The sequence below is a fragment of the Lutra lutra genome, chromosome 1, assembly GCF_902655055.1.
Source record: "Lutra lutra chromosome 1, mLutLut1.2, whole genome shotgun sequence".
Taxonomy (NCBI): domain Eukaryota; kingdom Metazoa; phylum Chordata; class Mammalia; order Carnivora; family Mustelidae; genus Lutra; species Lutra lutra.
The window spans coordinates 169,072,105-169,360,462 of NC_062278.1; the positions used below are offsets into that span (position 1 = coordinate 169,072,105).

At 40.3% G+C, this 288,358-nt stretch overlaps 3 protein-coding genes and 1 pseudogene across 3 annotated transcripts; 2 read left to right on the forward strand and 2 right to left on the reverse strand.

The window, feature by feature from the left end:
- Window positions 1–15,057: 15,057 nt before the first annotated feature.
- SYN2 (synapsin II) lies at window positions 15,058–201,816 on the reverse strand. Its single transcript, XM_047744488.1, has 13 exons — window positions 201,257–201,816; window positions 65,385–65,442; window positions 63,995–64,086; window positions 61,648–61,804; window positions 57,214–57,303; window positions 45,682–45,744; window positions 45,165–45,307; window positions 40,827–40,901; window positions 40,264–40,366; window positions 38,115–38,264; window positions 23,218–23,278; window positions 18,961–19,180; window positions 15,058–16,273 (listed from the first exon to the last, which is right to left on the reverse strand). The coding sequence occupies exons 1-13, from the start codon at window positions 201,646–201,648 to the stop codon at window positions 16,138–16,140; spliced, it is 1,740 nt and encodes a 579-aa protein (XP_047600444.1). The 5' UTR covers window positions 201,649–201,816; the 3' UTR covers window positions 15,058–16,137.
- On the forward strand, window positions 49,399–57,492 carry TIMP4 (TIMP metallopeptidase inhibitor 4). Its single transcript, XM_047744502.1, has 5 exons — window positions 49,399–49,587; window positions 50,806–50,903; window positions 51,295–51,409; window positions 54,052–54,176; window positions 54,805–57,492. Exons 1-5 carry the CDS (start codon window positions 49,449–49,451, stop codon window positions 55,000–55,002), a joined length of 675 nt encoding a protein of 224 aa, XP_047600458.1. The 5' UTR covers window positions 49,399–49,448; the 3' UTR covers window positions 55,003–57,492.
- A 7,720-nt stretch (window positions 201,817–209,536) lies between the features above and the next one.
- LOC125104111 (fatty acid-binding protein 5-like) lies at window positions 209,537–209,953 on the reverse strand (annotated as a pseudogene).
- A 4,819-nt stretch (window positions 209,954–214,772) lies between these two features.
- Window positions 214,773–216,947, forward strand: LOC125108543 (RNA-binding protein EWS-like). Its single transcript, XM_047744517.1, has one exon. It carries the CDS (start codon window positions 214,792–214,794, stop codon window positions 216,760–216,762), a length of 1,971 nt encoding a protein of 656 aa, XP_047600473.1. The 5' UTR covers window positions 214,773–214,791; the 3' UTR covers window positions 216,763–216,947.
- Window positions 216,948–288,358: the final 71,411 nt, after the last annotated feature.

Consider the following 288,358-nt stretch of genomic DNA (forward strand, 5'->3'; position numbering starts at 1 on the left):
GACTATTGTATTGTAAGAGACTTACTGTATTGTAAGACTTTAGAGGAGAGACAACAATCATAGGAAACTACTGTCTTGTAAGTAGTATTTCTAATAGTAAGTAAGTATGAGACTATTGTATTGTAAGAGACTTACTGTATTGTAAGACTTTAGAGGAGAGACAACAATCACAGCAGACTACTGGGTGGAGAAACAGAGCTTCATGGAGTAGGTGATATTTCAGCTGGGTATTGAAGGATGTACATGATTTGGATGGGTAATGAAGATAAGAAAAGTAATTTTTAAGAATTAGGATAGCTAAAAAAAAAAAAGATAAAGTGAATATATGTGTAGAGCAAGAATGCAAAAACAAGGACAGTGAAATTTACATCAGTTTAGCTGTAACTAAAAAGGGGAGATAGGGTGGAAAAGCAATAATAATGATAAACAAAATGTGCTAGAATCTTCCTTATATGTGCGAGGTACCTGTGCATCGCACTTTCCACACATTATCTCATTTAATCCTCACAACAGTCATATGAGATGTTACAACTACAATCATATGAGTGAGGAAACTGAGGTTTATAGAAGGGTAATCATTTGCCCACTATCACACAGCTAGTAAGTGGTAGAGCTAGTACTGAAACCAGGTTTGTCTAACCCCAAAGCCCAAATATTTAACCATTAGACATAATGCCTCCCAGATAAATTGAGGCCAAACTCAGTAGGGTTTAACAACCAAGATAAGAAGTTTGGACTCTACTTTCCAACTGGAGATCCACTGAAAGATTTTGATGATCACAGGTTTTAAAAGAAGTGTACCTTACAGAAAGAAGGAAGAGATTCAAGCCCGGAAGCACAGTTAGGAGATTGTCACAATAAAAGGTGTGAATAAAGGTTTTACCCCAGAATAATATCTATGAAGACAGAATAAAGGAATAGTCTTTAAGAAGAAATAATCTATTATATTGAGAAATTCACTGCTTTAGCATTAAATATTCAAATAAAAATGACTTTAGGGGGGTGCCTGGGTGGCTCAGTGGGTTAAGGCCTCTGTTTTCCGCTGGAGTCGTGATCCCTGGAGTCATGATCCCAGGGTCCTGGAATGGAGCCCCGCATCCGGCTCTCTGCTCAGCGGGGAGCCTGCTTCCCCCTCGCTCTGCCTGCCTCTCTGCCTACTTGTGGTCTCTGTCTGTCAAATAAATAAATAAAATCTTTAAAAAAAATGTCTTTAGCAGTTATATTGTGTTAGCTCAGTGAAACTCCAAAGACAAATGAGCATCCCAGATGTCATTCCAGTCCACGCACCAAGTTACTCAGGTCTCAGGTCTGGTTTGAGAATCTTTAGAGCATTTAAAAAATATATTTTATTTATTTATTTATTTATTTATTTATTTATTTATGAGAGAGATTGAGAGAGAGAGAGAGCATGACTGGGGGAAGGAGCAGAGGGAGAGGGAGAAGCAGATGTTCCACTGAGCAGGGATCCTGATGTGGGGCTCAGTACCAAGACCCTAAGATCATGATCTGAGACAAAGTCAGACCCTACAAAGTTTTTAGAGTCTTGATAGGTCAGGAGTGGTTGCGCCATCTACAGGACTCCTTTGGACCTAGTCTTTCAATTCTCTATCACTACCCATTTGCTCTAGATTCAAGAATCCAAACCTGTATCATCCTATCAGTAATCCAGCAGAGCTAATCCCCTTCCCCAAGAATTGGATCTAGAACAACCAGGGTTTGTTAGGCAGTCACTGAACTTAACCTGATCCACTGGGATGGCTGTGGCTTTCCGTTGCAAACTTCCTGAAGGAGTTAGCTGAAGGGTGGAAATTCTTATCAGAAGAAAAATAGATGGATATGGAGGTGGATGAAAATGAGATGGGAGGTGTTCCTTGGGGAACATTTAATTTACACATGGTGTGAGATCCCTGAAACAGCTCTCTGTTGTTCCTTCCTCCCCTTTCTCTCTCTCAGGTTATTTCCCTGACAAAGGTGAAAGGCTGGGGATTATGGACAGTGAAACAAGAGAAGAAAAGATTCCTGAAAATATAGACCAGTGGACCAGCACAAATGTGTATGTGTGTGCATATGTGCACATGTATGACTGTATCAATATCCATCGCATTAATTTATAGTCACATTTTGTTTTGAGGCTTACATATTTTCTAGCTTAATCATGAGAGTTGACTCCAAAAGAACTTTACGTGGTTTTTTTTTTCATCAAAATTCACTCCTTCAAACAATAATTCTTAACCACTTTTTTGTGTGTTGAGGACCTGCCAAAATGCATGATACACAGAACAGTTTGCATGGGAATCTGTGTGTTCCTAGGTAAAGAACTCCTGGTCTTCCACAAGTTAAAGATAGTCAAATTTGAGGGTTACAGATCTAAGGACAATCATTTTCTGAGCATGAGCAGCAGGTTGTTGGAATAAATGTTTAGGCTCCCAAGGGAATTATTTGAAGGAAACCACACCACTGTAGGAATGATCACATGGTATGAGTATCTAAAAATTAGCCCATTAGAGTCATACAGGATTTGTGTTGTCATTTCCATAGTTGCAGTGGCTTTTGCTGTGCGTGTGCATGTGTGTGTGTGTGTGTGTGTGTGTGTGTGTGTGTGTGTGTGTGCTCTTTGCTATGGGCAGCAGCATTTGCATCCCTAGGTGTCTACCCTCACCTCAATTTAATCAACTTAATCTAAAAGAGTCATAGCCCTAGGAAAAAGCAACTAATGGGCTGAAATTGCCCTAAAGACCCACCTGGTTACAGGAGAAGAAGAAAGGCATGACTGGCATTTGTTCAGCTGCCCCTGGAGGAGTCCTGGCCAAGGGGGGATTTGGGGCTTCCACTGATGTTCTTTTTATGAAACAGAGAGGATTTCTTGTGATCCTCTCACACGCCAACCACTGTTAGGAACAGATTTTAGATGAATAAATTCATTTAACTATTTTTTTATTAAAGTATACTTAACATACAATGTTAAGTTAGTTTCAGATGTACAATATAATAATCCAATGATTCTATACATTTTTCACTGCCCATCAAAATAAGTGTACTCTTAGGGTGCCTGGTGGCTTAGTCATTAAGCTTCTGCCTTTAGCTCAGGTCATGATCCCAGGGTCCTGGGATCAAGCCTCACATTGGGCTCCCTGCTGAGCAGAAAGCCTGCTTCTCCCTCTCCCACTCTGCCTACTTGTGTTCCCTCTCTTGCTGTCTCTTTCTGTCAAAGAAAGAAAGAAAGAAAGAAAGAATCTTAAAAAAAAAAAAAGGTAAGTGTACTCTTAATTTCCTTTATCTATTTCATCTATCTTCCCAGCCACCTCCCCTTTGACAACCACTGGTCAGTTCTCTGTATTTAAGAGTGTGTTTTTTTGTTTATTCCTTTTTTCTCTGTGTTTTTTCATTTGTTTTGTTTCTTAAATTCCACATATGTGAAATCATATGGTATTTATCTTTCTCTGACTTTTGTTTCACCTAGCACTGTACTCTGTAGGTCCATTCATGTTGTTGCAAATGGCAAGATTTCAATCTTTTTTTATGGCTGAATAATATTCTTTTTGGTAAAAATTTAAAAATTTTTTAAATTTAAATTCAATTTTATTAACATATACTGTATTATTAGTTTCAGAGGTATAATTCAGTGATTCATCAGTTGCATACAACACCCAGTGTTCATTACTTCAAGGGCCCTCCTTAATGCCCATCACCCAGTTATCCCATCCCCCCACCAACTCCCCCCCTCCCCCAGCAACCCTCAGTTTGTTCCCGGTAGTTAGAAGTCTCTTATGGTTTGTCTCCCTTTCTGTTTTCCTCTTATTTTCCTTCCTTTCCCCTATGTTCACATATGAGCAAAATCACATGGTATTTATCTTTCTCTGACAGACTTATTTTGCTTAGCATCATATCCTCTAGTTCCATCCATATCACTGCAATTAGCAAGATTTCTTTTTGTTGGCTGTGATATATACAATCCATTGTACATATATACCACATCTTCTTTATCCACTCATCTGTTGATGAACATCTGGGCTCTTTCCATAGTTTGGCAATTGTGGACATCACTGCGATAAACATTGAAGTGCATGTATCCCTTCTAATAACTACATTTGTATCCTTTGGATAAACACCAAGTAGTGCAATTCCTGGGTCATAGGGTAGGTAGCTCTATTTTTAATTTTTTGAGGAACCTCCATATTATTTACTAGAGTGGCCACAACCAGTTTGCCTTCCCACCAACAGTGCAAGAGGGGAGGGTTTATCTTTCTCTACATCCTCACCAACATCTGTTGTTTCTTGAGTTGTTAATTTTGGCCATTCTGACAGGTGCGAGGTGGTATCTCGTGAGATTTTGATTTATATTTCCCTGATGCCGAGTGATGTTGAGCATTTTTTTTGTATGTCTATTGGCCATTTAATATGTCTATTTTGGTGAAATGTCTGCTCATGTTTTCTGCCCATTTCTTGGCTGGGATGTTTGGTTTTTGGGTGTTGAGTTTATAAGTTCTTTATAGATTTTGGATGCTAACCCTTTATCTGATAAGACATTTGCAAATATCTTCTCCCATTATGTGGGTTGCCTTTTAGCTTTGTTGATTGTTTCTTCTGCTGTGCAGAAATTTTTTTTATCTTGATGAAGTTCCAATAGCTCACTTTCGCTTTTGTTTCCCTGGCCTTTTGGAGACGTGTTTAGCAAGAAGTTGCTGTGGCCAAGATCAAAGAGGTTGCTGACTGTGTTCTCCTGTAAGATTTTGATGGGTTCCTGTCTCACATTTAGGTCTTTCATCCATTTTGAGTTTACTTTTGTGTATGGTGAAAGAAAACAGACCAGTTTCACTCTTCTGCATGTGGCTGTCAAATTTTCCCAACACTATTTGTTGAAGACACTGTTTTTTTCCCATTGAATATTCTTTCCTGCTTTGTCAAAGATTGGTTGACCATAGAGTTGAGTGTCCATTTCTGGGTTCTCTGTTTTGTTCCCTTGATCTATGTGTCTTTTTTGTGCCAGTACCATACTGTCTTGATGATTACAGCTTTGCAGTACAGCTTGAAGTCCAGAATTGTGATGCCTCCAGCTTTGATTTTCTTTGTTGGCGTTCCTTTGGCTATTCAGGAATCTTTTGTGGTTCCATACCAGTTTTAGGATTGTTTGTTCCAGCTCCGTGAAAAATGTTGGTGGTATTTTGATAGGGATTGCATTGAATGTGTAGATTGCTTTGGGTAGCATAGACATTTTAACACTATTTGCTCTTCCAATCCATGAGCATGGAATGTTTTTCCATTTCTTTGTGTCTTCCTCAATTTCTTTCATAAGTTTTCTGTAGTTTTCAGAGTACAGATCCTTTACCTCTTTGGTTAGGTATCTTAGGTATCTTGGGTATCCTATGGTTTTTGGTGCAACTGTAAATAGGATCAACTCCTTAATTTCTCTTTCTTCTGTCTCATTGTTAGTGTATAGAAATGCACTGATTTCTGGGCATTGATTTGATATCCTGTCACTTTGCTGAACTCCTGTACGAGTTCTAGCAATTTTGGGGTGGAGTCTTTTGGGTTTTCCACATAGAGCATCATGTCATCTATGACGAGTGAGCATTTGACTTCTGTTTTGCCAATTTGGATGCATTTTCTTTCTTTTTGTGGTCTGATTGCTGAGGCTAGGACTTCCAGTACTATGTTGAACAACGTGATAGTGGACATCCTTGTCATGTTCCCGACCTTAGGGGAAAAGCGCTAAGTTTTTCCCCATTGAGAATGATATTCACTATGAGTCTTTCATTTATGGCTTTTATGATATTGAGGTATGTTCCCTCTATCCCTACACTGTGAAGAGTTTTAATCAAGAAAAGATGTACTTTGTCAAATGCTTTTTCTGCATCTATTGAGAGGATGAAATGGTTCTCATCCTTTCTTTTATTAATGTAGTTTATGGTACTGCTTGATTTGCAGATATTGAACCACTCTTGCAGTCCAGGAAAAAAATCCCACTTGGTCGTGGTTAATAATCCTTGCAATATAATGTTGGATCCTATTGGCTAGTGTCTTGGTGAGAATTTTTGCATCCATGTTCATCAAGGATATTGGTCTGTAACTCTCCTTTTGATGGGATCTTCATCTGCTTTTGGGATCAAGGTAATGTTGCCTTATAGAATGAGTTTGGAGGTTTTCCTTCCATTTCTATTTTTTGAAACAGCTTCAGAAGAATGGTATTAATTCTTCTTTAAATGTTTGGTAGAAACCAAGCTTCTGCTGGGAAGCCATCTGGCCCTGGACTCTTATTTATTAGGAGAGTTAAAAAAGATTTAATTTATTTATTGAAAGGGAGAGTGAGAGAAAGCGAGATAGAGAGAAAGAGAGAGAGAGTGTGTGTGCACACAGGTAGAGGGGAAGAAGCAGACTGCCCACTGAACAAGGAGCCCAACATGGGGCTTGATATCAGGACCCTGAGATCATGACCGGAGCTGAAGGCAGATGCTTATTTGACTGAACCACCCAAGTGGCCCTGTTGGGAGATTTTTGATTATTGATTCAATTTCCTTGCTGGTTATGGGTCTGTTCAGGTTTTCTATTTCTTCCTGTTTCAGTTTTGGTAATTTATATGTTTCTAGGAATGCATCCATTTCTTCCAGATTGTCTAATTTGTTGGCATGTGACTGCTCATAATATTCTTTTTTTTTTTTAAAGATTTTATTTATTTATTTGACAGAGAGAGATCACAAGTAGACGGAGAGGAAGGCAGAGAGAGAGAGAGGGAAGCAGGCTTCTTGCTGAGCAGAGAGCCCGATGTGGGACTCGATCCCAGGACCCTGAGATCATGACCTGAGCCAAAGGCAGCGGCTTAACCCACTGAGCCACCCAGGCGCCCCTGCTCATAATATTCTTATAATTGTTTCTATTTCTTCAATATTGGTTGTGATCTCTCCCCTTTTTATTTTTTATTTTATTTACTTGGATCCTTTTAAAATTTTTATTTATTTGGATCCTTTCTCTTTTTCCTTTTGGTAAGTCTGGCTAGGGGTTTATTGATCTTGTTCTTTCAAAGAACCAGCTCCTAGTTTCATTGATCTGTTGTTATTTTGATTTCTGTATCATTGATTTCTACTCTGATCTTTATTAGGCCTCTTCTCCTGCTGGATTTAGGCTTTATTTGCTGTTCTTTTTCTAGCTCCTTAAGGTGTAAGGTTAGGTTGTGTATTTGAGACTTCTTTATTGAGAAAGGCCTGTATTGCTGTACACTGCCCTCTTAGAACTGCCTTTGTTGCATCCCCCAAATTCTGTTTTGAGTTGTGTTTTCATTTTCATTTGCTTCTATTTATCTTTTAAATTCTTTAATTTCCCAGTTGACCCATTCATTCTTTAGTAGGATGCTCTTTAACCTCCATGTATTTGTGGTTCTTCTAATTTTTTTCTTGTGGATGACTTCAAGTTTTAAAGCATTGTGGTCTGAAAATATACCGGGAATAATCTCAATCTTTTTGTACCATTTGAGACCTGATTTGTGACCCAGTATATGATCTATTCTGGAGAATGTTCCATGTGCATTTGAGAGGAATGTGTATTCTGTTGCTTTAGGATGGAATGTTCTGAATATATCTGTGAAGTCCATCTGGCCCAGTTTGTCATTCAAAGCCCTTGTTTCCTTGTTGATCTGCTTAGATGATCTGTCCATTGCTGTGAGTGGGGTGTTAAAATCCCCTATTATTATTGTATTATTATCAATGTGTTTCTTTAATTTTGTTATTAATTGGCTTATATATTTGGCTGTTCCCAAGTTAAAGGTATAAATATTTACAATTGTTAGATCTTCCTGTTGGATAGACACTTTTTATTAATATGTAGAGTCCTTCTTCATCTTTTATAACATTCTTTGGTTTAAAATCGAGTTTGTCTGATATAAGGATGGCTACTCTAGCTTTCTTTTGATGTCCATTAGAATGATAAATTGTTCTCCACTCCCTCAGTTTCAACCTGGACATGTCTTTGGGTCTAAAATGAGTCTCTTATAAGCAACATATCAATGGGTCTTGTCTTTTATCCATTCTGATACCCTATGTATTTTTTTTTTAAGATTTTATTTATTTATTTGATAGAGAAAGACACAGAAAGAGAGGAAATACAAGCAGGGGGAGTGGGAGAGAGAGAAGCAAGCTTCCCACTGATCAGGGAGGCCGATGCAGGTCTCTGGACCTATGCAGGACCCTGGAATCATGACCTGAGCCAAAGGCAGATGCTTAATGACCCAGCCACCCAGGTGCCCCTACCCTATGTGTTTTCTTTGGAGCATTTAGTCCATTTACATTCAGGATAATTATTGAAAGATATGAAGTTAGTGCCATTGTATTACTTTTGTAAAGTTGCTGTTCCTGTAGATTATCTCTGTTCCTTTCTGGTCTTTGTTCCTTTTGAGCTCTCTCTTTGCTCAAAGCATCCCCTTTAATATTTCTGGCTGGGCTGGTTTACTATTATCAAATTCTTTTAGTTTTTATTTGTCCTGGAAACTCTTTATTTCTCCTTCTATTCTGAATGACAGTCTTGCTGGATAAACTATTCTTGGCTGCATATTTTTCCCATTCAACATGTTGAACATATCATGCCAGGTCTCTGTGGTCAGGTTTGCTGCCAACCTTATGTTGTAGATTAAGGACTTCTTGTCCTGATCTACTTTCAGGAATTTCTCTTTATGTTTGAAATTTGCAAGTTTCATTATGTGTAGAGGGGTTGACCTATTTTTATTAATTTTGAGGGAGTGTTTCTCTGTGCCTCCTGGTCTTGAATGCCCATTTCTTCTCCAGATTAGGGCAGTTCTCAACTATAATTTGTTCAAATAAACCTTCTGTCCCTCTCTCCCACTATTCATCTTCCATGACCCCTATTATCTGGATATTATTTCTCTTTATGGAATCAATGAGTTCTCAAAGTCTCCCTTCATGATCCATTAGTTGTCTTTATCTTTTCTTTTTAGCTTCCTTATTTTCTATCAGTTGGTCATCTAGATCACTGTCTCTCTCTTTTCCCTCATTCAACCTCACTGCTAAAGCCTCTATTTGTGACTGCATCTCAGTAATAGCATTTTAATTTCAGCCTGATTAAATTTTAGTTGTCTTATTTTTACAGTACGGGATTCTCTAGTGTCTTCTATGATTTTTTCAAACCCAGCTAGTATCTTCATAATTGTTTTTTATAAATTCTAATTCAGATATTTTACTTATATTCAGATTGATTAAACTGGCAGGGATTACTACCTCCTATTCTTTCTTTTGGGGTGAACTTTTCTGTCTAAACTAGTCATTTTGTCCAGAAAAGAAACAAGTAAAGGGGGGAAAAAAGAGAAAACCCCAGGAAAAACAGCAACAGCAACAACGACAAAAATTTTAAGTAGTGTTTCTGGTGTATGTTATGCACACTTTGCTGTTTTGTGTTTTGGCTGCTCTCTCCCACTGGACCTTCCTCTACAGACCTCCTTGTTTGTAGTGCAGAGTATTTGGAACTTTAAGTAGGTGTGCTTTCATTTGTCAAAATAAGCCTTGCATCTGCCGAATTCTCTCCCTCCAACTGTGCAGATCATTTTCTTAATCCTCAGATTGTCTTCCTTGTTGTTCAAAATAGTTGAATGTTGATCTAGCTTTTGGAGATCAGGATTACCCAAGAGAAGCACTTTTGACATGAAGGAGAATTCTGGAGAGCAAGAACTGAGGCGAGAAGAAATTTTCTTCCTCTATTCATGTGTTCTCACTAGGGCCTGAGGCAGAGGACAGAGACCTGCACAGGTGATGCTTGGTACAGATCACTAGGACTTAGTAACAAGCCAGGAACCTGCCAATCAGATCTCCCACATCCTTTCCATCTTCTTTATCCATTCATCTATCAATGGATGCTTGGGTTGTTTCTTATCTTGGCTATTGTAAACACTGCTGCAATAAACATAGGGGTGCATATATCTTTTTGAATTAGCGTTTTCATTCTTTGGGTAAATACCCAGTAGCAGAATTACTGGATCATATGGTAGTTCTATTTTTAATTTTTGAGGAACCTTGTTATTTCTTGTGTTTTTGATTTTAGCAATTCTGACAGGTGTGAAGTGATATTTCATTGTGCTTTAATCTGCAATCTTCTGATGACCAGTGATATTGAGCATCTCCTCATGTGTTTTGGCCATTTTCATGTCTTTTTTTATTAACATATAATGTATTGTTTCAGGGGTACAGGTCTATGATTCATCAGTCTTATACAACTCACAGCACTCACCATAGCACATACCCTCCCCAATGTCCATCACCCAGCCACCCCTTCCCTTCCACTCCCCTCCAGCAACTCCCAGTTTGTTTCCTGAGATTAAGAGTCTCTTATGGTTTGTCACCTTCTCTGATTTTGTCTTGTTTCATTTATCCCTTCCTTCCCCTGTGATCCACTGTCTTGTTTCTCAAATTCCTCATATCAGTGAGATCATATGATAACTGTGTTTCTCTGGTTGACTTTTTGTGCTTAGCATAATAGCCTCTAGTTCCATCCACGTCACTGCAAGTTGCAAGATTTTGGGGGTGGGTTTGATGGCTGCATTATATTCCTGTGTACACACACACACACACACACACACACACATACATATACATATATACATACAAATACACACACACCACATCGTCTTTATCCATTCATCTGGTGATGGGCATCTTTCCATAGTTCGGCTATTGTGGACATTGCTGCTATAAATATTTGGGTTCATGTGCCCGTTTGGATCACTACATTTGTATCTTTAGGGTAAATACCCAGCAATGCAATTGCTGGGTCATAGGGTAGCTCTATTTTCAACTTTTTGTGGAAACTCCATACTGTCATTTGCACATCTTCTTTGGAAAAATGCCTATTCAGATCCTCTGCTCATTTTTTAATTGGATTACTTGCTGGTGTGTGTGTGTGTTAAATTCTTTACATATTCTGGATATTAACCCCTTATGGGATATATCATTTGCAAATATCTTCTCCCATTCAACAGGTTGCCTTTTTGTTTTGTTGATGGTTTCCTTTGTTGTACAGAAGGCTTTTATTTCGGTGTAGTCCCATTTGTTTAATTTTGCTTTTGTTTCATTTCCCTTGCTACAGGAGACATATCTAGAAAAATGTTTCAATAGCCAATGTCAAAGAAATTACCGCCTGTTTTCTTCTAGGAATGTTATGGTTTCAGCTCTTATGTTTGAGCCTTTAATCCATTTTGAGTTTATCTTTATGTATAAGAAAGTGGTATAATGGGGCACCTGGGTGGCTCAGTGGGTTAAAGCCTCTGCCTTTGGCTCAGGTCATGATCCCAGGGTCCTGGGATCAAGCCCCACATTGGGCTCTCTGCTCAGCAGGGAGTCTGCTTCCCTCCCCACCCCCCACCACCTGCCTCTCTGCCTACTTGCAACCTCTGTCTGTCAAATAAACAAATAAAATCTTAAAAAAAAAAAAGCGGTGTAGTTTCATTCTTTTGCAGGTAGCTGTCCAGTTTTACCAACAGCATTTACTGAAGAAGCTTAGCTCATTTAATTCTTAAAATAATCTCCTCAGCAAGGTACTCATTTCATAGATGAGAAAACTGAGACACAGAAAAGCTATAATCAAAGTCAACTAACTAATAATTAGCAAAGTCAGGATTTAAACTCAGATTTGATTCCAGGCTCTTCCTGTGGCCCAACACTCTCTTCCCATTTCTTTTCTGGCTTCTGAAATGCTCTATAAGCCTCTCCCTCCCCGGAGGGCTCTTGGAAGTGACATCCATTCACTTATCTCATGAAGGACAGTGTCTTGAATGGCCCATCAGATACCCAGTACTGAGACTCATTTACTGTTATTACTAACTTCCTTCATGACCTTGGCCAGCTCCTTAAGTTGCTGGGACCTCAAATTTCTCAACTGTAAAATGAGAGGATAGAACTAGATGAAACCTCAGCTGTAAAATTCGGTGACTGCATTCTATGTGTTCACCCCATTTCTCCAGTGGGCATGTCTCCTCATCCTGTGGGTTGCTCACAACTCACTAGTAGGGTTCCCCCTTCTCTGACCACCCAAGCTAGAAGTATGCTACATTCCCACAACACCTACTGCTTTTACTCTGTTTTTGGCTCATCTTTTTCATTCTCTTTCCATATCTTACCTGAATTTAACTAACTTCTTCAAATATTTTTTCTTTTTTTTTTTAAAGATTTTTATATATTTGAGAGAGGGAGAGAGAGAAGGAGAGAAGGAGCACATGAACAGGGGGAGGGGCAGAAGGAGAAGCAAACTCCCCACTGAGCAGGTAGCCAGATGTGGGGCTTGATACCAGGACCCTGGGGTCATGACCTGAGCCAAAGGCATACACTTAACAGACTGAGCCACCCAGGTGCCCTGATTTTTGTTTTTTTCTTTAACTTCTATACAGTATTCCAATTCCAATACAGAATTCCAATTCCAATACAGTAAATGGTATTGGTAAAACTGGAATTGGAATAGAGTAAACCACAATTTATGTTATAATTCCCCCATGAGAGACAGTTGGTTGTTTCCATTTTTCCAAATGGTCCTGTGACTAATATTATTTTACTTGCCTTCTTGAGTACATGTGAAAGAGATTCTCTAGAGTGAATGTCTAGAAATGGAATTACTGAGTCATAGGGTTTGTGCATTAGATATTGCCAAGTTGTTCCCTAAAGTGTAATACCAACATGTTTCCACTCGCAAAATATAAGTGTTCTGTTTCCCATATCCTCACCAATACTTATCAAGCTTAATTTTTTTTCCAAACTAACATTTTTTTCTTTTTTTTTTTTTTAAGATTTTATTTATTTTGTCAGAGAGAGAGGGAGAGAGAGCGAGCACAGGCAGACAGAATGGCAGGCAGAGGCAGAGGGAGAAGCAGGCTCCCCACCAAGCAAGGAGCCCGATGTGGGACTCGATCCCAGGACGCTGGGATCATGACCTGAGCCGAAGGCAGCTGCTTAACCAACTGAGCCACCCAGGCGTCCCCCAAACTAACATTTTGATTGCATATGTCTCACAGCACTGACCACTTCCTTCCTTATATTTGTATATATGTATATATACATATATATATATATAGCATATAGCATCCCTACTGGATGGTAAACTTTATGAGGGCAGAATCCTTGCTTAACTCATTTTTATATTCTTCCCACAAAATTTATCGAGCTTAATAATATTGTAAGTATACAATAAAGAGTTGTGAACAACAAAAAAGTAGAATTAATTAATCTTGACCCAAGGAAATGGAGAGTTCTGTGAGGGCAGGGATGAGGTGTTCTATCTCTAATAATCTAGGGTAAAGATATGGGTAGAGAATCCCCATCAGCTGTCTAGAGGACTGCAGAGGGGTCACAACTGGCCTACAGATACAGACTGAAGGTTTCAAGATCTGTAGTGGACTATCACCAACCCAGGGAGTTTCCAGGTTTAGATCATTTTTTTTATCATGATATTCATCAAATATTGATTGATTGTTGAGTGGCAAATTTCCCAGTGTCTGGGGCCAGCTTTATTACGTACCAAGAGGGTTGTCTGTAAATGGGACTCCCCCACTTCTGGCCCCACTCCACTACTAAGGGTTGAATAGAATCCATGTGTTCTTTGGACCATGGTAAATGCTTCCCCTTTTTGTCACCCTAGCAATTCCTGGCTGACTCATTTTCTAAATAAGCCACTTATGGTTTTTGGTCTGACATCACATGTAGAAGAATGAGTAATTTTTTAAGAACCAGAACTATATTCAATCAGAATAAGATACACTGTGTATGTTACTCATGGTTCTAGGACAAGGGGTCAACACTGATACATATTCTCTGACCTTCTCCCACTGCCCCTTTCCTGGGACCAATAGGTATAAAGGAGGTAAAGGAAAGAGGAAGATATGGGTGTGAAGAATTTTTATGTTTATTTCTTATTTTGCTTTCACATTATGTATAATTTAATAAAATTATATCTTGTTTCCTTTGCTAGATTAAATAAAAAATAATATAGCAAAATTGTCAAGGCCATGACTTATGCTGCTATATTGCTTGGGTTCAACCCCCAGCTCCATTGGATTCCAGCTGAGTGAATTTGAGCAAGTTATTGAATCTTGATGTGCCTCCATTTCTTCATTTATAAAACAGTACTAGTACCTATAATACAGGATTCTGGAGGGAATAAATGAATTGGTCTTTGTTAAATGCTTAGAATGGTGCCTGAAACTTGGTAGGCACTACGAAAGTGTTAGTAAACATATTTTTACTCCATCACAATGTTTATGCTCATAGTAAGCGCTCAATGTTTTTCAATGAAATTAATGCATTCTACTAAACATTTCTAGAATTGGGGTAGGGGAAGAAGTGACCACAAGTGGCAGAAGAAGGTAGAGTTCTAGATCCTTGAACCTTGAAATCATGGGCTGACTTAGAAAGGAGACTCTGATGTCAGAGAACTTCACTCTCTGGCCTCTCAGCATCTATTGCTTGTGACGAGGGTTAGCAAGATAGTGGCATTTGGCTGAGTGTTATTTTGTTGGGTTATGATAGTATGTGTTGGAAATTATATAGATATAATGTTAATACACTGGTTTCCTGGGTGGCTCAGTCTTTGGACATCTGCCTTTGGCTCAGGTCATGATCCCAGGGTCCTGGGATTGAGCCCTGCATTGGGCTCCCTGATTGGCAGGAGGCCCGCTTCTCCCTCTCCCACTCCCCCTGCTTGTGTTCCCTCTCTTGCTGTCTCTCTCTGTCAAATGAATAAATAAAATCTTTTTAAAAAATACACTGGTTTCCATTTATTAGCACAGATGTGGTGCTTATCTTCACAGGACTTGTGGTCTTTGGGAACCTACTCTTGTGTGAGCTGTGCAGAAGCCACAGCAAAGTCCCTTGGAGCCCACCCTCAATCACAGACCTTTTTAGGATGCCTAAGGCCAGGCTTGTGAGATGCCACTCATCAGAGCAGGTGGGTCCAGCTTCATTGGCACCCTCATGTGGCTTTAGCTGAGGAGACTGATGGACCAGACAAGTAGGTCTAACTTGGCTGCCACAGGATCAAGGGTGTTATGCTTATTAGAAAGTCTACAAATTCAGTAAAATTGGTAGAAATGCTGAGTCACCAAAGGAAATTCAGTTGTCCTGCAGGAAGCATTCACCGGGAGATGTCAAGAGGCCCAACATAAGTGACATCTAAAGGATAGCCGTACTCTCAACCACTTGCAAATAGCCACTCACACATAAACACATTCCCAAGCATACTGGCACAAACAGCGTCACTCTCCTAGACATTTCCCTTCCCTACACTTGCAAGCACACACATATGCTTCACATATACTCTCTCAGCCAAAAGGGTGGCCTAGGGGAGACCTCATGGCTGAATCAAATGCTGGTTAATGCTGCTGCTTTTATTACACCAAAGGTCTTAACATTTATTTGGAGATGAACACAAAACTTGGCATACTGCTGTTACAGTGGCATGCATTCTCTACAGTGCAGCTTCAGAGCTCGAGATCACTGCAGCACGCACATAAGAACTCTCCAGAGAAGAGAAAACGTGGAGCAGGGGGACTGCAGATCCTTGTTCTCTCCAGTATCGACAGACTAAAGGTGCTTTACCATGATAGTAGTAGAGGAATCTCTTGTGCTGCACAGGTGTCTTTTAAACAGCTAAACAGGTATGACAAGAGATCCAAGTGTGGATAGGTTCCTAACACTTAGAGCCAAGAGCATTTTGGGGTAAGTATATGCTCCCCAAACAGGCAGCACTGACTAAAGCGGGGGCATGCTTAGCACTGCCTCTGAGCTAGGGTAAGCTACCAAGAGTCCTCAGTGAAGGAATCCTGGTTTTATGAAGAAGAATAAGACATGAGGGCACTATCACAATAAGGCCACTACACTCACAGCTAACAATGACCTCAGAGGAAACTCTCAGAACTACAGGAAAGCAGCTCTATTCTCTCTGATATCAGGTGTTCCTTGCTGGTTAGGCACCTGCCCTGAGACTTTCACATGGTCTTTTCTGAGCTGCACAATATCACTTAGCAAAACAGAGCAAAGGAAGGGAACACACACGTCAAGGTCTTGGGATATCACCAAGAGTGGCTGACTATTGGTAAATGTCTCAGATAAGTTTCCCGGTTGGGCTAGGTGCCCTCCCCCCACCCCGCCCCGAGTATCTGGAGAGCTAATCTGAAAAGAGGCTGGCAAAGGACTTCCTCAAGCTCCGGATGGTCTCCGCTTTGGCTTCATCCTCATTGGCTGAAGACCGGAAGAAGGAGGACTCAGAGAAGCTGAAGGCATTTGTCAGGGACTGCGACTTGCTTGAAGATAAAAACCAGAAAGAACATGAGAGGGGGTGTTCCCAGTGAGGCAGGGAAAGAGGGTGACATGAGGATATACAACCGAACCCCCACTCCCACCCCAGGGAGACCAGGGTGATGGAGGAGAAAGTCAGTAATGGAGTACTGCCAGGACCCAGGGAGGCCCCTGTGCTATTATCCTCACCTTCAGTGCTGTTAAGATAGGAAAGGATGGGGGCAGTGTGGGAGAGAAGGAGAAGGGGAAAAAGAGAAGAGAAAGAGGGAGAAGGGAAAAAAGAGAAAAGGGAAAGGAGGAGGAGTGACTCAAAGGCTGTTTCTTATACTTAAGCTAAACTAAATGGCCCACAGGCTACATTTCAGAGGTCCCAACTTAGTAAGTAAGAATCTAGGACTCTCACACCCTTTCCTTCTGATGAAATATAGCAACCAGGGGACCATAGGCTCTTTGTACTCTCTTTTCCATTGATTGTCAAGTGGTAAAGCCAGCATCAGAAAACCTGGGTAAAGTCTTGGATCTGCCCTTCACTCATTCTTGTGCTTCTCTGGGTCTTGGTTTCTCATTTGTGATGTGCAGATGTTTGGTAAAATACTCTCCCCAGGCCTTTTCAGGCCTTTATACTCTGCTTTTTTTCTCTGATTCCAAATAAACTTGGAATAAACCAAGGCCTCAAGTTACTTCCTCTTAAAATGGACATGACCATTCTTTGTAGCCTTCCTCAAAGGAGCTCTAATATGAGGTCTGTGCAGTTCAGGGTATTCAGGGGCAAACGAGATAGGTATCTGGTACACACAAGGACATCAAGCAGTTTTCTAATTAAAAACCCAAATCACACATATTTTAGGAACCAGATTTCCCCCTGAAAGACTAGGGATTCAGAGAGAAAAACTGAAGTCAAGAAGGTTGAGGGGAGGCCAAGCCAAGTACTTGAGAAGAGAATAAGGTCTGGCATCTCCAGTAGTCTGCTATGTCTTCTTGACTTTCACTGTGTCACTTTCCTGATAGTTTCTGGCTGTAGAAATCTTCTCCTGATGTCTTAGGGCTCCCAACCCTTCCCTACATTCGGGATGCAGCCCCCAAAACTCCCCTCTACAGGAGTGTGAGCAGTTTCTCTCCTGTAGTGACTGTGAACAGAAACCCTGCCTTTCATTAGGGTTGGCGATGGGCCCCAACATGCTGGCCTTTGGTAGGGAGGGCCCCCTCTGCAAGCACAGCCAAGGGCACTGGATATAAGCCTCCTGATTGTTGCCAGATGACGGCTCTATTCAACAACTTCAGCCCAAAGGCAATGGTAACCTGAAGATCTGCTCTCAGACTGGGGCCAGTGGCAGCTAATGAGAAGGCAGGAGAGATTTTAAGTCAGCGGCAGAAAACAATTGGATTGAGGGGAAGTTATAGGTCAGGTGAGATGTGAAATGTGCCACTGGCCAGAGCTGGGGAGCAGGAGTGGGTGATGCCCCTCCAGCCACATGGGCTGGAAGACCCAGAGAAAGTGGTCATCTGGACTGCCCGAGCCTGAATCCTGGCTCTGCCACTAACTAGCAGAGTGGTTTTGGGAAAGAAAATTAGTCAAATCTCTTTGAGCAGTTTACTCATCTAAACAATGACTAGACCATGTCTAAGTGGCCTCCTTTTCTCCCTCCCTGAAGATGCCCATCACCTCACTCTGAGAAGCACTGATGGGTCACTCCCACCCCTGAAAGGCTATAGCTGTCTCTGCTTACAGTGATGACAGAGGTCTGTTTGGGGACGGTGGAGAGAGGCATCTCTAGTTCTAGGGGAGAGGGTAGAACGGACCACCATCCACATCCAGGTGCTGTCCATCCCAAGTACAGCTTTACTGTTTTCCAGTGGCCCTCAGTTCTTCCTCTGAAGCAGGACAGTGTGGTGGGGGCTTCTAGGGAGTGAGGAAGCCCAAGAAGATGGAGTTCCTCTGGGTATCTATCTGGGGCCCTCCTCTGATGACCATACCAGAAACTGACCTCCTTCTGACAAAGCAGAAGGTAACAAGTTGAAATGGATTTAACGCCTTCTCCTTCTTTCCCTTCTGGGCAGCCTTGCTGATTGCACACCCTAAACTGTGAGTCAGAGGCAGGAAAGAAGATTTTTTTTTTTTTTTTTTTTAATTTTGAGAGGGAGAAACACACACACACACACACACACACACACACAGAAAAGGAATGGAAAAAAGAGTGGGAGATAGGATTAAAAGAAAGAAAGAAGAAAGGAAGGAAGGAAGGAAGGAAGGAAGGAAGGAAGGAAGGAAGGAAGAAAGAAAGAAAGAAAGAAAGAAAGAAAGAAAGAAAGAAAGAAAGAACCCTTAGCTAATATAAGAATAGGAAAGGGGCAGTGACTCTGCCTTATTGGCATTCCCCAGGAAGAAAGGGTTTGAGCTTCTAGCTAGACCTTGGACTTTCACTTCCTTATTTTCTACCCTCCTTAATCAACCCCCAACAATGCTCCCAACCAAAACAAAACAAAACAAAGCAAAACAAAAAACAACAACAAAAAAAGACCAAAAAACCCAAAACAAAACCAAAAAACCCAAAACCAAAATCCAAAAAAGCTCCACAAAAATATCTGTAGAAGAAAGCCTGATTGAAGGTGCTTTCTAGCAGCTCTGGAGCCTAAGGCCTGTGAGGAGGGGCAGGAAGAAGGGAGGGGAAGGAGCTGCTGAGTTGTCTCTTACTTGAGCTGTGGGTGAGGCTGGGGCTTCTGTGGTGGAGCAGCCGGGGGTGGCTGGGCCTCTGCCAGGGAGCTGCTGCTGGAGGGTGCATCTCCGTGGGTGTTGGAGGAAGAAGAGGAGGAGGAGGAAGAGGAGGAAGGTGGTAGTGATGGTCCAGGGGGAGGCCGGCGTGGAGGCATCACCTTGCCTGGGGGCTGCATTCCTTGGGGTTGCCCAGGGCCCCCTAGGTTCAGTACAAGAAAAACTTCATAATTTAACCATATCAAAGGGTTTCCTTATTAGAATCTATGTCTTAAAGGGTGAGGTTAGTTAATCACCAAAAGGATAAGCTCCGTTACAAGAAGCCACCCGAGGCTCTGTCAGGCTCCAGAGCCAGCCCCTGGTTTCCCTCATACATCTGCCACTACTTGCTCCTCCTCAGAGACACAGCACCTCAGGCACATCGGAAGTCAGGAGGACAAGGAAGAAACCATGGGATGAGTGCCCCTGATCAGAAGCAAGCTCTTTTACAGAAGGCCCCCTAGACCAGAGGGACCCCACCCCACTTCCCCAGAGGTTTCTCAGGTAGAGGGTAACCTGCCTCATGGTTTACTAGGAGGTCTCAAGTTCCACACTATAGATGCAGTACAAGGCAGTGGAAGCACAGGTCTGGGAGTCACAAAGTCAAGATAGTCATTCAGTGACTCCAAGCAAGTCAGCAAACTTCTCTGGGCCTTGGTGATTATAACCATAAAACTATGAAAAAGTAATCCCGAGTCTTAGTTGTTTTTCAAGAAGTAGTGTTTCAAAGATGTTAATGGACAAGAAAGTTCTTTAAAAAGTATTGTGTGCTTTATGATCATTAATGATCATAGATTTGCATTGTTTTTACAGAACTTGGGCCATGTCCGGCTCCTGACCAGCACATGCCTGATTGCCATGCCCCACCCCACCAGGGCTTCATTTTAACATTAACTCAAGCACATGACTAGGGGGATCTTCTGTTTCCATGTGCTCTATTGTCTCGTAGTACCATCCTCGGGGGGCTCTACTCCCTCTCTGGTGTGTGTGGTGAACTCCAGAAATCCAAGTTCTATTCTCCCCTGGAGATGTTGTGGGTACAAAAGACAGCAGAAAGAAAGAAGCAGTCCCTCACCTCCACCCCACCCCCCAAAGGACCAGGACACCATTCTCTCAGCAGGAGACAGAAAACCATCCAGTGCGCTTCCTTCCTCTGGGAGTTGTCAGGCAGTAAGTATGATACCTGATTGCTCAGATTTTGCTTAGATGGGGTGTGGTTCCTTAGTCATCTTTTGACTTAGTAAAATTCAAAAGATGTCCTCATCAGTGCATACTGACTAGTGGAAATGATGCATAATTGGCCTGAGAGATCCAATTTCTCATGTCTCACTCTCAGTGTCCACATTCATGAGCCAGCTGGAAGGAGTAGGCTTATAGAAATCCAAGAGCAGCTAGGAGTTGTGTTGTAACTTAATATCCTAGAAACACCAGAGTACCTATACCCTCTGCAGAGGCAGAATTATCCATCTACACCACTATGCACCCAAGATTATCAGCCCATCTCCCTGCTACATGGCATGGGCTCCACTGTATCAATGAACAATGAATACTGGAGTTAGTTTTACATAAATACATAAATGGAATTTTGGATTGAAAACTTGAAGTTCCAAGTTCAAATCAGATAACCAGTAAAGATGAAGACGACAGATCAGTATCTTTCACGTTAGCCAGTTTTTGCCTCTTCCAAAGTCTGGCTTCATCTGTATCAGCCTTTTCTTGTAAAGTACAGCAGGTTGATGGCTCTGCATCTTAGACCAGGAACCTGAGTTCTTTCCCACTTGTACAGAGATGCTTGAATAGCCAGAAACTTTACAACTTAACACTGAAGACAGATATAACTTTTCCTTTATTGCACATTAAGCTGTACAAGAGAGTCACAAAAGAGAGGTACTTAAATCACACTTCCAGCATTGGCTGAGGTTTTCCCAGCTGGATTGGTACAAAAAAAGGGGACAACATCAGAAAAGAAATGGATACAAAACACCTGAACAGCAATCCTATACTGTGACATGGATGTCCCCCAGGCCACAGAGTTGGCCCTTAGCATGCTGCCTGAGGGCACATGATAGTCAGGTCACACTGCCTGCTTGTATTTGGCAGTAGGAGCCCTAATCAGTTTCTCCCCCACCTGAGAAACTGGCTAACACCACCCTGGAGCCTGACTGAATTCAAATGGCAACTTTGTATTTGTGGCTCACAAATGTCACATGAAAAGCACCTGGATGTTCACACTGATAACATGCAGAGAAGCAACACCACCTTCAGCTCACCACTTGGACAAAAAAATAAAAATAAAAAATGAAAATGTATTCCTCCATTCTGGGAAATGTTGCTCTATTCCTTTCTACCATTTCATCAGATTGGGAGGTATTTAAGGACCTGATTCTTATGCAACCCACCTGGAAGTGCATAAATGCATATATGTATATATTTACAACAGACCGACCACCATCACCATCTAAGGGAGGGATCACAGATGAGAACACTCACACTCAGTGCATTTCCCTGTAGCCTCAGAATTTGCCAGCAGCCGACAGAGAAACTAGGGCACATGCCCTTGACACATACACCATACTATCAACACTATTTATTCCTCAGACCTGGAATCCAGAACGGTAACATATCAGAATGGAAGTGAGAGGAATGTAATAGTAGAGCTAGAAGCACTTCTTTAAAATCCAAACTGCTGGCATGAACTCCCATGGGCCACAGTGCTAGAGACCACTCAGTGCCCATCCCAGTATGGCTAGGAGATGGCAAGATGAGGCACTGAAGCCGAGGCTTTAATTAACTGTCTCATCATTGCCCAGTAACTGCATGTCAGAGGAAAGAAGACAAACTGGTGAGCTTTCTTCAATAGCCACATGGCTGTGGAGACTCTGTCCCAAACACACACAAGCTAAAATCAGAGACAGTTCTTCCGAGGAAAGATAAAGCCCCTCATTCTCTGGCCTTCAGAGGGCTCTTGTAACAGCTGAAAATGAAAGCAGGAGTCCACCTCAGAGTTCTGTAAGCAGTATATCCCTCTGTGAAATGGGACATTTCTGATTTGGTCTCATGATTGCCTAGGGAGAAGCCAAGAGCAGAATGGTCAACTCCTTCTCAGACTTTCAGTAGTTTCCTGCATCCTATGTCCAAAATTGCTAAAGAATCATCTCTGTACATAGGTCAGGCTTTGGGGAATACAAAGCAGCCTCAGTTCCAGAGAAGTGCATAATATGGCCAATTCAGAAACAGCAACAAAGAAGAAACAACTTGGGGGACTGAGATCAACACACAGATAATACTCACATGTTCACTTTGATATTGCACATCAGCGGCCCCATTTTTTTTTTTTTTGTCTAATCTCATAGCTAATTAGTTAATAATAAAAAATAAGGTACACTGGGATGTCAAATACAGAACACATTCCTGGAAATAGCTTGTTCTTTATATTTCATGTCATCACTAAAAACACAAGAGCTCTACAGGCACAGCCAGCCTATTCACATAAACTCAAACTGCACCAAATTTTAGCAAAGGGAAAAAAGGTGGATGCCTTCAGATTCAATGGATGAAGTATGGAAATTAGACCTTGAAAAATCTCTTAAACTTCTATCTATTTACCCTAGTCATGCAGAAAGGAAGCAAAAAGCACAATTCACTGAAGATCCCAAGCACACTCATGGAGGTAAGCAGGGGTGGGGGGGGTGACTTAATCGGAGCCTGGGGGTAGGGGGAGGAGAGGAGTTGGGTTTTATTTTTGTGGTCTTTGTTTCTCCCTGTCCATCCCCCCAGTCCTATTTCACCCCACATTATGTAATACTTTAAAAAATACTATCAAACCACCCAGAAGATAGAGTCACGCTAGATTTGGGAGAGGCACAATTCTTTTGTACACTGTTGACAAACAGCCCTGGAATCACAAGTTATACAGAGAAACGTAAGTGAGCATTACAAGCACGAACAGGAACAGGTAAACAACCAGACAGAGGAGCTGACACTGCATAGGAAAACACAGTCCAGTCAGCATTGAAAGAACGCAGAAACGGCACCAATGGGAGGGTCTGTTGCTCCCCTCCCCGCTTTCCTTTCTTCCCTTGTTTGTTTTTGGCTTAAAATTTCTGCTTTGAAAAATGAACTACCAATCACTTTAAGAAGCTTGGACTTGTTTTGGCCCTACTGCAATGCCATTACAGTCGAGAATATACTGTAAACAACCTTGGGGGGCTGGCCGCTGAGGTGGGGTCTTGCTCAAGTCCGGATCCTTAAGTGTTCCACTCTGGAAAACAAAATGCAAAAGAGATAAAAACAAAACTCCGAACAGATTTCAAAGAGAAACCCCGTGGCTTCATGGCACGTGTGCAATGGGAACTGATGGGGACCATGGGATCTGGCCTAGAGGCTTCTGCTGTTCCAGAAACACCTCAGAGGTGTTCTCAACCTCTGAGATGTTGCTGGAGCACAGGTCTCGGCTATCTGGGGCTTAGTCCACACTGATAGGCAGTGTCTGAGACCCCATAATCCCCCTTTTCATTTCTTCCCTCTAACACTTAGTCTGTCTAGAAGCTTTGAGTCTTCTAAGAGCAACTGGTTTCTTCTCTGGTGGCTACCTGCTGTCTAGTTCCCCATCATACTCATAGTCCTGGATTTCTGAAGGAAAGGGAAGATCAATACCCAACTCCAGAGGGTGGTTGGGCTTTAGGTGACTCCAGGGGCCCCAAGAGCAGGGGCTAGACCAGGTGATAAGTCCAGACTTGCCTCACTTCTCTTATGGAGTTAACTCTGGGGTAGGATTAGCTCTGGGGCTGGCTCTGGAGTCAGATCCACTCTTTGGGCTATCATGGAACTCCCACAGGGAAGGACTTGAGGGAAGGGGGCACTTGTTTCCCCCAAAGCCCCCTTCCCCAGAGGGAAAGAGTAAGATGTTAATGCTTGTAAAAGTGTTCAAGGCCAAGCTGTTTTTCCTTCTCAAATAGCATAATTACATTTTATCTAACAACATGGTTCCACTCCCATGCTTCCTCTCCTCCCAGCTATCATCTGATTATGCCCTGACAGGATCAAAGATTCATGTGACTTCAGTTTGTCTAACATTTGAATTAAAGGCAGTGAACATTTGGAGCTTAAATTCAGTACAAGGGAAATGTTCTATAAAGCCCAAGGGTTGCCAAGTGTGTCAATGGTGATGTCACAGAGGGAGTTGCAGGGGCAAGGCTGTGAAATGGGTTAAGCATGTCTTCAGCATTCTCACACTTCCTTTTTCAGTGCTTCTCTCCCTCGTGACGTACCCCTCAGCCGTACTCCCACATGAAAACTCTTTCTCCAGTTCCCCATTTCCTATGGGCCTTCCATTCTGACCATCAATCTCCTCTCCTGCCTACAAAAGCCTGTTTTCAGCTCACTCAAGGAGAGCTGAAGTGTTACCCTCTCCAGTGTCCTAGTCTTTAACAACATTGCCTAAAACTTTCCTACTAAAAGGAATTAGGGCAGTAGGAGGCAGGGGACCTTTGAAATGTCCTAAGTGCCACCACATCAGAGGGCACTGTTCTACCTACAATCCCCACTCTTTCATGGATCACAGCAAGCACACCAACACTTCCCCTCTCCCTCTTCCAAGCAATGTCACGGTGCTTGGTCTGAGCTCTGACTCTGAAATACCCACACCCAACACACCAGCTAGAGACCACACCATCCAGTTAGCAGAAAGACCTGTCAATTTTTCCCTCTCAACATCTAAGATTCATCACCTTCTCCTGACAATTGCTGGTCAAGCCTGTACTATATACTACTTAGACTACTACTTAGATTACTATAGTATTATTATAGCATTATTACTATTCTGCTTAGATTACTACTACTACTATTATAGTATACTACAGTACTATACTATACTACTAATAGAATAGTCTCCTCATGCTTTAGTCTCCTCTCTCTCCAATCTATCCTCTCTGTGCCTACTTAGTAGTGTCCTCCTACATTCCTTCCCTAATTGTGTCACTTTAGTGCTCTAATAACTTATAGCTAACACTACATATGTGCCAGGTAACATGATTGACACTTTGATGAAGTATTGCAAACCTCATAAGACCTCTATGAGGTAGATGCTATTATTATCAACATCCCTAATCTTTAGACAAAGAAACTGAGGCCCAACTAAGTCAGGTAATTTGCCCAGGGTTACACAGTAGAGGCTGATGCAGCTGAGCTGTGAGGTTAGGCAACCTGATGCTCCCATTTTCTTCCCATTGCCAACAGGATGACAACCATATCCCTCAAGCTGACATCTAAAACTTGATTCAGCATGGTTGAAATTGACCTTCCTAGCCTTCTCTCTCACTCATGTCCTAAACACACCTGCTCCCTCCAGGCCCAACCCCTCACTCTTTATTATCTAGGTGAGGCAACACCATGTTACTCTCCAGAAATACATTTTCACCTGTTTTACCAATCCTTTCCAACACATCCCAGACGTCTAAGTCACTTTCTACTTCATCCATGAAATCTTCCCTTTTGACTGCCCCTTTTGACTGTGATCTCTTCTCTGAAAGCCTGAAACAGCACTTAGAAGTCTCATACTACTGAAGAGTCTTCACAGTGCTGTGTTCTTATCTTAAAGACTGGGATGAAGCTTCCAAGAAGACTGACAGATCCTTCAGGGAACAGATGATATGTCTTCATCTTCTCATGAATTCCTAACAAACTTGTTCTCAAAAAAAAAAAAAAAAATAGAGATATATGACCTGGAATAGGAACTATTTATTTAAAAAGTTAAAACAGTTGGAATTAGGAATATTTTGGAAAATTCAGGATGTATCATCATTTTACCAACACTATCAAGCACGGGGCTAAGTATATAAGAAGTCCTAAATAAACGCTTATTAAATAAATGAACATGTAGTACAATAATGGTGAAAATCCAAAAAGGACTAGAGTTTAAGTCTTTAGGAGAGAGAAATGTCATTAAATCATAGAAGTTAAACCATATTGTATTTGGTATCAACTCCAGGGAGCAGCTCTGAAAATGCTCAGGTTAGGGAATTAAACTTGAGGCCTGCTATATGAGCTTGTATATTAGATGCAGAAGGTAAAGTTAAAACAAGCTCAAAGAAGCAGAAATTGCTTCCATCAAGACTGCCTACCCCAGGGACACTTTAGGCCTAAGAGTTCTTTCCCACTGTGCTCTCTTCTTTCTCTTGACCTGGCTGCCAACTGGTGAAGTCTGGGGCCAAGATGTAGTGTTTGATAATGGGTACACAGATAACAGGGTGGCCTTTCTACCTGGGCTTCTGACATGCTAAGACTGGGCATCAAATTCATCCTCAACCACATAAACATACACAGCTTCCTAGGTCTCCAGCAGCAAGTCTTTAAGATTGGGCAACAGAGTGACTGAGGAATTTGGGCCTTTGGGCTGGGAAGACCTTGGATTCAATCCAGATCTGCCATTTACTAGCTTTATGACCTTGGGCAAGTTATTTTGCCCCTCTGTACCCACCTCTTTTCACAAGGTTTCTGTGATGTGAAGTGAGATTGCCTATCTATTCATCTATCTAGATATCTATAAGCATCTGGCCCCAGTAGGTGCTAAGTAAAATGCAACAGATGACAGTGATACTGATGAGGAATTTCCTCTGAAACTCTGTTGTTACCCAAGTCTTACTCCCCTGATGGAATACCCCCTAAAGTGTTCTATTCCTAGGCTTCAGAGAACTTTATTTAGTTGTGATAGTAAAGCCTCCTCTGGTCTCCCTGTCAAGCTATCAGTGTTATGGTTTCTCATTGCCTGAGAAGGATACTCAGATGAAAGACAACAAAATTCATACAGTTTGTGGAGTCATTAGACTGGCTCTTGACAGTCTCCTTTCCTGGGGCCTCTCCCCATACCACTGATGGCTGCCAATTACCCTAGACATTGGTCAGGAACAACTTAAGATGTACTCCTCCAAAAGAATTGTTATTTTTTAGATAGGGTTATAGAAGACCACATAACAAGAGAGTAGAACCAGGGCCAATGGGCAAAAGCTCCAGAAAGGCAGAATTTTAGTTACGGGAAGAACTTTCTATAGTAAAATTAGTGGTAGAGGCTATCTTGGGAGATGAGTGTGTCCATGCAGGGGCTAGAGAATTAGGACAAAGATATTGTAGAGAATATGTAGAGAAATATGAGAAAGATTAGGTGAACACTATGGTTCCTTCTATCCTGACAATTTATGATTCCGAGGGTGGGGGGAACCCTTTACAATCTCATAGATTAAGCTCTAACAGTAGAACTCCAGATACTCATTGGATGAGCTGACAGGGGTAATCAAACCAAGGAAGGCTGGCTCTGGCTCTCCTCAGCCTCAGAAATATATAAATAAGACATGGATGAACTGAGCCCAAAAGTTCCCTTCCTAAAGCTTCAGAGGAAGAGCTCCCAGAGGCAGTCCTTTGAGCGGGATCCTGGGAATATGCCTTGGCCACCCTTGTCTGATGCCTAGGGAGCTTCACCCTTTCCTGGCTCCACAGAGGTTGCGCACTGAAGACTTCCCAGGGACTATGAGGGGTAGGGGAAGAGTCCCTTAGGACTGTCTGTTGCTAGACTAAGACTCTCTAGCTCCACCCACAAGCCATCCATCTGTTGGGGCTGAGGGCTATTCCCCTGGGGTTTGGCTACCATGGGATCTGTCTCTGGTCACCAAGAACTGCCTGAGATGCTGAATTCCACGGAAGTCTGGCCACTCTGGCGTCACTGCCAAAGTCTGGCCTATAGCCAGCCCACAGCAGGAGCCCACGGCCAGACTGAGCTGCAGTTTTCCTCAGGAAGTTGAGCTGACTCAAACAGGTAGTAATATGTTGTCCAATGCTTGTTCTCAGCTGCACCCAAAAAAGAAGGGGGGAATAAACGGACTTTACAGCAGCACAGGGGAAAAAAACCAAACAATTGTGGCTTTATAGAATGACAATGCTGCTGCCAAAAATTTGATGCAGCTAGAGGGCCTTCAGTGTCTCAAGGAGGGGATTGCTCAGGTCCTATGCTCTTTCAGCTGATAAGCCTCACAAGACAGCACTGCAACCAGTTCTGGGTGTTTCTTTAAGGGGGACACTGGTGGAATTAAAATGGGTACATGGGGAAAAAGTGGGTACCTGGAACAGACAGGATGGTGAGAAGTATGGAAATGACACCTTTCCTCATGTAACTTTGGGAATGTTACTTAATTTATGAGTCTCAGGTCCTCAAGCACACCAGTTGGAATGATTAAGCGAGGTAATCATGGAAGCTGGGACTGAGTTGAAGATCAAAGTTAGTCAAATGTAGATCTGATCAAGGTCAAGAACTGACTTGGGTAGTAGTGAGGTTCTTAGTCTCCTGGCCTTAGAGGTATTTAAGGAGGGCCATGACAAACTCCGGTCAGAGATGCTATGGAGGAGGTCACGAATTTACAGGCAGAGGACTTCTACAGGCCCTCTGGTTCTGGGTTTCCATTAATTCTTCCATGCACTTTTCAGTTCTTTAGATGTCTGAGATAGGAGATAAGCCCTTCTTAGCTGCAGAGTCTTGAGCCCAGCAAGACCCAGGGCTATTGGGCCTGAGCAGAGGTGTCTGTAGGCAAAGGCTTGGCAAGTAGAATGTGCTACTGCTTTCCATCAAAGCTGGTTGGGTTGGTATCCCACTTTGCTGAACCCACTGGGTTTTAGCAATCTGAGTAGTCAGGGAGGCAGAAAAGGTAGGTGTAACTCAGAAACTCCTCTAGGTTGGCAGGTTTAGCAGTTGGGTTTACCTTACACAAGGTCACAAAGGCCCAGCTTTCTCCATTTTTACCTTCCCCAGTGCTCTGGTGGGGACATGAAAAGGCATAGTGCATAGTATTGTAGATCACAGAAGATTCCACTCTCCTGCTTATACATTGTATGACTTTGGACAAGTCATCTGTATTCTCTTTGCTAAAGTATGAAATGGAGATAGATATACCAGCCCAAACCATATTATGTAAGGATGGTGAGGTTCAAAGTAATGTCTGTGCTTTGTAAACTGTACAGTGCTAGGCAAAGCAATGATATAAGTGAACATCATTATTATTATTTTGATAATAATAAATATCAATCCAAAGGAATGCAGCTCTAATGAAGCTCTAGAATTTAATGCATTAATGTAGAAAGTACTGTTGGGTGGCTTCCTGTCATCTGGTACATAGTAGGTCAGTATGTAGGGGATTCTGGGCTGGGTTATACAATGCTCTCTGTATATCACTGACTTGTTCCAGTGAGGTCCTTGAAGATGCAGAAGAGTCATTTTGGAACAATAAATATTAGCTCTTGAGGTGAATGGACAGGAAATCACTTGTCTAGGAGAGACACCAAGCCCGTGGATGAGGGTTTGTGGGGTTTTGTCAAAGGCACTTTTAATTTACTATCCTGTGGTTTTCAGCAGACAAACTGGGAGACAGGAGCTCCTATCTGAGGTCCCAGCAGGATGGAAAGCTGAGGAAGGAAAGACACTAAGTGACTCAACTTTTGAGAGTTGTTGGCCCGAGCCCAGCTGCCCCCACCAAGGAGGAAGGCCTGTGCTTGCTCAGCATATCTGAGACAGGAAATTGGGAAAGGGTCTCAGGGTCTGGCCCCAGGAAAGAGGCCAGGCCAAGCTCCTTGCTGGACACGCCACAGAGCTATTCTGATCAGCTCCCCCAGGCTTCACTCCCCCGGTCTAGGACCCCAGGGGGAATGAGGCAGCAGGAAGGAATGTGGTCGGGAGGTTGTAGGTTCAGTCAGAGCAAAGGGGACAGCATGTTTTCTGGCACCTTGGGATTTTTCTGAGATCATTCCAGCAGTTACCAGTGCCCACCTTTCTTCCTCTGAAAGGTTAAAAACATTCCCAGGGATGAGTTCCTCCTCTTCCTCCTCCTATCATGAGGGCAATTGCTACTCTGAGGGCAGAGCTCATCTTCTGGATTGAGGCCCTCCCATAATCAGTGATTTCCTAAGGACATAAGAAGTGTCCCATGGGGGCAGTCCATGAGACCTATGGGGGCACTAAGGGCCAGGTCACCCGAGGTCAGAATGTCAGTTTCAAGTGATTAAAGATGTCCCTTAAAAGTTAAGACATCCCCAAAATAGTCAGTTTCCCTTAATAGTCTGTTAAGGGATCTGGTCACTAGTGACTTTATCTGAACCTGCCTCAAATCTCCTCACATTTTCAGCTTACACTCACTGGGGAACAAATTCCCTAAAGCCAATCCTGCTGTGGGAAGCAGGAAGGCCTTTCATTTGTCCTAAATTTACTTCTTCTAAGCTATGTGAGTCCTTCTTAGTCCCACGTTTGGGATCTGAGTTGTGTCCCTTCCTTAACTACATGGCACTTTAGACCCCAGTGAAATCCCTTCTCAATCTTGGTGTCCTGTACTCAAGAGACTTCATCTTTTCAAGCCTCTGCATCTGCAAAGATCTATCTGGAAATGTTTTGAGTATCTCTTCAGTCCAGAGAACCAGTAAAAAGGACTGGTAGAATGTCCCACCAGAGGTCAGAGGTTACCAGTTTATGGACCTCAATCCTTCAATTCTGGTAATATCACTGCCCTTTCCAGGCCTGTGGCTAGCACACAGCATCTTAGATCTGGAAGGATATTTTAAGTTACCTGCTCCAATAGCCCTAGCCCCCAGCCCACCTTTTAGGGGCTTATCTTGCACCTGAATGAACATCAGCGATGATATGGCAGCCACACACTACTTCTCAGAGTAGCCATTTCCTCTCCTAGTTTTAGAGTTTACTCCTGTCTTCTAGCAGGTTTGCCTTTTGGCATCAGTCTTCTCTCAGGACAGCCACGAGAGAGCTAAAGGTAATAACTCGGGCTTCTTGAAGCTATTGCTATTCAACTGGAGCTCCTTTAACTTTTACTCAAAGATTTGCCAAATGCCTCAGCCTCCTGGTTCTTTCCTCTGAGCACATTGCAGTTAGAGTTAGAGGTTGTCCTTGTCCTGTGACCCTCAGACTGGAAACAATATTGTAGGTGTGATCTGACCTGTCAAGGTAGGGGAAGAGGCTTGTCTTCCTCCTGGACATCACATGTGTAATACTTAGAATTACTTAGAATCACTTCTCATGGGTATAACCCACAAGCCAAATAGAAAGTTTGTTAGTGTCTGAAATCCCTGCATTAGCAATTTAGCCCTTTGACTCTGGAAGACTTTATAGGAAAATAACAAAAACGGAAACAGTGTAATGGGAAATGAAAAAAGATTAGCCACACAAAGGAGAGCACCAGGATGCCACCTCTATGGGTATGACTTAAAAGCTTTGTCTACCTGAAGTTCTCTCCCTGATTCCCGAGAGTCTCAGGAGCAGCATACACCACCCTAGAGCCCTAGTAGTTATAAGGCCCAGCTCAGATCCCAGAAGACAGACCCCAAGGTGTGTGGGGGATGGGAGAGCAGGGCCTGTAGGGAGGTTTCAAAGGTATATAGCCTGGAGGCTTTGGCCATCACTGGCCACCAGGTGTCACTGCCACCTTGAGAACAGTCTCCCTGAAGCACTTCAGAGCTGATGGAGTAACTTGCCCTGACCAACTCTTAGGGCAGCTCCAAAGCTGGCAGTCCACCTAGGCTGAGACTAAGTTGTCATTAGCCAGATAAGGCTTTGCGACTCACCTTCCTACTTTCAGCTACATATCCAGTGCCTCTTACAGCCCCCATCCCTACCCCTTTGAACTGGGCAAGCAGTTAGCCTGGGCCCACCTCAATGACTTTGCTCTTTGTTTTGTATAATTAATCCATCTCAGGCTAGGGGACTGGCTGACAATAAGGCAAGGTGTACCCTCTACTAATCTCCCCCTCACCTAACACTAAGGGCCTCTTCTAGAGTGAGAGAAATGAAAGCTGTAAGGGTGGAGCTGCAGGCAAGAAGAGAGAGGGAGAAAGAGAAAGGTAGATAAATGACTAGTCATGGTCTATCCTGGTCTTGACCGAGAATACTGGGCAAGGAATAGCTCTTAGGACTTGTGACTCGGGCCAGAAGCTCTTTCAGTCTGAGCTGCCAAAGCCACAGAAGAAAGGAGCCAGCAAGAGGGGCTTGATTGTGAGGAATGGAATGTGACTTAGTGACAGCAGCTAAGGTCTCAGTGCACCATGCAGAGTTCTGGCTGAGAACCAGGTAATACCCTTTGGTTTGTATCCCTTCCATTTGTACACTACCAAAATTGCTCATAGGATTCCCAACACCAACTCCAATATGCTGCAAGGGCTTTTAAAGACAATTATTCCATCTGGTAACTCATTCAACAATATGTACTGCAATGCCATATCTAGGGGAGGAGAAGGGCAGTAGTTTGTCTGTGTAGAAGGACTATTTTAATCACTGTCATTTGCATAGAATTCCTATCACAAGATCATAATAAAAAGCAGGAAGACATAGTTTTGTTATTGCTGTTTAACTCTCCTCCTGATGACTGACTGCACCCTTCTTAGTATATCCATGATGTATTCAATGGCTACTAGGTGCTAGCTACTCTGCAGACCCTAGAGATATAGCAGTGAAGAGACCCCATACTCTTCAGATGCTTACATTCTACTGGAAGAGCCAAAGAAAGAAACAGATGGGAATGACTTAAGCTGTTAGTAAGTGCTATGCAGAAAATTAAAGAAGCAGGGGTGGTAGTCAGTAATTAGATGGAAACTTTGGATTAGATGGTTGAGGAAATTTCAGTTATACTGTCAGGAAGGAGCCAGCCATGCAAAAACAAGGGGAAGAGCATCTCAGACAGAGGATACGGCACATATAAAGGCCCTTACCAGTGAGAAAGAGCTAGGATGGTAGGAAGGCAAAGAGGCAGGTAGGGGCCTACATGAATTGCTTGGGGAAAACTGAAAGGAAGTCAAAAATTTACAGGGGAAAAAAAAGAGTTCTGCTTTGGCCATGTTATATTAGGATGCCTTTAGACATGTAAATAAAGATGTCAAGCAAGAATTAGAAGTGTGAATCTGGAGTTCAAGGAGTGGTCAGGGCAGGAGATAGGTATGGGTTAGTTCAGACCACCAAGGAAAGTACATAGACCAAGTTCTAAGGCACTGACATGTGGAGATTTAGCAGAAGTGGAGGAGCCAGCAAAGGACGTGAGAAGAAACCAATGAGGCGGAATTAAAACCAGGCAAGAACAGAATCACTGAGGCATAGAAAGGAAAATGTTTCAAGAAGGAGAGAGTGTAGGGGAACTACATCAAGGCTACTGAGAAATCATGCAAGATAAGAACATGGGAAAATGAAGATGAGAACTAGATGACATGGAGTCACTTTGACAAGAGCAATTTCAGTGGGATTGGCTTTTACTTTATTATTCTAAATGGGAGATGTTTGTGGATGGATGTGATAATCTTCTCGAAAAGAAGAAATCAGTGATGGAGAAGAGAGGGATAATGTGAGAGCAAAAAGAAGGTGGGACCCAGATCACCTGTGGAGGGTGGCTTAGAAGAGATTCATGTGGCTTAAGATCCAGATAAACTGGCAGATGTAATAGTGGAAATATGGAAGTAATCTAGTCTGACAGCTCTACGGCCCTGGAGCCAGGATGACTGAAATGTCTCCTCAATCATAACTAGTGGAAATGGGCTATCATCAGGGAGAAATGGGAGGGAGAAATATGATCAGTAGAGTCATGACCTCAAGCCCAAGTTGCAGCATTCTGCCAAATGTGACAGACTGTGGTATACTTCCTGTCTTTAGGATGGTCTGGGGTCAAAGCGCAAGGTTCAGGAAGAAACTAACAGAGAATACAAGAAGGTATCGTCTGATGAATGGTGATGACTCTGTGAATTCAGGCATGATTTAAATTTAGAATATAAACAATTTTTGGACAGAGATTGTATCTCATTCATCACTGTAGCCCTAAGTCTACTAAACTAATTTTAAGCACATACATTAAGCTAACCTGTGCTAGTCTGCAGAAACACAGTCGAAATAGGGCCTTGCGTACAAAGGGCTAAAAGTATTTAAGAGACATTTGCTAAATTGATTTAATCATGTATATAGTAAAGAATCTGGCCTTGCCCAAAGAGAAATCTGGCCTTTTCTCCCCAACTCCTGGGAGGTAAGTCTAAATTCTTAGAATTTCCTGAGTAATAGGAGTGTCTTTTCTTTGTGGGTGAGAGGCCCTCAGACCACACGAGATAATATAAGCTGATGAGGTGACTCACAGTGGTCCCTGGGGCCACATGGTATTAACCTGACTTTCATGGATGGGGGTGCTGGAGACCAATTTCAAGGAGGTGATCAATCAAGCATGCCTATGACATGAAAGCCAATAAAAACTGTGAACATTGAATCTCAGATGAGCTTCCCTGATTGGCACCATGTGTACTGTTACATATGGATGCTGGGAGGTTAGGACAATGGAATCTTCATGTTTGGAACACTCCCAGACTCTGCCCTGTGCTTCTTCCTTTATTTTTGATCTGTATCCTTTCCTAAAATGTACCTGTGAGTATAATGGCTTAAGGTATTTTATGTGAGTAAAATTATGTGAGTAATTTTATGTGAGGTAAATTATGTGAGTCTTTCCAGAAAATTCTTAAGAACTCTCTGAACTTCCTGTTCATGTCAGGAGTGAGGACAGTCTTGTAGAGGACTGTACTCTCAGACTTCACAATTGGGCAGACCAGGTTTCGTGTGACCTTAGAAATAAAAGGGATCTAGATATCATCTGATTCAACTTAATTCTGTAAGTGAGGAACCAGAGGTCTAGAGATAGGGAATGACTTACCCGAGGTCACATAATGTTATGACTGAGTAAGAATAACCATGAGTATTCTGACTCCCAGTACAGTGTGCTTTCCACAATATCGTGTTGTAGTTTTGAATGTGATCCTGAGCAGAGAAAAGCTTATCCTTGAGTCAGTCTGACTTTACTACAAGGGATTGTTGCAGGAGCTCCTATATTTAGGAGAGCTCATTCCTTACTATGTTTCTTGGCCTGATTCGGATACATTCTAGATTTTTCTTGAGAATATTTAAGTTGCACTATGTAATGCTTGCAAAGTAAGGGGACTGTCCCAAAGAAAAGCTAACGCTTTCGGTGGGGGGTTGTTTTTTTGGTGATTTCTTTGTTACTGAACTTTTATGTTTCAGATATCATTTCTGTATAATCTAAATTTCATTGCTAGAAGACATTTTAGTAGTTTTTTTTGTTCAGTCCTTCATTTTACATATGAAAATACTGAGACACAGAAACAGGAAGATATCTACCCAAGGTCACTTGATCAGTGGTAAGGACAAGGCTGAATTCAGGTCTCCTCTGCATTCTAGTTCAAAATGACTTCCCTGTAGAAGGCCAAGAAAGTTTTGTGCACACTTCTATTTATAAAAGTACTTAAGGGATCCTCACAGAATCCCAGAACAACCTATTTTTGTTTATTTCGCCTGGGTAGCATTGGGCTGTCTTACTCTGTCATAAATTCATTAAGGGGCAACCAGATGTTCTCTGTATTTCTCAGGGTTAAAGGAAAGAAAAGGGCTATCACTCTTCCTCTAGGGCAGGGACAAGCAACAATCTGCTAATCCCTAAGCTTTACAAAATCATGAAATCTAACCATAGGTCTGATATTTTTTTAACCAGGAAAATCTTTTTTTAGCACCTCTTGTTAAGTACAACATTTAAATAATGGGCTTATATCTCTAACAAGCAATTACTTTTTGTTCTCTTAATTACCCTACTATAATTCTCTGGTGACTAACATTCCTGATGTACAGAAACAGATTCTTGTACTTGCCCGGAGCTTTGACACATGTGAGCCAGCTACAGAAGGTACAAAACACCCATACGAGCTAATGTATGATAGCATCCCATAGCAGGGGGCTACTCTCAACTTGGATGCCCAAAGTAAGTCTACTAGCCCAGGAGCTCCCATTTATCTAGCATGAGTAGGGATGGAAGTATTCTACTCAAAGAAATTTTCAGAGCTCAAAAGGTATTTAGATCTATTTTATATCATAGGTGAAGAAACTGAGATCCAGAGAAAGAAATGACTTACCAATTGTCACACAGTCTTATTTTAGTCATTTCTTAAAAAAAAAAAAAAAGAAAAGAAAAGAAAAAAAGATTTATTTATTGATTTCGGGGTGGGGGAGGGAAGAAAGACAGATGGAGGAAGAGAATCCTAAAGCAGATTCCCCAAGACCCCAGGATCATGACCTGAGCCGAAATCAAGAGTCAGGGGGTGCCTGGGTGGCTCGGTGGGTTAAAGCCTCTGCCTTCGGCTCAGGTCATGATCCCAGGGTTCTGGGATTCAGCCCCACATTGGGTTCTCTGCTTGGCGGGGAGCCTGCTTCCCCCCCACCATACCCCTGCCTGCCTCTCTGTCTACTTGTGATCTCTGTCAAATAAAATCTTAAATAAGATCTCAAATAAAATCTTAAAAAAACAAAAGAAATCAAGAGTCAGACACTAAACTAACTAATCCATCCAGGCACCCCTATTTTAGTCATTTCTACAGAAATAGTTCTTATACATTATATTACTAGTTTTCTTAAACAACATGTGGAATACTGACTTAAATAAAGCTGTTTCTTGGGGTGCCTGGGTGGCTCGGTGGGTTAAAGCCTCTGCCTTCGGCTCATGTCATGGTCTCAGGGTCCTGGGATTGAGCCCCATGTCGGGCTCTCTGCTCAGCGGGGAGCCTGCTTACCCCCTCTCTCTCTGCCTACTTGTGATCTCTCTCTTTCTCTCTGTGTCAAATAAATAAATAAAATCCTTTTTTTTTTTTTTAAAGCTGTTCTTTATGGTTCAGGTCCATTATTATGAATATCAACTATGCTCCTATGCTATGATTCTGTGACATTCAAATGATAAGAACAATTTGCTTCTATACCATAATCCAGGCTGGTTTGTACTCTTTTTCCCTCCCCACGCCTTTTCTTCTATCTTACTAAAGGATTTCCAGACTCCAATTACTTGGCTTCTGAGGTTGTAGTATAATCGCAGCAAGGCAGTGATCTTTAGAAAAGGGAGTGAAGATCTTGAAGCCAGAGGTTGTAGGGAACCTAAGCCCTGAGGCTGCTTAGTTACTTAATAACAACAGGCAACCTTTTTGAGCATTTATGATACACTATATATACATACTATATTTTGGGTTCTTCATTTAATTCTCACAATAACCCTAGGAGAGGGGTGCCATTGTCATCTCTGCTGAGCCACATATAAGTACTTTATCCAAGGTCACAAAGCCAATAAAATGGAGCGTCCAGGATTCAAACTTTGGTAGTTTTCTTTTCAAAGTCCACACTCTGCAATCACCATTCTATTCTATCTCCTTAACTGTTTGAAGTGCGATTTTGAAAAAAAGATTTCTGAGAGATTTTTATGTTCAAGGAATTAATTAAACTTGAGGCCTAGAAAAGGTAGTAATTTCCCCCCAAAGTCACACAGCTGTTTAGGGGAGAACAGCTAGACTAGGACTCAGTTCTTGGATTCTTTGTCCCAAGCTCTTACCACTTCATTATGCAAAAATTCAGTGAGAAGAAAGTTGGGGGACATTTTTGCCAAGTGAGATATCTCCTAGATGGGACTTAAGACGTTCGACCCCTGCCTTTCTTTGGCCTATTCTAGAGCCACAGGGCCTGAGACACAAAAACTTCAATGTGGATTTCCTACCAGACTTGGCATCTGGGATACTGCCACTGTGAATGTGACTGGACATGAGTCACACACCATAGTCAACTGAAGAAAACTTCCTCTCTCTTAGGAACGAAAGCAGACTTCTAATTTGAGTTTTACCTCATCATTCTCTTCCAGAATGAGGGACCTGACCCTTTCTTCTCTCTAAGCCAGCAGATTTCTGATAAACACCCTTCTTTCTCCACAAATGTAGCAGACCCCTCACAGACAGTGAACAGCTGGTAAGAGGTCTGACCCAGCCCTTCCTCAGAGACTTCCCATTTAAAAGTGGGAGTATCCCAAGAGAAATGGGCTCTGGTTCCCCAGAGACTTCAAGTTCAGAGAGAAGAGATCCAGTAAGTACTGGATCTATAGAACTGGACAGTTCCATAGCTGATACTGCAGACTGCTGAGAAGGCTCCTCTATCCTGGAGCCACCACAGTCTATAGCAGTGGGCTTGGGAATGGTTCTTGGGTCTCCTATCTCTTCCCGCTGCTTACCTGTGGCTGCTGGGTGGTTAAGGGTCTCTGAGGGGACAGGACAGGGGTCCTGGACAGCAGCTGGTTCATCTTGCTAATGACTAGTTCAGTGATAAGTTGTCTGTCCTCCACCTGGTGTTCACCAATCAGTGGCATACTGCAGTCCATGACCTGGTAGAAGATGTAGCCCAGGTTAGGAAAGGGGCTGGAAAAATCAAAGGCCTGGTATAGACTTTCAGAATGAATAGAACTTAAGGCATCAGAGACAGATTGGGGATGAAACCGGTGTTCTTGTCTTCAGTTAGAAGCATGTTCCTGTGCAGAATTAGGACCTTAGTCTCCCCCTTCAGCAAACTTTTGCTTTGGCTCTTCCCCCCAGACTTCACCTAGGCCAGGGCTCAGTAGAGTGTACAAGATTCGTGGCTGAAGGTGGTAGGGAAAGGGAGACAGCAAGGGCTTAGAGATTTGTAGGCAGGGAAAGCAGGAATACAGAGGTCATTCCCTTAACTCTCTAGTTAGGAGTAGCCAGTTTTCATCTCTGAGACTTTTCACCCATGCAGTTTTTATCTCCACACAGTCTGCCCTTTAAACAACTAGGTTTCTGCTTTTGCTCATGACCTGGGATGCCTTCCCTTTTCACCACCATCCTGATTCTTCCTGTACCTCAAAGTCCAGGTAACTGTTTTCCTCCGTTAGGAAGTGGTTAGCTGGCTAACTAGGATCACAGACTCTGTAATCCAACTTTCATTTATGGATGAGAAAACGGAGTCCCACTGAGAGAAGGGGTAAGATTATTTAGAATGCTATGTGCCAAGTAGATCATGGAGTAGATTCTGAAGCCCACTTTGGGTTCCTGACACTAATCTTTTGCCAATACCACCAACTCCTGGCAAGGAGCCTTTCCTGCTCCCAGTAAGACTGGGCAGGAATATGAGTGAAGGAATCATATTGCTACCGACTTTCCCTTTAATATGGGGAAAGGGAGTCAGCAAATTGTGTTAGAGGACCAGGCTGAGTAAAGTATCTCCAAGGCTCAGAGAGATGCTAAGAAGAATCCCCTGTGCCTGGTGGTGGGTATTATGGAGGACACGTATTGCATGGAGCACTGGGTGTGGTGCATAAACGATGAATTCTGGAACACTGAAAAGAAATAAAACAAAACAAAAGTGTAGTGATCAACATAGTACGGTACTGTCATAAAAATAGATACATAGATCAGTAGAACAGTATAGAAAACCCTGAAATAGATTCACATTTATATTAAAGACAAAGTGGTGTGTGGGCATATATATAGATTATATAGTATATATATATGTATATTAATATTACTCAGCCATAAAAATGGAATATCTTACCATTTGCAAGGTTATGAATGAAGCTACGAAGTATGACAGAAGTGAAATAAGTCAGTCAGAGAAAAATACTATATGATGTCACTCCTGTGTAAATTTAAGAAATGTAGGAACAAAGGGGAAAAAAAGAGAGAAGCAAATCAATAAACAGACCCTTAACTCTAAAGAATAATCTGATGGTCACCAGAGGGCAGGGTGTGGGGATGGTTTAAAAAGGGCATGGGGATTAAGGAGTGCACTTGTAGTGAACCCCAAGTGTTGCATGCAAGTGTTGAATCACTACATTGTATACCTGAGACTACTATTAATGCTGTACATTAACTAACTGGAATTAAAATAAAATCTTAAAAAAAAAATCTCCTGTAACTAGGAAACTTGAGCTCTATCTAGCCCAAGCTGAGACACTGATTCACTCCATGGCCTTGAACACATGCTTATGGCATTAGGCCTTAGTTTTCTCATCTGCAAAATGAGCAGATTAAACTGAATGATTCCCAAATCCAATTTTCTGAGACCAAAAATGGTAAATCACTACAGTCTTCCCAGGGGAAGAGCATTAGGCTAGGACCCCAGGAACCCAAATGTGGCAACTCTTACCCAGCATGGGTCAGCCTAGCTGGTTGGAAACAATAGCTCCCTGGTGGTGGAGGTATTTCGCTATGCACATCCATTGGTCGTGTTGTCTGGGAACCATCCCCTGGCCTGAGAGACTCTGATCTAAAGGTAGTTTGGGTCACCCACATAGTTCTCAAGCTAAGAGCCTGGCTTCTAGCCTCGGGTGTTGTCTCTTACTGAGATACTCCTTGGGCCAGACTTACCTCAAAAATGTAGTCTTTCCCATCTTTGCCATGTACAGCTTTGACAGCACAGATGTCCAGGCCACCAAACATCTCAGAGCAGGTGTCTACCCACAGCTTGTACCTGGAAGGGATGGGAACGTGTTCTGAGGCTGGGGTGTTAGCTCATATCAAGCCTAACTGCTACTCATGATCTTCTTGGTGCCTCCACCTCTACTATCCCACCTCTTCCCACCTCCCCTTCCTCTCCCCATCAAGCATATTGCCTTCTCTACAGTGCTCTCTCACTTGAACTCCAGATTCAACCTATGTGTCCAGGCTCAAAGCAGGTTTCACATACTCTAGGTGGCCTTCGTTGGCTTTTCCAGTGCAGAGTAACTGCTCCTTTCTTGGAGCTTCTACATCATGTCCAGTCTTTATCTTCATAATTTAGCATATAACCCAGTCCTGCCTGATCTTGTTACCTAGTTGCTTGGCTCTTTGTGTTCTGTCCTGATTAGAGGATTCCTCTGGGCAGGGCTCATTTTTTATACCTCTTCAGCTATGGAAGCTGGGCTGGGGAGTGGACTCCTTCTCCCACTCACCTGTCTGACATGGCGATCTGCTCCAGCATTGCAGAGCCAGTGTTTGTCTTCCAGTTCCCTGAGATCGATGTCCTCCTGCAACAAGGTCCCACAAAGATAGGATAGGCAGTGAGCCACACGAGCAAGAGGGGGGCATGAAACTTCCCAGAATTTTAGCTAACTGCTGCTTTCCCCACCTGCTTCTTTTTTTGTTTGTTTGTTTGTTTGTTTGTTTTTTAAGATTTTACTTATTTATTTGACAGAGAGAGAGAGAGATCACAAGCAGGCAGAGAGGCAGACAGAGAGAGAGGGGGAAGCAGGCTCCCTGCCAAGCAGAGAGCCCGATGTGGGGCTCGATCCCAGGACCCTAAGACCATGACCTGAGCCGAAGGCAGAGGCTTAACCCTCTGTGCCACCCAGGCACCCCTTCCCACCTGCTTCTTGCAGAAGTAGCCCAGGCACCTGTCTGCTGAACTGAGAACCTGGCTGCCCTGCCAACCCCTACCCTCAATGTCCTTCTTTTCTTTGTAGTCCAGCCCAGACTGCTGTGGCTCCATGGAGCCTTCCCTAATCTTTTCAACCAGATGAACACTTGCTCTCCTGAACCTCACTTACAGTCCTATATCTATTTTTTATATTAGTTATTTGAGCTAAGTCTTAGGTCCACAAGTCATAAACTACTAGCAGCCTACCCACTTAGTATCTGGGCTGACTGGGTATATACAAACTGAATTCTGTTGATGCTGGGGACACTCTCAGGATTCTTGTGAATATCTCCCCATGGCTTCCTTACTAGCTCATTTATTGTTCATTCAACAGTTAATTTCTAAGAGCCTACAGTATTAACAATGTGACTCTGGACAAGTCAGTTAACTTCTTCAGGTTTAAGTTGCCTTGTCCATCAAATGCTGTTGATGGAATCAAGTCATCAACCTCCTCTCTGCTATGCCCTCTGCACCCTCTCCAACTGTGAGCAGGTGTTAGGGTCAACTAGTCTTAGACTAAATAGGAGGTGGCTGACCTTGCTTCTAGTTCTGGATTTGCTCTTGACTGGGTGGGTGACTATGGGTGATTCACTTTACCTCTCTGAGCCTCTTATCCCTGTGTAAACACAGGGTTGTTATGAAGATCAATTGATACAGATTTAAATAAATTGTAAAACATCAAATTATTAAATTTGGTTAATTTATTAAATAAATTAATTGGTTAAATTATTGATTAAATTATTAAATAAATTGTAAAACACCAAAAACAGGACTTCCTAATTATGAGTCTTCACTCAGACACAGTCAAGAGGGGGAGGATAGCCTAGGGGACAGAAAAGCACTGTGCACACTACTGACAGAGCTGTTCACATGCTATCCTTGTCACTTGCTACCATTTGGAGACTGGATGCATGTAGTAGTCTCTACTCAGCAGTTCCCAGGAGTACCTACCCCAGAGGTCTAATCTCAGACACTGATAAACCTAGACATACAGCTAGTTTTCAGAGCCCTGAGGTGGCCCAGTGAGTCAATGATGTGGTAATAACAACCCCTCACTCTTGTACAGTACTGACTGCTTGTCAGTATTCTTCCCCCGCAAACCCCTCACCAGAGCCTCAGTGCAAACCCCTGTTCTGAGCAGGCTGACATCCTCACCCCAACTTTATAGACAAGGAGATTAAGACTCAGAAAGGTTAAATGACTTGCCCAAAGTTGTATATCCAGTCAAATTAGACATTAGATTAAAAAAAAGTCCAAGACTCTTTGTTCCCTAATTGTGCTGTGCTTCCCCTATACCACATTGCCTAGTTCAGAAAACAAACAACTAACAGATGAGTGACTTGCAAAATCTGAGTAGAGACACAAAGATAGATCATAATAAAAATAACACTGTCCTTCTAACACTGATGGTTTATGAATGTGTCCCTGTGACCAGGTTGGGCTCTTCAAGAGCGGGGACAGAGTCATTCACTTCTAGGTCCCCAGCACAGGGCATTGGTATATAATAGGGTTTTGGAAACTTTGAGTGAATAATAATAATGTCCTTCACACTTCACACCTTTCTCTAACAATGAGATGCAGGGCACAGATCCATATAGGCCACTGGAACAGGGGGAGAATCAGGGGGCACCTAGAAGCCACTCACTAACAGCTCAACTACCTTTCAGGACTTGGAGGTCATCTGACCTCCACAGAGGGATGCACATTATTACCTACTGAGAGTAGAGCAGGAACAATACCCTCTGTCTACCAAATATGGCTGGTCTGAAACTCGAGAGTGAGAGCTAAAGGAGTAGGGAAGACTCTAAAAACCATATCTTGGCTATCACCAGGTCAATTCTTTCTGAAAGCAAGGGGATAGCTCAAAGTTTGGGGAAGAGGAGCCAAGGGGACCTGAATAACTGTCCCTTGCAAATTAAAGAAAGTAAATGTTTTCTAAAGTTTCTTTGGTGGCCCACCCTTCATCAGTATTAGAGGATTCTCTTTTCTTATGCTTCTTCAAAATTACTTTTAGAAATCCTAACCTTTAAAAATGAGATGTCTCCTTTTAAGGATCAAGACACTCTTGCTCTACTGTCATAAACATTTTGGGTTTATTTAGGGGATTTTGTCTTTTATTTTGTTATTATTATCATTATTATTTTAACTTAGGGGATTTTAAAAGTAAAGGATGGGAAATCTGCTTTCCTAGGTGCTTACACATACTGATTTTTCTGCTTATTTTAGCTGCTTTTTATAATGGTCTTTTAAATTATCTTGTCTTACGTTGTGTACAATTTTAAAACAATCCTAAATTCCTTTTTGAAGCAGCAAGACTTTAAGTCAAAAACTATAAACTTTTTTTAAAAAGTAGTAATCTAGTAAAAAAGTAAAAAAGATTCTATGCTTTGGTTCTACTCAAGGGCTCTTCCCTGAATATTTAATGGGTGCTTACTCTGTGCCTGCTGCTGCACAAGCTGTTAGGGGTGATTTCACTGTTCCTGCCCAGGGAGCTCAGAGGAGGGTGACAGAAATTCCCATTTGTGCAGAGACTAAACCAGAGGTTTGTGCAGGGAGGCAGAGCTCCTAACTAATTCCAGAGGTGGGGGAGTACAAACACTGAAGGGAGAGACAGAAGAACAATGGAAATGAATGGGCAAGGGAAAGGGAATCTGCTCAGTCTTAAAGTCTACTCAAATGCCGAGTGGCCAAGACCAAATTCATATATTAGAATGTTCTTGTTTATATAGGAAATACTACCCTGCAGATTTTAAAAAGTGAGAGGCTCATATTTTCAAAATTGGAATTGTAAGCTATTTGCATGTATATTATAGAAGATTTATATAGATTTCTGGTCATCCAGAAATCTTTTTGTTCTTTCAAGTCAGATGGAGGAAACTTTTAACTTTGTATTCTGGCAGATGGACACAGTCATGTGGAGAAGTCACCTATTCTTTTCTTTTCTTTTAAAGATTTATTTATTTATTTGACAGAGAGAAAGTTCACAAGTAGGCAGAGAGGCAGGCAGAGAGAGAGGGGTAAGCAGGCTCCCCGCTGAGCAGAGAGCCTGATGCAGGGCTCAATCCCAGGACCCTAAGACCAGAACCCTAGCCGAAGGTAGAGGCTTAATCCACTGAGCCACCCAGGCTCCCCGAATTTACCTATTCTTATAACCACTAGGTTTTTAATGCTCTGGCATGTTTTTAGGGTGATACATTTTCATTAGGAGTTTTTTAATCTTTTCAGAATTCTGATAACTGGCGAATTCTATGGATTCCTTTCAATGTACAAAAATACATAAGAGTTGTAAAGGTATAAAATAAAGTACCTAAGATAACAAAGAAACCCAATTTTTAAAATAATTATCAAAATAGTTATCAAAATCTTAAACAAATCTGTGATGAGTAAAAAAATACATCTTTTTGTAAATAACAAAACTATTTGCAGTGACAGGTCTAACAACTACCGTGTAGTTGAGTAGCAACAACTACCATGATTCTTGAGTAGTGATAAAAATAATTGGTATTTAGAGATATCAGTCATAACTGCAATATGAATAAAAAATGTCTGTGATTACCTTTAGCCTAAGTCACATGTGCTGTTGCTACTACTGTAGCCTGTTGCCGTGGTTTATAACTGAGGAGATGTCAAATTTCACTTAGAGGCTAGTGAAAATAAATATTAATTTGATTTCTCATCTTAGTTCATTGGTCCTCATCTGACTTGAAAGGAACTCAGGCTGGGAGCCCCTGACTTGAAAGGTACCCTCTCTCTGGTCTCTGCCTTTTGGGCCAGATGAGGTTAAATGAGAATTGGCTGCTACCTGGAGGCTCAGATTTTCCACTGGGCTGAGGAGAAAGTGAAGAGTATCTGCTGGCACTCCAGCCCCACTCACATATAAGCCTTGTAGTTGTTGCCTATCTTCTGGACCCGGATGTCATACTTGGCGTCAATAAAAGGCTCTGCTGTGGCATATGTCTGGGTGAGGGCCACCACACTAGCAATGTCCTGGAAGTCGTAGTGGTTTTCCACTTTGACCTAACATTGGAGCAAGGCAGAGAAGGAGAAAAGGAGACATACAAATACATATACTGAGAGTCACAAGAGCTCTGAGCCTCTAAACCCATCAAGATGTTATTCATCCAGATGTAAACCTGGATGCCACATCTCCCTAGGATACCCTTTCTTTCTAGCTTCCCCTCAAGGAGGGGAAAGGGCCCAAGGGCCCAAGCAAGTGGCCTGTACTCAGCTTGTTGGAAGAGGTCTGTTTGGGTAACACTCATAATTCAGAGGGGCCGAATCATCTCCTTGGAAAGAATTCATGGAGAAATGAGGCAAAACAGTCCATAACCAGGCTCTCTAAAAAGTGCCCTTCTTGGCCTCAACCCCAAAGCACAACAACATGGCCTTACCTTGCCCATGCCTGAGTGAGCATGACCAATCTTCACCACCACAGGGAATGTGGGCAGTGTCAGCTGAAAGCAGAGGAGAAAGGAATGAACTGGTCAGAGTGTGCCTCACTCTCTATGGCATTGTACAAATATTTTCTTGGTAATACCCTTGGAAGGGTCCTTTAAAGAACTAGCCCAACCTACTTACTTTACAGATTAAAAAACAGTATGGAGTTTCCTCAAAAAGTTGAAAATAGAGCTACCCTATGACCCAGCAACTGCACTACTGGGTATTTACTCCAAAGGTACAAATGTAGGGATCAGAAGGGGCATGGGCACCCAAATGTTTACAGCAACAATGTCCACAATACTCAAACTATGGAAAGAACTTAGATGTCTATCAACAGATGAATGGATAAAGAAGACGTGTTATACACACACACACACACACACACACACACACAATGGAATACTATGCAGCTATCAGGAGAAACAAAATCTTACCATTTGCAACAATGTGGATGGAACTAGAGGATATTATGCTGAGTGAAATAAGTCAACCAGAGAAAGGCAATTATATGATCTCTCTGATGTGAGGAATTTGAGAGGCAGGACTGGGGACCATGGGGGGTAGGGAGGGAAAAGATGAAACAAGATGGGATCAGGAGGGAGACAAATCATAAGAGACTCTTTTTTTTTTTTAAAGATTTTTATTTATTTGACAGACAGATCACAAGTAGGCAGAGAGGCAGGCAGAGAGAGAGAGGAGGAGGAGGCAGGCTCCCTGCCGAGCAGAGAGCCCCACGTGAGGCTCGATCCCAGGACCCTAGGTCATGAGACCTGAGCCGAAGGCAGAGGCCCCAACCACTGAGCCACCCAGGTGCCCCCATAAGAGACTCTTAATCTCATAAAACAAACTGAGGGTTGTTGGGGGATAGGGGAGTAGGGATAGGGTGGCTGGGTTATGGACATTGGGGAGGGTATGTGCTATGGTGAGTGTTGTGAAATGTGTAAACCTGATGATTCACAGGCCTGTACCCCTGGGGGAAATAATACATTATATGTTAATATAATATAAATAAATAAATATTCTGTGGGAAGATGCAGAAAACAAACAAACAAACAAAAAACCCTGCGCCCATGGAGCGAGAGTGACTTGCCTGAGGTCACAGCATACAATTAGCAGAACTGTAAGAACCCTGCTTGCCACTCAGTACTTTCTATACCGGCTCAGTACTTTCTATAAGAACCCTGCTCAGTACTTTCTATACCTTTAACATTCATTGCTTCAATATTCTCTGCATTATACAAATCCTGGGCAGGACCAGTCCTTAGCCAAAGAAAAGGCAAGGCAAGGCAAGGCAAGGCAAGGCAAGAAGAGGAGAGGAGAGGAGAGGAGAGGAGAGGAGAGGGGAGGGGAGGGGAGGGGAGAAAAGAGGAGAAAAGAGGAGGGGAGAAAGGGAAGGGTAAGGGAAAAGGAAAGGGAAAGGAAAAGGAAAGAAAGAAAAAGCATCTTTGAAAGGGTGAATTTTCTTGTATGAAAATTGTATCTTAGTAAACCTGAATTTAAAAAGAAATGTATCTTCGGAATCTTAATGTCCCCTTTGTCATGTACCTTTTAGTACCCTCTCCTTCCCCTTCAAACATCCAGCTTCCTACACTGAACCTGGATTTTCTCCCTCACTTTCACAATGTTGTCACTGCTCACCAACACCTCAAACTCAACACCAAACACAGCTTAGGATGCTAAGGCCTCTTTCTGCCCAGTTTGGGGTTTGGAAGAGAGCTAACAAGAATTCAACATGCAAAGACACCATTAAGAGTGTAAACTGTAGGGATTGGGAGGGAGACAAACCATAAGTGACTCTTAATCTCACAAAACAAACTGAGGGTTGCTGGGGGGAGGGGGGGGTTGGGAGAAGGGGGGTGGGGTTATGGACATTGGGGAGGGTATGTGCTATGGTGAGTGCTGTGAAGTGTGTAAACCTGGTGATTCACAGACCTGTACCCCTGGGGATAAAAATATATTATATGTTTATAAAAAATTTAAAAATTTTTTTAAAAATTACAAAAAAAAAAAAAAAAGAGTGTAAACTCTATCCTGAGGTAGCCATATTTTAACAGAGGGACAATAGAAACTTAAAAGAACTACCTTCCAAAGGCAGGGTTTCAAGTGGTTACCAAGTGGTGATGGAGGAAGTACTATGGTGGAGTGGAAGAAGCACTACACTGTTATATCAGGAGACTTGCATTCTAGTCTTCTCTGCCATTAGCTTTTTGTAAGTCACTTTATCTCACTGAGCCTTTGTGTTCACATTTGCCAAATGAAGAGACTGGACTGGATGCTTTTTGGGGTCTGTCCAATAATAAATACATCAGGCTCTATCATAGTTTGGGTGTTACATGAAGAATCAACTTGGTCACCAAATATCTTTCTAAATCAGACTCAGCTCTCTTTCAATTTCCTTCTTTTCAAACATCACTACCACATCAAAATGAGAAGATGTCTTTTGAAAAAATTGAAGTTAGATTCCCATGGGAATCCGAGGTGTGACCAGATGCTGGGAATACCTGACCTGAGGACTTCAATATTCCTGGCTGAGGCCAGTTGAAGCTGGGACAAAGAGCACCAAAGGGCCTTTGAAACATGTAGTTCAAGCCTATTTAACGGAGAAGAAAGTGAGGCCCAGAGAGGCAAAAATTGCAAAGCTACCTGTGACAGAATCAGGACCCAGCCTTCTACCTTCTAGTCCAGCACTGTGTGGAAATATCCTACAATAATCTCATGGGTTTCTTTGTATTTGGAGACTTGGAGCACTATGCTCTGTCAAACAGAGCAGACAAAGCTCTGGTTGCAGTGACCCCATGTGCCTTGCTTCTTTACTTTCTGAGCTGTCCTACCTTCTATGACAAGGTATAGTCAGTCCAGTGAATAATGATATGAGATAGGAACCAGTGTGGCCTAGGATCTGGAGAGGACTTTGAAGGTTTGCCCTCAGTGATGGGATATCCTGTGCTTTGAGCCCCCACCAAGAGCACTGTCCTCAGCCATCTGCAGAGTCTGAGGCTCTGGATATGGGAAAGAGTTTCTAAAGCACAGGCTGCTTTCTCTGACATCTCTCCCCACCCCCCAGCTGACAGCGCCAAGACACACACACACACCCCAACTTTCTCTGTCCTATTCCATTACTGTTTGCTGTTGCTTTGGAGCCTCATAAATAGGGCATTGAAAACACTTCCTGCAGCTGAAAGAAGCCCTGAGTAGCTTGTCTCATTCCCAGTGTGGAGCTCAGCAAGGGGTCCGTCCTCTCTGTCACTGTCTCTTTTGCCTGTTGTAATTCTGTCTGCCTCTCTCTGACTCTGCCTGTCTCACTTTCTGTTTGTGCCTCTCCTCACTCTTGTTCTTTCAGTGTGAATCACAGCCTATCGATCTTTCTGCCCTCATGCCTTTATCTTTGTTGCACTTGTCTTTCTGCCTTGACACCATCCTCTTTCCCAGTGCTTTCCCTCTGCTTCTATAAGGCTTGATTGCTTAGGCAGGGAAACAGACTAGGGGCCTCTCTCCTGGCTTCCCTCTTCCTTTTACTGAGCCTGCCAGTCAGGAGGGCTGTGGGTCCTGCAGCCGTGGGTGGCCTACAGCCAAAGGAGGGAGGAGCCCATCTGGGCGGGATTGGCCCTAGGTCCACCTCAAAAAGCCTGGGGTGAGGGGCACGACACGTTCTAGATGAGCCCCGGAGGGCCGGTTTGGTCAGACAGTCCCCACAGGCACAGTCAGGGCTTTGCGTGTCATGCCCTGGAGCCCCCGGACCGCGCCAAGCTGGGCGCTGTTGCTGCGGCTGCTGGCACTGCTGCGGCCACCGGGTATGGTTGAGGCATGCAGCTGTGCCCCTGCACACCCCCAGCAGCACGTCTGCCACTCGGCGCTTGGTGAGTCCAAAGGCCGGAGAGGACCAGAGCAGGGGGTGGTTGTGTGGGTTTGCTATGGGGCTGAGGTGAGCTGTAGACCTGGAGCCTGGAGGGAAAGGGAGAACAAATGCTGCACCAGTTACCTCCCACTGGGGCTGATGGGTCGGGCAGGGCTGGTGCCATAGCAACCTTGCAAGTGCAAAGCCTGGCTGACTTGCAAGGAAATGAAAGGGACCCCCATAGCGACCCCCTCACCTCTGCCTACTGCAATTGTGGACTTAAACAACAAGTCACGGGGAGCTATCCAGGGGCTGGATATTCTGAACTACTTGATGCAGGGGCAGGTGGGGAGACAGGAGCCAGAGGACTGGGCTTTCATTATAAACATCCCACTGTGTCCAAGCCTATAACTGATGTTTTACTCCATGTACCGCTCCCCACCCAAACACCTTTTGTTCTCGATCTTTCCTCAGCCTGAAATGCACCTTCCCATTCCCCTTAAATTCCTGGCAGACTCCTATTCATCCTTCAAGGTCTTATTCAGGTATCTTTTCTTCTATGAAGACTTCTTGACTTCTTGGTGCTTCCATGGTATCTCTAACAAAAATTTATGTACTCCCCGTATACTGTGCTGTTATTCTTTATAAGTGTATTCTCTCTACTAGACCAAGAGTTCTGCAGGATGGGGGACCTTATCTTAATCATATTTATGGACCTAGTACCTACTGTTGGGCCAAGCACATAAAAGAATTTTATAACCAGTTTTTGATTAACATCCAAATGGCAAGAGACAAACTACCTCTGTATAGGGTCAGAATATATGTATTAATTCAATAAACATTTACCAATATCAGCTTTGGGTAGGCTCTCTTGAGGCTTCAGGCTATATAGGTAGATGATTGCAAACTGACTGTCCTCAAGGGGTTCCTCCCTCCTTCCTCTACCCTGATGCCCACCTCCAACCCACTGCAATCTAGGTATGGAGAATTAGACTCTCAAAACAAGCAGGTAAAGTATAGAGATTATAGGATCCAGTACACCTGAGGAGTTTGAAACTTCAAGCAATTGTGGAGGATGAGTTTCCAGGTCCCCACTTTTACACACGTTTTTCCTCACAATCCAGCAAAACCTAAACACAGAATTTCCCTATAAAATTCTCCAGGGGTCCAGGTCATCCAGATCCCAGATGAACTCCTCCCACAGGTTGCTGAAGGTCCCCTCTTTTCTCTTCTTATGCAGCCATTCGGGCCAAAATCTCCAGTGAGAAGGTAGTTCCTGCTAGCACAGACCCTGCTGACACTCAAAAAATGATCCGGTATGAAATCAAACAGATAAAGGTACATGGGGAACAGGACAGGGCATCGAATTCCTTGGGCTGTTGGGAGGAGTGGGGTCTGTGTACTGGGAGGGGGGCTGGTAGGCAGGTAACCTAGTTCATTGATCCTGGGGTATTGATGCTGAAGTGGAAGTGGCTGACATTTGCGAGCAGGGCCCACAGGCCTTAGTGTCCATCCATGGGGCTATTAGAGGTATTCTCACCCAAATAAACTAAGGTTTAGATTTTTCTAAAGATAGAAATGACCCAGTTGGGCCATCTGTGTGTACCAAATCCTGAACTAGACTTTTGCTTAATATCTTTTAGATTGAGAAATGAGTTTTTCCTGTTAAGATATAAAGTATACTCACTGACCCAACACTGCTTTTTTTTTTTTTATAATTGCCTTTCAGATGTTTAAAGGGTTTGAGAAACTCAAGGATGTTCAGTATATCTATACACCTTTTGATTCCTCCCTCTGTGGTGTGAAACTAGAAGCTAACAGTCAGAAGCAATATCTTTTGACTGGTAAGTTGAAGACCAACAAGCAACCCTAATAGTCTCTGTCCTAAGGAAAGCAGTCAAGAAGGAGCCAGGGCTGTCCTTGGGCAGCAAGCTGAGCTAGGTGGCATTTTCTTGGGCAGAAAACAGAGCTGTGTTCCTAAGAGCCAGCCTCTGAGTTGGGAGGAGCTGTGGTAACCTTCCTTTCAATGCTAGAGTCTTCGTTACAGTGATCTTGGCCACTGCTTCACTACTTTAAGGACAGGCTGCTCTTCCAGGCTCAGGCAGCTGGTCCCATTTTTAAACAGTTTTAACTGATGTAAGTTTGATATCTTGAACCAAAAATCCACTCCTCTGAAACTGCCCCTTGTGGGTTCAGTTCGTCCTCTGCCCATGATGATCCTTCAGAGGCCCAAGGAACATAAACATAGGCACTCTAGCTCTAGGTCTGCTGCTCATGGTTCCCAGACCCCTTCCTAGCCTGGCCACCTTATCAAATGGGATAGAGCCTGTCTCTCCCCTAGCACAGGCCCCTAAACTGGACACTGCATTACAGGTGATGTCTTGATTCACAGAGTAAATGAGGATTGTGCATGTTAACCTTGCCCCCAACACACATATTATAGTCACAGTGGCATTAACTTTAGATAGCTACATTGGGTCATGATATTGGCTCATAATGAGACTCTGCTAAATCACATCACAGGTCATATACTGGGGGTATAGTAAAGCACAGGCCCTAACAGGAGACTTCAGTCTAACAAGTCTAACAAGTCTCTATGAACTTGGGCCCAGGCAGGCCTCCATACTCCACCGGTTGGGACAGGACAGTTAGGAAACCACACAAGATTATGACTACATAAGTGAATGAATGCAATACTAAATTATTTTGAAGTTCAGGGACAAGAGGTAAGTGTGTGACTGTAAACAATTAGGGAAGCTTCACTCTGTAAGTGGGACCTAAATTGCCCCTAAAGGAAGAAAAATATTTGGAAAGAAGGCAAGGAAAAAAAAAAACAAAAAACAAACAAACAAACAAAAACCACACAGCAGGTGGGGATACAGAAGGAATTTCCACTATTTGTCCATCCATTCAGCAATAACGACCACCTACTCACTGCAGGCCTTGTGCAGGAGGGTGGAGACTCAGTGACAAGCCACAGTCCTCAAAAAGCTCACAGTCCAAGCTTGGCTCTTGAGAAATCATAGCTATTAGAAGTCACACTGGTAGGGGCTTGCCAGACCTAAGGATGTAGAATTGTGTTGATCTGGGAGCCTATGGTTGGGAGAGACAGAGGCAGGGCATGTCACTGAGCCCTTCATGTCCCAGGATTAGCAGACAAGGCTACCTCATTCCCTCTGTGTACCTAGCCCTCTGCCAGCACTGTGGTGCATAAGGGGAGGAGGAGATATGTTCTTTGCCCTCAAAAACATCAAGTCTAACTGAGGGTGGGGATAAATGAAAAAATACAAGTCTACTGAGAAGTCATCAGTGGTGCCCATGCTCTTTAGGAGAAGGCATAAGCTCTTTTGTCTAATGTTGAAAGCCCCTGTGACCAGAACACTGCTGACCTTGCCAGCTTTATCTTCAGCCAAGTGTGGATAACAGCTCCCAACCCTTCATATCCCCCAGAGCTGAACTAAACTACTTGCAGTTGCAGAAGGTGTTCTGCTGGGCTGTGCCCCTCCACCTCCACAGGGTAGTCCCTATGTCCAGAAGTCCTTTCCCTCATTTGTCTCATAGGGGAACTCCGATCCACCCTTTCAAAGACCAATACAAGCATCAGCTCCTTTGAGACACCTTCCTTGCCCCACACCCCTTCCACAGATGGAGATAATTGTGCCTTGTTCATTCTTATACTGCATCTTATACATAATCACACAACAGTATAATTTTTGCCTACTTACCTATCTGCCCTACTGGTTATTAAGCTCCTTGGGGAAGAGATTCTGTCATATTTATTTCTGGATTTCTGGGTACCAAGTCGTAGTAGTTGCTCAGTGAATAATTGAGTGACTAAGGTTCTAAGAGAGGTGTGGGCTAGGGGGTCAGAGATGGCTCTGAGGACACTGTGGTACTGAAAAGGGCCTTTGGAAGCTAGGAAAGACTTTGATAAGTAAAGAGGGGACACTTTCCTATGGGGAAGAGGAGAGACTCACCAAGATAGGTATCAACAGGGCAGGACACCAGGCTATGCAGATACTGGGAAGGGTTGGAAAAAGTAAGGGACCTATTATTTATGGAACCTTCTGTGGGCCCAAGCTGTGCTGGGAACTTTACAGACATTCTCTCATTTAATCCTGACAACAACTTACTACTTTCATACTTTGAGCTGAGAAGTTATGTGACTTTCTTAAGGTCACATGGCTGTAAATGAGAGAAAAGAAGGCAGTTGCGTCAACAGTCTGACTTTAAAGTCCATGTTTTTCTCTCTACACCACTAAAGGAAAAGACCTTCATCCCACAACTCTCTCAAACAAACATAATCTGTTAATATCTTTGATATAAAAATTATAAAGGTTTTTCTGGTTCTTTCACTGAGCCCTATGTCACCACTGCAACCAAGAAGCCATTGAAGAAATTGTAGTTCTGGTCTCTTTGCGGACCTGGGCTCCTGGAGCTCCATGAGCAAATTCCTCATGCTAGGTTTTCCTCCATTACCCCGAAGGTCAGGTCCTCAGTGATGGAAAAGTCTTCATCCATCTGTGCAACTACATCGAACCTTGGGAGAACCTGTCCTTTTTGCAGAGAGAGAGTCTGAATCACCACTACCATCTGAACTGTGGCTGCCAAGTAAGGGAATATCCATTTGCAAGGTCTTTGGGGGCTGAGGGAAGGGTCTTGAGACTTGCAGCCGTATTCCTTCCTTTGTGCATGCATTTATTCACTTATTGTACTATATTTGAAATCTGCCATGGATCAGGCACTGTATTAAGTTGGGGATGGAAAAGCAACATGGCCCATAGTTCATGATCTCAAAGTACTTACATTTTTGGCTGGGAAGGTGGCTATCATATAAAGAATGAGATAACATAGCTACCGTTTAGAGAGAGTCTACTTTCTGCCAGGCCCTGTAATGATGTATTTCCTTAAAATATTTAATTTAGTCTTTATAACAAATTTATGAAGAGTTAAGATTTCCATTTTAAGGTGAAGAAATCAATGCTGTAAGAAGTGATCTGCTCAGGGTCAGTGATGGACCAATGACCTCAGGCCTGTCTGACTCCAGAGATATCATTTGAGAGACAATACTGTATGTTAGGAGATGGGGAAAGGAACTCAGAAGGAAGTTTAGGGACTAGGAAAGGCTTCAGGAGTCAGGGGCATTTGAACTGGGTTGTAATGATATGTAGGAGTCTGAAAGGCAATAATGGAAAAAGGACACCATACTCACGTTGATGTTGTGTGGCTATGACTCTAGATTACCACCTGCTATACAGTGCCCTGTACCATCTCAGCTCCCAACGAGTGCCTCTGGACAGACTGGCTGTTGGAACGGAAGCTCTATGGGTACCAGGCCCAGCATTATGTCTGCATGAAGCATGCTGATGGCACCTGCAGCTGGTACCAGGGCCGCCTGCCCCTCAGGAAGGAGTTTGTTGACATCATACAGCCCTAATAGGGGCCAGTGACCATCACACTCCTTCAAGCATCCTGAAGCCCAAGCCATTTCTCCTTCCCTGTGGAGCTCTGGCTATCACCATCCACCTCATCACTGCCAGCCAATGGAAAGTACCAAGTGGATGGTCTGGCTAGTGTTAGGATAGGGATGGGGCATGTTACAGCTTGGATCCAAATGCCAGCCCGGCACCTGTCAAGGGCCACAGAAAATAACATCACTTTTCTAGCCAGCCTTCAGCCCATCTCCCCTGTGTCCCAAACCCTTTTAGGCTAGCTAGTAACAGAAACCTGTTACTGAAAGTTTTGATTTTGGCTTAGTTTGTTTTTGAAAGCCAGAACTGTTCCCTTTTCTCCCCAGGAGAAAGCCAGAACTATTCCCTTAACTGATCTGATAGGGGAGAAATGGTGATTATTATACATAGGAGATAATGTAGCACTGTGATGTACAATAACAGAAGGTGGGCTGACAGAATCAGACACAAGCTGATTCGGAGGAATGAAATGAACAACCCACTATGGCTGTATGTCCTTTACTCATGTCCCTATGCATCCTAATCCTCTCATATACTTTTTTCTGTTTGGGGAGACACTTGGGGGAATACAGTCACTCACTGTGAGACCTGCAATGGCTTAACCTCATTCTACATGCTATAATCTCCTCTATACCATTCCTAGCAGAGAATCTGGTCCAGTTAACATACCTCTTTGGATAAGAATAGACTTAGGTATTATCTCTCCAGGTCAACTATCTTTAATGTCCTCAACTGATGTCCATAAAGCTTCTCCTCGATTTCTTTAAGAAAGTCCTTCTCTACTAGATTACTAAGGTCTTTATTCCTAATTCAGATTTTTTTTTTTAAGCCAAAAAAGCCTTTCTCTTGTAGAGATGAAATTCCCCTTTAGCTTTTGACACCTCAGAGAGATCTTAGGAGGAACTTTCTCAAGGGTCAATTTCAGGACAGAGGACATGAGAGAAATAACACAAAGACACTTGGGGGAAAAAGATGGTAGGTGGGGAACATATTTTGCAACTGTTACAACTGTTCTCACTGGTCAGCCCTGCTAGACTTTATGGCATGAAAAAAGCCAGCTTTGCCCCCTGTCTGCCCTAAAGTTCACTGCCCTCCACCACTGTGTATTAGAGTCCCTAAGAACTCTAAGCACAGACCCCTTAGGGTTCCTTAGATTCTGCAAGGCTTCCTGGCTTGCCCTGAAAGAGAAAGATCTTATGTTCATCTCAAGGGTTTATGAAGGATGAGGGCTTAAAGTTTCAGAGCCTCTCCCTGGCAAAGATGAATAAGGTAGTTCTTTTCAAGGCTCAAGTTTACTATTCATCTTTTGTGTGTGGTTTGCTAATAAGCAGGGTCATGACCAATATGCCAAATGAAGGTTCTTGATTCACAGAAATGGTTCCAATGGAGATCCTTTTTGGAGTAGGGCTCTCTGTCCCACATTACAACACTGGAATGCTATGGAAGAAAGTCTCCATTGGTGGGTTAAACAGGATCACCAACTGACCATGCAGGCCCGGGGCAGAGAATGTAGGGACAGACAGGAAGAAGGGAGTTGAGCTAGAGGTGGTCATAAAGAAAAAACATTAGTTGTAGCCTCCTCACCACCAACCATGCCATCTCTCTGTTCCTTCTGACATCCTAACATGGCCTCAGAGAAGGCATAGTGTTAACCCAGTCTTATCGCAATCTTGAGGAAGCCAGAGGAATGGAAGGGGCTGGTGAATAATTATAGGAACAACATCTTACATCTGAGTTGTGCTTCACACTTTTCCAGAAGGCTATCACCTAATCTCACTTACGTTTTATAAGTACCATATTAGATATCCTGGCCAGGAATAATTATGCCATTGAACTTTCCTATTGAGAAACTCACACACAAGGAATATAATTAGTCCAGTGATATGTGGCAGGGCCAGGGCTAGAACCCAAAACAGTAGGATCTTCTGATTGTTGATACACAGATTTATTAGTTTCTCAACTTGATAAAATGCCCATATTTCTACTCTTAGCTATTTGGTCTCCAGACTTTGGAAACAAGGGGTTATCGACTAAAATTCAGCTGCTCTAGCCCCACAGTTCAATCCCAAAAGAATGTCTGGGGTTGAAATGCTGAGGCCCTCTTTAGGGCCCCACAATCCCCATGTGGCTCAGAATGTAAACAGCAGAGGAACTAAAGTCCCCACTCCATCACCTACCATCTCTTTATGGTTGGGGTAGTATGTCTGCTCAATGAGTGGGAACTTTTCTCCTCCCAATGTCTTGTAGATGGCCACCAGCTGGGCAAACTGCAAAAGAGAAGCAAATGATTCAGTTTATCTAGACACTGCTTTAGACAAACATCAATCTATCAAACAAATATTTACTGAGCATTTGCTCTGTTGGGGACTTTGAACAAAACACTGAGAATATAAAAGGTGTACAATTCTTGTTTTTAAAGAACATATGCACTGGGTGTGGTACATAAACAATGAATTTTGAAAACACTGAAAATAAAATTAAAAAAATAAATTAATTTTTAATCATTATTTTAAAAATTTAATAAAATTAAAAAAACAAAGCAGCCAAAAAAAAAAAAACAAAAAAACATATGCATTAGTTGGGGAAGGGAGGGAGAATGCACTAACATTCATTCAGTATCTATAAAATTTTACAGTATTTCATTCATTTCCTATATCAAATTGATGAACTAGGTGTTTTATCATCTTTATTTTACATATGAGGCTCAGAGATGGTAGAATAGTTGCCTGAAGTGACAGAACTACAAAGAGGTGAAGCTCGGATTGAAATTTAGATCTCTAACTTTAAATATATGCATCTCTAGAGATGACAATTGATAAAGCTAGATAGGTAACATGGGGACAAGTCTTGAAAGTTCCAAGTCTAAGAAAGGAATGGTAGCTGTTTTCTGCAGACAGTATGGAGTCATAAGAATTGGAGCAGGGGTCATGAATAAAGCTGTTCTTTAGGAAGATAATTGATGCTCATGGTATGCAGGATAGACAGACCTAGACTCTCTAGGACTTACTACTCATCTAAGAACAGAATTCTGGATCCTTTACCTAGGAGAATCCAGAAGAACTCTATGAAGAGGTGAGATACACATACTTACAGTCTGAGGGTTGAAAAGCCTCAGGCAAACATCTAGCACCCCCTGGAGTTCCCTGCCCCCACATTTTATAAGTGAAGAAACTGAAGCCCAGAGAGATCACTTGCCCAACATCACATAATAGTTGAAGTGGGATCATAGCCAGGCCCCTTTATTTCCAAACTATAACTCCTCCTGCTGCCTTTCAGACTCTGCAGAGACCATGATCTTCCTGTAGGAAACACATAGGACTTTTCTGCTCAATCCATTCAAACACACACCCACCCACACACCTCCAGTGCACTGGCAGCAATGGTAATCCAGCATCTTCCCTGTAGTGCTACTTGGGTTAGTTTACACTTGAAACCACTGATATCTGGAACTGCTAGAAGGAAAAGTTGCCAGATCAAACTTGCCTTCTATTTATCAAAAAAAGGAAAGCTAGAACATTTTTCAAAACCCTAGGTCCTATTCTCAACAAGGGATGTTGGTACAAGAGCTAGGGGGACAGGGGAGGAGTAGAAACTTAGAACTAGGTTAGAGTCTTCGGGTTCTTGTTCTGCCTTGAGCTCGCTAGGTGTCCTTGAGCAAATGATTTCTCCTCTCCAGGCCTCATTTTCTTCATATATAAAATGAAAGGAGTGAATTTGATCAGTTCTTCAAAATTTTTACCATAAAGGAAGATCATTTTATTATATTTCCTCCCAAACTCCATTATCAAACTGCAGTTTAAGTGATCATATATTGTGATTCTTTTGTTGTCAGGGACTGAATTTCATTATTTTTGAAATGCTGGAAAATGTTGGAATTTCTGAGTCACTCCCATCTGTGACATGGCTGGTGTCTATAGATCTTGAGAGCCTCCTCTAAAACTGAAAAGTACGATTCAGGGACTCTTGAACCCTGGAGATTTTATTATTGAGAGACTTCAGAGAGTCTCTAGACCAGACATCTCATTTTACATATGAGGATACAGAGGCTAGAGAAGCAAAGGAAAGCATAGGTTACCAGATCATGCCTGGAATTGGGACTGCACTAGGACAGCAACCAGGTAGGTCACTTCCTGCCCCATTGCATGTTTCACTGTACCTTGCTGTCCTTGCCGTTTTTTAGTTTTTCAGCTTGCTTTGACTGTCAAGACAAACCCCTCAGACCTTTCTTGCCTTCTCTGATTCTCTCCATCACCCCATCTGACCTTTAAGTCCTGCCTGCCCATCTTGGCCAGCTTGGGTTCCTGTACTGCCTCTGGATACCTGCCTGAGCTCCCAAGGCTCTCCAGCATCACCAGCAAGCTGATGCCAGCTCTGCCTAACAACCTCTGTCCTGCTGCAACCCACGCCCTGGCATGGCACCAAGGCATGTGGGGCCTTATCTTTCTAGCATGTGGGAGAGTTACACAGACACCACAGCGATGCCAGGAAGGCCCTCGGCAAAATCCCAGAGTCCTGGGACAGCAAGACTAAAATGGCAGCCAGTTCCCAGGCACTAGTTAGGTCCCTGGGAGCTCACCCTACCCTACTCCACTTTATCTCCAGCAGTCCCTGTCTGCTCAAGGTACTGGGCTTGGCATCTAACCCCTGCCTCCTTGGAAACTTAGATTAAGTCACAAGCACACAGTTACCAATTAAACAAATGTAATATCTGATAAGGGTTATTTCCTCTATGATAGACAAAAGAATGGATTTAGGAGCTGGGGGTGGTGTTGGCAATGAATAGGAAGATAATGTTCATTATCACCACTTCTTCATTGAATCAGGAAAGACTTCTTGGAAGAAATGAGATTTCAGAATCAGTCTTGAGTTTAATATGTTATCCGTGGCCCTCCTGGAAATAAATGCTTTAATTCAACTCCTGTGCCTCTGTCTCTAAAACACCCAGATGGAGTGATAAGATTTTTAGATAAATTTGCAGCAATATGGGATGGTGGCATTCTTACTTTCTCTGGAATGCTACCTTCATTGATAGGGCCACTTCTGCTTCCAAAATCCCAGGGCACAGCCTGCCCTGACCAATATATAATAGCAGATGTGCTCAGAGACACAAGGTAGAACCTTAACCACCCAACTGAGGGCTCTCCTCACACCAAGAACAGTCACAATAAAGAAAGAGAATATGAACAAAATTCATCATCTCAGAGGAACCCTCCCTTCATGGTCACCAAATTTGTTCACTTCCATTAACAAGTAGAGAACAATATATAAAATGCCATTAGTGTGGTAGCTGCTTAATGAAAATGAAGGGAGAACTTGGTGTCTGGCCAGGGAGCCTTGCTGTTCTCATGTGATGCCAAAGGCAATGTGCTGGGATTGTGAATGGGTGTGAATGTGAACCCTCACCAGATCCCAGATGCCAGGAGGGGCGAAGCCCTAGGCATAGGCTCTCTGATCCTCCCACCCTGGCTTCTGGCATAGTTTTGGAACATAAAGGAGGGGACTATTTTCTTTAAGAGATCCTAAATACGAGGGGACTATAACAACCAGGCTGGCAAACTGGTGATAGGTACTACTATTATCCATCCCTAGTTGACAGACAAAGAAACCAGGCACAGAAAAGTTTACTTAGAAGAAATAAACTAGCAATAGCAGAATCATCCTGTGTGGCTATGAGATAGACAAATTCTAGCAGGTATTGAAAGGGCGGGGAAGGAAAGGGAAGAAAAGGGCTAGAGCTTATGTGCAGTAGGGAAAGTTGTGTAACTAGGGGGAAAAGGGAAGTCCCTAGAAAAGAAACTCAGTGAAGGCCTCAAATAATGCCTTCACATTTAAATCATACAACTCTTTTAGCTTGTTTCTGCAAAACTCTAGGATTCTTACGTGCCTCAGGCCAGAGGTATCTGCATGAGTGGTGATCAGGAACCCAACTCTCCCTCCTCAACCACAGCAGTTCTCCCTGACTCCTCATTCACTGGTCTTTCTCTTACACTCTCAGATCTCCCTGGTTTCCAAGGGAACGGAAAAACTGTGAGTTCAGGTGTGAGGAAGAGACCAACAGCAAAGGTGATGGGTCCATCTGGTTAAAAAGCATCCCCACCAACTCCCTGGGTGGTGTAGAGGCTTGGGTTTGAGAACTTCACAGTGGCCCCTGGCAAGCCAGTGTGATAGCTGAAGTGATTTTTGAAAAACAAGAGGAAGAGGATGTGATTGGGAGCAGGTATTTCCTTCTAAGAGGGCAGCCTGGAGAGCTGTTATAGGGTCCCCACTGGCCTCAGGCCTTTCCAATAGACCACTGAGAGGCAAGAATTAGGTATTTTTATTCTTAAATCTATGGCTTGAGGGCACAGATTGCAGATCTATAAGGACTTCTTTAGAGAATCTTTGTGTGACTTTGTTGTGAGGCCAAAGGTCCACTCTACATCAAAGGCAGCCCAGCCCTTGAAGATAATGTTTTATGGCGAGAGCCCACCCTACCCCATGTCTGAAGCTCCTCTCATATCCTCTCAGTTGTGCCTAGTGCAATTTGATTACCAGTGGTCCCTCCTGTGGGAATGGGAGATACAGGACCTGGATCCCACCCTTTTACCTGGGGGGAAGGGGACCTCACTCACCACCCATGGCTTGTCACAGAAGTTGTAAATGGATTCCAGTGAGTTGATGCTGGGGAGGCCTGCGTACTGCATGCCAATGACAAGGTGGCGGAAGTCCTCATTCTCTGCCATGCCGAATGCATGCTGCCGGATAAGCACAAAGTCTGGCCGGAAGGACCTGGTAAAAATATAGAGGCAAGTTTCCCATAAACCAGCCCCTCAGGTCATATATCATCTTGTCTCCTATTTCCAAAGCCCTAGACAGAGAAGGGATATTAAGGGTCACCTGATGTAAGCCCCTCATTTTAATATTCTATGGAATAGGAAGTGAGGTATTATGGCACCTCTTAAAGGAGATTTAAGGAGATGTCTGAAGTTCCCTTATTCCTCTGGATTGAGCATTGTCTTTTTCTAAGGTACAAATTCCCTCAGGAGGGGAGAAAGAAACACTTTCATACCCTTACAACTTAAATGAACAAGAATTTACCTGGTCCCTATGGGGCAATAAAGAGAAGCTCCTTGTGGCTTCAGAGTTTATGCTCCAAGAGTGCCCCAGTAGACTTTGAAGACATATTTGCCTGACTTCACCACCCTGCCACAGAGATCCCTGAACTCAGTGTCCTATTCTGACTCCTTAAAGCTGCTCCTTAAAATAGGCAATGCCCTCTTCAGGCCCCCAGAAGAGCAAGGGTCCTGGCTGGCTGAGAACACATGCCAAACTTCCCAATGTTATTCTTCCAAAGTGTACACTAGGGAGGGGTGCAAATATTTTTTGAAGATCTGAGGTTGAGCAATGGCTACAGGAAGCACTGGGAGTACAGAATGTTCCCATGCATGGGAAGGCTCCCTGTGTTTCCCCTCAAGCAAGCAAAGCTCCTCAGCTGCTCTATCTTCATGCCTTGACTCCAAGGGAACCCCACCTTCCTAAAGAGTCAGTTCTGTAGCAGCATTCTCCCTCAAGGCTCTGGAGCTTGCCAGTTTCACACCATATGCAATGACCCACCTGGTTCTCTGCCCAGGCATACATTCAACCCTCATCTACAGCTCCAGTAGCACCTGGGCTCAGAGATCAGCCTTTTGAAGTGGGGTGGAAGAAGCCCTTCTCAGTAACTCAAGGAATGTAGCATCAAGTCAGTATGGCATGTGCTGGAGCTGCTCTGATCTCCCTGTGCCCCAGTTCTGGGAAACTGACTCCAGCTGTATTCTTGAGATCAAACCTTAAATGCCAGTTATAGGAACTGAACCCTAGATTTCCTACACTGGCCAGCTCTTAAGTTCCTACACACATACGTGGAAGGACCTGCCTTAGTTTTGCCAGATCCCTCCTGGCACCCTGAGATGGACCTTTCTGTCACCACATCCTTGTGTGCATGCATCACTATGACTCACTCTACCTGCAGTTGGAGGGGCCCATTATTCTCTCTTGAGCTCGCTCCCCACTGGACGGATTTCTGGTTTTCTGTCCTCCTCATCTCTAGAATGAATGAGTTTACATTTCCTATTGTTAGGTTCCAAACACCTGAGCTTTGCCTTCCTTGTCACTGAGCCAGTTCTTACTGGATGTCAGAGACCTCAGTGTCAGGATGCTGTAGGCTGACATAGGGAAGAGGATGAAGTAAAGATTCTTCCTGGCACAAGATTCTGTATCTGAAAACCTGACACCATGCTGAGCCCGTGGGAAAATTGACACTGTGGAAGCCATTTTCCCTCATTTGGAATTCTTGTTACCTCCCTCACAGAACTGTTTTATTAAATTTGGCCACATCTGTAAGTTACCCAGCATACCACCTGGCATGTATGTGCCCTGTAACTGCAAATTTTCTTCTATCTTATGTCCCTTCCAACCTAGACTTTCCCATCAGACTTATGAATTCCCAGGACTGAGGAACATAGAAGAGTACAGGGTTGGGAGTTAAGGGAATTCACATAGAAACACAAGGCTCTGTGACCAACTCACTGAGTGAATCTAAGCAAATGAATGTAAAGTAGGAAGTTGAACTAGATCAGAGGTTTTCAAACTTTCTTTTTAAGCAACAGAATCCTCTTTTCCTGGGAAAATATACGCAGAGATAAAAGCACAAAAATAACACTGGTGGAAGTGGGGCTGGAATCCTAGAACCCCTCTGATAGGAATCCAGTTACCTCTAAATGAGTCCTGAGTCCTTTGTCTACCATTGGACTAAGAGATCCCTGAGAGCAGGAGCTGGTTTTCTCTGCCTTCCTCTACCACTGCTACATAGCATACATCATTAATCTCTATACTATATACATGGCACTGCCATCCCACTTGACTTTGAAACCATCTATGCAAACCAGACAATAACTCTGAAGACAGTGACAGTGACCCTGAGGATAGAAAGGACCTTACCGGACAACTTTTGTGCCATTCCGGAGGACCTGCATATCCACAGCATAGGTCCCATCTGCATGAGCCACCAGGTTAAGCTCTGAAAATTCCGCCTGGAAAATAATAGTAGGGGATTAAGAGGGTAGAGTTCATGTTATGTGTTTTTACTACATTTGTTAAAAAAAAAAATTAAAAATAAATAAAAATAACTTTAGGGAAATAAGCCCATAGTCCTGGCTTTGCCAATTCTCCACAGAACAGTAGCAGCCCTCCCACCAAACATTTATTCAGTTTCCCAAAGCATTTTCACAATCTGATTTCATCTCACTTTCATAGCAACTCTGTGAGGCAGGAAGGACAGAGATAATTCTCCCCATTTACAAAAGAAGCAGTTAAGTGACTTTCTGGACAAAAAAAATTTATTCTTGGCAGAGACAGGAGCAAAGCTCAGGTCTTCTGACAACTCTGTGCTCCCTTTCTATAGAGTGGGAATGCAAACTGGGGGACGCAAACTGGAGCAACATGCCCTCTGTCAGTTTCAACATAAAAACACTAGATTTTAGTTTAGGCAACTGGGTGTTACTTCTGCTCTGCCTCCAGTTAGCTCCATGGACTTCAGGCAAATCACTTGTCCTCCTGAGGTTGGGGTGGGGGGTGTGGGGACAGTTTCTTTCATCTAAATAGGAATAATAATAATTTTTAATCAACCTTGACTATCCAACAAGTTGTTCTAAGAACTGAATACAATAATGGGTAGGAAAGTACTCTGTAAATCACAGCACACTCTGTAAAGAATGATGAGTAACTTCTATAATCACATAGAAAGCATATGCATTGTTTAAACTGGACATCCCCCTCTCTACCCAAATGGACTTAATCTCTATCATGAAGCAAAGGGTAGAGGAAGATTTTAAAAAAGGGAAGGGGGGCTTTCAGGACTTCATTACATTAAAAATAGGGGCGTGTGTATGTGTGTTTTAATTCTCTCTGAAGTGTAGCTTCACGCCCAAAGTATGCAGCATGGGAGGCTGCACAGCTGAAGGGCAGACATGTGCCAACCCAGAAATATCATGCCATCAACAATATGGATGTGTGGCCAGTGTCCCGGGAAGATATTCCCCTAAGGTTTTCCTCACCCTGAGAACACACTACCAGAGAGCCCTAAGAACCACATTATTCACTACTTTATAGACACCAGCACCATGAAAAGAAGTCAGAGAAGTTGAAAGGCAGCCTTCAAGGTCATATCTCAAAGAGAAAAGCCCCAGGGAACAGGTCGGGCGAGGGGAGAGAGGGCCTGGAATCCACTGACAAACACTGTACTCCACTCTGAAGATTAGATGATTCACTTTGGGATGTCAAGAGAGAATAATGATGACGCAGATGTAACTCTGGGCTTCAGGGTAATTACCTGTTCCACTTTGATGTCATAATCTCCAAGGACTTTTTTACCCCGGAAGCACTTGGCCCTGGAAAACGAAAACAAAAACAAAAACAAAACAGAAACCAAACCAAAACAAAACAAAAAACACACAAATTAGTATTGTAGATGTGTCTGAGATCAGAAATTTACTATCATAAAGAAGAGGACTACAGCAGACAGAACCCCAGAATGAGAGTCAAGAGACCTGGGATAGGGCTGGACTCTAACTCAACTAATAGATTATTGGGAGAAAGCCTCAAGCAAACCATGTCTCTCCTTTACTCAGTTTACCCATCCATAAAATAATCCAATGCACTTTTTCACTCCCAGGTTTTGGGATTTTATAATATCCTCCTTTGTCAATGGGCTACAAAAGAAGTCTAGAAGTAGGAATTTTCCCAATATGATTCCTGGTAAAGACCAAGTACACATCTTTATACTTTCCTTATCTTCCCCATCACTCTGATTTTCTAGGTGGGTTCCACCCTTGGAATTTTAGTTTTTAAAGAAACTGTTATAATTTTACCTCTTCATATCTATACCTCCAAAAAGTATTTGAGGCAATTAATAGTTTAAAAGGCAGATATAACCAACAAAGTAAGGATTGAAGGGCAGTGAATGACAGAGCATTAATTATACCAGAAAAGAAATTTTAAAAGGTAGGAGGCTGAGGAAAGCTACTATAATTGAACACAAAACCTATTCTGTATTTCTGAATTTCAGTCAAGAAAACTAGTCAGGCCAAGTTATATAGTACTTATTATCTTCCTATCTTCTCATGGATCTAAAGGAGCCTCACAAGGCGTCAGGGACTTCAGAGTCCCTTGTAAGTGGACTGTGCTTATATTTATATTGATATTCGTTCCTACTTTCCCTTAATCTCCCCCTCCCCACCCTACCCCTAAAGATTTTCTTACCTATCCACTCAGGCTAGTTCTCCATGTGAATAAAGGGCCTTTCTATGCTATACCTGTTAGCAAGGTTGTTCTTTCCCAGAGCTTGAAATTTCAAATTAGTATGCTACACTGGAGGTTTCCAAAAGACCTTCTCAAAATAAAGGGATAAACTAACATTTATTGGGCATAATGTTCTAGGAATTGTAGTGCAAGTTGCTTTCAAGAACATCTCATTTAATCCTAATAACAATTTATGATATAGGGAGAAAGGTCTTCATTTTTGAGATGATGAGACTCGGAGGAGAAAAATAGTGTATTCACAGTCACATGATAACTTAGTGACAGAGACAGTATTTACACCCACGTTTGAATCCAGTGTTCCTGGGGCTGTACAGTCATCCCTCTCTGCTGATTCATGCTCTCCATCTTCACTCTCACCATTACGAAAACTGACCTGTCATGTGTGCTGCATTTCATGTTTTTCCCCCCATTTTCCTTCTTCCGCTCAAAAGGGACTTGATGTTGTGAGCACTAGTTCTACTACAAATACTTCCTATCCTGGTTCCTGTGAATTACCCAGGATGAGGCCAGGCTATTTCCTTTCCTCTCTGCTGGAACAGTCCGTTCTAGGAAGCTGTCATTTGTCCTACCCAAGTCCCTGGCCATCCTCAAATTGTTCCTCAGAGGCATTCAGCCATCCTGGAGCTGGATCACTGAAGCCTAGTCCCCAACCTTTGCTCCAAAAACTCACTAAGCTTCATCAGCTTGCTTCCAGAACTGTGTTCAACATTTATAGCTCAGCAAACCCCTCCACCTGTATGATATCCCATCCCTTTGGCTACTGTTCTAACTTACTTATGGACTTAAATGATACTCTACACGTGCCACTATCACTACTCTGCAGATCTTAAACTCTGAAGGCCTTTATCCAGTACAATAAAAGGAGAAATGGAGTAAATGACCCTGGAGGTTCTTTTCTTGAATTGATGAGGTGTGTCTACCTTACTACCAGCAATGCTTTTCTGATGCCTCCTCCTATCTTCCTGTCAGAATAGCTTTTGTCCTATGAGGTAAGTCTCAGAGACATTAACAATAACCTCTCATTCTATATGATACCTTGCACTTTCAAAGCACATTCCTTGCCTTATTGAAGCAGCCAGGGCAGAGAGCAATGTTCCTTTGACCGATGGGGGAATTGAAAGCCAGAGCAGGGAAATAATATGCCCAAGCCACAGAAAAGTTCATAGGAGCTAAGCTTAGAACTAAGAGTTTACAACTAGATGCTTATGTGTTGCCAAGTATTTTAATTCACTCACTTATTTTGTGAGTTTACAACACTGATATTAAAGTATATTTATAGATTCTGGCTGGATTTATCTGCCACTTCCTGCACCTGCCCATTGACCAAGTTGGCTAATGATACTGTTAGCATGCTTTCTCCCTGCCCCCACCTCTCCAATGATCTTAATGCCTTTTCCTTAAGGTAATTTGTCCTGTTGAAAATCTTAGTCTGTGTTTCCTGACTCCAGGTCACTGACCTCTGTTGGCTGAGCACAATCTTATGGAAAACGAGCAAAAGATGGCAGGCAGATGGGGCACAGAGACTTCTTCTGGAGAATGAGCACATTTTCTTAGATCTAGCCCTTAGAAATTTAGGTTCCAGGTATATTCATGAAAAATTGTGTGATTTATAAGCAAGTGACCAAAGTACCTCCTGATACTAAGAGAGCACTATTTGGAGGCAGCGTGTTAGAATCCAGGGGAGTTGTGAATCACAGGGCTCTGAAATCATAGTCTGGGTAGGAATCCTAGATGTACCCTTCCCTGGCTCTGTGATCTTAGGCAAGTGGCTTAAATTAAAAAAAAAAAAAAAAAAAAGTATGTCATATGGTGAAATCAATCAATCTACCTTCAAAAGTACACAAAAGAATAAGATAAAAAATAAGTTTCTCTTTTCCCATTTCTTTTTCATCACATATAATCCCCATTATCAGTTGCAAGTCTATCCTTCCAGTGTGGGGAAAATGTCTGCACACATACATGCTTTAAACATACATGTAGCATCATGCTGCATAAACTCTTCTTTTTGAACCTTGATTTTTATTGAACTCAAAAATACATCTTAGTGATATGCTTTCAGCATATACTGATGGACTTCTTTCTTTTTAATAGTTGCATGAAATTCCATTTGAAAGTCATACAGTAATTTCATCATATATATTGGTAAGTACTTAGATTTCCAGTTTTGGGGTTGTTTTTACCATTATAAGCAGTGCAATAATGGCTAACATTTAAGAACATATCCATAGGAGGGAATCCTGAGTGATGCAGTCAATTAAGTATTTGATTCTTGGTTTTGGCTCAGGTCACGATCTTGGGGTCCTGAGATCGAGACCCACTGGGCTCCATGTTGAGTATGGAGTCCACTTTCTCTCTCCCTCTGCCCCTTCTTCTCTTCTCTAAAACAAACAAATAAATCTTAAAAAAATACATATCCAGGGTGCCTAGGTGGCTCAGTTGGTTAAACATCTGCCTTTGGGTTATATAATGAGGTCCTGGGATGGAGCCCCATATTGGTCTCCCTGCTCAGCAGGGATCTTGCTTCTCCCTCCCCCTCTGCTGCTCCCCCTGCTTGTGCTCTCTCTCTCTCTCAAATAAATAAATAAAATCTTTAAAAATAAATAAATAAATATATGTATATATATCTCCGTAGGAAAAAAAGGAATACATCCATGGGATAAATAACTTACCTTTTCCAACTATACTGAGATATAATTGACAAAACTGTATATATTTAAAGTGTGCATCATGATGACTTAATATACCTATACTTTGTGAAATGGGATTACCACACTCAGGTTAATCAACACATCTATCAACTTGCATAGTTACATTTTATGTGTGTGTGGTGAGAACACAGAAGATCTATTTTCTTAGAAAATTTCAAATATACAATATAGTATTATTAACTATAGTCACCATGTTGTATATTATAAAGATAAACAATTTCTTGAAGAATTGCTGGTTCAAGGAACAGACACAGTTACAGTTTTTACTGATATTGCCACACTGCCCACCCCCTCCGCCCAATAAGGAAAATACAGCACTCTTTCTCAGTGTTTGAAAGTTTGGGAAAGCGACTTCCTCTCCCTTAGTTCCCTTCTCCTTCCCCCCAATCCCCACAGTTTCTTGCATAAACTGGACACAGAGAAGGACTTTCTGACTGGCGGTCTTGTCAAATCAGCCCAAATTCACCTTCTTTGCCAATCCTAAACAGAACCCAAGATGTACATCCTTAAAGCACAGACTAAAAATATCTATGGTGCCTGTGTTGTCAATTTCCCCCTATTGTAACATTTTCTTAACAAGCCTAGCAGCTGAGGATCTATGTGAGTTTAATGGCTTACAGCTTCCTTGATGGGCCAGGCAATGAACCATCTCACCTTATTGCTAAAATGAGTAGAGTCTTCTAGATTTAACTCTTCTTACTCAAGGCAACGAATATACTCACCAATTCCTATCCAACTAGGGCTTGTGAGGCTGAGGACCACGATTTCAGACACTTCTCTTCTAAGGCTCCCGCAAAACTTAGGCAAGCCCAACTTGAAATCTTCCTGTTTTATGCATGGAATAATGGAGAAAGGTCTAGAAATAGGAGCCAGTGGAGTTGGGTTCAGGCATAGTTCTACCACTTTTCAACTGTGTGACTTTGGGCAAGTAATCACCTCTCTCAGCCTTAGTTTTCTCTGTATAAAATAAGGTTAATAATAATTGTAATACTAATAGCAAGCATTCACTATGCACTAGCCACTATTCTAAGTATTTTATGTATTTTACCTCATTTATTAATACCTTACTCAGGTATAAGGTTGTTGCAAATACTTAATAAAGCCAGATGAAAATAACTGACATGAAAGTGTTCTGGAAACTCTGAGATGCTATGCAAATATGAAATACTATTAGGAAAATGCAACAAACATTTATGTACCAGGTATTATTACTGTTTTATTATTATCACAGCCAACATAGCCTCTTCCTCTTCTGAACTTTCATTCCATTTATTGTCCACTCATGATATTGTCCACTCATGATGCTCATAGCATCATCATCTGATATCAACTTTCAAACTCAGTTGTCCAATAATCTGGGACACCCCTCTCCCACTCTCAGCCTCACACAACTGGATTATGTAATAATTCTTGGAGTAAAGACCATCCATATGTGAGCCCTGGATTTTCCAGAACATTTTAGATTTTAAATAACAATTTTGTCCTGTTGTCAGGTTATATGATCTGAGCTAATGCCTATACAAACATCATATCTATAAATTTCCAACTCCTTCACTGAGCTATGTACTTACCTAGATTCACAATCAGGGCTTGCTTATTGACTGGAGATGTTAGGAGTGATGGTTTTGGCTAAGCAAATGTAGAAAATCAGAAGAGCCACCTTCAGGACTGAGCAGACTGAGCCTGTCTCTGCAGGCCTAACCTCCTCTCTTCTCACATGTGGACATCCGAGGATGTCATGTGATAATTGGTTCTCAGTCTCCATCCACACTGGAACTAAAGGACCTAAAAACAGCTTATAGTGTAAATCCTCTCTAGGTCCTTGAGGTTTGTATAAGAATCAAAAACTCAAGGTAGAATATGAAGGCACTAACAAGCATTCTTAGAGCTCTGGAACCAGTCTAGCACCTAGTAAATGCGTGGCACTGGTGTGGATACTTACCTTTAACACGGTGCTGTTTCTGGCACTCACTGTCTTACTGGCCTCGTTCCTTCAGTCAAGCATCTTTAGGCATCAAGAAGTTAGAAAGTAAGCTAGGAATACTAGAGGATTCCTATTTCCCACCCAATGGTAAAATTAGGCCTGCTGATCTTGGGGAGAGTTTGTGAGGGCCTGCCGCCACCCACTGGCAAGATGTGTACTATGTACATGCTCTGGTCCCAGCTCACCACTTAGCCCTCTGAAGGGGCTTATTTGCCGCTTTGACAAACAATGCCTGAAAATCCATTGTTTCTCCTAGAAAGTGTGTGTTCATACACCCCAAGCTAGATACTTAGCTTTTTGCAATATCTAGAAAGAAACGTTGTGACTTGTCAGTAAATTCAGCAACAATTTACTGAGTATCCAATGGTAAGTGCTAGAATTGTAAAAATGCATTAGCAGTTGCCAAGTAGAGAAAGCACATTCTAGAAAAGGAGAATGCTATTCACTACCAATATGGGTTATTACTAAGGTCCCTTGCAACTCTTAAGATTTATAACTAATATTCACAGTCCCACCTTTCAATTTTTCTTGAGAAAATATTTAAAGCACACAACTAAAACAACAGAAGATTGTAGATCATGTAGATCAGAAACATGTACAGTGAAAAGTAAGTTCCCTCTACCTTCAAGAAGCTCACAGGTTCTGTGGAGAACAGAAGCATGAATAAAAGGTATATGTGTAAATACAGGGAATAAGCTGTAGCAGGATTATAAAAAAGGAATTTTAGGAGCTCAAAGGAGGAAGTTCTCTTGCTTATAGAAGTCTGGGAAAGCTCCAGAGAAGGAGCTGGGTCTTAAAGAATGAATAGGAATTTGCCACATGAGAATAAGAAGCAGAATTGAATGGCTGAGTGTAAAGCAACAGAGGCTACTTGAGCACAGAACACGGCAGGGAAGGACACAACAGGCTGGGCAGTGGGAGCTGCAGGTCCCAAGAAAGGGAAGCATTGAACTGGCAAAGGGTTCAGATGTCAGGCTGAATAGTTGGGACTTAATATCTAGCTTCCAAAAGATTTTTTTTTTAACACTTTTTATTGTGAAAAAACTACCTGCGATAGTTATCAACATTTTGCCAATCTTTTTCATCTATCGCCATCACTGTTGTTGAGACTATTGTCTGAGCGTTTTAAAACAAACCCCAAATATTATGTTATTTCTTCTATAAAATTTTAAGTACTATCTCTAACCAGTGTTGGTTTATTTTTTTAATGTAACAGAATATATATAACAAAATCTACCATTTGTAAGTCTAAAATTCAACGGCATTAGATACATTCACATTATTGTGCAATCATCACCACTACTTCCAAAACTTTTTCATCCTCCAAAACAGAAACTCTGTAGCCATTATGCAATAACACCCATACTTACCCACGGTCCCAGTCCCTGGTAACCTCTAATCTACTTTCCATCTATGAATCTGCCTATCTTAATGACTTTTTAATACTTAATTTATTATTTAATAATTAATAGTAATTTTAAACATCTTTACTGAGTCTATATTAAAATTTTCCCAACTGTCTCCAGAATACCATCAAAAATATTAAGTAGGGGGTGACATGATCAGTTGTGCCTAAAATCTGAGAGACCATCTTACCTGGAATGTGGGAAAGACTGGAAGGATTAAACCAGGTCTTGAGATCATTTGGGAAGCCCGTGCAGTAACCAGATTTCAGGACTTGGTTTTACTGGTACATAACAAACTGATAGCTACTACACAGCACTCATCTGACAACTCAATTGATCCTTTGATTGATTAGGCCTCAGAACTTTGTAGCTGGCTGGAAAAGGACAGTTATTTTAAAAGATATTAGCAAAAAGGATTTAGTGAAGTCATAGAAAGTGGTATAAGACTTTTACTAAAGATGTTCTGGAACAGAGACGTAAATGAAATAGTCAGGTAGGGCCTCAACATTGGTAACGGGGTTCTTAACTTAAATCTAGACTTGCTTTCTAATTCGTGAACCATAAAACTTTCTTTCAATATGTGGAGAAATGTCTGTTATGAATAACTGGCTTAGGAATAAGAAGCAACCAACAGGAATAAGTGAACACTTTTCTGGATAAAGAGTTCTGTGGCTACTCCTTAATATCATTAATTCAGTGATTAAGCTGTTCAATCAAATGCCCTGCAAGTAAGGCACTTCTTGGGTAGAAAGCAAGCTGCCTGGTGTCTTAGTTAACATTCATACAAATGATATGGAAGAGAGTACAGGGGAAACTGCCAAGTTTGCAGATGGCATTCAGCTCTTTCAGGGATTAAAATGCCAAGCTGATTAGGGATAAACTGAAAGAAGATGTGGACGTGGGCAGAAAAGTGGCAGAGGAGTTTTAATGTGACTAAGTGTAAGAAAACACATTCAAGGGAAATGATTTTATCACAGGATCACCCAGTAAAGAAAAATGAAAGACAGGGGGAAAAAAAAGACACCAGTTCTGTATGTTGTCACAGACTAAACCTAAAAATTGAGAGCGAAAGGTTAAAAAATGTTGGGTATCATCAGAAAGTTCATTGGAAACCCAACCTAAAGGCTTTCTTATACTCTGACCTAGTCTTGCACAAGCTGTAGGACTTTCATATTTCTGACTGAGCGTATTATGTCCACTTACCTAAAAACAAATGATATAGTGAAAGTAAAAATGGCCCCGGGAAAAATGGAACGAAATGTGAATGCTTGGATTTTAGGAAAGGCTGAAGAAGACATTATTTCTTAGTTGAAATAGTGTCTTCTTCAGTCTTTAAAGATCCAAAAGGGACAGACATGAATAAGAGAGGGAAAGAAAACACTGAATGACCACATACGTCATTCATCCCAAATAACCTATTAATCTTACGAAATTTCATGCCTTACAGGGAAGTCATCTCAATGATACTAGTTTATAGTAAAATAAGGCTTAGCTAAACTAAGTGACTTGCTTAAAGGTAGCAGTTAATAGGTGGCAGAGCTAGTAAAATTAAATTTCAGGGCTTCTGATGATCAAATTTAGAGACTGTTTACTTTCTCAGATGGGGACTGTGCTCTATTCATTTTTGTATTCCCAATACCTGTCATATTATTTGACACATAGTGGATGCCCAGGAAGTGTTTATGGAGTTAATGAATTGAATATACCTAGACATTTGGAAGTTAATATCGGAGAGTTCAGCCACGCTCATTGTGAAAGAGTCCTGGGCTTGTAGGTTTCTGAGGATACCTACATAGTCCCTTTCTCAGGAGTTTATGTTACTTCCTCAGGTTATTTGTGGGAAGACTTTAATAGCCTTAGGAGGCAGATGAGACCCCTTAAGAAAAACAGCAATCTCAAAGTTCTGAAAATGACTAATTTCTGAGTAAACACCCCAGTTGTGACTTGATTTGGAAACACCAAATCACTTTTTCTGAGATTTTTCTGAAGATCTCTATTTTGGGGAATAATTAAATGATGCAGTATAGCCAGATAACAAGATTATCAAGTACAGAAGAAAAAAAAAAAAAAAGGAATCCTGTAACTCAGAACACATGATGGGAAGATTAGATGCATTTGTCTGTAATTATAGCAGAGCTACAGAACAGAATGCTTTGGAGTCATGGGACAGATTCTCTTTCCATGACTGGCTTATAAAATTAAATCAGGCTGATTTGATTTTGGAGCAAAATGGGTCAGTTATGAAGTTTGCTTTAGAGAAACATTAAGCAAATATAATTTTTAAAATATATGGATTTATTTTATGCTAGATAAACACGATTTCTAGCATTGACAAATCTCTAAATTTAACTCCAGTGCAGGGTCACAAATCATACCCACAATCACGACTACCATCAAAGATGCACATTCCCATCCATTTTTTGCAGACGAGATACAGAAGAATGTTCTTTATATTCTGGTCCCATCCTTCTATTTCTAATTTATCTCCTATTATTTCCCTCCTCCAAGATAGCTGCAAAGTTTTTGTATGACTTAGAAAAAGGCACTCCTTCCTCCACAGGATACACTCCTGTACTGCGGTACTTAACTTGACAAAAAGAACATGGGGCTGAGTTTCATTCCCCACTAGTTTCCTCATTCAAATGCCCTTGTATGGTGAAAAATCTGCACAAGCATATGTAGGAGCACTGTCCAACCACATTCAGACACTGAACGGTACTACCACATCAATCTGCCATTAAGACATTGTTTCCCAACTACCTCTCATCAAACTACTGCCTCTGTGCTTTGGTCCACTTAGAAATCACCCCTTTTGGGGTGCCTGGGGTGGCTCAGTTGGCTGAATGTCCAACTCTTGGTTTCTGCTCAGGGCTGTGGTCTCAGGGTTGTGAGATCAAGCTGTGTTGGGCTCTGCACGCAGCTTGGATTCTGCTTGGGATTCTTTCTCCCCCACTGCTCCTCCCCTCACTTCTGTGCTCTCTCTGAAATAAAGAAATAGAACCTTCAAAAAAAAGAAATCACCCCTTTCTCACAATAGCCAAGATATGGAAACAACCTAAATGTCCACTGATGGGCAAATGGATAAAGGAAATGTAATGTATACATATAATGGAATATTTATTCGGCCTTTAAAAAGGTAATCCTGCCATTTGCAACATGGATGAACCTAGAGGACATTATGCTAAGTAAAATAAGCCAGACACAGGTAAAAACTGCATGATCTCACTTACATGTGGAATATAAAATTGTCAAACTCAGAAGCAAAGAGTAGAATGGTGGCTGCCAGGGGCTTGAGAGGGAAAAATGAGATGTTGGTCAAAAACTCCAAAGTTTCAGTTAGGTAAGATAAATGAGTTTTGGAGATCTAAAACTCGTTATGGTAACAATGCTGTATTATATACTTGAAGCCTGTGGAGAATTCACTTTTTTAAGATTTTATTTATTTATTTGAGAGAGTAAGCAAGTGAGTGAGAGAGCACAAGTGTGGGGGAGAGAGGCAGAGGGAGAGGGAGAAGCAGACTCCCCAGTGAGCAGGGGGAGCCACTCTCGGGGCTCAATCCCAGGACCCTGGAATCATGTGAACCGAAGAAGATGCTTAACCAACTGAGCCACCCAGGCACCCAAAATCTGCTGAGAGTTCCTTTTTTTTTTTTTTTTTTAATTTATTTGACAGATCACAAGTAGGCAGAGAGGCAGGCAGAGACAGGAGGAGGAGGCAGGCTCCCTGCTGAGCAGAGAGCCCGATGCGGGACTTGATCCCAGGACCCTGAGATCATGACCTGAGCCAAAGGCAGAGGCTTTAACCACTGAGCCACCCATGTGCCCCTCTGCTGAGAGTTCTTAACACACACACACACCCACAAACAGAGTAATCTCAAAGGATATTTATGCATCTATTGGGATCATAATGTTTTTCTTATTACACTTGCTGCTGTGGTGAGTTACACTGACAGATATTCAAATGTTACATGAACTTTGAGTTCCTGGGATGAACCCCATTGGGTCATCATGCATGATCCTTTTTATATATCATTGGATCCAATTCCTAAAATGCTGTTAAGTATTGTTGAATCTATGTTTACTGGGGACTTTGGTTTGTGACTTTGGTTTGGTGTCAGAGTAATAATGATGGCTTCACAGAATGAGATGGGGAGTAAGAGTGTTTGTGGAACTTGTATTATCTCTACCAAAAATGTTTAGGAGAATTCACCTGTGAAGTCTATTTCTACTTTTTTCCAGCCTTTAGATCCAAGAATAAGTCTTACTTTGTTATATAATGTCCTTTTTCATACCTAATTTGATTCTATTAATATGTTACAAAGAATGCATCTAAATTTGTAAGTGGAATGAGACAAATCATTTTCTCTTTGCTCTTAGCCAAATTATTGTTAAGTTTATTTTAGCCTCAACCAAACTGGATGGACAGTATCCTGTTTTCTTTTTTGGTACAAATTTTATGAATTATCTTTGCAGGTATCCTAAAACTTATTAAGGACCACTTGAAAAATAATGCTTAAAAAAGAGAAAGAAATCACCTCTCCTCATTCTTCAAAGTCCAAAACAAGTTCTGCCTCCCTTATGAATCTTCCCTGTCTTCCTCTCCAATGGTGGTTTTTCTTCCCTCTGAAAGCTCTGTCTGAAACCCATTCACTTGTCACATTAGAAAGACACAGCTTTGTATAATCCACATCAATGTCAAAAGCAAATAGCCATTTAGAACTTTCAGCTGAAATATATGCTTCCTGAATCACAAAGAAGAAAGAGTACCTTTTCCACTGTGTTACAAAGAAACAAGTTATTCATGCCAACTCAGAAATTTTGCATTTCAGTCAGTTGCCAAGTGGTATGGCTCAGTGGAAAGAGCATGGATTTTAGAGCCAGGCTAACCTGGGTTTAAGTCAGATCTTCAATTTACTACCTGAATTTGGGCTCTTTATTTCTCTGTATCTTTATCTATTGGATAAAGATAATACCTATTTCTAAAGTTTGTTAGATTTAAATGACCCTGCCTTTAATGTGTTCCTCAAACATGCTAAATTTATCATCTCTTTTGGGCTTTTGCCCTTGTTGCAGGATATTTCCTTCCCCTAGATCTTTGCACATTCTGTTGCTTCTTACTATCTGAATCTCAGTTTATGCATCACCTCCTCAGTTATGTTTTTCTAGACTACCTGACCTAAGGTAGTCTCCTTCCCTCCCAGTCATTCTGTCTTCATTATCTTCAAAGATATTATTTTTATTTAAAAATTTCCTTGAGGGGTGCCTGGGTGGCTCAGTCAGTTGAGTGTCCAATGTTTGGTTTCGGGTCAGATCATGATCTCATGGGTTGTGGGATGGAGCCCTGAGTTAGGCTCTGTGCTCAGAGGGAAGCCTGCTTAAGGATTCTCTCTCTTTGCCCCTCCCCCAACTCTCTCCAATAAATAAATAAATCTTTTTTAAAAATAATTTCCTTGGCTATTTATTTATTATATACCTCTCCAATCAAAATGTAACAACAGTGACCTTGCTGTCATGGTAACCACTGTGTCAATCCCATGTCCAGCTCTATTATAATATCTGGTACATGCTAGGTGCCAGATAATATTTGTCAAATGACTATAAGTATGTAAAGTATCTAATGACTATAAGTATGTAAAGCACCCATTCACACATTGTAGGTACTTTTCTTCCCCCTTTCTATATAAAAATCACTGGGTTAAACAATGTACTTTTTTTTTTTTTTAAGATTTTTATTTATTTGACCGAGATCACAAGTAGACAGAGAGGCAGGCAGAGAGAGAGAGAGGAAAGCAGGCTCCCTGCTGAGCAGAGAGCCCGATGTGGGACTCGATCCCAAAGACCCTGAGATCATGACCTGAGCCGAAGGCAGCGGCCCAACCCACTGAGCCACCCAGGCACCCCTAAACAATGTACTTGTGTGAGTCCTTTGAAATGGAGAGCATTTCAACAAAATGGATCCTTTGTTTGAATGTTGATCAGGCATTTATAATTATTGACAGAAATATGGTCATTACTCTGTTTGATGAGACCATCCTCTGTCTTAATGATCTAATTTAGGTACAAATCAACACACTAGTTATTTATAAAACTTTTTAATATTATATTAATATTAATATTATATTATATTACTAAGACAATATACTAGTGTTTATAAGACTTTACTCTCATATGAGACCTTAATAACTTAATAAATCAACCTTCCAAAAGGGAAAATTTTGTTTGGAGGCCTTTTCTTTAGGAGGAAACAGAGGCCCAGAGAGGGGAACACTTGACTAATTCAAGGTCATACACTGAGTTTGAGGTAGACTGCATTCCCTTTCCATTCCACATGCTGTTCCCTTACAGCAAGAAAGGCAACTCTTCCCAAAATCAAGGAACACTGGAATTGAAGAGATATCCCAAAGTGACATTATAAGATGTGGAAACTAAGGACTTGAGTCCATTCAGAGTGTTTGTGAAATTATGATATAGAATATCAACAGCTATGCATTACAGAAGCGTAAGTTTTACTTATTTTTCTCACTTTACTGATACATTGATTCTGTTTGTGATACTACATAACAGTTCACACAGCAAATTGCTGGAAGGAAGTAAGAAAAGAGCTCTCTTCATTCTGTTATCATTAGCAAAGGAGGTTTGACCCTCATTTCCTGGTCCAAGTAAAAACTGCCATGGCTGGTATTTTCAGCCTACTCACCACAATGGCTCAGTAGAAACATCCCTGTACCTCAAGGCAACAATACTTTAGATTTCCAAATCCAAACCCAGGTGGTACATTCCATTCTACAATTATCCAACTGGCACCAATTCAGGGGGAGATATTACTCACTAGAATAGTTATTAACAACTGAATTTTGGCAGGATGTGAGAATAACTGGCACTGTCCTAAAAGAGATATGCCATAGGTTTCCAGATGCACCCAAGTTTAGCAACATGGAACCACACATATTCTGAATGGAGAAATGGACATTAAATTTTAAATGGTATCCTCTCATTTATATAGGGAAAGAAACTGAGGCTTAAAGAGGAACAGTGGCCAAGGTCATGTGGTAGGAAACCCATGGAAGGTAATTATGCTCACTACTATATCACCAGTGTACAAAAGAACCCTGTGGGAATGATCATCATTTCTCAATTCAATGCTCTTCTTGTTATACCAAGTTTTGTCCGGAATGGATCTGGATATATGCTCATGCCTTGGTATAGCAGTGGAAAGATATAGGGTATTGTTCTGGCTCTCTTCTCCTCAATGAATTTGTCCACACTTTCAGCCACCTCTCATGATTCATTGAAATGCTCCTCACATTTAAAAGTCCAAAGGAGTAGTTTTTAAAATCAACTCAAACTGATTAAAAACCCAGTTCATTTTTACTTAGCACTAGATACATTCCTTTGAAAAGGAGTTTATTATTCAGTGCCATTATAATGAAATATATTCTATAAACCCTTAAAAATATTCTCATCATTCATTCAACAAAGATTTATTAGATTAGGTATCTACTATTCGTCCAACAATATGCAAAGCACTGGGTAGGATGTAGGGAGAGGAAAGACTATAGACCTCACCCAGCTCTGGCACAAAGAATAAAAATTACTGTTAACAGCAGTAGAGTAGATTATTTACCACAGAACCCAAGCACCAGAATTATATTAACAAGAGTAAAATTAATAATAGCTAATATTTATTAAGTACTTAGTAAGCAGTAGTTACTGTGCTGACTTTATATACTCTATGAATAAATCCTCATATCAATCATTTAAGGTAGATAACATTATCTCCCAATCTTAACAGATAACTAAGGCAGAGAGAGATTAATTTGTTCAAGTCATACAACTACCGAGTTGTGGATTCAGGGTTTATGACTATGATTCCAGAGCAGATCTTATTAACTACTTCACAGGACTTCTAAAACATGAAATTATTCAAAAAGAATTTTAAAGAGTAGTCACTTCTGAAAATTTCACAATTTACTAATAATTTTCTAAGATATTCACTTTAAAAAAAAAAGATTTTATTTATGAGAGAGAGCACGCACAAGCTGGGGGGAGGGGCAGAGGGAGAAGCAGACCCCCTGCTGAGCAGGAAATTGACAAGGGGCACAACATGGGTTTCAACATGAGGCTCCATGTGGGGCTCAATCTCAAGCTGAAGGGAGACGTTTAATTGAATGAGCCACGCAGGTGCCCCTAAGATACTTTTATGCATCCTTTTAAAACTTGTACTTTTGACTAAATAAAATTTTGCAATAAAAACAATTGAACATAAGAATTTCTATTATTATTTTAAAATGTTTTCCTAAGAAGTATGACTTTTGTAATAAAAATACAGCTTTAAAAATAGATACTTAGAACAGTAAAGACAACCAACACCTTTAGATACAATTTGGTAACTTTCTCACTAATAATCAACCATTATAAATATTAATTCTCTTCTTTCTTTCCATAAGCAGATTTCAAGGGAAAAACTTTTCTTCATCAGGCTTTTACATAATTCTCCAATTCTTGAAATGAAATATTTCAATTTCTTTTTATTTTTCTCATTTCTTTTTTTTTTTAGTTTCTTTTTAGTTATGACATATATACTTTAAAAAAATCCTTTATTTCTTTCATCACACCTTACATGATAAAATATCTCTTTAAAATTCCTTGTGCTCATTGGGGATTTGTTTTTTGATGGATATAGATATTCAGTTTTACAAGATAAAATTGTTCTGAAGATTGGCTGTACAACAATGTGAATATACTTAACACTCCTGAACTGCACACTTAAAAATGGTTTAGATAGTAAATTTTATGTTATGTGTATTTTATGACAATTAAAAATAAAAATTCCTTGTGCTCTTTTGGAGCTAAGATACTTAACCTTTAAAGATATTGTTAATTTAGAACAGATAAAGTCCTAAACATTCTATATGATTTTCTGTTTGTCCTATAATACAGAGAAAAGAGTGATAAATTCTGACTATATCGTGAATGGGAGAAATTTTGTGTAGTTTATAAATTCATCTAAATTACACTTTCTTTATATGTAAATATGGCAATTCAATCAGATGGATTCTAAAGGAATTTTCAGGTTCTGACAGCACAGGAAGTTAAACAATTAGGATTTCAATGTGTGAGGCAGAAAGGGCATTTCAAGTAGAGAATTGGCTTGAACAAAAGTATTATAGCATGAAAGTGTAATTCACAAAACCTGCTAAGTAGTGGTGTGGTTATGATATAATATAGGATATGCATATGTCAGAGAGGAAGTGACAGGGCATAGGGATAGGCTGAAAGGTAGGATGGAGCCAGTTCCTTGCTTCCTGGTTTGCCAATGGTTAGGAGAGCGGCCTCTGAAGACTGTGAATCCAATAATTTGGAATTTGGGGAATGATGAAATAGACACCTTGACAGTACTGTCTTGAAGGGAGGTTTCTCCCTGAATATTGTTTATATCCCAGATTCCAGCTTCTGTATTTTGGGGATTTTCCCAAGATAAAGCTGAAATCCTGAGGCCAAGAATAGTTTTCCCCTTTGCATCAACAATTCTGGTATCTATGTTTGCTTGAATGGCTTAAAGACTTAATAGTCTATCTATCATTCATGTGTAGGAAGCTTAAAACTAGATCAACAAATTCCACTTCCCACCCCAAAGTAAGAATGGATTCTACAATGTTCATAACAAGGGAACTCAGAAAAATTACCATTTTTCAGGGGTTTTGTTTTTGCTTTCATTTTCAGTCAGTTGATTTTTTTTTTTAAGATTTTATTTATTTATTTGACAGACAGAGATCACAAGTAGGCGGAGAAGCAGGCAGAGAGGAGGAAGCAGGCTCCCTGCTGAGCAGAGAGCCCGATGCGGGACTTGATCCCAGGACCCTGGGTTCATGACCTGAGCCGAAGGCAGAGGCTTTAACCCACTGAGCCACCCAGGCGCCCCGTCAGTTAATTTTTAAACTGAACCAAATATTGGGGGTTGCTGTTTGGTTTGGGCTCTGCCCACATAAAACCAGTCTGTTCCTTTTTTGTACATGTCTGCCTTCTTGGGGACAATAAAAAGGCCTTGAGTCTTCATCTCTTCAAGCTACACTGCCACTATTCTCTCTCAAACAGCATCACCCTGAAGCCTCCTCTTTGAAAATGCTCCAGTTTATATTATAAGGGCATGATGACTAGAACATAATGAAATCTTCTGGATTGGTCAGATCAAACCTGAGCTAAACAATAAATATTGGAAGTTAGACAAATCTGAGATTTTGTTCAATGCTGTTTTCTCTTGGCAAACTACCACTTAAAGAAAAAATGATTTTGGAAAAATGCCAAGTCTGTGTATTTCTTTAAAGTTACACATTTTAATCAGTCACAGTAGTATCTGTCTAAATTTCTGCCATCATTTTATATCATGTCTTACAGTGAGAAAAATAAAACTTAACTAGAATTAGTTATACACACAATTATACACTTTTCTAAAGTTATACACATTTCTCCAAATTTAAGTTCACTATTTGCCTAAATGAAGAAAAATTTCAGCACACAGAAATATTTTAAAACTGCTATAACAAATATCTGTTTATCTCACTACCAAGCTTTGTCAATCTTAATATTTTTCTGTTTTTCTCAGATTGAAAAAAAAAGAAATACAAGATTTGCTGTTGAAATTTCTTGTACCTTCCTCCTCAGTTTCATTCCCCTACCTCTCCTCCCCAGGGATAACTATTCTGAATTCATTTGTATTACTTCCATATACATATTTATATAGTTTTACTACATGTATATACTATACGTAGTACTCTTTTGCCTGTTTGGGGGCTTTATATAAGTGGTATTATTTTCTATATACCTGCCTTCAAGCAGTATTTTTCCACTCAGTGTTGCAATTTTTATGTATATTCATGATAATACATAAAAAACGCTGGTTCATTTACTTTCATTGTTTGAATATATCAAAATTATTTTAACTTTTCTCCCAATGATGGACACTTAGGTTATTCTGAATGTTTGCTATTACAAAGTATGCAGAATTCATCTTTCTTGTATGGGGTCCCTGGTGCAAGTCTTTTCCCTTGAATAGTCTGGCAATTGCACATTTTATTTCTATTGTGTGGTTACCCTCAACTCTTCTTTTAACATGCATACTTTACTTTTAAAATATGAATTTAATCAGTAGCTCTCCTATCCTCCCAAATTTTAGTGTGCTTTAACACTGATCACTCCTCTTTTCTCTTTACTCCCCTTCCATGTCACTTATCACCATTGCCCAATATTTCAATTTCACTTTATTTTCATACTCCCTAAACTAGTCATTATTTTTGTTATTTCATACTGTCAAGTTTTTCTATTGTTTTTTGATTTACTCATTTGTTTGTCAATTTCTCTGCTCACTGTTGCTTTTTTTTTTTTTTTTAAAGATTTTATTTATTTATTTGACAGAGATCACAAGCAGGCAGAGAGGCAGGCAGAAAGAGGAGGAAGCGGGCTCACTGCTGAGCAGAGAGCCCGATGCAGGGCTCGATCCCAGGACCCTGAGATCATGACCCGAGCTGAAGGCAGAGGCTGTAACCCACTGAGCCACCCAGGCGCCCCTCACTGCTGCTTTTCTCATGTTACTACTTCCTTCCTATTTTCTCCTTCCTGAAGAATATTCATTTTGAGTACTCCTTTCAGAAATGGTCTCTGAGTTGTAAACTTGATGTCTTTATCTGTCTAAATTTATCTCCATTTTACCCTTACTCTTGAATTAAGGTTTAAGTAGGTGGAAAATTCTAGATTGGGTGGGTTTTTTACTCCCTCTAAGCTTTTGAGGACATCACTCCTTTGTTTATTTTGTTACTATTCTCCGTTTGCAATTTCTAGTAGATTATCTCTTCTATCTTTGGGTGCCCTGAAGATCTACTTTTTGTCTTTGCAGTTAGGCAGTTTCACTAAAGAATGTTTAGAAGTGGCTTTATTTTAATTTATCCTTTGGAATTCAAAGACCTAATTGAGATCTTTCATCAATTTTGGAAAAATATCAACCATTACTTCTGAACATTGCCTCTTTCCATTTTCTTCTTCTAAAACTATTGTTAAGCATATATTGGATCTTCACATTCTATCTTGTCTCTTAACTTTGTTTTCATATTTTTCTTCTCTTTGTCTCTGTGAAGGTTATTATGAATAATTTCTGCCTTAACTTCCAATTCACCATTTTTTTCCTTCAGCAATATCTAATCTCCTGTTTAAACAGTATATTATTTATTTTTTAATTTATTTATTTGACAGAGAGATGAGCACAAGTAGGCAGAGCAGCAGTAGAGGGAGAAGGAGAAGCAGGCTCTCTGCTGAGCAAGGAGCCCAATGCAGGGCTCGATCCCAGGACCCTGGGATCATGACCTGAGCCAAAGGCAGGCGCTTAACCGACTGAGCCACCGAGGTGTCCCTTATGTTTTTAATTTTAATTTCAATGACTATGTTTATGTCTTTTTTATTTTTAGAAACTCTATTTGTCACATATGCCTCATAACATGCTTTAAATTATGTTTTGTCCTTAATAATTTTATTTTTTAAAGATTTTACTTATTTATTTGACACAGAGAGAGAGAGAAAGCACAAGCAGGAGAAGCAGCAGGCAGAGGGAGAGGGAGAAGGAGAAGCAGGCTCCCCCGAGCAGGGAGCCCGACTTGGGCCCAGGATCATGACTCAAGTCACAGGCACATGCTCAACCAACTGTGTCACCCAGGCATCCCCTTAATAATTTTAAATATATTAATTTTATAGATCTTTTTATCATCTTATAGATCTCATGTCACCTTAAGAAAGTTCATGTTTTCTTCTGCTAAACATTCCAGGGTATTGTTGGTTGGGCATACTCTTTCGTTATCAACTTAGAGAACCTCAGACTACCCAGGCAGTATAAATCCAAACTCCAAACCCAATTAAAGATAGACCTATGGTTTTGAATTCTCACAGAGAGCCTCTTTTTTGTTGTTGTTGTATCTAGAGTATAGGCTGAGATAGACAACTTTCTTGTGTCCATGTGTTAATGAGATTTTTTTCTAACCATCATTTTACTTAAGTCCAAGGCTCATTTGTAGATCTCAGTTTTAATGCCTGTCTCATGAAGATCCACATCTCCTGTTCTTGTGTGGATATTAAAATCCAAGTCCCAAGGTTACCAAAACAGATACCCCAAGACGCCTGATAGGACATCATGTATAGACTTACTACTCAGTCTATCTCCTTTTTTAGCCTCTGAAGAGTCCCTTACTTTCTTGCAAATTTAGTCGTGTATTTTAAAGAATGTTACTGTTTTTTTTTATTTAATTCAGAGCTGTTAGGGGTTTAGTGGGTGGAAAATTTTCAGATTACTGAGCTCAAATTATTGCTGGAAACAGAAATAAGATTATTCTCTTTTTCTGAGCTTCAGATAGGAAGCTCAAAAGCATACTTCACTTCAGCAAACATTTATTGATCACTTACTGTGATGATTAAATTTTACATGTCAGCTTGGTTAGGTTGTAGTGCCCCATTATTTGGTCAAATGCTTGCCTAGATGTTGCTGTGAAGGTAATTTGTAGATGCGATTAATATCCACAACCAGTTGACTTTAGGTAAAGGAGGTTATCCTTGATAATTGTGTGTGGGCCTCATCCTATCAGTACAAAAGCTTAAAAGCAAAAACTGAGGTTTCTCAGAGAAGGAATTCTGCCTCAAGACAAACACAGAAATCCTGCCTGAGTTTCCAGCCTGAGGGCCTGCCTTACAGATTTCACTCAAGTCTACAATACCAATTCTCGCCTGAGTTCCTTAAAATTCATTAAATTACATTTGATCTAATTCCTTAAAATAAATCTATGTATCTATATAATTCCTATTGGTTCTGTTTCTCTGGAAAACACTAGCTAATATATCTATTATGAATTAAGCCCCGTGAAGGACAAAAATGTAAGACTCAAATCCTATCCCTGCTTTCACACAACTTGTAGTCTAGTGGTAGACAGTTTTTTTAATGTAATAGTATAAAAGTATTAAAATAATACAAAAATTATTTATTCATCTATCCTACAAATATTTATTAAGCATCTACTTTTAATAAGACATTGTTAAATGCTGGAAATAGAAAATGTAAGTCATAGCTCTCTTGGAACACTCTCTGGTGTGGGAGTCAGATACAGATAGATAAAATACAGTGCATAAGTACAATGATAGAGATAGTTATATTCTATTACGGGAGTAGCCTAACTCAGCTTGGAAGGGTCAAGAGAGCCATCCTGAAAAAAGTGTTGCCTGTGCCCGTCCTAAATTTAAAAGGGAGCTAGCCAGGCAAAACTAAAGTAAAAATTTGGGTAGGGAATTGTGGGTAAATTGACAGTATAACCAAAGCTACGAAAGTGAGAAACAAATGGTATGTACAAAGTTGCTGTACATAAAATATGAGGCAGGGAATGATGGGAGATGTGGCTAACTTTATAAAACTACAACAGAGGGAGGCGGCATAAGGTTGGAAATTGAGAAAGACTTGTTTCTTTTTTTTTAAGATTTTATTTATTTATTTGAGAGACAGAGAGTGAGCAAGAGAGAGGGAGTATGAACAGAGGAGTAGAGGTAGAGGGAGAAGCAGATTTCCCATTGAGCAGGGACTCTGGGATCACGACTTGAGCCAAAGGCAGATGCATTAACAGACTGAGCCACCCAGGCACCCCTTGAGAAAAATCTTCTTAAAGAAGGTGGCCTTTAAGTTTCATCTGGAAGGGCAAATAATATTTTAACAGGTGAAGATGAGGAGGAAGGGAAGAAAACAGAATACTCTGGGAGAAAACGTAGGATGCATGAAGGGGACACTGGAAAATAATACCACAGAGGTAAACTATGGCCAGACAAAGAGAGCTTTGAATGACTGATGACTCCTGAAGTAGAGGTTTGGATGTGTTCCCTCCATCTTTGAAAAAAAAAAAAAAAAAAAAAGCGGGGGGGGGGGAGGGACCACCTGGATGGCTCAGTCAGTTAAGCATCTGCCTTCAGCTCAGGTCACCATCTCTGGGGTCCTAGGATCAAGCCCTAAGCTTCTCCCTCTGCTTCTACTCCTTCCCCCACAACCCATGCGCTTTCTCTCTCTCTCTCTCTCTCTCTCTCTCTCTCTCTCTCTCTGTGTGTGTATATAGTTTTATAAAGTTAGCCACATCTCCCATATATATATATATATATATATAGTTGTAGAGACACCTGGGTGGCTCAGTTGGTTAAGCATCTGCATTCAGCTCAGGTCATGATCTGATCCCAGGGTCCTAGGGTTGAGCCCTAGAGGGCTTCTCCCTCTGCCTGCAGCTCCCCTTCCTTGTGCTCTCTCCCTCTTTTTCACACAAATAAATAAATAAAATCTTAAAATAGATAGATAGATATATTCCCTCAGGTAGGGGCTAGAGGCCTGTGAGAAACAGAAGCTAGTGAGGAAATTGCGGTTATAAACACCTACCACCTCCAAGGGCTTGGAAGGCCCTAAAAGACACACCTGGCTGTGGCATTCGGCTGCCTCTGAAAGACACAGCCAGAGTAGCCAAGGGACAGGAAACATCTGTGCCACCATGACCTGCCTGAATCCGCTCTCTCCCTATTCTTCTTGGCACTACAAAAACTGGGAACAGAACAAAGGCTAAGGCAAGCCCCAGCCTGGGTTCTAGAGAAAAACAATAACAGGAGGGGGCCAACATGACTTACTAGAGGAGAAGAAGAGGTGGACCCTGTCAGATCTCATCAAGGAGAGTAAAATAAAAGACTCATTGTTACTGTTTTCTCCCCTTGGGAAATGAGGTTCCAAACAGTAAACTGTGGTTCAAAGCACACTGACCTGGAAGAAAATCTGGGTTCCAGTCCAGATCCTGTCACTAGCTTGTTGTATGGATTAGACAAGTTGTTTCACTTCTCTAGGTCTCTGTTTACCCATTTATACTGTGAAGGAGTTGAACCCTATTAGTGGTTCACAAACCATTTTTGTGGAACCCAAAATAACTCTAGGAACCTCTAGCCCTATTTCACTGAAGCAGCTCCATTTTCACCAGTTTTATATACAGAGTTGTGACTAAAGCTTTGTTTAAAAAAAAAAATTCAGCTACTTTAGAAAGTATGAAGACCCCTGGATGTGAATCTCTAAGATCATTTCTTATTTTATTTTATTTTCATAAGATCATTTCTAACTTCAGGATTCTATGACTTTGTGGTTTTACATTAAGTTGCTGTTAGGAAGTTCCCTCCTTAAGGTCAACTGGGGCTGAGAGTGAATAAGAAACTCCTAGTGAAGGAAAAGTCTGGACAGAGTGTAAGGACAGGTATGAAGGCAAAAAGAACTGGGAAATTAACCTGGGAGAAACTTTAGGAATCGAGTAGGCAGTTAAAGAACCAAGTCTAATACACTCTGAAGGCTTTCCCAACATAGGTAAAATCAGACAACCTAAAAAGTGACTAAAGAAAGGGCTTCGGGGCTCCTGGGTGGCTCAGTGGGTTAAGCCTCTGCCTTCGGCTTAGGTGATGGTCTCAGGGTCCTGGGATCGAGTCCCACATTGGGCTCTCTGCTCAGTGGGGAGCCTGCTTCTCCCTCTCTCTCTGCCTGCCTCTCTGCCTACTTGTGATCTCTCTGTCAAATAAATAAATAAATAAACTTAAAAAAAAAAAAAAGAAAGAACTTCTGGAAAGAACTGTAGAATATGGTTTAAAATTCTGGCTATTTGTTTTCCTGTAAATAATTAAAACCACAAGTAACAAGGGTGGTCTTTATGTGCAAAAAGTATAGCTCTGTAACAAAAACTACCGTTACCATTAAAACTATCACTGTCGAGGAGGAAGAAGGAGATGGAGAGGTATCCAGGAAAGGTTGATTTATTTGTTCAATTACTAAAAAGTTATCAAATTTCTGCTAGGGGCCAGTAACTGTGTTAAGTGGCTGGGATCAGAGAAATGAATAAAATGCTATGTTTGTCCATAAGGAGTACAAAATTTATTAGAAGAGACAGACACATAAGTAACATGAGATGGAAATCTCAGTTCAAAAGAGCTGAATATTCACAGAGAAAGAAAGGCATGGTATAAGGAACAGTAGCTGATTTCAAATAGTAGCTAGTAGAGAAGATAATTGCCTACCTGACCAAAAAAGAATACCTGGCACTTAGAAAGAAAAGAAGTCTGGTTCTCTAGGGACAAAAGAAGGGGAAAATAAAAAGATCCATTAAAGAAAGTAGCAAAGATCAGATTGAAGGTTAGAAAGCCAGAACTGAAAGGTGGGAAAAGAGGAGACTGTACAGGGCTATACAGTCCAACAGAGAAGCCACCAGTCATAGGTGACTACCTAGCACCTGAAATGTGGCTAATACAAGCTGAGATGTGCTGGGAGGCAAAATACACATTCCAGCTTCAAAGACTATTATGGAAAAAAAAAAAGAATGTAAACATCTCTTTAATGATTTGTTTTATATTGCTCACATGTTGAAATGAGAAAATTTCATATACACTGTACTAAACAAAACATATTATTTTCACCTGTTTCTTTTTTTTTTTTTTTTTTTTTTTTACTGTGGCTACCAAAAAATTTATTTCACACAAGGCTTACACCTGCAATTTGCATTATATTTTTGTTGGTAAGTGCTGTGTTAAAACTTTGTCAAGCCAAATGAGTAAGGTGACAGTATATCCCTATAACAGATATCCTTAGGATAAAATACATACCCTTAAACATATTTTATATGGGGGCAACAGTGTACTGGCTACCTAACAGTCTTACAAGCAGACAAGGCCTATAAGGGAGGGAAAAAATGGAAAAAGTCATTCTGTTTTGTGTCTAAACCACACATGGCCGTTTCATCACAAGCACACGGGACTTTCAATAAGTTTTTCATCTTTCTATGCATGTTTCCTCATCTGTAAAATGGGATAAAATCACTCTCCACTTGTCCATCTATGTTTGTATTTTAAATTGTGTTTTCCAAAGTTTCATATACTCTAATATCTCACATCCTTGAGAGTTAGGCAGGGTGAAGATCATTATCCCCATTTTACAGATGAGTAAGTTAAGGCAAAAAAGGTTTATTTGCTTATGAACATAAGACTGAACCTTTCAGTCTAGGTCTTCCAACTGTTAAGGTCACTGCTCTTACATTTTCCTGTGCTACGTCTTGCTGTACAAACGTCACTCATCTGAGAGTTGCTGCTCTTGCTTTCATTTACCTCCTCCTGTATATATCCTATCTCCCTAATCAGATTACATTTTTTGAATGCAATATCTATGCCACATTCATCTCCATAACCAACATATCTTCTAACACTCTTCATGTAGTAGCAGCTCAGAATTAAGACTAAACAGAATGTGGCACAGAGGACCAGGATAGAGTACCCAGGAAGACCCAGGAATCCCCATTTTCCAATTCCCTCCAGGAAGGCTGACTCTTTCCTCTAGGGAAGATGTCACTAACTTCTGGTTAGGAAGTTCTATCTTTTCCCAGAAGGGCAAAGGTAGAAAACATAGGGGAAAGGATTTAAAACTTGACAACTCTTAACTGCAACCTCAATGCAGAATTTTTAGCAGGTTATGTAACATTCTCTGGCACTACCCACTCAGATCATCCAGAGTGCTGTTAGTTTCAGTTCCCAATGTTATTTGGGAGGGTGGGCCAGGATATAGTTAGTTCTCTGTCCCTAGGGCCTTTATAAACAATGAATGATGAGATATTATATGAAACAGCATTGATTGGTATAAAATTCAGAGCAGCATGTCTAAATAATTTTCCAGCATTTCTTTGTAGATTTTGAAACCAGATTCAAACAAAATATGATATTCCTTTTTCTAAAGATTATACCTTGGTAAGGCACAATTTGGGGACTAAATTCCTCTGTCTCAACAACATTAAAACTAAAGCACCTAGCAAAGTTGTAGCTCAAAAAATATATGCTAAATAACTAGAAGAAATTGCTTTGCAGTTTTCTCTAGGAATACAGGTTAGATTCATTGATCTTATATTTGGAAGCTTTTGTAAGCAAGGAGAAATTACGATGATAGTACATCTTAAGTGAGTCTTTTTACATATCTATGAAGGTAGGGAAACTACCTTTTTTTTAAGTATTTTTTTAAAAGATTTTATTTATTTATTTGACAGACAGAGATCACAAGTAGCAGAGAGGCAGGCAGAGAGAGAGGAGGAAGCAGGCTCCCTGCTGAGCAGAGAGCCCGATTCGATTCGGGGGCTCGATCCTAGGATCCTGGGATCATGACCTGAGCTGAAGGCAGAGGCTTTAACCCACTGAGCCACCCAGGAGCCCCAGGAAACTACCTTTTATGTAACTTTCATCAAATATATTTATCCTATAGAAAATTCCTGGGTGAAATTGCAATGACCTTTTCTTCCCCTGAGGTTAAACTCTAATCAGAATGCCCTAGATTCTAAAGCTTACAGCAACATCTGTATAGAAGGAACCTCTCTAGGATGTCTGAGACTTGACTGTGGAGGAGAGCTGCTATTTAAAGCCTCTTCCCCTCTTGGTCCATAAAACATGTAAAGCTCACTCTGAATCACAAGGTCCCATAAGACTAGAAAAGGGTTTTGAGGATGGTGACTACTAAAGTCAAACCCAATGCAGGAGATATTCCGGCTACTGTGGGGAAACAGTTGTCCAGCAAAAATTCATTTACAACCAACCCATCACTGACCAATCACAAAACCAGGGTGAGGTCATAGCCACTATTCTCTCAGGTCATCTTATTTTTCTCTCTGTATTACTAGCTACCTTTCCCTCTCCCAGCTGTGTCCCCACTCTCTTCCCCTCTTCTCCCAAACTTTGTCTCTGCTCCCTCTTTCCATACTGGCAATCAGACACAGAGCATCCTCACAAAAAAATCCCTAGTTCCAAGCCCAGAAATCTGATTAAGGAGGAGTTTGTCATTTCCTTTTCCCAGGAACTCAAGAAGATCCCCAGTTTTTCTAACTGGATGCTAAGGGTTTATTATTGTTAGTGTTCAATTAATCTAGGCCAATCCAAAAAGCCAGCTCTCTAAAAAGAGCTGACATACAGCTCCATGAATCAGCTTATAAACTCAGTCCTCTTCCTCTAGGCTATGGATAACCTCTGATCCTGACTGATGATTCATTCAGGAGCCTGACAAACTTGGTTGAGAAATGTCTAGTTAAAATAATAGGCACTCCCCTCAAAGAGAAGTAAAATCTCAATTCAATTAAGTTTTAAAAAAATTCTTGAATATCCATTTTGTGCTAGGAAGAACTATACTAGGAGATGTACAAATCCAAACCTTGCTCCGAGGAAACCAATAGTTACCCCAGTTCATCACAAGTTCACAGAATGCCTACTATGTACTGTTAACTGTAGTAAGTATTAAGGAAAATGAATGGTATTCTGGGGAGCAAAATAATATCCCCCAAACATAATCTCTTGCCATATGTAAAATTAGGGAGGTAAACAGCAAAGACCCTTAATCAGAAGCTCTTGGGATTTAAGTTTCTATGTAAATTAGAACTCTGAGTCTCTTGTACAACTTTTCCCAGGAACTGGTTGTTTAAGAAAGACCTTGAACAGGTTATTACAAATACAGAATGAAAAAGGATTAAAGAGACCTTAAACACTAGGAATTCCTGAGCCCTGAAGTGTTTCATCTGACATATGGCACAAAAACTTGTGTTTTCCACAGCCAATTTTCTAGGAAAGCTTTTTGTAAGTAAAGTAGGAAAATAATTTAAGGATATGAAGATTGAAACTGTTTTTATGCTGCTACTAAGAGCTGGCTATAAGCTTTCTTCCCCAAAAGTTGATTTACTTCCAGGGCTAGGTTCTAAAGTAGTAGCTGTCTATACAGCAGAATTTAAAGAGTAAAAAATGTCTGCCTTCTGAAACTCCACCACACATTCCTTTAGGTCCTAAAGAGGAACAGAATGACATATTGGAATTAGGGACTCCTGGATCCAAAATCTGGCTCTACTCTATATCAGTGTTTGACCTTGCACAAGTCATTTATCTGAGTCTACTGTAGATACAAATCTCATGCCTCCCAATTGACTATTCTTTCCACACAAAAGAATGCCTTTGTTCAGATGAAAATTAGCTGATTCTTTGGAATGACAACAGTAAAATCTTTTCAAGGTAGTAAGATATTTCTCCAACAGAAACAGGTTTTATTATTAGGGATAAAATTAAAGACTGATAGGCAAGTTTCTTGGGAACATATGTGCTAGTGGACAGAAGGACAGAATCTGGGTAACAACATAGAAAGAGTCCCAGGCTAAGAAAGGAGTTAGCAATAATAGAAAGTTGTCATGCCAGCTTGGAGCCTGCCTGGTGAGTGAACTCTTGCTACTCTCATCTTGCCCAGCATTTATGTAATATTAGGCCCATCTTATGAAGCTGAGGAGAAGGTGGGTAGGAGAGGGTGCTTGAACAGGAACTATGTTTACAAATTCGGTTTCCTTTCCTCCCTCAATATTTTATTATGGAGAATTTCAAATAAAGAGCAAAGTTCAGAGTTGAAAGAATTTTATAGAGAATCCACTACCTAGATTTTACCATTAGCATTATTATACAGTAGGTCCCCACTTATTTGAGGGGGATACATTCTAAAACCCCCCAGTGGATGCCTTAAACTGTGGTTAGTACTAAAGGCCTATATACTATTTTTTCCTATACATACATACCTATGATAAAGATTAATTTTTAAGTTAGGCACAATAAGGGATTAACAACAACTAATAATAAAATAGAACAATTATAATGATATACTGTTATAAAAGTTATGTGAATGTGATCTCGCTCTCAAAATATCTTATTGTGCTGTATTCACCCTTCTTCTCATGATGATGTGAGATGATAAAATGCCTATGTGATGAGATGAGGTGAGGTGAATGATGTAGTAGGCATAGTGATGTAGTGTTAGGCTACTACTGACCTTTTAAACATTATTAATGTCAGGAGGATCAATCTGTTTGCAGACCGTGGCTGACCACAGGTAACCAAAAGTGTAATTAAGAGAGGACTACTGTACCATATTTGCTTTATGACATATCTATCCAATTGTCTATACTTCCATCCATCCATTAATCCATCTTTTTTTTTTCATCTTATTTTTTTGATCAATGCCAAAGCAAACTGCAAACATCAATACACTTCCCCCTAAATACTTAAGCATGCATATCATAACTAAGTTTAATACTTCTTTTCTTCTTCTGAGATAACATATACAATGAAATGCCCAAATATTACGTGCATTTACTATGTTTTGACAAGAGCACGCCCTATGTAACCCAAACCCCTATAAGTGTATAGAACATTACTATCAACCCAGAAAACTTCCTCATACCCCTTTTCCTATCAATCTCCAACACTTCTAGAAGCCATTGCTGATACAACTTTTTCCACCATAGATTAGTTTTGTCTCTTCTAGAAGTTCATATAAATGAAACCATACAGTAAGCCTTTTTTTTCTTTTTTTAAAAGAGATTTTATTTATTCATTTATTTGAGAGAGACAGAGATAGTGGACAGAGAGCATGAATGGGAAGGAGAGGGAGAAGCAGGCTCCCTGAATGCAGTACTTGATCCCAAGATGGTCCTGAGCCAAGGGTAGACGCTTAACCAACTGAGCCACCCAGGCACCCAGTAAGGCTTTTTTCACTCAGCATAATCTTTTAAAGATTATTCATGTGCTCTATGCTCAATAACTTGTCCCCTTTATTGCTGAGTAGTATTCCAGTATATGAATATGAGAATTAGTTTGTTTGGTCTCCATGATGGACTCCTGGGATGTTTCTAGTTTGGAGCTATTATGAATAAAGAGCTATGAACATTCTTCTGTGAGTCTTTCTGAGAACAAATGTTGCTTTCATTTTTCATTTTACTGCGTACTGATCCTAGCTACAGAACTAGCTTCTCAAGTTCATAAAAAAACTACTGTGGCCCAAGTTCTACTCATTACAGCAAATATACAAAGGAATTAGAGTTCAATCAAAAGCATGCTTGAGCTATAGTGAGAAGACCTCAGCTCTTTCTGAAGCCATGTGAGCCTACAATCAATCACTAAACTCTGAGAGCCTCTGTGTCCTTATCAGTAAAAGGAAATATTATTGGTCATCTTGTTATTAAAAGAATAAAATTAGATGTAAAAGAAAACTGTAAAATGAAAACAAAAGAAGTATGCCAGAATATTTTCCCACACTGGGGTAATGTGTACTCACAGCGAAGTGAAGTTGTATGCAATGGGTAATATATCTTTTAAAATGGGGAAGAAAGTTAATTCACACATTACACATGAAACTAAAGAATACACACACACACACAAAAACTAGAGCTAATAAATGAATTCAGCAAAATTGAAGAATATATGATCAACATACAACAATCAGCTATATTCTACACACTAGCAGTTAACAATTTGACAAGAAAATTAAGAAAACAATTCTATTTTTAATAGCAACAAAGATAATAAAATACTTAGGAATAAATTTAAATAAGGGAGTGGACGATCTGAACAATAAAAACTATAAAACATTGCTAAAAGAAATTAAAGGTGACTTAAACAAAAGGAAAGACATAATATTGTTAAGATGGCCATATTCCCCAAAGGCTCTATAGTTTTAGTGTAATTTGTACCAAAAACTTAACAGCCTTTTTGCAGAAGTGAAAACATTAATCCAAATATTTACATGGAATTTCAAGGGACTGAGATTAGCTAAAACAATATCGAAAAAGAACAGAGTTGGAGGACTCAATCACACTCCAACCTACTACAAAGTCACAGAAATCAAGACAATGTGGTACTGGCATAAGGATAGACATATAGATCAATGGGCTAGAATGGAGAGTCCAGAAATAAAACCATATATCTATGGCTAACTGATTTTTTAAAGGATTTTATTTATTTGAGAGAGATATAGTAAGAGAGACAGCATGAGCCAGGAGAGAGGAGAAGCAGGCTCCCTGCCTAGCAGGGAGCCCGAGGCAAGGCTAGATCCCAGGACCCCAGGATTATGACCCCAGCTGAAGGTAGATGCCCAATGACTGAGCTACCCAGGCACCCCTGGCTAACTGATTTTTGACAATGTTGCCAAGACTATGGGTAAAGACAGTCTTTTCAATAAATGGTGCTGGGACAACTGGATATATACATGCAAAAGAGTAAATTTGGACCCTTACTTCACATTATATACAAATATTAACATCAAAATGGATGATAGCCCTAAGTGTACAATATGAAATGATAAAAGTGTTAAAAGAAAATATAGGGGGGCGCCTGGGTGGCTCAGTGGGTTAAAGCCTCTGCCTTCAGCTCGGGTCATGGTCCCAGGGTCCTGGGATGGAGCCCCACATCGGGCTCTCTGCTCAGCAGGGAGCCTGCTTCCCTTCCTCTCTCTCTGTCTGCCTCTCTGCCTACTTGTGATCTCTGTCAAATAAATAAATAAAATCTTAAAAAAAAAAGAAAGAAAACATAGGACTAAATCTTCATGACTTCGAATTAGGCAATGTTTTTTTAGATATACATCAAAAAATTAGACTTCATAAAGAACTTTTCTGCATCATAGGATACCATCAGGAAATGAAAAGACAACCCCCAGAATGGAAGAAAATATTTGTAAATCATATTTCTGATAAGGGTCTAGTACCCAGAATATATAATGAACCCTTACAATTTAACAACAAAAAGACAAACGGCCCAGTTTCTTAAACGGGCAAGAACCTGAATGCACTTTTCTAAGAATACATAAAAATAGCCAACAAGCACATGAAAAGATGCTCAACATCATTAGTCATTAGGGGGATGCAAATCAAAACCACAATAAGATATTACCTCACACCCACTAGGATGACTGTAATAAAACAAATGGACAATAAGCGTTGGTGAGCTTGTGGAGAAATAGAAATTCCCATACATTGCTTGGGGTAATATAAATTAGTGCAGCTCTGTAGAAAACAATATGGTAGTTCCTCAAAAAGTTAAACATAGAGTTAACATGACTCAGCAATTCCACCCCTTGGGAGATAACCCCAAATTGAAAACAAATATTCAAACAAAATTTTACAAGAATGTTCCCAGCAGAACTATTTCTAATAGGGGAAAAAACAGAAACAACCTAAATGCCTATCAACTGAGGAATTAAAAAAATTCAACCATAAAAAGAAATGAAGTACTGATACATACAACATGAAAGAACCTTAAAAACATGCTAAGTGAAAGAAGTCAGGCACAAAAGACCACATCATATGATTTCATTTACACTAAATACCCAGAATAATCAAATCCATAGGAACAGAATACAGAATAGTAGTCCAGGATGTGGGATGGGAGTGAATGCTTAGTAAGTACAGGGTTTCCTTTTAGGGTGATGAAAATGTTCTGGAATTAGATAGTGGTGATGGTTGCAAAATATTGTGAATGTACTAAACGCCACTTAACATACCAAGAACAGAACTGTATACCTCAGAATAGGTAATTTACATTATGTTCTTTACATTTTGTTCATTATACCACAATTTTTTAAAAAAGAGGGAAGGTAGAGGCACCTGGGTGGCTCAGTCGGTTAAGTGTCTGCCTTTGGCTCAGGCCATGATCCCAGGGTCCTGAGATTGAGTCCTGAGTCAGGCTCCCTGCTCAGTGGGAGTCTCCTTCTCCCTCTTCCTCTGCCCCTCCCCCCCTGGTTGTACTCTCTCTCTCTCTCTCTCAAATAATAAATAAAAATTTTGAAAAAAAATAAAAATAAAAATGAGGGAAGATAAATATGGCGTTTCTTCTTGAAACGTCATTTGTACTTAATAATTTTTTCCTTTTTTCCTTCAAAGGTTTTTACCTCAAACAATTACAAATATTATGGAGTAGAATGTAAATTTTACATATACTTAAAAATCAAAACATAAGACTTAAAACACTTCAAGTTAATGCCAGCAGCTATTTGGGTTACAATATGTACTCTCTTTTCCACAGGAATACTTTGGGGAAAGAAGACTACATGAAGATATCAATACACAGAACTAGGATGCTGATCTGGGCCACAATTATTTCTAGGGAGTGGAATAGAGAGAAGGGTGAAATGCTTTTTAAGGATGACAAACAAAGATTACCACCACTGAGTTTAGAACTTGCACAAAGACCTCTGTACAGGAAAACCCTGTCACTCAGAAGAACAGACACCAAAAATCCCCCTCACAGTTCCTCCATTCATTAAAGGCCCAACTCAAATCTTATCTATTCTACAAAGTCTTCCCTGATCATTACAATCCATGATCATTCCAGACTACTAGAGAACCTACTGTTTATAACATAAGTACATACCATACACTAACTTGATATGACTTAATTCTTAAAGCACTATATTTGTTTTTTAAGTACTTACAAGATATCCATGGAGGTACCTAAGGCATAATTGAATGAGCTTTCACTTGGAGGCAGAAAAAAAATGGGTTCATGTTTTAGACTGCCCTTTAACAGAGGTGTGCTATGACCTGGTGGACACATTTCTCCGTTTCAAGCTTTAGAGTCTTCATCTACAAAATCCACATAGTAATTAAAAAAGACTATACAGCTCTCCATGATAACTGAAAGAGAATTATATACATTTTGCAAACTGCTAAATATTATGCAAATATGAGGGATTCTTAGTACTCATATTTCAATGAGTTAACAGCCCTACAACTTCACTGTAAAAAATTTGAAGGTACAGTCTATATGTCTAGGTCCTCCATAGCTGCAAGCTGTGTCTGAGCACAAGATAGAGACCCCCAAATAGTGAAATGAATTAAAAACAAACCTAAGAAGCCTATGTCACAATTCAATTGACAGAGGTAGTTAAACAAATCTAAATATAGAAATAAAATGAATTAATTGAACCTGACTGTGAAGCTGCCAGGAATGCCCTCAAAGACAGTGGAGTTGATCCAAGAAATTGAACAATGGGTAGGAGGATGGCAGATGGTCAACTTGCAGCATGGTATTTTACTTGCACACAGGTACTGTGCTTTTGGATTCCAAGAAGAATGCTGGATTTCTCATCTAGACTCAAAGCACCTCTGTCAAGCTATCTCTAAGTTATACCATTCTCGTGCTTTTCAGCATTCAGAGATTGCTTTTTTTTTTTTGATGGTATGTTAGTCACCATACAGTACATCATTAGTTTTGATGTAGTGTTCCATGATTCATTGTTTGTGTATAACACCCAGTGCTCCATGCAATACATGCCCTCCTTAATACCAATCATCAGGCTAACCCCTCCTCCCATCCCTCTTGCCTCTGAAACCCTCAGTTTGTTTCCCCGATTCCAGTCTCTCATGGTTCATCTCCTCCTCTGATTCCCCCCCCTTCATTTTTCCCTTCCTTCTCCTAATGTCCTCCGTGCTATTTCTTATGTTCCACATGTAAGCGAAACCATATGATAATTGTCTTTCTCTGCTTGACTTATTTCACTTAGCATAATCTCCTCCAGTGCCATCCATGTCAATGCAAATGGTGGGTATTCATCCTTTCTGATGACTAAGTAATATTTCATTGTATATATGGACCACATCTACTTTATCCATTTGTCTGTTGAAGGGCATCTTGGCTCCTTCCAGTTTGGCTATTGTGGACATTGCTGCTACGAACATTGGGGTGCATGTGACCCTTCTTTTCACTACATTTGTATCTTTGGGGTAAATATCCAGTAGTGTAATTTCTGGGTAATAGGGTAGCTCTATTTTTAACTTTTTTGAGGAACCTCTACACTGTTCTAGAGATTCTAAGGAGATAAACTATACCAACCATCACCCAGGGGTCTTATCTAGGAGTTTCTCCCAATGTCTTAAGTAGTTTCTAAAGATTTGCCTTCCTAGAAGGCTGGCTGACACAACAATAATGCCATGTCCCAGATTCCATTTCATTTTTTCAGGCACTGAGTCCTTTTCCCAGCCACTTAATTGCCTAGGGATCCCACTATGATTCATCATACTATACTGACCAAGGATTCTTTGATTTTTCAACATGGATAAGTAGTCAATATACCCCAGACACAAACAGCCTAATGCAGTGAACTGATGGCTAAAAATTCCATATTTCTCTTCCTTAAATAACATCCCACTAACTAGGACTATTTGGAAGGCTGGTAGAGTGGGCAATATATTCACACCAAAAGCCAATTCAAAGCTTTTGAGTCAGAAGTCCTTTTTAAGATAAAGAAGAGAAAGATTTACAAAAGAAGACCTGCTAAAAAATGAAGAACATTTTCTCTGAGCCACCTTATCAAACTGCTTAGGAATTGCCAATTCTTTAAAAGTTCACTTAGTTTGTCTAAGGACCTAAAGAGGATCTCGGATGGATGAGATGTTGGTAATACTGATAATAATAATAATAATAATAATAATGGCAAATAACATTCATTGAGTGTTACAACGTGCCAGATACTATGCTAAATATATACAAACCAAAACTCTACTAAGTGAATATTATAATTATTGACATTTTAAAAGGGAAACAAACAGAGGTGCCTGGGTGGTGCAGTCAGTTGAGCACTGGACTCTTGGTTTCAGCTCAGGTCATGATCTCAGGGTTGTGAGATGCAGTACCAAGTTGGGCTCCATGATCAGCACAGTGTCTTCTTGGCATTCTCTCTTTCCCTCTGACCCTACTCATGCTCTCTCTCTCTCAAATAAATAAATAAAATCTTTAAAAATAAATAAAAGGGAAAAACAGAAGTTTCATCAAAATAACTTGTCTTGGTGAGGGGCATCCAGGTGGCTCAGTCTGTTAAGGCTCAGTTTGTGATTTCAGGGTCATGAAATTGAGCCCTGAGTTGGGCTCTGTGCTAAGCATTAGCTTAGATTAAGATTTTTCTCTCTCAGAATGCCTGGGTGGCAGTCAGTTGAACGACTGACTCTTGCTTTCAACTCAGGTAGTGATCTTAGGTTTGTGAGATAGAGCTCCCCATCAGGCTCATGCTCAGCATAGAGTCTGCTTAGATTCTCTCTTTCCCTCCCCCCTCTTTCAAATAAATAATCATTTTTTAAAAAGATGATTTCTCCCTCTGCCCCTCCCTTTTCTCCCTCTCTAAAAATTTTTAAAAATTAAAAATTAAAAAAGATAATAACTTGTCTTGGTTATTCAGCCAATTTGTATTTATGAATACAAATTCATGAATTTCTCCTGAGCTTGAGTCCTGAATCTTTATGTTTTATTGCCTCTGTCAGAGAGCCTAGACAGGCAGAGTTTCCTCCTCTCATCCTGTATCTACCCCAAACCCAGGAGAGGATTTGTCTGTATAATTGGGTCTTATTCTCTTCCTTACAGAGGAAACAGGTGATATTAAGTGATAAATCAAGGAACTTTGGTGGTGGGAGTGTGTTGGAGAAAGAAGGAAAGGAGGGAGGAAAAAAGAACCAATTGAGAACTTAATAAACATCAGGCACTTCACTAGTTCATTTTATATTAAAGCAAAAATATCTTTACTGGTTTTCTGATACTACATAATTATCATAAATATTTCCAAAAAAGGAGAAATTAAAAACATTTTTTAATCTCACTTCTCATAAGCAAACTCTAATTGTTCAATGAATATGATAATAAACACTCATACTTTGATTTATGTAGTGTTCATAATCCTGAAGATAAGGGGTATTATACTCATTTTAAATGAGAACAGATAATGAGCCCAGAGAGATTAAATACCTTATCCAAAATGACATAGCTCAAAATCCAAAGTCTAGTGACTTCAGAGTCCAAGTACTTTCCACTACGGTGCCTTTGGTAGCTGTGTCTCCTGTGCCTTTCTTTCTGTTTTTGCCTGATACTTCTTCATGTCCCCAGGCCCCCAACTGTGTTCCTACCTTGAGTCCAACTTCTTTTAATTTCCTAGAAAATATTCCCTTAAAATGCTTTCTGACAATGGCATTTTCTGCCAAGAGAAAGCAAGAACAAAAAATCTTCAACATGGAGGACCCTGACTGGCTCAGTCAGGAGAGCACATGACTCTTGACCTTAGGGTCGTGTGTTTGAGCATGATGTTAGCACTAAAAAGAAATAAACTTTAAAAAAATCTTCAACATGTAAAGAAATAGGTATTAGAGATGGAATAACAAACTGTAAGTAGGGGTAACCTGCAAACCTCGTTGAGTCTTTATGGCCACATTTTCTTTTTAATCAGACAGCTCAGTATTAAGAATAGGTATTTGAGTTTTCTCCATACAATTTCCCTCCCCCAAACTTTTCATCCATTTTACCCCCTCTCCCTTAAGTAGAGGGCCAAGAAAAGCTCTGGGAAAACTTGTTGCCAGACTTATTAACAAAAAACAACCAAACAAACAAAAGCAAATAAAAGACAAACCAAAAAAACTCATTAAATAACTTATGAAGGATGCAGGTCCTCACTTGGAACATACATTCTAATAGTACAGATGTTAGAAATGAAGATGGCTGATTAGTTTACACTGGAGTCTGATAACTTAATAATAGCTGTTACCCCAGAAGGGAGAAAGTGAGATAAGAAGTCTTTACTTAAAGGACTTTATATATAAAACAAAACAAACAAAAATCTGAACTAGAGCTGAAAACATTCTTTAAACAAAAGCCAGTTTATACTTTAAGTCAAAGCCCTCTTTTGGCTCCTATCCCCAAACTGAAGACCAGTCAGTGTTCAAGGTATGGTCATTTTCAGCAAAAAAGGGCTTATGGACCATAGTACCTAGGTGATTTTATCTTTTTATTAAGAACTGTAATATAGTGAGAAAAGCACAGAAGTGAGAGACAAGATACTTGGATTACTTTGATCCAAATACTGTCATCAACTATCTTCAAGAGTTTAACCAGATAATGTCTAAAGCTACCTCTAATAAAAGTATGCTATAATGTTCCTATGAGTTGGTCTTGTTTCTTAGATTAGAAAAAAAAAATCAGCCTTTTCTAAACTGTGTTTTTTTTTTTTAAGATTTTATTTATTTATTTGACAGATAGAGATCACAACTAGGCAGAGAAGCAGGCAGAGGGTGAGGGGGAAGCAAGCTCCTTGCTGAGCAGAGAGCCCAATGTGGGGCTCGATCCAGGACCCTGAGACCATGACCTGAGCCGAAGGCAAAGGCTTAACCCACTGAGCCACCCAATGTGCCCCCCCAAACTGTGTTCTATGAGATTTATGAGTGTTCTGTGACAGGGCTTCTGTGGCCAAATAATTTTAGGGAATATTGGGTTAAAAACCATCCTGCACTGAAAGGTGGAGATGATGAATAAGTCATATTGCTCCTCTTTATGTAGTACCCCTGAAAATACAGTATCATATGCCAAAAGCCTCCACTTGAGTCATCTCAAATGTGAAAGACCTTTCTGGATGACCATTAGCAACTGAACTAAGTGGAGAATTAAATTACCCAGCCTGATTACAGTGACATCATTACACAGACAAGCCCTCTGATGAGATTAGTATCTGCTAATCTATTATTTGAGCAGATAGTCAGTAAGGGCTGAGCAAATGTCATTAAATTGCAACAATATCCATCATTCAAAACTGCAGGTTAAAAAGCTACTCAAGCAGGAAGGAAAACATTAACATTAGATAGTCTCAGGGTAATAAACTTTCAATTCCAAAGATAAGTTTGTCTTGGAAGCTATTGTTGGCATCCATTAATCTCTCTGGTACCTTGCTTCAAGTATTTTTTCCTTTAGTTGGAATACTTTTGCTGGGTACCTGGAATGTATAAGTCACATTGTTATGTGAAATAGTATGTCTGAACAATTGAGTGGTATATGAAATAGTAGCAACGGACATTGGAATTAAAAGATTATCTAATCCAAATAGTCTTCACCCTGAAACACACACACACACACACACACACACTTCTAGTTAGTTAGTGGCTGGGTCAAGATCTGAATCTATCTTTATTTCCTATTCCAGTGCTCATTTCTTTACATTAGGAAAAAATATAAAAGATATTTATGGGAATAATTTGCAGAATTTTGCTTTTATTTATTTTTTTTTAAAGATTTTATTTATTTATTTGACAGAGAGAGATCACAAGTAGACGGAGAGGCAGGCAGAGAGAGAGAGAGAGGGAAGCAGGCTCCCTGCTGAGCAGAGAGCCCGATGCGGGCCTCGATCCCAGGACCCTGAGATCATGACCTGAGCCGAAGGCAGCGGCTTAACCCACTGAGCCACCCAGGTGCCCAGAATTTTGCTTTTAAAGTTCAATTAAAAAAAAACTAGAAGACTATAATTTATTAAAGCTACAAAGAAATGGCAAACTAAATTATACATTATTTTACAAAAATATACCTTGCTATATAACTATCTGAATAGTGATCATTGTTGTGAATTACATAATTATTCATTCTTTCATTTGTTCATAAAAGTATTTGTTAAAACTATACTATAAATCATACTCTGTACTAGATATTAGGGATCAAACATGAATAATATTGAAATCTCATACTTCTAACACATTATTAGTCAGTGATAATGTAAATATCAGAATTTGCTATCTGCCCTAAAGACTCTTCCCATCTACTAAATTAGATAAAACATTTACATAAATGCAATAGGCAGAACTCTAAGGTGGCCCCAGATTTCCCCAGTCTAATCCCAGGATTGTTAAATAGTATGAATTTTACTCCCGTGGATAGGTTATTATATGGCACAATGGACTTTAATATAGGGAGATTATTTAGATGACCCTAAAGCAGATTAAATCGCAGAAGCCTTTTAGAAGCTGAGACTTCTCCAGCTGATGGCTGAAGGGGAAGTCAGAGATGTGAAGCACAAGAAACATTTGAGGTGCCATTGCTAGGTTAAAGATCAAAAGGCCACACAGTAAGGAATTCAAGTAGTGACCCCTGGCTGACAGCTAGTAAGAAAATAGGATCTCAGATCTATAATCACAAGGAACTTAATTCTGCCAACATAACAAATGAAGTTGGAATTAATGAGTCATTGAACATCAAAAACTAATGATGTATTATATGTTGGCTAATTGAACATAATAAAAAAAAAAAAGAATGAGATTGGAAGCAATTATTCCCTTGTACTTCCAGCAACACAACTAACACTTATACTCTCAGCAGAGAACACAGCCACACTATGTGAGACTACTGACCTACAAAACTGTGAGCTAGGGGCACCTGGGTGGCTCAATGGGTTAAAGCCTCTGCCTTCGGCTCAGGTCATGATCTCAGGGTCCTGGGATAGAGCCCCACATCAGGCTCTCTGCTCAGCAGGGAGCCTGCTTCCCTCTCTCTCTCTGCCTGCCTCTCTGCCTACTTGTGATCTCTGTGTGTCAAATAAATAAAATTTAAAAAACAAAAAACAAAAAAAAAACAAAAACTGTGAGCTAGTAAATAGGTGTTGTTAAGCAGCAATTAAAAACCAACCCAACAAAACATTACCATCGGAATTGTATATATATTCTCTAATTGTTGATAGGAAGATCTGTAAAAATGCCTATTAGATCATGCATATTAATTATATTGTTCAAATGTTCTATATCTTTACTGCTTTTTTGAAGCTTGACCTTAAAAAAATTATGAAAGATGTATTGAAAACTAGCGATATACTGCATTTGTAAATTTCTCCCTGTGGTTCTATCAGTTTTGCTCTATATATTTCAAGATTATTTTAGAATTAATAAATCTTCTGAGTTGAAGCCCTTCCCCTAAAATGTACTTTGTCTGATATTAATCTGGTTACCCAAACTTTTCTTTCTTTCTATATAGTTTTGTAGAGGTGTTATTGCTACCTGAACAGTCTCATGTTTAGTGTTTACCTAGTATACTTTTTGATATTTTCACTTTCATGACCTTATGTTTTGGTGTGTTTCTCTTTAAAAATGTATAGCTAGGTTATTTTAAAATGTCATTTGATAATCTATTATTTTATTTTTCTCTCTTTTAACTGGTACATTTTGGCCACTTACATTGAATGGAATGACTGTTACACTTAACTCAACAGTGCTTTTCATTTGCCCTGTACATATTTTTTCTCTTTTCCTGACCCTTTCTTTCTTAATTTGTTAATTTTTTCTGAGTCCTGTGCTATTCGGAAATTATATACACATTATTTCTTTTCTTTCATTAGTTATTCTTGAAATTATATTGTTTCTTTTCATTACATTTGAAGTTAACTGATATCATAATCCCCCTTCCTAAACAATTCAAGGACCTTGGGAGAGTACTTCTCAATCTTTACTATCCATATGAATCACTTGGGGAGTGTTAAAAAAGCAATTCCAGGGGCGCCTGGGTGGCTCAGTGGGTTAGGCCTCTGCCTTCGGCTCAGGTCATGATTCCAGAGTCGTGGGATCGAGCTCCAGTTCAGGCTCTCTGCTCGGCAGGTTGCCTGCTTCCCCCGCCCTCTCTCTGCCTGCCTCTCTGCCTGCTTGTGATCTCTCTCTCTCTGTCAAATAAATAAATTAAATCTTTAAAAAAAAAAAAAAAGCAATTCCAATTCAGTATTGTGAGGTGAGGCTCACATTTCTAATGATTCACTGCTACTGAGAAGCAATGCCTTAGAATACTTTATTTTTTAATTTATTATTATTTTTAATAAACATATAATGTATTTTTTATCCCCAGGGGTACAGGTCTGTGAATCGCCAGGTTTACACACTTCACAGCACTCACCATAGCACATACCCTCCCCAATGTCCATAACCCCACCACCCCTTTCCCAACCCCCCTCCCCCCATCAACCCTCAGTTTGTTTTGTGAGATTAAGAGTCACTTATGGTTTGTCTCCCTCCCAATCCCATCTTATTTCATTTATTCTTCTCCTACCCCCAAAACCCCCCATGTTGCATCTCCACTTCCTCATATCAGGGAGATCATGTGATAGTTGTCTTTCTCCAATTGACTTATTTCGCTAAGCATGATACCCTCTAGTTCCATCCACGTTGTCGCAAATGGCAAGATTTCATTTCTTTTGATGGCTGCATAGTATTCCATTGTGTATATATACCACATCTTCTTTATCCATTCGTCTGTTGATGGATATCTAGGTTCTTTCCATAGTTTGGCTATTGTAGACATTGCTGCTATAAACATTAGGTGCACGTGCCCCTTCGGATTACTACGTTTGTATCTTTAGGGTAAATACCCAGTAGTGCAATTGCTGGGTCATAGGGTAGTTCTATTTTCAACTTTTTGAGGAAGCTCCATGCTGTTTTCCAGAATGGTTGCACCAGCTTGCATTCCCACAACAGTGTAGGAGGGTTCCCCTTTCTCCGCATCCTCGCCAGCATCTGTCATTTCCTGACTTGTTAATTTTAGCCATTCTGACTGGTGTGAGGTGATATTTCATTGTGGTTTTGATTTGTATTTCCCTGATGCCGAGTGATGTGGAGCACTTTTTCATGTGTCTGTTGGCCATCTGGATGTCTTCTTTGCAGAAATGTCTCTTCATGTCTTCTGCCCATTTCTTGATTGGATTATTTGTTCTTTGGGTGTTGAGTTTGCTAAATTCTTTTTTTTTCTTTGATTATTTTTATTTTTTATTTTTTTAAAATCATTTTTTAAAATTTATTTTCAGCATAACAGTATTCATTGTTTTTGTACCACACCCAGTGCTCCATGCAGTCCGTGCCCTAATACCCTCCACTTGGTTCCCCCAACCTTCCACCCCCCCACCTCTTCAAACCCTTCAGATTGTTTTTCAGAGTCCACAGTCTCTCATGGTTCACCTCCCCTTCCAATTTCCCCCAACTGCCTTTTCCTAACTCCCCATGTCCTCCATGCTATTGTTATGCTCCACAAATAAGTGAAACCATATGATAATTGACTCTCTCTGCTTGACTTCACTTCACCTTAGACTAATCTCTTCCAGTTTGCTAAATTCTTTATAAATTTTGGACACTAGCCCTTTATCTGATATGTCGTTTTGCAAATATCTTCTCCCATTCTGTCAGTTGTCTTTTGGTTTTGTTAACTGTTTCCTTTGCTGTGCAAAAGCTTTTTGATCTTCATGAAATCCCAATAGTTCATTTTTGCCCTTGCTTCCCTTGCCTTTGGTGATGTTCCTAGGAAGATGTTGCTGCGGCTGAGGTCGAAGAGGTTGCTGCCTGTGTTCTCCTCAGGATTTGGATGGATTCCTTTCTCACACTGAGGTCCTTCATCCATTTTTGAGTCTATTTTCATGTGTGGTGTAAGGAAATGGTCCAATTTCATTTTTTCTGCATGTGGCCATCCAATTTTCCCAACACTATTTATTGAAGAGGCTGTCTTTTTTCCATTGGACATTCTTTCCTGCTTTGTCGAAGATGAGTTGACCATAGAGTTGAGGGTCTATTTCTGGGCTCTCTATTCTGTTCCATTGATCTATGTGTCTGTTTTTGTGCCAGTACCATGCTGTCTTGATGAAAGCTTTGTAATAGAGCTTGAAGTCCGGCATTGTGATGCCACCAACTTTGGCTTTCTTTTTCAATATTCCTTTGGCTATTCGAGGTCTTTTCTGGTTCCATATAAATTTTAGGATTATTTGTTCCATTTCTTTGAAAAAAATGGGTGGGATTTTGATAGGGATTGCATTAAATGTGTAGATTGCTTTAAGTAGCATAGACATTTTCACAATATTTGTTCTTCCAATCCAGGTGCATGGAACATTTTTTCCATTTCTTTGTGTCTTCCTCAATTTCTTTCATGAGTACTTTATAGTTTTCTGAGTATAGATTCTTAGCCTCTTTGGTTAGGTTTATTCCTAGGTATCTTATAGTTTTGGGTGCAATTATAAATGGGATGGACTCCTTAATTTCTCTTTCTTCTGTCTTGTTGTTGGTGTAGAGAAATGCAACTGATTTCTGTGCATTGATTTTATATCCTGACCCTTTACAAGTTCTAGCAGTTTTGGAGTGGAGTCTTTTGGGTTTTCCACATATAGTATCATATCATCTGTGAAGAGTGATAGTTTTGACTTCTTCTTTGCCGATTTGGATGCCTTTAATTTCTTTTTGTTGTCTGATTGCTGAGGCTAGGATTTTTAGTACTATGTTAAATAGCAGTGGTGATAATGGACATCCCTGCCGTGTTCCTGACCTTAGCGGAAAAGCTTTCAGTTTTTCTCCATTGAGAATGATATTTGCGGTGGGTTTTTCATAGATGGCTTTGATAATATTGAGGTATGTGCCGTCTATCCCTACACTTTGAAGAGTTTTGATCAGGAAGGGATGCTGTACTTTGTCAAATGCTTTTTCAGCATCTATGGAGAGTATCATATGGTTCTGTTCTTTCTTTTATTAATGTGTTGTATCACATTGATTGATTTGCGGATGTTGAACCAACCTTGCAGCCCTGGAATAAATCCCCCTTGGTCATGGTGAATAATCCTTTTAATGTACTGTTGAATCCTATTGGCTAGTATTTTGGTGAGAATTTTCGCATCTGTGTTCATCAAGGATATTGGTCTGTAATTTTCTTTTTTGATGGGATCCTTGTCTGGTTTTGGGATCAAGGTGATGCTGGCCTCATAAAATGAGTTTGGAAGTTTTCCTTCCATTTCTATTTTTTTGGAACAGTTTCAGGAGAATAGGAATTAGTTCTTCTTTAAATGTTTGGTAGAATTCCCCTGGGAAGCCATCTGGCCCTGGGCTTTTGTTTGTTTGGAGATTTTTGATGACTGTTTCAATCTCCTTACTGGTTATGGGTCTGTTTGGGTTTTCTATTTCTCCCTGGTTCTAGTTGTGGTAGTTTATATGTCTCTAGGAATGCATCCATTTCTTCCAGATTGTCAAATTTGTTGGCGTAGAGTTGCTCATAGAATGTTCTTATAAGTGTTTGTATTTCTTTGGTGTTAGTTGTGAGCTCTCCTCTTTCATTCATGATTTTATTTATTTGGGCCCTTTCTCTTTTCTTTTTGATAAGTCTGGCCAGAGGTTTATCAATCTTATTAATTCTTTCAAAGAACTAGCTCCTAGTTTCGTTGATTTGCTCTATTGTTTTTTTGGTTGCTATTTCATTGATTTCTGCTCTGATCTTTATGATTTCTCTTCTCCTGCTGGGTTTAGGCTTTCTTTCTTGTTCTTTCTCCAGCTCCTTTAAGTGTAGGGTTAGGTTGTGTATTTGAGACCTTTCTTGTTTCTTGAGAAAGGCTTGTACCACTATATATTTTCCTCTCAGGACTGCTTTTGCTGTGTCCCACAGATTGTGAACCGTTGTGTTTTCATTATCATTTGTTTCCATGATTTTTTTCAATTCTTCTTTAATTTCCTGGTTGACCCATTCATTCTTTAGAAGGATGCTGTTTAGTCTCCATGTATTTGTGTTCTTTCCAAATTTCCTCTTGTGATTGAGTTCTAACTTCAGAGCATGTGGTCTGAAAATATGCAGGGAATGATCCCAATCTTTTGATACCAGTTGAGACCTGATTTATGACCCAGGATGGGATCTATTCTGGAGAATGTTCCATGTGCACTAGAGAAGAATGTGTATTCTGTTGCTTTGGGATAAAATGTTCTGAATATATCTGTGATGTCCATCTGGTCCAGTGTGTCATTTAAGGCCTTTATTTCCTTGTTGATCTTTTGCTTGAATGATCTGTCCATTTAGTCAGGGGAGTGTTAAGGTCCCCTACTACTATTGTATTATTGTTGATATGTTTCTTTGATTTTGTTATTAATTGGTTTATATAGTTGGCTGCTCCCATGTTAGGGGCATAGATATTTAAAATCGTTAGATCTTCTTGTTGGACAGACCCTTTGAGTATTATAGAGTGTCCTTCCTCATCTCTTATTACAGTCTTTGGCTTAAAATCTAATTGATCTAAGGATTGCCACCCCAGCTTCTTCTGATGTCCATTAGCATGGTAAATTGTTTTCCACCCCCTCACCTTAAATCTGGAGGTGTCTTCGGGTTTAAAATGAGTTCCTTGTAGACAGCATATAGATGGGTTTTGTTTTTTTATCCATTTTGATACCCTGTGTCTTTTGATTGGGGCATTTAGCCCATTAACATTCAGGGTAACTATTGAGAGATATGAATTTAGTGCCATTGTATTGCCTGTAAGGTGACTGTTATTGTATATTGTCTCTGTTCCTTTCTGACCTACTACTTTAGGGTCTCTCTTTGCTTAGAGGACCCCTTTCAATATTTCCTGTAGAGCTGGTTTGGTGTTTGCCAATTCTTTCAGTTTTTGTTTGTCCTGGAAGCTTTTAATCTCTCCATTTTCAATGATAGCCTAGCTGGATATAGTATTCTTGGCTGCATGTTTTTCTCGTTTAGTGCTCTGAATATATCATGCCAGTTCTTTCTGGCCTGCCAGGTCTCTGTGGATAAGTCTGCTGCCAATCTAATATTTTTACCATTGTATGTTACAGACTTCTTTTCCCGGGCTGCTTTCAGGATTTTCTCTTTGTCACTAAGACTTGTAAATTTTACTATTAGGTGATGGGGTGTGGACCTATTCTTATTGATTTTGAGGGGGGTTCTCTGAACCTCCTGGATTTTGATGCTTGTTCCCTTTGCCATATTGGGGAAATTCTCTCCAATAATTCTCTCCAATATACCTTCTGCTCCCCTCTCTCTTCTTCTTCTGGAATCCCAATTATTCTAATGTTGTTTTGTCTTATGGTGTCACTTATCTCTCGAATTCTCCCCTCGTGGTCCAGTAGCTGTTTGTCCCTCTTTCGCTCAGCTTCTTTATTCTCTGTCATTTGGTCTTCTATATCGCTAATTCTTTCTTCTGCCTCATTTATCCTAGCAGTAAGAGCCTCCATTTTTGATTGCACCTCATTAATAGCTTTTTTGATTTCAACTTGGTTAGATTTTAGTTCTTTTATTTCTCCAGAAAGGGCTTTTATCTCTCCCGAGAGGGTTTCTCTAATATCTTCCATGCCTTTTTTGAGCCTGGCTAGAACCTTGAGAATCGTCATTCTGAACTCTAGATCTGACATATTACCAATGTCTGTATTGATTAGGTCCCTAGCCTTTGGTAGTGCCTCTTGTTCTTTTTTTTGTGGTGAATTTTTCCGACTTGTCATTTTGTGCAGATAAGAGTATATGAAGGAGCAAGTAAAATACTAAAAGGGTGGCAACAACCCCAGGAAAATATGCTTTAGCCAAATCAGAAGAGATCCCAAATCGTGAGGAGGGAGAAAGGGGATAAAAAGAAGTTCAGAAAGAAAAAAAAAATTAAAAAAAGAAAACCAATAAAGAAAAAATATAAAAAGGAAAAAATATATATAAACTAGTTAAAAAACATTAAAAAAAGAAAAGGGTAAAAGTTAAAAAAAATTTAGAAGAGAAAAAAATTTGAGAAAGAAAAAAAATAAAATTAACTGCAAGGCTAAAGAATCATGGGGAGAAAGCCATGAGTTCCGTGCTTTGCTTTCTCCTCCTCTGGAATTCTGCTGCTCTCCTTGGTATTGAAACTGCACTCCTTGGTAGGTGAACTTGTTCGTGGCTGGGTTTCTTGTTGATCTTCTGGGGGAGGGGCCTGTTGTAGAGATTCTCAAGTGTCTTTGCCCCAGGCAGAGTTTCTTTTTTTTTTTTTTTAAAGATTTTATTTATTCATTTGACAGAGAGAGATCACAAGCAGGCAGAGAGGCAGGTAGAGAGAGAGGAGGAAGCAGGCTCCCCGCTGAGCAGAGAGCCCGATGCAGGGCTCGATCCCAGGACCCTGAGATCATGACCTGAGCCAAAGGCAGCGGCTTAACCCACTGAGCCACCCAGGCGCCCCAGCCCCAGGCAGAGTTTCACTGCCCTTACCCGGCTGGGCTGAGTAATCCCCTAGGGTTTGCTTTCGGGAGCTTTTGTTCCCTGAGGCTTTCCGTAGAGTTCCGGAGGACAGGAACGAAGATGGTGGCCTCCCAGTCTCCGGCCCAGAGGAGCCAAGAGCCCGGGGCCCCATTCCTCAGTGCGTCCTCAGAGAACAGCGCCCAATTACTCCCGTCACCCTGGGCTCCAGCCGTGCTCCGAGCTGACCGAGCCTGCGACCGGTTCAAAGTAACCCCGAGCTTAGAGCTCACTCCTCGGCTCTGTCTCTGTAGCCGGCTTCCCTGTTCTAATACCTGTAAGCTCTGGGATACTCAGACACCCCCGATCCTCTGTGACCTTGAGGGACCTGAGGCCACACTGACCCCATGTGGGCTTCACCCCAGTTAAGCCTCTGGAGCAATGTCCCTCAGCGGAACAGACTTTTAAAAGTCCTGATTTTGTGCTCCATTGCTTGCCGGCCCCTCCCCCCGCGGTCTATCTTCCCGTTGCTTTGGATTCACTTCTCCGCCAGTCCTACCTTTCAGAAAGTGTTTGATTTTCTGTTTCTAGAATTGCTGTTCTTCTTCTCTTCGATCTCCCATTCGATTTGTAGGTGTTTGCAATCTTTAGATAAGCTATCTAGCTGATCTCCCGCTACCTGAAGTAGTCTCAGCCTGCTACCCAGTACAGACATTTTAACAATATTTGTTCTTCCCAATCCCATGAGCATGGAATATTTTTCTTTTTCTTTGTGTCTTCTTCAATTTCTTTCATAATTGTTTATAGTTTTCAGAGTACAGATCATTTATCTCTTTGGTTAGATATATTTCTAGGTATCTTATGGTTTTAGATGTAATTATAAATGTGATTGATTGATTCCTTGATTTCTCTTTCTGCTTCTTCATTAATGGTGTATAGAGATGCAACAGATTTCTGTAGGTTGATTTTGTATCCTATAACCTCACTGAATTCTTGTATCAGTTCTAGTTTTTTGGTGTTTGTTTGTTGGTTTTTTTTTTTTTTTTTTTTTTTTTTTTTTTTTTTTTGGTGGAGTCTTTCAGGCTTTCTATATGGAGTATTGTGTTATCTGTAAATAGTGAAAGTTTGACTTATTCCTTGCCAATTTGGTTGCCTTTTATTTCTTTTTGTTTTCTGATTGCTGAGGCTGGGACTTCCAGTACTATGTTAAATAACAGTGGTGTGAGTGGACTTCCCTCACATTCCCTTATTTTAAATAAGAATAATTATCTATTGAGCTGAGAGGATCAAAACGGACCTTGAATATGAAAGCTTTTTGAAAGAATAAAGTGCTTCCTCAACAAGAAGAAAGAAGTAAGTTGCTAAGTATTTAGTATGTACCAAGTGTTATGTTGGGCACTTATGCATATATTATCTTACTTAATTTTCATAACAACCCTCAAAGGATGCAGGGATCACTTCTGAATAAAGTCATGAAAGTTTAGAGAATTTAGATGTCTTGCCAAGGTCTTATAACTCATAGACAGGACTCAAGTTCTTTGGCATTACTGTTTTTTTGTACATAGAGGATATAGAAACATAAATAATAGATAATTTTTTTTTACTCCAAAGCCCAGTCCTTTCCCTATTACATCATGCTACCTCACAAAAAGACTGTTAACAATCACACCTCTCCTCTCCACGGTTGGGATGATCAAATTTGCCCATACAGGTCGAAGCAAACAGTTTGGGAAACACTAATATTAAAAACTATAACTTAGGCTATACAATGTCAAAATGTTTCTGAGAAAAGATTAGAGCAAGGCTGTCATCTTCTCCTATTGCCCCATGCTCCTTAAATTGGAAAAATGTGTCAAAAAATACGTATCTCCACAGAATACGCAGAAAGACTCTTCCTGTAATACCAATTTCATGCAATGATATTTTGGAGAAAAGGTAGGTGTTTTTAAAAATTCTACTTTTTCTGGGGCACCTGGGTGGCTCAGTGGGTTAAAGCCTCTGCCTTCTGCTCAGGTCATGATCTCAGGGTCCTGGGATCGAGCCCCGCATCGGGCTCCCTGCTCAAGTGGGGAGCCTGCTTCCCCCATTCTCTCTGCCTGCCTTTCTGCCTACTTGCGATCTCTGTCAAATAAATAAATAAATCTTTAAAAAAAAATTCAACTTTTTCTGAATATATACTTGCAATAAGTTCAATATAAAAATATAAACTGAAAGTCCTCTTCTATCTCTCCTCTGAAAATAAACTACTATAAACAGGTTAGTGTTTATCATTATTCTAGACTTAGGCCTTCTGTCCACTGAGATTATGAGGGGAAGAGACAAAGGAAATAGTTTTGAATATTCTTTTCCCTAAAAATAATTTAAAACTCAATGTTGATAGTAAAACAAAAATGTTACAGAATCGGGCGCCTGGGTGGCTCAGTGGGTTAAGCCGCTGCCTTCGGCTCAGGTCATGATCTCAGAGTCCTGGGATCGAGCCCCACATCGGGCTCTCTGCTCAGCGGGGAGCCTGCTTCCTCCTCTCTCTCTGCCTGCCTCTCTGCCTGCTTGTGATCTCTCTGCAAATAAATAAATAAAATCTTAAAAAAAAATGTTACAGAATAGAATTTTTAAATTTACATGAGATTGTCTTAATATAACATTTTAAATGTATCTATTGCTCAACTTGAAGTAGACTGTTTAATGCTGTACTGTTCCCTCCCAAAAATACCTTGAGTTTTTCTTCCTGTCATAAGGGATATCTGTGGGAGGAAAGTTAGAAAAGCACTAACCAGTCTTTCAGTGGCACAATCAGGATAAAACACCACAACTTCAATTACGCCAAAGTACAACAAGAAGTAATGCTTTGTTATCAGGCTCCTGGTCAGGAACATCTTCCTATCCCTGCTGTCATCCCAGATGACTTTCTGTCCAGGGGCTTCTAGCTCCATTCCCTTACTTCTGAGTTGCCAAGTCTCAGTTACTTGAAAGTTTAGTCCAACTCTCTTACCTTACAGCATTCTAAGACATGGAGAAGTTAACTCACTAGCTCAAGGTTTACTGGCAAGGAAGTGACAGAGCCAGTCCTTCAACTTGAGTCTTCAGACTATTTAGTATTCTTTCAACTCTACTGTGTCATCTCTCTTTTTGGACATTTTAGTTTCAGGTGTACAATACAGTGATTCAACATTTAATACAAAGTTATGACTATATTCTTTATGCTGTACATTATATCTCCATGACTTATTTATTTTATAAGTGGAAGTATGTACTTCTTAATCCCTTTCACCCATTTCACCCTTTCCCTTCTGGCAATCACAGTCTAGTTCTCTGTATCTATAAGTCTGGGCTTTGTTTTGTTTGCTTGCTTTGTTTTTAGATTTCACATATAAGTGAAATCATGTAGTATTTTTCTCTCTCTGGCTGACTTACTCACTTAACATAACACCCTCAAGTTCCAACCATGTTCCTGCAAATGACAAGATTTCATACACACACACACACACAAACACACACACAAACACACCACATCTTCTTCATCCATTCATCCACTGACGGATACTTTGGTTGTTTCCATATCTTGGCTATTGTAAATAATGCTTCAGTGAATATATGGATGCATATATCTTTTCAAATTAATGTTTTCGTTTTCTTCAGATAGGTACCCAGTAGTGAAATTGTTAGATCATAATAGCTCTAACTTTAATTTTTAAAAAACCCTCCATATTTCATTCCATAGTAGCTACACCAACTTACATTCCCACCAATAGTTCATGAGGGTTCTCTTTTCTCCATATCCTTGCCAACATTTCCCATTTCTTATCTTGTTGATAATAGTCATTCTGACAGGGGTAAGATGAACATAGGGGAAAGGAAGGAAAAATAAGACAAAAACAGAGAGGGAAACAAACCACAAGAGACTCTTAACTATAGGAAACAAACTGAGGGTTGCTGGAGGGGAGGGGGGTGAAGAAATGGGGCAAGTGGATGGTGGGTATTAAAGAGGGCACTTAATAGAATAAGCACTATGTGTTATATGAAACAGACGAATCACGATTCTACCTCTGAAATTAATAATACACTATATGGTAATCAAATTGAATTTAAATAAAAATTTTAAAAAAGAAATTTATTCTTCCAGGTTTTATTATTTATGTTGCAATTATAAATGGGATTATTTTCATGATTGCTCTAATAGTTCATTATTAGTATACAGAAATGCAACAGATTTTTATATATTAATTTTATATCCGGTAATTTTACTGAATTCATTTATTAATTTTAGCAGGTTTTAGGTGGAGTCTTTAGGGTTTTCTCTATATAGTGTCATGTCATCTGAAAATAGTGAGTTTTACTTCTTCCTTTCCAATTTGTATGTCTTTTATTTCTTTTTCTTGCCTAATTGCTGGGGCTAGGACTTCCAATACTATGTTGAATAAAAGTAAGGATAGTGGGTATCCTTGTCTTATTTATAATCTTAGAGAAAAAGCTTTCAGCATTTCAATATTGAGTATCGTATTAGCTGCAGTATGATATTAGCTGCAATACTGAGTATGATTACTATGTTGAAGTATGTTCCCACTTTGTTGAAACTCTTTATCATAAATGGATGTTAAATTTAGTCAATTATTTTTCTGCATCTATTATGATAATCCTATTTTGTCTTTCATTTTGTTAATATGATGTATCACATGATTGATTTGATAATATTGAACCATCCTTACATCCAGGGAATAAATTTCACTTAATCATGGTTTATAGTCATTTTAACATATTGTTGAATTTGGTTTGCTAATATTTTCTTAAGGATTTTTATATCTATGGGGCACCTGGGTGGCTCAGTGGGTTAAGGCCTCTGCCTTCGGCTCAGGTCATGATCCCAAGGTCCTGGGATCAAGCCCCACATCGGGGTCTCTGCTCGGCAGGGAGCCTGCTTCCTCCTCTCTCTGCCTGCCTCTGCCTGCTTGTGATTTCTGTCTGTCAAATAAATAAATAAAATCTTTAAAAAAAAAAGGATTTTTATATCTATGTTCACCAAAGATACTGGCCTATAAATTTCTTTTTTTGTGGTGTTCTTGTTTGATTTTGCTATCAGGGTATTGCTGGCCTCCTGAAATGAGTTTGGAAGCATTCTCCTTCTTCAGGTTTTTTTGGGAAGAGTTTGAGAAGAATAGTATTAAATCTTTAGATGTCTGGTAGAATTTACCAGTGAAGACATCTGGTCCTGGACCCTTGTTTGTTGGTAGGTTTTTAAGTACTGATTCAATTTCTTTGCTAATAATCAGTCTATTCAGATGTTCTATTTCTTCATGGTTCAGTCTTCAAAGATTGTTAAGTTTTTAGGAATTTACCTAATTTTTTAGGTTGTCCAATTTGTTGGTGTATAATTTGTTCATGGCAGTTTCTTAGGATCTTTTGTATTTTTGTGGTATCAATTGTAACTTCTCATTCATTTCTCTTTTTTTAAGAGTTTATTTATTTACTTGACACAGAGAGAGGGAACAGAAGCAGCGAGGGGGTGGGAGAGGGAGAAGCAGGCTTTCCTGTGGAGCAGGGAGCCCAGTGCAGTGCTCAATCACAGGACCCTGGGATCATGACTTGAGCCAAAGGCAGACGCTTAATGACTGAGCCACCCAGACACCCCTCATTAATTTATGACTTCATTTATTTGAGCCTTCTCTTTTTTCGTGTGTTGAGTCTAGCTAAATGTCAACTTAAAAAAATTTTTTTTAAATATCAGCTCTTACTTTCATTGGTTTTTTTTTCTATTGTCTTTTTAGTTCCTATTTCATGTATTTCCACTCTGATCCTTATTTCTCACCTTCTACTAAAGCTGGGCTTTTTTTCTCCTTTTCTTTCATTTGTTCTTTTTCTAGTTACTTAGGTGTAAAATTAAGTAGTTTATTTGAGATTTCTTTTATTTCTTGAGGTAGGCCAATTTTACTATAAACTCTTCTCTTATAACTGCTTTACTGCCTCCCATAAATTTTGGTACATTTTATTTCATGTCTCTAATATTTTATTTCTTCCTTTATTTCTTCTATGACCCAGTAATTGTTCAGTAACATGTTTAATTTCTATGAATTTGGGTTTTTTTCTAGTTTTCTTCTTATAACTTATTTCTAGTTTCATATCATTGTGGTAAGAAAAGATGCTTGGCATGACTTCAATCTTCTTGAATCTACTGAAACTTATTTTATGGCTGAACACGTGATCTATCCAGAGAATGTTACATGTGTACTTGAAAAGAATGTGTATTCTACTGCTTTTTGGATGGAATGTTCTGTATATATCTATTATGTCCATCTGGTCTAATGTGTTATTTAAAATTGATACTTCCTTATTGATTTTCTATATGGATGATCTATCCATTCATGGAAGTTGGGTTTAGAAATCCCTATTATTTTTTTTTTAAGATTTTATTCATTTATTTGATAGAGAGAGAGATCACAAGTAGGCAGAGAGACAGGCAGAGAGAGAGAGGGGAGGCGAAGCAGGCTCCCTGCTGAGCAGAGAGCCCGATGTGGGGCTCGATCCCAGGACCCTGGAATCATGACCTGAGGGGAAGGCAGAGGCTTAACCCACTGAGCCACCCAGGTGCCCTTAGAAATACCCTATTATTATCATATTGCTGTTAATTTCTCTTTAGATCTGTTAATATTTGTTCCATATTTCAGTGCTCCTATGTTATGTACACATATATTTATAAACATTATATCATTTTACTGTATTGACCCCTTTACATTATGCAGTGCTCCTTTTTTTTTATTACAGTCTTTGTTTTAAAGTCTGTTTTGTCTAATATGACTATAGCTATACCAGCTTCCTTTTTCTTACCACTTGTGTGGAATATCTCTTTCTATTCTTTCACTTTCAGTCTCTGTGTGTCCTTACCCCCCCCTTTTTTTTAAGATTTTATTTATTTATTTGACACAGAGAGCAAGAAAGCACAAGCAGGAGGAACAGCAGAGGGAGATGAAGAAGCAGGCTCCCCATTGAGTAAGGAGCCTGATGTGGGGCTCAATCCCAGGACCCTGGGATCATGATTTGAGCTGAAGACACTTAAATGACTGAACCACCCAGTAATTACTGATAGGTATGTACTTACTAAAGTAATTATTGATAGGTATGTACTTATTGCCATTTTTTTAAAAAATATATTTATTTTTTTTTAGAGAGAGTGAGTGAGTGAGGGGAGGGTCAGTAGGGGAGAGAGAATCACAAGCAGACTGCCTGCTGAGCCGAGTGTAGAGCCTGATGCAGGGCTCAATCTCATGACCCATAAGATCATGACCTGAGCCAAAAATCACAAGTCAGACACCTATCCAACTAAGCCACCCAGGCACCACTACTTACTGCCATTTTGTTAACTGTTTTTTTGGCTGTTTTCATAGTTCTCTCTGTTTCTATCTTCTCTTTTTCTCTTCCTTTGTCATTTGATGATTCCTTAATGTTATTTGGACTCCTTTCTCATTTTCTTTTGCATAGTTACCGTAAGTTTTTGTTTTGTGGTTACTATGAGGTTCACATGTATCATCATATATATATAACAATCTATTTTAAGTTGATACCAACTTAAATTTGAACATATCTCAAAACTCCAAATTTTTACTCCTCCCCCCGCATTTTGTTTTTTGTCACTTTTTGCATCTTTCTATTTTATGTATCATTTTGCTAATTATCATAGTTTTAGTTCATTTTACTATTTTTGTTTTTTAAACTTCTTAGTAGCTTTAGGATTAATTAATCCACTACATTTACTATATATTTACATTTTCCAGTGAGACTTTTACTTTTGGATTTTTAAGATTTTATTTATTTATTTGACAGGGAGAGAGATCACAAGTAGGCAGAGAGGCAGGTGGGGCAGGGGGTGGGGGGAAGCAGGCTCCCCGCTGAGCAGAGAGCCCGATATGGGGCTCGATCCCAGAACCCTGAGATCATGACCTAAGCCGAAGGCAGAGGCCTTAACCCACTGAGCCACCTAGGTGTCCCATGATATTTCTTGTTATTAATTAGTGCCATCTCTTTCCAGCTTAAATAAGTCCCTTTATTATTTCTAAGGCCAGTTTAGTAGTGATGATCTCTTTCAGCTTTTGCTGGTCTGGAAAACTCTTTATCTCTTCTTTAAATCTGAATGATAATCTCGCCAGACAGAATATTCTTAGTTGGAAGTTTGTTGGTTTTTTTTTTTTTTTAAGATTTTATTTATTTGAGAGAGAATGAGTGAGAGAGAGCATGAGAGAGGAGAAGGTCAGAGGGAGAAGGAGACTCCCCAAGGAGCTGGGAGCCTGAGGCGGGACTCGATCCTGGAAGTCTGTGATCATGACCTGAGCCGAAGGCAGTTGCTCAACCAACTGAGCCACCCAGGTGCCCTGTTGGGTTGTTTTTTTGTTTGTTTTTTCCCCCTTTCTTTCAGGACTTTGAATATGTCAGGCCACTCCCTTCTGGTTTGCAAAGTTTCTACTAAGAAACCTTCTGAGAGCCTTATGAAGTTTCCCTTCTATGTGTTTTTCTCTTGCTATTTTTGTGATTCTCTTTTCAACTTTTCAACTTTTGACATTTTAATTATAATGTGTCTTGGTGTAGCTCTCTTTGGGCTCATCTTATCCAAAGCTCTCTGGGCTTCCTAGACCTGACTATTTTCTCCCTTAGGTTAGGAAAGTTTGCACCCATTATTTCCTCAAATAATTCCCATTTTCTCTCTCTTCTCCTTCTAGGACCTTTGTAAAGCAAATGTTAACCAACTTAACATTGTCCCAGAGATTCCTTAGGTTATCTTCATTGTTTTTAAATTTTTTATTTTCTTTGTGCTGCTCTGGTTGAGTTCAACTCTGGTTGAGTTCCATTGCTTTATCTTCCAGTTTGTGGATCCATTCTACTTCATCCAATATGTGTGTAGCCCTTCTAATGTATTTTTCAGTTCAGTTACTGTATTCTTCAGCTCTGTGACTTCTGTTTGGTACTTTCTTGTTTTCTATATCTTTGTTGAAGTTCTCAATGTGTTCAACCATTCTTCTCCTGATTTTGGCAAACATCTTTATGACCATTATTTTGAATTCTTTATCAGGTAAATTACTTATCTCCACATAATTAAGGTCTTTTGTGAGGTTTTACCTTGTTCTTTTGTTTGGAACATATTTCTCTGTTTCCTCATTTTGCTTGACCCTATGTTTGTTTCTCTGTGTCAGATGGAATAGCTAACTCTTCAGTCTTGAAGGAGTGACCTTGCATAGATGATGATCCTTCTTGTTCAACCTTGCCCTATCTCTTGGCAGTTTCTCAAACCTTTTGATTGTCTAAACTGCCTGAATTATCCTTGATATGTACCCATTGTTGAAGGTGTACCAAAACCTGTTAGTATTCCAAGCAGAGGAATCTCATTTAGCACCTAGTTTCAGGCTAATTGGAAGCTAGGAGATCTAAAGGTGTCCCCTGAGCCACAGCTGCAAAAATTGCAGCTCCAGACAATATATTAGCTCTTCCTGGGAAGTATCATAGAGCTAAAAATGAGGCCAAGTGTGTGTAAAAGGATGGTATCTCCCTGGGAGTGCCTCCTTAGCCTCTCAAAGTATGGGAAACCTGAAGCCTATCCCTCATTCTAAAGCTCCAGGCCAAGTAAAGAGGCCTTTTTCATAGGAAGATTAGGGTTATGTCTGCTGTCTGTGCAGTGCCCTGAGTGGTGTAGTGCCAAGAACTGTCTTCCTGATTTTTCAAGTCCCATGGAATTTTGGAACACCAGCCCTCTGGGGCACCAGGGCGAGGAAATCAAGGGGTATCTCCTTTGTACAGTGTATGGGCCAGGTGGCTTTAGTAAGGCTGCTATGGATTGCAGTAGGTGGGGCACAACTGCCAGCTTCAGAAAAGCAGCAGGGCAGGGCAGGAGGGGCATTGTATGGGGAAGGAATGTATTGATTGCATGTACCTGTGGGCTTCAGCAATTCACTGAGGATGCCCTGTCTGATCACAGACACAGGCTTCAGGCTGGGAGTGGGGAATGCTTGCACTTGCCAGCTCTAGCCAGGGGTAAGGAGAGTGTCACAACTATCTATGTTCACAGACTTTAGCTAGGGAGCAAGAGAACTCTACAACCATTTGTGCTCACCCACCCCAGCTAGGGAGGGTTGTCCATGCTCTCCAGCTTCAGTAAGCACTGTGACTGATTATTCCCATAGGTCGCAACAGGGTGGTGGGAGGGTGCCACATCAAGCTCACCTGCCTGTGCTGGCAAGCTATCTGGAGAGTACAACAATGGTATCTGCCAATGTCTCCATCTCTGGGGAGTGTTTCAGCTGTTCCCTGCCTCTCCAGCTGATGCCTCCAGATCAGAAGTGAATCTCCCTCATACATCGTCTAGGGACTTTTCAAATTGCTATTTTTCACTGGGTCTCCAGGTGAGTGAGACCACATGTGAGCCCTCCAAGAGGAGATTCTCACTTTTCTGTAGGACTTTAGTACTCCCAGACATTGGCCTTCTTGGTTTTCCAAGCCAGAGGTTCTGGAGGTTCATCTTTTCAGTTCAGATCCCAGGGGCTGAGGTGCCCAAAGTGGGGCACTGATCTATCCTTCCTCCAGGAGAAGAGCTTATCTGGTGAGATCCTCCTTATTGTGGTCCCCAGGCCAGGGGTGGGATTGTGTGTGAGACCTTACCTCTGCCTCTCCTACTCATCTCAATATGATCCTTTTATCCTTTGTTGTAGAAAGCAGTTCATCTAGTTTTCATATGTTTTTCAGAGGGAAATAATCCATGAGTTCAGTATCTTCCTACCCCACCATGTTGGACCCCCTTCCTCATGTTCATTTAAAAATAACAACACATTTTATGGAAGTGTTGAATTACTATATTGTACACCTGAAACTAATATTATACTGTATGTTAACTAACTGGAATTTAAGTAAATACTTAAAAAATAAACTATTGGTAAGAAAAAATAATAAAAGAATATTAAAAGCAGAGAAAAAATAAAAATAAAATAGGTAACATATTTGCAGGCAAATGGCTTAAGCATTTCTAAAGGCCATAGCCAGAGACTGACTCGCTTCATCAGCTCTGAATGTAGATCTCTTCCGAAGCTACTGATTTTCTAATTCACAGGGACCAAGGAAACCATTAAAAGAAAAAAAATGTTTAGAATTAAATTTGCTCATCTTGAAGATACATGTGTCCCCTGGAGGCCAAGTTAGATATCTAGGGCAGAAATCTTCTTAAAATGCATTTGGTCTGTTTCCTGGTAATCATAGCCTATAGTGCTTTAAGGGCTACCCAGGGCCTATTAATTTTCTAATCTAACTACCTCAAATTACAGATACAAAAACCAGGCACCAGGAGTGACTGCTCAGAATTATAGAGCTCATCAAGAATAAAGGCAAGACTAAAACCCAGGACCCTTGAACCCAGCCCAGGAATTCCCCCTATATTCTATTAATTCTTAGGTAACATGTATCTGCTGGGATACCTTGTCTACCTTTCTGCACCATCTGTCAACTCTCCATCTTCCCCTGACTCCCCAGAGACACCTAATGCCCTTAGGTTCACTAAAGTCTGCTATAACACTATTCAGCCAGGATTGCTCTAAAATTAATTATTCCTTCTAGATACTTATCTAATCCACCATCCTGGCGGAAAGAATCTGATTAACTAATTTTCATATGAATTTAATGAATTACATTTTCCAGAGGCATCTGCAGGGTACAATATTTTGAAGGGTTTCCTCAGAGGAAAACAGGACAATCTGAATGACACTAAGAGATATACTTAGGAAAATTAAAAGTAGTTAGATGTTATAGGGAAGCAGCTTTCACCTTGACATTATAAAGAATATTCAAACTGACTAAATGAATTATCTCAAGTCACAGAAATAAACTCTTGATCAATGAATGGTTTTAATTCAAACGTGAATGATTACCTAACAGAGATACTGAAATAGATTTCTGAATTACATGAATGGGAAGAAACATGTCTGGACAAAAGACTTGTCTTAGCATTCTCCTCTTCCCACTTCAACCCAGGAAAAACATTCTTTGGCCTCTAAAGATTTCTTACTCCCTAACTTCCATCATTTTCTGCTCGGTAGAGTATTGACAGCTTATGGGGGTTAAATTTAGATGTCATTTTAATTCTGCTAGGTAGATGGGGAGGTTAGGTCTTTTTTAACTCCAATGGGCTCCTGTCTCCAGACAGATTAAAACTAGCAGATGGTTGGGCTCTGCACCATCCTCAGGAGAGACCACTGGCAGAACCGATGATAAAGGGCCAGCAGCAGTCCACACCTAGGTTCTTTATGCTCAGGGAGAATCACTACAGTCCACAAAAAAATAAATTATTGGGGACCCTGGAGTTTTAGGAACATTCAAGCACTTTCAGTATTTTCTGAGTGTTTTCCTAAACACGAAGCATTTCTAAGTCTAAGGGGAACTATAGGAGGAAGGAACAAACATTTCCCTTGTCTTTAGCTATCCATGGAGTTTCCCCCATTCCTTATTGCCCCAGTTCCACTAACCTAGAGTAAGAAGCTAAACTCAAACTTCAGTCTGGAAAATTCATTAGCACCAACACCAAGAGTGGTGAAACTCATACACAAGCACTGTAGGTGAGAAATGGAATAGATCTGTCCAGGACATAATTAAGAACAATACGGATGGTTAGACATTAAAGTAAGTATATTTTTAACCTCAGTATCATCAAGAGCTTTTTAATGACCAAAGTAATCGAGTGGACTCTCTCAAGGGGCAGAGATATCAGAGGTAGGCAGAGCACCTGAAATCAAAAAGTTTAAGTCCCTTATAAACAGATAAGAAAAAAATGAAGGAGACAAGTGAAGAATGACAGCACTAAGTAAGAGACTCAAGTCTCTTGACTTCTAATATAGTGCTGTGTATTAAAGGACTAACAAAAGAAAAAAAAAAAGAAACTGCAAAATAATATATTTCATGGGATTAAAAAAAAGTCCTAGAATAGCAGCAATGGATAGATCACCTCTGAAACTTTATCTTTCTCTAAAACTTTTCATATAAGTTGTTTTGAAATATTTTATCTATTTATTTGAGAGAGAGAGAAAGAGAGTACATAAGCAGGGGCAGGGGCTGAGGGAGAGAGAGAAAATCTCAAGCAGACTCCACGCTGAGCATGGTGACTAACATGGGGCTCAATCCCATGACCCTGGGATCATGACCAGAGTCAAAATCAAGAGTCAGATGCATAACTGAATGAGCCACCGAGGCACCCCTTTCATACAAGCTTTTATCCAACTTATTTGTAAATGCCTTTTACTAACAAGGTAATGTTTACTTCCTACATTAGCCTATTTCACCTTCTGTCTGCACTTTAGAAAGGTCTTCCTAATACCATAAAAAGTTAACATACCAGGCTTGAGAATGCTCTCCTTAGAAAGTCCTGCTTTCAAGGTGGGCCCTTGGTTAGTATCTAGGAACTTAGATTTCAGGAAGGTGCCACCGTTGTCAGAACTCGTAAGAATGGCTCACTGTGTCTAAACTATTTATACAAACAATGTGGTTTATGATGAATACCTGCTTTCTTTCTAGGGGGTCTGGATGGTATGTGGTAAGAAGAGGGTTCCTACACAACCAGTCCCCAGAAAAACTTTAGGTACTAAGTGTCTAATAAAGCTTTCTTGGTAGACATTTCACCCTTGTCACAATACTTATTGCTGCAGAAATTAAACACATCTTGTCCAACTCCACCAAAGAGGACTCTTAAAAGCTTGCACCTATTTCCTCCAGACTTCACCATATGCATCTTTTCCCTTAGCTGATTTTGCTTTCATGGTAATAAGTCATACCTGTGAGTATGTCTACATGCTGAGTTCTGAGAATACTCTTAGCTAAGTGAATCATCCAATCTAAGGATGATCTTAGGAACCTGTCCACACACTGTTTTGACACACGTACAGAGCCTTATTCTGTCCTTCTTAGTTTCTGCCCATTGGTCCTTCAGTTCTACATCTTAGAACAAATGCTAAAGTTAATGACAAACCGATAATCATACAAAGAAAGAACAATGTGAGTTTTAGAAAAGCTCATTAGAGGAAATAATACTTGACTTGGGCCTTGAAGAAAGGGTGGCATACAGATAGGTAGGAAAAGAAATCACAAATCAATCCATTTAGTCAGGCAAGCTGTTTTCTTCCACCACAATGAGAGAGCAAATAGCCCAAAAGATTTTATGTAAAATTTAACTGAAATCTGTGGCCAGGCTTATTCTTACAGGAGTTTTCCTTAGAGTGAGTTCATCTCAACTGAGTCACTGACGTCAAGCTCAGGGCTTAATCTAACCTACTAATCTAACTAGTTGCGGATAACAGATTATGGAGGAGACACTAGTAAGACTGTCCCATTTGCAATCCTGCAGCGAGTAGTAAAATCAACCAGGAATAAAGTCAGAGAGGAAACCATACTTCTACTTTGCAATACCTCTCCCTTTGTCAAATTCTAATCCATTGGTTAGTGGCTATTTCCCTCAACACATTTTCTTCCTCTGTCTTAATATCTGTTTAAAACCACCAAATTTCCCATGTCAAAGTTCACTTTGATCAACTTTGTTCCTCCAAACCATCTGACACTACAGAGGCATTTGACATGTAATCTTAACATCAGTGAGCTAGAGGGTAACCCCAGTTTATTTCCAGAGCACTGCAATGGGAACTTCAAGGGCTTCTAATGATTAAGATGTTTGTTCAAAACAGTTCTACTGGGGCATGTAGGTGGCTCAGTCGGTTAAGCATCCAACTCCTGATTTTTTGGCTAAGGTCATAATCTCAGTGTTGTGAGATCAAGCCCTGCATCAGGCTCCATGCTGTGTGTGAAACCTCTTAAGATTCTCTTTCTCCCAGGAACCCTCCTACAGTGTTGGCAGGAATGCAAGCTGGTCCAGCCACTCTGGAAAACAGCATGGAGGCTCCTCAACAATTTGAAAGTAGAGCTACCCTATGACCCAGCAATCACACTATTGGGTCTTTACCCTAAAGATACAAATGTAGTGATCCGAAGGGGCACGTGCACCCAAATGTTTATAGCAGCAATGTCCACAATAGCCAAACTATGGAAAGAACCTAGATGTCCATCAACAGACGAATGGATAAAGAAGATGTAGTATATATATACAATGGAATACTATGCAGCCATCAAAAGAAATGAAATCTTGCCATTTGCAACAACGTGGATGGAACTAGAGAGTATTATCTGAGCTAAATAAGTCAATCAGAGAAAGGCAATTACCATATGACCTCCCTGATATGAGGAATTTAAGAGGCAGAGTGGGGGGTTTGGAGGGTAGGGAAGGAAAAAATGAAACAAGGTGGGATCTGGAGGGAGACAAACCATAAGAGATTCTTAATCTTACAAAACAGACTGAGGGTTTATTGGGGGAGTGGGGGTGTGGAGAGGGTGGCTGGGTTATGTACATTGGGATGGGATGTGATATGGTGAATGCTGTGAAGTGTATAAGCCTAATGATTCACAGACCCATACCCCTGGGGCAAATAACACATTATATGTTTAAAAAAAAAAATCTACTACGAAGGAGCCATATGAAATTAGACAACTACTTAACCTATCCTAGCCATGGCATTAACTAATTAAGGTTAATTAATACAGGTAAATCACTTGGCATAGTATCTGGAAACTGATTTAAAAAGTAACTATAGGGGTGCCTCAGTGGTTCAGACAGTTAATTGTTCAGGTCATGATTCCAGGGTCCTGAGATCAAGTCTCGCATCTGGCTCCCTCCTCCCTCACACTGTTCTCTCTCTCAAATAAATAAATAAATCTTTAAAGAGTAACTATTATTAGCATTACTCCTTTGAATTTTTTTCTTCATTCTCATTTCCCACAGTGATCAGGTTACCATAATAAAAAATTGGTTCACACAGTCTAATAAAAAAATTATTACTGCAAGCAACCTGGGAAATATATTTTACATGCCATAACACTGGATTTTGCCTAACATTTTCATGGCTCGTGAGGACAAGGAGATTATCTGAAATCAGTACTAAGAAAATCACCAATCACTATGGTAATACAAATGTACTTAGTCCAGGCATTTATCAACTCACACCAGCATTACTCCATTAGCCTCCTCACTAGCCTGCTTTTTCCTGCCTCTAAAGGCAGCATACCATAATGAGAAAAGCACGAACTTTGGAGTGAGTCAGATATGCATTCTAATCCTGGCTCTACAAATAACTAGCTCTGTGACTTGAGCTTGTTCCTCAGTATCCTCATTTATGAAATGGAAATATTAATAATACCTACTTCACAAGATTGTTTTGAGGATTATATTTATTAATAAATGTTCTAAGGTGTTTAGAACACTGCCTGACAAATAGTAAATACTTAAGGAGCATTGACTATTATTACCAACCATGTGCTAATTACAGAAAATTGTTTCAAAATTGTTTCAAAATTGTGAAATGGGCACAAGACATGAATAGACATTTTTTTCAAAGAAGACATACAGATGACTAACAGACATGTGAAAAGATGCTCAACATCATTCATCATCAGGGAAATAGAAATCAAAACTATGATGATACCACCCACACCTATCAGAATGGCTGAAATTAACAACACAGGAAACAATAGATGTTGATGAGGATTTGGAGAAAGGGGAATCCTCTTACACTGTTGGTGGGAATGCAAACTGGTACATCTGGAGAACAGTATGGAGGTTCCTCAAAAGTTAAAAATGGAATTACCCTCTGCCCCAAAAAAGTGATCCAGCAGTGGCACTAGTAGGTATTTACCCAAAATTGTTTCAAAATTCTCACACATGACATAGTGTTACAAACAACAGGCATTATACATGCTTTTCTTTATAAATGATTTTGAAAAGCATTTATGGCAAGATGTCATTATTTTTTATGGCTGAGAAATATTCCATCATGTGTATGTATATATATGTGTGTGTGTTTATATGTGTGCGTGTGTGTGTGTGTGTATGAGTGTACATATATATACCTACACATATACCACATTATCCATTCATCAGTCAGTTGATGAACATTTGGGCTCTTTCCATAATTTGGTTATTGTAGATAATGCTGCTATAAACAGCAGGGTGCATGTATTCCTTCCAACTAGTATTTTTGTATTCTTTGGGTAAATACCTACCAGTGCCACTGCTGGATCACTTTTTGGGGGGCAGAGGGTAATTCCATTTTTAACTTTTGAGGAACCTCCATCCTCTTCTCCAGAGTGGCTGCACCAGTTTGCATTCCCACCAACAGTGTAAGAGGATTCCCCTTTCTCCACATTCTCACCAACATCTAATGTTTCCTGTGTTGTTAATTTTAGCCATTCTGACAGGTGTGAAGTGGTATCATCATAGTTTTGATTTCTATTTCCCTGATGATGAATGATGTTGAGCATCTTTTCATGTGTCTGTTAGCCATCTGTATGTTTTCTTTGAAAAAAATGTCTATTCAAGTCTTGTGCCCATTTCTTAATTGGATTATTTGCTTTCTGGGTGTGGACTTTGGTAAGTTCTTTATAGATTTTGCATACTAGCCCTTTATAAGATATGTCATTTGCAAATATCTTCTCCCATTCCATAGGTTGCCTTTTAGGTTTGTTGATTGTTTCCTTCACTGTGCAGAATCTTTTTTTTTTTTTTTAAAGATTTTTTCATTTATTTGACACAGAGAGACGCAGCAAGAGAAGGAACACAAGCAGGGGGAAGTGGGAGAGGGAGAAGCAGGGTTCTCACTGGGCAGGGAGCCCAACGTGGGGCTCGATCCCAAGACTCTGGGATCATGACCTGAGCCGAAGGCGGATGCTTAACGACTGAACCACCCAGGCGCCCCCACTGTGCTGAATCTTGATGAAGTCTCGATAGTTCATTTTTGCTTTTGTTCCCCTTGCCTCAGGAGACATACATTCATGATAAAAAACCCTCAACAAAGTCAGGTTAGAGGGAACATACCTCAATACAATAAAGACCATTTATAAAATACCCACAGCTAATATCATCCTCAATGAGAATTATTCCTCTACAGTCAGGAAAAAGAGATGTCCACTCTCACCACTATTATTTAATATAGTCCTGGAAGACTTAGCCACAGCAATGAGAGAACAAAAAGAAATAAAAGGAATCCAAACTGTGAAGGAAGAAGTGGAACTTTCACTCTTTGCATATGATATGATACTCTATATAGAAAACCCAAAAGACTCCACATAAAAAGTCGCTAGAACTGATACAAGAATTCAGTAAAGTTGCAGGATACAAAATAAAAATACAGAAATCTGTTGCATTTCTATACTCCATTAATGAAGTAGCAGAAAGAAAAATCAAGGAACCAATCCCATTTATAATTGCACCAAAAACCATAAGATACCTAGGAATAAACCTAACCAAGGAGGTAAAAGAAAAATACTTTACATACTGACATATTGATCAGATCTAGCTGGATCACTCTACAGAGGCCCATAGTAGATAAGTTCTACCCAAATCCATAGAGTTTCAATCAGCCTGTAGTGTTCTTCTTTAGACTTAAGCTGACAATCAAGAATAATACACATTATTGTAGACACTACAAAATGAAACACAGAGTTAAAGCCCAGAACAGATAAAGAGCAACCTATAGAATCAGAGAAGTGAAAGCTTTAAAGGCTATCATTAGTATCCTCAGAGAGATAATGGAGTCATGGTAGAAAAATAGGATGAAAACGGAATAATCAGAAAAAGACAATGAGTTCTTTAAAGTTCAAAGTATATATGTAAAGGAAGCCAGAAATAAACCCTCACATTTATGATCCACTGATTTTTGACAAGGGTACAAAGAAGAGTCAATAAGGAAAAGTTTTTTCAACAAATGGTAGTAGGACAATTGTATATCCAGGTATAAAACAATGAATTTGGACTATTTCATAGCATATGCAGAAATTAGCCTAAAATGGATAAAAGGCCTAAATGTAAGAGCAAAATGTACAGAACTCTCAAGAAGGAGACAACCATAAATCTTTGTGACCTTGGATTAGACACAAGTTTCTTAGGTATGACATCAAAAACACAACCAATAAAAGAAAAAATAAATTAAACCTCATTAAAATGAAAAACATGCTTCAAAAGACAATAAAGGAAATAAAGGAAAAGTACAATCTACAGTAAAGGAGAAAATTTTTGCAAATTATATATTTGATAAGGTCTAGTATCTGTAATAAAGAACTCTTACAACTCAATCATAAAAAGACAAATAACCCAGTTAGAAAATGATCAAAAACGGAATAGACATTTCTCCAAAGCACATATACAAATAGCCAATATCACATGAAAAACTGTTCAAGATCATTATCCATTAGGAAAACACAAATCAAAACCACAATGAGATACAATTCTTACCCACTAAACTGACTATAATAAAAAAGAAAAGAACAAGTGCTGGTAAGGATGTGGAGAAATCAGAATCTTCATACACAGCTAATGTAAGATGGTGTAGTTGCTGTAGAAAACAGTTTGGCAATTCCTCAAACGGTTAAACATAGAGTAACAATCTGACCCAGCAATTCCACTACTAGGTATATGCCTTAGATAAATGAATTACACAAAAATTTATACATTAATGTTCACAGCAGCATTGTTTATAATAGCCAAAACCCAAAGTGTCCATCAACAGATGAAATGTCCATCAACTTGGGAAAATAATGTGACATTTCCTTGGAGTATGACTGCTAATCGGTACTGTTTCTTTTTGGAGTGAAGAAAATGTTCTAAAATCTACCGTAGTGATGATTACACAACTCTTGAATATAAGAGAAACCATCAAAGTATACACTTTAAATGGGAATATTTCTTTTTTTTTTTTTAGATTGGTGTACACTTTATTTTAATTTTTAAAATTTGAGTATGGTTGGTATAATGTTACATTAGTTTCAGGTGAACAACATAGATTTCAGTATCTCTGTAAATTATGCTCTGTTCCCCACATGTGTAGCTACCATCTGTCACCATAGAATGCTATTAGAATATCATTGACTCTCTTCCCTCTGCTGTGCCTTTTATTCCCTGAATTGCATGCTCCGAGTGAGTTAATTGCATGTTATGTGAATTGTATCTCAATAAAGCTGTTAAGAAGTGAAATGCTAATACATGGATTAACTCTTGAAAATATTGGGCTGAGTAAAGGAAGTTAGCCCTATAGATGGGCTCAATGGGAATATTTCTTAAGAGAAAAAAATATTACTGAAAGTAAACTCAATAGTAATGTTGGCAGAAAACTTGAGGAAATATTCCTAAACATATAAGAAAAACCTAGAGATGTAAACAGGAAACAAAAAAATTAAAATTACCTGATTGGTTCAGAAATTTCAATATCCAAATAATAGTAGTTCTAGAAAAACATGAGTAGAAAATCAACAATGAAAAAATTTAAGTAAGTGTCTCAGAATTGAACTTATTTTCCAGAATGAAAGAACTGCTCCATAGAGCTTTGGCAGCAATAGATTCTCACCAAGGTTTACCATTAAAAATTTCAGAAGAGTAAGTCAAAGAGAAAAATTCTAAAAGCTTTTAGGAAAAAGGGTTGGTAATAGAGCACATACAAAAGGAAATCAAAGTGACCTTGAACTTCCTGAGAACGATACTGGAGTCAGAAGATAACTAAGCAATGCCTTCAACATTCTTATGGGAAAATGACTTCCAACCTAAAATTCCAAAGCCAATAAACTATCAATTAAGTGCAAGAGTAGTATAAAGATATTTTCAGATATGAAAGGTGGAACTTTAAATGTTCCCATAAAAAGAGATAGCAAGTTCATACCAAATACTTTATTACAATTGAGTTCACCCACTTTTTAAAAATTTAAAGAAAGCTTGAGAAGTGAAGATATGGAGACGGATTAAGTTGGAGAAGTTTTCCCAGAGAAGGAACAAGGAAATTGGGAGTATCGGAGTCAAGGATGCCTTTTGCTGTTTTGTTTTTTGTTTTGTTTTGTTTTGGTTAAAGCTAAGTGACCCAAAGCTTGTGATATATTGATGGGACTGATTCAGGACAGAGGGAGAAACTGATGCTACTTGGAATTCTCCCTCCATCAGCTTGATGAGGCTTCATTTATAGCAGCGTACATCTTCCTAAAGTGCTGGGTAGATACCCACTAAATCTTTGACGGTTTTCTGAACACCAGCAGCACCAATGCAATCAAATTCTTTGGCTGGATTTGTGTGACTTCACTTAAACCTTGCTGTCATAATAAAGGTGCAAAGGACCCTGAAGTGAAACCATCTTGGAGGTAACTCTGCTGATAGTGCTTAAAGGGTTAAGAGGCAATCATTGCAGAGTTATTATCTAGGAGAAAATATTGATTCTCTCAGTGCTCTGGGTTCAAGCTTTGAATCTGGTTGTGATTCTCGATACTTTTATCACATATTAGGAGCTCCAAGCAAAGCCCGTCATCTTCAACTTAATAGTTAAGCCCTATAAAGTCTCAAATGTTAGTTCTGGAAAGGACTTCGCAGTGATTTTACTCAACTCCTCAGTATGAAGATGAAGAATCAAAAAATATAACAGATATGATATTTTCCAAAGGCTAAAAGATCAGAAATTATGTGTAAAATGATTTGGGATCAATAATGTTGGGATCAGATTTTTAAAAAGCCAACAACTTTATTGTTTCAAAAGTAAAAATACAAGAGTACATTTATCATGATGAGCACTGAGTAATGTATATAATTGTTGAATCATTATATTATATACCTGAAACTAATATAACACTGCATGTTAACTATACTAGAATTAAAATGTTAAAGTAAAAATAAAAATCAGAGGCAGAGCCAAAAAGCAAAACTTGGAACTCCAAGTTCAATTCTCTTAAATTTCTTCATACCCTGCTTTCATCAATGATAACACATCAGTGATATATATTTGTTATCTCCTCCCTGAATGCCTGACAATCCTATGTTACTATCTCAGTGTATACTACACAGGTTTGTAGTAACTGAGTTGATAAGTGGGGCCAAAGAGAGCACCAATACTTTGGAATAAGTGTAGCCACTTTGCCAAGGCCCTACAGAAAGCCCTAGAATATGTGCAAATAACTAACAGTGCCTGCAGCATAAAAAAGTCTGCATTCCTGAGAGTAATGTGAAATAAATGTACCTTCCCATATTTTAGTATAAATGACAGTCTGATTTCAACTTGAAAATACCAATAACAATGACTCTACATACAGGAAAAAGTGCCTAGAAAAACGTTCAATTAAAAAAAAAATTTATTAAGATCCTAAGAGGTATTCAGTCCCATGTAAGAAAGAGAATGCTCTGTAAGAAAGAGAAGAAATCATTTCTGCTGTCACAGAACATTCACAAAGTTAGTGGGATGAGACTGACACATATACCTACATTATATCAGGAAATGGCCTTAGAAATTACGTAATTCTTTCATTTTGCAAGTGGGGAAATTAAGGCTAGGAAAAGCAAATGACTAATTAGTGACCCAGCCCACATGAGAACCCAAGTCAGCTGACTTCCTACTTACTGTTCTTACCATAATAGCTATAACCACACATCCATGAGTAATTTTAATGTTTAAATCCTTTCACAAAGGATTTAAGAGTACTTCCTAACACACATATGATGGATTAGAATAAAAATAAATTATCTATGGTGTTAAGGCGAGGAATATACCAGCAGCAGAAAATGGTGAAGCCAGAACTAAGAACAGTTCAGGCATATGCCATAAGGTCCAATATACAGTTGCTAGTGATGGACTATAAATCTGGCATTAAAATGTGTCTGTATAACAAAGCAACACGGGGAAATCAATAAAAACTGTAGCACATCATTAAATGAAAGCCAACCAGTTATCTGGGAGAGGCCTAACCAATGCTTCATAATAAGAACTAAAAGGAATTTCTCCCATAGATTCTCACAAAAGGGCAAACATATCAAATGTATGATATGTAGATATCTGAAATAATCAAAAAATATAAATTCTAACAGACTCTTATTTAAAAAACAAAATTGTCTCCACCTTCAGTGAGGATCCTGCTTGATGATTTTCTCTCTCCCTCTTATATAAATAAATAAATCTTTAAACAAAATAAAAACAAAACAAAAGTAGTGATGCCAATTATAGTTAGAGCAATTCAACAAAGTAATATAATATGGACTAGAGAGAAACAGGTTTCATAGAGGAAATAGCCTTGGAGGACAGAAAGACTACAACAAAAGAAGATCAGACAGAGTTGAAACTGTAAGAGGAGTAAGTTTCCCTTTGTATCACTCAACAACTTAGGTTAAAACTCTGACATGGTCATGTTCTGTTCCTTTTCCCTTAATAAAATCTCCATCTGTGGGGTGCATGGCTGGCTCAGTCAGTAGAGCATGCAACTCTTGATCTTGGGGTCCTGAGTTCCAGCCCCATGTTGTGCATAGGGCTTACTTTAAAAAAAAATAAATTAAAAAAAAAAATCTGCTTCTGTCCTTTCTCTGTTAGGGAGATATGAAACAGAATTTAATAAAGACTGTGAAGAAGTTCTTGAACAGAATGTAATGCTCTACATTCTGAATGTAACTACCATACCACCCTCTGTGATGTTAGGACTCCAGCATACTTATTTCCGTTATGGAAATAAGTTACACTCTACAACATTCTTTTATCAACATGCAAATATTGTTGGGAAGGAAAAAGGGAATCATTTGGACTGAAAAACTCAGTAGTTATGCAAATATGATATCCAGTTTGCATAAGAGTCAGATTTTCTACCAATGCCTCCAAGAATTTTGGTGAACATACTCAATTCATGCTTTGCAATTTGATTAGAGATTTTCTCTCTTTGAATCTTTTTTTTCTTATAAAACAAATGGCTCTAACTATTCCTCTGTTTTCATAAGTGAGATTTTGTTTCTTTTCCCCTCTTATGTTAAAACAGCTGTTTTGATTTTTATTTTTTTTTTTAAGATTTTATTTATTTATTTGACAGAGAGATCACAAGCAGGCAGAGAGGCAGGCAGAGAGAGAGGAGGAAGCAGGCTCCCTGATGAGCAGAGAGCCCGACGCGGGGCTTGATCCCAGGACTCCGAGATCATGACCTGAGCCGAAGGCAGCGGCTTAACCCACTGAGCCACCCAGGCGCCCCTACTGTTTTCATTTTTAAAACTAACTTTATTTTTTAGAACAGCTTTAGATTTACAGAAAAATTGAAACAATAATGTAGAGAGTTCCCACAACTCTCAAACCAAGCGTCCTCTATTAACATCTTACATTAGTATGGTACATTTGTTATAACTAATGAATCACTATTTATTCATTATTATTAACTAAAATACATACTTTATTCAGATTTCCTCAGTTTTTATTTTATTGAGATATAATTCACATACCGCAAAATTTACCCTTTAGAGTGCACAATTCAGGAGCTTTTCGTATCTCAGAAGTTTGTGCAACCATCAACTATCTCATTGTAGAACATTTTTAACATCCCAAACAGAAACCACATGCCCATTAACAATCACCCACAGTGCTCCATTCTCATCCTCAGATAACCAGTAATCTACTTTCTGTCTCGAAAGATTTGTCTATTCTGGGGCGCCTGGGTGGCTCAGTGGGTTGGGCCGCTGCCTTCGGCTCAGGTCATGATCCCAGGTCCTGGGTTCAAGCCCCACATCGGGCTTTCTGCTCAGCAGGGAGCCTGCTTCCTCCTCTCTCTCTGCCTGCCTCTCTGCCTACTTGTGATTTCTCTCTGTCAAATAAATAAATAAAATCTTTAAAAAAAAAAAAAGAAAGATTTGTCTATTCTGGACATTTCATATAAACAGAATCACACAATATGTGGTCTTTTGACTTCTTTAACTCAGCATGTTTTCAAGGTTCATCCATGTTATACTTCATTCTATTTTATATTTGAATAACATTCCACTGTATGGATGGACCACATTTTGTTTACTCATTCATCATTTGACAGACATTTGGATTATTTCCACTTTTTGGCTATTATGAATAATGCATCTATGAATATTCACATACAAGTTGTTTTATGAACATGTTTTAAATTCTGTTAGGTATGCCTAGAAATGGAACTGCTAGTTCATATTGTAGCCCTATGCTTAACATTTTGAGGAACTGCCAAAATATTTCCCCAAGCACACCATCTTAAATTCACACCAGCAGTTTATAAGTGTTCCAATTTCTCCACATCTTCCCTACCACTGGCTATTATCTTTTTTATCATAGGCATCTTAGTGGGTGTGAAGTTTTATCTCGTTGTGGCTTTGGCTTAAATTTCCCTAATGACTAATGATGTTGAGCACCTTTTCATGTGCTACTGACCATTTGTATATGTTCTTTGGAGAAATGTCTACTCAAATCTTTTGCCCTTTTAAAAACTGGATTATTGGGGGCACCTGGGTACTTCAGTCCGGTAGGCATCTGACTCTTGATCTCAGCTCAGGTCTTGATCTCAGATTGTGAGTTTAAGCCCCACACTGGGCTCCATGCTGGATGTAGAGGCTGCTTAAAAAAATAAACCAAAAAAACCCTGGATTGTCATTTTATTGTTAGTTATAAGAGTTCCTTATATATTCTGGATACTAGAACCTTCTCAGCTATATACTTTACTTTTTTTTCCATACTGCAGACTCTTTTCATTTTCTTGATAGTTTCTACTGAAACATAAGTTTTTAATTTTGATGTTCAACTGATTTATGTTTTTTGGTTGTTTTGAAATGTAGATTTTCTTTTTTTTTTTTTTAACATCTTAATCTTTTTTTTTTTCAGTGTTCCAAGATTGTTTATGCACCACACCCAGTGCTCCATGCCATATGTGCCCTCCTTAATACTCACCACCAGGTTCATCCATTCCCCCACCCCTTCATAACCCTCAGTTTCTCTTTCAGTCTCTCATGCTTCATCTCCCCCTCCGATTTACCCCAATTCACTTTTCCTTTCCTTCTCCTAATGTCCTCCATGTTACTCCTTCTGCTCCACAAGTAAGTGAAACCATATGATAATTGACTTTCTCTGGTTGGAGGAGATTATGCTGAAGGAATTATAGATTTTCTTGGTTTTTAACCTACTGACCTATTTCTGTTCTAGGCTCCCATACAGTATGCCACATTACATTTAGTCGTCGTGTCTCCTTAAGCTCCTCTTGGCTGTGATAGTTTCTCAGGCTTTGTTTTTCATAATCTTGTCAATTTTAGTACGTACTTTCCAGGCATTTTGGAATATGTTTCAACTGGGATATATCTAATGTTTTTCTCATGATTATGCTAGGATTATGGGTTTGGGAGAGGAAGAGCAGAGAAAGAATGTGCTATTCTAGTCACAGCATGGCAGGGGTACATACTATCAGCATGACTTACTACTGTTGATGATGAACTTGATCAACTGAGATAGTGTTTGTCAAATTTCTCCAAATTAAAGTTACTTTTTCCCACTTTCAATTCTGTGCTCTTTGGCTGGAGGTCACTACGCACAGCTCACACTTACAAAGTGGGGAGTTATGCTCCACCTCCTTGATGACAGACAATCTACATAAACTATTTGTAATTATGCTATAAGGAAATTTTTTTCTTCTCCCCATTTATTTATTTATTCAACCATTTATTTATATCAATATGGACCCATGCATATTTATTACATATTTTAGGTTATAACCCAATAGAACTTTATTTATATTTTTGCTCCAATTGTTCTACCTTTAGCCACTGGAAACTCTCTCAACTGACTTCTGTGCTCCTCTAACACATCTTCACCTATAAACATTTCCATATATTACTACCTTTACCTAATATTAAGCTAAACATGAGTTCACATTAATGTCTCCAATTCTAATCTATTACTATATGGATTACTCTAGCCTCCTTCCCATGCTTTTCCATAAGCTCACACTCCAATAGTAAGAAACCTAGTTTCAACTGCCATCCATTTACTTAATTGTTCGGTTTCGGTAGATGTCCATAGCATTATCAGATTGTTAACCCATACCCCCAGGGGATAAAATATTATCAACTAGAGTATAGTGTTTATGTACAGTTTCCTTTGCCTTTAGTCTTAAAAACTCTACTCAATGTCACAATTAGGTCAGTACATTTTCTCACTTCTCCACATTCACAGTGAGATTGTTTCATATATTTGTAACTCTGTTACATTCTGTATTCATCTTGGGGTCACTCAACCTCCTTTTTTTTTTTTTCATTTCCAAACATTGTGATTCACTCTGAGATTTTAAGTTCCAAAGATTCTGACAAATGCATTGTGTCATGTATCCACAGTCACAGTAACATATGGCATAGTTTCACTGCCCAGCAAAAAAATCCAAATCTCCGATGCTTCACCTAATTCAAATTCCCTCCTCCTCACTTCCCTGGGCAACCACTGACTTTTTACTGTCATTATAGTTTTGCCTTTTCCGAAATGTCGTATAATTGGAATCATATAGCATGTAGCGTTTTCAAATTGGTTTCTTTCACTTAGCAATACGCTTGGGTGTCTGGGTGGCTCAGTGGGTTAAGCCTCTGCCTTCAGATCAGGTCAGGTCCTGGGATTGGGGCCCACATCGGGCTCTCTGCTCAGCAGGGAGCCTGCTTCCCCCGCCCCCCACCTCTATCTGCCTCTCTGCTTGCTTGTGACCTCTTTGTCTGTCAAATAAATAAATTTTTTTTTAAAAGATTCATCCATGTGACTTGATAGCTCATTTCTTCTTATCATTAAATAACTTTCATTGTATGGATTCCTTCACCTATCGGAGAACACGGTAATTCCTTCTAGTTTCTGGCCACTATAAATAAAATTGCTATAAATATGTGCTTGTCAGTTTTTGTGCAGGCATATGTTTTCAAATCACTTGGGTAAATACCTAGGAGTATGAATGCCAGATTTTATAACAAGATTATGTTTAGCTTTGTAAGAAACTGCCAAATGGACTTCTAAAGTCTACACTTCTTACTGTTGAGACTTGGAGTTCTTTGTATATTTGGATATAAGTCCTTTATCAGATATGTGCTCTGCAAATATTTTCTTCTAACCTGTGGCTTGCTTTTATGAATCTCTTAACAGTGTCTTTCATAGAGCAAGTTTTTAATTTTAATATAGTCCAACATTTCAATTTTAAGCATTTATGGATTGTGCTTTTTGTGTTGTGTCTAAATACTCTGCTAAGGGGCGCCTGGGTGGCTCAGTGGGTTAAAGCCTCTGCCTTCAGCTCAGGTCATGATCCCAGGGTCCTGGGATCGAGTCCCGCATCGGGCTCTCTGCTCAGCAGGGAGCCTGCTTCCCTCTCTCTCTCTGCCTGCCTCTCTGCCTACTTGTGATCTCTGTCTGTGAAATAAATAAAATCTTTTAAAAATAAATAAATAAATAAATAAAATAAATACTCTGCTAAACCCAAGATCACTAGATTTACTCCTGTGTTTTCTTTTAGAAGGGTTATAATTCTGCATTTTAGATTGTGATTAAAATGGTTCACTTTGGGGGTGCTGGGGTGGTTCAGTGCGTTAAGCCTCTGCCTTCAGCTCAGGTCATGATCCCAAGGTCCTGGGATGGGGCCCTGCAAGGATCCCTGCTGAGCAGAGAGCCTGCTTCCTCCTCTCTCTCTGCCTACTTCTCTGCCTACTTGTGATCTCTGTCAAATAAATAAGTGAAATCTTAAATAAATAAATAAATAAATAAATAAATAAATAAATAAAATGGTTCACTTTGAATTAATTTTGTAAATGATATAAGGTCTGTATCTAGTTTTTGTGGGGGGTTTTTTTCCATATGGATGTCCACTTTTTCTAGCACTATTTTTGAAAAGACTACCCTTTTTCTATTAACTGTCTTGACTCCTTTGTTAGCTATCACTTGACTATATTTGTATGGGTCTATTTCTGGACTATTCTGTTCCACTAACTATTCTGTTCCATTGATCCATTTGCCTTTGCTTGAACCAGTAGTATACTATCTTGATTACTGCAGACTGATAGTAAGTCTTCCAATCAGGTAATGTGAAACTTCCAACCTTGATCTTCCTCATGTTGGTGTTAACTATGCATATCTTCTGTCTCTCCACATAAACTTTAGAATCAGTTGGTATCTACAAAATAATTTGCTGGGATTTTTATTGGGATTCCATTGAACTAAAAATCAAGTTGGGGAAGGACTGACATCCTAACAATATTAAGTCTTCCAATCCATGACCATAAGGTATCTCTCCATTTATTGAATCTTTATTTCTTTCATCAGAGTTTTGGGGGTTTTTTTCTATATAAATATTCTGCACGTGTTTTGTTAAATTATACTAAAGGTTTTTTTTCTGTAATGCTCTTAAAAATGGTAGAGTTTTATCAACTTTGAATTCCAATTGTTCATTGCTGATATGCAGGAAAACAACTGACTTTTATATATTAATTTTGCATCCTGAAATCTTGCCCTACATGCTTATTAATTCTAGAAGTTTTTTGGTCAATTCTTAGTAATTTTCCTACACAGACAATTCATGTCATGTAAACAAAGAGTTTATCTCTTCTTTCTCATCTATATATCTTTCATCTCCTTTTCTTGTATTATTATAGTAGCTCGGTAATCCAGTACAATGTTGAATAAGAACGGTGAGAAAGGACATGTCCTCTTATTCCCAATCTTAGGGAGAAAGCATACAGTTTTTCATCATTAACTATGATATTAGCTATTGGTTTTGGTAAGATTTCTTGATCTGGCTGAGAAAATTCACTTCTATTCCTAGTTTGCTGGGAATATTTATCATGAATGGTGTTGCATTTTGTCAAATGCTTTTCAACACCAATTTCTGGTTATCATTATTCAAATATTTATTCTGCTCTCTCTTTTCCTTCTGATATTCTAATCATACATATGTTAAATCTATTGAAATTGCTCCACAATTCTTGGATGTTCTGTTCTGGTTTCTTTTTTAACTCTTCTCTTTGCATTTATGTCTGAGAAATTTCTATTGCTATATCTTCAAGCATGCTGATACCTTCCTTGGCTGTGTCCAGTCTAGTGCTTACCCCACAAAAGCATTCTTCATTTCTGTTATGGTGTTATTTCTAGCATTTTTAATTGAATAAATTTAACATGTAACATTGTATAAGTTTAAGGTATACTACATGTTATTTTGATACATTTATATAATTTAGTTGTGATGTAGTGGTTTTATGTTACAAAATCAATAGCACAAGATTATTGTCTATATTCATTATATTGTGCATTAATTCTCTAAATCTTATTCTAAGGCTTATTTCCTATTTGTTTATAACTCTGTACCCTTAAGAACCATTACTCTTACCCCAAGCCCCATTCCAAGATAACAATCATTTTACTGTGTTTTACATATTTAACTTTTTTAAAATTTCAATATAAGTGGTATCATAGTTTCTTGTCTTTCTCTTTCTATCTTGCTTAGCATAATATGTTCAAGGGCCATCCACGTTGTTGCAAATAGAGGAATATCCTCCTTTCTCATGGCTGAATAATATTCCATTACATGTATGTACCACCTCTTTATTTATCCATTCATCCAGTGATGGGTATTTAGGTTATTTCCATATCCTGGCTATTATAGGGAATGTTGTGATAAGCATGGGAGTGCATATATCTCACTGAAATCCTGTTTTCATTTCCTTTGAATATATGCCCAGAAGTGCAATTGCAGGATCATATGGTAGATCTATTTCTAATTTTTTTTGAGGAATCCCCACATTGTTTCTCTTAATGTTTGGACCAATCTACATTCCCACTAGCAGTATACATGGGTTCCTTTTTCTCCATTTTCTCACCAACACTTGTTATGTCTTATTTTCTGATACTAGCCATTCTGACTGGTGTAATATTTTATTGTGGTTTTGGTTTGCATTTCACTGATGAGTAGTGATGTTAAGCATCTTTTCATGTTTCTGCTGGGTATCTGTATATCTTCTTTGGAAATGGCTATTCAGGTCTCTGCCCAGTTTTTAAATGAATTGTCTTTTTGTGGGTTTTTTGGGTGTTGAGTTATATAAGTTCTTTAAATATTTGGATATTAACCCCTTATTGGATTTCACTTGCAAATATCTTCTCCCATTCACTAGGTTGCCTTTTTGGTTGGGAATTTTTATCTTTCAATATTTAAATATGTCATTCCACTCTCTACTGTCTTGTAGAGTTTCTGCATAGAAATCTGCTGATAGCCTAATGGGTGTTCATTTGCAGGTACTGTCCTTTTTTCCTGGCTGCCTTTAAATTCCTTACCATAAACTTTTAAACTGTTTTAATATATGTGTATTAGAGACACTTATTTTGCATTGAGATAATAAGGTGTTCTATTAGCTTTGTGGACTTGAATATTCAGTTACTTCCCCAAGTCTGGGAAGTTCTCAGCCATTATTTGTTTAAATAAACTCTCTGTTTGGATGTCTGAGTGGCTCAGTTGGTTAAGCAGCTGCCTTTGGCTCAGGTCATGATCCCAGGTACTGGGATTGAGTCCCACATGGGGCTCCTTGCTCCTCTTGCTTATGCACCAAAACCACACCTCTCTCTGCCCCCTTCACTCTCTCTTCTTCTGGAACACTCATTAGTCTTATGTTGGCTTTTCTATGGAGACTGATAGCTCTCATTGGCTTTCTTCACTTTAAAAAATATTACTTCTCTTCTTCCACCTGAATCACTTCTGGATTCCTGTCTTTTAGCATGCTAATTCTCTCTTTCATCTGATCTGTTCTATTTCCAATGCATGCTAATGCATTCTTCAGGTTATCTTTTAGTTCTTCAGCTCCAGAATTTTAGTTCTTTTTTAGAATTTCATTCTCTTCAGTAAAATACTCCTTCCATCCATTAATTTTTATTCCTGAAATCACTGCATTGCCTTTCTAATTTATCTTGTAACTTGCTGAATTTCTTCATAACAGCTCTTTTGAATTATTTATCAGATCACTATATTCTACATCTTTGGGATAAGCGCCGGAAAACTTGTCATTTTCTTTTGTGATACTATACTACCATGACTTTTCAAGGTGTTGATGAGAACTGCCTCTGCCACTGCATTTGAAGCAGCAAACATCTTATTCAGGAAGGGCTTTGTTTGTTTTGATTCTAACAGTTCAACACATTGGTAATTAGGCACCTTTCTTTTGTTTTCCAGAAGGTGGTGCCATAGCACAAGTTTTTAGTTTCTCTTTCCAGCGTTGATTGGCCACGAAATTGAGAGCACACCATGTTTTAAAAGCACCTTCACTTTCCACCTCCTGTGCCATGAAGATCCTGCTGTCCTGCTGCTGGACCTGCCACTGCTTTCTCTGCTACCACAAGCTCTGCTGCCACCAGTTCCACTGCCACTTGCCTTGCTCCACAGCTTCCTCCAAGGTTCAATCCACCCACTTTCAGATACACAGTTCGGTGGATATCTTGGATGTCCTGGAATGCTGTCTAGGGGTGATTTTTTAGGCTATAAACATCCAATTAGTTGTAAATAAAAGAGAAAAAAGGAACTATTCTGATGTCACTACTAACATTTTTCAATCTTGTGATTTTCATCTCTCTTATATTATCTGTTCCTTCATTTTGTCTACTTTTCTGTATAGTCCTTAATATATTAATCAGTTACTTTAAATTTCCTGTATGATTCCAAAACTTGTGCCATATGAGTGCTTCTGATGTTTGCTTTCTCTCTTCAGACAGTGCTTTCTTACCCCTCTTAGTGTGACTTGTAATTTTTTGTTGAAAGCCAGACATGATTTATCAGGAATCAGAACTAGGGTAAAATAGGCCCTTAGTGTGAAGTTTTGTGCTACTCTGGCTAAGAGCATGGCTGTATAATATTTGCTGTAGCAGTAGGTGCCAGAGTCTTCAAATTCCCCTAGTATCCCTGTTTATGTCTCCCCTGTTGTGGTTTCCCTGAGAACTCCACCTCAGAAAGAGTCTACGTATTGCAACTCTTTTGGCTATAATCCAGTTACTTTATCAGAGCCCTAATGGTGCAGCAGTAAAATGGGGAAAGCATTCTATAATCTTATGATTAAATCTCAGTCTTTTAGTGGCCTGTGTGTCTATGCTGTGACCTTCACAAGTGTTTTTCAGCTTCTTTCCTCTCTCCTCACGTAAGTGAAATATTAAGAGTGGACAGGGGTGGAGTTAACGAAATGTCCCTTCCCCAGGTAGGATAAGGCTCTAGTAGTTTTTTCCTCTTGGAGAGGAGACCCTTATTATGAAGGCTATATATCTATATCTAGTTCTATATCTAGTTCTAGTTCTATATCTGTATCTTATAATGGTTCCTTGTCTCTTTCTGCCAGAATCAAGATGAGATCTTTCTTGGCTCTTCACAGTGAGAACCTGGTGGGGTTCCTGGATATAAAACCCATGAAAGTGTGGGGTTTTTTCCTCTAAGAAGAATCTTAGTCTTCACAAAGATTGGGACCCCAGAAGTTTTTCATTCTCAAACTAGTCTACCCTCAGCCTCTAGCAATTCATCAAAATTATCAGTTAAGTGCTCCTACCAAGTTTATGACTCCAGCAGCTTCTGTTCCAGGTAAGCAGATCTCAACTGTGACTTTCTGGGTCCACCTGTCTCTTCATATTTTAGGGTAGTAATCTCAGTCCTCTGATATGAAAACTTATTTATTACCTATTTTTTACTGTCCAAGAAAAATAACTGATTTTCATTTTGTTCAGTTGTTTCTTATGTAAGGATGAAAGTGATAATTTTTAAGCTGTTTACAAGTCAGAGCTGAACCTGCTGCTTGCATTTTCATCCTGTGGTTTAATCAACTGCTTTTTAAAAAAATATTTTATTTATTTATTTGACAAAGAGAGAGAGACAACAGAGAGGGAACATAAGCAGGGGGAGTGGTAGAGGGAGAAGCAGACTCCCCACTGGGCAGGGAGGCTGATGCAGGGCTCAATCCCAGGACCCTGGGAACATGACCTGAGATGAAGGCCACCCAGGTGCCCTAATCAGTTGCCTTCTTGAGAAATCACCTGAGCAACATATTATGTGGGATGCATGCAACCTGGCAGGTAGATTTAGATATGCCTCTGTGTTGGAATTCAGCTCTTGGCCAAATACTAAGGCTCTCTCATTCCAACTAGTGGTGATGTGGGGCCCAAGTGCTATCATTAGGAGATGGCTTTTTTCGTTTGTTTCAGTTTTTTTTTTTAATTTCTTTTTAGCATAACAGTATTCATTGTTTTTGCACCACACCCAGTGCTCCATGCAATACGTGCCCTCCCCAATACCCACCAACTGGTTCCCCCAACCTCCCACCCCCCCGCCCCTTCAAAACCCTCAGGTTGTTTTTCAGGGTCCAAACTCTCTCATGGTTCACCTCCCCTTCCAATTTCCCTCAGCTCCCTAGGAGATGGCTTTTAAGATGAGAAAGTAGTTGAAACTAGTGTAGAACTGGAATGAGAAGGTACGCTTGGGACATGGCATGTAACGGGGGAGAGGGAATGATAAAGGTGTTCTTTTTAGAAACAATTCTCACTATTATGACACTCCAATGGAATCTTTGGACTAGGTTGGGGAAAGCAAAATTGTCAAATAGATATTTGGTACCCAGTCTCCTTTCTCGGTTTCTCTCTACCCATGCCTCTCACCTTGTTTCAGCACTGCCTTTGTATTCCCTTTCCCAATGCTTTTATCTTGACTTACTCACTGGGCCCACTTCTAAATGCTAAAGCTTAATTGTTATCAGGAGGGATGATACTAGAATAAGAGAAAATAATAGAGGCAAACTATTCATCATTGCAAGGAACAGTTTGCTCCAAGAGAGAATTTCCTGCCACTGGCATATTAAACAAGGAAGAAACAATTGCTTGTCAGGAAAAGAAGTAAATTACTGTTATCTTACACCACACAAACATACAAAGGTTAATGACTGGAATAACTGACGCTCATTCTGAAAAAAAAAAAAACCTAAGTCTTGATTCCTTTTTTAGTCTTATATATACCTACAGCATAAAAGCATATCTGAATTTAATGTCTTTAATAATGCAGATGAAAATCATTCAAAAATCATTTACTATCGGGGCGCCTGGGTGGCTCAATGGGTTAAGCCTCTGCCTTCAGCTCAGGTCATGATCTCAGGGTCCTGGGATCGAGCCCCACATTGGGCTCTCTGCTCCACAGGGAGCCTGCCTCCACCTCTCTCTCTGCCTGCCTCTCTGCCTACTTGTGATCTCTGTCAAATAAATAAATAAATAATTTTAAAAAATCATTTACTATCATTAAAGGGATCCTTAATCTGTTGGAAAGAAAATGTATTTATGCTGTCAAGATCTCCCACTTACATCAAACCTATTATCTCAAAAACATGCAAGATCTAGCAAATCAACTCCAGATAGCCTACTGATATCTACATGTCCTTATAGACATTATTGATAAGAAATTTAAGTCAAATGCAAACTGATGCAGCTGCTGTGACAAACAGTATGGAATTTCTTTAAAAAAATTAAAAACAGGGGCTCCTGGGTGGCTCAGTCAGTTAAATGTCTACCTTCGGCTCAGGTCATGATCTCAGGGTCCTGTGATGGAGCCCCAAGTTGGGCTCTCTGCTCAGCAGGGAACCTTCTTCTCCCTCTCCCTCTCTTCTCTCTCAAATAAATAAATAAAAATTATTTAAAAAAATAAAAACTACCATATGATCCAGTAATTCTACTGGGTATTTACCCGAAGAATATGAAAATACCAATTCAAAAAGATATATGCACCCCCTATGTTTGCTGCAGTATTATTTACAAGAGCCAAATTATGGAAGCAACCCAAGTGTCCATCAAAAGACGGATGGATAAAGAAGATGTGGTGTATGTATATATAATGGAATATTACACAGCCATAAAAGGAATGAAATCTCACCATTTGCAACAACATGGATCTAGAGGGTATAATGCTAAGTGAAATAAGTCAGAGAAAGACAAAACACTAAACAAAGACAAACATGAAAGACATATTTCACTTCCATGTAGATTTTAAGAAACAAAACAAATGAACAAAGAAAAAAAAAAGACAAACCAAAAAACGGACTCCTAACTACAGAGAACAAACTAATGGTTACTAAAAGGGAGGTGGGTGGAGGGATGGGTGAAATAGGTAAAAGGGATTAAGAGTGCATCTGTCATGATAAGGACTAAGTCTTGTACAAAGTTGCTGAATCACTATATTGTACACCTAAAACTAATGTAACACTATAAGTTAACTATACTGGAAGTAAAGGAACAAAAAAAAAAGAAAAAAGAAAATCATATCTAAGAAAGAAAAAATAAATTTAAGCAAATGAAGAAATAAATAGGGAAACTGAAAAAAGATAAAGACCAAATTATAGGAACAGTCACTTGTTAAAAAATGTAGAGGTTCTGATTCATAGGGTGAGACCTAAGGAGTATGCTTTAAAGTAAGCATCATTGGTGATTTTGATGTAGGTAGTAGAAGTACCACACTTTGAGAAACTATGTTCTAAAATGGTCACAACAAAGAATATGTTTCAAGTATATTTATATAATTATTTTTAAAATACTTTTAAAATTATAGAACCAACTCAATTTACATACTTAAGTATTTGCATTATACTTTTTCATAAAAATCTTCCCTGATTGTCTCATAGTAACAAGAAAAGAAAGCCAAGGGAGTGGAAAAGCAAAACAGCAGAGAGTGTAGGAAAGGTTGGTTCCCTGTAAATTAAGAGAACAAATTACATTATTGAGAGAGAAGATGCTGAGAGAACTGAATCCAAGTCAAAATTAAAAATATAAATATAAAACCAACTTTCTGAAATCAAACTGTAACCAAAGAAATAACAAATTAACTCTTACTCAACCTACAGGCATGTTTAATCCAAGTTTATATTGTTTAAGACTAAAGTCAATACCACATAAAATACTGAAATAAAATCCCTCCCTGCACCCTCTATTTCTGTATTTTTAAAATTGTTCGGGTACTGCTTGGCTACTGGATATTTGAAATTTACTTGAAATATCTTTGTTCATGTCTCACTAGAAAAAAATTTCCCAAGAAACAGGAGATTTAAAGGTATCACTGTATTTTCCTATCCGATATTATCTTCTTAAAAACTATTATTTTCTTCTGTTAGAATTTAATATACATGTTTCCATAGAATTTTTAACATACACATAGCACACAACTTTTCAGAAGGGTGACTAACTGGAGGACAGATACTACTGCCATTTAATTTAGAAAGAAATTACTATGCCACCCACACTTCTACTTGCCAACATCAGTCTAATGAGGAGTAAAAGGACTCTACTTTGGAATTAGAACAGGTTTGGGCTTGAATTTCTGCTCTACTATTCATTACCATGAGCAATTTATTTAACCTCTAAAAAACTTGGTAAAACAAGGATAGTTTGGGTTTTGTTTGGTTTTTGTTTTTTTTGTTTTGTTTTGTTGTTTTTGTAAACCTGTGTGTCAAAGGCTGACTTTCAATGAAACAGGGACAGTTTTGAATATTAAGATTAATATCTGTGAAAGGCCCTAGCAGAAAGCCAAGCACAGGTCCCTTCTTTCCTCCTCTCTATCCACTAATTCTCTTGTTCATTATTTCAAACCACAGAAGGTGTTTTTTTAACCTTTATGTTGCAAAATAAAACAAACATACAGAAAGCCACACCAAAAAATATATTGCTTAATGAGTTTGATGGGTTGTTATGAGGTAAATACCCATGTATACACCATCCAGGTTAAGAAACAGAATTTTGCCTACCCCAGCAGCTTCCCCAGTCCCCTATTATAACCTTTACCTACTCCCATCTCCACAAAGTAAACTTTATCTTCACTTTATAATAATCACATTAAGTTTATACCCAAGTGTACACTTTTAGAAATTATAGTTTAGAGATGCCCATTAAAAAAAAAAAAACTGTACATGTCTTCTAAATCCCTTTCAAGTCACAGGATTCCTCTTAATCTGTTTCTTTCTCTATGGTACATCTGAAGGCATTGAAGAACCTGGAGGCATTGACCTGTATGTAGTATCTTCCACAAGGAAAATCAACATGTTCCTCAGCCCTTTGTATTTCCTACAAATTGGCAGCTGGACTCAGAGGCTTGATCAGACTCATGTTGGATCACTTTATGTTCTTTTATCAGGAGTGCATGATTTCTCCTTGTCTCTTTTTTTGTGATGTTAACAGCTGCTGATAGTCAATGCCTAGATACATTAGTTCACTAGGTGCTGCAAATGCTAATGCTCTAATTTTTGTCACTAATAAAAGAAATAAAATGTTAAGAGTAATGTTATTTATAACAGCATCAAAACCAAAACAAAACAAAGCAAACCCCACAAGCACCCAGGATAAACACAACAAAATATGTGAAAGACTTCCATACTGAAAAACCACAAAATGAAATTGAGAGAAGTTACAGAAGCATTAAATAAACGGTGGAATACATCATGTCTGTGAACTAGAAGATGCTTAAATATAAAGATATAATTTCTCCCAAAACTAATCCAGAGTCAATGTAATCACAAAATCCCATCAAATATTTTTGTATATAGGGAAATCCATTCTTTTTATGTATTTGTTTTCCTTTCAGTTCATTCTCTTCATTTTCTAACTTCATAAAATGGATACTTAGCTCATTCATTTTAAGGTTTTCATATCTAATATATGTATTTATTTTTTTAATGTTGTTTATTTAGTTGACAGAGAGAGATCACAAGTAGGCAGAGAGGCAGACAGAGAGAGAGGAAGGGAAGCAGGCTCCCTGCTGAGCCGAGAGCCCGATGTGGGGCTCGATCCCAGGACCCTGAGATCATGACCTGAGCTGAAGGCAGAGGCTTAACCCAGTGAGCCACCCAGGCGCCCCTAATATATGTTTTTAAAAGATAGATATTCTTCTGTATTCCACTCCTGTTTTATGCCTCAATGCTGTTATGTAATATTTTCATTATCATTCAGGCTTTTTTAACTATATTAACTACTTAGTCTGAGTGTGTTTCTTAAAGATTTTATTTGTTTATTTGGGGGGTGGTAGGAGCAGAGGGGGATGGAAAAGGAAGAGGAAAAAATCTCAAGCAGACTCCACCCCAGCATGGAGTCCGACTGGGGGCTGGATCCCACCATCCTGAGATCTTGACCTGAGCCCAAATCAAGAGTCTAACACTTAACCAACTGAGCCACCCAGATGCCCCCTTAAGTCTGTGTTAATTTTTCAAAATATATGGAAAATTTTAACTTACCTTTTTGTATTAACTTCTAATTTCATTGTGTTTGTAATCAAGATCATTTTTATAATATCTATTTTAAAATTTGTTGATGGACTCCATGACTTGTTCATATTTATTATAAATGTTCCATGTATATTTGAGGAAAAGGTATGTTCTTAAACTGTTAGATATAAAATTTATATTTTTAAAAAGATTTTATTTATTTGAGAGAGAGAGAGAGCATGAGTGGGGGTGGGGGGAGGCAGAGGGAGAAGCAGACTCCCCACCAAGCAGGGAGCCTGATGCGGGGCTTGATCCCAGGGTCCTGGGATCAAGACCTGAGCCAAAGACAGACATTTAACAGACTGAGCCACCCAGGCTCCCCAAAGTTTTTAAATTTTTAATTCTGCCTTCTTGACCTATCAGTGTTAAACTTCCCAGTAGTAATATATTAGGAAAAAGAAGCAATAAGTTTCTTAATTTTGGAAAAAAATTATTTTCAACCTACAATTCTATATGCTACTAAATTGTAAAACAAACATATGAGTAGAATAACATTTTTGAACACACAATTTCTCAGAAGATTCATCTCTTAGGCACCCTTTCTTGAAAACTGGAAATTGAGCTTCTAAAGAATAAGACAGTAAGGTAAAGCAAAAAGGAAAAAGTGGGATCCATGAAACAGTAGCTACTCCCAAGGACAGCAGTTAAAAAAAAAAAAAATGTCCCAGAATACAATAGGACTAAGTAGCAAATAGTACAGATTGCAAGAGAACAGAGATTTCTGGACGTGAGATCTCCAGACAGGGAGAGGATGGGAAAAGGGAAAACTGGTAGATTTTTCAGATATTGTTAGTAGTTGACTGTATTAGACACATTTCTTCCTCCTCATCAGATTCTCTTGTTTTACTCACTTTATCTTCAACTGCCACCACAGTGATTCTCTGTGGGCTCCAAGAGTTCTACTCAGGGTGTCTCTGGCTCCTCCCTCAACTTCCAAATTCAGATGAAGTATGACACTAGGGAAGGTGAATCTTGCTTTCCCCAAAATGCCAAACACACATTTGATGATGCAAACAAGAAGGGTGGGGAGGGGGTTTATTCTTCATAGGGCAAATTTTAACTAGGGGAGACACAAAATATGGGGAAATTAACAGATAAAATCCCTTTCCCTCTTTCTGGTGGACTATTCTAACATATTTCAGTACAACACATATGGAAATGTGCTGAGTGGGTGAGTAGATGAACCTGCCAAATGACCAGCTGTTAGTTTTTCATGGCTTGCTGTAAAACAGTAGCCAGTGAGTTAATGCATCACCTTGCATTTGCTTCCCATTTTTCCTGCCTTGTTTCCCCCTACCTTCATTCTTGCTGCCTTAAGATTGCACCTCCCAATAAACAATTAGCATTTAATGCTTGCCTCAAGCTCTGTTGTCTAAGGAACATGGAGAAAGTCACAAATGTATAATGGATTCTGAGGAAACTAGTAAATTTTTAACTCTTCTGTAAAAATTATTCAAGGAAAAGCATCAGAATATTATTAACTCCCAAGGGATAGGAGGGGTGTAAGGTAAGCCCTGTAATCATAGTACAATATATGATCTAGCTCTGCAGAAAATATTTACAGTTTTAATAATGTAAACAGTAATCACTGATACAAGTACAAATTGTGGAATAATTAAATTTGGTGAATGGAAAGCAGAAGAATGTGAGAGCTAAAATTATCTCTACCAGGTAATGAGAAAGAAGGATCACACAATCAGAATCCTATTCTCAGCTCTAAAGTGATTCAATCATGTGTTCTTGCACAAGTTGTCTAAAATACTTTTGTCTCAGTCTTTTCACTTGCCAAATGTAAACAATACCTGCCATGCCTTTTGCAGCAGGGTTGCTGTAAAGGTAAAATGAAATGTGTGGGGAAGCACACTGAAAAACACAAACAGGGACGAGAACCGTGTGGGGAAGCACACTGAAAAACACAAACAGGGACAAGAACCACAGTAAGGTCAAAATAGCATTTTGGGATCAAAGGTAGAGAAGTGGGATAGGTGTACCAATCCCCTACCTACCACTTCTTTGGAAGCTGAACTGAATGGGGCAAAGCTAAAAATTTCAATGTTATGATTCTTTGGCATTTTAAAAAAGTTCTCTTCTCCCTAGGAAGGAGGAAGATGTGACCATGCTTGGCTCCTATGGGTAATTTTGATTAAAACGACCTCCCAACTTGTTTTCCTGCCTCTAATCTCTATTCCTACCAATATCCCTATCTACCTTACCATTCCTAACTTAACTCTTTATCTTGTTATCCACAGATCAGGGACGTATAAAGGCTTCAGATCCCTCAATTAAGGTTTTGTCTTCTCACCATAAACTTGTATTAATTTCTCTGGTCCACTCAGATTTGTTTTTTCTTGCTCTCTTCTAAGAGTCAACTTAATTTTTTTTCTTGGAAGTTTTACCAACAGTTAACTTTTTTTTTTTTTTTAAGATTTATTTATCTGTGAGAGAGAGAGAGAGAGAGAGCATGGGCAAGCAGGGGGAGGGGCACAGGGAGAGAGAGAAACTCCCCAAGCAGACTCCTCACTGAGTGGGGAGCCTGTCTTGGGGTTCAATCCCAGGACCCCAAGATTATGACCTGTGCCAAAATCAAGAGTCAGACACTCAACTGACTGAGCCACCCAGGTGCACCCCAACAGTTAATTTTTTTTTATAAACATATATTTTTATCCCCAGGGGTACAGGTCTGTGAATCGCCAGGTTTACACACTTCACAGCCCTCACCATAGCACATACCCTCCCCAATGTCCATAACCCACCCTCTTCTCCCCAAACCCCCTCCCCCCCATCAACCCTCAGTTTGTTTTGTGAGATTAAGAGTCACTTATGGTTTTTCTCCCTCCCAATCCGATCTTGTTTCCTTTACTCTTCTCCTACCCCCTTAACCCCCCATGTTGCATCTCCTCTCCCTCATATAAGGGAGATCATATGATAGTTGTCTTTCTCCAATTGACTTATTTCACTAAGCATGATACCCTCTAGTTCCACCACGTCGTTGCAAATGGCAAGATTTCATTTCTTTTGATGGCTGCATAGTATTCCATTGTGTATATACCACATCTTCTTTATCCATTCATCTGTTGATGGACATCTAGGTTCTTTCCATAGTTTGGCTATTGTAGACATTGCTGCTATAAACATTCGGGTGCACATGCCCCTTCGGAACACTACGTTGTATCTTTGGGGTAAATACCCAGTAGTGCAATTGCTGGGTCATAGGGTAGTTCTATTTTCAACATTTTGAGGAAGCTCCATGTTGTTCTCCAGAGTGGTTGCACCAGCTTGCATTCCCACCAACAGTGTAGGAGGGTTCCCCTTTCTCCGCATCCTCGCCAGCATCTGTCATTTCCTGACTTGTTAATTTTAGCCATTCTGACTGGTGTGAGGTGATATCTCATTGTGGTTTTGATTTGTATTTCCCTGATGCCAAGTGATGTGGAGCACTTTTTCATGTGTCCCAACAGTTAATTTTTAATATTAGATTACATTCTACCTTATCTTTACAAATCTTGACTCCCTCAGACACTGCATGAATTTGAGAATATTAAACATGTCTTTTACTTCTCCCTAAGTTCTAAGCAATTCTAGCCAGGTGGCAGGTATTAGAAGAAGGAGGAGGAGGAGGAGAAGAAAGGAGGAGGAGGAAGGGGAAGAAATAATTAATGGAATAGAAGTTACTTAATTAACCACTTTATTCTTCTAGTTTCTCTTACATAAAATGTGGACAATACCTTACCAAAATACCATGGGACTTTTAAAAATCATACATATGAGAGAGTCTAGCAAAATGTCTAGCATGTAGCTAGCATTCCATAAATGTTTGCTGAATCTAGACACTAAAATGTGAATAATATTCATCTTATATGATTGGTGTGAAGATTAAGTAAGGATGTGTCAACGTGCTTTAAAACCAAAACACTCATCAAAGGCAAAGAATTATCATCACTAGAAAGCACAACATAAAGAAACAGAATGGAAGAGGAACCCAGGAGGGAACGAACTCAAAAGCAGTAGCCCCATGGGAAATATATGATGTATTTAATAAGATTTTTGGCCTCTGAAAAGCTTCTCTCTTGGAGAAATGAATACCTGAGTTTTTCCGTGAAGAGGTGAGATCCTAAAACCTCAGGTGCAGGCAAGCCTTGAAGCAGATGCTGTTATACAGTATGGTTCTAAAGACATTTTTTTTTTACAACTGACGCATTTAAGAAATATTCCCTCTGGTCCAGAGAAGATCTTTGGCAAGCCATCTTCAAGTAGGGTGACGTAAGTCTGAGTTTTCCATTTCAGAGCCCTAGGATCCACTTACTGTTGAACAGTAGCTCTAAACTAAAAGTATTCCACAATATAAAGGAGGTAGACCATAGGAGTCTATGACATTTCAGTTCTTAAAATTTGGAGATTTGTCTACACTAAGAAAACTTATTGGGGCAGGAGAATTTGAGGAATAGACCACCACTACCCAAAACTAGAAGATCAGCAGTAATTCTGGAGAAGAAATTATCAGTCTCTGTGCCTCTATCAGAGATACAGAACAATGTAGCAATTCATCTCTCAGCACAGTGTCCTCTGCTTATATTCCAATAAAAAATATTCTCCACTGAAAGCCCCCAAGGGAGGTCATCTTAAATTCCTGTTCATCCAGAAAGTTAAAAATTTTTTGGTAGTCATATTCTGTAGTCTAATAATTTGAAGTGCTTTTACTGAGAGGACACTTAAATAGTCAGACAGGTAGGTCCACTGTCATATACTAAGCATTGGCCTGCAAGTCAGCGACTTAAACGTTCTTGTCCAGACCTTTCTAAAGACTTGCCATAATCCATTTGACAAGGCACTTATCCCTTTGCTATTCTCCTTCTGGGTCTCTATTTTCTCTATCATTAAAATGAGAAAGTTAGATGAGAGGATCCCAAATATCTTTTCAAGTCTACAAAACTATGGAATCATTCCAGACTGTAGCCATCACTGTCAAGGAATCTACACTAAATGAAGGGAGTAACATAAGGATCTGCAAGCATGCAAAGATTCCTGCAGAGAATTATAATCATTTACAGCCTAAGAACCACTAGCACTGGTTTGTGTTGTGTAGGTCCAGCATCAGTCGGAGCTATCCACGGTACTGATTTCATCTCTGTCTGGTATTTGTTCTACTCTGGACTTAAGCAGGTTGTTTGCAAATCTATTAACCACCCAGGCAGAGGTTTAACACAAATATATGCATTACCCAATGGATATATGAGTGAACAAAAGAGAAGAGTCTGGAAGTTTTCCTTCTACTTCAATTTTTGAAACAGCTTCAGGAGAATAGGTGTTATTTCTTCTTTGAAAGTTTGTAGAATTCCCCAGGGAATCCGTCAGGTCCTGGGCTCTTGTTTTTTGGGAGGTTTTTGATCACTGCTTCAATCTCGTTACTAGATATCGGTCTATTTAGGTTGTCAATTTCTTCTTGGTTCAATTTTGGGAGTTTATAGTTTTCCAGGAATGCATCCATTTCATCTAGGTTGCTTAGCACCTAGCATTTACTATAGCACCAAGAACCATAAGATACCTGGGGAATAAACCTAACCAAAGAGGTAAAGTATCTGTACTCGAGGAACTACAGAACACTCATGAAAGAAATTGAAGAAGACACAAAAGATGAAAGACCATTCCATGCTCTTGGATCGGAAGAATAACATTATTAAAATGTCTATACTGCCTAGAGCAATCTATACTTTTAATCCCATTCCGATCAAAATTCCACCGGTATTTTTCAAGAGCTGGAGCAAAATAATTCTAAAATTTGTATGGAATCAGAAGAGACCCCGAATTGCTAAGGAAATGTTGAAAAGAAAATAAAACTGGAGGCATAACATTACCTGATTTCAAGCTTTACTACAAAGCGTAATCACTAAAACAGCATGGTACTGGCATAAAAAACAGACACATACACCAGTGGAACAGAGTAGAGAGCCCAGATATGGACCCTCAACTCTATGGTCAAATAATCTTCGACAAAACAGGAAAAAATATACAGTGGAAAAAAGTCTCTTCAATAATGGTGCTGGGAAAACTGGAGAGCTATATGTAGAAGAATGAAACTCGACCATTCTCTTACCGTACACAAAGATAAACTCGAAATGGATAAAAGACCTCAACGTGAGACAGGAATCCATCAGAATCCTAAAGGAGAACATAGGGAGTAACCTCTTCGATATCAGCCACAGCAACTTCTTTTAAGATATGTCTCCAAAGGCAAAAGCGAAAATGAACTTTTGGGACTTCATCAAGATCAAAAGCTTCTGCACAGCAAAGGAAACAGTCAACAAAACAAAAAGGCAACCCACGGAATGGGAAAAGATATTTGCAAATGACAGTACAGACAAAAGGTTGATATCCAGGATCTATAAAGAACTCCTCAAACTCAACACACACAAAACAGATAATCATATCAAAAAATGGGCAGAAGACATGAACAGACACTTCTCCAATGAAGACATACAAATGGCTATCAGACACATGAAAAAATGTTCATCATCACTAGCCATCAGGGAGATTCAAATTAAAACCACATTGAGATACCACCTTACACCACTTAGAATGGCCAAAATTAGCAAGACAGGAAACAACATGTGTTGGAGGGGATGTAGAGAAAGGGGAACCCTCTTACATTGTTGGTGGGAATGCAAGTTGGTGCAGCCACTTTGGAGAACAGTGTGAAGATTCCTCAAGAAATTAAAAATAGAGCTTCCCTATGACCCTGCAATTGCACTACTGAGTATTTACCCCAAAGATACAGATGGAGTGAAAAGAAGGGCCATCTGTACCCCAATGTTTACAGCAGCAATGGCCACGGTTACTAAACTGTGGAAAGAACCAAGATGCCCTTCAACAGACGAATGGATAAGGAAGATGTGGTCCATATACACTATGGAGTATTATCAGAAAGGATGAATACCCAAATTTGTAGCAACATGGACGGGACTGGAAGAGATTATACTGAGTGAAATATGTCAAGCAGAGAGAGCCAATTATCATATGGTTTCACTTATTTGTGGAGCATAACAAATAACATGGAGGACATGGGGAGATGGAGAGGAGAAGGGAGTTGAGGGAAATTGGAAAGGGAGGTGAACCATGAAAGACTATGGGCTCTGAAAAAACACCTGAGGGTTTTGAAGGGGTACGGGGGTGGGAGGTTGGGGGAACCAGGTGGTGGGTATTGGGGAGGGCACATATTGCATGGAGCACTGGGTGTGGTGCAAAAACAATGAATACTGTTAGGCTGAAAAGAAATTTTAAAAAAATCATTTTAAAAAAAGGCAGAGACAGGCTAAAGTTTTCACTTGGGGTCAAATAAAATGCTCAGTGCAATAAAGACAAGTAATGGGCATTTTATCTTAAGTCACAAGCAAAAGGCTGGAATACACAAAGTATGTAACTTGTAGAGGGTATCACAATCAGGTACCAAAAACAAAAACAAAAAACTAAAGTACTTTCATACTAGTTATTTGCTAATTCATTAAACCACCTTAAATCTGAACAGCTGAGAGCAAAAAGTATGTTAATAGCTCTCTTCAGGGAACTGGTTAAGCAGCTATCTTCTGCTCTGGTCATGATCTCAGGGTCCTGAGATAACCCCCACATCAGGCTCCCTGCTAAGTGGGTAGTCTGCTTGTCCCTCTCCCTCTGACCCTCACCCTTACTCATGCTCGCTCTCTCTCCGATAAATAAATAAAATCTCTAAAAAAATAATAGCTCTGTTCAAATTAGAAAGTTCACATGCTGCCTCCTTAATATCTATACCAACCAAGTGAGAAAGGCATCAGAACTTTACCTCCTGTTTTACAAATGAAAGCAATCTTCATCTTAAGAAATTCTCCAGACGATTCTGATGCACACTAAAGTTGAGAACCACTGTCCCAATCCCCACTCCCCATCTTCTTTTGCCTCTCTGTTCAACTTTGATTCCATGATCTAGTATTTCAAGAACCTAAATTTCCTTTCCCTTTCATCATCTCCACTTGATAAAACCTCAAAAACCCCTGATAAGCTCAATTATCCACCTTCTCCAAGTATATCCCCAAGTTGCTGAGAAATGAAAAAAAAAAAAATAGGGCATACTATCCCCTCAACAAGGCCTTCAACTGTCAATAAATCATGTGTTTGGTCAAAAGGCAATGGTAATTTTAAATCCTATTCATTCCCTTCAAATAACACCCCTTCCTTCCTTCTTCCTCCTTCCTCATTTTCAGTCGATGACCTAGCCTCCTACTTAACAGAGAAAATAGAATCCACCAGATGGATACATCCTCAACTTCCCACCATCCAATCTACACAACTTGCTGTATCTTCATCCATATTCTCCTCCATCCCTTCTGTTAAAATAATAAATCAAGTGGCCCTCCTCTTATCTAAGACCAAAACCACCTGTGAGCTAGACCGCATTCCCTCTTGCTCTTAAAAAAAACCACATTATCAATTCTTCTCTCTCCATATTATTTACTTTTTCCTTTAGTTACTTATGACACATGATCAGTACCTTAGTATATACAGTGAAATCCAATACAGTCATGAAAAAAAGAATAAGGTAGTTATTTCTGTCCTCATATGGAACATGATATGCCTTCCCGAAATTCAAACCCAAATTCAAAACCCAACTGCCCATAATCATCCTTTGGTTGGATGTCTCATAGGCACTTCAACATGTCTAAAATAACTCTCCTCTGGAGCATAAACAATGAATCTTAGAACACTGAAAAACTAAATTTAAATTTAAAAATAAAAATAAATAAAATAAAATAAAATAACTCTCCTCATCTCTCCCTAAAATAAATAAAATAACTCTCCTCATCTCTCTGTTCCTTTAGGCTAATACTCCTTATCTCAGGAAACATCACCTGCATCCATCCAAGTGCCCACCCAGAAATCTAGTTGACATACTTTGCTACAACCCTCTCATTCATCTCCTATCTAATCAATCTTCATGTTCTCATAATCTTATCTATTTTTTTAATTTTTTTTTGTTTATTTATTTGACAGATAGAAATCACAGTAGCAGAGAGGCAGGCAGAGAGAGGAGGAAGCAGACTCCCCGTGGAGCAGAGAGCCCGACGCGGGGCTTGATCCCAGGACCCTGAGATCATGACCTGAGCTGAAGGCAGAGGCTTTAACCCGCTGAGCCACCCAGGCGCCCCTCATAATCTTATCTATTAAATATTTCTTATGTTATTCCAGCTCTCTCCATCTCCACTGCTGTTATCTTTGTCCAAGTCAACATCATCTCTCACCTGGGCTTCTGCAACAGACTTTTAATGGTTTCCCAGCATCCACATTTCCCCTCCTCCAATTCTGAGTCCACTAGATTGCAGCCAGAGCAGTCATTTCAAAAGGAACATCTAATCATGGCTCTTACTTATCAAAACTATTATAGTTTCCCATTTCTATGAGAATAAGTGCAAAATATTTAGTAAGCCTATAAGCCTCTGCATGATCTAAACTCTGTTTACTCCTCATCTCATTTTACACCACTCTCCCCTATCTACATTGCAGTCATATGGAAATATGTATCTCTAAACTATGTTCTTTCCCATACAGAAGCTTCATGAATGTTCTTTCTCCTGGAATGTGATTCTGTTCATCTGCCTAGCAAACTTCTATCTTTTGAGTCTCAGCTGAAATATAATATCCTCAGTGAAATCTTTTCCAAACCTTCAAATTTGGTCAAGCCAATTTTAACCCTCCCCCTTAACTTACCAGTTATTTATTCATTCAACAAATATTTATTGAGCACCCAAACAATACCAGTTATTATGCTAGGTGCAGAGGATATAACTGAACAATACTAACAGTCTCTTTCCTGATTGAATAAATATGCTAGTGGAAAATATAATCATTACACAAATAATTATTTCATTTTTATTATGATAAATACTACTATTAAGGAGAAGTACAGGGTGCTCTGAGAATGAATGACTATCTGGTAAATGGGGAAAGGAAGGAATTCAAATCCAGGTCCTCTGACTCCAAAGTCTAAACTTCTTTTCCCACTACACTATGCTATAAATTCAAGCTTCATTTTATTACTACCCATAACTGATTTTAACTTTTTTCTTCCTAACTCCAGCAGATTCAAATTCTCTCTTGTGCTTCTGGGAGGCAGTCCTGAGCTCCCTACCATTCAATTCTCCAGCTCCACAAGACCATCAAATCAGCTGACTATGAATACTGTACTGGGAATAAGGTAGGTAGGGACTGGGGCAGGGGGCTATGGCATATAAAAAATAGTTTAAATACAGTGCGGGGCTATGTGCAGAGGACTATGGGAACACAAAAGATGGAAAAATTAATTTTGTCTGGGGCAATAACGTAAGTGAAAGTACTCTGTAAAATGTAAAAGTTTACTCAAATGATTGTTATTAGTGGTGGCAATTGTGGTAGTGGTCTCTCTAAGCAATAGAATCCTCCAAGGACAAAAACAAAACAAAATAAAAACCATCTATCCAAATAAAAAAACAGTATGGCCATTTGCTTATTTAACCCAGAAAAGAAAATGTGAAATATATTTCTCTTCATTCACTCTTAGTATCCCATTTTAACTCATTTTACATTTTACAAACAAAATTCTTATTTGCAGTCAATGACAAATTTATGTACTTGAGGGGCGCCTGGGTGGCTCATTTGGTTAAGAGTCTGCTTTTGGCTCAGGTCATGATCCTGGGGTCCTGGGATCAAACCACATGTTGGGCTCCCCTCTAGCAGGGAGCCTGCTACTCCCTCTCCCTCTGCCCTTCCCCCAAATCATGTTTGCTCTCATGTGCATACTATTGCTCACATAAATAAAATCTTTTTTTAAAAAATTATGTATTTTACTTTTTATCTACTTACTTTTATTGCATAAAAAAAATCTTAAGTTCTGATTCTTCTAATATTTTATAATCACATCTCAATCATTAAGGAGTCACCATAGTTAAAACACACACACAAACATACACACACACACACACACACACACTAAAATATTAAATGCAGGGGCCACTGGGTGGGTCCATTAGGTAAGCTTTGGACTCTTGGTTTCCACTCAGATCAGGATCTCAGGGTTGTAGGATGGAGTCCCCAGCAAGCTCTGTACTTCAACCTTGAGTATGCTGGAGATTCTTTCTCTTCCTCTCTCTTTCTCCCTCCCCTGCCCTCTCTCTCTCTCTAAAATAAATAAATAATCTTTTTAAAAAATACTAAATGTAGTAAACTCCTTTTAAATTCATTTTTAGCACAGATTTGGTCACACCACAAATACAGCCCCCTGGTAGTGGTATAGTGGAATGAATGGATTGAAATTTAGGGGACTAAGACTCAAGATCACTGACCACTTGGAAAGCCTAGGCTGGGAACCTCTGGACCATATAATCTTTAAGGCATACAGATTTTTAATTTTTAATAATTCCACTTCTGCCACTTAGATGAATGACCTGGAGTACATTTCTTAATTTCTATAATCTTCAATCTCTTCATTCATAAAATAGAAATAACACCATCTCACAGAATAATTTTAAGAATTAAATATGTAAAGATATTAGCATAGTACATAGCACACAGCTAGTACTCAATAAATAGTTACTATATTATTACCCTTTCAGCTCTGAAGTCCTAAGAATTCTACAAACCAAATGCCATAGAGCACAATATAATATAGAAAACCCATCTTATAGATATTGTTCTTATTCCCCACTAGCAGGAATGTGTTATAGCTCACAACCAAAAGATCATGAGCAGGTAGACTTACAGTTAAAAGGGATACCAATGGCTTGTCTAGAGATCTCAGTGCCTCCATACCCTTCCATAGAACTAGATGATCATGACCTAAGATAAAAAGCCTCCTCCTATTTGCGGGGTTCTATTGTTTAAATAAATGTCTTCATAAGATTCCAAATATCTCATACCCATTCCCTTATTTCTTTCCTATGAAAGGAGAGAAAATGGTTGCTTAGAATTATTTTGAGCACAGAGTCAAAAATTTTAGAGAATTACTATCATGTTTCTGGAACCCTTTATTTTTCCACAAGGATCTAATTTAAAATCTTTTAATATCCTAATTATTTATGTAATGGGAAAGACAAAATGAAATATAATATTCTACGGAGTACAAACAAGTATGAATTACAGAATTCCCATTGTTTTTTGCCTTTGCTCATACCGTTCATGTTCATGCCTTACCACTCCTCATCTGAATCCTACCCAACCCTTAAGACCCAAATTATACTTTTCTTCTGAACCTTTGATTTCATTCTACCTTTTGACTTTATGAGTTGAACAAAAGAGCTATCAGCATCAGTGTCCTAAAAGAAGAAACTAAAATTCAGAGGCTGAGATTTGGCCAAGTATAAAAAGCTGATCAAGGACATTACTATGATTTTATAAATCCACTGAAACATCAGTGGTTAGATTTAACTATAGGGAAACAAAGTAATAATTTAGTAGCACCAAAAACATCTACACCACCAATTATTCTGGTAAAAAATTATTTTATTATATCAAATAAATTTGATACAAATTTTTTGAAATTTTCAAAATTTCAAATTTCTCAAAATTTATTATATCAAAATAATTCAAAAATTATTTTTTTGAATTATTCTGGTGAAAAAAAATCCAGTTTATTTCAAACAGGTATCAAGACAGAAGTAAATCTACTTCTTAATGAGCCCAGTGCACTCGTTTTAAAAATAATAAAATAAAGACTCAGAAAATCTTATTTAAATTGATTTTCAGTTAGGACTCTTACAAGGATAAACTAGGCAAAAATATAATTTTACTAATTCACATATTTGAAAAGTCTGGGTTTTGAGTTCAACAGATTTTAGGACTTCAAAGAACCTGGTTGCTCTTCATCTGTTTTGGCTTTACTCTCAAGCAAAACTTCTGAGGACCCCAGTCTTATATCCTTCCAGGTTCATGTCCAGTATAAAAAAAATACTTATCTTCTCTAAAAAACTGATATAAAATCACAGTCATAGATCCAAACTGGGGTTGGTACCATTCCTAAGTCAATCTCCTTGATCAGAATATAATACTTTCGTTAGCAAAATATGAATAACGTATCTTTCCTTTGAGCAAGGAGTACAGTGGGCTCTGTCCAAAGCCCAAAGTCTGAGTTCTGGAGAGGAGATGGTTCCCCAAGTAAAATCTGGGTACTGATGCTAAAAGAAGGGGAAATGGACACTGGAAGACAAAAAAACCAGAAGTCCAACACAATCATATAACTAATTAGAGTCATATCTGGGGCCAGAACTTGCACTATGACTCCCAATTCAGTGTTCTTCCTATTATACTTTGCTATCATACTATGCTATACTGTTCTTCCAGTAAGAAGATATTATAAAAGAGGATCTCAATCAGCTCTAAGCTTTGAATTATCTAAACCTTAAAATCTTCTGCTTTGCTTCTTAAAAGCTATTTTCATGAAAAGACAGCATCACAAAACTCTCCAAGTAGTAATTCTACTCCATTTGGAGAGTTTCAGAATCACTTTTCAAGATGATCTTGGCCTTATGATCTACATTCCACCTATACCTGGCAGGATCAGCCATATAAAATAGTGGGTAACCTATACAGTCTAATAGTTAGGGAATCAAAAAGCTCCCAATCCATACCTTTACCTCACTACTTATTAGTATTTTTTTTAAATCTACAACAAATTCAATAGGATTTGGAAGATCTATTGAGCTACCAGTTTTCCTAGAAAAATACAGACATCCTAGGAAGAAAAACACCTTTAATTTGTCCACTCAACCAACATTAAAGAATGTGAAGCAAAAAGCTAAGAGGCATTTTGGATATAAAAATGAGCAAGGAAAACCCTTCCTTTTGAGGAGTTTGCAGTTTGGGAAAAAGACATCTAATATAATTATAACACACTGTGAATGAGCTATGATAAATCTCTTATAAAGTGATTTGGGCCATAGCACAGCAATCATTTCAGAAAAGAATTAAATGAGAGTCAGCAGACAAGAAGGTCCAGAGATGGTGTTAGGTACATCACAAAGGGTAATGATGTCACTGAGAAGGAAAATAGGAAGAGACTAAAGATAAATTATGCCTTCTATCCAAAGGTTGGCACTATAACTGGAAAGTGGAGAAGAGGGAAAAAAGGAAAACAGAAATTCAACCAAAAATAATTAACAGATGTTACATGTAAGGATTCCTGGTAGGTAATATGGAAGATATAAAAACGACAAAGAAGATCCTCATCTTCAAGAAGCCTACAATATACGTGGGGAAATAAGAAACAGGCAGAAATCACCTAATAAAAAAATAGACTGTTTCAAGTGCAATAAAGTTGAAACAGATAAATTGCTATAGTTTGATGAGAAAGAGATGAAGAGATAGAAGAATATTAGAGCAGAATCTAGGAAAGTATCATGAAGGAAGTGTGAATATACAAGGGTGAAGAATAGGTAAAAATGCTAGGGTAGACAGATGCTGAAAATTAATCCCAGAAGAAAGGTTGTATGAGATTTCTGGCCCTCTTTTGCCTAATCCACCTTTCACATTTTTACCAATCTAGTAGGGATGGACCACCATAATTCAGTGCCCAGTCACTCTAGTGGCCACAAAATAAGCTCCTCAGGCAATCATCAGGATTAAAAAACAAAACAAACAAAACAAAAACCACATAGCCGACAACACATCATAGAGCAGTCTTGAATAGTATTAAGGGGCACCTGGGTGGATAAGTCAGTTGAGCATCTGACTCTTGATTTAGGCTCAGGTTATGATCTCAGGGTCTTGACAATGAACCCACAAATCAGGCTCTGTGTTCAGCAGGGAGTCTGCTTGGGATTCTCTCTCTCTCCCTCTCCTTCTGCCCCTCCCCACCCCCCATTTTTAAAAAAAAAGTCTGAAAACACAATCTTTTTATTTTATCTTTCTGAGCCTTATTTTTCTGACTTATGAAATATGGATAAATAACCTCTACCACTCAAAGTTGATGGAAGACAAAGTAAAATAACACATTAAAATGCCTAGAACATGTCTGGTATATAACAGACCTTTCAGTAAATATTAATTTTTCTTCCCTTCTGTTTTAGTTTCCTAAGGCTGCCATAACAAATCACCATAAATGTAGTCACTAAATCTAAATTTATTCTCTCACAGTTTGGAGGCTAAAAGTCTGAAATCAAGGCATTGGGAGGGCTATGTTCCCTTTGAAGGTTATAGGGAACCATGGGTTCCTTGCTTTTTCCAGCTTCTACTGGTTATCAGCAATCCTTGCTCCCTAGCTTGTAGCTACATGGCTTCAATCTCTGTCTCCACCTTCACACGGCCTTCTCTTCTGTTTCTCTCTGTGTCCTCTTCTCCTTGTAAGTATGACCAGTCTTCAGATTTAGAGCCCACCCTAAATCTGTGATTTCATCTCAATATCCTTAACTAATTACTAACCTGCAAAGACTCTATTTCCAGAAAAGGTCACATTCTAAGGTGCTGCTAGGTAGACATGAATTTGGGGGAGAGGGAGACACTCTTCAACCTACCCAACCTCTCTTCCTCAGATTCATTTGAGTTTGAAACATCCACTACATCTTTTGTGACTATCCAGGTCACAGGAAGACATTACTTTTTCACTGCTCCTGTAATATTTCCATGGAATTGAATATATTATTCAACCGAATGCTTTAAGGAAAACTGGGATTTTAAGAAGCCCAAAGCAAGCCAGCATTTGCAATGGACCCAAAAACCTAGGCTCCAGTTCTCTATCAGCAGCAACTGTGAGACCTTGGGCAAATTACATCAATTCTTCAAGATTCAATTTCTTCATCTTTAAATGGAAATACAAAAAAAATGGGGAGGGGGATTAAGATAATAAAGGTGAAGGCATTTTGGGACTTCTAAAATAATATACAAACATTATTCTTTAAAAAATTTCAGTGTTTAATTATTTAACAAAATATACTGATAATTGCTAGGCATCATCTTAAATACCATGGTCCACAGCTTCAAAGAGCTCATAGTCCAATACTAATACACATAAAGACTACAAAATAATTTACCACTGAATTATTTGGAAATGACCATATTTGTTTGACAGAGCCAAGAATAGAATGACCAATGGTAATCTTGAAGGAGGAAGAAATTGAGCTAAGTCTTACAGGATAGGTAGGTTTTAGCTAAAGAAGAAAAGAATGAATGCTAGGGAAGAAGATAAGACATTAAGTAAGGCCAGATATAACAAATTTCAAAACTAGACAGTATGGCTAGACTTAAAGCAGAGCAGCAGCTTCCACAGGTACCTGAATGAAGAGAGCCATGATGAAAGCAGGGTTTTAGGGAAAAAGCCTGGCAGCATTTACCATCTAGATTGGCAGGAGAGAGACTAAAGCAAGGATAGCAACTAAAAGGCTGTGGCCCTAATCCAGAATATGTTCATGTTCACTGATTGCTAAAATCGTGACTGGCAGCAAGATCTATAATTTCTGGAAAGCCACTTACTTCTCAGGTGGTAATTCCAAGTCTTTCCCAGAGATTTTTCCTCTGCTGACCTCACTAAACCAATTACTGGACTGTATAAAAGCTTCCAATTCAAATCTCATCATCTTAGGGCAGAAAAGAAGCATGAAGGACACACAGGCAATCCAATCCAATGTAAAATCCTCTCTAAAGCAACATGGATAGAAGTAACATCCACTGGAGTTAGAGCCTCTGCTTATACACTTCAGCCTAAGAAATGACCATGTCATCAAAGCCATGCTCTCTGCAAATGACCAAGGTTGAATACATCATCAGCTCCTTGAAGGAATACTTAGTCCTCCGGAGTCCTGGGCTGCTAGGAAAGTTAGAGTTCGCCACTGCTAGAATAGAAAGAGGAATAACATGATCCTGCAGCTTTTGACTAAGATTCAAACCATACCCAGTAGTGGCTGGCTGCAGGGAGGCAGGTCTGAGTCAGTCTGTCAGGCGATGAAATCCTCACTCCATCTGCTCTGAGGGAGTCGTCTGCCAAGTTTGATGCCTGAACACATGAGCTCCCACTCCTACACCCACCATTTTCTCCTCTGAGAAGCAGAAACAAAATCTGCTTCAAACCTTCATCTTTTCTGTTCTTCCCAAAGCCCAGCTCTAAGAAATTACCTTTTAAGTTATAGGTTATGGAAGAGAATAGAGAAGCACATAATCGCCTAATGTCTCCAAATGGGCAAGACGGCAATAATAAAACACACATTAAGCAAAGGCTACCTGGCATTTCCACTGTCAACACATTAGTTCCTTGCTGGGACCTAATTATCTTCCTTTATTCCTCTTTTTTTCTTTCTTCTCTTTTTTTTGAGTAAAATACTAGATACATTTAAAATTGTAATATATATAGAAGTTATAAACCTATTAATAAAAAGAACTCTCATGGACTTACCATTCACTTTAAGTAAAAGAACTTGCTAATTCCATTTAAAGTTCTCTACCACAACCTCCTGCCTCACCCTGGCTTCCATCAGAAGTAACCAATCACCATTCTTCTATCCTATTCATCAAAACTAGATTAAATTTGTTCATCTGAATACCTTCTACCTCCTATGTATTTGTCACTCCAAAATCTACTTTCAAGGCCATTTCTGTCTACAACTACATATTTGCCAGCCCATCTCTCATCAAATTCCAATCACCTTTGGGAAGCTGAGTGGGTACACAATCCTAATTCATGATAATCAACCTGTTGAACACTCAGGGAGTCTCTCTTCCTCAAACATAAGCACAAATCTCCCAAATCACCAACTTGTGTCCCAAACCAGTATACTCTATACCAAATCACTCCATACTATTATCATTATTCTTATTAATAACTAAGTATACAGTGAATATTCCAGGCTCCCCCAACACCAGTGCCCACCTGGTTAATGTGGGCCATTGCTAGAGGCCTAGAATCTCACTGTACAGCTTGTATGTCATCCACAAGTAGACCATTAACTACTTAAGGGCATGAAACGTGTCTTCTTTAAGCCTGAAGTTTAAAGATGGCTTTGATTTAGGGGCTAAGTTTTGATCCGAACTGATCTCAAAAAAGACTGGCCATATAATTAAGAAAAACTAATTTCTTTCTCTCTACCCTCAACCGTTCACCTTATATAAGATCTCTACTCTATGACTGTACCCAGGTCCACTTCTGTTACTATATACATAAAACTAGTTTAACAACTCAGGACCCACCTTTAAAAAATCCATTGCTTTATTTGGTTCTGTCTCAATTCTTTTCCTTGCAGCTTCAATCCCTATTTAAGGGAGGATAAGTGCTGAACAACCAAAACAAAAACAAAAACAAATCTTTGCCCTTTTGTCTTCTCATATGCAAGATAGAAACACCATTACCTAGCATACAATGGGAGATTAAATGACCTCCACCTAGCACAAAGGTAGAAGTTTAAATAAGGCAACTGTTACGTAAGGCCTTTAGCAAGGTGGTGGCACATAGCACTTGGTGGAATAATATGAGGCAATTTACATTTCTCTTTGTATAATGTCAGAAGATCTACTAAATATATTGCAGATATAAACAAACTGTTAGCAAACCAAATCTAAGAATATATAAAAGGGATTATATACCATGACTGAGTGAGATTTATCCCAGGAATGCAAGGTTGGTTCAACATATGAATATCAGTCAATGCAGTACACCATATTAATAAATGACAAAAACCACATGATCGCTTTCAATAGACACAGAAAAACATCTGACAAAATCCAACACCCTTTCATCATAAAAACACTTGGCAATCAAAAAATCAAAGGTTCCGGGCGCCTGGGTGGCTCAGTGGGTTAAGCCGCTGCCTTCGGCTCAGGTCATGATCTCAGGGTCCTGGGATCGAGTCCCGCATCGGGCTCTCTGCTCAGCAGGGAGCCTGCTTCCCTTCCCCTCTCTCTGCCTGCCTCTCTGTCTACTTGTGATCTCTCTCTCTGTCAAATAAATAAATAAAATCTTAAAAAAAAAAAAATCAAAGGTTCCTCAACCTTATAAAGGGTATCTATGAAAAAAAAAACACACAACTAACATTATGCTAATGGTAAATGACTGAAGGCTTTTCCTGAAGATCAGGAGTAAGACAAGGATGTCTGTTCTACTTTTACCTAGCATTGTATTAGAGATTCTAGCCAGGACAATCAGGCAAGAAAAAGAAATAAAAAGCATCCAAATTGGAAAGGAAGAAATAAAACTATCTCTACTTACAGAAGACATGATCTTATACATACAAAATTCTAAGGAATATATACACACAATTAGATAATTAAATTAATAATAAAAGAATTCAGCAAGGTTGCAGGAGACACAATCAATATGCAAAACGGTTGTATTTCTATATAGTAATGAGTAACACAAAGACTAATAAATAAAAATCAATTAAGAAAAGAAACTCCAGAATAAAATTATCAGGAATAAATGTTGAAAAGGAAGTACAAGATTCATACAATGAAAACTACAAAACATTATTAAAAGAAATTAAACAAAATTAAGACAAGTGGAAAGACAACTATGTCCATGGATTGTAAGACTTACTAGATGTCAATAATCTTCAAATTAATCTATAGATTAAGGTATCAAAATTCCAGCTTTGTCGCAAAAATTAACAAGCTGATCCTAACATCCATAAGGAAATTGAAGGGACCCAGAATAGACCAAAATTTTGGAAAAAACAAAGTTGGGAGGACTTACACTTTCCACTTACACTTTCCAACATTACTAGGCAAACATACTATAAAAGAAAATGATGAAGACAGTGTGGTACTGGTATGAGGATAGATAATGAATCACTGAAATTCACTGGATCAATAGAACTGAGAATCCAAAAATGAACCCATAATTCTATCATGAATTGATTTTCAACAAGTATGTTGAGACAATTCAATGGGGAAAGCATTTCCAACAAATGGCGTTGGGGAAAGCAGATATCCACATGTATAAGAACACAGCATATAAAATTAATGTGAAATGGTTCAAAACCCCCAATTTTTTAATAGGTAATAATGATTTTTATTATCTATTAAGATCATTGCTAACAAAAACATATGTGATTCAAATGTTAAAAAAAGACACAGCTTCAGAAACAAAAGGAATATATACTTCACAAACTAAACAAGCCAAATGAATAATTGAGAATGAGCTCTACATAAAATTAATGAAAAAAGCTCCCAAAACTCGATAAATTCATAAGTAAAAAGTTTGAAATTCCTAAGTAAAAAAATTGAAATTATGTTCTAGATATATAACTTGAGAGAAGAAACACATTATCAACAAAAGACACAATTCTTGGGGCACCTGGGTGGCTCAGTGGGTTAAGCCTCTGCCTTTGGCTCAGGTCATGATCTCGGGTCCTGGGATTGAGCCCCACATCAGGCTCTCTGCTCGGCAGGGAGCCTGCTTTCCTCTCTCTCTCTCTCTCTCTGCCTGCCTCTCTGCCTACTTGTGATCTCTGTCTGTCAAATGAATAAATAAAATCTTAAAAAAAAAAAAAGACACAATTCTTCAATTATAATTTGTATCATTAAACTATTATTATGTTATACACTGCTGGGGTTCTTTTCCTCTTTTGCAAATTGCTTTTCAGGAATCCAAAATCTAAATGTATTTTTTGCATTTCCCAGGATTTTCAAAACCCCAAATTTAAGAGATAAAACTATAAAACTCTTAGAAGAAAACACAGGTCATATAAATACTTGTGACTTTGAACAAGAAATAAAAGAAAAAATAAAGTGGACTTCATCAAAATTAAAAACTTTTGTCCTTTAAAAAAAAAAAATCAAAAAACCCAAACATGAATGGGGAAAAAATTTTAATAGACATTTCTCCAAAGAAGGCATACAAATAGTCAATAAATACATGAAAAGATGATCAGCATCATTTATCAGTAGGGAAATGCAAATCAAAAGCACACATACTAGCAATGCCTGGATGGCTCAGTTGGTTAAGCGACCAACTCTTGATTTCAGCTCAAGTCACGGTCTCAGGGTTGTGAGATGGAGCCCCGCATTAAGCTCCATGCTCAGTGAGGAGTCGGCTTAAGATTCTCTTTTTCCGGGGCGCCTGGGTGGCTCAGCGGATTAAAGACTCTGCCTTCGGCTCAGGTCATGATCTCAGGGTCCTGGGATCGAGCCCCACATCAGGCTCTCTGCTCAGCAGGGAGCCTGCTTCCCTTCCTCTCTCTGCCTGCCTCTCTGCCTGCCTGTGATCTCTGTCTGTCAAATAAATAAATAAAATCTTTAAAAAAAAAAAAAAGATTCTCTTTTTCCCTCTGCTCTTCCCTCCCCCACTTTCTCTTTCTCTCAAATAAATAAATACATCTCAAACACACACACACACACTAAAATAGCCATTTTGAAAAAACAAAAAAAGGGATGCCTGGGTGGGTCAGTCAATTAAGTGGCTGCCTTTGGCTCAGGTTGTGATCTCCAGGTTCTGGGAGATTCAGGTTCTGAGAAAGCCCCAGATTGGCCTCCCTGCTCAGCAGGGAGTCTGCTTCTCCCACTCCCTCTGTCTCTCCCCAAGCTCGTGCTCTCTGTCTCTCTCTCTTTCTCAAATTAATAAAATCTTTAAAAAATAATAAAATAATTTTAAAAATTAAAAAAAAGCGTTGTTGATGATGTAGAGAAAGTGAAATCATCATACAGTCCTGGTGGGAATGTAAATGGTACAGCCACTTTGGAAAACTATTTGGCAGTTCCTCAAAAAATTAAACACAGACTTACTACATGACCCAGCAGTTCCACTCATGGGTATATACCTAAAAGAACTCAAAACATATATTAATGTAAATTGGAAGGGGAGATGAACCATGAGAGACTATGGACTCTGAAAAACAATCTGAGGGTTTTGAAGGGGTGGGGGTTGGGAGGTTGGGGAGCCAGGTGGTGGGGTATTATGGAGGGCACGTATTGCATGGAGCACTGGGTGTAGTGCATAAACAATGAATTCTGTTACGCCGAAAAAAAAAATATATATATACACATATATATATGTAAATCTTGCACATAAATACTCATAGCAACGTTACTCATAATGACACAGAAGTGTTAAAAACTCAAAATGTCCATCAACTGAGAAATGGATAAATATGTAAATCCATACAATATTGTATAAAAAAGAAAAAAATCAATAAAATCCATAAAAAAAGAACTAAGTACTAACATTCTACAATGTAGATAAACCTTGAAAATATTATATTAAGTGAAAGAAGCTGTATAAGAAAGGGTTACTATATAATTCCACATATATAAAATGTCTAAAATAGGCAAATCCACAGAGACAAAAAGTAGATTAGCCTGGAGCTAGGGAAAGGGAATTTGGGTATAATGATGAAGATGTTCTGGAATTAGTGCTGATGGTTACACAACCTTGGAACTATACTAAAACCAGTGAATTGTATACTTTAAAAAGGTGAATTTTAAGGTATGCAAATTACATCTTAATTTTTTTTTTAAGAAAGCCCCAGCTACATATCATATCAATCTCTTGCTCCCTACTCTGACTCATCATACCTGGAAATTATCTAAACTCACTACTGGTCCCAGCATAACCTGTTTAATTCCCAGGTGGCATAAATAGTAGAACTGCTTATAACTCATTATTTTGTATGACCTCTTTCCTGACCTTTATGCCAAAGTTCTTCCCCTAAGCTTCTTCCCATTCAGAGATGAAATTTCTATGACTCTAACAGCACAATTATTCTGCTTTCAGAGTCAAGAAGTAGAAAAAAAAACCCACAGATTTTCAGTTCAGACAAACATTCAAATCCTCACTTACCACTTTCTAGCTGTATGCAACTCTGGGGAAGTTACTTTACCATCTGCTTATATGTAAAATGGCAATAACACTTCTTTGTAAGTGTAAGAATTCAATGAGAAAATGAATGTAAAGTGCCTGGTCATTTTAACTTTTCAATGTCAGTTCACGCCTCAGTTTTGTAAAATGGAAGCTGACATTGGCCCCAACTGGGCAGATACTATGCCCCAATGTAAAAGCTGTCCTCAACCAGTATAGAACTCATGGAATCTAGGGACATTTCAAGGGTATAGATGATAAAAAGGGGGCAAATGGGTGGGACATCTTTATATGTGTTTAATTGGGAAACTGATTCCCAATCTAATGCAATTCACAGGCTCATTACATTATGCTCTGGGCCTCTCTAGGCAGGGAAATGGGTGTTAGAAGAATGAAAAGGCACACTGCTCCAATTACCATGAATGCAATGCATTACAAGTAAACATATGTTTCCAGTGACAGAATTGAAGAGATCTGTTATGGAGAAGAGCTAGGAAGAAGCATGAGCCACAAGGCTGACTCTAATTTTTCACAAAGGAGGTAAAATTACAACCTTGCCACTTCTACCTGTAATGACAGTTTTAATGCTAAGGACACCACTGAGTTTATTACAGTGTGGAGACTTGCTGCCCAACAACAGCCTCTTCCACTCCCCTACCCTTTTGTTTCACACAAGCATTACGCATATATCCAATACTCTAAGCCAAGAAAGAAGAAAAAAATAGTGTCACCAAGGCTCTCTCTAATCAAAATTACTTCTAAGTGTATGGGATTCACAATTGCCATAGCTACCATCCAAACACTGCTGTGTGGATCAAGGATGCAAGTCTAGAGGAACCCAAAATTCATTAAGCAGTACTAACTCAAGTGATATTTATAATTCTTCATTAGTCCTCATCACTATAAATATGATGTTCAAGTCCCTTTACAAAGGAGCCCACTGACCTCTCAACTCATATCATCTAGCATTCCTCTTTCTTCCCGTTTTCATCATACAGAATATCTAAACTAAGAACACAGTATTACCAAAATAATAGTGTCTTTTCATGCTTTCCTGCCTCATTCCTCTACCTGAAATGCCTTATCCCCTCCAATCTCCTTATCTACCCAGTGAATTTCTATTCTTCCTATAACTCTAGGTCAGATGCCTCCTCTTTGATTAATCTTTCCCATTCTCCTACTCTAGACAAAATTATTTATACTTCCTCCATTCCCTCACGGTGGTCAGAGGATAGCATGAAGGCCTTGCATACATCAAGAAAATATTAAAGGTGAGGGGTGCCTGTGTGACTCAATCGGTTAAGCGTTGGACTCTTGAGCTCGGCTCAGGTCAAGATCTCAGGATCATGGGATCAAGTCCTGCATCAGGCTCCATGCTCAGTGAGGAGTCTGCTTGAGATTCTTTCTCTCCCTCTGCCCCTCCCCCTGCTGTCTCTCCCAAATAAATAAATAATCTTTAAAAAAAGAAAAAGGAAATGTTAAAGGTGAAATTTTGCTCATCCTAGTTATGCCATTCATAATCTTTCACAAAGTAATACTTTCACTTATAAGAGATCTTCTAAGTCTAATGGATTTCAAGCACATATTTGTTACATAAAATGGATTTCAAGCATATATTTGTTACATAAACCTTTGCTTTAACTAAAATCTCAGGCAGAAGCTCAATACATACACAACAAATAGAACCAGAGCTGCTCTGGTTGTAATAATATACAGAGGATCCAAAGTATTTCCTACTTGGGTCTTCCCACAGTAGGCCCTGAGGATGATCCATGGAACCACTAACTCCAATCCAACCCCCTCTTTTTATAAATTATAAAACTTTGATCAAGAGAAGATTAAGAATATATAACAATTTAGTATTAGGGCCACGACCCAGGTCTCCTGCCTACTACCCCTATTACATGTCATTCTTGATCTCCTACTCTTGGGGGTAAAAAGCTACATGAAGAAAAGTGGTATGAGAGAGAAATAAGAGGCTTAACTAGCCTTAAAAATTCTATGGGAGCTTCTTCCATCAGCCTGCCAGCTGGAGCAGAGGATATGCCAGTATAATATCTACCTTGAGACAGTCTTAATGACTGGCTGCTAAGAGATTCACTGGGGAGGCAGAAAGGGCCTAAGGGACTGGGAGTGGAGAGTGGGGAGAAGGGGTTGCCTGGTTAGGAGGCTACTGTTTGCAGGGCCAGCTAAGTACTAATTCTCAGAAGGGGGTCACCTATACTACAGGCTTTCAGGATCTTCAAGAAGACCCCCTTCCACCCACAAAAAAGAAAAGAAAAAAATAAATAAAAGCAAAAGGCACCTCACTGACAAAATGTAATTTCTATGTGATGTGACTGGTTTGGATTCAAGATCTAGGTTGGATTCGTGTCAGCAATTATGAGTTGCCTGACTAACCAGTGATTATCAGTTTTCTGGCTTGTAAAATCAACGCAATAACACTGATTTCACGTGAATATTATCTTGATTAAACAAGATAATATAAGTAAAAGCATTTAGGCAGTATCCAGTATATAGCAGGCATTCAATAACCAGTATTTCTTTTCTCAACCTATGTTAGATAGAGCCCTTTCTGTTCAAGTTTCTTAAAACATAAAAGCCTTTGATATTTAAAATACTGCAATACTGAGTAATTACACAACTCATTATGAACTGAAAGTTATGTCCACCCTCACCCCCCAAAATCTGTATGCTGGAACCCTAGTCCCCAGTGTGATGGTATTTAGAGGTAGGGCCTTTGAGAAGTAATTGGAATTAAATGGGGTTATAAGGGTAAAGCCCCCCATAATGGGATTTGTGCCCTTTTAAGAGTTTGAAGAGTCCAGAACTCTCTCCCCACCATATGAGGATATAGCAAGAAAGCAACATTTACAAACCAAGAAGAGGACATTCATGAGAATGTGATTATGCCCTTACCCAGTAAATTCCACTCCTGGGTAGGGAAAAAGAACCTATATTCACCAAAAGACATATAAAAAAATTGTTCACAGCAGCATTTTTCATAACATCCCCAAACTGGGAACAACTTAAGTATCTACAAAGAGCAGAATAAATAAATAAATTATGATATATTCAAACCATAGAATATAAGTGAGCAATGAAAAAGAATGAAGTAATGCTACATATAAGAATACAGATGACTCTTGGGTTGCCTGAGTGGCTCAGTGGGTTGGGCTGCCTTCGGCTCAGGTCATGATCCTATGGTCCTGGGATCGAGTCCTGCATTGGGCTCCTTGCTCAGTGTGGAGCCTGCTTCTCTCTTTGCCTCTGCCTGCCACTCTGCCTGCTTGTGCACACTCCTGCTCTCTGACAAATAAATAAATAAAATAAAATAAAAGAATACAGATGACTCTCATGAACATAATGTCAAACAAAAGAAGTTAGACCCAATACTGTTTATATTGCATGGTTCCATTTATATAAGCTCAAGTCAGGCAAAATTAATATATGGTGAAGGTAGTAAAAATAGTGGTAACCTGTTGGGGGAGGAGAAGTAATGACTGAGAGGGTACCAAAGAAGCTTAGCAGGTATTGGTCATATTATATATCTTGACTTGGGTTGTAATTTGTACTTTGCAAAAACTCTTTGGGCTATATATACACCTTTATATTTCAATGTTTAAAAATTTTTCAGGGAAAACAAACCTCTGGAAGAGATAACAGATTGAAGGTCATAAGGTCTCAGAGGTCCTTTAGCCTAGGACTACACCCTCTGACTTCCTTATATCCATTCCTTCTTCACTGCTGTGGTCCCACTATTACAAGCCTCCAGTATCTCAGAGATGAACAACCAAAACATGCTCTTAAAGTCTCCAGGCTGACAAGTTCTTCCTCCTCCCAATTTTCAATACTGTCTCCAGATAAACCTCCCTTAGGAAGGCACTTACCATGATCGAATACTCCCTTGGACCAAAACCTTCACTATTCCCACTAACTATAAGATAACCCACCATTTGCAAAAGTGATAAAAAGCTAACAAAGTCTATTCACTTCCCAAAGTTACCCCCATTCCATCCTCCATCCTTCCTCACTATTTCCTTGGAGGAAAACAGTACTTTAGAAAGTTTTATTTCAGGGTACCTGGGTGGCTCAGTTGTAAAGCATCTCCCTTCAGCTCAGGTCATGGTCCCAGTATCCCAGGATTGAGCCCCACTTTGGGCTCCCTGCTTGGTGGGGAGCCTGCTTCTCCCTCTCCAGCTCCTCTGTGCTTGTGTTTCCTCTCTCACTATCTGTCATAAATAAATAAAGTCTTTAAAAAAAAAAAAAAGAAAGAAAGTTCTATTTCATCTTCAAATGGTAAAGATTGGCAGCAAAATATAAAGAATAAATCTAGCTTCTGGGAAAAAAATAAAAGTAACTGTATCTCTCTATTATTGGTTTCTTACATGAAATAGTGATGATAACAATTATTTCTTTTCACATAGCACTTTCATAATATACTTTATTTCAATGAAGTCTCACAACAACCCTAGAAAGCAGGCATTCTCACTGACATTTTGCATAATGACACCAAGGCTCAGGTGAACACCAAGATTACTTTCCAGTTCTCATACTCTTGGGATTCTCTGCAATAGATAAGGTTTATTTCTGACAACTTCCTACTATTCTTCTGAGCATCTCTCTCACCCCATCTCTACTCCTCCACCACCAGGTGTCTATTCTATATTCTTTCTCTACAGAGTATTGCTTTCATAGTGTGGTTATAATCCTCAATATGCTGCCTGAGAGCACCACAGTCATCCTCTTATAGATATTAATAAATTCCCAGAGGCCTCCAAGATTAGAAAATCGTTAAGATCCAAAGAACAAATCTAAGATATGAAAAGTTTAAGCAATTTAAGAAGAGGTAAGAATAATATTTAGAGGAGTTTATCCATTACCCCCAAGAAATTTTTATTTCTGCAACAATTTTTTTTAAAAGATTTTATTTATTTGAGAGAGAGAGAGAGAGAGAGAGCATGAAAGGGGCGAGGGGCAGAGGGAGAAGTCAGCTCCCTGATGAGCAGAGGGCCTGATGTGGGACTTGATCCTGGGACTCCAGGTTCATGACCTGAGCCGAAGGCAGTTGCTTAACCAACTGAGCCACCCAGGTGCCCTCTGCAACAATTTTTTGAGGCCTACTATTGGCCAGTGTGCTAAAAGCTGAGGCAAAGAATCAAACAAGGCCCTTGCTCTGAAAAAACTCTCAACCTAGTATAGACCCCACATGTGTCAGCCCTACATGTAATGCTGACTTTATTTTTTTTTAAAGATTTTATTTATTTGAGAGAGAGCAAAAGAGCACAAGCAGGGGGAGCTGCAGGTAGAGGGAGAAGCAGGCTCCCCGCTGAGCAACAAGCCCAATATGGGGCTTGATCCCAGGACTCTGGGATCATGACCTGAGCTGAAGGCAGACGCTTAACCAACTAAGCCACCCAGGCACCCCTGGAGTACTGACTTTAGCTCAAAGAATCTAACTCTTGGCTCCACAATCACAGAAGTTTTTGCTAAGTTAGATCAAATCCCCAAAAAGACCTTCTAGCCACTGTCATCCATTCCTCTTCATCAACAATGAATGTCCCATTTAAAATCAAACCACCAAGTAAGCAAAATCAACAAGTAAACCGCTAAAGTCCAGAGCAATCGTTTCACATATTTATAAACAAACATTAGGGAAAACATTCAACCTTACCTGTACTCATAGAAATACATATTAAAACACTCAAATACAGCTTTTATACCTATTAACACTTAAAAAAATAATAAATGTGCTGAAAAGTGATAAAAAGGTTGATGGACTACAAACTGTAAAAACTTTTTGTAGGAAGCAGTATAGCTTCTATCAATGTTAAATATATTATAATTTTTTAAAAGATTTTATTTATTTATTTGACAGACAGAAATCACAAGTTGGCAGAGAGGCAGGCAGAGAGAGAGGCGGGTGGAAGGAGGCTCTCCACTGAGCGGAGAGCCTGATGTGGGGCTTGATCCCAGGACCTTGAGACCATGACCCGAGCCGAAGGCAGAGGCTTTAACCCACTGAGCCATCCAGGCGCCCAAATATATTATAATTTTTGATCAAATAGTTCCTTTCCCAAAAATTGAGAATGCCTATAGCATTATTACGTATTAATCATGAAAAACATAAGTCAACACACTTCTCTAATAGAAATATAATTGGATAGGGGCACCTGGGTGGTTCAGTTGGTTAAGCAACTGCCTTCGGCTCATGTCATGATCCCGGAGTCCCGGGATCGAGTCCCGCATAGGGCTCCCAGCTCCACGAGGAGTCTGCTTCTCCCTCTGACCTTCTCCCCTTTCATGCTCTCTCACTGTCTCTCTCTCAAATAAATAAATAAAATCTTTTTTTAAAAAAAGGAAATAAAAAAAAGGAAATATGATTGGATAAATCATGGTACAATAGCTATGAAAAAATATATAAGTAACAACATTTAAAAATTATTTATAAGCAGAAAAAACATTAAATTATAGCTAGACCACAATCACAATTATATAAAAAATATGTTTGCATATGGACAAATATTGGAAGAGAATATGGAAAAATGTGAAAGCAGCTACTCTATTACTATGGTGATATTATGAGAGAAATATGTTTTATTTAAAACTTTCTTTAATCATGTTGATAGAACAATAAATCCCACTTTACTACACTGCTTGTTTAATTGACTATCTTCCCCAAAAAACTATAAGCTTTGCAAAGATGGGTCAACACCTCTTGTGCTCAGTATTCTAGCACAAGTTCCTACAGACTAATTCATGAAAGAATGAATGAAATATATGGGAAACCTCACAATAAATGTCCTCAAGAATGGAGGGGAAGTGGACCGCTAGAAGTAAACAAAAGGTTGATCTCTATGTGCCTCCTTTTTTTTTTTTTAAGCTCTTAATATGGGAAAAACCAAACCAACCATTAAAAAATCTCTGGGAAGTCTTTATTTCAAGACCACTGCGGAGATGCTCCTAAAGGGCGTGGAGAAAGACACAGGATGCTGGGAAGTAGACAGAATAGCAAGGTATTCCCAGGATTTGGTGGGGGGTGGGGCACACGGAATCAAAAGGGACAGGAGCTTTGTATCCTTTTCCTACCCCCAAATTCACTGTCCTTTAATTCTCAGAAACTTGCACATAATTAAAGCCGGAATTAAGGGGTGGAATGTAGCAAAGGGGACAGGTTATGTAGGAAAAAAGCAGGCAGGAAAAAAAAAATCAGCAGGGAATAGTCTTTTTGGTAGGAACTTAAGTCTGGTACCACTCTGAATTTTGGCTAAGAAATAAATTCCCAGGTACAAAGGAAAATAAGAAGCTTTAAAGGAATTGAGCTCTGGAGATAAAAATCCCCTTTCCTGACAACTTAAAATCAGTCTGAAATATACCAAGGACACCAGAAGGATTCGAAATCATAAAAATATTATAAGCATTAACAAAAACACATATGGAAAGGAGCTAATCTTTAAGTTGTTTTTCAACCAACCTACACGGCACCTGTCACAGACCATACAGGCTCTTTCCAGTTTAAGCAATTTTTTTATCCATCCTTAGTGCTTTCAGGCAAAAGCATCATGATTGACTAATGCAGAGCTCAGAAAAGGGGCACTGAGTAAGGAGAAAAGAGCACAAAGAAGAATCTAGATTTTTAGATGTAGCTCTACCTATTTCACGTTGTAACTATAAGTGAATCACCATCTACCTGAGCCTTGGTTTCCTAAACAAAACTGGAAGCTATACCAACTTATAAGGTTAAGATGACAAGTGAGGGGACACATGCAAGTCAAAGCATATAATAAATTACCAAGTTTTACTTAAATGTATGACCTTATTACAAAATCCTAAATGCTACAATTTCTTTCCAGGGTCAAAGTTAACTTGAGTGCATTTTTTTCAACCAAATGTGAATGCATACGTTATCTGAAAGCTACAGGAAAATCAGTCTTATCCCACTTTACCAAGTTAACTCACAGTTTATTCTTTCAAAGAGTAGACTTTTCATGTGGGCAAGTATAATAAAGAATGCTTCTCTTCCCCCTCGCCCCCGACCTTGGTGCTGAAATTCCACTATTCATTAGGTAGGATTAGAGATGTTTTTCTATTTTGCAGCTCCTTTTACGAAAAGGCAAAAACCTATGAAAAGTTATTGCCAATAACCATTAACAACTCCTAGCTAAGCAAAGATTAACTCAGTCCGCTGAAAATTTATTAAAGGCCAGGAAATAGGGATGCCAACAATAATTTGGCCCCCGATTGCCAAGAACCCCCTGACTTCAAGGAGGTTCCAACCACCAATGTCTCCAACCACCAAAATTTCCCAATTCCCACATTTCAGCACCTAAAAATCATCCAGACTAGTTCCTGCACTAAAAAATAAGACCTCATGTCCCAGTTTTGTTTCAGAAAATATGTTCACCTTTGGAATGGGACCTAGGTCATTCATAGGACATGTGTCCATGGAAAGGCATCAACAAGGAGAGAAGGCACAGAAAAGTGGGGGAAAAAAATTCACCACCTCCACAGTTGATTACAATCAACACCCTTGATTCTAGAAAAAATATATATGCTCCCCTAAATTCCTACTTCTCATAACTAGATAAACTGTCCATGACAATACTTAAGAGGAAATTAAGTGGGAAATTCTTCTTCATATCAACTCTCAATCCCACCTGTTACAATAGTTTCAATCCATATATATTTAAATCTGTGTGCTACAGTTTGCAATTTGACCTCATAACAATCCTATGAAGAAAAAAGGGCAGGTATTATTACTACAGTTTTAAGGATAAGGACACTGAGATTCAGAAACTTGCCATGCCTGAATTCACCTGGGCCATCTGATTCCAAATCTATGCTTTTCAGAACACCATGATGCTTCTTGAGGGCTTTTGGCTCCATTCTTTCCAAAGAATACCAGTCTCAAACTTCCTGTCATCACTTTCCAGGGCAATGTTCACTGGCTTTTTGTGTAAGAACCCAGCAGTTTCTGCAAGAGAAACTTGAGGCAGCATTAAAGGGAAATCATTAAGCTAAATATAAATATCCTTGAAAACAAAGAAGTTTGTTAAATGGCTGGAAGAACTGATATTCTTATCCATTTTCCAACTAGATTAGCCATCCACCTAGTTCTATGGCTCCTGCATCTCAGTATAGAAAGTCCGTAGAAAAATATACAAGACCCAAAGTCAAAGACCTGAGTTCTAGTCTCGATTCTATCACTTCCTGGCTATGCGAACTCAAGTAACCTCTCCATCTTAATTCCTTTAAGACATAAAATGAGAATAACATTAATTATGCCCCACAAATATTACTGTGTGGAGGACTGAGACAACGAATGTGACAGCACTCAAAGAATAAAGTTTCTACTAATAAGCCATCTCAAAAACATCTTTCCCAGAGACTGTTTCAAAACACTAATAATCAGTGTTTTCTAAACTATATGCAACAAACCACTATAACTAAAATGAAGGAATATTCATTTAGGTTTGTCCTATTTTTCAAAATTATTTTTGGTGTCATGGAAATCTGTCTACAAATTATTTTACTTGCCTTGAAGTCTTCTATAAATACTCATATGGTAAGCTGTTGTCTTAAAGCTGCTGTGAAAATCTGCTCATCATGGTGGAACATTTACTGAATCTCTCCATGTCCCAGACACTGCATTAGACATTTTCAGTTTGATGGATTCTCATAAGAACCCTTTGAGATATATATTTATTTCCTCCTTATAGCTGAAGAAACTGAAGTTCAGAGAGAACAAGAAATTGTCCAAAGTCAAATGTATGTTTATGTCATTGAGGATAAGAAACAGCAAGGTGTTTAGTGGCAAGAAATTTGAAACACTGTTATTCAGTGATCACAGAGCATGTTGGTTAAGAGCATGGACTCAGGGGCGCCTGGGTGCCTCAGTGGGTTAAGCCGCTGCCTTCGGCTCAGGTCATGATCTCAGGGTCCTGGGATCGAGTCCCGCATCAGGCTCTCTGCTCAGCGGAGAACCTGCTTCCTCCTCTCTCTCTCTCTCTCTCTCTCTGCCTGCCTCTCTGCCTACTTGTGATCTCTCTCTGTGAAATAAATAAATAAAATCTTTAAAAAAAAAAAAAGAGCATGGACTCAAAGTTGGACAACCTGGGTTCAAACCTGGATTCACTATGAGCTTTAGTTTCCTCATTTGTAAAAATTAAGTTCATAATAATAATAACCTATTTCATAACCTAATAAATGAGTTAATAACATCTACTTAGAATACCACCTGTCACATGGTATATCCGATACATTAGGTATTATCATTTCTTCCACACTGCATACCCAAACTTCTCTCTTTTCACTGCCCTGAAACCTGTATGCTACCTAGCCTAAATCTCCTCTACATACACATTATTCATTACTGTTATTATGCTTTTGCTCTTTCTTTTCCTTTTAAGTGAAATGCCTCTTTCCTCACTAATCTAAATCTCACTCAGCCTTCAAAGGCTAGCTCAGATCTACCCCTTATATGAAACATTTTCTGATTTCATTAGCCCACAGTAATTTCTTCCTTCTCTGAAAAACTCTTCATAATGTCAATCTAACCTGTAGAAATCACTTGGTTTCTTTCTTTCTTTTTTTTTTTTTTAAATCACTTGATTTCAGTGGGTGGGAATGCAAGTTAGCGCAGCCACTTTGGAAAACAGTGCGGAGGTTCCTCAATAAATTAAAAATAGAGCTACCCTTTAACCCAGCTATTGCACTACGGGGCATTTATCCCAAAGAAACATATGTAGAGAAAAGAAGGGCCATATGCACCCCAATGTTCATAGCGGCAATGTCCAAAAGAGCGAAACTGTGGAAAGAGCCGAGATGCTTTTCAACAAATGAATGGATAAAGAAGATGTGGTCCATATATACAATGGAATATTACTTAGCCATCAGAAAGGATGAATACCCGACATTTGCATCAACATGGATGGAACTGGAGGAGATTATGCTAAGTGAAATATGTCAAGCAGAGAAAGTCAATTATCATATGGTTTTACTTATTTGTGAAACATAAGGAATAGCATGGAGGACATTAGGAGAAGGAAGGGAAAAACGAAGGTGGGGTGGTGGGGAATTGGAGCGGGAGACAAACCATGAGAGACTATGGACTCCAGAAAACAAACTGAGGGTTTTAGAAGGGAGGCGGTGGGGGGGATTAGGAGAGCCTGGTGATGGGTATTAAGGAGGGCATGGATAGCATGGAGCACTGGGTGTTATACGCAAACAATGAATCGTGGAACACTACATCAAAAACTAATAATGTACTGTATGGTGACTACCATAACATGTAAAAAAAAAAATTAAAAAAAAAAAAAGAAATCACTTGATTTCTAAGGGCTTCTGTAGGTGATTTAACCCAAATCCCTAAATTTTGAAATAGAAATTGAAGCTTAAAGAGTTAAATTGCCTACGGTGACACAAAAAGTTAACTGGCAGAGTAGACACCTAAATCTGGATATTTTAAATGTTTGCAAAGCTCCTTCTACTGTACTCTCCTAACTTCTGTCTTCCTTGAGATTTTGCACAACTTTTTTTTTTTTTCTGCACAACTTCTTAAAGCTGAAAGCATATATTCTATAATTATCTGATTCAAAGTATTAACTGGTCTTGTGGCCTTCATGGCAACTAACACACTGAAGTTAGTGGATGTTTGCCAATTGATTAGCAGATCAATCTTTCCTGATGCCCTTTGGTCCAACAGTTGAAGTGTTAATACGTTAACACTCTGCAACATAGGATACAACGGAACTTAAATTTTCACCATCAGGGAGTGATAGGGGCCAAAGAGGGAAACATATCCATATGTATCCCTACATTTGCATCACAGGGTCCATCACATTCCACTGCACACCCTCAAATTTGGAGCCCTGCACCATGAGACTTGGGGCACAGCACACTCCAGCATGTCCCCCTGCCTCCCCTCAACACACACAGCTCCCTCTCTGGATTATTACTGGAATCCGGAAGTATAAAAGAAACAATCTTCAGTTACTTTTTCATTATTAATATTAGGGCCCTTCAAGGATTTGAGTCTACAACAGAAAAAAGAGACCTCAATTTCCTTCCATAAAGCCCAAGTCTCTTTTTGCAGGATTACCTCAGGCTAAAGTTATTGCATAAAGTTGCTAGGTCCCTTGAACAAATAAATAAGAGGTATTTATCCTAGAAAGGTATTATAGCTGTACTTAGGAGGACTGGAATGGAAGAATGGTCCTAGACAGAAGGAAAAAGAACAGATTCTAAAATTTGAGAAAGGCTCAAGTAAACAAAGACATCTTAGTGCCTAGGCTGAAACAGGGGAAGAAAGAGAGAGCACATGGCTATTCTCCAGAAAACAAGCATGGAGTGTTTATGCCCATCAGAAGAGGTGTTAGAGAGGGGAAGAACAGGTATATCATCAGTCTCTTATAAGGGAGGCCAGTAAAAATAATTAATGCATTTTACAGCTTATAAAAAGATATATATATATATATATATATGTATATATATATATATATATACATATATATATATATATATATATCACTTTTTTAAAGATTTTGTTTATTTGAAACAGAAGGATACAGAAAGAGAACATGAGCAGGGGGAGAGACAGAGGCAGAGGGAAAAGCAAACTCCCCGGTAAGCCAGGGCCCCAACTCAGGGCTTGATCCCAGGACCTAGAGATCACCACCTGAGCCGAAGCCAGACACTTAACCATCTGAGCCACCCAGGCATGCATATATATGCATATCATTTCTTAATGAATAATCACATTTGTTAACATAGCTCTTGTTTGTTTATATTTATAGGGAGCTGAATAGTTGCTTTTCCTCATCATTTGTATTTTCGTAAGTCATTGAATGATCCAATAAATAATGACTGAAAACCTTCTCTCTCATACCAAATGCTGGGGATATCAAGATTAAAGTTATAGTCATTGGGGCATCTGGGTGACTCAGTTGGTTAAGCATCTGCCTTCAGCTCAGGTAATAATCCCAGGCCCTGTTTCAGGCTCTCTGCTCAGCAGGGATCCTCCTTCTCCCTCTCCCTCTACCTGCCACTCTGCCTACTTGTGGGCTCTCTCTCTCAAATAAAAAATCTTTAAAAAAAAAAGTTACAGTCATTGTCCTCAAGGAGATCTCAGCGTTGAAAATGAGATGAGAAGATAGACAAATAGAATTTGGTTATAAGTTAATCACTATGAGATAAACATGTTATAGATTCTAACACAAACTAGAAGATAATAAAGGAGTAAGTCTAGTCCTGACTCTAATATAATCAACAACTGAATTGAGTCTTAAAGATGATCCAGGCAAAAATACAGAAGAAGCCTTTCAGGTAGCAGGAGTGGTATAAAGACATAGGGTCATGGCACATTCAGTTAAACTTAAGTAGTTTGTCATGGTTATCAAAGTGGATGGGGAAATCAAAGAAAGGTAGAACTGAAGAGGTAGGCAGAGTCAGATCATGAAAAGCTTACTGTGTATTTCCTTTCAACACATTCCCATCAGTCACAATGCTGTTTAGTTCTCCAGAATTATCCTTGGGATAACCCAAAGGAATTTCTCACGAAAGAGAAAAAGAAAAAAGCAGCTTGGGTGGCCCAAGATTGGAGTGTTTGCTGGACAGGGAAAAAACAAAAAACAAAAGCAGGATTAACTTCAGAAAAATGAGCTCCAGGAGAGGTGAGTGTCAATATAGGCTAGAGAGGAGAGCTTCGGTCCGTAATTTTATTCCATTTGCCTTTATTCTGCTCAAAGCTACCATGGGCCAGATAATACTTTCTGGTATTGTAGGCTGCTATTGGATCTCATTCAGAGCTAAATCTCTAAAGAGTTGTGATTTGGACTGGTTGAAAACTAATAAAGTCAATTTGCATTTCATAGAGCATAAGTAAGAGCAAAAGCATTCTAGTGCTTGTATTTGTAGTGAACAAAGATGTTTTCCAACATACACCTCTCATCCTAGAATACTTTTTCTCACCAATGTTCCCTTCTATCCCTTTTGTTATTCTCTGGATCTCTCTCTCCTTAGCTCAATTTGGCAAAGATTTATTGAACTTAAACTATGTGTCAGACATTGCTGGATGCTAAGGATATAAAAATGAATAAAACATTAAGCCTGCCACAAAGAATTCTTCATCACACAAATAGATCATTGTTTTGAGTCCGGTAATAAAGATAACCATATGACTGAAGGAGGGCATGAAGGGGACAGAAATGCCCAATATAGCCAGGGGTAAGAGAAGAATTTCTGAAAAAGAAATATTCATCTCAGTCTCAAAAGGTACATATGAGTTCAGTCAAGAAAAGGAAGAAAAGAGAACAACAATTGCATGTGGAGTGAACAGCATAAACAAAGACAAGGGAAAGGAATGCCATAATGTGTGTTAGTTCAATAGTTCAATATTGCTGTAAATTGAAGTTTAGGGATGGAAATGGTTAGGAGACTGGAGAAGAAAGCACAGGTCAAATCATGGGAAGGTGATGAACTTTACTTATCAGACATGGGATAGGACATGAAAAGCTTTAAGCAAAGGAGTGAATGACTCAGACTTGTATTTTAAATAGTTCATTCAAGCTATTAGGTAGAAATCATCATGAAACTTATAAGAGTTCTAGGTGAAATTAATAAGAACTTGAAATAGGCAACAGTCAGTGTCCTCAGTTGAGACAGAGAATAGGGGAGATAAGGAATTCAATACTGGAACAAATGACCTTGAGTTGCCTGTAACCACCCAAATGGAGAAACACAGCAGGCAACTAAACATGTATGTAAAGATCAGGACAATGTTCTGATCTGAAGGCTGAGATCTGGGAACTGACTGCATTTAGAAAATAAATGACATCTTGAGAGGAGATGGATCAGGGAATGTGTGTAGAGTGAAAAAAGAAGTGGCAGAAGATGGGGCCCTTAGGAACACTTATATTTAATGAGGTAATCAAAGAAAAAGAACAGGAACTCCTGGGTAGCTCAGTTGGTTGAGTGGCTGCCTTCAGCTCAGGTCATGATCCCAGGGTCCTAGAATCAAGTCCCGCATAGGGCAACTTTCTCAGCGGGGAGCCTGATTCTCTCTCTGCCTCTGCTTGCCTCTGCCTGCTTGTGATCTCTCTCTCTCTCTCTCTCTCTCTCTCACTCGCTGACAAATAAATAAATAAATCTTAAAAAAAAAAAGAACAAAAAGAGTGAGAAGGAACTTTAAAAAGATATGAACAAAGACTGCCATATTCAGAAGTGAAGGGACTTCCAAATGGAAGATAAACAGTGTCAAACCAATCCATGAAAGTATAGACTGACACCTTCCTTTGGATTTAGCAAGAACAATCAGTATTATAGAGTAGAAGCCATCAGTGCAGGAGGGGAAATATAGGATAAGGGAGTAGAGACAAGAGTGAGATTTCTATTTCACATCTGGAAGAGTGACTAAGAAGGTGGAGAACAGATTTTGCTTGTTTCTTTATTTGCAGTGACAGAGCAACCAGCAGAAAATGAGAGAATGAACAGAAGGGAAAAGAAGAGGTGGAATTTAGAGCAAAGACATGGAGGAGGGAATAGGTCTTTTTTAAAACAAGACAGTATCCTCATGCTCTGAGAATGGAATAAAGAAAATGATCATTGAGGTAAGACAGAGAAGCACAACAGGAACATTCTAAAGGAACTGTGAAATAATCTCATGGAATCCTAAAAGCTGAGTATGTGTTTAGAAGAGTGTAACCCAGGATATAGCAAAAGTTTAGGATTAAGAGAGTAGTGACGGGCAGCTGGGTGGCTCAGTGGGTTAAAGCCTCTGCCTTCAGCTTACCTCATGATCCCAGGGTCCTGGGATCAGCCCCACATTGGGCTCTCTGCTCAGCAGGGAGCCTGCTTCTCCCTCTCTCTCTGCCTGCCTCTCTGCCTACTTGTGATCTTTGTCAAGTAAATAAATTAAAAATCTTAAAAAAAAAAAAAAAGAGAGTAGTGACAAATGAGTCTGAAAAGATAAACTGGAGCACGTTGTAAATAAGCTTCATGAGCAACAACGTGTTAGAGAAGAACATTAAAAGAAATTACAAGGGGCGCCTGGATGGCTCAGTGGGTTAAAGCCATTGCCTTCGGCTCAGGTCATGATCCCAGGGTCCTGGGATAGAGCCCTGCATCAGGCTCTCTGCTCAGCAGGGAGCCTGCTTCCCTTCCTCTCTCTCTGCCTGCCTCTGCCTACTTGTGATCTCTGTCTGTCAAATAAATAAATAAAATCTTTAAAAAAAAAAAAAAAGAAATTACAAGATTTGTGGATGCTTTTGTTTAATACTTAGAATGCAATGTGAAAGATAGATTGAATAGGAGAAAAGAACGGACTTAACTTTTTTTTTTTAAAAAGATTTTATTTATTTATTTGACAGAGAGATCACAAGTAGGCAGAGAGGCAGACAGAGAAAGATGGGGAAAGCAGGCTCCCTACTGAGCAGAGAGCCCGATTTGGGACTCGATCCCAGGAACCTGGGATCATGACCTGAGCCAAAGGCAGCGGTTTGACCAACTGAGCCACCCAGGTGCCCTGCACAAACATAACTTTTAAAGCCATTCTGATTCTCTCATCCTTCATTTCCCTCTGTAACCACCCTTCCCTAATTAGTCACAAGTGAAACTGAAGCAGAGCTATTTTAGAATTTATTAATTAAACAAAATAAGGATTTATGTGGTCCTGTCTATAACTGCTAAATCAGCTGAGTCGAATAGGTAATATCTCTCTTATTTAAAAAAAAAAAAAAAAAGCTAAAATTATATTTCCCTTCAAAATATACCAAAGGAAGGGGCGCCTGGGTGGCTCAGTCATTAAGCATCAAGCCCCGCATCAGGTTCCCTGCTCAGCCTGAAGCCTGCTTCTCCCTCTCCCACTACCCCTGCTTGTGTTCCTCTCTCACTGTGTCTCTGTCAAATAAATAAATAAAATCTTTTAAAAAAAAAAATCTTTAAAAAAAAGGAGTCTTCAAAAATTTTGCTTTGAACAAGTAGCCTTCAATTTAAAAAAAATAAAAATATTCTTCATCCTCGAAGGGTGCAAAATAGACAATAAAACTACACCATGAGGGAACTCAAAAAAAGGGACAGGGGCGCCTGGGTGGCTCAGTGGGTTAAGCCTCTGCCTTCGGTTCAGGTTATGATCTCAGGGTCCTGGGATAGAGCCCCACATCAGGCTCTCTGCTCAGCGGGGAGCCTGCTTCCCCCACCCCCTCTGCCTGCCTCTCTGCCTACTTGTGATCTCTTCCTCTCTGTCAAATAAATAAATAAAACCTTAAAAAAAAAAAAGGGACAAAGATAGGGAAGGATATAACAATCACTAGTAAGGCTCTTTACCCTCTACAAAATGCTTTTCCAAAACCTTATTCAATTCTCACAACATCACCATGGGATATACATGTTTTCACTTCCATTTCACACATATGGGAACTAATTTTTGTCTTATTCTGGAACCTAGAACAGTGTCTGGCATATGGTAATTCCCCAGTGAAAAATGTGTCAAATAGAGGGAAAAGGGGCTCAGAGAGGTTTTGTAACTCTGATAGGGTCATACAGTTAAGGGTGGAGCTGGGCCTCAATCCTGTATGTTCACATTGTTTCATGGTCCTGAAAAGAGAAGAAAAGGGTGGAGTGATTGAATATAATCATAATCTGCTTTACAATTTTATGTAAACTGATTAAACTTCAGAAATGCCTACTACTGAGCAACAAACACCAAGGCTAGTATACTTTCTGTAATTTTTACTTATGCTGCATGGGCATCTTTTGAGTTCAGAAATCTATGGTATTTGTACACTTTATTCTCTCCATAGATCACCTGCCCTATTCTAAGTTACTTCCTTCTGCTGCACAGAAGTAGTATCTGCAGGACAGAAATGCCCTTTGTGTCATCTTCTCTTCTCTCTAGAAAGCTATATGTAGCCTCCTGGTATTCAATTGCTTCTACGTGGAAAGCTAAAACAAAGGATGACAATGCCACCCAACGAGCATGCAGAAGATCTTATTCACAGGATTCAGAGGGGCACACACAGTGTGAGTACCATTAAACACCAAAACAGGATGCAACTCTCCATACTGAGGCCACTATGTTTAACCATGTTTAACTATGTCACTCCCTGTAATGAATATGATCCTGAAAAAGTTGTGTATATATAAAATTTTTATAAAGTGAGCAATTTCAAAAGCAGTAGGGTGCTTACTATTTAAATGAATCATGCAGTAAATCCTTTTGCCAAAGAAACCTTTTTTATAACAAAAAAATAATCTAATTTTTCTGCTGGCAAATTTGTCTTATGTGTGCAGGACTCTACCAATTTAGGTTCAGAACCTGACATTTCAGCTTAACAGCTATTTAATACTGGGCAAGTGATTACTTTCATGAGTTTATTTGTCTATGAAATATTCTTTCTACTTCTCAGGATCACTGTGAGGATAAAATGAGACAATGTGTATACATATGTTGTATAAACTGCTCAGCAGCACAGTGTACATGGCAGGGATCAAGAGATAAACTCTGTCAGCCAATACTTCAACATATGTTTACAAAAATTCTTAGATCTATCAGGAAGAGAGGAATTTAACCACAAGTCCCCAGTTCCCATCATGAGGAGGTAAGAAAGAGGTACTAAATGGAGCATACTCAAAGATGAGCTTTTCATCAAAGACATATTTAGTCATTTATTGACCTAGGCCTCTTTTTCCAAAGATTTACAAGCGTTATGCCATAGAGTAAATTATAAAGCTTTTTAAAGAAAATAGCACATAAACTGTAACATGGAAATAAAGTAGTGCTGTAAAGGATCTTAGAGAGTGTCTTTTTCAATCCTATCAACTGACAGATTTTAGAAAATCAAAATCCAAAGAGGCAAAGTGGTTTACCTAAGGATATACAATGGCACATTTTTAACAGCACATCATTTCTAACATACCTTCATTTCCTAGGACAGCCCACCTCTGTGTTCCCATAGTACCCTATGCACACTAATTACCATACTATAATAAATCTTACTTAAATGTCTGTCCTCTCCCCTACTGGGCGGGAAGATCCTAGTAAACAAGGCCTATGCCAAACTTATCCTTATATCCCCAGCACTTGGCTTGTGTTAGATGCTCAACTGCACCGAACTGTCCCAGTTAAAACTGTCTTACCAATGTAAGGGAAGGCATATAATTCTGGAAAACTTACTGTGTAGACCTCCACTACTTTTTGCTTAGCAAGATACTGAAAAGGCTAACGTAATTATAGATCTGAACTTGGGTACAGAAAGACAGGAAGCAATCTCAGGTAGACAGGAACACTACAGTAAAAATGAGTCCCTGGAAAGAAGGTCATCATTGTACCACAGTCCTACTAACTTTATTAAATTGTTGGATTTTGATTACTAGACTCTCGAACAGTCTTTCCTTCAACCATTTTACAATGACCTTGGCTGAAACAATAACATATAAGATAATGCAATTGTCTGTGTGACTCTAGTGCGGTGTTCATGTGGCTCTTTTTAAAATATTTACTAAGCATTCCACAATGAATCTTTAAAAGAAATAGATAAAAACAGTACTTTTAAGGAGAAAAGGCTTATATTTGAGGGATCTGCCTAAACAGTAACTTAAGAGTAAAAAAACCTCTTTGAGAAAGACATGGTCGCAGCTACAGTGGAGTCCTGGATGCCCTGCTCCTGCTCCTGACTCACCCCTGTTTGCTTTCCTCCAGGAACAAGTCAGTCAGGAAGCAGCTCCACAGTCATAGTTATTAAAGGCACTGGGAAGACACCCTGGAACCAGAGATGGCGATTCACCAACTTAGAATTACTCTAGCCATACTCTGGGAATACTCTGGGAAACAGTGTATACTAACCTGATCACAGGTGCAAAGGAAAAGAATCTCAAAGTGAAAGGACCAGTTCGGATACCTACCAAGATTCTGAGAATCACTACAAGAAAAAGTTGCTTGTGGTTAAGGTTCTAAGACTTGGAATTGTTCTCAGATGAAGATCCACAAGCAACTCATTGATCTGCACAGTCCTTCTGAGATTGTTAAGCAAATTACTTCCATCAGTATGGAGCCAAGAGTCAAGGTTGAAGACACATTGCAGATGCCTAAATCAATCTTTTAAATAAATTATCAGTTGTTAAAAAAAAATAATAAAAGAGAGAGAGAATAGAAAGAAACTTGAGTTGGAGTCAGATGATATAAATTCTAGTCCTCATTCTCCAACTTCTTATTTGACCTTGGCCAAATCATTCCATTTCTCTGCACTACATGCTCTTTCAGGTTCTTTCAAGTTCAAATGTTATAATTATAAAAGTAAAAAGTCCCTATCAATCCTTGAAATGGAGAAAGATAAAAGGAAGGTAGAAAGATAGTAAAATAGAGGGTAAAATGGGGTAAAAGCTTAGTAGAGAGACTGAAGTTCTAGATTGTAGTTCTGGTTTTGTCATTAACTAGCTGAGTAACCCTGAACAAGTCACGTTCCCTCTTCATATCATACTTCTTCCATTTATAAAGTACCCAGATGATCTTCCAGCTCTACTAATCTAGAATTCTAAGCTATAGCCTATGGCTATTAAGAACAATGCAATTTTATAGAATCAGTATGTTTGTGTTCACAAGTCAGAAACAGGACATACAGATAAAATATTTAGTAGACAGAAGCCTCAAATCTCACTTGAGTTTTCCCCCCAAGTTCTAATTCAAATATTGTTCTAGAGTCTCTCACAAGCACTGGTCCAGACTACTGTACTTTGAATTCCCCTATTCTTAATGATATGTCCAAATACAGACCATTAAGGCATGGAAAATAGGTGCTGCCTAGATAATGCATCAGTCCAGTTTCTTCATGGTCTCTCTCTTTTCTACCACTGTACTTTCCTTATACTATCCACTCTCTGGACTGAGTCAAACCTATCTCTTTTGATTCAAAATCTTCAAAGTTCAGTTCAAATCTCAATACTTGCATGAAGCACTCCCTTCCCACTATAGCCCACATCCATTTTTCACTCTTTTGAACTTCTAAAGTACTACAGTGCTGTGGCAGAGATTCAGTGATATTTGTAAAGAGCTTATTATGCTTCCCGTATAGCAAAGGCTCAATAAATCATAGTAGTGTGGTTGCCACACCTTTAGCACTAATCACATATCCTTTAGTTCAGTGCATCTTAAATTTAATGTGCATGTAAATCACCTGGACATTTTATTCAAATGCAAATTGACTCAGGAGGTATGACGACCTGATAAGCTGTAGTTCAACAAGCTCCTGTCTGGGGCACTTGGGTGGTGCAGTGGGTTGAGTAGTTGACTGTCCCATTCTTGGTTTCCCCTGGGGTGGTTATCTCAGAGTCTCAGGATCAAGCCCCATGTTATGCTCAGCAATCAGTGTAGAGTCTGCTTGAGATTCTCTCTCCCTCTCCCTCTGCCCCTCCCACTTATGCTCTCTACCTAAATAAATAAATCTTAAAAAAAAAAAAAAAGTTCCTGTTTGATGCCAATACTGTTGATCCAAGGACTATATTCTTTGAATATAAGGGGTAGTTTTTGTAAACTTAAAAAAAAAAAAAAAGTATGAGGGAACCTACACTGTTGGTGGGAATGCAAACTGGTGCAGCCACTCTGGAAAACAGTATGGAGATTCCTCAAAAAGTTGAAAATAGACTCAGCAATTGCACTACTGGGTATTTACCCCAAAGAAACAAATGTAGTGATCCAAAGGGGCACCTGCACCCCAATGTTTATAGCAGCAAAGTCCACAATAGCCAAACTATGGAAAGAGCCCAGATATCCATCAACAGATAAATGGATAAATAAGATGTTGTACATATATATGCAATGCAATATTATGCAGCCATCAAAAAATGAAATCTTACCATTTACAACGTGGATGGAGCTAGACGGTATTATGCTAAGCAAAATAAGTCACAGAGAAAGACTATTATATGATCTCACTGATACATGATATGGAATTTAAGAAACAAGGCAGAGGATCATAGGGGAAGAGAGGAAAAAATGAAACAAGATGAAACCCAGAGAGGAAGACAAACCATAAAAGACTCTTTTTTTTTTTTTAAGATTTTTTATTTATTTATTTGATAGATAGAGATCACAAGTAGGCAGAGAGAGAGAGAGAGGAGGAAGCAGGCTCCCCACTGAGCAGAGAGCCTGATGTGGGGCTCCATCCCAGAACCCCGGGATCATAACCCAAGCCGAAGGCAGAGGCTTTAACCCACTGAGCCACCCAGGCGCCCCAAGAGACTCTTAATCATAGGAAACAAACTGAGGATTGCTGGGGGGAGGAGGGTGGAGGAATGGGGTAACTGGGTGATAGACATTGAAGAGGGTATGTGTTATAATGAGCAAGGGTATTATATAAATATGACTAATAAATCACAGATCTGTACCCCTGAAACAAATAATACATTATATGTTAATTTTTTTTAAAGTGTGTTATCTTAGCTGTCCACTTGAACAGAAAAATCTTCAAAGACAGATACTACAACTCCTTTTTCTTAGCATATACACCCCATAACAAGAAGGTGCTCAATAAACACCTGTGGACTTACCATATCTACAGTCCCCAGAACATCAGATAATCTCTAGAATGTCTGTGCTATGCTGATTTTCAAATCAAACATTGAGACATGCTAAGATGGAAAAGCTCACTTGGTCACTGGAATTGGAATTGCTGAAAATGGAGGCAGGGGAAAATCTGAGAGAAAACTTACCTCTTCACCAGTGAGAGTGTAAGATGCAGAAAAAAAACAACATACAAATGGACATTTGTTCCTTGTTTAAGCACAAAGATAATTAGAGTTCAGTATTAACTGCACTTCAAATTTAGGTACGAACCTTAAAAGAAGACATGCATTTCAGGCAAAACGTATATATAATTAAAATACTAGTAACAATTAGTAATAAGGGATTTCATTTTTTAGTGGGGCAGATACATATTTTCAATGATTCTTTACCATGCAATTAATCTAAAGATCTCAAGCAACCAATGAAAACACATTTTAAACAAGAGACAGAAACAACCTCCAATTTTCCCATCAACTTAGTCTGTGGAAAAGTCCCCAAATTCCATTGTCCACAATTACACTGATAAAAATTTGAAGGAATCTGCTATATATTAAGGTTGCTCTGACAGGCTGCCAACTTTAAGCCCTTCTTTTAAATCTCCAATTATTTAAATGCTTCTTAAAACCCTCTTTATTTTAGTAATCTGTAGTTCAAATGGGACCAATATTCTTAAATTCTACCAGGAAGCTACACTCTGACTTCCTATTCAAGCATCAGGAAAATAATATTGGGCATATATAACACCTGTTCACTGAATGCTATCTAGATAGCTTAAACAGTGAGACAAATTTGCTAAAATTTGCCATTAGAGGAAAAAGCACCTTTTTAAGTCACTGTGCTTGTCATAAGCAGACACCTGCTCCTTAACTTATAGAGAACTTTCAATAAAACCATTCAAAAATATTTAACTGAGGTGCTTTTAGCAAATTCAGGCAAGAAAGAAAACAAAATCTGCAATCCTGAGAATTGCTATTAAGCATAGAAACAGAAGCATCAAATGCCGTCAAGTACTAGACTCAAACTGGGTTTATGAGTTTTAATAAATCAATGTTATTACTACAAAGAAAATCAGAAAACAGTTGGGAGTCAGCCCAAAGGAAAATGGCTTCTATTACTTCCATCAGAAGTTTAGTCCCCAGGGCAAGGCAAATTCTCTGGTTCATGCCAGGCAGGCAGTTTTCCTAGAGAAAAACACTATCCAAAAAGAGTTTTGAATCCTAAGCAATAGAAGCAGTTAGTGCTAAACACAAATCTCAGCAGCCACATCATGCCCACACAGATGAGTATCTTCCTACCTGTTGGTACCTAACTGGTAATTAAACCCAAAACAAATGTCTTCATCAGAACAGGAGATCAGGACAAGGTACATGAGTGTCAGATTCCTGCATAAAAATGAAGCATCAATATTCCCATTTCTCCCCTCCTTTTCCTGGCCTTTCTTCAAGACTCATCTTTTAGGGGCACCTAGGTGGTTCAGTTGGTTAAGCGTCTGTCTTCGGCTCAGATCATGATCTCAGGGTCCTTGGATTGAGCCCTGCATTGAGCTCCCTGCTCAGCGGGGAGCCAGCTTCCCCCCCGCCACTCTGCTTACTTGTGATTTCTCTCTGTGTGTGTCAAATAAATTTAAAAAAATCTTAAAAAAAAAAAAAAAAAACCTCATCTTTTATAAAGCTTTCTCCAATAACTCTGGCTCTCACAATCACTCCATTTATTGAATGCCTAAAACACTGGTCTGAAATAATAATTGTAGAATAATTTTTTTTAACTGTTCATGTCTCCATTTTGTCTCCAAATTTCAATGTGAGTTCTTGGTAAGGCCCCTATTCTGCCTACCCCGTAGAGGGAGCCTATTATTAATATTGCCAATAATATAATGATAAGCCAAACTTATTATTATATTATTGGCAATAATGATAATACATTATTAATATTATATATATTGTGAGGCAATACAGCATAGTGGAATGGCAATACTGGAGTCAAATGGGCCTAAGTTCAAATCCTAGGTCAACTATTTGCTGGCTGTATGACTGGGAACAATTTACTCACTTTTTGTAAGCCTCAGCTTTGTGTTTAGAATTTAATGAGACATATATAAGAGCACCTAGTAAGGGTCTGACATATAACAGTTGCTCAATAAAACTTACCTACCTTTCTCATTTAATAAGCACTTGTAATTTAAACTAAGAATAATCTTCCTATGGGACTACCAATGGTACCATCATATACTCTTATATTTTCCTCATACACCCTTGCCAGTTCCTCTGTCATTTCCTAACAAAGGTCCCTTAAGATTTTCTACTCCATTGTTCTGAGAAAAGGCAACTACACAAGTCACCCAAATGACTATTCAGAATGGTCATATTAGGAGCCAGCAGGAGTGCATCTCCACATCTACATCTCACTTCCATTACACCCACGCCCTCCCTCCAAGTCTCCCTGTGAGAAAATGAAAGAGAAAAGCAGTAAAGCAGCCAAAAGAGGAAATGGAGAAAAACAATTCTGTGGTCCCTCTGTGTCTCACTCTCAGGAGGAAGCACTTGGGTCCAGGCTCTTACCTCAATCTTTCTGAGAAAGTAAAAAATAAAACCCTTCCCATATTCCTGAAGAAGAAGCAACCCAGATTTCTTGCCTCTTCACTTCTTCAAGCCCTTCCTTCACCAGTCAATTCTTCCATCACCACCGACCCCAACCATCCCCTGGGCCAACTTCCTGCTACATGACATAGAACCTCTTTAACCTGATCTGTCTTGAATGAACCCCATTCATGCTTTTACTAACTAGAGGTAACATTTTCCAGAAGCCTTCACCATTCTAAGTTGCAATATCCCAAGAAAGAAGAAAGAAAGAGAGAGAGAGAAAGAAAGAAATTCTCCAAGTTGCTGTCTACTGCATTAAGATAGATCTTTTTATTTGTTTGTACCCCTTTAATGATCCAGAATATTTTACCTCAGTCATCATCTTTCCAGCTGGAAAAAACCACCTTCACTTTCACAACTCTCCCCATCCTCCCACCCCGCCGCCACACACACACACACACACACACACACACTTTTTTTTTTTTTTTTACTAAAACAAAAACAAATTTAAAAAACCACAAATCCCCTCCGTGCTTCAAAAAACACAAGCATTTTATTATTCTTAAACGGACCTCAGCCATGCTCCTCTGCAGCAAGCTCAAATACATACACCTGGGCTCTCACATCCGTGCTTCGACCAACGTAGATGACAATACTGATACAAGCCTTCATCCAGCCAGGTGAAAACTACCCCCATCACCCTCTCCCTCAAAACACTCATTTCCACCGCAAATTCACTCCGTGCCTCACGATGTACAATCTTTTGTATTGGCTTTAAATGTTTCACCTGAGCTTCTAAGTGTCTAGGCTGAAAGTCTGTTCTTTCTGCCCCCTCCCTTCTAGAACAAACAAACAAACAAAACTCTATTTTTTTCTCTTTTTTAGGATTCTTCCCTGTTGCATAAAGTAGCTCCTTCTTTTACGTGTCGTGAGTGATTTAAGAGAATCGAGGCAATATTTCACCTCAGGATTCACCTTTCCAGATCACCCTGCCCCCGCCAGCAGACACAACGTTGAAAACCCCCCACCAACATCTCCCCACAGGGCGACCATGCAGACCCTCCCTCTCAGGTGTCAGGAACGATTCCTTGGCGCCCGGGACCACCTTCCCAGCGGCCTCCAGCTGCCCGGCAGGCCCCGAGAACCCCGCGCGGCGGCGGCGGCGGCCGGGTACCTACCAGTCGGTGTGCGGCTCGTCGACGACCAGCAGCACCTTGGCCTTCCTGGCGGCGGCGGGCGCGGGCGCGGGCGCGTCCACCAGGCCGGCCGAGGCTGCCGTCTGCTTCACGGCTTGGGACAGCGAGCTGAAGAAACTGCTGCCCACCGATGGCGCCGCGGCCGCCTGCGGCGCGGGATGCGACGCGGGCGCCGGGGCCGGGGCCGGCGGCGGCCTCCGCTCGGGGCCCGGCGAGACGGCCGGGGGCGCCGAGGAGGCCGAGGCCGCGCCCGGACCGGGGGGCGGCGGCGGCGGCTGCTGGGGCTCGGGCCGCTGCAGGTCGGTCATGTAGCCATTGGGCAGGTTGGCGATGAAGCTGCTGTCCGACAGCCGGCGCCTCAGGAAGTTCATCATCTGGCTTGAGGGCCTGGGGGCGCGCGGGGCGGCGGGGCCGGACGGCGCGGAGGGCGAGACTGAGGCGGCGGCGGCTGAGGGACTAAGGCTGCTGAGGCGGCTGAGGCCGGGTTCGCGGCGCGCGAGCCCAGCAGACAGCCGCGGTGCACTGGGCCGGGCGGGCCGGGCAGCGCGAGGCGCCGCGCCAGGGAGCGGGAGGGGGCCGGAGGCGGAGCCACTTTTCGCCCCGCCTCTCGCCGCAGAGCCGGCACCGCCCCCTATTCGCTGCCTGCGCGCTCCGCACCTAGCGGTGGGGTCCCTACTCTGGAGATTTGGGGACAGGGGGATTGCCAGGTCTCCTGCAACCTGAGCGGAGTTCTGTGGAGAGAGTGTGGGAGCCAGTCTTGCTCCCTAGAACAGGGAAAAAGGAGCCGAGACCCCTACCACCTTTTTGGTTGGGGATAAAAGAGCCATGTCCCACCCAGAGATGGAGGCGAAGAAAACTGTCCCCACTCCCTTTCGAAGGAAGAGAGGTGTCAGCCTCCCGAGCCTGAGGTGGAATGGACCCATTCCCCTGGTGCGCGCGCGCATACACAAGCACATACTCCCTGTAATGGGAAAGAAAAGAACCGCCTCTTTTCCCAAAGCTGGGAGAAATGTGCCATCTCCTCAACCTCCAGGTGATGGAGGAAAGAATAATCTGCCCACACACGCGCGCGCGTTTACACACACATACACAACACACACACACACACACACACACACACACACACACACACATTCATATGATGAAACAAAAGAACTACTCCTTCCTCAATATTAAGTGAGAAAGACATCCTCACCCCCCACCAGCCACCCCCACCCCTTCATCCTTTTGGTGACAGAGATTTGACAGATCTTCCACTGGGTCTGTGGGCGCATTTTTGGTGCCTGCACTTTAGGGATGGCTCACTTACGAGCACCTTCTCTTCCCATCCTCATGAACCAGAGAGGTGAAACCGTGCATAAGGCTGGAGACCCCTCCCCTCAAGTGGGGTATCTAAGGGTCCCCCACCCTTTCTGTGCTTGCCTCCCTGATAGGCAGTGGTGCGTCTTTTATTGTACCAAGAAGTTTATCTCTTCAAAAATCTTTCTATATGTTTTTTCCAGTTCATTAATTGGCTAGATCTGTTTCCACCTCCATGAAGACCTCTGATTATCACCTTTCCATGTGCACTCCCTAAATCTGTTTTGACTTCTGGACCTTTGTTTTCACCTCTCATGAGATGTATACTTAATCCATGTGTTGTATGGGAAGAGAACACAGCAGATATAGTACTTTACATTCAGCCCACTCGGGGTGATGTGTGACCTCAGGCAAATTAGCCTCTGAGCTTCTTTTCCCTATCTGATAAAAGGAGATAATGCTTTTTAAAAAAATTTTTATTTTAGTATAATTGACACACAATGTTACATTAATTTCAGGTGATTATAGTGATTCAAGGAGTTTATACATTAAGCTATGGGGAGATAAAACTTTTCAAAGTTGTTACACAGAATAAATGAGATTGTGTATATAAAGCACCTGGCACACAGTAGATACTCTAGTAGCAGTGACTAGATTCTTATTATGTGAACTAGTTCTCAGTATGTATCTGTTGGACTAAACAGAATCAGTGAACATCTTGTCACTAATACTGACAGGCAGTTCTTGAGTCCTGCCTCCCAGCTGGCACTCAACTTGGGACCTATAGATGCACAATTGGGCTCTGAGCCAGAGACCCAGTGATGTTCAAAAGGCCTCCAGCCAACTATAATAATACAGTGGTCTTCCCATCCACCTCGTGCCAGGCAGTTGTAAGTGCTTGACAGACTGATATAAACGCAAAGTAGATCCTGTCTGTGGGAAGTTCACAATCTATGGGAGCAGAGAGGAGGGAAGATAGACACAGGAACGATTTACTACAAGAATATGTGAGAAATGCTGTAATATCGTTGGGCTAAGTGGTTTAGGGACACCAAGGAGTGAGAGATGCATTCTGCCTATGAGGTTTAGGAATGGCTTCTCAGAGAAGGTGACATTTGAAGTGGGTCTTAAAGCAGCTATAAGACTATCAGCAGAGAAGTAGGGAAGGCATTCTGGCAGAGAAGGCCTAGAGGAATGCTAGTTGATGACTCCTCCAGGAAGCCTTCCCTCAATCCTCCACGGTAGACGAAGTGTTTCAGATAGACAGTGTTTCACGGTAGACAAAACCTGAGTCTGGTTTGGTCATAGCCCCTTAAAAAATTTATGATAAAATATTCTGGTGGCTTGAATGTATGCTTTTCAAAGAGAGGATTATGTTTGAGCCATCTTGGACACCAGCATGAAGCATGGTCCTTGGCCTGCAATAAGGACTCAGCTGTTTGAGAGATGAACTGTACTCTTATCCAACTCAGCTCTTGTGTGTATTGGAGAATAAAACTGATAACTTCACTAATAACTAAATAAACTTATTTTAATGTACTGCCCTTCCTATAAGTATTTTTTAGAGTATCAGATGAATCTTTTCCAAAGGATAAATCTCTTGATGGGATTTCATATACCTTTATCACTTCCATTTTTCAGATGTTTGGGTTATCTTTTTTTTTCATGTTTCACTAAGTAATTCCCCTTAACCATGAAGCTAGTAGTGTATGTATCATATTTTTAAATCAACCAGTTAAAAAACATGCTTATGTTTTATGCAGGGTATTATGCTAAGCACTCATGGATAAAGAAGATTCAAGAATAAATAACCCCCCCCCAAAAAAAAAGAATAAATAAAACCCAAGTTACACCCTTAAGAAGACAGCTCGTAAACATGTGAACACATAACCAGCAATAGCAGAGCAGTTGGTGAATGATCAGAAAGTGGAGCAGGCAGTGAGTGTTAAAAGAGCCAGAGGAGGGGGCACCTGGGTGGCTCAGTGGGTTGAGCCTCTGCCTTCAGTTCAAATCATGATCTCAGGGTCCTGGGATCGAGCCCCACATCTGGCTCTCTGCTCCACAGGGAGCCTGCTTCCCCCCCTCTGTCTGCCTTCTGTTCTGCCTACTTGCGATCTTTCTCTCTCTGTCAAATAAATAAATAAAATCTTTAAAAAAAAAAAAAAAAGAGCCAGAGGAAGAAAGGGTCTGAGGGATAAGAGGATTTCATAGGGGAGGTAGGACTCAGTCCTTATGAAATGGGTGGAATTCGGATACCCAGGACAGGGTGGAGAAAACAAGACAGAGAGGCTAGGAAAAGCAAAGACAGGAAAGCTAAACTGGGTAAGTAGTGAGAATGTATTGATCTATTCCTTGAAAGCAAAGACCTCACCTATCACTATAGTTTTTGAACCTTAGAATAGTTCCTGGCCTGAAGCATGCCCTTACATATTTGTAAGGAGGCTCTGCAGATTGTACTTGTATGTTTATGTTGCTAGTGTCTATCCAGGTTTCTTTTTAGGTAGCAAGTACCTCAAGGTGAAGGATTCTTCTTCTGCTCCTCTCAAAATGTTCTACAAAGCCTGATACAACATCTAACACACACTTGGTATTCCAGTCTTGGGTGCTAGACCAAAATATGCCCAAAGAACTCCTTCAGTTTAGATTCCCTCATTGATATAATGGAAGCCTATAAGATCATTGAAAAATATCTATCAAATACTCCGTGGATTTATTGTTACTTTCTGGTAGGTTTTATTTATTTTTTTTTAAAGATTTTATTTATTTATTTGACAGAGAGAGATCACAAGTAGACAGAGAGGCAGGCAGAGAGAGAGAGGGAAGCAGGCTTCTTGCTGAGCAGAGAGCCCGATGCGGGACTCGATCACAGGACCCTGAGATCATGACCTGAGCCGAAGGCAGCGGCTTAACCCACTGAGCCACCCAGGCGCCCTCTGGTAGGTTTTAATAAGAATATTATTCTTTTGGGAAAATAGACCATTTTCTTATAATTGGGAATGTATGGTCATTAATCAGTTGTATATGAGCAGAAGATTTTGATTAGTTGGCATAACTGTAAATCACAACTGCTTAAACTAATATTTTCTATACGCTAAGTTCTTGCCAAGAAGCGTTGGTGCAGCATGCAAAGACATGCTTATAAGTGGGCTTGTGTTTTTAATGAGCCATAATGAAAATCTTTCCTTTATCCCTACCTGCAAATCCAGGTTCCAGATGCAGGAAGAATATAGCACTTTCAGTCTATCTTATCTCCTGCCTTTTTTCTGGAATTGAAGGGGAAACAGGGCTTGAAAATTCTATAAAATATACAATTCTGGCACTGTTCAGGCCTTTTCTGTCTTTCTCTGAGACCAACCAGCCATTCTCATCCCTAGATAGAAGGCATTTTTCCCAAAGCAATTGGTGGAAGGGTCTCCCTCACTTTTCTGAATCACTCAGGATCCAACTAAGCCAAATACCAGAATTTCAGAGGACTCTACCAGTTTTAGAAGCCCAGGACTCTGTAAGGCCCTTCCTTGCATAATCTTTATCTTCCCACTGAATTGTAAACACAGGCACACATCTGGCAACTGCAGATGAAAGAATCCTGCTAAAATCAGGAACCAATTTAAATGCTTTATCGCCTCTCGGATTTCTCTCTTCCCCTGAACAACAATGCAGCAGAGAATGCTCACAGGGAGAAAGGCAGGCAGAGCTCAAAAACAGCTTAAAAGGAAAAGCTGGCATACCAAGCCACCTGTCCAAACACTTGTTGCCCAGGTGTCCTCTCAAACAAGGAAGTATGCTAGAACATGCCACCTTTGGCCTTTGCTCGCTTCTCAGGATTGGGGGAACCCCATTCAGGCCCATCTGCCCTAAAGAGATGTAGAAGGAATTTGGAATTCCAGAAACTGTTAAGTTCCATCGCTAAAAAGTTGCTCAGCTCTCTAGGCCTCTTACGTAAACAGGGAGGGACAGGTGTGCCTTGAACCTCTCAGGAGATAATATGGGACCACTTTGAAAGTGAAAAGGTTAACCAGAAAAGGCATCAATATTGCTTTCCACACTCATGTTACCTGTCATTCGGAGAACCCAATTGAATTGAGTTTGTCACCTTCATTCAGGTGGCCCTTCTTGATAATCAGCCCTGTGGATAACCTTCCTCATTTGCCTCTGGGTAGAGGACAGCTTTGTCCCTGATGTTGAATTCTCCAAAGATGGCCATGTCAGCTGGGCCAGTTTGCTATGATTAGGAATCACACAAATATAAGTTTAATTCCTAAATCTACCTCATGATAACTGTGTAACTTTGAACAGATCGCTTCTAGCCTCAGTTTTCTCATCTGTAAAAGAAAGGCGTGATGATCATAATGACCTTGAGGGCTATTGTGAAGACTAAATAAGATCAAGTCTATGAGTGTATTTTATAAGCAGTAAAGCCCTGTGCAAATGTTAGCTATTAATATTTCTGACGCCAGGGGAATCACAGAACTGGCCAGCACCACAACTGAAATATAAAAAAGGACTCTCCCCACACATACTTATCCTAAAGTTACACACCCAAGAGAATTCATGGAAAGCATGAGGTGGATCCTTTGCAGTCATTCCCAGGCTTAGTCATACCTGCTAAAATATATGCAACAATCATTTCAGCTAATTGCTTCTACCTTCCTGGGTGACCTTGAACAATGCACTTCTCTCTCCGAGCTTTCATTTCCTGGCCTGGAAAATGAGCTGAGTGATCCCCAAGGTCTAGTGTTGTGAGATTCTGAGAGTGGAGACCCACAGAGGGAAATAAGCACCTGATGTCACCAGGCTGAGCAAGGGAATACAGGGGCTGAGTCTGGGGAGCCAACACTGAGCATGGCTTTAGGAAGAGAGAGAGATAGAGAGAAGCAGAGGCACCCAGGAGAAATGGATGGAATGAATTCTAATCCCAAGTCTTCCCCTGACTTAAAGGAGTCAGAGATGGTCCCCTTGCCAAGTCCCCATTTCTCTGGCAATATTGGGGACACAATAATGTCTACAACTGATGAGATGCCGACCACATGCCAGAAACTGCCCGTGTGTTATCTCATTTAATCTCCCCCAAGGGAGGTGTTAATTAAATGTCCCCTTTTTACCATTAAAGCAATTGAACTTCAAAGACATTATACTAACTAACATGAGATCTTAGAACTGAAATATTGAAGAGCTATAAGGCAGGTTTGGTTGCTTACAAAACCCATGAGATTCCCCATTAGAGTATATTGGCAGGCCCCTTAGAAAGATGCCATTCAGCAGCAGCTTGCCTAATAAATGTATTTCACTGGAAACCATACAAGAAATAATGTGTCCGCCTGGCCTCTCCTCAGCTTCCCTGTCATCTCCCTTTGCCCCAAATCCTGCAGAGATAGGAGGCCTGGCATCCTGTATAAACATTCCTGCCCCCAGGAACAAGCCAGTTTGAAGCAAAAACAATCAAGCCAATGAGACACCCCTTCCCCCATACACCCCACTGCTCCTCCCACCCAGCTTGGACCACAGCTCCCCACAAAGCAGCTCTGGCCTCTCGTGGGATGCGGGTGTATTGGTTGTTGCCATGGTGATAGAGGAACATTACTGTCACACACATACAGGAGCAGCACAGAGTGGGTCTCCCCTGCCTGGGAAACTCAGAGGATTCATCAGAGATTGCTTCTGATGCAACCTCTGATGCTTCCTCACACCGCTTCATGGATAAGTGAAACAGCATCCTTTCCACTTAGCATTCAACCCACCCCAGGGACAACACTGAGCTTTCTGTACTGATTGGGTGTAGAAGGCAACCCCCTCCCTCTACTTCTGTTACAGTTCCTCTTCAAGGAGGCTCCTGCCAGATGATAGGAAGAGATATTAAAAAGATGCCAATGAATGAGCTATTGTGTTTGTAATCTCAGCTAGCTTAAATTGTGAACCAATTAGATTCTTAGACCCATAAGGATTTATCTTCTGCCTCAGCTGCTTTTTAGCAAAATAATCTCATGCAGTTTCTTTAATGAGACTCAGTTTATTTATCTGTAAAGTGGGGTTAATCATTCTTTGCAGAGTTTTTGAAGAAAATTAAGTGAGATCGTTTATAAACAGTGCTCAATACAATGTCTGGCACATTCTCATGACACCAATTATTTTAAAGAAATATAATGAAACAGATGTTCTGATTTAGAAACAAATATTTGAATCCCTGGTTCACCACTTAATAGCTTAATAGCTATGTAATTTTTTTTTAAAGATTTTATTTATTTACTCGAGAGAGAGTGCAGGAGCAGGGAGTGAGGGGCGGGGGGGGGGGGGAGATGCAGACTCCTTGATGAGCTGGGAGAGCAGGGACCTCCCCTTCACCTATGAGGGGCTGATCTCAGGACCTCGGAATCATGAGTCAAGCCAAAGGCAGATGCTTAACAGACTAAGCCACCCAGGCGCCCCTAGCTATGCAATATCCTGAAGTCAATTTTATTTTTTTAAAGATTTTATTTATTTATTTGACAGACAGATCACAAGTGGGCAGAGAGGCAGGCAGAAACAGAGAGAGGGGGAAGCAGGCTCCCTACCGAGCAGAGAGCCCGATGTGGGGCTCGATCCCAGGACCCTGGGATCATGACCTGAGCTGAAGGCAGAGGCTTTAACCCACTGAGCCATCCAGGCGCCCCAAGTCAATTTCATTTTGAGCCTCGGTTTCCTCAGGTGTAAAATGAAGAGGTTATATAGATTCATAAGCTCAAAACCTATTATTTCTTTCTTCTTTTTTTTTTTTTAGCACAAACACATTTATTTACTAACCAAAGAGATGATCCTAATTAAAGCAACACTTTGAAATAGTTGCATGTAAAATGTGATAAAGATAACTGAACACAGTAATGGAAAAAAAAAAAAAGCAGTATAGAGATTTGCTCATTGAACTGAGCTTGTTCATCCTCACAGCTAATTTCTGTCCAAAATAGTGATGGAATTTTTTACTCTATTTTTTCATAGACCCGAGTTCATGACACATTCCGCCACCAGTTTCCTATTTTCCAATTTTCTTGTGCTTGTGCTTTCCTTCGCATCCCATTCCTGATGTTGAACCAATGCGCTGTCTGTGAAATTGCAGACAGTCTGAGTTTTTCTGCCATTAGCTGTAGTTTCTTCAAACTTCTCTCCCAGATTACATGAAAACTCTGTTGTTTCCAGAGTGCTCTCAGTTTTTATGGCGAGGTTTTGCTGTCAGAAGAGAGGATACAATCTGGTTTGGCCATTGCACCCACTTTTCGCAGAGCCATTCCCACTCCTACTTCCTACATATATTCATCAAAACCTTTGCTCTCCACTAAGCACCATCTTCCTACTGGCTGCTGAATGGTGGCCATGGTGGGTGCAGGTGGGCAGGCTGAGCTAGCAGAGCAGAGTGGGGCATCAGGAGCTTGCCAAAGCCTATGATTTCTAAGTGAAGATTTATTTTGAAGATATGTTTATAATATCTGAGGATTTCTGTGAAAAAGCCATCCATTTCTTTATTGCTGAAAGGCCATAAGGAATCAATGGCATAACTACTTAATGTATCTATACATTGAGAAGAATCTTTCCTCCACCCCCACCCTTGACACCACATTATATGAGTTCCTGCACAGCTGTCCCCAGGGGAAGGTTTCTTAATGCCAGCACCAACTCTAAGCAGATGACCCCATTTCTTCTCTTGAAAACAGCCAGCTCCAGGGACCTGAGAAAAACAGAGTCATAGTCCAAGGTCGAACACTTGACTGTTGTTTTAATGAGTGTGATTCAGCCTGAAAGCCCATCAGCACTTTCTCTCCATCCCCTCCCCTGAGTCCCAGAGTCTCCAGGACTCTGCCAGGGCTGGAGGCTCTCTGGAGAGCTGAAGACACCTGGCTGGCTTGCCTGTCCCCTGTTCTTGATCAGGAGTGGGGTCGGTTTTCCTATTCCTTGGTTTTTATCTTCTCCCTACACTGTCAATAGGATGTCTTTTCTCATCTCCAAAATAGCATCTGGTCAATTTGAAACAGGCTAGCAGTAGGCTTTCTGCCAGCGTTCTCATTTCTTGAAGGATGGAAGGCATTCCCCCAACCAATTATCTAAAATTCCCTTTGCCTGATGATTCAGCCAACTCCTCCATCATGAGCTAGTCCTGGGTATCCTAAAGTCACCTTGAACAAATCGACTGTAATGATTGTTTCACACATTGCTTTGAATTCCTACAACTCTACAAGGTAAGAATCATGCTCTCACTTAAAGAAATGAGGAAACAAAGACTCTGAGAGGGGAAGAGACTTCCCCAAGGTCACACAGCCTGTCCCAGAAGAGCTGAGATTCAAACTCTGCTAGACAATTTAAGAGGAAGACTTGAACACTCACTTGCCACTTGCTTTTCCTACAAGACACAGTGAGCACATTGGAAAGTACTAGGGACTAGAGAACACAGCAGCCAACAGCTCCAGAAAATTAACCCATATGTCATCTCTGGTGTGCCTCCGAGCCTTTGCCAAGCTATTCCCTCTACTTGGGGTACCCTTCCCCATGCCTTGCAGCCTGGTACAGTGGAACAACCACAAGCTTTGCAGCACACAGAGCTAGTTTAGAATCCTGATGGTCCCATTTGCAGATCTATGATTTCCGATCATTTATCTAATCTCCCTGAGGTTTTTCTTCTTCTTCTGTAACATAGGACTATCTACCTCATCACGTTGTCATGAGGATTCGAGCTAAAAGGGCCTAGCCTGGTGCTTGGTAGTTAGCAGGTGCTCATGACTTTAACCAGTCTTTCCTAATGCAGCTCAGGCACCACCACTTCTGTGAAGCCCTTCCTGACTATGCCTCCCTCCTCCACGCCCTAACATTCATTCTTTTCTTTTTTCATTTAACAAATACTTAAAATACATAAATAAGTCAATTGTAGCACTCAGCACACAGTATTGAAGTTATTGGGTCATGTTCTCTTTCCTTCACTAAACTGAGATCTCAACTAAGTCATCTCTGAATCCAGAATGCCTCATCCAGGGTCTGGCAGGAGGGAGGACGGGCAGAAGATAGGAAGATTGAAGAATAAAAGGCAGAAGGAAAAGAAAAAAAGGCCAGAGACTGCTTATGAAACCTGCTTTTAAAAAATACCACCTCTCACTATCCAGGCAAACAGGAAAAGCACCTGGTCCTTCCCCAGCCTATTCTGCGAAAGTCTCCCCATTCCGCCATTGACAGGAGCCAACAACAGGATGGAAATATCAATGTCTGAATAGAAAGCCTCAGATGAGCCCCGCATGGAGAGCGGAGACAGGCAAGTGGTGAGTGCTAAGGCGCAGCTGCAGGAAGGAAAATTCCGTTTGTGCAGCCGCTGGGGATAAGACAGCCGCCAGGGCCTGGCAACAGTGCCGGTTGTTGACCAAGCTCCGCCCACCTCCAGCAGGCGCGGCTGCGTCCCGGCAACCGCTTGGCTTGGTCTGGCAGGTGATGGAGGCAGCTACGGAATCAGGAGAAAGGCGTGAGGATCGACCAGGTGAGGGCGTGAGCCCTATTGCTCTACAGAGCTAGAGCTTGGAGCCCCAGTCCTTGGACAAAAATACCAGGGAGAAGATGAAGATCTTCTTTCTCCCTGCTCCCAAACAGTGCCCCTGCCCGCTACCAAATCTTCTGAGGGCCTTTTATAAAATCCCATTCTAGGGGCGCCGGGGTGGCTCAGTCTGTTAAGCATCGACTCTTGGTGTGTTACATTTACAAATTTAGACTTCCTCTGGTCACTTCTACCGGCATACTTTCATCTTCTGATATTTGACTATGAGCATATAAAAATGACTTCTATTAGAAGATAGAATCAGTGCTCAAATTAGAATAACACAAATAATGAGGTGAGCAAGGGCAGGAATATAAGAATAGTTTGGTTGTGTGAGACTTGTTTGGGATTATTTCTGCAATTGTAATCAGTGTCATATAACACAAGATCCTGTTTCATAATGTGAACCCTACACTGGAAAAACACTTTCAGTGTTAAATTAACCAACTGATCCTCCTTGATGTGAAGAAATATTAGAAAGATTCTTACTGAAATGTTCAATGTAATATGCAATAAAATATTCAAGTACTCAAAAAAATAAAAAAGCGTCTGACTCTTGATCTTGGCTCAGGTCTTGATCTCAGGATCATGAGTTCAAGGCCCACATTGGGCTCCACACTGGGTGTGGAGTCTACTTAGGAAAAAAATCCCATTCCAATCCCACCATCCTTCCTTCAAATTGCTCATCTCCTAGCCTTCCTTAACGGGTCTGCAATCATCTGAAACTGCTTTCTGGGACCAAAAGAAGGCATGCTGTCATATTTCTGTGCCTTTACTGATGTTCTTCCCTCTTCCAGGAATGTACTCTGCCTATGCTTTGCTCTGTGGGGTTAGTTTCTCGGGAGAAGACCCTGAAACTAGGAGTTGAGAGCAAATAGTTTGCTCAGACGTGATTCCCAGGAAGCCCCAGTGCAGACATGGACAAGTGACACCACGAGGGAAAGAAAGCCAGGAAAATGTGCCTTACTGAGAAGGTTACCACTTTGGGTGGCTGGGGTCCGATGTTACTCAGCAACCCTGGTAGATATGATAAAGCATATCTTGGAGTTATGCCGCTCAACAGGTGAGAAAACTAGGGCAATTATCCGCCAAATCCCATTCAAGATTGGTTGAGTACTGCTCCTGGGAGCATTAGTTCCCCCAGCAGCCTGCAAGAGCCAGGCATATCTCTTCACCAAAACTAGTGCTTAAGTAGAGAGTTACAGGGTACTAGTACCACCTGCTACCCTTGTCAAACTACCTACTTTCTTACCTTTCAGGGCGTAGCTCAAAAGCCAATACTGTTAAGCCCAAATAAATTTCACAACCCCCTTCTCTGCATTCCCAGAGCATGTTGATCTTAATTCTGTTGAGTATTTAAGCTAGTGCATTACAGTGAGTTTCTGCCTATTGTTCCCACTTGACCGCAAGCTCCTCTAGAGCAAGAATTGTGACTTTATTCATTTTTGGGTCTGGAGCTCCAGCACAGGATGGCACATAGATAGCAGGGGCTCATTAAATATTAATGTTGGTTAAGAATGTTAATGAATATCGACAAATTCCAATGCCAGCCCAAGTTTCCATTTTTCTGGGAGGATACCAGACTCCCTACTGCCTTTTGTGATTTGAGTAGAAAATCATGTCACACCTTTAGAAAGTGTAATACTGAATGCTGCATCAATTTCCTCAAGGTGACCAGTTGTCAGCACTGCAAAGAAAAAATCTATCTAGAGTTTTTGACTTGAAGCAGCGTAAGCTTTAATTTGCCATATTCTGTCCTGGTATGGGCAGACACCTTACAGTGGATGAAAAGGCATTCAATTCATGTAGATTTGTAGTTTTTATAACATATATAACATCATCAACCTGTTTTAGTATCCATGGCACCCATTCTAGAAAAGCTTAGGGTGAATGGATAGGGCATTCCCTGAGCCAGAACCCTCGGAGGCCACCTCAATCTCAAGGGGTCTAGGTCTTGCCTGCAAGCTAGCAGCAAGAACTGGAACCCAAATCAAACCAGATATGATGTTTCTCAACATAGCTTGAGGCAATACTGCCACAGTAGAGATTTTAAATTGTTGCCAAAAGAACATCCAGTTAGAATACACAGAGGAAGGGAACAAATATTTATAATCTCAATAAAAAAGATAGATTATTCATCAGTAAGCCGAAAAAGATGTACTCAAATTCTAGTTGAATAAAAACCTGATGTTACTAAGGGACACCAAAGTACACTTAAAAAAAGAAAGCTGTATCTTTTTCTTGGGTAGGAAGACTCAACATCATAAAGATGTCATTTCTCCCTAAATTTATCTGTAAATTTAATGCAATTCCAATAGAAAAGATACTGACAGATTTGGCGGGGGGGAATAGACAAGCTAACTTTGAAATTAATATAGAAAATAAGGAAGCAGAGGGACGCCTGGCTGGTTCAGTTAGTAAAGCCTGCAACTCGTAATCTCAGGGTCTTTAAGTTTCAGCCCCACATTGGTTACAGAGATTACTTAAAAATAAAATCTTAAAAAAGTAAGAAAAGGTAAGAAACAAGCAGGAATAGCTTGGAGAATTCTGAAAAGGAAGAGTAGAAAGAAAACGACTAGCTCTACCAGATATTAAAACATGGTATTGAGCTGCAGTAATTTAAACAATGTGGTACTTACACATCAAGAAACAGATCAAGGAGAACGAGAAGGAAGGAGAGAAAATGGCGTCCACGGATTACAGTACATACAGCCAAGCTGCAGCCCAGCAGGGCTACAGTGCATACACCGCCCAACCCACTCAAGGATATGCACAGACCACCCAGGCATATGGGCAACAAAGTTATGGAACCTATGGACAGCCCACTGATGTCAGCTATACCCAGGCTCAGACCACTGCTACCTATGGGCAGACCGCCTATGCAACTTCTTATGGACAGCCTCCTGCTGGTTATACTACTCCAACTGCCCCCCAGGCATACAGCCAGCCTGTCCAGGGGTATGGCACTGGTGCTTATGATACCACCACTGCTACGGTCACTACCACCCAGGCCTCCTATGCAGCTCAGTCTGCTTATGGCACTCAACCTGCTTACCCAGCCTATGGGCAGCAGCCGGCAGCCACCGCACCTGCAAGACCGCAGGATGGTAACAAACCCGCTGAGACTAGTCAACCTCAATCTAGCACAGGGGGTTACAACCAGCCCAGCCTAGGATATGGACAGAGTAACTACAGTTATCCCCAGGTACCTGGGAGCTACCCCATGCAGCCAGTCACGGCACCACCATCTTATCCTCCTACCAGCTACTCCTCTACACAGCCGACTAGTTATGATCAGAGCAGTTACTCTCAGCAGAACACCTATGGGCAGCCGAGCAGCTATGGACAGCAGAGTAGCTATGGTCAACAAAGCAGCTATGGGCAGCAGCCGCCCACTAGTTATCCCCCCCAAACTGGATCCTACAGCCAGGCTCCAAGTCAATATAGCCAACAGAGCAGCAGCTACGGGCAGCAGAGTTCATTCCGACAGGACCACCCCAGTAGCATGGGTGTTTATGGGCAGGAGTCTGGAGGATTTTCCAGACCAGGAGAAAACCGGAGCATGAGTGGCCCTGATAACCGGGGCAGGGGAAGAGGGGGATTTGATCGTGGAGGCATGAGCAGAGGTGGGCAGGGAGGAGGACGCGGTGGAATGGGCAGCGCTGGAGAGCGAGGTGGCTTCAATAAGCCTGGTGGACCCATGGATGAAGGACCAGATCTTGATCTAGGCCCACCTGTAGATCCAGATGAAGACTCTGACAACAGTGCAATTTATGTGCAAGGCTTAAATGACAATGTGACTTTAGATGATCTGGCTGACTTTTTTAAGCAGTGTGGAGTTGTTAAGATGAACAAGAGAACCGGACAACCCATGATCCATATCTACTTGGACAAGGAAACAGGAAAGCCCAAAGGTGACGCTACAGTATCCTATGAAGACCCACCAACTGCCAAGGCCGCTGTGGAGTGGTTTGATGGGAAAGATTTTCAAGGGAGCAAACTTAAGGTGTCTCTTGCTCGGAAGAAGCCTCCAATGAACAGCCTCCGGGGTGGCATGCCGCCCCGTGAGGGCAGAGGGATGCCGCCGCCCCTCCGTGCAGGTCCGGGGGGCCCAGGAGGTCCTGGGGGCCCCATGGGTCGCATGGGAGGCCGTGGAGGAGACAGAGGTGGCTTTCCCCCAAGAGGGCCCCGGGGTTCCCGAGGGAACCCATCTGGAGGAGGAAATGTCCAGCACCGAGCTGGAGACTGGCAGTGCCCCAATCCGGGTTGTGGAAACCAGAACTTTGCCTGGAGAACAGAATGCAACCAGTGTAAGGCCCCGAAGCCTGAAGGCTTCCTTCCACCACCCTTTCCACCTCCTGGCGGTGACCGTGGCAGAGGTGGCCCTGGTGGAATGCGGGGCGGAAGAGGCGGCCTCATGGACCGTGGTGGTCCTGGTGGGATGTTTAGAGGTGGCCGTGGTGGAGACAGAGGGGGCTTCCGTGGTGGCCGGGGCATGGACCGAGGCGGCTTTGGTGGAGGAAGACGGGGTGGCCCCGGCGGACCCCCTGGACCTTTGATGGAACAGATGGGAGGAAGAAGAGGCGGGCGTGGAGGACCTGGAAAAATGGATAAAGGCGAGCACCGTCAGGAACGCAGAGACCGGCCCTACTAGACGCAGAGACCCCGCAGAGCTGCATTGACTACCAGATTTATTTTTTAAACCAGAAAATGTTTTAAATTTATAATTCCATATTTATAATGTTGGTCACAACATTATGATTATTCCTTGTCTGTACTTTAGTATTTTTCACCATTTGTGAAGAAACATTAAAACAAGTTAAATGGTAAAAAAAAAAAAAAAAAAAAAAAAAAAAAAAAAAAGAAACAGATCAAGAAACATGATCTCAGGGATCTAGGATCAAGTCCTGCATCAGGCTCCTTACTCATTCTGGAGCCTTCTTCTCCTTCTGCCTGCCATTCCCTTTGCTTGCGCGCGCATGCTCTCTCTCTCTCTCTCTGTCTGTCAAATAAATAAAATCTTTAAAAATTTTTTTAAAAAGAGGCCAATAATAGAAAACTCAGAAACAATTAAATACATCCAGAAATCAAGTGTAGAATAAATGCGACATTTCAAAGCAGTGGGGGAAAAGATTATTCAACAAACATTTTTGGAATAACTTGAAAGTTATCAAATTAAATTGGATCCATATCTCACATGTTACATCAAAAATTTTGCAGCTGGATCAAAACCAAAACAGTAAAAGAAGAAAACGTACAGTATTTTGTTTTATAATCCTGGAGTAAGGAATAGCTGTCTAAGGATGACGTATCTCCATCATAAAATTTTAAAAATTGATAAATTAGACTGCCAAAACATTTCTCCATGGGAAAAAACCTTCATATATTCAAAAGACAAAAAGACAAACTGGGAAAAATACTGACGATTCATACACAGGCATAGGACTAATTCCCTTATAATAAAAGATTCTACATACTAGTAAGAACAAAAACAATTCTATAGCAAATAGATAATAGACATGAAAGAAAGAAGACACAAATTACTTCTAAACCTCATGCATTTTCAACAGCAAAAATTCAACTGTGTAAATTTCAAGATCAGATTGGCTTTATTCAACGATTCATGGATCAGGCAGCATCCCATCAAATAATAGAAAGAAGCTCTGCTAAACTGTAGAAAGAAAAAGATTTCTTAAGTTTTTACTTAAATTCTATTTAGTTAATATATAGTGGAATATTAGCTTCAGGTGTACGATATAGTGATTCAATATATCCATGTAACACCTGGCCCTCATTACAAGTGCCCTCTTAATCCCCATCACCTCTTCCACCCATCCCCTGACCTACCTCTGATAACCATCAGTTTGTTCTTCATGGCTAAGAGTCTGTTTCTTGCCTCTCTCTCCCCTTTTATCCCCTTTGCTCATCTGTTTTGTTTCTTAAATTTCACATATGAATGAAATCATATGGTATTTGTCTTTCACTAACTGACTTATTCCATTTAGCATTATACTCTCTAGTTCCATCCATGTGTTTTGAATGGCAGAATTTCACTCCTTTTTTATGGCTGAGTAATTATACATATACATATATATATATATATGTATTTATAATCTCCACTTCTTTATCCATTCGTCAATCAATGGACACTTGGACTGTTTCCGTAATTTGGCTACCATAGACAATGCTGCTATAAACATTGGGGTGCATATGTCCCTCTGAATTAGTATTTTATATTCTTTGGGTAAATACCCAACAGAAAGACTGCTGGATCGTAGGATAGTTTCATTTTAACTTTTTTGAGTAACCTCTATATGTTTAAGGAAAAGTTTTTAAAGGTAAAAAGGGGGCAGAAAGATGAAATTAGTAGCAAAGAATACATTGTTTTGGGCAAGGTCACCCTTCTAAGGGGAATGCAAGGGGTCTATTGGGCAGATTATCTCTTTAGTCCTGACCAGGTGATTCCATGTTGACTGATTAAAGGTTACATTCCTGGGCACCTGCCTGGCTCAGTTGGTAGAGTATGTGATGCTTGAGCTTGGAGTTATGAGTTCAAGCCCCACATTGGGTGCAGAGAGTACTTAAATAAATAAATCTTTTTTTTTTTTTTAAGTTACATTCCTGGAGAATTGAAAACTGCCACTAGATTAGGTATTAAGTCTTGGTTTGCTGACATGAGATCTAGCACAAGTGACTCCATTTGGGTCTGATGTCTTTTTTTTAACATGCTTAATAAGATTACTGGGTGATAGGAAATAACTGTATACTCTTTCATATCTCTAAATTTTATGCCATCTGCCTATATTACCTAGTTTTCAAAAAATTCAAGTTGAAAAAAAGAATAATTTTTTAGTAATAATATGACACTGTGTACTAGCTGAATGAGTAACTGTGGACACTGAAGGGATACATGGAAAAACAAAGTTGGTGACTTTGTACCAGACAAAGTTGGTAACTAAGGGAGTTAAAAGTAGGGTGGGAGAGCTTAGTGAGTTGACCAATCACTTGGAGCTTGATGTTCTATCTCCAGATCTACCTTATGCTAATTGTGTGACTTCAGCAATTAACTTTATGGCCCTCATTTCTCGTGTGAAATGGGGCAATTTTAGTAATTATTTCATGGGGTTTTCTGAGGTTCAAAGAACCTCATTTTTGCATGAAAAATTCTAGGACAATGTCTGGTATACAGTAAATGCATGAAGTCGCCTTGCCATGTGTCCAGAAGAGAGTATGCATCACAGCTTAGTGGCTGTGCAGGGTGAATACAGGGTCCTAGATCTCTGACTTCGAAAGCCTGACACCTGTGAGGCCTAGTCTGCATTTCTCGCTGACAGTCACAATATCCTTTTATCTCAGAAGATCCATATGAAACAAATACCTCAAATCCTTCTCTGCCGTTATTCTCTTTCTTTCTTAAAGCCTCTGATACCAAAGAATTACAGATTCTATTGACTTGCACAGGGCTCTCTGGTCCTGAATTCTCCTGGAAAATTCCATTAAGTCTCCAAATATACTAATCTATAATTATGGCTCAGTTGGGCTCACGGTAAGAGTTCGATGTGTGCATTTTGCACTGTGCCATGGCTGTTCTGCCACTGGATCTTTCAATGAGACCATCCCACCCACATAGCACATTCTTGCCAGACCTTAAAGGCAAGCTGTAAATGGTAGCTGATACCTTAGGCAATCCCTCAATGACTGTCGATCCCCACTGCTGTCTAATCAGCCTACCCAATCAAACTACCTCCTAGTAGTTTGAACCCCTGGCTCCATTCCCAGACTTTGATCCCTTCCTCTGGCCCTTTCTGTGTTTTTGTAGCTTGTTTCTCCTCTGGGCTTTGAACCTTAGGGCTCCTGAATAATTTTTTGATTTGCATAACCATTAGAGTAGTAAGGACTGTACCTTCGTTTGGCCATTAGGGGGACTCAGATAAGGCCTGCTCCAAACAGAGGAAGGTACAAGTTTGCCTCTACTGTATTCCCATTCTCATTTTAGAGCTCCTGGCCAGTACTTGATGCTGCTGTTCTTCTGGGGGTGCCATCCATAATGCTTTATTGTCAGTTGACCATCATCAGTACCCACAAGACATCACCTGAAAATGTTTAAGAATGAGTCTAACACCCCTTTTCACCATGGATTTTCCAAGGAGTTCTGAAAACCTACGGTGTCTCCAAGACCCTGTGGAAATTTTTTTTTAAGATTTTATTTATTTATTTGACAGGGAGAGATCACAAGTAGGCAGAGAGGCGGGCAGAGAGGGGGGGGAAGCAGGCTCCCCACTGAGCAGAGAGCCCGATGCGGGGCTCAATCCCAGGACCCCGAGATCATGACCTGAGCTAAAGGCAAAGGCTTTAACCCACTGAGCCACCCAGGTGCCCCGACCCTGTGGAAATTTTTAATTGTGAGTCTGTATACATCCTCTTCCCCAACATTATCTTGGGTAGTTTCTCCCAGACTTCATCCACATGGCTGCCATGTTTCATATGACTCACTTTCTTGATTGCAGTTGATTGGTTCACCTGACCGAGGCCATCCTAATCAGAATCTTTCTCTAGGAGTTCGTTTTTTGTTTTGGGGGGACTTTTTTAGATTTTATTTATTTATTTGTCAGAGAGAGAGTCAGAGAGAGAGAGTACAAGCAGGGGGAGAGGAAGGCAGAAGGAGAAGCAGGCTCCCTGCTGAGCAAGGAGCCTGATGTGGGACTCTACCCCAGGACCCTGGGATCATGACCCTGAGTCAAAGGCAAAAGCTTAACTGACTGAGCCACCCAGGTGTCCCTGGGAGGGTTTTTTTTTTAATAATTAAATTAGGGGCGCCTGGGTGGCTCAGTGGGTTAAAGCCTCTGCCTTTGGCTCAGGTCATGATCTCAGTGTCCTGGGATCTAGCCCCAAATCGGGCTCTCTGCTCAGCAGGGAGCCTGCTTTCTCCTCTCTCTCTGCCGGCCTCTCTGCCTGCTTGTGATCTCTGTCAAATAAATAAATAAAATCTTTTTTTAAAAATTTTTTAAATAATTAAATTAAAGAATAATAACTAGTCTTGATGGTAGTGGTAACTATAAGGCAAAAATACAGTAAGCCTCTGATGCCACTTCTTCCCGAAATGCAGATTCCCCTGCCTTTTCACATAATTTGGCTGTTCACCTTTTCCTTGGTGAGCCAGTAAATTCCTCTTTCTACTTAAACTCATTTGAGTTAGGTTTCTGTCACTTGCAACCAAAAGAATACTGATTAATACAGGACTGAAGGAAACAAACTAAAAGGGAAATTAAGGGAAATATTTTTGGTGATGGAAATCAAATCAAGCCAACTCATAGAGCTTAGGTATGAGGAATGTACAGACTAATAAGACTGATGTGGGTATGCCCTATAACAATCTGAATTGAATTTGATGGATAAATGGTTTTACTAAACTATGAATTTTTTAAGAGCAGGAACATGCATTAGATCTCTGATGTCTGAACATGTGTAGTGGTACCAGGCACATAAGGCTTAATAAATAATTGTTAGATAAGTGAGACAGAGCCCCTGCTTTCAAAAGCTTGGGGGAAAAAATTAAGTTATAATGGACAAATAGCATTGTATAAGTTTAAGCAACATGTCAGTTGCATACACTTTTATATTGAAGATGATTATCATAGCACTAGCTAATATCCGTGTCACATCACATAATTACCATTTCTTTTTTGTGGTAGAATATTTAGTATCTACTCTATTAGCAACTTACATTATATAAGACAGTATTATTAACTATAACCACTATACTGTTCGATACATTTTTGGTAGTATTTCAAAGTGGCTGAAGCATGGTGTTGTGTGAATTATGGAGAGAGGAAAATAAGGCTAAACAAGTAAGATGAAACCAAGTGGTAATAAATAATAATAAAATTAAATTTAAAGGGGCACCTGGGTGGCTCAGTCAGTTGGGTGTCTGACTCTTGATTTCAGCTCAGGTAGTGATCTCAGGGTCATGAAATCAAGTCCTGCATAAGATTCTCTCTAAAAAAAAATTTTTTTTAATCAACAATATAAAATAATAGTAATAATAATAAATAGTAACAACGATGGCAAACACTACATGATTGATGTATGCCAGGCCCATGCTGAAAACTTCACATGCATTATCTCACATAATCTCAACAACCTTATGAAATTGGCACTATTATAATCCCCTTTTTTTTTTTAAACCACTGAAAATATTGATGCTCAGAGAGTGGAGTAGCTTCACCAGGTCAAACAAGAAGGATGGGACAGAGATGGGATTCAAACCCAGTTAATTCCAGAGGCAGAGCTCTTCACCACAACACTGCCTCCCTTGCTACAGAGTTTTAATTGATTCTGAGGCAATGGGGAGCCATCAGAGCCACTTAAGCTCTGCGTGATGCCCTCAAGCTACACTGCGTCAATGACAGCTTTCTATACTTTGACATACAGAGTCCAAGAAGTGGGCTGAAGTATGGCCAGAGTGACCTGACTACAGCAGATGGGTGAAGCCAAATGAAAATCACGAATGAGATTAGGGCTAGATGCCAGGAAATGATTTTTTTTTAAGATTTTTATTTATTTATTTTACAGATAGAGATCACAAGTAGGCAGAGAGGCAGACAGAGAGATGGGGGGAAGCAGGCTCCCGGCCGCGCAGAGAGCCCAACGTGGGGTTCGATCCCCTGACCCTGGGATCATAACCTGAGCCAAAGGCAGAGGCTTTAACCCACTGAGCCATCCAGGCACCCCCAGGAAATGATTTTAAAGCTGCTCTTAACCCAAGTACTGAGAACTTGTCACTCACCAGGCCCTGTGTTTGGCACCTTCCATTGTATCCTCTTGTCCCATCCACCTGTACACAATGCCACCATATGCATGAGGATTCTGAAGCTGAGAAGTCTAGGGTCTCACCCTAAGGTCATCTAGCTAGTTAGCAGCAAAGCAAGGATTCTAACCTAGGTACTTCTGACTCTTAAACCCATATTCTTTTCATAACAGAAGGCTGTTTATCTCATTTTTATCTGAATCAGCTCATTCTTCTTTCCCATCATGGCCCTGTAACAACAGGGGACAACTATATCCAAGGTTTGAGGGATTATGTCAAACCCTTGTTCTCACCAACTGCATAAACACCTGCTAGTGGCCAGGGCCTTGATGATTTTGTCAGGCTTTCCTCTTCCATCAGCTGTGTCAATAGGTCTTTCACTTAAGTTGTCACACAGATAGGTCTGTGCCAAGCTGAACCACAATCTAAGGTAAGATGCCTTGTGAAGAATTTCACCCATGAGTTTAATTGGGGAAATTCCCAAACATTAATATCTTTCACTAGGTTCCTCAGAGGAGGAATCACCCTCTTTCTGATCTGTGTCATTGGTGAAATAGCTCTCATTATCTCTGTTTTAAAATCTGAAGCTCTGTTTAAATGTGCTCTTTAAAGCTATGCTCTGATAAACTTAGATCTATAACTGAAAGCTTTCCAGCTTAAAAAAAATGGTAACAACTTCTAAACCAGCTGTCAGAAAATGTGGTAATTGGAGAAAAATTAGTTTGAAGCATCGATGTGATCACACCATTATGTAAACTGTTTCTCCTTCTGCTTTATCCAGAGTTGACAAAGGACCCTTCTAAGAAAAAGTGTGCAGTGGAGGCTTCTCTGGCCAAACAAGAATGGTATGAAGGACAGCTGAGACTCTTCCACTAATGATCCCTAACAGGAGAGGAATGTGAACCAGAGAAGCTGCTGGGAATTGAGAAGGCTCTGTAAGAATGCTTAATGTCAACCTTTTTGAAGCATGTCCAGCATGGATACGCTCTAGGAGGATTTAATGCTAGAACAGATTCAGAGTGTTTCAAAAATATCATCTACCCAGCAGCCAAATCAATTCTCAGTTCTGGCCCTTCCTCTCTTGCCCCACCTGACAGCAACTCATGTTAAAAGCTAAAGCTGGGTAGTGGGGGTGGAGAGACTTGCTCAGGGTAAGGAAGTGTCAGATTCAGGGCTTTTTCTCCGAGCTCTTTGTAACTGCGCGGCATATCCACATTATATTTGTAGGCGATCTTGGTGACAGAAATCAGGTCTGTTTAATGTTATCTCTATCTCTCCTCAAAACAAAAATTAATCATTAAGAGTCGCCTTTAGTCTAAATCAGTTCTTCAAAAAGTAGTTTGAGGGCGCCTGGGTGGCTCAGTGGGTTAAGCCGCTGCCTTCGGCTCGGGTCATGATCTCAGGGTCCTGGGATCGAGTCCCGCATCGGGCTCTCTGCTCAGCAGGGAGCCTGCTTCCCTCTCTCTCTCTCTCTCTGCCTGCCTCTCCATCTACTTGTGATCTCTCTGTCAAATAAATAAATAAAATCTTAAAAAAAAAAAAAAGTAGTTTGAGGGGAGCCTGGGTAATGCAGTTGGTTAAGAATCTGACTCTTGGTTTCCACTCGGAGGTGATCTCAGGGTTATAAGATCAAATGCCATGTCAGGGTCCATGCTCAGCACAGAGTCTGCTTGAGTTTCTCTCTCTCTTTCTCCCAAATAAATAAATAAATCTTTAAAACACACACACACACACACACACACACACACACACACACACAAAAACAAAGTAGTTTTAGAGATTTGTCATTCAGGCTCTCAGATCCCCTATGTTTCATCTTTTTCCTTATTCCTTTTCTCTTGCCCTAACACTCATCTCAGTTGGCTCCTATCCCCCTCACTCCTTGGTTCCCCCTCCCCAGTTAAAACCTCTCTCAAGGAAAGGGTATGCACACATTCACTTTGGAATGCTTGAGCAACTGTATTTTAATAAGGATATATGAATGGCCTAACTTAGAGGAATTAATATTTAATGATAGAACCTCAGAGACCATCTAATGGGGGAAAGCATATCTTGGGGAAAACAGTCTTCTTCCCAGGGCTTTCAAAGTCATACCAATAGGGAACCACTTATATGCATTATAAATCAGATCTATTTCACTAACTTTATAGCTTTGGCCGGTTGCTGTAAAAGGCAGTGTGGTGCCTCATCAGAAACCACACTAGACCAGGAATCACCTGAACTTTGCTTTCCTCATACGTAAGCTTTAGAAGATGTATCTTCTATTCCCTTGTTTGACATTCTAGAATTCAGAGGTAGAATTTTCCAGGGTCATAGTTCTGTAAGCAGTCAGACCTGGATGAAAGTGTCATTTCTGTCACTTACCATCCGAGACAACTTGACAGATCACTGAACCTCGCTAAGCCTTGTTTTTGCCATCTATATAATGGGAATTAAAATTACCTACCTCAGTATTATGCTGAGTGAAATAAGTCAGTCAGAGAAAAACAAATACTGTATGATTTAACTTATAGATAGAATTTTTTAAAATGAACAAACAAAACAAAACTCATAGTTACAGGGAATAGCTGGAGGTTACCAGAGGGGAGGGGAAATGGAAGAGTGGGCAAATGGGTGAAGGGACTCAAGGGGTACAAACTTCCAGATATAAAAATAAATAAATCATGGGGATATAATGTACAGCATGATGACGGTAGTCGATAACATTGTAGTGCAAATGTGAAAGTTGCTAAGAAAGGAAATCTTAAAAAATTCTCATCCACAGGCAGAAAATTTATAACTTTGTATGGCAACAAATGGTAACTAGACTTATTGTTGTGATCATTTCTCAGTGTATACAAACATTGAATTATTATGTTGTCTACCTGAAACTAATAGAATGTTAAATGTCAATTATACTTCAATAAAAATAAAATAAAATAAACGTACATATCTCAGAGTGTGGTGAGAAATTCAACAAGATGTGTGGTGTGTAAAAGAGCTCAGTATTAACTATTATCATCATTGCTTCCTGTTAAAGGGTGATCAGTTCGTCCTCAGTCCCCAGACTGTCACCAGGTCGTTGGATATTCTTTTAGTAAAGACTAGGGATGAACCTTCCTTTAGTTTTACTGAATTCTCCAACCTGACTTCAGAGAGAAAATTATGTACAAAATAATTAGAAGTCTATTGAGAAGAAGAAAAATTATTTCTTTCTTAAACAAATGTAGCTTTAATATTCTAAGTTCTCACCCTAGCACTTATGAGTCACTGAAATTAATTGGGTTCAGTATTGAAAGAAGCACATTATCTGCCTTATGTTTTCATAATCAGCTCCCTGGAAACTATTTTTAAAGAGAAATCAGTATGTCACACCTGGTCAGCATTATACCATGATTAGTTCTTAAATTAACAAGGAGCAAAAAATATCATACTTTATTAAGTCTTTGTGGGAATGCTAGGATTCCAGCAGCTGAATAGTTTGTAACAATTCAGCATGGATAACACCCAAGAAACTATTCGACTGAAAAATGTATATTTTATTCATCAAAAGCTAAATATATTTATTATATTTTAAAATACCTCCTTACTTACCTGGGCTCCTTACAATATCATCGATTTCTTTTCTATTCCCTCTTCAATGCACAATTAAATGCAAGTTCTTTATGAGAAATGTAGATCCATGGGACGCCTGGATGGCTCAGCTGGTTAAGTGGCTGCCTTCAGCTTGGGTCATGATCCCAGGGTCCTGGGGTTGAATCCCACCTCAGGCTCCTTGTTCAGCAGGGGCCTGCTTCTCCCTCTGACTGCTGCTCCCCCTGCTTGTGTGCTCGCCTTCTCTCTCTTTCTCTTTCTCTCTCTGACAAACAAATAAAATCTTTAAAAAAAAAAAAAAAAGGAAATGTAGATCTGTGAAAAGAAAATCCCCCCAACTCCGCCATCTAGTTACCCAAACCAGAAACTTAGAAATTCATTCTTGATTTTATCACATATCAGAACCATTGTCTAATCTTGTCAATTCAATCTCCTTCATAGCTCTAGAATCTGGAACCTCTCCATCCCACTGCCACTAACCTAAGATTAAGCCCTCATCCTGCCTGACTTAGGTCCCTGCTACTCCAAATATGATCCTGGACCAGCAGAATTTGCATCACTTGAGAACTTGTTAAAAGTTAGCCCACCCTCCCCCCTGGAGTTGGTATGAAAAGAAACAAACACAGAGTGGCAACCACCACACCCAGTTTCTAGGGGTTGAAGTGGGAGAGGTACCCAGGGCTGCACATAGGCTGTGCAACGTGGAATGTCCAGTGTTCAGCAGTGAGAGTCAAGTCTAAAGTCCTTAACCTGGCCTTCTTTATTTTTGTATTATTTAAGGTAAAAGTATCCATTGAAACACATCAACTCTCAAATCTCAGCTAAACACAATAGATTATTTCTTGTGTACGTGTACTGCAATGTGTATGCTCCTGAGTGACAGGTGGTTCTTTAAGAAACCAAGTTCTTTCTAACTTGAAGATCTGCCACCTTCAGCATGGCTTCCATGTTGGTTTGCATCAGGCTAGTGAAGTAGGAAAAAAATGTACCAATCTTATCTGTGATTACAAATAGGTACTAGAGCAAGTGGGACAAGACTTTGGGGCTGGTGGCTGGGTAGAAAAGATATTACAAGGTAGGGCAGGAGATCTGGAAGCATATAGTAGAAATCTGGCTATCTCAGTCAAGAGTTCTTTAAGTCACAAATAACAAATTTCTCCTCAAAACCATTTTAAGCTGGCTAAAAGAAAGCAAAGAAATTTATTACAAGAGTAACATGCAATGAGCACCTATTGTATTTATTGCCCTATATCCAGGCCTACTTCCTCTGAGGAGTGTTTCTTTGAGGAGCCACTGTTCTCCTCTCAGTGCATTTGATTTGAGTAGAACTAACTCTAATCCCTGGAACCATGTTTGGCCAATTATGCATTCCATCTCCGTGAACATAGTAATAGCCTCAGAGTTGGGCATATGACCCAAGCCAGCCAACGACTCAATGGTAAGACCTTTCTTGCAACTTTTGGGAAAGAGATACTCTCTGCAGAGATAAAATTGAATAATCTGTGCCTGGGGCTTTGGGTAGCCATCTTTCTACCATGGACAGAGCATGCTTGAAGCTGACACCAACACAAAAGAAAGCAAATCCAAAGAACAGAGATAGGATCCCAACAACATTGAGCATCTTGAATCAAGGTGTGCCTGAAGCCAGTGTTATTCTTAGAGCCAATAGATTGATTCTTTTTCATTTAAGCCAGTAGGAGTCAGATTTCTATCATTTACATCATAGAGTCATGACTAACATAGGCAAGAAGTCCAACGGGGAAATCCAGGGAGTCCCTCTCATTTTCTCCCTCTCCACAGCCTCAATTATGTGTTTCTTTCTTTGTGTTTGCCTCCTTCTTTCTCCCTATAGAATTTCTGCCTTTGTGTGTACCTAACCATTAATGAACACCTCTTAGCTCCCAAGTTTACATGTCTTCATTTTGTGTGACCAGCAGAATATCAAGCATCTCAAATCCATTTCTCCATTTCTGGGGGAGAGAATCTGAGTGATTCAGCCTGCATCAGATGTCCAATCCTGATCCAATGAGCTGAGGCTCAGGGAGCTTTGGCAATTTACATAAGTCTCTTAGACCTCAATTCCTTCATCAGTAAAATGAGGGTAATAGCAGAACCTACAAGTTTATTGGAGGACTAAATGAGATCACACATGTAAAGTTCTAAGCATAGTACCCAGAGTGTATTAAATACAGGATAAATGTAAGCCATGAAAATAGTACTTCATCAGTAATGATGATGCTCTTCCTCTGTCCTTGGTGTCCTTAGGTTCTGCCTGAAGTCAGGGTGATGTTAAGTCTATGGGTAAGAGGAGATTTAAGTCAGAAAGCCAGATGGGTGATCGCAGTTCTACAGGGTTTCACCCTGGAGGCAGTCTCAGAGAGGGCCAAGAGAGTGAGGGAATATTTTAAATTCAAGCAAAACACTTCTCCCTCCAGCAAAGGGAGGCTCATTGGAATAAGTTCTTCTCCCCCAAACTGAGGTTGCTGCCTTCAGAGAAATTCTTAGTCAACTCAGCCCTTTACTAGGTTTCCCTCGGATTTGCCTATGCCAATAAGCAGAGTGAAGAATTTAGAAAGACTCATAATGGTAGAATTTGAGGCACTATCTCACTGAATCCTCACAAAATCCCCCTTGAGATAGGTATTATTATTATTATTTTTATTCCTTTTTCATAAATGAGAACACAGGGGCTCAAAGGATTAAGTAGGTTGGCCAAGGTCTCAGAGCAAGTAAGTGACAGAACCATAATACGAACCCAGGTCTGTTGGATTTCAATCCCCTATTCTTTCAACCAGGCCATGCCTGATTCTACAGTGTCAAGATTCACCCATAAGTCTCACTGGCTAAACAAAATCCATTACTTCTGTGACTTTGCCATCAGTCTGACTTCTCAAATAACAGCTACAAGCCACAAGTCACCTGGTAGAACAGAGGGTAATTGTACAGAAACTAGGCATAGGAGCTAAGTCCTGGGAAGAATGGAGGGGCTAGATTTTTAGGAGTTGGCCTTTAGGCTGTGGTCTGAGGGAGCTATTGGTGCTTAGAGGGAAGTCATGCTAAGAGAGCCCTCTGAGTTCTCATACTTTGATGGACTAGATTATGTCCCCCTGCCAAATTCATATGTTGAAGCTCTAACTTCCAATGTGATGATATTTGGAGACGGGGTCTTCAGGAGATAATTAGGTTAGATGAAGTCATGAAGGTCAAGCCCTCATGATGGGATTAGTTCCCTCATAAGAAAAGAGACACCAGAAAATGAAACAAGATGAAACAGGATGGAGAGACAAACCATAAGAGACTCTTAATCTCAAGAAACAAACTGAGGGTTGCTGGCAGGGGGAAGGATAGTGTAGCTAGGTGATGGACATTGGGGAGGGTATGTGCTATGGTGAGTGCTGTGAATTATATAAGACTGATGATTCACAAACCTGTACCCCTGAAACAAATAATACATTATATGTTAACTAAAAGAGAGAGAGAGAGACCAGAGCACTTTCTCTCCACCATGCAAGGACATAGTGAGAAGGTTGCCATCTCCAAGCCAGGAAGAGAGCTCTTTCCAGAACCCAAACAATGCTGGCACCCAGCCTCCAGAACCTTGAGAAAATAGATTTTTCTTGTTTAAGCTACCCAGTCTATAATATTTTATCATGACAGCCTGAAATAACTAAGACATATTTTGATTCATAATAGTTAATTTTATGTGTCAACTTTATTGGGCCATAGAATAAACAGATATTTGGGTGAACATTGCTAAAAGGTGTGTAAAAGGTGTGTCTGTATGTTGTCCAGGCATGTCTGTGTGTCTGTCTAGGTATTTCTGAGATAAACATTTGAATGAGTAGAATGAATAAAGCAGATTGTCCTCCCAACATGAGTAGGCTTCATCCAATCCATGGAAGGCCTGGATAGATTAAAAGTTGGGTAAAAAGGAATTCTTTTTCTCTGCCTGTCTCTGAACTGGGACAGTGGTCTTCTCCTGCCTTCATACTGGGACATGGACTGGAATTTACACTATCATCTCTCCTGGTCTCCAGCTTGGATTGCAGATCTTGGATTTCCAGGTTCTAGAACTGTGAGATATAAATTTCTGTTATGTAAGCTACCCAGTCTGTGGCATTTTGTGCCATTTGTGGCATTTTGTTATGGCTAAAGCTAAGACACATACCTAAGTTCAGATAAGTACCCAAGACACACACCTGAGCTATGATACAAACCCAAGTTCAGACTACTTTTGGAGGTTCCTTTTCCCCAGTTTTACTTAAATATGTGTACAAGGAGGGATGGGGAGATAAGAGATTTCATAGTTGCATCTCTAGCGACATCCTCCATCTCATCTCCATCACAGTGGGCAGGAAAGTCATAATCCGGCCCCCAAGGAAACAAGTTTTATAGCCTAAAGCCCACGTGGACCATCCAATCTACCCCATTAAAGGCTGGGGAAGAACTAGTTACTAGGATGTTACTAGTTACTAGGATGGGATACAGGGTCTCTTCCCTTCTCTCCATTCATTTTGTCATGGTCTTAGTGTCTTTGTCCTTCCTCAATGTCTGCTTGGGATTCTCATAATTACCTCCTAATTTGTTTATGCACCACCTATCTCTTCTCTCCCACCCATCCTTCACCGTGCAGCTAGAAAAATCTTACCTGGTTTTGTCCCCTAGTTTCTCAGTGATTAAAAAGATGGGCTTTGGAGTCTAACTGCCTGGATCCACATCTCTGCTCTGCCGTTTCCAGCTGTGTTGCTTTAGTAAGTCACTCAGTTTCATCATCTGTAAAATCGGTTTTATAGTGGGTTGGATGGTGACCCCCCAAAAGATGTGTGTGTCCACATCCTAATCCCTGGAACCTGTGAACATAATCTTATTTGGAGAAAAAAAGTCTTTATAGACAGAACTAAGCTAAGGATCTTGGAGGGGGGTTGGAGGGGAGTTCATCCTGGATTAATTGGTGGACCCTAAATCTAATGACAAATGTCAAAAATCAAATGACTATAAAAATAAGAGTTTACGGAGCACCTGGGTGACTCAGTTGGTTGAGGGTTGGGCTCTGGCTCAGGTCATGATTTCAGGGACATGAGATCAAACCCCCGTATGTTGGGCTCTGTGCTCAGCAGGTAGTTGGCTTCAGATTCTTTCTCTCCCTCTCTCTTTGCCCCTCCCCCTACTTACATGCATGCTCTTGCTCTCTTTCAAATAAATAAATACTTTTTTTTTAATGAGGGTTTATTTTGAGATTCCTTAGTTCTATTCCATTGATCCATATGTCTATCCTGCATAAATCATTTTTTATTGAGATATAACTAACATGCCATAGAATTCACTTTTCAAAGTATATGATCTAGTAGTCTTTGGTATATTCATACAATTGTGCAATCATCACCCACTATTTATGGGCATATCTTGGGAATATTTGTGGCTTTGGTTCCACACCAACACAATAAAACAAATATCACAATAAAGTAAGTCAAAAGAATTTTTTGGTTTCCCACTGAATGTAAAAGTTATGTTTACAGTATAACCTTTTCAGTGTGTAATAACATTATGTCTAAAAAATGCACATATATTAATTTAAAAATATTTTATTGCTTAAGAAGTGTTAACCATCATCTGAGCTTTCAGCGAGTTGTAATTTTTTTTGCTAGTGGAGGATCTTGTTTCAATGTTGGTGGCTGTTGACCGATCAGGGTGGTAGATGTTGAAGGCTAATATGGCTGTAGCAACTTCTTAAAATAAGACAACATTGAAATTTGTGGCATCAAATGATTCTTCCTTTTATAAATGACTTCTCTGTAGAATGCAATGCTGTTTGACAGCATTTTACTCACAGTAGAATTTCTTTCAGAATTGGAGTCAATCTTCCCAAACCCCTCCACTGTTTTATCAACTAAGTTGACATCATATTCTAAGTCCTTTGTTGTCATTTCAACAATCTTCACAGCACCTCCACCAGGAGTAGATTCTATTTCACAGCACCACTTTCTTTGCCCATCCATAAGAAGAAACTCCTCATCCATTATAGTTTTATCATGAGATTGCAGAATTCAAATGTAATAATAATGAAAAAGTTTGAACTATTGTCAGAATTACCGAAACATGACACAAAGACGTGAAGTGAGCAGATGCTATTGAAAAAAATGGCACTGAGCATCTTGCTCCACACACAGGCTTGCCACAAATCTTCAATTTGTAAAACAAAACAAAACAAAAACTATTAAGTGCAATAAAGCGAAGTGCAATAAAATGAGGTATACCTGTAATTCTGGAACATTTTTATCATCTGTAAATCCTTTTTGATCCTTTCTTTCCAGATAGGAGTTTCGAGTGATGGATGGGCTTTAAGTCCTCATTTTGTTTTAGCCCTGTTGGTAGGGTGACCTCCTCATCCTGGTTTGTCTGGGACCTTCCTGGTTTTAAAACTGAAAGTTCCACATTCCAGAAGCCCCTTAGTTATGGGCAAACTGGGATGGTTATTCCCTTTCCCTATAGGAAACACCATCAATGCCTTGCCCATATTTCTTAGCACTTACATGTTTACCATCCACCTTCCCACTGCCAGTTCCTTCATCTCTGTCTAAAAAGACTTTCTCCAAAGCCTTGCAAGCTTGCTCTGAACAGAGCAGTAAGATGGAATTAAATCCTGCTCTACAGGAGCAGCTCTGATGGGAGCTGGAACACCAATCCCCCAGCTCTGTCACCTGTTGGGTGGGTTAACTCCAAAGGTGAGAGTTTTATATGGGCTTCTATTGTTTTCCCAGCAAGAGAAGCTCCATTCACCAGTGATGATAGCTGGCCGGCTAACATGCCTTTTACTGTCTGCCTTCCCTTGCTGTCTCACTTCCCCACTCTTCACTCTTTATCTCAGGGTCTGCTTCTGGTCAAATCCAAAGACAACCCCCTTTCCCACATCTTTGAAATAGACAACTAATGCTTTCTCAAACATATGTAAAGTGTTATGCAAATGGAACTTCCCATCCTTCCTTCCAACCAAATTGTTGCCCATAAAGCACCCCCCTCCCCACATAGAAATTCTGGAACTACTGCCACTTTGCTGGACAAATCTTGATACCACCCTTCCCCAGTATACACATACCCTTACCCAGAGCCCACCTTCAGGACATAAGCTTCTCCTAAGGCCCAGGGAAGGCCTGATTCAAAGGAGAAGACTTTCTAGTCACTGCTGGCTGGGCTCCATCCAATGGCCCAGAAGAAAATCAGCACTTCTTATTTCTGTTCATTGTCAATGTCAAGTCCTCTTGGCAGGCAGGATCATGCCCCTGCCTATCAGTGGTGAGGGCTGTCTGAGCCCTTTGAGAAAAATGGATCACAACCTCCTGCAGGATAAATGCAGAGGAGAGAAGACAGAATTATGCATGTAGGAAGCTGGAGCAAAGTGATGTCAGGAGCAGTGAGATGTGATTGGAGCCACACTAAACAGACTCCTCACTGTCCAAAAACCTGTTCCCACAGACCAGACACACGCATGAAATCCCACCATTAGAGTGTTGGACCAAATTGTTTCCAAAGTCAGTTGTACCAGTACATATCTACCCCACAAGTTCTTATAATATGGCACTGCCATTCCTCCATTAAGAAGTGAGGTCCATGTTACCGCCCCTTGAAACTGGGTTGACTTGAACACTGCCTCAGTCAGTGAGATGAGGCAGAAATACTGCATGAACTCCAAGACTAGCTCACAAAAGGGAATAGGAGTTCCATCTGGTCTCTCTTGGGATACCTGCCCCAGGAACCCAGTTATCATGTTGAAAGGAAGTTCAGGTCATGTGGATAGCCCACCAGCATGTTACTTACAGCTGATAGTCAACAGCATCCACCAGATAATGAGCAAGTGAGTCTTAGATGATTTCTGCCCCTAGGCTTTGAGTCTTGGAGCTGAGGACCAACACATCATGGAGCAGGGGCAAGACTTCTCCTCTGCCCCGTCTAAATTCCAGACTCACAGAAATTATAAGAGACAAGGAATGATTATTTATTTTATTCTTTTTTAAGATTTATTTATTTATTTATTTATTTATTTATTTATTTGACAGAGAGAGATCACAAGCAGGCAGAGAGGCAGGCAGAGAGAGAGGAGGAAGCAGGCTCTCCGCCGAGCAGAGAGTCCGATGTGGGGCTCGATCCCAGGACCCTGAGATCATGACCTGAGCCGAAGGCAGTGGCTTAACCCACTGAGCCACCCAGGCGCCCCAGAATGATTATTTATTATATCAAGCCACTAAGTTTTAGAGTTGTTATGTAGCAATAGATTACAAATATATGAGTGAATTCCTCAGTTGCACTAAAGAGCAACCTCTCTAAGTGCAAACACACCCAGATGAAGTTAGGTATAGTCATTTACACATCAGTATGAGTCACTCATCCTTGGCACCATTCCCCAACCCTACTGGAAAAGAGATAAGATTGAAAATTAGGAAATGGGGAATAGCATGAGGACCTAGGAAGCTGAGGAAGCTAAAATAGATATGGGGCATTTTGTAGGAAGAAATCTGAACTTAAAGCCAGTAGGACTGGGGTTCTAGTCCTAAGCCCCCCTTTCCAACCGAATTTCTCCTGGTATATACAATAGGCTCTCCCACTTATTAGCCATATGACCTTATGCACAGCCTCAGTTACTTCATTTATAAAGCATTCACGATAATACCTACCTATCTCCCAAGATGGCTGGGAAAAGCAAATAAGACAATTGATATGAAGGGAAATTTTCCATGTAACTTAAGAAAGCTGCAGGATGTGATAGATTCAAGTGGGACTCAGCAAATCTGGGTTTTAGATCCAACTTTGCCAGTAATTCACTCTGCACCCTTGGCATCCTTGACAAAGTCGTTCCCTTCTCCATTGTAGCCCCCACAAAGCTCATGCAAATGTAGTATTTGCCTTTAAAACCCAAGCATCCTGGGTGCAAGGTCTTCAGCTATCAGTGCTATCAGAGGGTTTCAGAGTCTCAAAGTCACCAGTCTAGTCAACAAGGAAAGGTCAAGGTCAGAGCAAGGTCAATTCAGGGTCAAGCTAGTAAGGGGAGAAGCCAGTTATCAGACAGGGTTAAGGGGGTCCAAGATGAGTCCCATTGTCTAAATATACCTTTACAGCTATAAGAGATCATAGATGCAGCTCATAACAGGTAATAGGACCATCTATTACCATTCATGTATATTTATTATATATATAATACTTAATATACAAATATGATAATATATCAATATATATAATTTAGGAACTTAGACTCTGGAGCCAAAACATCTGAGTTCTACATCCCAGTTCTCCTACTGATTAGCTGTAGCACTCTTGGACATTTTATTTAATCTTTCCATGCCTCAGTGTCCTCATCTGTAAAATGGAGGTGATAATTACAGCACTCTTACTAGAAGTTACTGAGAAGATATGAGTATGGGCAGTAGGAGTTCTTTCACACTTAGGAAGCTAGTTCTCATTGTGGCAATTTTGTCTGATCTTTCTCAAGTGAGGAAAATAATGGTTAAAGAGATAATTTTAGGAGGCAAACTCAAAGCTCCTCTACCTTAAAATCACGTGTCCCCCACCCTTCCAAAAAAAAAATCACTTTTCAATGCACTTTTGATCCTTCTGACTATACCAAGGGGAAAGCATCAGCTTAGTCCTAGTAGTCTCTTACACCTCTCTAGTACTTGCTAATTTTTTAATCCCCTCTCTAACAGTGCAAAGTTCAGGGCCAGGAACTCAGAGTCTTCCCAGGCAACAGTGTCTAGCTACAATTTAATAACATTTGCTTTTGTTATATTTTTGTCATATTTATTTTTTATAGTTACTTTCTTTTTATGGGAGTGATTCTTGTTTTACATTTATAGTAGTGATTTAAAGTTTTCTTTTAAACTTCAAATGTATTTTTTTAAAGTAAGTATATTTTTAAATATTAAATATAGTATAGATGGTTCTTGGATATGGAAAAAAAAATCATGAAGGTGGTACTAAAATGATTGACGTTTAGAAAACATGGTATCAAGCTACAAAGATAGACAAGTAATCTCCAGGAAACTACATGGATCTACTGACAACAAAGACATGTCCACTAGTCTCAATTTGTGTCCTCAGTCCCCTTTTCTGTTTTCCCAGGATCTCAGAGAGTCATGCTCTATCCTGTCCTTTCAAATGCTGCCAGAATATAAACTGGTACAAACTTGGGATAATTTGGCAAGCACACCCCCTTATAAATCAGTGATTCCATTTTTAGGAATTTAATAAAATAACCATAGATGTGCTCAAAGATACATGGTCGGGGATATTTGTGGCCACATTATTTAGGATAGGAAAAAATTGGAAACCATCTAAAGAGCCAACAATAGGGGGACCCGCTTAGCAAATTATGGTTTATTTTTAAAATTGGACTGATCTAAAAACAATAATGTGACATTCCATACCAAGTGCTTTTCTAAGGACTTTAGATATGTTAACCCATTTAATGCTCACTAGAATTCTACAAGGTACATGTAATAATTATTAGCCCCCTTTTACAAGTGAGGAAACTGAAGGACAGAGAGGTTAATTATCTTGCCCAAAGTCACTGACATTTGAATGCAGGCCATCCAGAACCAGAATCCATACTCTTTTTTTTTTTTTTTTAATTTTCATTATTTGTTTGACAGAGAGATAGAAAGAGCACAAGTAAGCAGAAAGGCAGGCAGAAGGAGAGGAAGAAGCAGGCTGTCCGCTGAGCAGGGAGCCCAACATGGGGCTCGATCCCAGGACCCTGTGGCCATGACCTGAGCCAAAGGCAGCCACTTAAACTGACTGATCCACCCAGGCACCCCAGAATCCATGCTCTTAACCATTATGCTATAATCTTCTCATTGAAGCTAGTGCTGTAGATTAGAATATTGGGAAAGCATTCCCAATGTATTAGTAAGTAAAAATCAGGCAGAAAAAAAAAGAAGAAGATCTGGAAAAACACACAGCATTCATCAAAAGGTTAATTCTGGTTGGTGAGATTGTATCATTTTTGTTGTTTGGGGTTTTTTTATATGCGTCTTCCAGGTTTTCTGTTCTGAGTGCTTATTGCCTTTACAATAGAAATGAAATTCATGAAAAATGACTTTTCTCCTTAGTTCTCCCATTCCTTGCTGCTTCTAAAGACAAGGCAAGTGGTCCTTCATGATGACAAGAAAATGACAATGGTGATAATAGCCAACATTTAATGAGCTTTTTGTATGCTAAAAAATTAACAAGATGATTTCATTAACCCATCATAGCCAGGACCACCATAGACAGCCTTATAGGCTGTGCACTGCCCAACTCTAGAGAGTACTACTCCTATTTTGTCTACATCAAGGACTTCACCATATGAAGGGTGTTGCTTGGAGTTATACAACATGGCCACCCTGTCAACAACCTTAAAAGGTAGATATTCTAATAATTCCCATTTTGTAGAAGAGGGAATTGAGGCATAAAAATGTTAATTAACTTGCCCTGTATCACCCAGCTAGTAAGGGGAACCAGTATTGAAACCCAAGCAGTCTGACTTCAGGGTTTGTTTTCTTGCTTTCAGTTGCAGAAGGGAGGTACCAGATGACAAAGAAGACAAAGTAAAATCTGAACATCCAGACAAAGGTTACAGAGCCAACAGAGGCACTGTGGCAACATCAAAAGATCACTGACCTGAGTGGCAGGCCATCCACATTCTAGTCCCCATTCTGTCCCCACCTACCTATATGACCTTAGGTAGTTTCCTTCCCCTTCCCTGCCATGGGTTCAGCTTCCCCATCAGTAAAATGAAGGAATTAGACAAGATGATCTTTAAGATCTCTTGCAGTTCTGAGAATCTACAATTACAGATGGCATCCCAATATGGGCCCAGAATCGTGCCCTCCCACTCAGCATGGACCGTTCTCCCTCCTGCTCGCTCAAGGCAGCGTCTCTCAAGCTGACCTACTTTGTGTGTGAGGGAGAGAAGGGCAGAGAGGAGGGCTGAGGGTGGTGTGAATAACCAAAGGTTTGTCCTCCTGAGAGAGGCAGGCTCCTCTCCAGCCAGTGGCCATCTCACCTGCTTCTGAGGCCTCTCCTCCCTGCTCCACAGAACGCAGCAGGCTTAAAATACCTGGCAGGTGGCTGTACTGTTTCAATGCACTGCTTTCATTTTTTAATCATGTTGGTGATTCACCAGGGTATTTTTCTTACTCTCCAAACATGCTTTGTTAAAGTCATTATTGCAGAATCTTTGGGATGTTTTATTAAACAAAAAAGCAAGGTGCAAAACAGTGTGTAGAGGGTGAGAAAAAGAACTTAAATATACATTTGTGGAGAGAGAAAAAAATGAAGAGGAGGAGTCCTGAGAGACTGGTAACCGGTTGCCTCTCGGGAGGGAAAGCAGGTGGCGGTGAAGGCGGGGCAGAGGTAAGAGGGAGGCTTCATGCCTTTTGAATGTGCATGTATTATTACCTAGGTAATTTTTAAAAAATCAGCAAAAGACATTGTTCTTCTATCTCAATACCATTTCATCTTGACTTTTCTTCTTCCAAGATATTCCTGGCTGTATTTGCTAGGCTGCCACAGCAAAGTACCACAGACTGGGTGCCTTAAACAACAGAAATTTATTTTCTGACCCTTCTGGACGGCAGAAGTCCAAGGTCAAGGTGTGTCTGCAGGGATGGTTTCTTCTGAAGTGTCTCCACTTGGCTTGCAGATGGACGCCCTCTTTCTGCGTCCTTGTGTGGTCTTCCCTCCATGTGTCTCTGTATCCTAATCTCCTCTTCTTAGAAGGACACCAGTCATATCGGATGACAGCCCACCCTAATGGCCTGATTTTAACTTAACTACCTCTTTAAAGATCCTATCTCCACATATGGTCACATTCTGCTGTACTGGGCGGGAGTTGGGACTGCCATAAAGGCAATTTGGGGAATAATTCAGTCCATAACACTGTCCTATGCCAGCGAACTCACTCCTTCAGATCAGTGCCCCTCTGAGGAACATGAGAGGTTCTTATTCCATTCAATTTCAATTGAGCATTTCTAGTGAGGGAAACACTGTTTCAGAGTCTGGGGTATTATCAAACTGAGTTAGATTTGCTTCTGGCAAATAGGGAGATGAGAAAGAAAGCTAGATCCTGACTCTACCTTATTCCGGCTGAGTCAGCTTGGACAAGATCTCCAGCCACCAGTATTGCCATGTATAAATTGCAGGTCCTAATACATACCTCAAAAAATTGTTGAGAGGACTGAAGGAGAAAGGCATGTTAAATTCCTGATCTCTAGTAAATGTTCAGTATGTAGTGTTTATTATTAATCTCATCTCCCGCCTGGACTAGGGGCTCAGGGAGCAGGACACGTTTTTCATCTCATGGTTCTGGAGTGTAGCAATGAACAGCAGGGTGCTGTCTGGGAAGTTTTGCTGAAGCAATAGCCCAGACTGATTTGTGAGTCCCTATGATCATATCCCAGAGGGACTTTGAGAAATATCTGAGGGGCAGCCTTTAAAAGCAGTCTATAAAAAAGACAGAGAGAATTAATGTTAATACAACCTTCATGGGAACCACAGGCTGATGAAGCCCAAGGATGTCTGAGCTATATTTGGAACATCTGTCTTTCATGCCACGCAGATCTCCCCAGTACAACGGGAAGCACATCAGTTTTATACTGACATTTGCTGTTTTGATCTGCCAATCACTGATTACCCCCTTCTTCTGGTAACAGAATTCCATTTTTCCTTTGGGGATGCACCCTCATCCATTTTTAGCCCATGTAGTTTAGATGGGCAGACCATACCTGCAGCTCCTAGGAATGAGCACATGGCTCAAGCCTGGCCAATGAGAGTATTACAATCTCCGGCAAAGTAGGGTTGCCTCAGAGATTAGCACATGATTCCAGCTGGAAAAAGCAGCAACTCATGACAGTATTACTGACACTATCAAGGAAGAATGGGATGGCTTGGTGGCTCAGTTAGTTAAGCATCTGACTTTGGCTCAGGTCATGATCCCAGGATCCCAGGATCAAGTACTATGTTTGGCTCCCTTCTCAGCAGGAAGCCTGCTTCTCCCTCTACCTGCAGCTCCCCCTGCTTGTGCTCTCTCTCTCTGACAAATAAATTTTAAAATATTCAAGAAAAAAAAAGAAAGAAGTACTCTCTTTTCACCAGGGTCACTAAACTGGAACTTCTAGTGACTACTTTGCCACTACAGGGGAAAAGGCTTGCTTGAGGACTATGTTACATTGCTGGAGCACCTGGATCCAGTCTTGCCTAAAGCCATTAGCCCTGAACATCTTGGTTATATGAGTCAGTAAGTTTTCTTATTTCTTTTTTTTTCTGCTCATTTCCCCCTCTATACTTCCTGGCAACCACCAGTTTGTTCTTGTAGTATTAAAAATCTGATTTTAGTTTGCTTGTTTTTTAGATTCCACGTATAAGTGAAATCATATGGTATTTGTCTTTCTCTGTCTGACATATTTCACTTAGCAGAATACCCCCTACGTCCATTCATATTGTTGCAAATGGCAAGATCTCATTCTTTTTATGACTGAGTAGTATTTGACTTATATGTATACCATATCTTCTTTATCCATTCATATATCAATAGACACTTGAGTTGCTTCCATATCTCAGCTATTGTAAATAATGCTGTAATAAACATAGGAGTGCATATATATTTTTGCGTTAGTGATTTTGTTTTCTTTGGGTAAATACCCCATATTGGAATTATTATTTCTTAAATCTATTTTTTTTTAATTTTCTGAGGAACCTCCATAGAGTTTTCCACAATGGTTGCACCAATTTACCTTTCCACCAATTTACATTCCCCCAACAGGGCATGAGTGATCCTTTTCTCCATCTTCACCAACACTTGTTATTTCTTGTCTTTTTGATACTATCCATGCCGACAAGTATGAGGTAATATCTCATTGTGGTTTTGATTTGTATTTCCCTGATGATGAGTGATGCTAAGTATCTTTTAATGTGTCTGTTGGCCATGTGTATGTCTTCTTTGGAAAAATATCTGTTCAGGTTCTCTGTTCATTTTTTAATTGGATTTTTTTGGGGGGGGTTAGTGTTATGTTTTATAAGTTCTTTACTTATTTTGGATATTAACCCCTTATCAGATATATCATTTGCAAATATCTTGTCCCATCCAGTAGGTTGTCTTTTTGTTTTGTTGATGGTTTCCTTTCTATGCAAAAGCTTTTTATTTTGATGTAGCCCCAGTAGTTTATTTTTGCTTTTGTTTCCTTTACCTGAGGAGACATTTCCATGAATACCTTGCTAAGCAAGACTGATGTCCAGGAGATTACTGCTTGAGCTTTCTTTTAGGAGTTTTATGGTTTCAGGTCTCACATTCATATCTTCAATCCATATTGAGTTTATTTTCATATATGGTATAAGAAAGGGGTCCAGTTTCATTCTTCACATGTAGATGCCCAGTTTCCCCAGCACCATTTACTCAAAAGACTGCCTTTTTTTTTTAAGATTTTATTTATTTATTTGAGAGAAAGACAGTGAGAGAGAGCATGAGCAAGAAGGTCAGAGGGAGAAGCAGACTCCCCATGGACCTGGGAGCCTGATGCGGGACCCGATCCCGGGACTCCGGGATCATGACCTGAGCCGAAGGCAGTCGTCCAATCAACTGAGCCACCCAGGCGTCCCAAAAGACTGTCTTTTTTCCTCGTATATTCTTGTTTCCTTTGTTGTAGATTAGTTGGCCATATAGGTATGAAAAGTTTTCCTTTCTACTTTAATCAGTTTGAATTGGGTTTCTGTCACTGACCAACCAAAGGTACAGGTAAGGATTAGTTCTCAATGATTTCCCTCCTCTTGTAAATCTAATTCTTTATTCAGAGGTATAGAACTAGACGCTACTAAAAATCAGTTCATCAGACAACTGGCATGAGGATAGTCCTTTGGAGTTTGCAAATACCTTCCACATATCCAGGTGTGTGTGTGTGTGTGTGTGTGTGTGTGTGTGTGTGTGTGAAGCTAGACTGTGGGGATGAAATGAGAACTGACTTGTAACTACTCCTGCCAGGTGTATCTACACGCTGATTCAGAACCAGCCAGGACAACTGGCTGCAAGACAGCAGCGATTTTGTGCTCCGGACCAGTAGTACACGTCAGCTGTGTTATACCCACTAACAGGCAGATTTGTTAAATATCTGCAGATTATCTGCAAAATTGCAGCTGGTTGTTAAACTGTTGGTAGCTTGAAATTAGCCATGGTGAGAGTATTTATTCCATGAATATCACCACATGCTACAAATCAATAGGGCAAAATGCTTGGAGAGTCCATTTACCAGCAAATCATAGGCCCTGGACTTGGTTTAACAGGTCCCAAAGTGGCCAGTAAGAATGACTGCTTAACAACAACAACCACCCTTATCAACATCCCACTTCATAGCACTTTCTCAACATAATCTCATCTGGTCCCTCTAGCAATGCTCAAAGTAGAAATTATCATTCACATCCTACTGGTAGGGAATCCAAGGCCTGAGGGAGTGTCTTCCCTGTGATCAGGGAGTAGAGCTAAGAAAGAAACTCAGGTCTTTGGGCCCCATGCCTGATGTTGTTTCCCTAACACCTCGGTGGGAGGTGACTGAAATATCAAAACAGGATGTAAACAAGTAATTTGGTCACTGGGTATGGAAAAGCTGTTCCTATAAAAAGAGCTTTTTAACAATGTACTTCTGAGCAGAGGTGGCCAATTAACAAGGCAGTTGCCCAGGGGTTAGCAATAATACTACGTATTTGATCTGCTGAGAAAACACAGCATCACTTCTAATAAATTATATACCTCACATTGGTACAGAAGTTTTTGGTTATAAAGCCCTTTCAGTTATGTTGCCTCTGTAGATCAACTCCTTTAAAAACCGGGGCCCTGTGTGGCAGACTAGTTAACCCAAAACCCACCACCAACACCTCTTCTCCCGTAACTGCTTCCACTAAAGAAGTCTGGAAAAACTAAATATTCACTTTTTCAGCCTCCCTTAGAAACCTACAGCCATTAAAAAAAAAAGAAAGAAAAAAGAAACTACAGCCATGTAATCTAGTTCTGACTATTGAGACTTACACAGAAGTGTGCTTTCCCAATAAAAATATTGCCTGTCCTCTTTCTCTTGCCTTAAACAAGATATGATATCTGGTGCTGCAGTAGCCATATTGTAACTATGAGGTGACAAGACAAAACACTAAGAAGAGCACGAACAAAATATGAGTCCTTGGTGGCATTATTGAGTCTATACACAGCTGCTTCCTCTGAACCTTTGTTATGTGAGAAAAGTAAACCACTGTTACTTGGGTATTCTATTATCTGCAGCGCAAACATTCCTATCATGACTAGCAATTCTGCTTGTATGAATTTATCAAAAAAATCATCTATAATAGAGAAAAACTAGAGTCTATTCAATAATACGTTGGTGAAAATAAATGGTGGGGGTGGGCCATATAATGTATAACATTCAGTTACTGGAAATTTATATTGCAGACAAGGGATTCTTAACGTTGTGTTCTCAAATAGTACCCTTAAATTATACAGAGACATTTTTGTGTGGATGCATATTTGCATTTTTCTGGGTATATAATTTTTATCAGATTCTATAAGGTTTCCAAAAACATTTTAGATATCACTATTACAAATTAATATTGATAGACGTAGAAAGATGTTCTCAATAGATTGGAGAAACAGACATTTATAAAATGGTTTGTGCAATAGTCTTCCAAATTAGAAAAATTACATTCATGTTATAAACATAGGTATGTATGGTAGTGAGCTAAAAGCTACAGAATATGTACTTAGGTGTCAAAAAAAAAACTTTATTTATTTCTTTAAACTGAATTTGTCTTAGACTCCTAGCCACATTCCTGCTGGTTGTAGAAAAGTTAATCTTGCAATTCAAGGAAACTCAGACACTTCCTGATATAAGGAGGGCAGCTCAAGATCCTCCCCACTTCCTGTTCCTTCCTATTTCTCCATTTCTTCCATGGACAGATGCATTGCTCTGGAATTCAGAGGAGTGGTATCTGGTCTTGTGCTACCCTCTGCTCTTCCCTGGCCTCTGCAGTTCTCTTATCTGGTCCCCATTATCAAGCTCTGGCAACTGCTGCTAATGTCTATAGTCCTCTCCTGGCTGTCAGTTGAGAAGTCTATGTACTCCTGGTCTTTTTCCCCAATTATTATAAAATTTTATTATAGATATTATTACATAATATAATTATTATTTTATTATAAATAAATTTTCCCAATTTATTCTCAGCTTCTTTGGTACCCATCACAGAAGGTCACTGGGGAATTCCTAAATGCTTTCCCTCATCTAAAAGGATGCCTTCATCCCTGCCATCCCTACCCAAGCAAATTTGGCCTTCAAAGTGTCAGGTTTGATACCGTGACTTTAATGAATTTACATCCTGGTAAGAGAGGCTCAGGTGCCTTCTGTACTTGAATTCTCACTGAACCTATTTAGAATTCCTAATACCCATTTGCAGTCTCAGGGGCGGGCCAGAGCTCTGAGTCCCTCCTCCAAATCTAGGTATTATGTCAGCTTAGCTTTCATCCCTTCAATGCCCATTTTCATCTCCAGATATTCCAACTTATATCTCTTTTTTTGGACCTACATTTTTCTTCATCTGGGGTTTATCTTCCAAACACTTCTCTAAGGTTCTCAGGTTTGCTCTTTTATATATAAAATCAGACTGTTGTAAATCTAGAGATAAACTCTTTTTTTTTTTTCTGTCAAAAAATCCTGGCTCTTGTGTATCAAAAGTACTTTGGCTTCCAAATTTCTGTCCCTGGTGTACATTTCAAATCACCTTAGGAGTAGCCAAGAATTTGGCCATTTTTTTCTCATTTATTTTCCCTCCTGGGTAATGCCCAGGAAATGCTTGAATAATGAGCATAGAACATAAAAGTGCAGGTCTATATACTCTGTAGCGTGTATTAGGAGGCAGCATGTGTTAGGAGAGAACAACCTCTTAATAATTCAAAATAATTTTCTGGGGGTGCGTGGGCAGCTCAGTGGTGGGTCAAGCATCTGACTCTTCACCTCAGCTCAGGTCTTGATCTCAGGGTCATGAGTTCAAGCCTTGTACCGGGCTCCACGATGGGTGTTGAGCCCACTTTAAAACAAAACAGAACAAAAGTTTTCTGACCCATTTGCATGAGAAAATATCTAAAAAGATGCAGGCTGGGGTGTTACCAGTTATGATCTCTGGGTGATGGGAGTATATTAATGTAACAGTTATGATAGAAGTTACAGAGAGCCCAACTAACAGTGGCTTAAATAACAAGGGTTTATTCTTCTCACAAAATAAGAAATTTGGAGGGAGGTAGATGCTGGCTGACATTGGTTCAGCAATACAACATTGTCAGGGTTAGCGCCTGTGCAGTTCTCTTGGCCTTTCCCTGTGGTCTCAAGAAGGTTGTAACTCACACATTACACTCCATATTCAAGGAAGTCGGGATGGCACAAACCTCATCTGTTCATTTGAGCTGGAAAAGCAACTGCCTGACACTTTTGTCTCTTTGGCCAGAACTGGGTTACATGGCTACCTCAGGTTTGAGGGAAGCTGAAAAAACTGGGGGGCAGGTTGGCGTCAGGTTAGCCAGCCCATGGTGCCTACCACAAAGAGTATTTACACTATTTTTAACACTTGCTTCTTTGTGTTTTCCAATTTTTCCACTATTGACAAATAGTGTTTATAATAAGTGCTATCTGTAACTAAATACAAACAAATAATGCTTAGAAATCAAATGCACTGCCTCATTTGATCCTCCCAATGCCTTGTCCTGCCAATCTGACCCTTGTTTTAAGAGAACATAAAGCTCAGAAGTAAATGACCTCTTCCAAGGACATATGGCAACTTTTTGATAACACTGAAACAAAGAATGCAGCTACCCAGACTTCAAGTCCTCTGATTTTTTGCACTAGACCAACTTGCTATTAAACATCAGGGGCTTTATAAATGCATCTTCACAGTTATACTGACAAAGAGGCAAGTGAAGGTTAATTAAGCACAAACACAAAAGACCCATTGCCCATGTTTCAAGCAACACTGGGTGGAGCTCCCATTAAGCCTGTACTGCCCATGCCTCTTGACTTCTCTCCTTCCCTCCCTTTCCTCTGCCCTCCCTCTCACACTCTCTGCCCAGCCTTTCCCACCTGCCACCTCCAGGAAAGTGTCAGTCAGTAGAAAGAGCTCCAGCGTTGCCTTCAGCTACATCTGAGTCTGATTCCTGATTCCTCTCCTTAGAACCCATGATACCCTGAGCAAGTTACTTCAGCATTCTGGGTCTCAAGTTTTTTATCTTTTAAATGAAAATAGTTAGCCCATAGAGCTAATTTAGTAATTTTATGAAACGGCATGAATGAAATCTTCTTATGTGGTATTTGATGCTTAGTATGTGCTCAATTAATCACAAGAAGAGTAATTCTTGCCATAACACAGAAGCTCAACCACTTTCGAAATCTTGACCTTGCATTATTAGGAACTAGGGTAAGCATGAGCCAGAGGAGAAAGGCATTGACTACTCTCTGTTAACAAAGCAGTCACTGGTACAGTGCCATTTAGACTTAAAGCAAATGAATTTAGGAGCAGATTTTGAGAACTCAATCAGTTGCTGCATAAAGGAATCTCTTATTATCATAGAGTTTTGAGCACTAATGGTGGAAATCATGGCTCAAACATTTATCAGATTTGTGTCAAGTTACCTGAAGTCTCTGTGTCACCGTTTGCTTGGGATAATAACAGTGCTTAACCTTACAGGGCTGTTGTGAGGAGTTAGTGAATTAATATATGTAAAGCACCTAGAACGGTGCCTGACACACTAAAGTGTTATATAACTCAAAAAAGAAAAAAAAAAGTGTTACATAAGTCTTTGCTATTAATATTATTGTCATATTGTAGTGAACACCTGCTACATGTCCCTACATTTCCAGGGTTATGAAGCCAGGATTTACACTCAGCACTGATTCTGAATCAGCTCTTCTAACCACTCATCAGCCTTTTAGGGAGGAGGGTTCAGATGCATAGCAGGCTTTTTGTTTTGCTGAACAGAGATGTGAGTTTGAACCCAGAGCTGTTCTGCTTGGACAACAGAGTGACTATTGCCAAGAGGAATATTTGTTTGCATTCTTAACACCCAACAACATTCAGCCTCTTCACTAAATTCCTTTACCAAATATTTGAAGAATAATGGTTTGAGGGGATGCCAAATTATTAGCCTGCCTAGGATAGACAGTACTTGTACTCACCATTATCTGACCTTGTTTTTCTCTTCCTGAGCACACAAGAAGATTACACTGTTCAGCCTTCTTGCAACTCTATGGGACTACATGTCTAGTTCTGGATAGCAGCCTCTAGGCATAGGCCACATGTGTCACTTCTAGGCCTAAGCACCTACCAGCAGATGCGAGTTCTCATTGCTTCTCTCTTCCCCCTGCCACGATGAATGCAGAGGCCTTATGTTGAGATGATGAAGCTACAAAACCAAAGTGGCCCAACCCAGTGAGTGTAGGCACATGGAAGACACAGTTCTAGGGGTCGGATGGGGTCTCAGTGGACTTGGACCAATCAAGAAATAAATTTTTCATAATAGCCCAGGAGTAAAACAACACAAATGTCCATCGATGGATAAATGGGTAAATTGAAAGCAATCTATCCATACAAGAACTACTGATACACATTACAAGGTAGACAGACCTGGAAAACAGGATGCTCAGTGAAAGAAGTCAGACACAGAAGGCCACATATTGTAGGATTCCATTTATATGAAATGTCCAGAATAGACAAATCCACAGAGACAGAAAATAGATTAGTGGTTGCCAGGGCCTGGGTTGGGAGAGGGGAAGAGGGAGTGACTGTTAATGGGTAGAGAGTTTCTTTTGAGGTGATAAAATGTTCTAAAATTAGATAGTGGTGACAGTGGCACAACTCTGTGAACAGACTAAAAGCCATTAATTGTTCACTCTAAATGGGTGAATTTTACAGTGTATGAATTTTATCTCAATATAGTTGTTAAAAAGAAATGTTGTCACGTTCAAACACAGAAATTCATGGCTAATTTGTTACTACTAAAGCATAATCTGGTTCATCTCAGATAAAACGCTGTCCAAGGTGCCCACAGGTGTATCGTCAGCTTTGGCCACACTTAAGTATGAATAAGTAGCATGGGAGCATAGAGTAGGGGTCAAGTAACTCCAGCGGCACAGTACTGACAACATTTGAGCTCTGTATTGAATAATGAGTAAAATAGTCCTCTCCTCCCACAAAATGGATGATGGATAGGTAGATAGATGATTGGTGGGTAGGTGGGTGGGTGGATGGATGGGTAGATAGACAGAGCATGAGTCATTGATGGTAAGACATGGACTCACTGAAAGAAGTAGTGAAAAAACAATACATAGGCTGGGAGATACAGATCATCAAAGGGTCTTCAATTCTTGGCCAAGGTTTTGGGACTGGATCCAATCAGAGGGGTTTTTTCACAGAAGGTTAGAGTGGGACTATTTGTATTTTAGATCACTCTGGTGGCAGGGCAGACACTGGCTTCCTGTCAGTGAAACCCTGGGTCAGAAGCTGACAGCTTGAGTCTGTAGGTCCCACGAACACATCCTGCTGCTGGGCCTTCAGGCATGCTGGTGCCTCTGCCTGGGACACTGTCCCCCTCACCTCTTTGCCTGGTAACTCCTGCTCATTCTTCAAGCCTCAGCATCAAAGCTACTTCCTTCAGGAAGCTGTCTTGGCTCCACAGACTAGATTAGGGTACCTTATTTTCCGCTTTTAGAGTGTATGGTCCTTCCACACTTGTCTCAGTTGTATTTAATGACCATCTGTAGGATTACTTCAACACTCTTTGTCGCCCTGAACTCTAAGCTCCAATCAGCGGCCCTTGCCTTCCTCACAGCTGCATCCCCACTGCCCAGTACAGTGCCTGGCAAACAGTAGGTGCTCAATAAATACCTAGTGACCAGGTGAGGGGGTTCAGGAATTGGTAGGTAAATCTGAAATTCTAATAGTTTACTTGAAGGCAAAATTTCTTCTCTTGACGGAGAAGAAAAGCATGAATTGAACTTCACATGATGGCAGGAAGTGATGAAGAGTTCAGACTTTAAAGCCAGCCTGACTCAACTGTGTCCCAGCTGTGCAATTTAGAGCAAGTCACTTTCCTTCTCTGAAACTCAGTTTCTTTCTCTGTACAATGCAGACAATATTTATCTCATGCAATCAGAATGTTCACAAAGCAGCTAGCATTGCTTCACACAATAGTAAACCCTTGATAACTGACAATAATAAATAACAACAAAAATAGAGCTTTGTTTTCTCAGTCCTGACAATACTCCGTTGAGGATTAGGAGTCTTTATTCCCAAGCTTGCCTGGTTATAAGAATCACCTGGGAGGAAACACTAGGCATTCACAAAAATTCAGAGTCTTGCCCTGATTCAGTGGGACTGCGGTGAGGTCTAATGAATCTGTATTTTCTTTAAAAAAAAAACCATTGTAGTTATTTATTTGTCAGAGAGAGAGCGCGCGCACAAGCAGGGGGGAGTTGCAGGCAGAGGGAGAAGCAGATTCCCCGCTGAGCAGGGGGCCAAATGTGGGGCTTGATCCTAGGACCCTGGGATCGTGAACTGAGCCAAAGGCGGACGCTTAACCAACTGAGCCAACCCAGGTGTCCCAAATCTGTATTTTCATCACACACTCTTCTGAGTAGGTAAGTTTGAGAAACACTACGGGTGTTATTACAACCTCTACTTTACTGATCAGGAGAGCAAGTCTTCCATCTGTGCTTCCCCCAAGTACTTTAGTGTACAGAAGAATCACCTGGGGATTCCAATTCAGTAGGTCTAGGGTGAGGCCTCAGGTGCCCCAAGTTTTAGCATCTTTTTTATTTATTTATTTATTTGACAGAGAGAGAGAGAGAGAGAGAGAGAGAGAGAGATCACAAGTAGGCAGAGAGGTAGGCAGAGGAGGAGGAGGAAGCAGACTTGCTGCTGAGCAGAGAGCCTAATGCAGGGCTCAATCCCAAGATCCTGAGATTATGACCTGAGCCAAAAGCAAAGGCTTAACCCACTGAGCTACCCAGGCGCCCCAAGTTTTACCATCTTTGCAGGTGATATTGACACAGCTGGTCTGAGGACCATACCAAGTAGAAGGCGAGAGCCTGGGAAATCAGCTTACTGGTCCCCAGAGCTATATATTGGGGTTAGCTAAAAATGATTATGCCTGGATTCTGAACCCCTCCTTCCCCAGAGATTCTGATGCAATTAGTAGGGCCTGGGCATTGGAATTTTCAAAACCTACCTGGATGATTCTACTAAACAGCAAAGTTTGAGAACAACCAATTTAGGTAAAAGCCATATAGTTCAAATTCACAGAGCTAATAAATGGCCAGGTCAAGATGTGACCCCACAGCCAAGGATCTTTTGAGAAGAGAATACAAAATGGTGATGGATATCATTACTAATATTATTATTATTTGAGGGGGGAATCCCAGAAATAAGGCACAAAGAGGTAGCCTAGGCTGGGCCCAAATCTTCCATCTGCAACCACAAAGTAAGCCAGGCCACCAGCACAAGCAGGATATAGTTTAGGAGACAGACGCCTGCTCTTACTCTGCCAGCTGTGGGCAGACAAAAGCAGACAGACGTGGATGTATGCCACTTCTCTCTCCCTCTGGCAAGCCTCCCAATGGCGCAAGCAGCTACCAAGGCCTGAAGTCACCTCACACCCACGCTTACAGCTTTTTGAAGATGGAGACAAAAGCCAGACTGCCCTAGCCGTGAGACGAGAGACACATGATTGGACAACCTTGAGAAAATTGTAGCAGCCCCTAACTCAATTTCTCAACAATTATCCTGGCGAAATGTCTCCAAGGAACAGACATCCCTGGCCTGATTAGCTAAAATACCAGACCACTGGAGACAGACAAACATTTTAACAGTAAAATTCATTTGGAAGACTCAAAGCAGAGAAGAAAACTGGCTATAATTTCAGAAGCCACAAGAGTTATCACTTGACATGAATAATAAAACTAAAAGCTGTCCTTTTCTGAGGGTCTGCCATGTGCCAGACCCCATGCTAAGTATTCTCCACACGTTATCTCTTTTAATCCTCACCACTTGAAGTCCGTGCTCTCGGCCCTTCTGAACAGGTGAAGGGATTCAAGTTCACCAGCCCCCAAGGTCATACAGCTAGTAAGTGGCAGAGCTGAGGTTTGAACCTCTCTCCAGCTCTTAACCACTTTAAGTTTTCCTTCTCACTCAGTGTAGCTGAGCCTCATAGATCACTGCCTACTTTGGCCTTTAAACAAAGAAAGAAATATTCTCTTCCAACTAAGCAGTATAATAATTATCCCTGCTGAGCTAATGAGACAAAGAGCCCAGCTGTTCTCTGTACCCACATCCATCTCTCCAAGTGCCTGCCCTCCAGCGAGGAGAGGGACTGACTTTGAGATGGCTGAAAGTCCCCAAAGAGAGGAACAAATGAATATAAGGCTCAGCTTTGAAGGGTGCCAGCTCCAGAGAAAGTGAGGTTGTTCCAAGCTGCTTGTCTTTGGTTTTTCATCAGAGCTTTCTGCTGTTTTAATTTGCCCTGGGGATCTGGAAAGACAAGCTCTCTGTTCTAAAGGCTTCAAGCAGAAACCACTACAGGTGTGGTCATTTAATTTCCTATCTTAGGAAAAGTTAAAAAAAAAAAAAAAGCAGGTGACATTTTGAACCAGCTGGCAGGTTTGGGTTCCAAAGAGCAGGATTGTTCCTAGTTCTTATTTGATGTCTCCACCCCAGGGCACACTGTTGTTCTCTGTCCTCTACCAAGGTGATTCCCAGGATACAGTGTTATCTACCACCCAGCTGATCTTTGAAGCCCAAAATCCTTTCACAGGAGGACAAAAGCTTTCCTTCCATAATTACAGATAAGGTCTTAAGGCAGATAGCCGGAAGACAGACAAGGTGAGGCCTTTTCCAACCTCTGAGCCGGCAAAGACCTAAGAATCCTAAGTCTGCCCTTTCGCAACTCACAACTCAGAATGTCTTAGCAAAAGAAGCTAAGGAAAACGCTGGTACCAATCTTCAGTTTTAGGCTTTTAGTTAGCTAACAAAGTAGTGAGCAAAGGATTTGAATTGCCTTTTTTTTTTTTTTAACTTGCAAATTAATGAGGAAACCTCTTCTCTCAAATTCAGAGCCAACAGGCAAACTAGTGAGTAATTGGAATCCATGGTGGATTTCAAGCTCTTTTGTTGGCTTGAATGCATGTCAGTTGGGAAACTCTTCAGCTAGCAAGCATACAAGCAAATAGTTTGGGAGATCATCTTGGTTTGTTTTTTGTTTGTTTGTTTGTTTGTTTTTATCATTCTGGCTTCAAAACCTAGACACTACTCTCTTCCCAGTTCCTTCCCCAGCTATCAGGTGTAACCTTTGCTTCTCACCAGCTTAGTTTGCAAATGGGTCACATAATAGGAATAATAATAATAGCCAGTCTTCAGAGAATGCTTACAATTTACCAGAGATGGTTTTAAGGGTTTTATTAGAAAGTACTATTTTCATTCCAATGGACTTGTGAAAAAACTGAGGCATAGGTACTGGTAACTTCTCCAAGGCCACAGATAGTAAGAGGCCAAGTCAGGACTTGAACCCAACCCATCTGATTCCAGAGCCCACACTCTTTTAAAGTTTTAATTGTAAACATTTTATAGAAGGATAACAGAAATGAGGAAAGTGCGTGAGTCATATGTGTATAGCCTCAAGAACTTTCACTGGGTGAATATCGCCCATTACCAATACTCAGATCAAGAAACATAGCACAGAAGTGTCCTCCTGCTCAGTTGTAGCCGCTAAACCCCACCCCAGGTAATTTCTACCCAATTTCCTACAATCTAACATCCTACTATCTTTGCCCTTTTTTGAACTTTATATGAATCTAATCATATAGCATGTACCCTTTTGCATCTAGCTTTTTTCATTCCTTTGCTTTCAAAGAATGTAGTTAAGTAATGATAATGCAGATGGCTCTCTATCCCATTCTGTTGGCTTCTCCTTGGGCAAGTACCACACTGTCTTAATGATTATAAGCTTTATGTTGTATCTTCACATCTGATAGTAACATAAAGCTCTAGTAATTAAGACAACTTTGTTCTTCTTCAGGATTGCTTTGACAATTCCTAACTCTTTGCCAGGTTTGTTGATCTTCCCAAAATACCTGTTGGGATTTTTTTTTAATTGAGATTGCACTAAAATTATGACTAAATGTAGTGAGAATTATCATGTTTACAATAGTGAGTCTTTCAAGTGAAATATCTTTTTTTTTTAGTTCTTTAAGTTCTCTCAATAATGTTTTTCGGGTTTGGTGTATTTTTAGGCCTTATACATCTTTCATTCAACTTATTCCTAGATAGTCGATGCCTTGTACGCCATTATAAATAGATTTTTAAAAATTTCATTGTCAATTTGTTTGTTGCTAGTATTTAGAAGTAAGATTTTTTTATAAACTGGTCTTATGGCCAGTGACCTTGCTAAATTCATGTATTAATGTAATCATTTTTGTGTAGATTCTTTTGGATTTTTTTATATACACGATCATAATATCTAGAAGTGATGATGTATTTGTTGCTTCCTTTCCAATAACTATGCCTCTTGTCAATCTTTCTTGCTTCGGAGCTCATTCATAAGTACAACAGTATAATCCAAATTGCTATACAGAACACCAGAGCTCTCTGTGGAACGGACTTCCCTCCCAATTCCAACATTTCTGGGATCCCACAGCTCGTATTCTTTATGAGTATTTACTTATCAAATTAGAAGTGCTTTCCACCCCAAAGAACAGAAAACCTAATCTTTGTGGCATAAACGAATAGGAGGGTGTTCCATTTTGTTTTGTCTTTGTTTTGCTGGAGTCACCTAATAAAGAGTCTAAACAAATGGCTACTGCAGCTCCAGCCGTCAAATCCATATTCATGCAGGAAAAAAAAAGAAAGGGGGCCACGCTGATACCCTGAACACTTTCCCAGAAGCCCCCAGAGCCGATTACCCCTGAAGGCACCATGACCAGGACTAGGTCACATGTCATTTCAACTTTAAGGGAGACAGGGAAAGAGGGGGCGTGCTATTGTGATAATTGACTTAGACCAAATCCATAATTTGGGCCAGACACATTGCCTCTTTGAACAAGATGGTAATTCAGTTATCAAAGAAGGAATGGTATTGGGTGGACAACTAGCCGTATCTACAACTCAAATAGACTTGCCTCCACCATGACAGGCTTCTGCCCGCTCTCTCTTATACCCACTGAATATCCCTGTGTCCCCTCTGGACACCATCTTCTGCCACAGCTGAAGCCTGGTCAGTTGCGGCAAACTTCCCCATGAGGTAGCCGGCAAGTGAAGTCAATGCTTTTCACCTCCTTTCATGCTACCCTCTGTTAGAGATGTCAGAGAATAATGGTGTCCGTGCTCAAAACATCATAGAATTTTTAGTAAAATAAAACATTTAAATTCCTCTCCTTTGCAAGGACCTCGACATAAGTGTCTGGATCTGAACCCAAAACCAAGTGAAAACCACCACTCTGGGCACATGGCCCTACCTGGAGACCATAATATACTAGTGAGTCAAACTCATTATGCTAGGTGCCTTCTCTCCTTAGGATGAGTTCCTTCCCAGGAGGCACTGGGATGCTAGTGAGCCAGGATTCTCATCTGAATCCCCACTCAGTCTTGAGCTGGGACCCTGGCTGCACACACAAGGAAGATAAAAAACTAGGAAACCATTTTGGTTTTGACCATGTTTCAACTTGGATGATAAAGCAGTTTTGATTTTTTTTTTTTTTTTTTTAGCTAGCTGGCAAATCAAGAAACCTGGAGTCTAAACCCAATCCTGGCACTACTTGGCAAATTTAATCTTATGCAATTTCATTCCCCTCTCTAGGCTTCAGTTTCCCCATCTGAAAACATAAAGAAGTTGGACCAGATAGATTCTCATGTTCAGCTCAGCTCAACTCTTTTTAGAACAAACTCCCCCAAGAATGTGCTAAAGAAATGTCCCAGGGGGCCCTCAGTATTTGTCAGCTTATACCCCGAGTACCCTAGGAAGCAGTCCTAATATTATCCCCATATTAAAGATGAGGCAAATTGTGAGTCACCACAGTAAGGCAACTTGCCAATGATGGTACAGCTAGTAAGCAGCAGATTGGCATTTGAACCTAGATCTGTCTGACTCCATCCCAACCTCTAGATCACATCATGTGACCTCTACCAATACTGGTCCCATACTCTCTGAGCATAAAGTCTTGGGAACCACTGTGCAAAACCTTGGCTGCAACAAAGATATTCTTGCTTCTGGGTGAGTTGAAACAGCTCCCAGGTGACGGGGAGGGCTGTCATCCACCTACCCATTCTTCCTTTGCATTGTCTGCCTACATGATTACAATTTTCTGTTAAGCTTTGAGCTTTCATCTGCTTTCCCCTACCATGCACGTCTTATTTCATGATTTCAATATAAATGATTTCCTGAGAATTGTCATTCCCTAGCCTGCTCAGCCTGCTATAGAAATCAGATTGCACAAATCCACATCTAAGTTGAATAGAGGAAGTAAACATATGTTTAGCTCCAAGGATCCAGAAAAGATAGCAAGCAGTCCACCACACTTGCCATCTGTGTCATTCACTCAGTGATACATCTTAGGGCCTGCCACACCCACATGTGTACATTCTCTTCCCTTAGTCTCCATGGGAGGCTACATACACATACCAACAACTCTACCTTGGAAACTTTTTGTGAGAATTTATGTTGTATTGGTTGAACTGTCTCAGTTTTCCCAAAAGCAATCAATCTTTAGGAGGACAAAAAGAAAAAAAAAAAAAGCAAATGGGAGTATTCAGATTACTGACCATTCTCCAAAGCAAAGGCAGCCAGAATTTCAAACTTGAACTCTGCCCCAGTTACTTAACTGCTGCAGGTTCCTAAGGGAGATTTGCAGAAATCTAAGCAATATAGACTTCTTATGTTGTTGTCTGCTTGGTAGTCCACACTGGAGCAGAAAAGACTCCTTTTGCCCCTCTCACCCTTTGGTGAAGAACGGTTTTTTCCCTCAATCTGTCTTAGACTGATAATTTCATAAAATGTAATAAAAGTGAATTACGAGAAAAAATAAGAATAGAAGACATTCAAAATAAAAGCCTGAATGTTTTATTATTAGATTCAATAAATTCAATAGATTCGATTAGATTCAATAAAATTACTTTGTCAAATGGCTATAAAAATTTTTAAACATGTACTCTCAATTCTGCTCTTACTTTGTCACAGACCAGTTTCTAACAGCTTAAAGATCAGCTGTTCTTGAGCCACACTTTGTCAGGTCACGGGGCGGCAGCTATGTGGCGGATATGCGTCCAGTTCCCTCTCCTGCAACCACACCAGGCATTGCTAATTGATCACAACACTCATTCTTGAATGCAGCCCCAGATTCCTTCTCAACACATTCATCCACTCCCCAAATCAGATTGGGTATGCAAAGTGAGAACTGATGGCTCTCCCTATTTCCTCTTTCCAGCCCCACACTCTGATCCAGCTCTTCTGACTCTGTGCAGAGGTGCTGTGCTGAGCCATCTACTCTAGGTAGCTCTCTTTTCCACTCTACCAAACATGGATAGGTCTTCCAAGGGTTTAGAGCCTGCCTGCTTGGGACACAGCCCCAGCACTGGATTCACTGAAGGGAAGAAAGAGAAATGCGATCCTGAAATTTCAAGGAAAGAAAAGTCAAAAGAATCTTCCCCCACTCCCCAGCCAGTTTTATTTATGATCTCTTTACACCCCTACCCCAGCAGCGTTTATTAATCATGTGCTTTGAATCTTTTACTAGAGACACCATCTGTGGAGCAATGTATCTGACGTTATTTTAGGTGATTATTCTTGCTATCTCAATCCATCATAAAACACCATGAAACAGCCATTATTATATCCCCATTTTAACATAGTATGAAACTCAGGGAGAGTGACAAAGTCATGCAGCTGTAAGTGATAGAGCTTAGATCAAAGATCTGTCACATTCCAAGGTCTGGTTTTTTATTTCTTAATCTCACCTCCAACCAGACCCAGCTTTGGAGCAGGGGAAGACACGCTTGAGCTCCCTCTAGAGGTGACACTATGCAACCCACGGTTTTCCCTAAATGGTACTAGGACAGTCAGCACGTCCCCTCCACACCCCTAGATGGCACTAGAGGGCAGACCAAGGCTCGACTCCAAATTCCACATTCTACCTCAAAGATCATATATTGAGGGGCACCTGGGTGGCTCAGTGGGTTAAGCCGCTGCCTTCGGCTCAGGTCATGATCTCAGGGTCCTGGGATCGAGTCCCGCATCGGGCTCTCTGTTCAGCAAGAAGCCTGCTTCCCTCTCTCTCTCTCTGCCTGCCTCTCTGTCTACTTGTGATCTCTCTCTGTCAAATAAATAAATAAAATCTTTAAAAAAAAAGATCATATATTGATGTGCATGGAGGAACTACAATGTCCGCTCCGAGTCGGTGGGTGTTGCTAAAGCAGTTCATTAGACATTATTCATTTGCTTCTGCGGCTTCTGGAGTCTTGACATTTTAAAGTGAGAGGCTACTGAGTGTCCACCCAAAAAAAGTGATGGAATGATTCAGTATTTTATCAAAAGCATTGGCTGGAGTATTCACCCATCTGGCCTCAGCAATCTGGCCTCCTAGATAACTGAGGAAATAAATAAAGCCAAATAAGAAAATGAGAATAACAACTGCTACTATTTATTGAGCTCCATATGCTGAGCACGGTGATAAACATATATATACACACATATATACATATACATATACATATACTCCTAAAAATATATATTCCTAAAATCCAAACAACATTCCTTTGCATTTCTTCAGTGAAGGGAAAATTTTCATACTTTAGGAGAGTGATTTTTCACAAGACCATAAAGTCATTTGTTATAGAAGCAGATGAATTAGGTGGGTGATGGAAATGAATCATGCCTATATTTGATCCAAATGAAGTGATGCTTAGGGAATAGTAAGATCAATTTCTTGGGGTGCCTGGGTGGTTTGGTGGTGGATTTGGTGGTTTGGTAGCCTCTGCCTTTGGCTCAGGTCATGATCTCAGGGTCTTGGGATTGAGCCCTGCATTGGGCTCTCTGCTCAGGAGGGAGCCTGTATCCCCACTCTTTCTCTGCCTGCTGCTCTGCCTATTTGTGATCTCTCTCTCTGTCAAATAAATAAATAAGACCTTTAAAAAATCAATTTCTTATATGTCTCAGAAACTAGCTGTTAAGACTGCTGCACAGGGGGCCCTGGAAGATTCTGAACAGTGGCAGCCCTCCAAAAGAATATTTGTAGTCAAGGTAACAGGTTCCCCCCCCCCCCCTTTTTTTTAAAGCAGCATTTGTTTTCTAAATTGCAAAGGCCATTTATCTCTACTGCAGAAAGTAGAAAATAGAAAAAAAAAAGTCATCTGTGATTTCCTGTCATTGTTTTTATTGTTTCCAATTTTGTTGCTATTAAAATTATGATGCAATGAATATTTTCACGTTCATGTATTTTTTTTGCACATTCCTGATTATTTCCTTAGTACAAATTTCTAGTGGTGGAATTTCTGGATGAAAGAGTAGATATATTTTTAAAACTTTCAAAATTCATTGCCAAGTTGGTAAGTGAACAATGTTATCTTATTTTAAGGTGAGTGTTCTGACTATTAATAAGACGGAAATTTTTATGGGTTTGTTTCTTATTTGTATTTGTTCTTTTGTGGGTTGTCTATTCATAACTTTTGGTTATTTTCATATTGAAGTATTTATTTTTATCTTTTTGGTAGGCATGCTTATATAGTAAAAAAATCCACCTTTTGTATGTCCTATACTTTGCTTTCTCTAATTTGTCCCTTGCCTTTCAATATTTAATGATTTTCTCAATTACATTTTTTTTACTTCACATAGTCAGATATGTAGATCATTTTCTAAATGGTATCTGTCTTTGCTTGCATACGTTGAGAGGATTTTCCTACATGAGATAAATATTCATTAAGGCAACTGCTTTGCAGGGAACATGATTTTGGATGTATATTCACTGGAATATTGTTTTTAAAGTCTCTGTGCTGTATAGTCACACTTTTTATTTAATCATTCAGTCATTTTTCTTTTTTTTAAGATTTTATTTATTTATTTGACAGACAGAGATCACAAGTAGGTAGAAAGGCAGGCAGAGAAGAGAGAAGTGGGGAAGCAGGCTCTGCTGAGCAGAGAGCCCGATGCGGGGCTTGATCCCAGGACCCTGAGATCATGACCTGAGCCGAAGGTAGAGGCTTTAACCCACTGAGCCACCTGGGCATCCCATTCAGTCATTTTTCTTAACCACCATCAGATAAGTACCTTCACTTGCCAGGCTCTGTGACCAAGTTTTGGGGGTGCTGTGAAGAATATTTCTGGAGCTCAGAAATCACCCTGACCCCACTCCACTTTGGCCAAAGTCAAACTGACAACCCAGGAAGCAGCAGGAAGAAAAAAATGGGGTCTATCTCCTTGGCTTCCTCCTTCTTCTTGATCTCGGTGTGTCCCTAACACTCAGTGCTTCCTGGAGTTTTAGTCTGAGTCTGCTTTTCCTCTCACTCCCACAAGGTCCCCAGAGGATCACCTCCAATGACTGTAGGGGATAAGGACCCCCCATATCACCCTCCCAAATATCAGAGCTCTGTAATGCTACCTTCATCAACACCCGTGGACATCTCAGACTCAACATATCCTAAATGGAGCTCATCATCTTACCCACAAACCTCACCTCTCTCGTTCAGCTCAGTAAATGGCTCCAGTATCCACCCAAAGGTCAAACCAGCAACCTGGGGCCACCCCTCATTCCTAGCCTCTGTCACCTCTGTTACCTGATCAATCACCAAATCCTAACGATTCTACCTCCCCATATAGTTCATCTCTGTCCCTTTCTTTACAAACCCACTACCATGACCTTACCCCAGCCCCTCTTGTCTCGAACCTGGGTAACTGCTCAGCCTCCTCACCAAACTCCATGCTTCCTGTCTGGTCCACTTCCAACCCATCTTCCACATAGTAGCCACAGTGATCATTCTAAAAAAGAGCTCTGGCCATATCACATCCTCCTCTAATTGGTCCTCACTGGCCTCAGGATGAAGTCCATGCTCATCATAGCCTCCCCTACAAGACCTCCTCTGACATGGCCACTGCCAGTCTCTCTAAATTGATCTGTTATGTTCCCTGACTATCCCTCCCTTTTCATTCCAACCATATAAATTGTTCATAGATCCCCGAGTGTACCAAGGAAGAGAAAGCCTCTAGGGGTTTTCAAATGCTATTTCCTTGGCTTGGAACTTTGTATTCCCACATCTTCACCTGGCTAACTTCCATTTTTCCACAGGGCTCCAGTTTAGATATTACTTTCTCCAGGAAGCCTTAAGTGAAATTCACCCCCATGTCCAATGACTTGATTAAGTACCCCCTCCTCTCTGTTTACAGTCTCCCTTCTTACTTATCTTAAATACTGTACCATAACTGCCTGTTAACTTGTTTTTCTTTCTGTCTATACTGTGGCAGGGCATCATGAGTTATATATTGCACAACTCACAAGAGACAATGATGTAAAGAGCGCCTCTGAAGTTATGCAGTATACATCCTACATAACTGTATCTGGAAACCCTACATGTGATCCATGTGATCCCAGAAGAACAAGAGAACTACATTTTGTTCTCACTTGCATAACATATGTGCTCAGAAAATAATTGTTGAATTAATGGATTGATGGATGATTAATGGATTCATGGAAGGACAGATGAGTACAGAATTTGCCCCCTTGGTTCTCATGTCTCCTGGCCAATGAAAGTCCACATCTTCTATTATCCTTGTCATCACCTATCTGCTCTGCTAACTTCTAACCAATTCACTGTCTCCTGTGGCTCACAAGCAAGTATCTTATTTAAGGGGGTTAGTCCTCACATTGCTTAAAATCAAGACTCATTCCTCTTTATTGTTTCCCCAATTCCTAAGAGTTCCCTGAAGGTTTAATCAGGAATGACTGATCACCAAGGATTAAGCGGGTTTTTGTGTTTGACATTATGAAAAGTTAACCAGACTCAGTGCTGTGCTTCCTAGGGTTTAGAAGATTTAAAGAGAAAACAACTCAAATCTTCCTTCCTTCCCCCACCTCTTCCCTTCCTTTCACTGTTTAAAGAGAAATTGTCTTTGGAAAATTACAGAGTTTTATCCCCCTGTATCCTAGTGAAGGAAAAACAAAGAGTTTATGAGAATTATAATAAAGAGACTGTACCTAGGAAACATTTGGAGATGTACTATGCAGATATGCCAAGTGAATTAAGCCAGACTCTAAAGGCCAAATATCATATAATTCCATTTATATGACATTATTCCAAAGGCAAAATTATAAGGCCAGAAAACAGATTAGTAGCTGCCAGGGGCTGAGACATTGGGAAATTTGGGTGGAGTATAGAGCTTTCCTATATCTTGACTGTGGTGGTGGTTACATAACTGTATACGTTTGTCAACACTTGCAGAACTGAGCACTAGAAAAGGTGAATTTTATTGTATATAAATTGTGGTTTAATTTTTTTTAACTGAAGAAAGTTGTACCACTTAGAAATCATTAACAACAATGTTAATATGGAATGCAGATGGTAATGTATCGTAAATTGAGTTCCGTTAGTCTTTATTCATTTTTTATCTGTGGAAATCCACCAAGAATGTCATTTTTCCCTTTCTTTTTGATTGTCCTCTACTTTCCCTCCCTTTTCTCAAATAAAACCAGACTTGGGTTTGAAATTTGCATTGCTACTTCCCAGCAGACAAATCCTGGACAAATTACTCAACTTCACCGAGCCTCAGTTTCTGGGTTTCCTTAACTGTAGACAGGGGATAACCATATCCATCTCTCAGGAAGTTTCTGTGGGTGCTTTAAAAAAGCTAACATAAGTGAAGGTGGGTACTGTGTCCTGGGAAACCTATAGTGTAGGTAGAGTGCCATTGTAGCCATCCATCCATTCATCCACCAATCTGCCCATTCATCCACCCATCTGTTCATCCATCCATCCTCCCATCTGCCCATCCATTCATCCATCAATCCATCCATCCATCCTCCCATCCATCCTCTGCTGATCACGTTGAGATGAGAAGGGAAGAATCAATAAATTCACTCTGTGGAGGATCTACTGGTACTCTGGAAAATACTTTCATTTAAAATTCCTCACTCAATTCTCCCAATCAATCTCCTCACTCAATTCCCAAGAAATTCTGATTCAGAAATATCAGGTTGCACAGCCAAGAAAAGGAGTCTACAGAATGCAATTTTTTTTAGTCCCCCATTCCTTCTTCAGGTGTCAAAAATTCCATTCTTCAGGTGTTATCTACTTTGGCCCACACAACAGCTATCAGAGATTCATAGCCTTCTCTCCACTTTATAGTTGTGGAAACTAAGGGATTGTCCCTTGCCCAAGAACACACGAAGCTAGTAAGTGACTTTATTGTATACCTCCAGTCTAGCTCTTGTCACTGCTAACTGGTTCAGGGCAAGTTTCCAAGCATGCCAGGCACCCCCCTTTGCCAAATGAAGCCTCAGGCTGTATGTGTTGCAATGCACGATCCAGGCACATTGGAGATACTGTTACTGAGGTAGAAGATGCTTGGAGTTGGAAAGCATCCTGGCAAGTAAAGAATCTTCATAGTGTGTGGGCTTTCCCATTTTTCAGTGTGACCTTAAACCTGAATCTTTCTGAAAACTTTCTGAATCCCAGTTCCCTTCTCTGTTAAATGTGGTTTATTGGGCATGCCTGTTGGAGTGAGCTATGGTGGGGATTTAATGAGATACTTAATGTGAAAGTACCCGGCATGAGGATGGTCCATAGCACATACTCAATAAAACGTAACTTTTCTCTCCCTTCCTTTTTGCAGTTCCTGTCCTTCCAAAGCTCAATTCACCTATAAGCAGGAAGTCACAATATTTATAGCTTATTTACATGCACCGGGGAGCTCAAACCATCAGCACCTGTTAAGATGATTAGAAGGGAATGGGATTATTTTAGCATCTGTCCATGTTCAGGCCAGAGACTTAGAAGAAATCTAAGGGGAGTAATTAATGGGGTTCTCTATGGATATTGGGCCTTCAGATCAAAGCCAGCCCCTACTCTCCATCTCAGAAGGATTAGGAGTGTCTATGAATGTGCTAAGGGGAGTTGTTGCCATAGTTAACCCATGTCTGCACAATGCAGCTGGACAGGAACTGAACCAAGTCTTGGGGCACAGGTAGGTTTTTGAAAGAGGTCCTCACTGCTCACCAGCAAGAGAGAGCAGGGCCCTTAAAACAGAGGTGGAGTGGCCCATAGACATTGACTCATTTCCCAAATTCTCCTGGTTGCAGATAAGGGACAACATTCACACAGGTGGAAGCTGGATGGTGAGCAGATGTTGGCTCCACTCCCATCCACGTGGTTCTTTCAGCTCCAAACCCACAAATCCTCTACGTTGCCATGCCCTCTCTATTCCTCTCCTTCTCACCTGGCACAGAAAACTGTTCTGTCATTTCTGAGGACAAGAGGCCTCAAATTCTCCTCTCAAATGTGTCAAATATGGCCTGAGTTCTTTTCACTCTCTTGAAAGCCTAAGCTTTGGGAACTCAAAAGCCAGAAGCAGCACTCTTTCCTCTGCCAACACATCCGTTTCCTGGGATAATTTGTCCCAGAATAATCTAGCTTGGTGGTTAGCAGCAACTACATCAGCAAGAAATTTGCTACAAGTGCAAATTCTTGGCTCCTACCTCAGACCTACTGAGTGGGAAACTCTGGGAGTAGGTCTCAGCAACATTTTAATAGCACTCCAGGCCATTCTGACACAAGCTATAACTTGGAAACAATTGCTTAACTCATGTGAGGTGGGGTGGGTTCAGAAACAGCCAAGAAGGAATTGAAAATTCTAAGGGCACCCAAAGCAGCTACTATCGTATTAAATATGTTCTCCTCTGATAACAACCAGTAATTGTATTTGTAATGACAAACGTCTTTGACTACTAACGATGTACCATGCACAACACCAAGAGCTTTACCTGCATTGGTCACAACAATATTGTGACACAGGCACTATCATAATTTCCATTTGTCAGCTGAGGGAACTGAGGCTCTGAGAGAGGATTAGGGATTTGCCTTTGGTTATACAGGAAGCAGTGGGGGCAACACTGGGGTCTTGTGGGTGAGGGCGGACAAAATGAGTGAAGGGGGTCAAAAGGCACAAACTTCCAGTTCTAAGATAAATCAGTTCTGAGGATGTCATGTACGGTGTGGTGACTATGATTACTAATACCGTATATTATATTTGAAAGTTGCCCAGAGAGTAGATCTTAAAAGTTCTCATCACAACAACAAGAAAAAATCTGTAACTATGTGGTAATGGACATTAACTAAACATTATTCCGGTAATTGTTTCACAATATATACATACAACAAATCATTTCTGTTGTACAGCTAAAACTGCTACAGTGTTGTATAGCAATTATATCTCAGGAAAGAAAATGGGATCTTGTAAATATGATTCAAGAGTTCCATTTAAGCACTAACTTAAAAAAAATATCAGGCAGTAGTATGGAAAGTACCATTACAGATGACTTCTATTTTCTTCTTTCTATTTTTCTGCAATTTCCACTTCTCTCCATGAACATGTGTTGCTTTTTAATCAGACAGAAAGTTGCTATTTTATTTTATTTTATTTTATTTTTAAAGATTTTTATTTATTTGACAGACAGAGATCACAAGCAGGCAGAGAGGCAGGCAGAGAGAGAGAGGAGGAAGCAGGCTCCCTGCTGAGCAGAGAGCCCGATTCGGGGCTCGATCCCCGGACCCTGAGATCATAACCTGAGCCGAAGGCAGAGGCTTTAACCCACTGAGCCACCCAGGCACCCCGAAAGTTGCTATTTTAAAAAGTAACCTGAGGGGTACCTTGGTTGCTCAGTCAGTTATGCATCTGCCTTCAGCTCAGGTCATGATCCCAGGGTCCTGGGATTGAGACCTGCATAAGGCTCCCTGCTCGGTGGGGAGTCTGTCTCTCCCTTTCCATCTGCCTCTTCCCCAGCTCATGCTCTCTCTCATGCTCTCTCTCTCTCTCAAATAAATAAATAAAATATTTTAAAAATTTAAAAAATAAATAAATAAGTAATCTGAGGGGCGCCTGGGTGGCTCAGTTTGTTAAGTGCCTGCCTTCGGCTTGGGTCATGATCTTGGGGTCCTGAGATTGAGTCCTGTATCAGGCTCCCTGCTCAGTGAGGAGTCAATTTCTCCTTCTCTTTCTGCCCCTCTCCCCTGCTTGCTCTCGTTCTCTCTCTCACTCTCTCTTCCTCTCTGTCAAATAAAAATCTTTTTAAAAAAGTGATCTGAGGGGCACCTGGGTGGCTCAGTGGGTTAAAGCCTCTGCCTTCGGCTCAGGTCATGATCCCAGAGTCCTGGAATCGAGCCCCGCATCGGGCTCTCTGATCAGCGAGGAGCCTGCTTCCTCCTCTCTCTCTCTGCCTGCCTCTGCCTACTTGTGATCTCTCTCTGTCAAATAAATAAATAAAATCTTTTTAAAAAAAGTGATCTGAAAAAAACAAAAACAATCTGTACATTATAGGTACCATATTGATAAAATAAAACCTATAAAACTTATAATTATATGTAAATACACACATATATTTTACACAAATATATTGGATATATCAGTAGTTATTTATTCACAAGAGGAAAAACTAGAAGGCTCAGCATCAGAATGTTTGTAATGATTATCTCTGTGGTAAAGATCTAAATTATTATAATTTTCTTCTACTTTCTGCTTGGTATTCTTGTATAATAAACATAAACTACTTTTGTGATCAGAAAAAGAATTATTTTAAAAATCTGAGGCTTTCTGACTGTAACGCCAAAATTCTCTCATAGCAAACTGTCAGTGCTTATTTTAAAAAGCCTTTTTTTTTCTAGCTTTTTCCAGTAAGCCAGTCTTGTTTTTCTGTCACATGTATGACTAACCACTTATCTCATTCCACATCATCCAAGAAGGAATAAAACCTTCCAACAAGGAGCTTCCTGCAAAGCTGCCAGATGATATCTCTGATTCAGATTTTGCCTGCAATCCTGTTGTTCTAAATAAAGACTAGAAATACACTTTGCCTTTCACTAGATAATAGTTGAGGTCTAGCTAATTATGGAATGCTCCTCTCTGGATTTTTGACTCTAAGCACACGAGAGGCAATGTTCCCTCCTGGCTGCTTAAAGGATTATGAAAATCACACAGACCTAGGTTCAAATTCTAGCTATTTCCATTTCTTACCAACCTCATTGGCCTTGGGCAAAATACTTAACTCCTCTAGGCTTTAGTTGTCTTCTAAAATTAGAAAAAGTTATGAATGCCTTTAAAGATCATGAGGAACAAAGAGGAAATATATGTGAAATTTCCTAAAGAGCCTGGTACATAGTAACCCTCCCAATCTTGGTTTCCTTCTTGCTGGAAGATTCATGGTTGATTCTGCCAATCGCTAATGGTGGGCTGGTGGTTACTTAGCCTTTTTCAGACTCAGTTTTCTCATGTGCTAATGAGGATAAAACTTCTCTCATCTTTATGCTGAAGTGGTGAACACAGACATGAGCTGCCCACACTCCGCTTGAAAGAAAGACTCGTTGCCCCAGCTGTCAGCTCCTGCAGGGTCGGCTTCAGGGCATGTCCTCATCCAAAGACTGAGTGCAGCAAGGATTTAGGGAAGGGTGCACCCATCTTAGCCCTCTGCAGTGTAGTCCTGATGGGGCTGGCCAAGGTTTTCTCATGTCTGCATTACAGTTCGATTTCTCCCCCTGCCCAATCCTTCTCCTCCTTTTCCCTGCCACAGCTAGTGATCCCCATTAAATATCCTGCATGCCAAACCTTATCTCAGCAACTGCTTATGGAGAATCTAATCTGTGACAGTTGGTATCAGGAGGAGTCTCAGAAAATGGGCAATAGATGTGGGTTTAGACCTAAATCACTCACCAATGAAGACCCCATCACTAATGGTAGGAGGAACACAGACAGCCCCCGGCACAAGGTGATAATGGTCCAATTGTTAAAATATGCACCTGTGATGAATAGGGATGGCACATACTGATGGCATGCATGAGCTGGTGTGACCAATCAGGTGTTTAGAAGTATGGGCACGTAGTAGCTGAGGACAATGGAATTGGTTGGAGCAATAGTGTTGCAGCACTGTCGTAACAAACTACCACAAATGTGGCAGTTTGAAAAAACAGTAATATATTCTTTCATAGTTCCAGAGGCCAAATGCCCAAAATTGAAGGGTCAGCAGGGTTGGTTCCTTCTGGAGACTCTTTTTTTTTTTTTTTTAAGATTTTATTTATTTATTTGACAGACAGAGATCACAAGTAGGCAGAGAGGCAGGCAGAGAGAGAGAGGTGGAGGCAGGCTCCCTGCGGAGCAGAGAGCCCGATGCGGGGCTCGATCCCAGGACACTGGGATCATGACCTGAGCTGAAGGCAGAGGCTTACCCCACTGAGCCACCCAGGCGCCCCCCTTCTGGAGACTCTTAATGAAGAATCTGTTCCGTGCCTCTCTCTTCATGGCTGCTCATGGGGGCTTCGTGACTCCAACCTCCACCTCCATCTTCACACTGCCTTCTCTCTGTGCCTCTTTGTCTCAAATATCACTCTCCTTTCTCTTAGGGGACATCACCATTGAATGTAGGGCACACCATTAATCCAGGATGATCTCATCTCAAGATCCTTAACAATTACTTCTATAAAGACCCTATTTCCAAGTAAGGCCACATGCTGAGGTTTGGGGTACACTATCTTTTGAGGGCCACAATTCAACCTACTACAGATGGTTATTACATAACACCATTGATGCCTTTGATAGAGATCATGAAAAGCTGCTGGATCAATGGGCAATTGAAAGCCACATGTGAAAGCCCAAGGGACCTCCTGATAGCTTATGGCAGCAGGATGGTGGGGAACCATGGACCAGGCCCAGACCTAATAGAGTGCCCAAGCTCCAGGGAAGATTACTTGATTAAGACAGATCTGTCAGGCCAAGGTCAGGGCCCTGGTTGGGAAAACTTGGGCTTCTCACACTCAGGAAGGGGACATCTGATCTCCTCTAGAAGTCCTGAGCCAGCATAAGTGGTCCACTCTTCTTATTAAAAGCTAGCATTGCTACCTCCCCACCCCACCTTTTACTTGGAAACTACAGAGAGGCCTCTCTACAACAAATACCTCTGCTTAGGATCTATCCCCACCTCCTATCCTGACCACCAAACCTACAGCTAGGTGACATGGTGGGCCTGAAAGGGAAGGAAAGGGGCTACATCCACAAAGAGCTCTAAGACCTAGCAAACATGTGCTTCCAGGAGCTAGGGAATCAATAGGTAGGATTGGATTCCAAGAATGTTTGATCAAGGCACCTTACGATCAAGAACACAAGATAGGATTCCAGAGTATTTATAGATTGCCAAGCACTCTCCCTAGATACAGGAATTGACACCCTGGCAGAGAACTCTAGGAAATGGTACAAATTTTTCCTAGTATGGTTCTGAAAAACAAGGAAAAATCACTGGTCCATGTTAAATAAAGTCTCAATTGTCATGGTTGACCATGGAAGAGACTATTAAAATGATCAAGGAAGTGGATGTACTATGACATGCCAAAAGATTCCCTAGAAGATTGTATCCCACAGAAAGGCCCAGAGGCTACACCAATTACCAAGACTTTAAGAATGGGTTGGTGAGGGGCGCCTGGGTGGCTCAGTGGGTTAAGCCGCTGCCTTCGGCTCAGGTCATGATCCCAGGTCCTGGGTTCGAGCCCTACATCGGGCTTTCTGCTCAGCAGGGAGCCTGCTTCCTCCTCTCTCTCTGCCTGCCTCTCTGCCTGCTTGTGATTTCTCTCTGTCAAATAAATAAATAAAATCTTTAAAAAAAAAAAAAAGAATGGGTTGGTGAGGGGAATACTGGCATCACTAAAAATTCAGTGATGAGGGGCACCTGGTGGCTCAGTGGGTTAAAGCCACTGCCTTCGGCTCAGGTCATGATCCCAGAGTCCTGGGATTGAGCCCCGTATCAGGCTCTCTGCTCAGCAGGGAGCCTGCTTCTCCCTCTCTCTCTGCCTGCCTCTCTGCCTACTTGTGATCTCTGTCTGTCAAATAAATAAATAAAATCTTAAAAAAAAAAAATCAGTGATGAATGGCACTCTTCCATAAGCCAGAATTGATAGTTGGGAGGAATGGTAAGAGCTAGGCTCATTGATAGCAGTGGAGGTGATAGGACCCCAAAATAGAGGCCAGGTGGTGGCATGTAATTGCCAGAAGCCAGGTGGATGCAATTATCATAGTGAACAGCAGGGTTGGAGTGGCAGCCAAGGGGTCTGACCTGCAGAGTTGGTTAATAGCGCACAACATCCTTGGCAAAATAGATGGGCAGCTTGTGCATTTGGAGGAAACCAAGGAGGAATGATCTGGAAGCTTAAGACAGTTGTCTTAAGAAAAAGCCTGATCGCTTGCCCAGTTCCAGACCTGAGCCAGTTTTTGGACCAAGAATTCATTGACTGAATAGGAAACTGGTCCCCTGGAGGAAGGACCCTTGCAACACCATGGCCTGTATGCATAGAAATTACCCTCCTGCCCTTTCCGATAGGGATCTGCAGCCATTTGATCTGGTAACTGTTCTCTAGAGAAAGGTGAATACACAAGGATTGTTGAACCCATGGCCTGAGCTGACATTTTAACTCTAGCCCTGCAGCATCATTCTCCGCGTTAGAGAGGGAGCACACAAGAACAGGCAATAAATAGGGTCCTGACTCCAGAAACCAGGAAAATGATTTAGTCTGCTTTTAGAAGTCCTTCATGATCCAGTTTCTGCTATCTCTCCAGACTTCTCATTCAGCTCTTATTCCACGGACTCCACAGAACTGAGCTACTTGCTCTTCCTTAGTGCTTCATCTCCTGGCCCCTTTCTCTCTTAGCCCCAACATCTCTTTCCATCTCTGTCTCTGTCTGTGCCTCATCACTCTTCTCTCTCTCCCACAGACCCCTTAGATCTTTCTTTCTGTCCTTGTTTATTTCTTTATTCTTTATCTCTATGTCCCTCACCTCTCAGTCTCTCTCTGTCTCTGTGTCCATCTCTCTCTCTCTCTCTCTCACACACACACACACACACACACACACATCCACACACACCAGGCTCTGTGCATGCTTCCTCACCAGTCTCAAATGTTCCCCTCTCCCCCTGACTTTCTTCTCACTAACTGCTATTTGTGCTTCAAATGTTTTTCCAAGGAAAGAGGAACCCTCCTACACTGTTGGTGGGAATGCTGGTGCAACCACTCTGGAAAACAGCATGGAGGCTCCTCAAAAATTTGAAAGTAGAGCTACCCTAGGACCCAGCAATCACACTACAGGGTATTTACCCTAAAGATACAAATGTAGTGATCCAAAGGGGCACGTACACCCAGATGTTTATAGCAGCAATGTCCACAATAGCCAAACTATGGAAAGAATCTAGATGTCCATCAACAGATGAGTGGATAAAGAAGATGTGGTATATATATACAATGGAATACTATGCAACCATCAAAAGAAATAAAATCTTGCCATTTGCAATGATGTGGATGGAACTAAAGGTATTAGGCTGAGCAAAATAAGTCAATCAGAGAAAGACAATTGTCATATGATCTCCCTGATATGAAGAATTCGAGAGGCAACATGGGGGGTTTGGGAGGTAGGGAAGGAAAAAATGAAACAAGATGGGATCGGGAGGGAGACAAACCATAAGAGACTCTTAATCTCACGAAACAAACTGAGGGTTGCTGTGGGGAGGGAGGAGGGAGAGGGTGATGGACATTGGGTTATGGACATTGGGGAGGGTATGAGCTATGGTGTGTGCTGTGAAGTGTGTAAACCTGGTGATTCAAAGACCTGTACCCCTGGGGCTAATAATACATTATATGTTAATAAAAAATAAAAATTTTATTTAAAAATTTTTTAAATGTCCAAATATATGAATCTTCCAAAAAAATGCTTTTCCAAGCATCACCTCTGAGACTTAGAGAAGCTGACTTCCTTATTCTCTCTGTGCTTGTCTCAACCACAACATAAACTAGATTCTGTGAAATCATTAGGATTCCCCAAATGGATCTACAGATTCCGTGCAATCCTTATAAAAAATCTAAGCTGGCTTCAGGGTGCCTGGGTGGCTCAGTTGGTTAAGCATCTGACTCTTGACTTTTAGCTCAGGTCATGATCTCAGAGTCCTGAGATTGAGCCCCAGGTCAGGCTCTCCAATGAGTGTGGAGCCTGCTTAAGATTCTCTCTCTCCCTTTCCTTCTGCCCCTCCTCTCTCTCTCCCTCCCTCCACCTCTCTCCCTCTCTAAACAAAACAAAACAAAACAAAATAAACTAAGCTGACTTCTTGGCAGAAATGGAAAAGTTGATCCTAAAATTTATGTAGAAATTCAAAGGATCCAAACTAGACAAACCTATAGTAATCAAGACAGTGGGGCACTAGGCTGAGGGTAGACATATAAATCAATGGATTAGAAGTGACTATTCAGAAATAAACCCTTACATGTATAATCAATTGATTTTTGACAAAAGTGCTAGTATAATTCAATGGAGAATGAACAATCTTTTCAACAAATGGTGCTGGAACAACTGGATATCCACATGCAAAAGAAGGAAGTTGGAACCCTATCTTATCATATACAAAATATCATCAGGTCCCAGGATTTCAGCTAAATAGTTATCAAACCATTCTGAACACCTACAAACTCAACAGGAGATCGAAGAGAAGAAGAGCAGGAATTCTAGGAACAGAAAATCGACCACTTTCTGAAAGGTAGGATGTGTAGATAAGTGAATCTGAAGTGATAGAAAGATAGACCACATGGGGAGGGGCTTGCTTCCAGTAAGCTGCAGAGCAGAGGAGCACAAAATCAGAACTTTTAGAAGTCTGCTCCACTGAGGGACATTGCTCCAGAAGTGAAGTGGGGGTGGAGCCCTTGTGGGGACAGTGTGATCTCAGGACCCGCGAGGTCACAGAAAGATCGAGGGTGCATGAGTGTGGCAGAACCCCCAGGTATCATAGCAGGGAAGCTGGCTGCAGAGATGGAGCTGAGGAGGTGGCTCTCAGCTTGGGGTTACCTTAAACCATGATCCAAGGCACAATCAGACCACTGCTCTTCGAGCAGGGACCCCTCAAGTAGCAGATCTGGGGAGACTCACCTTCCTCCTCCAGGAGGAGTGGCAGGGGAGCACACTGCAGGAATCTGCTGGGTTTGGAGACTCCAAACAGGGCTGTGCACCAGAGATAGAAATGCTTGGTCACAGGCTGGGTGAGCTCTGAGTGTGGCAGGAGACCAGGAAATGGGAAGGATTGACTGCTTTTCTCTAAGGGTGCACTGAGGAGTGGGGTCCCAAGCCCTTGGTTCCTCTGGCTGGAGATTGGGAGGCCACCATTTTTGTTCCTGTCCTCCAAAGCTCTATGGAAAGTGTTCAGGAAACAAAAGCTCCCGAGAGCAAAACCGGGGAGATTACATAGACTGCCCCCTGGCAAGGGTGGTACAATCCTGCCTTGGGCAAAGACATTTGAGAATCACAGCAACAGGCCCCTCCCCCAGAAGATTGGCAAGAACATCCACCAAAGACCAAGTTTACCAATCAATGAGAACTGTGGAACTCCAGAGCTAGGGGAAAGCAACACATAGAATTCATGGCTTTTTTTCCATGATTCTTTAGTCTTTTAAAGTTAAATTTTTTTTTAATTTTATTTTTTTCTTATTCCATTTTAAAAAATTTTTCCTCTTTCTTATTTTGACATTTTTAACTATTTTATCTTATCAATACCTTTTTAAAAATGTTTTTAAATTTTCATTGTTATAATCATAGTTTATCCCTTCAGTGTATTTAACCTTATTTTTTGTATACATATAGGGTTTTTTTCCTTTAAAATTCTGGGGTACAATTTCTTCTACTAGATCAAAATATACCCTAAGTCTAGTGCATGGCTTTGTTCTAGTCTCCAGCCTGATTTCATTCTTTCCTCTTTTTCTTTTTAACCAACTTTTTATCTAATTAATTCCTTTTTTAGAATCATTTAAAATTTTTATCACTATAGTCATATGCCATCGCTTCATTGTGTTTACCCTTATTTTTGCATATATATAAGTTTTTCTTTCTTTAAAATGTTGGGAGGTAGTTTCTTCTAACAGACCAAAAATACACTCAAAATCAAGTGTGTGGCTCTGTTCTATTCACCAGTTTAATATATATATATATATATATATATATATATATATATATATACACCCCCCTTTCTTCTTCCCCCATTTTTGGGTCTCTTCTGATTTGGTTAGTGTATATTATATTTTTCTGGGGTCATTGTTACCCTTTTAGTATTTTGTGCTCTCATTCATCTATTCTTATCTGGAGAAAATAACAAGGTGGAAAAATTCACCACAAAAAAGAAGTAGAGGCAGTACCGGTGGATAGGGACCTAATCAATATGGACATTAGTAATATGTCAGAACTAGAGCTCAGAATGACGATTATCAAGGTGCTAGCAGGGCTCAAAAATCAAGGGTGCTAGCATGGAAGATATTAGAGAATTCCTTTCTGGAGAAATAAAATCAGTTTCTAGAGAAACAAAAGAACTAAAATCTAACCAAGTTGAAATCAAAATAGCTATTAATGAGGTGCAATAAAAAATGGAGGTTCTTACTGCTAGGATAAATGAGGCAGAAGAGAGAATTAGTGATATAGAAGACGAAATGATGGAGAATAAAGAAGCTGAGCAAAAGAAAGACAAACAACTACTGGATCACAAAGGGAGAATTCGAGAGATTAGTGATAACATAAGATGAAACAATATTAGAATAACTGGGAATCCAGAAGAAGAAGGAAGAGAGAGGTGGGCGGAAGGTATATTGGAACAAATTATAGTAGAGAATTTTTCTAATTTGGCGAAGGGAGCAAGCATCAAAATCCAGGAGGCACAGAGAACCCCCTTCACAACAATAAAAATGGGTCCAGACCCCAACATCTAACAGTAAAACTTACAAATCTTAGTGATAGGGGCACCTGGGTGGCTCAGTGGGTTAAAGCGTCTGCCTTCGGCTCAGGTCATGATCCCAGGGTCCTGGGATCGAGCCCCACATCAGGCTCTCTGCTCTGTGGAGAGCCTGCTTCCTCCTCTCTCTCCCTGCCTGCTTCTCTGCCTACTTGTGATCTGTCTGTCAAATAAATAAATAAAATCTTAAAAACAAAACAAAAACAAAAACAAATCTTAGTGACAAAGAGAAAATCATGAAAGCAGCTCAGGACAAGAGGTCTGTAATATACAACAGTAGAAATATTAGATGGACAGCAAACCTATCCACAGATACCTAGCAGGCCAGAAATAACTGGCATGATATATTCAGAGCACTAAATGAGAAAAATATGCAGCCAAGAATACTATATCCAGCTAGGCTGTCACTGAAAATAGAAAGAGAGATAAAAAGTTTCCAGGGCAAACAAAAACTAAAATAATTTGCAAACACCAAACCAGCCGTATAGGAAATATTGAAAGGGGTCTTCTAAGCAAAGAGAGAACCTAACAGTAACAGATCAAAAAGGAACAGAGACAATATGCAGTAACAGTCACCTTACAGACAATGCAATTGGCACTAAATTAATATCTTTCAATAGTTACCCTGAATTGTAAATGGGCTAAATGCCCCAATCAAAAGACACAGGGTATCAGAATGGATTAAGAAAAAAGTAATAATAACCAAGACCCATCGATATGCTGTCTGCAAGAAACTCATTTTAGACCCAAAGACACCTCCAGATTTAAAGTGAGGGTGGAAAACAATTTACCATGCTAATGGCGATCAAAAGAAAACTGGGGTGGCAATCCTTATATCAGATCAATTAGATTTTAAGCCAAAAACTATAATAAGAGATGAGAAAGGACACTTTATCATATTTAAAGGGTCTATCCATCAAGAAGTTCTAATAATTTTAAATATCTATGCTCCTAACATGGGAGCAGCCAATTATATAAACAAATTAATAACAAAATCAAAGAAACACATCAACAATAATACAAGAATAGTAGGGGACTTTAACACCCCCTTCACTGAAATGGACATATCATCTAAACAAAAGATCAACAAGGAAATAAGGGCTTTAAATGACACACTGGACTAGATGGACTTCACAGATATATATAGAACATTCCATCCCAAAACAACAGAATACACATTCCTCTCTAGTGCACATGGAACATTCTCCAGAATAGATCACATCCTGGGTCACAAATCAGGTTTCAACTGGTAGCAAAAGATTGGGATCATTCCCTGCATGTTTTCAGACCACAGTGCTTTGAAACTAGAAATCAACCACAAGAGGAAAGTTGGAAAGAACTCAAATGCATGGAAGCTAAAGAGCATCCTACTAAAGAATGAATGGGTCAACCAGGAAATTAAAGAAGAATTTAAAAATTTCATGGCAACAAATAAAAATGAAAACACGACTGATCAAAATCTTTGGGACACAGCAAAGGCAGTCCTGAGAGGAAAGTATATAGCAATGCAAGTCTTTCTCAAGAACCAAGAAAGGGGGGCGCCTGAGTGGCTCAGTGGGTTAAGCCGCTGCCTTCGGCTCAGGTCATGATCTCAGGGTCCTGGGATCGAGTCCCACGTCGGGCTCTCTGCTCAGCGGGAAGCCTGCTTCCCTCTCTCTCTCTCTGCCTGACTCTCCGCCTACTTGTGATCTCTCTCTGTCAAATAAATAAATAAAATCTTAAAAAAAAAAAAAAAAGAACCAAGAAAGGTCTCAAGTACACAACCTAACCCTACAGCTAAATGACCTGGAGGAAGAACAGCAAAGAAAGCCTAAATCCAGCAGGAGAAGAGAAACAATAAAGATTAGGGCAGAAATCAATGAAATAGAAACAAACAAAAAAAACTAGTAGAACAAACCAATGAAACTGGGAGCTAGTTCTTTGAAAGAATTAATAAGGGGCGCCCGGGTGGCTCAGTGGGTTAAGCCGCTGCCTTCAGCTTGGGTCATGATCTCAGGATCCTGGGATCGAGCCCCGTGTCGGGCTCTCTGCTCAGTAGGGAGCCTGCTTCCTCCTCTCTCTCTGCCTGCCTCTCTGCCTGCTTGTGATCTCTCTCTGTCAGATAAATAAATAAAATCTTTAAAAAAAAAAAAAAAAGAAAGAATTAATAAGACTGATAAACCTCTGGCCAGACTTATCAAGAAGAAAAGAGAAAGGACCCAAATTAATAAAATCATGAATGAAAGAGGAGAGATCACAATCAACACCAAAGAAATACAAACAATTAGAAGAATGTATTATGAGCAACTATACACCAGCAAATTTGACGTTCTGAAAGAAATGGATGCACTCTTAGAGAAGTATAAACTACCAAAACTGAGCCAGAAAGAAATAGAAAACCTGAACAGACCCATAACCAGTAAGGAGATTGAAGTAGTCATCAAAAATCTCCCAATGAACAAGAGCCCAGGGCCAGATGGCTTCCCAGGGGAATTCTATCAAACATGTAAAAAAGAATTAATACCTATTCTCCTAAAACTGTTCCAAAAAATAGAAATGGAAGGAAAACTTCCAAACTCATTTTATGAGGCCAATATTACCTTGATCCCAAAACCAGACAACGCCCCTCAAAAAGGAGAATTACAGACCAATATCCTTGATGAACACAGATACAAAAATTCTCACCAAAATAGTAGCCAGTAGGATCCAACAGTATATTAATAAGATGACTCACCATGACCAAGTGGGATTTATTCCTGGGCTGCAAAGTTGGTTTAACATCTGCAAATCAATCAACGTGATACAATACATTAATAAAAGAAAGAACAAGAACCATATGATACTCTCAATAGATGCTGAAAAAGCATTTGACAAAGTACAGCATCCTTTCTTGATCAAAACTCTTCACAGTGTAGGCATAGAGGATACATACCTCAATATCATCAAAGCCATCTATGAAAACCCCACAGCAACTATCATTCTCAATGGGGAAATCTGAGAGCTTTTCTACCAAGGTCAGGAACACGGCAGGGATGTCCACTATCTCCATTGCTGTCCAACATACTACTAGAAGTCCTAGTCTCGGAAATCAGACAACAAAAAGAAATTAAAGGCATCCGAATCAGCAAAGAAGAAGTCAAACTCTCATTCTTTGCAGATGACATGAAATTTATGTGGAAAACCCAAAAGGCTCTACTTCAAAACTGCTAGAACTCATACAGGAATTCAGTAAAGTGTCAGGATATAAAATCAATGCACAGAAATCAGCTGCATTTGTATACACCAACAGCAAGACAGAAGAAAGAGAAATTAAGGAGTCAATCCCATTTACAACTGCACCCAAAACCATAAGATATCTAAGAATAAAGCTAACCAAAGAGGCAAAGAATCTGTACTCAGAAAACTATTAAGTGCCCATGAAAGAAATTGAGGAATACACAAAGAAATGGAAAAATGTTCCATCCTCATGGATTGGAAGAACAAATATTGTGAAAACCTCTATGCTACCTAAAGCAATCTACACATTTAACACAATCCCTATCAAAATACCATCAATTTTTTTTAAAATACCATCAATTTTTTTCAAAGAAATGGAACAAATAATCCTAAAATTTATTTGGAACCAGAAAAGACTCCAAATAGCCAGAGGAATGTGAAAAAGAAAGCTAAAGTTTATGGCATCACAATTCCAGATAGTAAGCTCTATTACAGAGCTATAATCATTAAAACAGTATGGTACTGGGACAAAAACAGACACATAGACAAGTGGAACAAAATAGAGAGCCCAGAAATGGACCCTCAACTAATTTTTGACAAAGTAGGAAAGAATGTCAGGTGGAAAAAGGTCTCTTCAACAAGTAGTGTTGGTAAAATTGGACAGCCACATGCAGAAGAATGAAACTGGACCATTTCCTTATACCATACACAAAAATAGACTCAAAATGGATGAAAGACCTCAATGTGAGAAAGGAATCCATCAAAATCCTTGAGGAGAACAAAGGCAGGAAACTCTTTGACCTCAGCTGCAGCAACTTCTTCCTAGAAACATCACCAAAGGCACAGGAAGCAAGGACAAAAATGAACTATTGGGACTTCATCAAGATCAAAAGCTTTTGCACAGCAAAGTAAACAGCCAACAATGCCAAAATGACAAAACTGACAGAATGAGAGAAGATATTTGCAAATGACATATCAGATAAAGGGCTAGTATCCAAAATCTATAAAGAACTTATCAAACTCAACACCCAAAGAACAAATAATCCAATCAAGAAATAGGCAGAAGACATGAACACACATTTCTGCAAAAAAGACATCCAGGTGGCCAACAGACCATGAATGAAAAATGAAAAAGTGCTCAACATCACTCAGGATCAGGGAAATACAAATCAAATCGCAGTGTGATACCACTTCACACCCATCAGAATGACTAAAATTAACAAGTCAGGAAATGACAGATGTTGGCAAGGATGTGGAGAAAGGGGAACCCTCCTACACTGTTAGTGGGAATCCAAACTGGTGCAGCCACTCTGGAAAACAGTATGGAGTTTCCTCAAAAAGTTGAAAATAGAGGTACCCTACAACTCAGCAATCACACTACTGGGTATTTACCCCAAAGATACAAATGTAATAATCCGAAGGGGCACGTGTTTATAGCAGCAATGTCCACAATAGCAAAACTATGGAAAGAACCTAGATACCCATCAACAGATGAAAGAATAAAGAATATGTGGTATACACACACACACACACACACACACACACACACACACACACACACACTGGAATACTATGCAGCCATCAAATAATTGAAATCTTGCCATTTGCAACAACATGGATGGAACTAGAGGGTATTATGCTAAGCAAAATAAGTCAATCAGAGATAATTATCATATGATCTCTCTGATATGAGGAATTTGAGAGGCAGGGCCGGGGTTGGGGGGAGTCGTGGGGGGTTGGGGGAGAAAATGAAACAAGATGGGATCAGGAGGGAGACAAACCATAAGAGACTCTTAATCCCACAAAACAAACTGAGGGTTGCTGGAGGGTGGAGGTGAGGGGTAGGGTGGCTGGGTTATGGACATTGGGGAGGATATGTGATATGGTGAGAGCTGTGAAATGTGTAAGCCTGATGATTCACAGACCTGTACCCCTGGGGCAAATAATACATTACATATTAATAAAAAAATAACAGAAAATGGATCAAACACATACATATAGGAGCTTAAACTGTAAATCTGTTAGAAGAAAAACAAGCTTTAGCCAAAGCTAAAATTTGAACCTCTTTCTCATCATGGAAATGCAAATCAAAACAACAGTGAGATACCATTTCACACCCACTAGGATTGCTATACTCAAAAAGACAGATACTAAGTATGATAATTCCTCAAAAAATCAAGTAGAATTACCACATGACTCAGCAAGTCTATGTACTTCTGGGTACATACTCAAGAGAATTGAAAGCAGAAACTCAGATATTTGTACACACATGTTCAAATATTTGTACACAAGCGTTCACCATTTGTGCATTATTCCCAACATCCAAACAATGAAAGGAAGCAACACAAGTGTCATGGACAGATGAATAGATGAAGTGTGGCCTATACATACAATGTAATATATTTATCCTTGAAAAGGAAGGAAATTCTGACACATGCTACTACATGGATGAAACTTGGATGTTATGTTAAGTGAAGTAAATCAGTCACAAAAGGGCAAACACTATATGATTCCACTCATGTGAGGCACTTACAGTCATCCAGTTCATAGAGATGGAAAATAAGATGGTGGTTTTGGGGGGCCAGGAGAGGAAGGAAGGGAGGGTTAGCATTTCATGGGTACAAAGTTTCAGTTTGGAAAGATGAAAACATTCTGGAGGTGGGTGGTGGAGGTGGTTGCACAACAGTGTGAATATACTTAATGCCAATGAACCATACCATTAAAAATGGTTAAAAAGATAAGTTTTATGTCATGTATATCTTACCACTACAATGAAAAGGAATGTTTAGAGTTGCCTAAACTTACCCTTGCGTTTTATTATTTATTTTTATTTTTTTAAGATTTCGTTTATTCATTTGAGCAAGAGAACAAGTGAGCAAGCAAGAGAGCACAGTGACAGAGGGAGAGGGAGAGGGAGGAGCAGGCTCCCCACTGAGCAGGGAGCCCAACACGGGGCTCAATCCCAGGACCCCCTGGGATCATAACCTGAGCCAGAGACAGATGCTTAACTGACTGAGCCACCCATTGACCCACCATTGTGTTTTTAAAGATATAGCATGTTGATCATTTAAAAGTCAAAACACTGTTAAAGATATTGATACTAAATTTAGAAGCAATGGGGAGGCCCGTGAACCTCCAGTGCACCTCATGGCTTCCTCTTATAATGAGTTGGGTAGGATTAGATCAGTCCTACTCCTAGCTCAGAGTCTCAGGACCTCTGTGGACTTCAAATGCAATTTAAAAGATCCTCTGGTTACTTTCAGTATTTCCAAATAAAATTTAATAGAAATATTCTTTTACCTTCCGAAAGTCTGCCCAGAGCAATAAAAAACATCAGGCTTCACAGGTTATTAGTTATAATTTTTATAGAGGAGGGAGGGACAGATTTAAGCTGCTGCTTATGTAACAGTACTGGTGCAGGGGAGGGGACTGTCACCATGGAAGCCAACTGGAGAAGTACTTCAGAGCTAGCAAAGGCTCGGTAGTTTTCGCTGGGCCACACTACCCTATGGCTAGAGAAGAAGAGAAGGATGTCACACCTGATGGGCACAGATGGTCCTTATGGCAGACAAACACATCATCCCAGTTGAAGCAGTAGTGCCCTCAGGTTCTATGAAAACTGGAGTCAGGCTCAGCAGCTGGGGGAGGAGAGGAGGAACACAGCACCTGCTGCAAGGCAGCCGAGAAGACCAGAGAGCCATTCCTGATGCTCTTGATTCCCTAAATTATGGGTTCTCAAATGACAGCATGCCACAGAATCACCTGGAGGGCTTGTTAAACCAGGGTGCTAGGTCCTGCCCCCCAAATATTTTGTTTCAATAGGCCCTATGTGGGGACCAAAGAATTAACCTCTAAATAAGTCTTAGGTAACACCCAAGCTGCTGGTTTAAGGACCACACTTTTTTTAAAAGATTTTATTTATTTATTTATTTGTTTGTTTGTTTGTTTGTTTGAGAGAAAGCATGAGCAGGGGCAGGGTCAGAAGGAGAGAGACAAGCAGACTTCTGGCTGAATGGGGAACCCAATGCAGGGTTTGACCCCAGGACCCTGAGATCATGACCTGAGCAGTCAGACACTTAACTGACTGAGCTACCCAGGGGCCCTTGAGGACCACACTTTAAAAACCATTGCTTTACTGTATCTATCAGGATTAGCTATGCTATTCTATAGTACTAAATAACTCCCTAAATCTCAGGAGTTTAACACCATAGAAGTTTAGTTCTTGCTCACACCTCAGTCCAATGTAGTTTCCATAGCCTTCTCCCTTATCACACATATGCCAACTTAACTACAGGGAAGAAAGAGAGTATGGGAATGCGCATGAGATGTTTTTGTTTTTTAACATTTATTTATTTGACAGAGATCACAAGTAGGCAGAGAGGCAGGCAGAGAGAGGAAGGGAAGCAGGCTCCCTGCCGAGCAGAGAGCCCGATGCGGGGCTCGATCCCAGGACCCTGGGACCACGACCTGAGCCGAAGGCAGAGGCTTTAACCCACTGAGCCACCCAGGCGCCCCGCATGAGATGTTTTTAAAGGGTGATGCCTGGAAGAGGTTCAAATCACTTCTGCTTCCTTCTGTGATTGGCTAAATCTCAATCATGACTCCAATCTAACTGAGAAATGTACTCCTCCTGGGTGCCCAGACAGAAGGAAAAAGTGTGGTAAACACTCAACTTTACTTCCACCACACCAACCTACTGTCCATTTCCATTGTGCCTCCCCTCCTTCTCAGTAGCAGATTATTTTTTAATTGAAATACATTTAATTTATAGCACCGTTGTGGCACCTGGGTGGCTCAGTTGATTAAGCCTCTGCCTTTGGCTCAGGTCATAATCCCAGGGTCCTGGGATCGAGCCCCACGTTGGTCTCCCTGCTCGACAGAGTCTGGTTCTCTCCCTCCTCCCCACTCATGCTCTCTCTCACTATCTCTATTTCTCTCAAATAAAAAAAATATTTTTTTAAAAAATAAAGCATTGTTTAAATGTAAGGTATGGTTTGATACATGTTGGTTTGATACATGTACATGTTGTAAGCTCTAGAAGAACTTATTTGCTACTAGTTGCAATTCATACACTTAAACAACATCTTTCTTGGGGCACCTGGATGGCTCAGTCAGTTAAGCATCTGCCTTCAGCACAGGTCTCAGGGTCCTGGGATCAAGTCCCCTATCAGGCTCCCTACTCAGTGGAGAGCCTGCTTCTCCCTCTGCCTGCTGCTCTTCTTGCTTGTGCGCGCGCTCTCTCTATATATATATAATAAATAAATAAAAATTTCCAAAAAAATCTTATTTCCTCAACCCCCAGTTCCTGGCAACCATTATTCTGTTCTGTTTTTATGAGTTTGATTTTTTTTATATTCCACATCCAAGTGATATCATACAATATTTGTCTTTTCACACTTAGCACAATGTCCTCAAGATCCATCCATGTTGTCACACATGTCAGGGTATCCTTTCTTGGGACTCAATAACATTTCATTATATATATTCACCACATCTTCTTTATCCATTCACCCATTAACAGACACATAAGTTGTTTCCATATTTTGGCTATTGTGAATGCTGCTATAAACATGGGAGTGCATCTATCTCTTTAATGTCCTTTGGATATATACCCAGAAGTGGAATTGCTGGATCCATACTAGCAGACTTTGTTTCTATACAAAGGATTTATTCCTCCTCCAGGAGAGAGGAAAGCTGATACCACCTTCAGCTCAAGGAGACTATCTAATTAGATGAAGACAGTCCACCTTGCTCATGATTAATTCAGGTGCCCAGGCTCAAGCCAATATCAGTGCATGTCAGTCTCTTGCCAACTGTTATTGGTCCAGGGGTGAGCATGTGACCCAATAAACTGAAAGGAATAAGGAGGGTAGAGAGATTTTTTTTTTTTTTTTTTTTGGTAGAGAGAATTTTGATCTATACTACCAGACTTAGAGCGAGGAAGCATGTGGCTTCAGCTGACATCAGCAACCAAATGGAAACCAAGAAACCAAGCTAGGAAATAGATCCTAAAGAAAAAGAGAAAAATGGAGCCAGAACCCTCCTCTGGACCTAAAACACTTTACTGCTGAATTCGTTCGAAGCAACTTTGAAGCCAGACCTGTTTCATGTAGCAGAAAGTAGCCAAATGGATTTATCTCTCAAAGCACAAGAGTAGGAACAGAAATGTTTCATTTGCTGATTCTGTGACCTCTTACCCCAAGGGTTCTACAGATGAAGAAACGGGTTATGCTTAATAAATGATGTGGTTTGTGTGATAGCAATTATTTCAAAATGTAGAGTCCACAGGGCATAGCTACAACAGACTGTAAATTTTAAGGAGGCAGAGACCATGTCTCTTCTTTTGCCTGTTATAGACCCAGGGTCCAGCCAGTGCTTGGCACACACATGGTGCACATACACACACAGACACACACTTATGAAATCTGTGTTGAATGAATACTTCATCAGGAACTCATTAAAAAAATGGGTCCTGGGTGACCCTAGCACAGGGTCTGTCATCTAGTAAATAAATGGAAATCATCATTAAGATTTCTGGAGTTCGGGGCGCCTGGGTGGCTCAGTGGTTAAAGCCTCTGCCTTCGGCTCAGGTCATGATCCCAGGGTCCTGGGATCGAGTCCCGCATCGGGCTCTCTGCTCAGCGGGGAGCCTGCCTCCTCCTCCTCTCTCTCTCTCTGCCTGCCTCTCTGCCTACTTGTGATCTGTCTGTCAAATAAATTAAAAAAAAAAATCTTAAAAAAAAAAAAGATTTCTGGAGTTAACTAAACCATTCCATTTTGAAGATTCCTTTCAGATCTAAGTTGTTCTAGGACACATTGTATAATGATCAAGAATATAGACTTTATTCATAATTTTCTAAAACTAGAACAATCTAGTGGATGGCTCTAGAGTGGGTTAAGCTAAGCAAAATCTGTAAGGAAAGACAAATACCCACTGACTTCACTCCTGTGGAATTTCAGAAAGAACACAGATACACATAGTTCGGGGAGCAAGATAGGCAAATGAGGAAACAGGCTCAGCCTTAGAGCACGAACCAAGGGTTGCTGGAGCGCAGGTGCATGGGGGGAAGGGCTAAATGGATGATGGGAGGGCACTTGTGATGAACACTAGCTGTTGTAGGCAGGTGAGGAATTACTAAATCCTACACCTGAAGCAAAGGAATTAACATTACATGGAAACTAACTGGAATTTAAGTCAATGAAGAAAAGAAAAAGACCATGTTCTGCTTCATGAAGAGTGAGGTAAAAATGCAGTGATTTTCACTCTCCTATTCTGTAGATGATATAATTTTCAAACACACTGTGGTAGAATATGCTAGTTTCCTATTACATAAGGAGTCCTCAGAAAGCTGCAATGAAAGATTCAGATCTCAGAGCATGTGCATGTTGCATTGATATACTACTTACAGATTGCTCAGGTAGAAAGGTAAGTGCAGAGAAATATGACAGAAGAGGAAAGAAGGTGTTAACCATTCAGGAGGTAGCCTTCTGTCTTTCTCATGAAAGCCTTGGGCCAGTGTAATTTTGGAAGGGGGTGGAGATTCTGGAGCTTTGCAGCAGACAAGGGAGTTCCAGGTCTGGGTAGAGCTCTCAGAGGTCCCAGAGGAGAGCTGAGTGTGTTCTGCAGGAGGCTGTGGGCAGGGTTGTCTCCAGGGGTGGCTGAGTGGCTCCCGTGTGACAGTTGTGACAGGTCAGTGCTGTGAGCAGGTTCCTGGCTGAGGACAGGTGAGACCCGGGTGGAGAGCGGGCAGAGCACCTTCTTCTGTGCCACAAGCCTCAGCAACACACACAGCCTCATCATCTCTCCTTGTCACTCCAATCCAGACTTCACATTACCAGGCAGAAACGTTGGTTTGTGCTTCTTTCTCTGCATGTGGGTGAAGTTTTGGAAGTTAGATGGTGGAAATGATGGGTCATCAAACATCTGTTACTCTTTTATTTCCTGCTCTCCTTTCAATCACTGAAGTGAATCAGACCTGCTAGTGGAAGGGGCAATCTGTGTGTTTTTCTTTCCTGATTTAATTAAACAATGGGAAAACAGGCTTCTGAAATCGTCAAAGAATCCTTTTTGGGGGTTCGTGTTTTTCTCCTCCTTGAACCACTTTCTGATATTTGAAATTATTTTTTAGGGGTGCCTGGGTGACTCAGTCATTAAGCATGATCCCAGGTCATGATCCCAGGGTCCTGGGATCAAGCCATGCATTGGGCTCCTGCTCGGCAGGAAGCCTGCTTCTCCCTCTCCCACTCCCCCTGCTTGTGTTCCCTTTCTTGCTGTGTCTCTCTCTGTCAAATAAATAAATAAAATCTTTTTTTTTAAAGAAATTACTTTTTAAAGTAAAGCACAGCCTCAGAGCTGTAACAGGGTGTGGTGTCCTTTGTGAGGGGGAGAAATAGAGGAGGAGTGTAGTTAGTTTGTTTAGGAGCCCATAGAGTGGCTCATTGTGCTCCCACTGGAACACAAGCCCCTGTTAGCCTTCCCTGATGGGGGGGAGGGGTGCTGCTCACCTGGTGGCCCATCCTGAGCTCTGAAACCTGACCTGATGAATCAGTTGCAACTTGACCTAGGGAATTTATGAAGAAAGCCGTATGAACCCTGGAGTGTGCCTGTATCCTTTGCACTCACAACTCCATGGAGCAAAGGAACTCATCACCTGTGAGTCATGTCAGGGTCCCCGAGGCTGTGGGTTTTGCTTCATGGGAAGAAGTTGTGTCTTCATCTTTATTTGAATCAGAGCCATGTTGTCTGGTTATGGAGATCCAGACCTTTACATGACCATGTCATTATTATTCTTGTTATTTTAAGAAAGCAGCCTAGACATTGTCTTTGAGATACAAATATCCAAATGAAAAACGTAAGGACAAATACGTATATGAGGACTGAACTTGTGGTATCTCTCATTAGAATGGGTAATGTAGGGCTGCCCATATGAGAAAGAACAAGGAATTCTATTTGGATAGAAATGTGCTGTGCACACGTGGTATTTTATGCTATCTTTCCCCTTCCTGCTCTGAAGAGAAAATAGAGTGGTGACTGGAGCTTGGTTTCTGATTTGAAGGAATGGGAGACAAGAGATTTGAAAGAGCAGTATTCATGCTGTGTGGTGCTCCGTGCCCAGTGAGTGAGGGTTTGAAACTTGGACTTGGAAGCATTGGTGTTCAGGGAGGATGTTGTCTGAGTTTCCTCGCACACAGTCGCTCGGCTGGTCTGCCTCATCAGACCAGTTCCTGCTTTTTGAAGGGCAGCCTGAAAGTGGCTTGAAACCCTAGGGCACTTGAGGAATGATCTGGAAGGGGCACCTGGGTGGGCCAGTGTAGACAAACCCAGGGAATTCCAGAGCTAAGGATGAACACATTTCTGAGGCTGGACTTTGCTTCTCTGTGAGTAACATTGCGCTGGGGTGGAAAGCAGTCTCTGGGTCTTAGGAGTCACCGTGTCAGCAGGTGTGAGCCTGGCAGGGGAGTCAGATCAGATAGCTGGGAGATAATGAGGCCGCAGCAGTGGGCCATCACTCTGGATGGGCAGGCCAGCTTGCTCCAGGGACAGGGATCTGCTCCCCAACCAGGCCTCCTGCTGCAGATGTGATAGGATACTTGCTTCCTGTTTGGTTTTCCAGCCCTCATCTCAGCAGGAGGCTTGGTGGGAAGCAGCCCACAGGCAGCATTATGGATTCTTGCTCAGTGTGCCCCTTGCTTCCTCGGACGAGGCACTGCAGGTTTCCTCTGCCTGGCATCTGTGAATTCAGCCAGCATAAGCACTTATTCCAGAGCCACACCCCTGAGAAATCCTCCACTTTGCTGTGCTGTGTGGAAGAGGCCAGTTTTCATTTGGGACCGAAATCTCATCTCCTGCCGTTAGGTTCCAAGACCATGTGGGACACCAGTCTCCTTGAAGCTCTAGTTCCATGTGGGGCCTGACATAAGAGACTGAGGCTGAAGCTGGGCAGCCTGCTACTGCTGCTGCTACTGCTGCTGCTGCTGGTGGTTCCTTCCTGAAAACAGTGCAGCAAAGCCTGAGTTGTGATAACATCCCAGGAAAGGGGGACAAGTCACCACTCTGCCTGACCACAGGAGGATGCCAGATGTCAATCACAGGAGGTTAGTGTAGGGGAAGAGAGATGTCTGTTTCCCAGGACGTTGGCCAGAGGGAGATTTGGACCCTGGGATGCTTCTCTGCTCAGCTTTCTCAGGTGAGCACATCAGGCAAGGGGAGGACGTGTGTGTGCTCACCTGGGATCGAGGAAGGTGTCTGGTTTCAGGTTTCATGTGCAAGTGAATTCCTCTTATGGCTCATTTTCCTGATGGTCTTCAGGGTGCTGTAGGTAGAACCCTTGTCCCTGGCATCCTGGCCGTGTAAGAGCTCTGGTCACCTTTTCCCCCAGGGCTCTGGACTAGGAAATCAGAGGGATTCAGTGGTGAAACCATCCATGTAGGCCTCTGTTTCTCCCTTGCCAAGATGGACTAGTGACTGTGATAACTGATCTGGAAATATAAAGCAGGAGACAGGGCCGGGTGCTGAAGGGGAGTATTCTTGCTATTCACATAGGGGCCAGATGGGACTTCACCAGGAAGGCGATACTTGAGTTAAGATCTAAAGAATGCGAGTGATATCACATCAA

What these genes read in the sequence shown, in the direction of transcription:
- TIMP4 (XM_047744502.1), top strand. Translation starts at nt 49,449, where the DNA reads ATGCCCTGGAGCCCCCGGACCGCGCCAAGCTGGGCGCTGTTGCTGCGG. An exon ending in CGTCTGCCACTCGGCGCTTG is followed by an intron (nt 49,588 to 50,805) that starts GTGAGTCCAAAG and finishes CTTCTTATGCAG; the next exon opens with CCATTCGGGCCAAAATCTCC. An exon ending in ATGAAATCAAACAGATAAAG is followed by an intron (nt 50,904 to 51,294) that starts GTACATGGGGAA and finishes ATTGCCTTTCAG; the next exon opens with ATGTTTAAAGGGTTTGAGAA.
- SYN2 (XM_047744488.1), bottom strand. Translation starts at nt 201,648, where the DNA reads ATGATGAACTTCCTGAGGCGCCGGCTGTCGGACAGCAGCTTCATCGCC. An exon ending in ATGACATCAAAGTGGAACAG is followed by an intron (nt 64,087 to 65,384) that starts GTAATTACCCTG and finishes ATTATTTTCCAG; the next exon opens with GCGGAATTTTCAGAGCTTAA. An exon ending in AACAACTACAAGGCTTATAT is followed by an intron (nt 40,902 to 45,164) that starts GTGAGTGGGGCT and finishes ACCTTGTTGCAG; the next exon opens with GAGGACATCGATCTCAGGGA.
- LOC125108543 (XM_047744517.1), top strand. Translation starts at nt 214,792, where the DNA reads ATGGCGTCCACGGATTACAGTACATACAGCCAAGCTGCAGCCCAGCAG.